A 248,430-nucleotide genomic window follows, 5' to 3' on the forward strand; every position below is an offset into this window, starting at 1 on the left:
AAAATATAAAAAAAAAATTACCTCATTTATTATATTTTCAGCTTACCTTAGACTAATACTATTCTTCAGACTTTTCACCATTTTGTACACAATAATTTATATAATCTACACAATTTTTTTTACCTTTTCAGAAACTCATTTCACCCATCATCAAGATTGGCACGAATACACTCCTGAGCTGACCCACGAACCCCACGCTTCATCACCATACTACGCCCAAGCTTACGAGGAATACCCAGAGACCAAAAAAGTTCAAGATAAGAAACATTTATAATGATCCAATTGGAATGAAATGTTCATCTTAGCCGAGAAGCGATAATAACATGACATGTCTTAAAGACAAAAGTCCTTAAATACATACATATTATCACCTCTATATCCCTTGCGGGGTAGACAGAGCCAACAGTTTTGAAAAGACTGATAGGCCACGGTCAGCTGTTTGGCTTAATGATAGAATTGAGATCCAAATAGCGACAGGTTGCTAGCCCATCGCCTAAAAGAAGAATCTCAATTAAACAAAGATTAATACCTAAAGAAAATTAAAATATAAGTACTTACAAAGAGAGTTCACTTTTAATAAAATTTTAAATTATAAATTCTATTATAAACAAATAAATCAGACTTTTATATGATTTCTATGATAAATACAGAATTGACTGTTGTCCGCGACTTCATACCCTTAAATTTCAATTAATTACGTTATTCCATGCCGTGTGGTTCCCGATACTTAGAATAGGACCACGCGTACGAAGTCGGGCATAAATACTAGTACTTATGCGAATAAGAATGTACCTAATTTTAAAATTTATTATTATTATTATATGTTATCAAATGAAAATGCATTTACTAGATATATAAAAAATATATTTATTTCAATAAAATGTAAAAGTATACAAAATATTTTATTTTCACAACTTATTTGTATAAAATATAATTACAGCCGGAGTAATTTACAAAAAAATTAAATCTATATACATATGCATGGAATGTATAAACACTATAACTATGTATAATATTGTATAAAAAATGTATAAAAAAATTTAAGAATCTTAATACATACATACATACACATGGTCACGTCTATATCCCTTGCGGGGTAGACAGAGCCAACAGTCTTCGACTGAATGGCCACGTTCAGCTGATTGGCTTAATGATAGAATTGAGATTAAAATAGTGACAGGTTGCTAGCCCATCGCCTAAAAAAAGAATCCCAAGTTTTTAAGCGTATCCTTTAAGAATTTTAATTACTGCACATTATTATTGGTGATTATGGTCATGATGAAATATTAACTTTTTCTGATTGACTTTGGTCTTGGATGTTTATTTATAAACTTGGGCATAATCTATTTACGTGTTAAAAATACATACATACATATAATCACGTCTATATCCCTTGCGGGGTTGACAGAGCCTTGAAAAGACTGACAGGCCGCGTTGAGCTAATTGGCTTAATAATAGAATTTTGATTCAAATAACGACAGGTCGCTAGCCCGTCGCCTAAAAGAAGAATCTCAAGTTTGTAAGCCTATCCCTTAGTCGCCTTTTACAACCCCACAAATTGAAAAAATATTAATTTATTTAAACTGTATTGTTCAAATTACATTAATTACGTGCCGTGTGGTTCCCGGCACCAATACAAAAAAGAATAGGACCACTCCATCTCTTTCCCATGGATGTCGTAAAAGGCGACTAAGGGATAGGCTTATAAAATTGCGATCCTTTTTTTAAGGCGATGTGCTAGCAACCTGTCACTATTTGGATCTCAATTCCATCATTAAGCCGAGCAGCTGAACCTGGCCATTAAGTCTTTTCGGGACTATTGGCTCTGTCTACCCCGTAAGGGATATAGACGTGACTATATGTATGTATGTATGTTCAAATTACAATTGGTACTTACCAGCTACAATAATAATGTGCCAACAATAAATGCTTAATTTACAAAAAATGCTTACACTAAATTGAGCTTAATAACAAAATTCTCACGAGATTCTTAAATTGAGAAAATAAAATGAAAATTAAAGCCATAATTTGCGATATTGGTAGGTAGTATATATATTTTATCACAAAAACTTGGTAGGTACTTATAAGTACACTAGCTGTGCCCGCGACTCCCTCCGCGTGGAATAGTTATTTTGGGCATCATTGAAACCCTCAAGGATGAATAATTTCCCCCGTTTTCTTTCACATATTCCATTATTTCTTTTCTCCTTATAGTTGCAGCGTGATGTTATATAGCCTATAGCCTTCTTCGATAAATGGTCTATTCAACGCAAAAATAATTTTTCAATTACAACCAGTATTTACTTTGATTAGCGCGTTCAAACAAACAAACTCTTCAGCTTTATAATATTAGTATAGATAAATTGTAAAAATTGTGTCAGTATCACAGCTAAAAATTATCATCCCCTGGCGATTTTCCCCTGTGCATCGTCACCCCCTCTAAAGGCGAGCCCAGGGTGCGCCTTCCAACCAAGACCCTGGATTGGGTGAGTCCGGTTTTTACACGAAGCAACATCCATCTGACCTCCGCAACCTTTGCAGGGGAACCTAACTCATATAACGACGTAATATAAATTTATTACATACATACTTAATTGATTAATTTTCTTACAAAATTTAATACGTTTTAAATATTAAGGTAAAAAATTGTGACACGATAAAATATAAAGGCGCATATATAAGACTGTATGTTCAAAGATTTCGTGATAAAAAAATTAAGTAAATATTTAATTTTAAGAAAATCTATAAATATACATATACATATATATATATATATATTTTATAATATATATATTTTATAATATACATATATATATATTTTAACATTAAATGGACGGTATTTTGAGTCAGTCATAATGATTAGGTACTTGTATATTCAGAGCAAATATATATTGTTACAACATACCAAAAAATAAAAAAATAACAGAGAAAAGAGATGCATGGATGCATTTTTAATTTAAGAGTTAGCTCTTAAATTTAAGTAAAAGAATATAAAAAGGGAATAGAGAACCTTCCTCATTCAGGTACCCACCTGAATGAGGAAGGTTATCTATTCCCTTTAAATTCGAGATTCATATTCAAGAGAAGACGTCACAAAAATCATATCTAGAATTTATACAATGTATTATTAATATCATCCAAATAGGTATTAAAATTATTTGCCAATATTTTTTCCTGTAACGTTTATAAAAAATATATATTTAATCATAAATAAAAATATTAAAGTACAAATTCCGAATACCTGATATATTACAATGTTTTGAAATTAATAATAAATTCATAGTTCTGCCTCATTATTAACAAAAAAAAAATGCTACAAATTGAGAACTTCCATTTTGCGAATCTGGTTAAAAAAAAATAAACCCGCACACTCAAAAATCAATATCGCTCAATTTCAAACAAACCCCAAGAAAAATACACAACGTTATTAATATCGAATCGCTCACTAATCCTAATACGCTGTTACTGAACCAACTGTACTTGACCTTTTTGGTCAACCTCCTTTTGTCGACGGTCAACTTTTTGGGCCAACTTTCGAAATTCGAATCCACCTTCCTACATTGCGAACTGTACCATTTCCTGGCGCCGTCCATAGAAGTCTTACCTTGAATACACAGTTCGCTATTTGAAATTTTATTTTTTAATTCGTCGTCTATGTTTATGGTCAGCGAACGAAGGTTGTATGAAACAGTGTTGCTATATAATAATGTATTTTTTGCGTCCCGTATGTAGATTATGAAATCGGCTAGATCTTGAACTGTGAGCACGTACCAATGTACGTATATACCATTTTGGGCGCTAAAAAAAAAAAATTTTATTTATTTACAGAAAAAAAATCGCGCAATTTCAGTAATAACTAAGAAAACAATTTTCCTGTTGATGTCGTAGTGGTAACTAAAGATAAATTTATTTATTTGCAAACAAAAAAAATTCGCTCAATTTCAGTAAAAATTAATGTCGTAGTGGTCTACTAAATGACAAAATCAATTACATTTACATCAAAAATATTCAAGTCGATTTAGTGTGACGATATACTATGTTTGAAACATACATACATATATATCAACACGTCTTTATCCCTTGCAGGGTAGACAGAGCCATCAGTCTTGAAAAGACTGAAAGGCCACGTTCAGCTGTTTGGACAGAAATTAGTCCAGTCGTTTTTTTAATTTATTCGTTACAAACATACAAATCTTTTCCCTTCATTAACAGTGCGGATTGTCTAATCAGAAAAATTAAAACCATCGTAGGCAATTATTCTTGGTATACGCCACAGCAAAGGTTGCCATGGTTTTGCTTGTTAGAAAAAAATGTCAGAGATATAATTTATATTTTATGTTCAACAATATAGTAATATTTAACTGATTATTTCCCTTCTCCTTTTATCTTCTATAGAAATAACAAACTTTGCAACTATACACTGTGCCGTGTGGTTCCCGGCACCAATAAAAAAAAGAATAGGACCACTCCCATCTCGTTCCCATGGATATCGTAAGCGACTAAGATATAGGAATCTCCATTCTATCATAAAGCCAAACAGCTGAACGTGGCCTATCAGTGTTTACAAAACTGTTGGCTCTGTCTACCCCGTAAGGGATAAAGACGTGATCATATGTATGTATGCAACTATACTTCCTACAACCATACTCACTATTGCACGTCCCTGAACGCCAAATCGGGTTTTGACACGAAATCCTCAGTGTTGCCATACAACTCCAATTGATTACCCAACTCAGTGTTGCTAGCGCACAATAATCTCTCTTCGTCTATACTCAATATTGACTCCCCTTCCAAAATGGTGGGTTCCGTGCATGTTATATTCTTGTATAATGATTTTTCGAGGGCCGTTAACGATAATTGATTTATATAATGCTTAAGTGGACGCGTCAGGCAGTCGCATTGGAGATAGTTGCCTGTAAAAAAAAAAAAGAAACATGTTTATGAATGAAATGCAAAAGATGTATGATATATAATTGACGGCCTCTGTGGCGCAGCGGTAATACGCTTGTCTGTGACACCGGAGGTCCCGGGTTCGAATCCCGGCCAGGGCATGATGAGAAAAGAACTTTTTCTGATTGTCCTGGGTCTTGGATGTTTATCTTTATAAGTATTCATTATAAAATATAGTATCGTTGAGTTAGTATCTCGTAACACAAGTCTCGAACTTACTTCGAGGCTAACTCAATCACCGTAATTTGTCCCGTATATATTTATTTATTTATAATCACGTCTATATCCCTTGCGGGGTAGTCAGAGTCAACAGTCTGATAGTCCAAGTTCAGTTGTTTGGCTTAATGATGGAATTACGATTCAAATAGTGACAGGTTGCTAGCCTCAATCGCTTACCAAAAGGATAGCAAGTTTATTACCCTATATAGAGATAGGATAGTCACCTTTTACGACATCCATGGGACAGATATGGAGTGATCCTTTTCCTAACGATGGAATAGTGACAGGTTGCTAGCCTCAATCGCTTTAAAGAAGAATACCAAGTTTATAAGCCTATCCCTTAATCACCTTTTACGACATCCATTATAAATCCATTTTTTAGTATTTCTGAGTTTAATCTCTTTTCAATTACATGTATTTTTTTATTTTCATATAAGTACTGTACACTAGCCTGGTAACTAAATAAATTCTCATTCATTCATACATTAATTCATTCATACATTTCTATTCTATATTATGTATATAATTTTTACTCACCTTCAAAATACACCACCATCCCATCACCAGAGATTCTCCTCACAAATCTAGGATCGAAACTCGTCAACTTGTTGTTTCTCACGTCCAGGATTCGTATCTTTGACTTGACCATCTCATCCACCGGCAATTTCTCGAGTTCATTGTTTCTTAAGTACAGCTCCGTTAAATTATCGGGCAGTTGGAAATTGCCTACGGCTGTGAGATTTAAAAAAAAAGTAACTAATTTGTGACTCCGAAAACATAAAAAACAAATATTCCGTTGTAGTTATGTCGCGACGTTTCTGGCAATTTTAGCCAATACAGACCAATTCACACCTCTCCATACTTCATCATCATCATCTTTTATATCACGAAATCACGAAATGCATCAATCAATCAATTTATTTGTCAAACATACATAGGTATAGGTCTACCACTTTTATAAGTTACATCGGCATTGTTCGACGGCGCAGAATAGTACAACCGACCGCCGAATCTGGCCGAATGAAAACACGTTAGTGAAATAACGAACTTATTGCTACTACATAGGATTTTAAATCCCAAAACAGGAGTCGGGTATCTCGCTCATTACCGACTCCAGACGCGGCGCGTACGCAATCAGCCAATAGCGAACGGATTCGGTCCCGCGTTCAAATGGCGCACTATGATTGGCGCAGATATTTTCGCGCCATGACAAAAAATGATTTCTGCGCAGTAAATCCCATCAAATCAAATCAAAATAATTTATTTGTAAATACAGGTAAATACAAAGATGTCAATACAATTAAGGTGCTCTGTATTTTGCCAAAGTGGCGTACAAATAGTAGTACATCTGTGTAACTTATTAAAGTGGTAGTACTGTACAAAGATACAGTTGTTGAATAATAATACGATTACAGTTCGCTATGTCTTGCTGTTTAAAGCATACAATATACTTCATCTTCATCATACTTTACACACACACACACTCATAATCACGTCTAAATCCCTTGCGGGGTAGACAGAGCCAACAGTCTTGAAAAGACTGAAAGGCCACATTCAGCTATTTGGCTTGATGATAGAATTGAGATTCATATAGAGACAGGTTGCTAGCACATCGTTTATAAGCCTATCCCTCAGTCGCCTTTTACGATATCCATGGGAACGAGATGGAGTAGTCCTATTCTTTTTTTTAACAGTGCCGGGAACCACACGGCACGTGATTAATATGATCTATTAAAGTTTATTATTATTAAATACTCACATGTTCTGGATACTAAATCTTTCAAATTGTTATCTGATAGATCCAACACTTCTAACGACGTCAAGTTGCCAAGGACATCTAAATCAAATAAATAAAGTAATTGAAAAAAAATATCATTAATTAATTCATATAATCACGTCTATGTCCCTTGCGGGGTAGACGGAGCCAGCAGTCTCGAAAGACTGATTGGCCACGAAAAAAAAAACAAACTTGAGAAATCAAATCTTTCATTAAAAATCCTCTTATATTGTGTGGGCTCAGTAAAATTATTAAATACTATATTTCACCCTCAGCTTCGCCCGAGCGAATTTAGCGCCATTAACAAAAAGCGTCGATTTTAGCGCCATATACAAAAAGCAATGAATTAAACGCCACTCTTACAAAAAGCGACCAATAACATGCCACCTTCAAAGCAATGCAGGTTTTTCCCATATCCCGAGGGATCCCATCCCAACCATATCCCAACTACAGCTGTGCCCTCGTGACCTTGACTTCGTCCGCGTGGAAAAGTTATTTTGGGCATCATTGAAGCCGTGAAGTATTAATAGTTTTCCCCGATTTTTATTTCACATTTTCCACTACATCTTAGCTCCAAAAAGTTGCAGTGTGATATTTATATAGCCTAAAAGCCTTCCTCGATAAACGGTCTATTCAACACAAAAAGAATTTCTCAATTCGAACCAGTAGTACCTGAGATTAGCGCGTTCAAACAATCAAAACTCTTCAGCATTACAATATTAGTATTTGCTTTAAAGCCCTGTTATTTAACAAAGAACAACATAATTCCAAATTCCAAAAGTTAGACTGGCAGAGAATGCCTTGTGGCATTAAGTCCACATGTTGTACATTTTCGTGCATAAAGTTTAAATAAATAAATTAATAAATAATTAAATTATCACTCACTGCTCCTTATGTCATTGATAATATTCCCTTTCAAATACAATTTCTTAACTGTTCTCGTTCCTTGAATAATGTCCGCAGTAAGTACTGGTATCTCGTTGTGACTCAGGTCGACTTCCATGAGTCGATATGGTATCCAAGGTGAAGAGGGGAACATTTTTTTTGTTAAAAAACTAAACCTGTTACGGCTTAAGTTCACCTGTAATCATTTATTTTTATTAAAGTTCTTTTTTATTAAAGTTCAGTTATGTTTTTGTCGTAAAAGGCGACTAAGGTATAGGCTTACAAAATTGGGATTCTTTTTTTTAGGCGATGGGCTAGCGACGTGTCACTATTTGAATCTCATTTCTATCATAAAGCCAAACAGCTGAACGTGGCCATTCAGTCTTTTCAAGACTGTTGGCTCTGTCTACCCCGTAAGGGATATAGACGTGACAATATGTATGTATGTATGTATGTTTTTGAACGAAAGTTTTAGTTCCTAAGTTGACCACCACCGGCGCCATTTTGTTTTTTGTTACCAGAAAACGCGATATTGAGTGATTGGTTTAGTTGTACTTATTAAATAAAAGTTTCTTGAAGAAATCTAACAGTTTATTAATATTAAAAGCCTTGTCGTAATAATTTTGTTACACCGACATTACTACAAAGTGTACAAAGATACATTATTAGGACTCTCGAACTTACATGCGACATAAAATTGTGACGTGTGGTTCCCCCGGCACCGAAAAATATTTTATTTTATTTCCCATGGATATCGTAAAAGGCGACTAAGGAATATGCTTATAAACTTGGAATTCCTCTTATAGGCCACGGGCTAGCAACCTGTCACTATTTGAATCTCAATTCCATCATAAAGCCAAACAGCTGAACGTGGCCTATCAGTCTTTACAAGACTGCTGGCTCTGTCTACCCCGCAAGGGATATAGACGTGACTATATAAGTACGTATGTATTGCTATTGTGCCGTGTGATTCCCGGCACCAGTACAAAAAAGAATAGGACCACTCCTTCTGTTTCCCATGAATGTCGTAAAAGACGATTAAGGGATAGGCTTATAAACTTGGGATTCTTCTTATAGGCTATGGGCTAGCAACCTGTCACTATTTGAATCTCAATTCTATCATTAAGCCAAACAGCTGAACGTGACCAATCAGTCTTTACAAGACTGCTGGCTCTGTCTACCCCGCAAGGGATATAGACGTGACTATATAAGTATGTACGTATTGCTATTTACCTTCTCCAAAGACAAACAGTCGTCGAGTAAGCCGTTAGTTTTATTGTCCATCTTTTGCAACATATTGAGCGATAGATCCAGTTTCCTGTGAATACAATACAATAAGATCGTGAGGATATAACAGAATAGAATATTTATTTGCTTTTGATCAGGGTTTACAAAAGGTGTAAAAACAAAACATATTTCATAGTTATATAGTACTAGAGGCCGCCCGCGACTTCGTCCGCATGGAAACCCTATCAATCCCGCGGGAACTCTGGGACAAAAAGTAGCCTATGTGTTATTCTGGGTCTTCAGCTACCTACATACCAAATTTTATGGTAATCGGTTCAGTAGTTTTTGCGTGAAAGAGTAACAAACATCCATACAAACTTTCGCCTTTATAATAGTAGTAGGAAGGATAGTCAGCCATGAATTATAGCATGCAAATCATTATAAAATTATACACAAGTCACTTAAGTCAATTAATTAATTCTTAATAAAATGATGAAAATATAGTAATGTCAATTTGTTACAATAAATAAAAAATTAAAAAAATTACTTCATATTTGTCAATATTTGATTTCGAGAAAATAAAATAATTATGAATAAATTTAATTTTTATCTAAAATTATATATCCTGCACATTCAGGCAACTGGATGTGTGTGACCATGATCGATCCAATAGAATAGAATAGATTTATTTTCAAAATTGTATACAAGGTATCACTTATTGACGTCACATCACTTAAATCTAATTATAACTACTACCGCTTCCGAAACGCATGTGTAGAAGAAGCGGCGGAACAAACTACACTGCAGCATTTTCATCGGACGTCAATATACAAATGTAATCTCTTAAATCTAAATCATGAACGAATGCACATTGTCTACATTAAAAAACATGAATGAATGTAGAACTAGAAGTAATACGAGTTAGGTTCCCCTGCAAAGGTCGCGGAGGTCAGACGGGAGTCGCTTCGTGTAAAAACCTGACTCACCCAATCCAGTAATAAAAATGTTCCTGATTGGATCCTAATAGGTTCCTTATATGGCCCCAAAGGCACCGCTATGAGTTATGGGGTTTCCAAAAATGATTCCTCACTTAGCTTCAATAGGGCTCTAACCTGATTTGGATAGGATTCCAATTTGGGTCCCAAACGGTTTTAATATGGATCCAGCAGGGTGCCAACTTGGGTCCCGAGGGTGTTACAATTTGGGTCCCAAATGGGGTTCCAATTTGGGTCCCAAAGGGTTCCAATTTGGGTCCCAAAGGGTACCAATTTTAATTTTTAATTTCATTCAAAAGACACCAATACAAAATCTTACCTCAAAGCGACAAGCCCTTTAAACGCCTCATTAGGAATGGTATCCAATCGGTTCCCTCTGAGCGACAGATCCAACAATTGTTGCATCCCGTTGAACGACTGTTGCGCGACAGCCGCTATATTGTTGTACGACAAGTCGAGGTGAAACATCGTGGGCAAATTGCCGAACGCTGATTTAGATAGAGATGTTATGTTGTTATTCTGTAAAATTAAACAATATATACATAATATACATAATATATACATACATGTAATCACGTCTTTATCCCTTGCGGGGTAGACAGAGCCAACAGTCTTGAAAAGACTAATTTAATAGGCCACGTTCAGCTGTTTGGCTTAATGATGGAATTGAGATTCAAATAGTGACAGGTTGCTAGCCCATCGCCTAAAATGAGAATCCAAAGTTTATTAGCCCATCCCTTAGTGGCCTTTTATGACATCCATGGGAACGAGATGGTGTGGTCCTATTCTTTTTTAATTGGTTCCGGGAACCGCACGGCACTTAAGAACATCTTCATCAGAAAAATGTATAAAATAAGTGACTGACAGACGACGGACAGGCCAAAATTACTGGCTGTAATAAATTAAAGTTTGAGAAAAACCATAACGTTTCCCAAAAAAACATACATACATACATTATATCCTGCCTCTTTCCCGTAGGGGTAGGCAGAGATTACCTCTTTCCACTTGCCACGATCTCTGCACACTTCCTTCGCTTCATCCACATTCATAACTCTCTTCGTGCAAGAAGAATAATTTTTCTATTTTTTTTTACAAAAAAATGACAGTCTGTCACAAGACAAGCGTACTACCACTGCGCCACAGTCATAAAAACTTACCTGTAGGTACAAATACTGCAAACTGCTTAGCGTATTCAAAGCCTGCCACGGCGGACTGGTAATACCGTTATAAGACAAATCTAGATGTTGCACAGTCAATAGCCCGCTGAAACTGTGACCTTCCAGTGTTTCCAACATGTTGTGAGAGAGGTTCAGTCGTAAAAGGGAATTCATTGTCGGCCACGTGTTGGCTTTTATTTCTGTAAGGTTGTTATGGGCGAAGTTAAGGTCGCTGTGAAAGAAATAAACTGTATTTATTATACAATACAATTCAATGCCGTGCCGAGTGGTTCCCGGCACCAATACAAAAAAGAATAGGACCAATCCATCTCGTTCCCATGGATGTTGTAAAAGGCGACTAAGGCTTACAAACTTGGGATTCTTTTATAGGCGATGGGCTAGCAATCTGTCACTATTCGAATCTCAATTCTATCTTAAAGCCAAATGAGCTGAACGTGGCCGTATCAGTCTTTACAAGACTGATGGCTCTGTCTACCCCGCAAGGGATATAGACGTGATTATATGTATGTATGTATAATATTAGTAGGATGACCACTCACCCCAAACTGATAGGTATTTGCGGTATCGCGTCCATGTAATTATTTGACAAATCCAATTCCCTACAACCCCCCAATTTGGCCAGTCCCCCCCTAGATCCAGACCTCAATTTGTTGTGGGACAAATCCAGCCTGAAAACGGTAGGCAGCGACCCGAATGTGGCCGGTTTTATTTGTTCCAAATCGTTGTGACTCAGGTTTAGGTATCTGTGGAAAATATTGTGGTTTTTATTTTTACTATAAATGTCAGCCAAATAGCTGAACGTGGCCATTCAGTCTTTTCAAGACTGTTGGCTCAGTCTACCCCGCAAGGGATATAGACGTGACCATATGTATGTATGTATGTATAAATGTCACCTTGACAACTACTTGCCACGTGTCAACTTGAGAAGAACAATTATATATGTATCTTATAAATACAATTCTCGTGTCACAATGTTCGTTCCCGTACTCCTCCGAAACGGCTTGAACGATTCTCATGATATTTTGTGAGCGTATTGAGTAGGTTTGAGAATCGGCCAACATCTATTTTTCATACCCCTTAGTGATAAAGGTTGTCCACCCTTAACATTTTTTTTTAACTAAAATTTACTTAAAAATGATTTATATGGCAAAACAACGTTTGCCGGGAGAGCTAGTATAATTATATATATATATTATTAATTATTTCTTTTATACAACTTATTTCTTTCTTACAACATTTTAATACATACATTTAATATATATATAAAAAAAACATATTACAAAATATAGTAGGACACCCGTCGACAGGAGGTAAGTAACCTTTCTGACCGTGGTCAGGGCTCCAGAGAGAGGAACCTCATTACAACGCGGGCCGTGTCCACAATTACTGACTTCTGTATCTGACCCTTGACCCAAGAGAGAGCCTGTCTTAGCGACGGTCGAGTTATTTATATTCTCTCATTGGTTATTATACTATTGCTTGTTTTTTTTATAAAACAAGCTTAAAAGGACCAGAGGAATCTAAAAATCAAAAAAAAATACAGATGGAACCCAATGGAGCCCTTTGGCACCCAGTGGAACCCTATGGGACCCAATAGAACCCAAAAAATCTTAATGTATTCGACACTAAATTGGGACCCTATGGAACCCATTGGGACCCAAACCTTTTTTTTTTCAAACTTACCGCAAAGAGAAGAGATTCTGGAAAACGCCGCTAAACACGTCGGACAACTTGTTGTGCGACACGTCCACCGTGTGCAGTTCGTAAAGTTTGGGAAACGCCATTTTTGGTATAGATTCGATTTGATTGTAAGAGGCGTTCAGAATTCTTATGCCGGTCATGTTTTGGATTGGTATCTGAAAAGAGAATTTTGAAGATAATTCACAAACAAACATACATCTATACTAATATTATAAAGTTGAAGAGTTTGTTTGTTTGTTTGTTTGAACGCGCTAATCTCAAGAACTACTGGTTCGAATTGAAAAATTCTTTTTGTGTTGAATAGACCATTTATCGAGGAAGGCTTTAGGCTATATAACATCACGCTGAAACTATTAGGAGCTAATAACTATTCCACGCGGACGAAGTCGCGGGCACAGCTAGTACACACATAAAATGACGCGACTCTCCCGGAAGGCGGTAGGCAGAGACTGCATTATAATATTTCCACTTGCCATAATCCCTGCATACTTATTTCGCTCCCGTGAGAAATTCCAGAAAAAATAGTAACCCATGTCACTCCCGAAGATGTTACGCTATATATGTGCCAAATTTCATTCAAACTGGTCCAGCAGTTCAGATGTGAAAGCGGAACGGACAGACTGAAATATTTCCGCATTAATAACGCACACATACACATAATCACGTCTATATCCCCTGCGGGGTAGAAAGAGCCAACAGTCTTGAAAATACTAATAGGCCACGTTCAGCTGTTTGGCTTTCTGATAGAATTGAGATTCATATAAACTGACAGGTTGCTGGCCCGCGCCTGAAAGAAGAATCGCAAGTTTATAAGCCTATCCCTTAGTCGCCTTTTACGACATCCACGGGAATGAGAGATTGAGTGGTCCTATTCTTTTTTCCATTGATGCCGTGAATAGAATAGAATAGATTTATTTTCAAAATTGGATACAAGGTATCACTTATTGACGTCACATCACTTAAATCTAATTATAACTACCACCGCTTCCAAAGCGCATGTGTAGAAGAAGCGGTGGAACAAACTACACTGCAGCATTTTCATCGGACGTCAATCCTACTACTATTATAAAGGCGAAAGTTTGTATGGATGTTTGTTACTCTTTCACGCAAAAACTACTGAACCGATTACCATGAAATTTGGTATGTAGGTAGCTGAAGACCCAGAATAACACATAGGCTACTTTTTATCCCAGAGTTCCCGCGGGATTGATAGGGTTTCCATGCGGACGAAGTCGCGGGCGGCCTCTAGTATACAAATATAGATCGCTTAAACCTAAATCATGGTCGAATGCACATTGTCTACATTAAAAAACATGAATGAATGTAGAACAAGACGGCATTAATAATATTTGTAAGAAATTATTTACCTGTGAAAAATCTCTGATATAATTATAAGCTATGTTCAGCTCAAAAGCGTAACTGTTCTCATCGAACGCGCCTCGTGGTATTTCTTCCAATTTGTTGTATCTGAAAATGCAAAACGCATACATAATATATCACGTCTCTATCCCGTACGGGGTGGACAGTGCCGACGATCTTTCGTAGGTGCAAAACTCAATTGAATGTGCCCTATATATTCAATTGTCAGTTGAATTTTATACCAGCATATAATAATAGCAGCTATGCTCGCGCGAATTTAGCGGCACCTACAAAAGAATACTAGTTTTTCGATAATCCCACGGGTATCCCCGTGCCGTGTGGTTCCCGGCACCATTACAAAAAGAATAGAACCACTCCATCTCTTTCCCATGGATGTCGTAAAAGGCGACTAAGGGATAGGCTTATAAACTTGGGATTCCTCTTTTAGGCGATGGGCTAGCAACCTGTCACTATTTGAATCTCAATTCTATCATTAAGCCAAACAGCTGAACGTGGCCATTCAGTCTTTTCAAGACTGTTGGCTCTGTCTACCCCGCAAGGGATATAGACGTGACCATATGTATGTAAGACGTGACCCACGGGTACTATAGTCTTAATCTTATTAGGGTGTGTAAATGTAAATATATACGGGACAAATTACACAGATTGAGTTAGCCTCGAAGTTAGTTAGAAACTTGTGTTCGACGGCCTCTGTGGCTCAGCGGTAGTACGCTTGTCTGTGACACCGGAGGTCCCGGGTTCGAATCCCGGCCAGGGCATGATGAGAAAAGAACTTTTTCTGATTGGCCTGGGTCTTGGATATTTATCTATATAAGTATTTATTATAAAATATAGTATCGTTGAGTTAGTATCTCGTAACACAAGTTTCGAACTTACTTCGAGGCTAACTCAATCAGTGTAATTTGTCCCGTATATATTTATTTATATTTATATTTATTTATATTAACTCAACGATACTATATTTTATAATAAATACTTAGAAAGATAAACATCCAAGACCCAGTCCAATCAGACAATCAGAGTAAGTCCGTTTCTCATCATGCCCTGGCCGGGATTCGAACCCGGGACCTCCGGTGTCACAGACAAGCGTACTACCGCTGCGCCACAAAGGCCGCCGTGTGTGGTGGGGGACAATTAGTGTGTAAGTGGATGTTAAGTGTATCAAGTACAAAAACCTCACCTCAGGTCCAGCACAGTCATGTTGTTGCAGTTCTGGAACGCGCCCCTCTCCACAGTAACCAGCTGATTATGAGATATGTTCACCACAGACAGATATAGATCTGTGAAAGCTTGGGTCGCTATTGTCGTTATGTTGTTTTCCGCTAAGTTTATGAGCTGTAAGTGAAACAGACAGACTGACTAGAAAACACGACGAAGAGGAAAAGGAAAATTTATATTATCATAAAATTATAAATAGGTGAATAACAATGTGACGTGGGTGAAGAAAGTGTGGCGGAGTTAAGTCTAGCAAGTCTTAAGTGAGTAGCGTTATATACATACATATCATCACGTCTATTTCCCTTGCGTGGTAGACAATGCCAACAATCATGAAAAGACTGAAAGGCCACGTTCAGCTGTATGGTATAATGATGGAATTGAGATTCAAATAGTGACAGGTTGCTAGCCTACAAGAAGAACCCCAACTTTATTAGCCATACAGTTGAACACGTGGCCACAATTTTGAAACTGTTGGCCCTGTCTACCCCGCAAGGGATATTGACGTGATTATATATATATATATATATATACATATACATATATAATATGTATGTATTACATGTAACTTACCTCAGCATATTTGACTTCTTTGAACATCTGATAGTCGATTTTGTTAATTTTATTCCTCGCCAGATCAATAGTGCCAATCCTGGTCACAGCCGAGAATGTGCCGCGACCAATGTCTGATATCTGATTGTCTTGCAGAAAAATACGCCTGAACACATCATTAAAACATAATTATAGTGATTAATATCCATGTACAAATATTGGAAAATTATGGTTATTTAGTTAGTGCCGTGTGGTTCCCGGCACTAATAGAAACACGGACCACTCCATCTCTTTCCCATAGATTCTTCCCGACGGCCTCTGTGGCGCAGCGGCAGTACGCTTGTCTGTGACACCGGAGGTCTCGGGTTCGAATCCCGGCCAGGGCATGATGAGAAACAAACTTTTTCTGATTGGCCTGGGTCTTGGATGTTTATCTATATAAGTATCCATACATATAATTTGCTATAAAATACAGTATCGTTGAGTTAGTATCTCGTAACACAAGTCTCAAACTTACTTCGAGGCTGACTCAATCTGTGTTATTTGTCCCGTATATATTTATTTATTTATTATTTATAGATGTAGTAAGAGGCGACTAAGGCTTGAGAATCTTCTTGTAGGCGATGGGCTAGCAACCTGTCACTATTTGAATATTGATTCTATCATCAATCCATACAGCTGATCGTGGCCTTTCAGTCTTTTCAAGACTTGGCTCTGTCTACCCCGCAAGGGATATAGACGTGATTATATGTATGTTGTATGTCGCCCAAAAAAAAGGATTCCAAGTTTATAACCCTATCCCTTAGTCCCCTTTTACGACATCCATGGGAAATAGATGCAGTGGTCCCGTTCCTTTTCCTTAAAATGGTTACAATTAATTGAATATTAATAGTAGCATTTACCTCATAAACCTCATTCCTTTGAAACTGTTCGTGTCCAATTTCTTCAACTTGTTATTGTCCAAATGTAACACTTTAAGTACAGTATTTCTTGCGAACATACCCCTGAAAATAATTAAATAATTTAAAAATTATAAAAAAATAATATCATCTACATAAGCGCTTTGGAAGCGGTAGTATTTATAATTAGATTTAAGTGATGTGACGTCAATTAGTGATACCTTGTGTCCAATTTTGAAAATAAATCTATTCTAATCTATAAAGGGACAGGTCAAGAGTACCCGAAACCGCCGAGCTTGCACGAAGAGAGTTATGAATGTGGATGAAGCGAAGGAAGTATGCAGAGATCGTGGCAAGTGGAAAGAGGTAGTCTCTTCCTACCCCTGTTATGTATGTAGGTATGTATTCTATCAATTTCTATGTATTATCAAGTGAAAGGTTCAAGAAATAGGGGAAGACCGAAAAAGAGATGGATGGACGGTGTAAAGGATAGTATGAGGAGAAAGGGAGTGACCAGTGAGATGGTAATTGACAAAAGTAATTGGAAAAAACTAACATACTGTGCCGACCCCGCGTAGAAAGTGGGAAAAGGTAACGACGAAGAAGAAGAAGATCATACAAATGAATTATTCGTTCTGATTAGAACTAACCTCGGCATGTCAGCTATTTCATTGTGACTGACATTACACCAGCCGAGTTTGGTCATGTCACCAATATGGCTGCCGTCCAATTTCGTTATATTGTTGTAACTGAAAAATAATATATAAAAACATTAAATACGTCATAAAAAGACTGAAAGGCCACCTTTAGCTATTTGACTTACTGATAGATTTGAGATTCAAATAGCAACAGGTTGCTAAACCATCGCCAAAAAGAGGAATCCCAAGTATTTTTCTAGTCCTTCGAGCCGGATTTGAACCTACGACGTAGGACTTATTTCCCTTACACCTCTATATCACTCAACATTTTTTAACTTCAAACTTCTCCTCACATGTACGGTCGCGTTCATAATTGCAGTCATAGTTCGCAAAACTTTATAGCTTGCACCGCTGCTACCACTCACACATTCACACAAATAACACAATAAACAACAAGCGGTGAAACGTTGGGTAACGCGCCATCAAGAAGAGGGTAGTGTAAAAAGTCGACCGCGCAGCGACCGTCGTCCGCTAATAATCAACACAGCGACAGCCACACAGCGGAGATCCATGGTGGAACAGTACGAAAATAATGGCTTCATACCGACCAGAATATTTGCGGAACAGTTCGACACATTAGTGGTTACTGTTCGTCGAGTTTGCATCGTGAGGGACTACACCACAGACAGCCAGCAAGAAAGCCGTATTTATCCGAAATAAATAAGCAAAGACGTTTAGAATTTGCTGGGCAGTATTTGGATTTTGCCTGGAAAGAAGCGATATTTACGGACGAAAAGTTCGTTTATGTCATCACTACACGGTAGGCTTCATTTATGGCGAAGAAATGCAACTCGGTATGAAGAAAAAAATATTGTGCCAAATATGGAGTCTGGACACATATCTGTAAATATGTGGGGCTGGATGAGTGCTGCTGGACCTGGGGAACAGGTGTGGATAGCAGGACGCGCTATAGCTGCTCATTATGTGCAAGTGCTGGAAGAAACCATGTTACCAACTGTGCGGTATATTTATCCGATTGATGATATGCCAACAATATCATTTGTGCCCTGTGCATCGAGTCCATATAGTGCGTGAAAGGTTCTGCCAGTTTATATTACAACTACTAATTACTTAGATAGTATTTAAGGACAGCTTCAATATCTTTTCTTTATGAAAACGAATAATTAAGCTGTAACCTTAATAACAGGAGATAAGTAGATGATACAATTAGTGTAATATGCTGTATGTATAGCTTTATATAATCATCAACATGTAAACAAAACTATAGGTAAACTGTTTCAATAAAATTTACTAATTTTAATTATTGAATGTTTTATTTTCTCCCTCTTGTTTAATATTTCTTGCTGATTTCCGTGTTTGAAGACAACTTTCCGTGTTTGTAATTCTTAGATATCAGTTAGTTATTAAAAATTGTCAGTAACACAATTTTTTTTTAATAGGAAAAAAAATTCCTTGAATAACTTCGAAATCCAAGTAACGCTAGTAACTAGAACAAGCGAGTGTGAGCAAGCGAGATTATCTAATATATCTTAGATCTCACTTGCTCACACAAGTAATAAAATTGCTACCCAATAACTTTCAAAGGAACCACTACCTACGTTAGGGTCGTGTGCAGATAAACTTTCAACCTTATTGAAATGTCATAAGTCTGGCAGTCGCAGGCTTCCATCTATAGGCAAATCTTATGCAAATAATGAGAGACGACGATATCTCGATCGACAATTATCGGGCCCAGTTCGGCCATCGTTGATTACCGTCTCTTTCTGTTTTGTTATGTTATATGTCATAGAGTAATAAACTGTTTTTCTTAGTAATCATTGGTTTTAAAGACCGTATTCATTTGATGAAATATTTATTCTTTTTAAATATGCATGTGTGTGTGTATCTATTGGAACCACAGTGCACGCTATTTTAACCCGTAAGAATTTTAAAACTATGACTGCAGATATGAACGCGATCGTACATGGTTCTGGTCCTTCGAGCCGGATTTGAAACTACAACGTAGGGCTTATTTAGCCTAAAACTTCTATGTCACTCACCCATTTTTAACTTCAAACTTCTCCACACATGTACATGTTTCTGGTCCTTCGAGCCGGATCTGAACGTGTGACTTATTAATCATATTTACCTTAAATCTAACACTTCCGCGTCCCTCAGCCCTTTGAACTGGTTCCTCTTGAACGTCGACAGTCTGTTACCGTGAAGGTCCAATGTCTTCAACTTTTTAAGATTCTGTAACAAAGATTTTTTTTTTACAAATAACAAAATTTAAACGTTTATGTTGAAATGGTTTGGACATGTCGAGAGCATGGATGAAGACAGATTAATGAAAGGAATTTATAAGGCAGAGCTGACTGTAAAAGTGGGACAGGGCAGGCCTCGTTGAACTTACAAAGATAAAATTTCGAATGTCTTGAAAAAGGGAAATGTTAGGAGTACTCGTAATCGTCGAATATGCATGAAAAGAGTAATGAGTGTGGAGGACGCGGGAGAGGTCTGTAAGGATCGTAGCAAGTGGAAATTCTTAGTCTCCGCTTTCCCCGATGGGAGACACACATTCAGCTATTTGGCTTAATGATATAATTGAGATTCAAATAGTGACAGGTTGCTAGCCCATCGCCTAAAAAAGAATCCCAAGTTTGTAAGCCTATCCCTTAGTCACCTATTACGACATCCATGGGAAAGAGATGCGAGTGGACCCCATTCTTTTTTTGTATAGGTGCCGGGAACCACACGGCACCCGTAAATAATACATAATCTTTGCTTGCGCGATTTTTAACTTTTCACTGTTTTTTTTTTTATACTTAAAGCATCACGTGATTCGTTGTTGTGCCGTGTGGTGTACAGATGTCTACTAATACATAAAAAATGTTTGCAACATCCGAAAGGGTAAATATGAAGATCTGTTATCCACACTAATAATAAAGAGGAAAGATTTGTATTTTTGTATGTTTGTGTGGAATAAACTCAAAAACTACTGGTCCCATTTTGATAAAATTTGGCACAGATATAGAATAGGCCTTCAAAAGTGACATAGGCATAAATTTGTTTTGAAATAAATTTATTTCAAAATATAAAACACAAAAATATGTCCACCCGTGCGAAGCCGGGGCGGGCCGCTAGTACATAATATTTAAGACCTTGTTGTACTCATATTATGCAAATAAAAGTTTGAATTTGAATTTGACTAAATACCTGGAACGTGGTTCCCGGCACTATTACAAAAAAGAATAGGACCACTCCATCTCTTTCCCATGGATGTCGTAAAAGGCGACTAAGGGATAGGCTTATAAACTTAGGATTCCTCTTTTAGGCGATGGGCTAGCAACCTGTCACTATTTGAATCTCGGTTCTATCATTAAGCCAAACAGCTGAACGTGGCCATTCAGTCTTTTCAAGACTGTTGGCTCTGTCTACCCCGCAAGGGATATAGACGTGATCATATGTATGTATGTATTAATTTAATCACCTGGAACGTCTCCGGCGCAAACTCGGCTATGAGTCCGTTTGACAGATGCAACCTCTCCAGGCGGCCGGCGAATTCGCTCCCGGCAAACATGTCCTTATCCAACTTCGACATACTGTGACCGTCTATGGATAAAATGGACAGGTTACCTAGGATCTGAAATTAAATAAATAAATAAATATATACAGGACAAATTACACAGATTGAGTTAGCCTCGAAGTTAGTTCGAGACTTGCGTTACATACTAACTCAACAATACTATATCCTACTACTATTTCCTACTACTATTATAAAGGCGAAAGTTTGTATGGATGTTTGTTACTCTTTCACGCAAAAACTACTGAACCGATTACCATGAAATTTGGTATGTAGGTAGCTGAAGACCCAGAATAACACATAGGCTACTTTTTATCCCAGAGTTCCCGCGGGATTGATAGGGTTTCCATGCGGACGAAGTCGCGGGCGGCCTCTAGTTTTATAATAAATACTTATATAGATAAACATTCAAGACCCAGGGCAATCAGAGAAAGTTCTTTTCTCATCATGCCCTGGCCGGGATTCGAACCCGGGACCTCTGGTGTCACAGAAAAGCGTACTACAGCTGCGCCACTGAGGCCGTTAAAAATAAAATCGTTTAATTTTTTGCTTACATTAAAATTAACCGTGTGGTTAAAAAAAAGAATAAGACGACTCCATCTCTTTCCCACGAATGTCGTAAATGGCGACTAAGGAATAGGCTTATCAACTTGAGATTCTTTTTTCAGCTGATGGGGTAGCAACCTGTCACTATTTGAATGTAAAATCAGGTCAAAAAGCTGAACGTACTTTAAAAACAATTAAATAAATAGACAAATGTTACCTTAAAAGCCTCCTTAGGGAACTCCTCGATCTTCGTATTGACCATTCTGACCTCCTGCAAGGTCCTGTTGACCCCGGCGAAAGCATATTTGTCAATTGCCTTGATTGGCGTGTCCTCTATATGAAGAACTCTGATTATTGACCGATGTAGTAGAGGCCCGAAGAGGTTTGCTGGAAATTGAGATAAAATAAATAATACAGTTAATAAAATAATAATGTGGCGTGTGGTTCCCGGCACCAATATAAAAAATAATAGGACTACTCTATCTTTTTCCAATGGATGCCGTAAAAGGCGGCTAAGGGATGGGCTTATAAACTTGGGATTCTTTTAGGCGATGGGCTAGCATCCTGTCACTATATTCTACTAAATCCTGTTCTAATTTTGTACGTACAAACTAAAATAATACTCACAAATTTTACACTCTTTTAATAGCAACCTCTCTATAGGCTGCCCCAAACCAGCCAAATTTCCTATACCCACACTCAACACTGCCAACCCTGAATTCTCACATCGGATGTACAACCCTGCGTCTGTCCCTTTCTCACAAACACACGGGTGCAATAGCTGCGTCTCTTTCGGGCACGGGTATCTGGGACCAGGAGGTATGTACTCTGAATGAGTGTAGGATAGCAGTGTTGCTATTATTATGATCAGTGTTGCCATGGCGGTAGTTTCGTGATCTGTAAAAAAATTGGTAGGAAGATAAATTTTTTAATGCTTGGAATATGCTTAACTGTTATTTTTGAGGTGACTCAAAATTCTATAATTAGGCTCAAAAAAAGAATATTGAGTTAGAATTCATTGATTTATAGTTTTAAAAAATTTAAATTATTATGGTCCAGCGCTTGGCATGTAAATTGAACAAAATTCTAATCTATGGACATAGTGTAGAAGATTTTTTATACAAACTTTAACTTTCCAAACATTAAAGTGGAATAAGTTTTTTGTTAGTTATTTATTTATTTTTCAATTCTATTTCACCATTTAGAAAGTTACATTAAAACTTTGCACAAGACATAGCTTCTTATAAAAAAAAAAATATGTTGAATTAAACCCAAGGCTGAGAAACTAGTAGTTAAAGTAGGAAATTACGGAAACATAATAAAAACCTGTTTTTAGCCTTCAGGGTGTTAAAGGGAGTGAATATGACTGATGTAGCAATGTAAGTACTTATCATTTTAAACTAAACACAAATAATTAATGGATTAATAATTACGGATTTAATTTGGCAAAACTTGACAAATTAATACTTCTACGTAAATAAACAACTTTCACCAAAGAAAAAACTAGTTTAGACACAGTACCTGCGAGTGTAAACTAACTAATGTTGAAAAACAGTAAATCTTGCACAAGTTTGCTGTCTTTTGCAGTTTGTAACATAATAATTATGCGAAAATCACTCAATATTTTTCTTGGAAAAATATGCACAACCTACCCCTCCATGGTCACTTGTAAACTGACCATAGATTATAGAAACAAAACGTAACCCATGACAATGACGTTTATAAATAAATGTTGCCAATTTAATATGACCTATTATGGATAACCTGTTTTTAAAACATTTATAAAATATAACTTCTTATAACCATAGAACTTGTGATAAAGTTTACTGTATTAATAGCATACGAATTTTCCCTATGCAGTTTAAATACAAATATACACCTGTACCACAGATTTAAAAACATTACTTGGAGAATTAAACCTGTTTTTGATAGGTATGTACCTACTTAGATAGACCTCAATCATACGGCTTACATACGACATGACAAAGATTTGACAATAATTTTTACACAATTATGATTCATCGCAAGTAACATAATTTATTTTATAATTTTAAGTAAATAAGGTAAAAGAGACCATATCAAAATCGCTTGCTTATAAAGGGACTTGAAACACAAAATGCCGCCGAAAAGAAGACCACAGCCAGCTTCAGAGAGATTTCGCTGTGATGAAGTCCAGGGAGAAAGATTTCACGCTCACACAGACGATGTATTCAGATATAACTGGTGGGAAGTGTTCTGCTTTCCATATATATTATGCGCAAGGTTCTGGGATTGCTGTGTATCGCTTTGTGCTGGAACTAATCAGTGTATGGTCTACTGGATGATGATCCAATGGCTCGTTTGTAAAATCACCAAGCTAACCACACCAAATGCCATCATCTTCCCTTATTATTTCTACATGTTCTGTCAAGTTATATTGCTAACTGCATTCTTTGGGTTATTGTGGCATTATTTTGGGAGAACTGTGCTGATACCCTATTTTGTAGCATTTTATAGAGCTTTGAGAGACGAACCCTTCGAAGAAGCAGATAAACCTAAATCCAGGACGACATTTCGGAAATACTGTTTCAAAAAAAGTGAAATATTTGACAGTAGTTTGGAGACGATTACTTCGGGAACAGTATCTCAAGACGCTTTTAATATCAATATCATAACAATGGTCATAGATATATTAATATTTTGCATTGATTCTTGATACTAAATTATACTTTTTTTTTTTAACAGATTTATTTTTCACTCAGCTAAGTACATCGACTACCGAAATAATTTTTTTCCAGACCATATTTATTCAAAAGGTAAAGGGTCAGGTCAGAAGTACCCGAAACCGCCGAGCTTGCATGAAGAGAGTTATGAATGTGGATGAAGCGAAGGAAATATGCAGAGATCGTGGCAAGTGGAAAGAGGTAGTCTCTGCCTACCCCTCCGGGAAAGAGGCGTGATTTTATGTATGTATGTATGTATATATGTATGTATATTTATTCAACGCTGCCCCCGTAGCATGGCACGCCTGATGCGCGAATACGTGAAACCGAACAGCGATAGATTTTCGCGCGATAAAAACGGCGTCGCGTGTGCCACGACGCATGGACTGAATGTATCCAGCAATGTACCTACGCCATTATCTTTATATTTTGTGCTTTTCTTAACTATCTCTTTCCAGCAATCTTGACCAGATTATTCGTCCATCTGGTAAGCTTAGCTGATAAGCGATTAACCTGTTGTAAAACAGTTATAACATAATTATTTATTATGGCTACAATCATAATCAAAGAACACGTAGTTTTTTCTTTCAAAATATGTAGTTGTTCCCTGCGAACTCGTCCTCGCTTTTAACAAAATTGTGAAAAGATATCACGTCACAAAAATATACACATATATTTATAAAAATAAAATATTTTCACCCGAAGTTAATTGGTGGACCTCAATCACTGATTTGCTTACAGTCACAGGTTTTATTTACATCTTGATAGTATTTTACTTTACTTAGAAAGTGGCAACATTATTTTGACGTAAAAATAGTAGGAAAACCTCAAATTTTTGTAGTGCACCACGAAAATGACGAGAAGTGTGTCACGTTTCGTGTTCTTTTCACAAATATTATTTAACTAAAATTAAACTATTATATCACAAACACGATTTTCGAAAGGAACCTTTCGAGAAACAGTGGAAGAAAAAGGTGAAATTGGCAGCAACATCTAAATTAGGCCGTGTGGTAAGCAAATTTCTATTTTTTGAGAAAGTGAAATCTGACCGCGAATTTGGTCTAATTTTTCGTGGTATAGTCCCGGATTACACTAAGCAAGTTATTTGTTATATCTTAGTGTTAAGTAAACACACTCAGTTACATTTTCAATGACTGTGAGTTGTGTAATGTGTGTACTTATTGTCTATGTAGTTAGCTAGGTCATGGATATGAAATTTGGAAATGGTTATTATAAATCAAATTATTCCATCTATGTATATACTAACGAACGCTCATTTTAAAAATTATTTGTAAAATCTATTATTTCCGTTTAGCCTGCAACTTCCCTGACATTAGTTTTGTCTTTACTTCTACAAAGAGTTTCAAGTGATCATTGAACTTCCTTATCCGCACATTCATATAGTCACGTCTATATCCCTTGCGGGGTAGACAGAGCCTAAAGTCTTGAAGAGACAGGAAGGCCCCGTTCAGCTGTTTGGCTTTATGACAGAATTGAGATTCAAATAGTGACAGGTTGCTAGCCCATCGCCTAAAAGGAGAATCCCAAGTTTATAAGCCCATCTCTTAGTCGCCTCTTACGACATCCATGGGAAATGAGATGGAGTGGTCCTATTCTTTTTTTATGTTGGTGCCGGGAACCACATGGCACATAATGACTAAATTTGTCATTAAAATCAATAATCATATTTATTACTAAAATAAATAGCTTAAAAGCCCATTAAAGCTTAATGACTTCTTAAGGCTATGTCCATATCATTTTGTAATGGTGTTTGTTTTGTTATATCCATGTTATAACAATAACAGCACTTTATAAGTACCAAGTGGTTTCCAGCACCTTTAGAGTACTCTCTAAAAGTGCTGTTACTTGGACACTAAAAAGGCACAGACCCTAAACATATATACATTATATACACATATATATGTATAAAAATAATGTATTAAAGTTCCTGTCCAGTTGAGCACCTAGATCAAACGTCAGGCAATTTATCTTAGTTTATGTATGTTTATTTATTTATAGATTTATACATATACATATATTTTGTGGATAGGTATAATTATGTCTATTATCTGTATTCTGTTAGTATATTATCATATTGTTGCTAAAAACACAGTGGCTTGCCGCCCTTTACTGAATTATCTAGTTCCTTTATTGTTTGCTAGTTGACTGGAAGAGATCCCTTCATGGGATAAATCCGCCATTGCAAGTGATTTGTTTCTATTATAATTACTGTGTTAATCTCTATGCAATAAAGATATTACAAACAAACTCTTTTTCCTATTGATGTTTCAAAAAGAGACTAAGTGAAAGGCTAAAAAACATGAGATTCTACTTCAGGTAAAGGGCAAGAAATCTGTCACTATTTGAATATCAAGATGTGAGTATGTATGTAAATAAATTATATATTTGACGAAATATTCGTATTGACATAATTAGCTCTACATTCATTCATGTTTTTGAATGTAGAGTGCATTCGTCCATGATTTAGAAGTAAGAGATCTATATTTGTAAATTGACGTCCGATGAAAATGCTGCAGTGTAGTTTGTTCCGCCGCTTCTTCTACACATGCGCTTTGGAAGCGGTAGTAGTTATAATTTGATTTAAGTTATGTGATGTCAATAAGTGATACCTTGTATCCAATTTTGAAAATAAATCTATTCTATTCTATTCTACTCACCAGGTGCATATCAGGAAATCTATACTAATATTATAAAGCTGAAGCATTTGTTTGTTTGAACATGCTAATCTCAAGAACAACTGGTTCTATTTGAAAACATATTTTTGCGTTGAATAGACCATTTATCGAGGAAAGCTTTAGGCTTTATAACATCACGCTGCAACTATTAATAGTGAAGAAATAATGGAAAATGTGAAAAAAATGGGGAAAATTATTCATCCTTGATGGCTTCAATGATGCCCAAAATAATTATTCCACGCGGACGAAGTCGCGGGCACAGCTTATTCTAAACCTAGCAAGGAGTTATGTTCCATCTTCTTAATAAATTACCAATCACAAATTATGTCATTTGAGACATTTAAATGTATTAACTGATGGAATGATAATTCAATTATACAATGTAAATATTTTTAATGACAATTTTAAAAATAATTAATCCTCGACAAAAAATGTGGGGTATGATAAGTTTGACATGTCAGTGTATCTGTAGCACCGGTCCCCCAAAGAGACGTATTTCCTCTAAATTATTACTAAATACAAATTACATACTAAGGTACTTTTACATTAAATTTATTTTATGATTTCCTACTTTTAAAATTTGTGTCAGTGATTTTTTTTAATTTAATTTTAATACACAATCATCAGCAATCTGAACTGGACTTCATCTTCAGAATGTCCCTAATGTGATCAGGGTACATCGTCTGGGCCATCCCTTTTCAACATTTTCATTTACACTTGTATATTCTTTCACCTGGGGTTTATCCCGGTTACATCCTCACCTCCTGGGAGGAGGCAAGGTCGCGCCTATGATCCAGGATTGGCTGAAGTAGGTTTTTACGCAAAGCAATTTTTTTTTTTCAATAATTTTTTTTTTTTCATTTTTATACGATACCTCATATCACTACATAGTATAAAACAAAGTCGCTATTTTAGTCTGTTTTACTGTATGCTTAAATCTTTAAAATTACGCAACGGATTTTGATGCGGTTTTTTGTAACAGGTAGAGTGATTCAAGAGGAAGGTTTTTATGTATAATTTTTCCGGATTTTGCACCCGTGCGAAGCCGGGGCGGGTCGCTAGTCGCTTAATATTGTCAAATCTTTTGGTTTCACAACATTGGTTGTTCCGTGCCGTGTGGTTCCCGGCACCAATACAAAAAAGAATAGGACCACTCCATCTCTTTCCCATGGATGTCGTAAAAGGCGACTAAGGGATAGGCTTGCAAACTTGAGATTATTTATTTTAGGCGATGGGCTAGCAACCTGTCTCTATTTGAATCTCAATTCTATCATTTAGCCAAATAGCTGAAGCTGTTGCCTATCAGTCTTTTTAAGACTGTTGGCTCTGTCTACCCCACAGGGGATATAGACGTGACCATATGTATATGTATGTATGTATGTAAATATATAATTTCTCGCAAATAAAAAGAACAAAATAAACCATCTGAGAAATACCTTTTTTGTTCCTGTTACATTTTGTATTTCAAATGACAACATTGAACAAATTTTACATCGAAATTTGTTTTAACTAAATGTAAGTACATAGTTTTTGCGATATCTGCTCTAAGGACAAGTGTAGGTTTGTAAAATGTCAATTTTTAACCAGGTAACAATACCTACTCGTATGTGTTATGTAGATTTTGCAAAGTAATGACTGTTCATCCCAAAGACGTCAATGACAGCGGATTTTTAGGGTTCTATCTATCGCAATAAAAATTATGTAATGCCTAATGCATTATTATCATTTTGCGTTGCGACTTGTCTGTACCTATACATACATATGGTCACGTCTATATCGTTTGCGGGATAGACAGAGCCTACGGTCTTGAAAAGACTGATAGGCCACGTTCTGCTGTTTGGATTAATGATAGAATCGAGATTCAAATAGTGACAGGTTGCTGGCACATCGTCTAAAAGAAGAATCCCAAGTTAATAAGCATCCCCCCCCGAAACACTTCTGTGGAGGATGCGACCGGAAACACGCAGAGCTTATCTGCGTGTTCCCGGTCGAGAGAGGTTGAAGTTGACGGAACCTTAATCGTGCGGGAAAAAATTGCGCTTAACTTTTTTTTTCAGTGTTTTTTTTTGCTTATGAAATAAGTCATGTTATGCGCCAAATCTTCCGAAATGTAATGTTTACATTGTCATCACGTATGAGTCAGCGGGTTCTTGTGTCAAAGCGGAAAGGTCTTATTTTTTTTAAGAAACGTTTTTTTTTTTGATTAATTTTAGGTTTCTTACGTAAGCTAAACCTTTGGTTTTAAAACTTAAGCATTTCTGGGTTAATTTAATTTGGATTCGATTCCGTGCTCTTTTTGTGTGCCGTGTGGTATCCGGTACATTAGAATTGGACTGCTCTATCTCTTTTTCACATGAAAATTGTAAAAGACTCATAAGGAAATAGACACATTCATGCCAGAGCAAGCAAACGTGGTAAAATGATCCAAAATCGTTGGTTTGTTTATGTTTTTTTTTTAAATACTTATTCGTATACTAGCGACCGGCCCCGGCTTTGCACACGGGAAGCATTTATAATATATAATAACTTTTTTTAAAACAGAACCTCCTCCAATCGATTTGTTTCTTTTTCGAAGTAAAATTTTAAAAATCACCGTTTTTGAAGGCGGTTTAAAAAAATACGGCCCGTTTGATAACCCTGTTCGTTTTTTGAAGTCGTTTGAAAAAAAGAACAATAGACAAGAAGGTTAACTTCGCTAAACGTTTTAAAAAAATAGTGAAGTCACGTGATGCAAGAATAAAAGTCCAAAAATCCAACATGGACTTTGCGCACCACACGGCTTTTCCTGTTAACACTGTGATCTCCTATCGCCATTGAAATGACAATGCCTTGGCGTCATGTAAATACATTAACATAAATTGTACTCATTCATGATGTTAAAAATACGTGTTGACATTTACATATTAAAAGAAATACACTTTTCGATACCGATCAGTCACTTCGAACACCGGGAGTTGTTAACGTCGCGGTAAAAAAAAAAAAATTGTTTCTTTTTTCAAAGTTTTAAATTTTACTAAAGTTGAAAAAGAAACAAAATATGGACTATAAATAATTGTTTTTCGATATTCGTAGTGGAATACGATAGGAATTTTTTTTTTTTTTATTATTATTTTTTTTTTTTTGCGAATATACAAAGATGTTCGGTGATACGATTTTGCTTAGTGTTTTGGTGTCAATAAAGCTGGCTGTCAAACAATTGGGATATTTTATCTGTTTCCTCAGCCGCAGGTAAATATTCTTCACACATTCTTATATACACGTCTCTATCCCTTGCGGGGTAGACGGAGCCAACAGTCTTGATAATACTGGAAGGCCACGTTCAGCTGTATGCCTTAATGATGGAATTGAGATTCAAATAGTGACAAGTTGCTAGACCATCGCCTACAAGAAGTTTACTAGCCTTTCACTTAGTCGCGTTTTACGATATCCATGGGAAAGATATGGGAGTGGTCCTATTTCAAACTGCCGGAACCACACGCCACATTTATTTTTAATTTTAATTTAATTCAACTGAATGTGGTCTTAAGTCTTTTTGATATTGTTGGCTCTCTCATCCCCCGTCAGCGATAAAATTAACGATTACTTAAAAGCATGTAAGTGAAATTATTCTAGGGTAAGGATCATTTCCTTCTTTATTTATTTGTCCGAATATATTTAGTAAATAAAGAGATTTTTATTAGTAAATAAATACATTTTGTGGATTTTTATTTAAATCAGTTGAGATTTAACTATTAAAAAATTATGTTGACTTAGTAATAAACATAATAAAAATTTAAAAAATTACGGTCGAATTTAGAACCTCCTTTTCAACTGGTGTGGAAAATAGAAAGCAGCGCTGCGCTTATCATGCGATAAAATTAAGATTTATTTGCTTTGGTGATTAGCATATTATGTAATTATCTTTAATTATATTTTCGTTTTCCTAATTAACAGTAGCCTTTATTATACTTGTCAAATTCAATCACATAATATGTATATTCGAATGAATACATTGAACAAGGTCTTATTTAAAATAATTACAACAAAAATAACTTTATCTACTTAAATAAAATGCATTATTTATTAAAACAAAGAATGAGGAGTTTTAATTAATAGGTTACTTAATTGAAAATTAAAAAATACTGTATTTTTTTTTCTTGGTAAAAACATATTCAATTTGAATGAATTAAGATGTTTAATGAAAATAAATAAATTATATTTTATAATAATATTAAAATTAAGAGTGCGGCATTTAATTTTCTTAAAATTTAAAATAATGTTAAGATCTTCATAGATTAACGGCTTTATCATCATTTCGCTAAAATAATATAATTAAAAAGATGATTGATAAATAAAAAAATTAAAATGAGATTAAGCCATAAAATAATATCGAACCCAATTTGATGTATAAGCAATTTACGTTACTATACATACATACATATCATCACATCTATATCCCTTGCGGGCTAGACAGAGCCAACAGCCTTGAAAAGCTGTTTGGCTTAACGATAAAATTGAGATTCAAATAGTGACAAGCCTATTGACGGCCAATACTATTTAAAACATTATTAAATTAATTTAAGATGCTAATAAAAATTATAATTTCTGAGAAACGCGGAATCAATTCTTTGACAAACCCTGAACCTGCTATATAAGGTCATGTTAAAAATCATATTAAAATCACGCGACACATTCGTGTTTTGTGAAGTACACGTTTTAGGGCTGACACTTGTTCGTTTTATAGCACTTTGTGTGCGAAATATGTGAAGGAACAAGCGACCAACAAATCCTACTAATATTATAAATGTTTGTGAGTATGTCAGGGTGTCAGTATGGATGATTGTTAATCTTTCACGCAAAAACTTCTGAACCGATTACGATGAAATTTGGTATTTAGGTAGCTGAACACCCAGAATAACATATAGGCTTTTTATCCCGGAGTTCCCGCGGGATTGATTGTTAAGTTATGATAGGGTTTCTCCAAAGTAAGTTCGAGACTTGTGTTTCGAGATACTAACTCAACGATACTAATAACCTGTGAACGTGATTATATGAAAACGAATGAATGAATGAATGTATGCGAAAAATTTTGCCTCAGTGACAGCCCTGTCGAGCCAGTTATAAGGATTTTCCCTTTTTGAATGCCAATGTTAAAAAACTGGTATATAAATGATGAATTATTTGATTTTAACTTGATATTTGTGAAGGAAACATGTTCTTGTGTTCGTCTCCGTTCGACCTCCACACTATATGTTTGTTTGCAAAAATATTTCATGGAATTCAGGGGTTTTGACGTGACATAAGGACGAACAAATACACTCTATATCCTACTAATATTATAAATGCGAAAGTTTGTTAGCATATCAGGATGTCAGTATGGATGTTTGTTGCTCTTTCACGCAAAAATTACTGAACCGATTACGATGAAATTTGGTAGGTATTTAAGTAGCTGAAGAACCAGAATAACATAAGGCTACTTTTTATCCCGGAGTTCCCGCGGGAATGATAGGGTTTCCATGCGGACGAAGTCGCGGGCGGTGTCTAGTGTGTAATTTTTGTATTTAACGCAATTCAATTTTTAATTTACACTAAACCCAATCTAGGATGACGGGCAAAAGGCGCTCTAAAGGTACGCATGCGCTACGCCGTTTTTATCGCGCGTTAAAACTATCGCTGTTTCGCTTTTTATTATGACGTGAAACGAGACAGCGATAGATTTAATTTTACACTATAATAATATATCACGTCTATATCCTTTGCGGGGTAAACAGAGCCAACAGTCTTGAAAATACTGAATGGCCACGTTCAGCTGTTTGGCTTATTGATAGAATTGAGATTCAAATAGTGACAAGTTGCTAGCCCATCGGCTAAAAGAAGAATTCCAAGTTTATAAGCCAATCCCTTAGTCGCCTTTTTTGGCATCCATGGGAACGAGATAGAATGGTCCAATTCTTTTTTTTTATTGGTGCCGGGAACCACACGGCACACATTTCTTGGCTACTGTTGGTCATATGTATGTATCCCTATATAGATTTGTGGCAATTCTTACATATTTGAAACTGAATATAAATATTTAAAACTTTATTGACCCTCAAAAGTAAAGGTGGACTAATAGCATTTTCTACTAGACCAGCTAAATGATAGTCAAAATATCTTCCAAGTACAGACAGACATAGGTCAGTTACTATTTTATTATACGTATATATATATACATATATATGGATGTAATTTGAAAATCCACAGGAAATGATATGATGTGGTCTTATTTTATTGTACCGAAAACCACGGCCAAAGAATTATGATTATAAGGACGCCTTTCCACCAATGACGTTAACGATATGTCAATCGAGGTAAGCTACAAAACTGAGGGGAAGCGATGATAAAATATATGATGAAAATTTGTCATCATATATTTTAAAAATCGTGAAATATATCTCGTTTTACGATTTATTACAATTGTACATTGAGGTTACTTAGACTTGAATCTGCTTGAAATCGTAAGATTTCGAATTGGAAAAGTTAGTTCGATATTGTAAATATAAGTTAGTTTGAGATTGTAACTATGAGACTATTCAAAAATCCAAGTACAATAAAACAAAGTGAATAAAGAAATTACTATTAATAATTTTTAACTTTTTGACGGCCTGTGTGGCGCAGCAGCGGTAGTACGCTTGTCTGTGACACTGTAGGTCCCGGGTTCGAATCCCTAACTCTAACCTGGCTAACTCAATCTGTGTAAATAAAAAAAAAACTAACTATTCATAAACATACTATGCGAACTCTGTAAAAGCGTCCGTGGTCGAATCGACAAGATGTCCGGTTAAATTGCGTGATGCATAAAAAAAATATTTATTTGGCTGTCAAAAGTCGACTCTTTGCAGTTTTACAATTTTATATTCCTACATACATACATACATATGGTCACGTCTATATACCTTGCGGGGTAGACAGAGCCAACAGTCTTGAAAAGACTGAATGGCCACGTTCAGCTATTTGGCTTAATGACAGAACTGAGATTCAAATAGTGACAGGTTGCTAGCCCATCGCCTAAAAGAGGAATCCTAAGTTTATAAGCCTATCCCTTAGTCGTATTTTACGACATCCATGGGAAAGAGATGGAGTGGTCCTATTCTTTTTTGTATTGTTTCCGGGAACCACACGGCTCATTTATTTATTTTATTTATTTTGACGATAAAACCGGGAACCACAATATTCCTTTCATTCTGATTTAGGCGAAATAAAAAAATCTGTGATTGGTTATATTTTCAATAGACATAAATTTTATATTACACATTCATAGCACCTTTCTAGTGTAGCATCGCCCTTAACTTTGACCCAGTGGTTGCCCAATGTGTTTCAAGATGGCGCGCGCGCAACCGGTCGCCGCCGGTGTGAAATCGGATCTAACTGGTTATTTCAAGGTTAATGTTATTTAGGAAAATGAGAAATCGTAACTAGTTTAGTACTTTGTGTTAGGACGAAGGGCGTTAATATTTTTAACTTATATAAATTTTGCGCCTAATGAATGGTATTCATTTACTTTCACATCAGGAAAATGTCAGATACAAAAATCAGACAGAAATCGTTTAAGAATCAACCATATAATCAAAGACTGATAGGCCACGTTCAGCTGTTTGGCTTAATGATAGAATTGAAATTCAAATAGTAACAGGTTGCTATTCCGTCGCCTAGAAAAATCTCAAGTATGTACGCCTATCTCTTAGTCGCCTTTTAGGACATCCATGAAAAAGTGATGTGTGGTCGTATTTTTGTCTATTGGTGCCGGGAACCCCACGGCATAAAACCTCTACTAGTACTACCTAGTAAACCTATTCGTATATGCCTCCTCTGAAAAAGGTTTTGATTTGATATATGTCTTTACTAGCGACCCGCCCCGGCTTCGCACGGGTGCAAAATTCGGAAAAAATTATACATAAAAATCTTCCTCTTGAATCACTCTACCTGTTACAAAAAACCGCATCAAAATCCGTTTCGTAATTTTAAAGATCTAAGCATACAGACAAACAGACTAAAATAGCGACTTTGTTTTATACTATGTAGTGACTAAATATATTTATGGGTGTAACTGATAGCACTGTTTCCTCTTTCCAGATATAAATTACGGTCAAAAGTCGTCATGAAGGTGTGGGGCGCGCACGGCGAGTTCTGCGCGCGGCACCAGTGGGAGGTCATCGTCGCGACTTTGGCGTTACTCGCCTGCGCGGCCAGCGTCGAGCGCCACGGCCCCGGCGTCAGACCTGAACGATGCGCAGGGTGGGCCAGGGCTTGTCCAGGTCTAGAAGCGGAGTACCAAGCAGCAGACGCCGTCCTCATGACCTTCGTTCGTTGCGCAGCACTTCTGTACGCGTACTATCAAGTCTCCAATCTCCAGAAAATCGCGTCGAAATACCTCCTAATCATCGCTGGCGTCTTTTCGACATTCGCCAGTTTTGTCTTCACTTCAGCGTTGGCTGGAATATTCTTTACCGAATTGGCGAGCATTAAGGATGCGCCGTTCTTGTTTCTGTTAGTTGCCGATGTTGCTAGAGGAGCGAGGATGGCCAAAGCTGGTTGGTCCGCCGGGCAGGATCAAGGGAAGCGGGTAGGAAGGGCGCTTGCGTTGTTAGGACCGTCGGCGACACTGGACACGCTCCTAGCTGTTCTATTAGTCGGCGTTGGAGCCTTATCTGGTGTTCCGAGGTTGGAGCACATGTGTAGCTTCGCGTGTTTGGCTTTGCTTGTCGATTATGTAGTGTTCGTGACGTTTTACCCGGCATGTTTGTCCCTCGTAGCGGATTTCGCAGCAGGAAGGAAAGATATAAGTCCTGACAGTAGATATTCCGAAGCCGATTTGAAGCCAAACCCTGTGGTTCAGAGAGTGAAGATGATAATGGCGGCGGGATTATTATGTGTCCATTTGACCAGCCGATGGCCGTGGAGCGCTGATAGTGGAAACGCTGAAGGACAAGTCGATATGGCACCATCTTCGAGTGAAAACGTCTTACTAAATTCTTACGTCAAATGGTTTTCAGTCAGCGCGGATTACTTCGTGATAGCTACTTTATTGTGCGCGTTGATTATCAAATTTGTGTTCTTTGAAGAACAAAGAAATTGGATTATAGACATGAATGATATGACTGTCAAAGAGGTAGTGCAAAGTGATGGCGAATTGACTCACACCAGCCGCAAACCTCTGTTCTCAGTCGGTGATGATACGAATTCTGAAGTCTCCACACAGACTGAAGACTCCTTTTTCCACGAGGAAGAGTGGCCAGTCCTTTCTCCGAGTTCCTCCGCTGCAAAGTTAAACGCAAAGAAACGTCCAATGGCTGAATGCCTCGAAATATACCGGTCAGAAGGAGCCGCTACTTCTTTAAGTGATGACGAAGTGGTAATGCTGGTAGAACAATCACATATACCTCTGCATAGACTCGAAACTGTCCTCGGGGACCCATTAAGAGGCGTCAGGCTGCGCAGGAAAGTAATCTCCACAAGGTTCCAAACTGAAGAAGCTATCAATCATCTTCCTTATTTAAACTACGAGTATAACAAAGTCTTGAATGCTTGCTGTGAGAATGTTATCGGTTATGTGGGCATTCCTGTGGGGTACGCCGGCCCCTTGGTAGTAGATGGTAAAGCATATATGATCCCAATGGCTACAACTGAAGGCGCGTTAGTTGCTTCCACTAACAGAGGCGCAAAGGCAATAGGAGCGAAGGGTGTTACAAGTGTAGTTGAAGATGTTGGTATGACAAGAGCCCCAGCAGTAAGGCTGCCTAACGTAGTACGAGCTCATGAGTGCCGCCAATGGATTGATAATAAACAAAATTACGCTCAAATCAAAAGCGCATTCGATTCCACGTCAAGATTCGCGCGCCTACAAGAGGTCCACATTGGAGTTGATGGCGCCATATTGTATCTTAGATTCAGAGCGACAACTGGAGACGCTATGGGCATGAACATGGTATCTAAAGGTGCAGAAAACGCTTTGAAACTCCTCAAAAACTACTTCCCCGACATGGAAGTGATCAGTCTCTCTGGAAACTACTGTTCTGACAAGAAAGCTGCCGCCATCAACTGGGTGAAGGGCAGAGGGAAGAGAGTAGTTTGCGAGACAGTTATAACTGCGGAAAATTTGAAAACTATATTCAAAACTGACGCCAAGACTTTGGCTAGGTGCAATAAGATTAAGAACCTGTCTGGTTCAGCTTTGGCCGGGTCCATTGGAGGGAACAACGCACACGCAGCCAACATGGTCACGGCTATTTTCATAGCGACCGGCCAGGATCCGGCTCAAAACGTGACGAGTAGCAATTGCTCGACAAATATGGAACTTTGTGGGGAAAACAGAGACGATCTTTACGTCACATGTACTATGCCGTGTTTGGAGGTTGGAACAATAGGTGGCGGTACTGTTTTGCCTGCGCAAGCGGCGTGTTTAGACATTTTAGGGGTCAAAGGTGCTGGGGAAATTCCAGCGGAGAATTCGGCGAGACTTGCGTCTTTGATATGCGCTACTGTGTTGGCCGGGGAGCTGAGTTTGATGGCCGCTTTGGTTAATTCTGACCTGGTCAAATCTCACATGCGTCATAATAGATCGGCTATAAATATGCAACAATCCGTTACGTATGAAACTAACACCCTTTCTCTAGAAGTGCCTACTTTATAACGAATGTTACGCTTCGTTTTTTTTTTAACTTCTAAGTTTTAGCCTCTGGATAGCCGTTTGAAGGTTATAGAACACGGATTTGACAATAAAGTTACACATAGCTAGCGGGATTGCTTCGGTAAAGCAATTATTAAGATTTTTGACAAGACTTAAGTGTGCGACCGTAGACAAAATGTGATCACACAATCGCGATAATAAAAATTTAGAATAAAATACAAAATTGTGATTATCAATGAACCCAGGAATCCTTATGACGTCTTAAAAAAGACGTTGGCTCGAGGACATAGTTCAAAATGTATTTCCATTTAACGCAATTATTTTTTTTCAAATTTCAATTAGCATTGACGCCATTTAGTAAACAACTGAATATTGTTTTACAACGTACTAATAGTACGTCATTGCTTTTTGTTTTGATTTTGAGGCTGTATAATTTTTATTTCAGACTGAATGCAAATTCAATTTTTTTTTCTTCATACGATTTGCATAGGTATGTTGCAAAAAAAGGCGTTGTCAATGATTATCTGAGAAAGTTTTTTTTTGCAAATATTGACGCCTGAATTTTTTAAATGTATAAATGACCTGCATTCCAGATAAGTATATACTGCCTTGCAATTTTCTAAATCCAAGCTAATGAGGAGAAAATATTAGTATTTCTGATTGTAACAAATAAACATTAAGACTTGACCGATCACGATGGAACATTTTGGCGCAAACATAATTAGACATTTGCAAATTTCCAAATTAGCGCAAAGAATTGAAACTGTTAAGTAAAAATGTATCACGAACGCTAACATTTTTCTTTAAATAAATACATTTTCATTGTATTTCACAATTTTATTTTTAAATAAAATTTTGATATGAACAAATATGATATATATTCGATTAGTTAAGTAAACGTATTATGATTTTGTTGTCAACAAATTATGTAGAGTTACATTCTTAAATTAATTCGTAATGTATAATTGTTATTTAATTTAGAAAATGTATTTTTTTTTCGGATAAAACAAAATATTAATCGTAGATAATAAATTTGAAAGTTGGACCAGACTAAAACTAAAATATTTAATGTCTATAAAATATGTTCCTTTTTTTTTAAATTTAACTTCGGCCTAACTCCTTGCTTTTCTGTTATAAAAGTAAGGAATAGTTTGAAAATTCAATCCAAATAATGTGATTATTCAATATGTTTTGGAAAAGAAATTGGTCCCTTTAAATAATGTTAACAATCAAATGTAATAAAAATAATTCTTTATTCATTTCTTCTATGGTCACGTTGTAATTTTGTATAATGTCATTAAAATTTAGTTTATCGTTAAGTAAGTATATTTATTTCACTTTTAATTTGTGTATAAGTTTATATTTAGTTTATTGTATTTATTTCATGGTTTTTATTATGTTAGATTATAAGCAATTTGAAATCCCAACTGTGTGCGTAAACTTCCATTACTCGAAATTAGGATATCTTTTTTGTACTTAATTTATCGTAGATTATAGCACGTATTTAACATATTTGCAATGACTATGACATTAGCATACACATCAATTGTTTAGTCACGCTTTCGGTAAGCTAAAGAACTATGCGCAATTTTTTTTATATGTTTTTTGGAAATCATACTATGAATAATACCAAACATTAATTAGTTGATGTTGCTTTAATTTTTTTTTCTGTTTGTGATATATGGTAAGGCGTTATCAATAACATAAATAGAATGATACACTTTCGATAAAATGTCTATTGTATCTGTGCACTAACAGCCACAGTTTAATTTGCGATATTAGTCAAATCTCATTGCGTTGAGGGAATTCACTGAAAGAAAGACCCCGACGGGACAAAAATCTGGTTATTCTAGCCTCCGTAGCATGACAGTTTTTTATCGCCCGAAGAACTGTCACTGTCCCTTTGCACGTCATAATAAAAAGTCAAACTGCGATAGGTTTTCGCGCGCTAAAAAAGGCGGCGTCGCGCGTGACGTGATACGGGGACGGCTTTATGTTATATTGTGGTTGGCAACACAGTCTATGAGTGTATTTTTTTTATTGATAAAGGTGTCAAATTAATTGTACCACGGCTACATTATTGAGTGTTTTTGTAATTTTGTCGCAACGTATAGTTTTGAAGTTAATAGATTCCATATAACATATTATTTTATTGCGGAACTCGTTATAAACAAAGATTTTTATGAATTTATTGGCAGAGTTTAATTAATTTCTCCTTTGGAAATGCAAACGTGATTTATTGAAAGTTAACATTACATGCGACTCTTAAGAAAACATCACCATGTTTTTACAATGTGTTTGTCGGCCTCATGTTTAATTTATATTTAATTTTAAGTGGTTGTGTGTCTGTAATGTATAATTGTACGCGGCAAATATTTTGTAATTATGACTGAAATATATTGGTGCTTCTGATGGTATTGTTTTAATTTTTGTATTACCTTTTTTGTATAATTAAACTAGCTTCCCTTTGCGTCTTTAATTGGGTAGCATTTTTGAAATACAAACCTTCCTCACAAAACCCTCTTTCAACATTGCAAACAGGAACAAAAACCGGTCCCAACTTTCCGAGATTAGGTACAGACAGATAAAATAGGGGGACTTTATAATATCTAGTGATAAATATACCGAAGGGTTCCGTTTCATAAAAATAATAATTTTAACTTTTTAAAACAATTTTCGAAATAGGATTTTGTCGGATTTTAATCTATACTTACCTACTATACTATACTGTCTGTCTTAAAACCAGTGATGATTACTACGAAATGATTACATGTAGATACAAAGTATGGAGTACCTACGGAGGACAAAGGTGATAGCTTATTTTTATATAATTAGTTATAGGAAACATAAAAAAGGGATGTTGACTTTTTACTATTGACTGAGGTGGTAATATTGATTTACGATCCCAACTAATAAATGCGAAAGTTTATTTGATTGTCCTTTATTTTGCGTATTACTTATATACATACATGTAAATACCCTAGTGGTAGAGATGGCCTTGTGTGCCCGGAAAGAGGCGTCAATTTTATGTAGGTACATGCGTATGCGCACTCAACATGATCGATTTTTGTTAAAGTGGGTTTTACATGTGAGAAATAAATGCCTACATGCTTGCCGTGAAAAAATGAAAAAATGTAACCAAAATATGTACTCATAAGTACTATGTCAAAGGTCTTACACAAGAAATACATTACTTTATGCCTATTACGTTCGAGTTATTATGGATTTGGTAGGATTATTTTTATGCTAACTTAAAACCTTTGAACTTAAGTCGAGCACAAATTTCCACATAAAACATAGATTTTATTTATGTGACGACATCACTACGCATCAGTCACAACAGCCAATCACGTGACGCTATCAGCATATGAGCGAAGAGTCTAAATCGCGCAAGCAAAGATTTCACGTATTGGAGGGTATGTCTTTGAGCATGGATCCTTAGCGTTGAAAATTCCGAAAGAAACAAATTGTTTTTTTCGGTGAAAGAAACGTTTTTTCGTTTTTTTACCGTTTTATTGGTTTGTTACATTGAAATATATCAGAATAAAACCTTGGGGAAAAAACGGTTTTATTGAGATTTTCGTCGTTTGTTTCGAAAAATAAGAAAAAAAAACGATTGGAAAACTATATACCTATATATTCTATGTATAATTACCAATTTTTAAAACAATGATGCATATTGTAAGGTAATCAATACTTTTCCTATCGTATTTTTCCGTTTCTTTCATATTTTTCCGTTTTATTAATAAAAAACATGAAATATTTCATTCTTATCTTTCTTAAAACTTTCGTAAAAAACTTGTATAAAAACGAGGGAATTTGAAAAAAACCGGAAAATTTCCCGCTTTTTTCAACCCTATGGATCCTGGATTGGGTGAGTCAGATTTTTACACGAAGCGACTCCCATCTGACCTCCGCAACCTTTGCAGGGGAACCTAACCCGTATTGGATCGATCATGGTTACACATCCAGTTGCCTGAATATGCAGGTATCCTTACGATGTTTTCCCTTACCGAGCATCGGTTAGTAATCAAACTAATGTACATAACTTACAAAATAGTAATTGATAAATGGCCGCGGTGGGATTCGAACTAGTAGACTAAAAAGGACTCAGGACTATTACTCCACCAAATATTGTGAAAATGCTATGTGCTGTGCTCAGAAGAACAATCCTATGGAAGTGCCCTATGCATGTACTTTTCCTGCATACCTAAATAAACAAACCCGGATACAAACATGGCGGACTAGAGATGTTCATTTAGTCGATAATATTTTATCGATGGACGAGTGAGTGAAGATGTTTATTTCCGAATTAAATTTATTAAAAAAAAAAATTTACATCGGGAATCCTTACAATCTTGGCTATAATCTAAGGTCCAACAATATTGTATCTATTACCTATGTCATTCTGATAAAGAGTTTGGAAATCAAATATAATTACATACATAAATAAAATCACGCCTCTTTTCCGGAGGGGTAGGCAGAGACTGCCTCTTTCCACTTGCCACGATCTCTGCGTACTTCTTTCGCTTCATACACATTCATAACTCTCTTCATGCAAGTTCGGCGGTTTCGGGTACTTTTGACCTGACCCTTTACCAGGACGTCCTTAATTTGATCAAGATACGTTCGTCTAGGTCTTCCCACTCCGACCTTTCCCTTCACACTCTCCTTGTATATCTGCTTAGTCATCCCGCTTTCATTCATCCTCTCCACATGACCGAACCATCTCAACATACCCTTTTCTATTCCTGTAACTACATCTTCTTTCACATCACAACATTTCCTTATCACGATGTTCCTTATCCGGTCACTCAATTTCACACCCATCATACTCCTTAACGCTCTCTTTTCCACTGCATTTGTTTCGTTTTCGTGCTTCTTTTGCCATACCCAACTTTCACTCCCATACATTAATGTCGGGACCAACACGCCCCTATACTGGCTGAGGCCAGTCGAGCCGTTTTGGATAGTTTCTGACTGCTCATAAAGGCATGCAAAGCTCCATTCACCATGTTCCCCGCGTTCACTCTCCTTTCAATATCACTATCACACTTGCCATTTGATGTAAACTTTGATCCTAGATATACAAACTCTTTCACTTGCTCAACTTTTTCTCCTCCAATCAAAATATTACATGCTGTCATTTCTTTCTCCATTTCAAAAACCAGTGTTTTAGTTTTACTTACGTTCACTTTCATTCCTTTCTCTTTTAAAGCTTCACGCATACAGTTTACCATCTCCTGTAATTCTTCCGCTGATGACGCCAATATAACCTGATCGTCGGCATAGAGCAGACATTTGACGAGTAACTCATTCATCCTTAATCCAATTTCAGACTCTTTCAAATCTGTCAAACTATCCATAAATAGGTTGGCGGACGAAGTCGCGGGCACAGCTAGTTTATCGATAAGATTCTATGTTCGATGATGTTCAACACTAGCGCACGTGTTTATGTTTTCGATGTGAATGAAATATTGAGAATATTACAATTTTTTAAAGCTCACAACAAAGAAGATTAAAAGTAATAAGGTTTTTAAACACATTTCATTAAATACACTGTATGATAGACCATAATTTAACCAAATATTAACCACTTACCGGTGAAAGGTTAAATTCGGCCTATTTTTGCTTTGGCATAAGCCACAATATGCTATTGAACACTTCATTTGTTGTTTATTAACGATTAATATAAACACAACTTGGTAAACAGTAGAAAAACACGGGATTTCCTCGGAAAAACGTAAAATCCTCACGGTGATAACTTCCACGAGTAAGCTAAGCGGGCTACTTAAGATGGCGGTGCTCCAGCACAAACACATCGAAGCCAATGAAGAGGGTGCTGGTGCTGATAAAAGAGTGTAAACGTTTTTTCTCCCGTTAAACCACTGTTGTGAGAAAGAGACAGATATATCAGTTTTTATTTCTGAGTCAAGTTGAACAATTAGGGCACCTCCATAGAATATTATTTCAGGATTGTTCTCACTAGTTCGATTCAGTAGTTCGATCGTCGAACTAGTGAGAATTTTTTTTCTCATTTGTTCGACCGTCGAACTAGTGAGAATGTTTGTTCTCACTAGTTCGATCCGTTAACTTATTATTATTATTAATCGAGAAGCAAGAACATTAAGTACCGATATAATAGATATTGGTCACAAATACATACATTGTATAGGTAATTATAAAATGAAAATCTTTTAGGTATATTTTGTAGGTATAATTATTATTTAAGTATTATTATAATATAGTAAACGTCAAAATCACAATGTTGCATAATTAGATTATTTATTGTAAACATAATATTTAGGAACAACTATAGGTATTGTCTTTGGCCAAATACGTAGATGAAAAATATTTTTCTGTCTTGCTTGTCTCAACAAGCTTAATCAGAAACTAAAAAGAAACTAAAAAAATGCCAAAAATGCTTCAAAATTACAAATGTACAAAATTAGGTATAGGTATAGACATAACATTCATAAACATAACTTTGATAAAATATACATGATTAAATATATTTTTCTCTGTCTTACTTATCTCAATAAGCAGAGAGCGAAAAAACTTTGAATTTGTGTATTCCACCAAAGGATATATGTATATTGAACATTATATTAGGTACATTGGTTACGAAATCAAAAAAATAATGTAATAATCAAATACTCAATTATTTTGTCACATTGAATCTCAATGTAACTATAATTATCGCATCTTTTCTAAAAAGTGCCCTACACCAATTTCTCCGCATATTAATTGCATTTGAGCATCAATAATGTAATCGTCATTGAATAAATCAGTTTTTCTCCTTTTACAACGTTTGTTTGATGTTGAAGGTCTCTGAAGAATGTCATTTTGATATGAAGACAATAAGGAATCGTCCCGTAAAATATGTAATATTTGCAATAGGTTTACATGCCCTTTCGTTACAAGGTTATTTATTTTATGGTGCCATCCTTCTATTGCATTATTTGTTCGGTGGCGTTCGCCATAAACCGACCAAATTCTATGATAATCACCCTTCATCCAGTATTTATCGAAATAATCTTTAAACTTAATTATAGATTCGCAATTCTTCTTCATTTCGTTTTGAATATACGCCCATCCTGAAACAATTTCATTTTCTGGAAGCAATGCCAAGTTGGCGCATAATGAAATTATTCTTCTGTTGCGTTTGTCTTTAGTTAAACCCAGGGTTTTTGCTTTGCGCCACAAGCTGTTCACGTAATGGTAGTAGCAACCTTTGACTGTAACATTCAATGTTTTCAACGCTTTCATTGTGCCTTCTTCGAAATCTATCGTGACTTTAGCAGGCTTCCACTCTGGAATTTGGGACCCAATTAAATCAAATAAAAGTGAGTAAGCTTTTTTGGTCCTGTGACTCATGAAAGCGTACACCAAAGGGATGACATTCGTGTTATTTGTATCACTGCCGATGTCTCCGTGAATTGTAAAAAGTTGCTGAAAAGGTGTCGGACATGATTTAAAGGTCCCATCCATAAAGATGTGTTTAATTTTTTTTATAATTTCTCGGGCATCATTTGAACAAAACACTAATATTCTCATTTTTTTATGACTGTAATCAGCGAGTAAGAAATCTGAAAAAGTACTAGGAACTTCGACTTCCTCAACAGTCTTTGCATTTATTTTTTTTACGTGTGCTAACTTATTTCTCCTTCTGTAAATGCGTGACTTCATTTCACAAAATTCAGGTACACTCTTAGAAGCTAAATGCAGGCCTTGATTTTTTAATGTAATTAAAGCTCTGTTGTAGACCCTAGGAGCTGGTTCTCTTCCCGTAGCTGCTTCTTCGCAAGCATTATTTAAAATAACATTGACTGTATTTCGTGTTTCATCTGGATTACATTGACCGCAGTGGGGTTTTGATTGTAAATTATTAGTGAAGTCCTTAAACAAAAGCAATGTTTAAAAAATATAGGAATTCATGAATTATTTTGCTTGTACATTAAAACTATTACAAATAAAAATACACATACAACACCTATAATATGTAAATATACGTACAACAATTATCATTATGTACATATAAAATAACCAAGACTTACCATATTCATTGTGACGGAACCGGTACATTTTAAACTTTTATAATTTTTACACCGCCAAATGCTGTGGCCATTTTTGTATTTACGCATAGAATAATATTGATGTCCTTCTAATTGCAGAATCCTTCCACGACCGCTTTTTAATAATTTCACTTCTTTAGACATTATTCCGAAAATATAAACAGTAAAATAAACAGGCACCACGAAATAAACATTGCTACTGCAGAGCTGAACAGCGTAATACTACCATTTTGCGAAACATCTACCCTCAAAATATAACAAAAATCATGTACCCTCAAAATAAGACAACAGAACTATGACCACACTCTTTCTGGGGTGGGGCATTTAGTTAAATATTTATAATACTAAACTTATTATGCACATACCTAAGTGCTATAGGCATAGATGCATTTAAGGAAATATACCAGTGGACGACTTCCGGGTGATATGACAATGATTTGTATTATGTATTTAAACTGTTTGTATTGTTTACTATTAATTTACTTGCAGTCGAATTTTGACGTTTACTATATTATAATAATACTTAAATAATAATTATACCTACAAAATATACCTAAAAGATTTTCATTTTATAATTACCTATACAATGTATGTATTTGTGACCAATATCTATTATATCGGTACTTAATGTTCTTGCTTCTCGATTAATAATAATAATAAGTTAACGGATCGAACTAGTGAGAACAAACATTCTCACTAGTTCGACGGTCGAACAAATGAGAAAAAAAATTCTCACTAGTTCGACGATCGAACTACTGAATCGAACTAGTGAGAACAAAGGTTATTTCATTGGTGCTGTGGCCAAAAAAGCATGACACGAAAATGTCACAAAACTGGACCGATTTTGACGAAATTTGTCACGAACACAAACTATATCAGACAGTAGATACATTACATAAGTACAATTTTGAGTAACATACTACATACTAATAACGATTTTCTTCTAAATGTTACGAAGAAAAGGTTAGGTTAGGTTTAAAAAACATATTTAAACACATGCCTGTAAAAATATTTTATTATTAATTAATATCACATCTTATACGCAGTGTCATTATGAAATTAATTAAAACTTAGTATTAAATTAATATAGGTAGTCTTAATACATAATAAATTCGCATTATCAAACACTAGCTGTGCCCGCGACTTCGTTCGCATGGAATAGTTATTTGGAGCGTTCATTGAAGCCCTCAAGGATAATAATTTTCCCCGTTTTTTTTTCACATTTTCCATTATTTCTTTGCTCCTCATAGTTGCAGCATGATGTTATATAGCCTAAAGCCTTTCTCGATAAATGGTGTACCTATTTAACACAAAAATAATTTTTCTATTCGAACCAGTAGTTCCTGAGATTAGCGCGTTCAAACAAACAAACAAACTCATCAGCTTTATAATATTAGTATAGATTTTACAAATAACAATTTATTGTTTCATTATATAAAGCTACCGCAAAAAAAATTCTAACCTAAAGTGAAAACCGCATCGAATTTGTCACATTAGTCCGTAAATTTTGTATACAAAAATTTTATTCTTAGGTTCCATATAGTTTACATATTTGCACCTGAATGTCGTAAGGGGCAACTAAAGGAAAAAATCGCTTACGGCTAGGGCAATAACTTGTATAATCATAACCGATTCATGAAATATTAGTTATTAATTTGTACGAAATTAAATAAATACAAAAGATATTTTTTTAAACATATTGTTGGAAGACATATTTTTAATGTAATAAGAATTTCGGCCTCTGTGGCGCAGCGGTAGTACGCTTGTCTGTGACACTGGAGGTCCCGGGTTCGAATCCCGCCCATGATGAGAAAAGAACTTTTTCTGATTGGCCTGGGTTTTCGATGTTTTCTACTTATATAAGTATTTATTATAAAATATAGTATCATTGAGTTAGCATCTCGTAACACAAGTCTCGCACTTACTTCGAGGCTAACTCAATCCGTGTAATTTGTCCCGTGTATAAGTATTTATTTAATAAATTTTAGAGCAATTTTACATTGCAATATCATATTCATCATTTTCTTTAAATAATATTGGCCCCAATTTAATTATAAACCTCGTAATCTAATGAAGTTAGCCAACTTTTGAAAAAAGACAGACTAGTACGCGCGAAGCCGTTTTCATCGCGCGAAAAACTATCGCCGTACCGTTTCACGTCATTACAAAAAAAGCGAAACATACATACATACATAGAATCACGTCTACATCCTTTGCGGGGTGGACAGTGCCAACAGTCTTGGGAAAGAGATGGGAGTGGTCCTGTTGCTTTTGTCTTTCGGTGCCGGGTACCATACGCCACAAGTTAAAGTGTAAAAGCGATAGTTATTCGCGCTATAAAAACAGCGTAGCGCGCGTCTCGCTACCGGGGAAGATTCAGTTAGTAAACTTTTATAAACATACAATATCAAAAATTCTAATAATAATAGCTCTACGTTGCTAAGGCAAATGTTCACTAAATTCGGTGCCATTCATTCATTTATATAGTCACGTCTATATCCCTTGCGGGGTAGACAGAGATAAAGTCTTGAAAAGACTGATAGTTCAGGTGTTTGGCTTAGTGATAGAATTGAGATTCAAATAATGACAGGTTGCTAGCCCATCGCCTAAAAAAGAATCCCAAGTTTGTAAGCATATCTCTTAGTCGCCTTTTACGACATTCATGGGCAAGAGTTGGAGTGGTCCTATTATTTTTTCATTGGTGGTTTCATTCATCTATATATATATATATAGCGAAGGCAGTATGCAGAGATCGTGGCAAGTGGAAAGAGGTAGTCTCTGCCTACCCCTCCGGGAAAGAGGCGTGACTTTATGTATGTATGTAGTATGTATATAGTACTAGCTGACCCGGCAAACGCTGTTTTGCCAATTATTTTTATATATTATTACGGAACCTTATTTTCTTATCCAAAATAAAATATAGTCTATGTTACTCGTGGATAATGTAGCTTTCGAATGGTGAAAGAATTTTTAAAATCGGTCCAGTAGTTTCTGAGCCTATTCATTACAACCAAACGAACAAAGTTTTCCTCTTTATAATATTAGTGTAGATATAGCTACATATATGTTTCATGTCAGCAACACATGTTCTTCTGTAATTCCCCGTGCGCAATGCTATCGACGCTCCACGCTGGAAGTTCCACTTTACCAGTGTGCGTCGCCGCTTCTTCCGACGGTGAGCCTGTTGAATATATTTCATTAGTCCATGATTTAGGTTTAAGAGATCTACATTTGTATATTGACGTCCGATGAAAATGCTGCAGTGTAGTTTGTTCCGCCGCTTCTTCTACACATGCGCTTTGGAAGCGGCAGTAGTTATAATTAGATTTAAGTGATGTGACGTCAATAAGTGATACCTTGTATCTAATTTTGAAAATAAATCTATTCTTTTCTATTCTATTCTATTTAAAGAGTTTCAAATTAACATAAGATATTTATATACATACATACATAAATACATATGGTCACGTCTATATCCCTTGCGGGGTAGACAGAGTCTTGAAAATACTGATAGGCCACGTTCAGCTGTCTGGCTTTAAGATAAAACTGACACACACACTTTCATGCATTTAAAAACAGAAACAATCTTTTAGGGAACAACGTGAGTGTGATCCGCAAAGTAAATATATTTAGTACATTCTTATGGCAGAAGAGTTCTTCTTGAGGCAGAAGCATGCTTCTTAGAACAGAAGCGTGCTTATCAAAGCCAAACCGTGCTTCCGTACAGCCAAAAAAGTGCATCTAAACGGCAGAAGGTGCTTCTTATAACGGAAGCGTGCTTCACAAAGCCAAACCGTGCTTCTCAACAGCCAAAAAAGTACATCTTTACGGCAGAAGCGTGCTTCTCAGAACAGAAGCGTGCTTCTTAAGGCAGAAGTGTGCTTCTCAGAACAGAAGAGTACTTTTTAGCACAGAAGCGTGCTTCTCAGAGATAAACCGTGCTTCTATGCGGCAGAAGCGTGCTTCTCAGAGCCCAGCCGTGCTTCTCAACAGTCAAAAAAGTGATTCTATACGGCAGAAGCGTGTTTCATAGAACAGAAGCGTGCTTCGCAACACAACAATCGTTACCGACGGGCAGCCGGGCGCTCTCACCGTCGGAGGAGTCGTACGATCTCATTGAGGACATGCTGTTGCTCTCGGACATCTCGAGAAGTTCCGTAGCTGTGCTCAGAAAAACCTGGTCTATTCCCTGGAAATGAGAAAAACAATAATATATTAGTTTATATCGTCAAAATAAATAAATGAGCCGTGTGGTTCCCGGCACTAATAGAAAAAAGAATAGGACCACTCCATCTCTTTCCCATGGATGTCGTAAATGGCGACTAAGGGATAGGCTTACAAACTTGGGATTCTTAGGCGATGGGCTAGCAACCTGTTACTATTTGAATCACAATTCCATCATAAAGCCGAACAGTTGAACGTGGCCTATCAGTCTTTTCAAGACTGTTGGCTCTGTCTACCCCGCAAGAGATATAGACGTGATTATATGTATGTATATTATATAAATAAATAAAAACGGAGTTATCCTATTGTTTGCGCAAATTACTTATCTGTGCGCAATTTCCATAGTAAAAAAAAAGAAGAAAAATCTTCCCGCCTAATTTTTGAACTTTTTTCCGAATACACACACACATCTTTTTATAGAGTCCAGAGTTTTTTTTTTTTCGTCAAAAATTATAAATCAGGACTTGAAGTTGTTCTCTCATTACTATTCTTTTTTTGTATTGGCGCCTGGAACCACACGGCACATTACATATAAATAGACAGAAATGTCACAATAGTACTTATAAATGTTAAATAAAACATTTTAATGTGTTCACATTATGAATAATTTATTTACAATATGTACGTACATCATAGCAAACTTTACCATAAAACCACAAATTAAGATATCTCAAAGAGTAAGTATGACTTTTATCATGGAGTGTGTTAACAATAAAAGGAAGTATGCAGAGATCGTGGCAAGTGGAAAGAGGTAGTCTCTGCCTACCCCTCCGAGAAAGAGGCGTGATTTTATGTATGTATGCATGTGTTAACAAAGAGTGTGTATATGACAATAAATAGATACATACATACATATAATCACGTCTATATCCCTTAAGGGGTAGACAGCGCCAGTCAGCAACAGTCTTGAAAAGACCGATATGCCACGTTCAGCTATTTGGCTTTACGATGGAATTGAGATTCAAATAGTGACAGGTTGCTAGCCCATCGCCTAAAAGAAGAATCCCAATTTTAAAAGCCTATCCCTCAGTCGCCTTTTACGACATCCATGGGAACGAGATGGAGTGGTCCTATGCCCTTTTTTTTATATGTGCCGGGAACCACACGGCACGTTGACAATAAATATGTACAAATATAACCTGATCATGCAGCGCAGAAGTTTCGCAGTAATGGGCTCCTATAGACGCGGCGTACTGAGTCGCTTCGCTTCTCGAGACGGCCCTGGATTCGTCCAGGTCGCATTTGTTGCCGACGACAGAGAGTACCATGTTCTCTGGCACGTTGCTGGAGAAAAAACATTACATACATACATACAATCACGTCTATATCCCTGTGCGGGGTGAATAGAGGCGACAGTATTGAAAAGACTGATAGGCCACGTTCGGCTGTTTGGCTTGATGATGGATTGAGATGCAAATAGTGACAGGTTGCTAGTCTGTCACCTAAAAGAAGAATCCCAAGTTTATGAGCCTATCCCTTAGTCGACTTTTACGACATCCATGGTAAAGAGATGGAGTGGTCCTATTCTTACTTTTCTAATGGTGCCGTAAGCCATTGAAACCCTTAATGTTGTGATGTGAAAGAAGATGAAGTTACAGGAATAGAAAAGGGTATGTTGAGATGGTTCGGTCATGTGGAGAGGATGAATGAAAGCAGGTTGACTAAGCAGATATACAAGGAGAGTGTGGAGGGAAAGGTCGGAGTGGGAAGACCTAGACGAGCGTATCTTGATCAAATTAAGCACGTCCTGGTAAAGGGTCAGGTCGAGAGAACCCGAAACCGCCGAGCTTGTATGAAGACAGTAATGAATGTGGATGAAGCGAAGGAAGTGCGCAGAGATCGTGGCAAGTGGAAAGAGGTAGTCTCTGCCTACCCCTCCGGGAAAGAGGCGTGATTTTATATATGTATGTTGAAGCCCTTATGGATGAATAATTCACCCCGTTTTTTTTTTCACATTTTCCATTATTTATTCTCTCTCTCTCGATAAATGGTCTATTCAACGCAAAAAGAATTTTTCAATTCGAACCAGTAGTTCCTGAGATTAGCGCGTTCAAACATACAAACACAAACAAACTCTTCAGCTTTATAATATTAGTATAGATTTAACGTGTTAATTTATTTACTTACCTCTGCAACTCCTTGACCCAACTCTTGATGGCCGCGAAGCTGGTGACGCTGGTAATGTCGAACACCAGGAGGGCGGCGTTGGCATTCCTGTAATACATGGGTGCCATCGACCTGAACCGCTCCTGGCCCGCCGTGTCCCAAACCTGGAGTAGGATTTTGCATTCCAGGTGAAAACTTTGAATCATCTATTAAATGCAGAGGAAGTAAACCATTTTTCTTTTCAATGTACATATAAGGTTTTTCAATAATACTCAATCATTTATTGCATCTCATCATGTGTTTACATATAAATCCTACTACTATTATAAAGGCGAAAGTTTGTATGGATGTTTGTTACTCTTTCACGCAAAAACTACTGAACCGATTACCATGAAATTTGGTATGTAGGTAGCTGAAGACCCAGAATAACACATAGGCTACTTTTTATCCCAGAGTTCCCGCGGGATTGATAGGGTTTCCATGCGGACGAAGTCGCGGGCGGCCTCTAGTTGTACATATGTATGATATAAAAAGTACAAGTACAGTATAACACCGGCAATGAAACATTTAGTTAGTTTACAATGTAAAATAAACAACTTCTTTAATTTCAGAGAAACTGAATTGTGTTTAATTGAACGGTGTTATTGAAAAACCTTATAAAACGACATTTAATGTTTATAATAACGGTGTCAGTTACTGTTTTTTCAAATTATTCAAAAGTGTAAAATATCGGTGCCGTGTGGTTCCCAGCACCAATACAAAAAAGAATAGGACAACTCCATCTCTTTCCCATGGATGTCATAAAAGGCGACTAAGGGATAGGCTTACAAACTTGGGATTCTTTTCTAGGCGATGGGCTAGCAACCTGTCACTATTTGAATCTCAATTCTATCATTAAGCCAAATAGCTGAACGTGGCCATTCAGTCTTTTCAAGACTGTAGGCTCTGTCTACCCCGCAAGGGATATAGACGTGACCAATTGCATGTATGTATGTATGTAAAATATCGAATCGGTTATGAATGTATTTTCTTCAAATAGACAAATCAAATGACGCGGCTCGGTGACGTGACATTGACGTATGTTAATTCGCGGGAAAATTTTTAATAGGAAAAGTGCCTATAGGTCATTTTCTTTACATACATACATACATACATATGATCACGTCTATATCCCTTGCGGGGTATACAGAGCCACCAGTCTTGAGAAGACTGATAGGCCACGCTCAGCTGTTTGGCTTAGTGATAGAATTGAGATTCAAATAGATACAGGTCGCAAGCCCATCGCCTAAAAGAAGAATCCCAAGTTTATAAGCCTATCCCTTAGTCACCTTTTACGACATCCATGGGAAATAGACGGAGTGGCCCTTATCTTTTTTGTATTGGTGCCGGGAACCACACGGCACGACCTGTCACTATTTGAATCTCAATTCTATCATTGAGCCAAACTACATATTAGCCAAACTAGGTTATAACCTGCTTTCATTCATCTTCTTGCCATTTTTATCACTACTTGGGATTAACCTGCAATTTAACCCTAGCGTCTCCGACGTTGATGTTGCAAGTGAAGAACGAAGCCCCTATTGTGGGCGATATGTGTTTCGAGAACATCTTCCCTATGTACCTCACCACGAGGCTGGTCTTGCCTACGCCTGAAATAAAAAAAAAAAAACAGAAATTAAAAAAAAAAACAGAAATTTAAAGAACTGTATCCCTAGCGGGGTAGACAGAGCCAACAGTCTTGAAAAGACTGAATGGCCACGTTCAGCTATTTAGCTTAATGATAAAATTGAGATTTAAATAGTGAAAAGTTTCTAGCCTATCGCCTAAAAAAAAGAATTCCAAGTTTGTATGCCTATACCTTAGTCGCCTCTTAAGACATTCATGGGAACGAGATGAAGTGGTCGTATTCTTTTTTTTTATTGGTGCCGGGAACCACACGGCATAAATAAAAAATAAAAATACAAATAAAATCACTTTATTATTAGTGTGAACCAAAAAAGAAACTATCTCACAAAACAGTTTCAACTATTCAAATCTTTAATCTATTACCTATCATTTGTTATCTCGCCTATGTTTACTTTTATAGACAGACAAATAGAAACCCGAATAGGTGATAAAACAGTGATAGATATAGACTATTGACGATAAAAAAAAACCGCCGTAATCCGCTCAGCCTCCCAATATAATCTTATCAATCTGTGTAATTTGTCTCGTATATATTTATTATTTTATTTATTTATTATTTATTTATATCTGTGACGAAGACCACAGCAGTCATACGGTAGCCGGGTTATTATATTACCACTAGCTGCGCCCGCGCCTTCGTCCGCGTGGAATAGTTATTTTGGGCATCATTGAAGCCCTCAAGAATGAATAATTTTCCCCGTTTTTTTTTTTTCACATTTTTCATTATTTCTTCGCTCTTTATAGTTGCAGCGTGATGTTATACAGCCTGAAGCCTTCCTCGATAAATGGACTATTCGACGCAAAAAGAATTTTTCAATTCGAACCAGTAGTTCTTGAGATTAGCGCGTTCAAACAAAGAAACTTTTCAGCTTTATAATATTAGTATAGATTGACGATCAAAAAAAAAAAATCTTTTAGGCGATGGGCTAGCAACCCGTCACTATTTGAATCTCAGTTCTATCATTAAGCCAAACAACTGAACGTGGCCTATCAGTCTTTTCAAGACTGTTGGCTCTGTCTACCCCGTAAGGGATAAAGACGTGATCATATGTTAGGGATAAAGACGTGATCATATGTATGTATGTAAAAAAAAAACCGCCGTAATCCGCTCAACCTCACAAGATAATCTTATCTGTGGTAAACACAGCAGTCATACGGTAGCCGGGTAATTATATTACTATTGTATATATGTATACTAGCAACCCGCCCCGGCTTCGCACGGGTGCAAAATTCGGAAAAAATGTATAATGTATTATACAATTAATAATACTTAGTACATTATTTTTATAAATCCTGTAAGGCCTGCGTACGCAATGTAAGCGGCAAGAAATGTAAGAATTTACGACACCACATTAGAAACCCTGAAAATAACAGTATTTCTCCATTATTTAATAGATGTTATTATACATAAAAACCTTCCTCTTGAATCACTCTACCTGTTACAAAAAACCGCATCAAAATCCGTTGCGTAATTTTAAAGATTTAAGCATACAGACAAACAGACTAAAATAGCGACTTTGTTTTATACTATGTAGTGATATGTACGAGATATCAGTGATAAGAAGCGATCTATGGTCGTATCAAAAAAGTCGAAAATTCAATTCAATCAATATTCAATAGGCGTCAGGCTAGCAACCTGTCACTATTTGAATATCAATTCTGTCATTAAGCCAAGCGGCTGAGCGTGGCCTATCGGTCTTTCCAAAACTGTTGGCTATGTCTACCCCGCAAAGGATATGGACGTGATTATATGTATGTATGTAGATATAAAATCGTAAGATTTTGAACGCAGATAACTATATATACATTAATAATTGAATCTTTATCAATATGGAAATATACTAAGTCTTATCAACGCAGATTTGAAAGTGCAGTCATAATAGCTGATATTTCAAGATAGAAAACCAATATCCGTGTTCTGTGTGATTTCCGGTAGGTATTGTCGAATAAAATCATCACGTCTTTTCTCCTTACGGGGTAGTCAGAGCCAACAGTTTTAGTAGACTGAAAAGCCACGTTCAGCTGTACGGCTTAATGATGGAATTGAGATTCAAATAGTGACAGGTTGCAAATGAGGTATTGCCTTAAAAATAAAAATCTTTAATATTCATGTTATATAGTCGATAATAAATAAATATTATAAGTACAAAATTAAGGACGTCCTGGTAAAGGGTCAGGTCAAAAGTACCCGAAACCGCCGAGCTTGTATGAAGAGAGTTATGAATGTGGACGAAGCGAAAGAAGTATGCAGAGATCGTGGCAAGTGGAAAGAGGTAGTCTCTGCCTACCCCTCCGGGAAAGAGGCGTGATTTTATGTATGTATGTATGTATGTACATATATTACTCTTACAAGTTACAACAAGTTGACGTTGTTGAAAAAAATGCTGCAGTGCAATTTGTTACCGCTTCTTCTGCACTGACGCTTTGGAAGCGGCAGTAAACTTAGTTTTAAGTAATTTATTCGACATCAACCAATGTTGTGAAACCAAAAGATTTGACTATTATTAAGCGATATAAAGTATCCTATGATAATGAATAAAAAATTTGAATTTGAATTTATATATATTTTGTTTTAATCACAAAATATAATAGTATTTAACTTGTTGTTCAATGACTTTTAAAAAAATAACAGTACCCAGTAAACTGCATGTCACAAAATAAGGAGCGTACAAAACTGAAACTATCTTTAAATTTTGCTTAACACAAGTAAAACTGACACTTCAATGTTACTAAATTTTATTTTTAATATTTTATTTTTTGTTTGTACTACAAACATACATAAAATCACGCCTCTTTCCCGGAGAGGTAGGCAGAGACTACCTCTTTCCACTTGCCACGACCTCTGCACACTTCCTTCGCTCCATCCACATTCATAACTCTCTTCATGCAAGCTCGGCGGTTTCGGGCACTCTTGACCTGACCCTTTACCAGGACGTCCTTAATTTGATCAAGACACGTTCGTACCTACATATGTAGTACTATAAGAGAAAATAACTTGTTGCCTGCATATTATTAACGTGATGTAAAAATATTCGACCATTCACTCACATGAAATGAAAAACCGGCTAAGTGCGAGCCGGACTCGCGCACGAAGGGGGTTCCGTACCATCATCCAGTTTGTTACTAAAATATATTTTTTTTTTATATTCACCTTCATTCTTTCTTCATTTATTAAAATCCACCAGAAAACTGCTTAAAATTACGTTTGTTGTACGAGAGCTCTCTCCCTTATCATAATAATTTTATTGTTAATAAATATTATTTAATGGAATAACACAAAAACGAATAGGACCACCCCATCTCTTTCCCATGGATGTCGTAAAAGGCCACTGAGACTTTAAGCATAGAGTCTTTATTAAAAGCGATTCTCACTATTTGAATCTCGATTCTATCATCAAACCCAACCCATATTTTCAAAACTGTTGACTCTGTCTACCCCGCAAAGGATAAAGACGTGACTATATGTAGTCTCCTTTGCGACATCCATGGGAAAGAGATGGAGTGGTCCTATTCTCTTTTCTATTAATGCAAAATTGGAGTGTACATATGTAAGTTTTGGATTTTTTTACCCAGCTAGGGTTACACTTCTGTTCTGTAAATATTTTACAGTGTAAAGTTACAGGTACCGGGCCGTTCTGCTTAACGCACCGACAAGCATTCCATTCCCTGCTTTATGTAAACCGTTGCGGCCCCAAACTGGGTTTTTTTTAACTGTACATTATATTTAAAAATAAACCTGTGAATGTTAGATTGTGACGTTATGATTGTTATAAATTAACTTGAATGATGTTTATGCGTTTACTAATTCAATGATATAAATCTATACTAATATTATAAAGCTGAAGAGTTTGTTTGTTTGAACGCGCTAATCTGAGGAACTACTGGTTTGAATTGAAAAATTATTTTTGTGTTGAATAGACCATTTATCGAGGAAGGCTTTAGGCTATATAACATCACGCTGCAACTATTAGGAGCGAAGAAATAATGGAGAGAAGGAAGACCAAGAATTACATACTATTTTGATGAATAGCCTACGCCTACCCCTCCGGGAAAGAGGCGTGATTTAATGTATGTATGTATGTATGTATTTTGATGAATCAAAAAGTAAACATACCAAGTCGGAAAAATAAAAATGAACTCTACGATGCATTTTAAAACCTTATTGGCAGTAATATCTTTATTTGACGAAATATTCGTATTGATATATTTAGTTATACATTCATTCATGTTTTGTTTGTTAATGTAGACAATGTGCATTCGTCCACGCTTTAGATTTAAACGATCTATATTTGTAAATTGACGTCCGATGAATGCTGCAGTGTAGTTTGTTCCGCCGCTCCTCCTACACATGCGGTTTGGAAGCGGTAGTAGTTATAATTAGATTTAAGTGATGTGACGTCAATAAGTGATACCTTGTATCCAATTTTGAAAATTATTCTATTCTATTCTAGTAAATCTGGATTGGTTGTTATGTCATTGACCGTACAGATATTGTGTAATGACTGCGATGTATCGGTTTGACATGCATACTTTAACAACAGGTTTGACTGCTTAAATAATATTAATCTAATAAATAAACAAATAGTGCCGTGTGGTTCCCGACATTTATAAAAAAAAGAAAAAAAGAATAGGACCCACTCCATCTCGTTCCCATGGATGTCGTAAAAGGCGAATAAGGGATAGGCTTATATAGGTACTTGGGATTCATCTTTTAGGCGATGGGCTAGCAACCTGTTACTATTTGAATCTCAATTCTATCATTAAGCCAAACAGCTGACGTAGCCTATAAGTATTTCCAAGACTGTTAGCTCTGTCCACCCCGCAAGGGATATAGACGTGATTATATGTATGTATGTAATCTTATAAACGCCCAGTGTAATACATTGAATGGCTGAACTGTTCTGTCAATGAACAAATGTCGTCTTGTTCCCTGCAATTAAGAATAGGTGCACTTCATCTCTTTGAAATGGATGTCGTAAAAGGCGACTAAACAATAGGCTAATAAACTTCACATTAAGGCAACTGGATGTGTAACCATGGGTCAATACGGTTTAGGTTCCCTGGCACAGTTTGTAGAGGTCAGAAGGGAGTCGCTTCGTGTAAAAACCTGACTCACCAAATCCAGGATCCATGGTCAAGTTAACCTCAGGGACACGCCTCCAGAGCACTGAGGATGCAACCGTGACTAAAGCGAGGAAGAAGAATATATTAGTTACTAGCTGTGCCCGCGACTTCGTCCGCGTGGAATAGTTAATTTGGACATCATTGAATTTAGGTTAAGGTTAATTAAGGTTAAAGGATGAATAATTTTCCCCATTTTTTTTCACGTATTCCATTATTTCTTTGCTCCTTATAGTTGCAGCATGATGTTATATAGCCCAAAGACTACCTCAATAAATGGTCTATTCAACACAAAAAGAATTTGTCAATTCGAACCAGTAGCTCCTGAGATTAGCGTGTTCAAACAAACAAAGTCTTGAGCTTGTCTGCCAGTCATCTTGTTGGTTGACACACGTATTTTCGTAAAATCGCGATATTTAGTGTTTTCCTTATCTGTTCTCTTCCCATTTCATCCTTTACTCGGTTGTGGTTACATCACACAATAAGGTAAGTAATTTAGTTGTAATTCGCACCTACTCCATCACTCTGTGATGGAGTTAGGTGACGAAGAAGGTCCCCCAGACTGGGGAGGTACGAGTTCTTCTTCTAGGAAGAAACCCTCTACGCCTCGCCCTTCTAAGCGACCTGCCGAATCTACAATAGAATCGGAACCAAAAAAATCTTCTCCCCCATCGGACTCCATCCAATCTGTTTATCATCGTCCGGGATTTGAACCGGACTCTATTATTAAATATACCGACGAAGACGATGCCCCGTTTATCGTATATGTTACGAGGATGGAACCCGATCCTTCTGCGGGCCTATCTATTAGGCTTCTTAAATTTGCACAATTTTTACATCATAATTCTGTCTCCGGTATTAAATCAGGTGGACTTAAGCTCATGGGTAGGAACAAAGTTTCAATCGAATTCACAGATAGGGATTCTGCCAATTCATTCCTAGAAAGCCCCCTAATCCCAACTAACAAATATATTGCATCTATACCAAGATTCAATATCTCTCGCATGGGAGTTGTTAGAGATATCCCTACAGACTGGACCTTGGAGGAATTAATTAATAATATTTCTGTTCCGCCCAACTGTGGTCAGGTAGTAATGGCCAGACGTCTCAACTCCAAATCAAAGAAACCTGACTCTGCCGTTTCCTGGTTCCCAACCACTACTGTTGTCCTTACTTTCCGTGGACACGTCCTCCCGGAAAGAGTTTTTTGTTTCCATACCTCTCTTCCCGTATCAGTCTACCTCCTCCCCACAATCCAATGTAGGAACTGCTGTAAATTTGGTCATATCAGCAACCAGTGCCGTTCCAAACCACGATGCTATAGATGTGGCCAATTCCAACACTCAGGCGATTCATGCTCCTCAGATGCTTCTATTTCATGTCTATTCTGCGGGAATTCCCATCTAGCTACTGACCCATCTTGCCCCGAACATATTAGGCAAAAACAAATAAAAGTTATTATGGCAAATGATAACATTAGTTACTCTGAGGCAGCAACCAAAATTCCTCAAAATCGTTCTTTTTCTCAAGTTGCTGCTGCAGTTCCCCCAGCTTCCTCCCAATACTACTCCTCCCAATCTCCAGTCTCCTCTCCACAACGCCCTCCAAACCCTCCCCGCTCTTCAACCCCCAATCTGTCTTCCTCTTACAAAAAAACTATTTCACTTTCCCCTAAAGCCAGACCAGAGCTTGGAAAGTCTTATGACATACAAGCTCTCAGAGAAATTACCTCAACTCCTAAATCTTCCCTTCCCAATGGTTGTGCGTGTTCATGCCAACACCAGGACCCTTCCCCTGCTTTATCTCCAAATGATAACCTATTTGAGATATTAGCAGACGCCCTTATCCAATTTTTATCACGAGATGTTGACATGCTACCGCCCAATACCATTTCTCGTCTTCAACAAATAATTGTACCTATCCTTTCCAAACATAATGGACCAAGTTCTTCTTCAGTGGAATACTAGGAGTGTATCAAAAAAAAAACCCGATTTAATGTACTTAATCAAAAGATACAATCCCATTATAGTTGCCATTGCTGAAACGTGCCTTAAACGCACGTCTCACTTCCATATCCCACTCTACTCTTGTTTCCGAGATGATAGAGATGATGGTTGGGCAGGCTGTGCTTTGTTAGTCTCTCAATCCATCACCTTCACTCAAGTTCCTATTCCCCCTCACAGCTCTTCCTTCCATGTTGTTGCTGTGAGAGCCTTAGAAATATCCTTTGTTTCTGTTTACCTCCCTCACCCTCACCACTCTATTGTCCTGGAACTACAGTCTATTCTATCTTCTATCCCTACTCCCCTTATCATCTTAGGTGACTTTAACATACGAAGCACCCTCTGGGGCTGCCCCTTTGACGATTCAATTTTACCTGTCTTTCTTGATCTTCTTGACAACATAAATCTTTGCATTCTAAATGATGGCTCTGTCACCCGTCGGTCTCCTCCGTCCCAAAATGTCAGTATCCCAGACCTTACCCTAACATCCCCCCAACTTGCTCCTATATTGCTTTGGCGGGTTTTACCTAATTCATACGGTAGTGATCATTTTCCAGTCCTTACCACACTAATTAAATCCATTTCCAAGGTTTCGCCCCTTCCTCCTCTTCTTAAATACAAAACCGAAAAGGCAGACTGGGACAAGTTCTCAACTTGCCTCAAAGTTCTTACATCCTCCCTTCCCTCTCCCTCAAGCCAAAACTTTTTACAGGCGTATGAAGAGTTCATATCTGCTGTTATTTCTGCTGCAGATGAAACAATCCCAATTAAAAATGCTTCACACAACAAAATTCCCTCCCCTCCATGGTGGGACTCTGAATGCTCCGAATCTATCAGGAAAAGAAACAAAGCTGAGAAAGATTTTAATAGTGACCCCACCTTGACAAATTATCTACTTGTTCGCAAAACAATGGCACAGACTAAGCGTCTATTATCTCAAAAAAAACACCTTGGCTGGAAGTCCTTTTGTGAATCCATTTCCCCCAAATCCTCTCTTTCAAGTGTTTGGAAGAAAATTAAATCTTTTAGAAGAGCTACAGCTCATCAAGACTCCTCTTCTAATGACACTTCACCTTGGCTCAATGATTTTATAAAAAGACTTTCCCCTCTAACCGCTCCTGCTTTGGATGAACTTCCATACTCTTCATATAACTGTCCTTCCCCAACCATCCTAGATGAACCCTTCTCCCTCCAAGAATTATTATCCGCTCTGGACGGTCTCAAGGATTCCTCCCCTGGTATTGACGGCATTCCCTTTTCTTTCATTACCAAAGCTCCTCTTCCTTCCAAATTATACCTCCTGTCCATTTTAAATCATATCTTCCTGTCTGGGTCTGTCCCAGAATCATGGAAGAACCAAATTATTATTCCCATTCTTAAACCTGGGAGGAACCCTCTAGACCCCCTCAGCTATAGACCCATTGCCCTCTCATCGGTAATACATAAAATTATGGAACATCTCATCAAAAATCGATTGGAATGGTTTATTGAATCAAAGGGCATACTTCCAAATTCTCAATTTGGCTTTAGAAGAGGTATGGGAACTCTGGACAGCTTGAGTATCCTGGTCTCTCATATAAGAGTGGCATTCTCTAAAAACGAACATGTGGTAGGCGCTTTTCTTGACATAACTTCAGCATATGATAACGTTCAACTTCCTATTCTCAGGCAAAAATTGCATAAGCTGAGTATTCCAGTGAGGCTGATTAATATCATCTGTAATATGCTCATGGATCGTCACATAATTGTCCGTTTGCAGGGTTCTCTTCTTCCCCCTCGCTCTGTTTGGAAGGGTCTTCCACAGGGCTCTGTACTTAGTCCCATATTGTATAATTTATATACTTCTGACCTAGATCAGTCTGTCAATTGCTTTTGCAATATTCTTCAATATGCTGATGATATAGTTCTTTTCGCTTCTTCGGACTCCTTTGATGACATTAGCCGTCGTTTAAATTCAGCTCTTTTTTACCTCAACACCTGGTTAGAAGACCATGGATTATCTATCTCCCCGCTTAAATCAAACTGTGTCGTCTTTACTCGGAAGAGATCTTTGCCCCTATTAACTGTTTCGATTAATAATGAAACTATCCCTCAAAAAGACAACTGTAAATTTTTAGGAATTACCTTAGACTCCAAACTAACAGGTGTTACTCACTTAAACCATGTTGTCCAAAAAGCTGAAAAGGGAGTTAATGTCATGAGGTCTCTCTCTGGAGTCCGCTGGGGCTCCCATCCCTATAGTCAAAAATTAATTTATAATGCCCTTGTACGTAGCCATTTTGACTACGGTGCCTTCTTACTAGAACCATGCAACAAATTAGCTTTGGCGAAATTAGACAAAATTCAACATAAATGTCTCAGAATTATAACCGGTGCTATGAAATCTTCTCCGACAAATGCCCTTCAGGTTGAATGTTTGGACCCTCCTCTTGTATTAAGGAGACAATTTTTAGCTGATAGATTTCTTTACAAAACAATCCAATTATTTTCTCACCCCTTATTAGAAATACTTAACTCTCTATCAGACTATTGTCATACTTCTTCTTATTGGGTTAACAAAGATCACCCGCCTTTGGTTAAAAGCTTCGATAAAATAGATAACCTTCCCCACCCAGTTGCCCAATTCTCCAAAAATCCTATCTTTGATATTGACTTCCTCCCTCTCATCTTCCAACCTAATGTTCTTCTAAACATAGGACTTTCCAAGAATCTTCCTGGTGCTGATAGGATATTCAACCGGATCATTTCTGAGAAATGGTCTGATTGGACACTCATTTTTACGGATGCTTCCAAATTAACTCAGGACTCTAATGTTGGTGCAGCAGTTTGGATACCTAAATTCAATCTTTTATTAAGTTTTAAATATTTTTCTAAATCCTCTATATTTACTGGAGAATCCATTGCTCTCTTTGAAGCTGTTCAATTTGTTTTATCTCACAATTTGGACAAATCACTTATCCTCTCAGACTCTTTGAGCTGCCTCCAAGATATTTTGAAACGACCCTTCCATGCAAAGGATAACTTTCCAATTACCCTGAAAATAAGAGAAGCCTTATATAATTGTCAATCTTCCAGTATTAATGTAGTTATTGCTTGGATTCCAAGCCATTCAGGAATCAAGGGTAATGAAACAGTAGATATGTGGGCTAAACAAGCTTCTACTTCAGGTTCTGACTGCCACAAATTTCATTACTCTCGAGACCTTAGACTTCTAGCTAAACCACAGTTAATGACTAATTGGAACAGACAATGGCAACATTCTCGTCAGCAAAAAGGTGTCTGGTATGGAAATATCCAACCTAACATACCCAAAGTCCCTTGGTTCTTCCGGCATCGAAACTTGGAGAAGTGGGTAACGTCGGTTATTATCCGAATGCGACTTGGCCATGTATGTATCCCTGTCTTCCTCCATAAACTCCGAATTAGAGATACTTCTATCTGTGAATGTGGCCTGGATGAAGGTAGTCTTAATCACATAATTTTCAACTGCCCCAAACTTGTGGTCCATCTTCGTAACATAATTCCGTCTAACATTCCCCATCTAAATTTAGACACTAATTCATTTCTTTCTCTTGTCCACACTCGGTTCTGTTATATTATTGCAAAGTTCATAACTAAAAATAACCTAAAACTATAGTTCCCATTACAGTATTTTTTTTTTCTCTCTCTCTCTCCTACTTCCGAAATCTCTTATTAGGTATATGCCTTGTTTTACATAACTTTTACACCTTACACACTCACTTCACATTATAATCATTAACTTGTCTTCTCTTTTACTAACAATACCTACTTGTTGTGTTTGTCTTTTTGTGTTTGTACATTTGTTAACCTTCCTTTCAGATTGTATACCGTCCAATTTCGTAACTTCGTGTCTCTTCAAACCATGACATTGGCAGAATCACCGAAAGTCCGGTGGAAGCCATAATATAGAAAAGAAAGAAAGAAAGAAAAGTCTTGAGCTTTATAATATTAGTTATTAGTTATTAATATACTAGTTTTGACATAAACTTTTGGAAGCCCTTATGAAACGGACCCAGTTGCTATTTATTTATAATAACTACTGCAACACTCCCTCTAGTTAAAACAGAAATCTAAAGTGATCATTAAAATCTTGACATCAACACAAAGCTATCATCAATAATACTGATATTGATAACACTAATCTAGTGATAATAGATAATACAAATTTATAGACTTGACGGCCTCTGTGGCGCAGCGGTAGTGCGCTTGTCTGTGACATCGGGGGTCCCGGGTTCAAATCCCGGCCAGGGCATGATGAGAAACGAACTTTCTCCGATTGGCCTGGGTCTTGGATGTTTATCTATATAAGTATTTATAATAAAATATAGTATCGTTGAGTTAGTATCTCGTAACACAAGTCTCGAACTTACTTCGAGGCTAACTCAATCAGTGTAATTTGTCCCGTATTAAAATAAAAAAAAAAAAAAAAAAAAAAAAGACTTACTGGGTAAAAAGCTTTTGAAAGGTAAAAGAAATAGTTAAAGAAATTATTTATTTTTTAAGTATCAGTACAAGATGCAATATTTTTTTTATGATTTTTATGAAGATTATGAAAATTTATAAACTTGGCAAAAAAAAAATTTAATAAAGAGCAAAGAAGTAAGTACAATTTTTCTTCTTTATTCTAGTTCTAGTTGTATTTTTCTTGATAGAAAAAGACACAAACCATGAATAAAATAAAACCCTATGCTCTATAGTTTCATATTATGTTTATCATCCCAATCTTTAAATTGGTAAATAAATAAGAAAGTTGTTAAAATTCTTAAATTGGACAAATTTAATCAAATTAAAAATACTTAGTCTTTGACTTTGCATACTCAAACTTAATATTCTCAAGGTAAATTTGTGCAGACAGGCAGCAAACTTTAAAAACCTTGCCAAACATTCCCACACCGCAAAATTAATTACAATAATAATTTAGATATGACAAGAACTTTAATGATTAATATTTAAATGAATCATAAAGTTTTACAACTATTGCCTACCTACTTAGAATAATGGAATAGAAACAAGTTTTTCAATTACTTACCTTGTGAGCCCAAAACGACGATTTTCGCCTCTATTACTTTCATTTTGTTCACTTAAACACTGTACAGAAGATCCCCATAAACATTACATTGTTTCCAAGGAATAATATAAAAATACTTGTTTGTTGTACAGAAAATGTAAATAAAATTTCACAACAAAACACGACAAAACTCAACAAAAGTTGCCCGAAATCTCTTGGATTTTGACAAGTCAGTTTCTGATGAAATTGAAATGACAGAAGCATGACAGTTGACGTTGACTTATTTACGCATATTCTACGGCCCCGGATAGTTTGTGCATATATATAATCACGCGGCGTGATTCACGCCTCATTCCCGTAGGGGTAGACAGAGACTACATCTTTGCTATTTTTATTTTTAATTAAGTGGATACTCTAAGACTTTCTTGTATTTAAATGGCCTGGTGCTACTCATAGTCAAGATAACCCGAAGGGCATTTTGGGCCGTGGATGCAACTATGGTGGTCATAGTTGCATATCACTCTATCACAATCACGTCTTATTGATGTCACATAACTTAAATTTAATTATATCTACTACCGCTTCTAAGGTGCATGTGTAGAAGCGGCGGAACAAACTACACTGCTACGGGTGTGTACTGCAGTAAGTGAAATTCTATTCCATTAGTTATAGTGGGACGATTACATTGTGCCTCTCAAATTTTGCCAAGGAGCATTTTCACTGATTTCGTCAGTCATAGTACGAGATCCGGCTGCAAAATCACTACGTTCATCGCGTAGTTAATCAAACTCACATTTTAACATACATTTATGAATAGGATAATACATAGATAATAGGGTGCCAGTCAATAAGTGGCCGCAAGTAATTTTAATTAAATTAATGTTAATTAATTTTCAAAAAAAAATTTCGTTCACTTGTTTTTTAAATAAAATATCATCCACATCATAGAAATGTATGTAAAGAATTCGAAAATCAATGGGTGCCGTTACACACTCGGCCGCAACTACTACGCAGCCAGGTGTAAACAGGTAATATTTTGGTCTATTTATACGTTCATGTCGTACACGCATGTTTTTTATATAAAATTAAAGCTAATTTTTTTTTTAATATGATGATATATCGCTGCCTGTGAATAAATGGCCGCAAATTAGGGTTGCTAGCTGTTAAAAACTCGAGGTATCCGAGATAAAGTGAAAGAGAGTTAGGCCTCGGTCTCGAATTTTGCGGGCAGCGGGGTGGCGGCGGCGGCGGCGCGGGAGAGGGGCGGGCAACGCATACCTGTTCTCGAAACCAGCGGGCAGATCGCGCGGTACTGTAGCGGTGTAGTGATGTGTTCGTGGTTGTGTTGTCGACATTCGCAAACGAAATGTCTGAAAATCGGCGACAACATCTTTTTGATTCAAATGTATTCCTAACGCTCGATTTATTGTGGGCAAAAGAAGAAGTGGATCCCTACTATAAGGCAAGGAAAATAAATGGCGAGTTTTATCGAAATTATGAAGAACAGAGACAAAATCCCGATAAATTCTACGACTACACCAGAATGAGTGTAGAAACTTTTGACTATATTCTAGAAACTATCAAGAGTGATTTACAGTCTGGAATTAATCCAAAAAGTTTTAGAGGTATATCTCCAGCAGAAAAATTATACATAACGCTTGGGTAAGTAAAACAACGAAATTGTAATTTGTAATTGTATTTATTGATAGTTTCAAAAAGGAAGTGTTGTACCTACTAATTTAGTAAATAGTTTGGCATCGGTATTAAGTTCCCAGATACAATAATTTTAATTAAATACCTACTACACACTAATCAGCCTTAATTATTTATCTTTGACGAAAAATATAATATAAAAACGTTTCGTATGAAATAAGTAACATAACAGTTTGTCATTTATTTTTAAAATCACAGTTTTCGTTTGTACTACGATTAATTATTTCTACAATCACAGTTTTCTCACTCATTTACAGTATTTTTATTACAAGGTCGATATACTTAGTGGTCAGTATAATAATTCCACGCTAATCTTAAAACTAAATCTTCTCTCTAAAATTAAAGTTCTCATCTGTACGACGATTAGTTAACTATTTAAATCACAGTTTTGTTATTTATTGACAGTATTTTCATTATAAGATTGATATACCTCTATTGTTGAGTACTATACCCATACATATATGATTCATTAGAAGGGTACGTGCTTTCATTTACACTTAACTCATCTAGAAGAGCTTGATTAATTTTTTGTCTTACTCTAAACTTTTGAAAGGGCGTGAATTTTTCCATTTGTGGAAGTAAACTCATAAAAAAGTAGTAGTCATCAGACTTATTCTCATTTCTAGAAGCCTCGTTTCTACTTTGATTTGATAAATCATTTTCCAGCAGTCTTATCCTTTTCCTTTCCAATTCTAAAAATTCAGTTCTTATGTCATTCGCTGTTCTCTTTTTTCTTGATCGTTGTGACGCAGAAGCTTCTCTTGGAGGCGTAGAAATTTCTTGCAATGATGTAGAAGCTTCTTGAGAAGAAACAGGAGCCTCTTGTGAGGATGTAGAAGGTTGTTGTGGATAAATAGAAGATTCTTCATTATGACCGGTTGTATCTTCTTGAGAGTTTTCTCCAGATATGTCTTCTGTCTCAAACGAATCATTACTTATCTGATTACTTACTTCAGGTCTGCTTAAATTACCCTCAGTAACATTTGGTACAACTTCATCTTGCAAAAACCTCAATTGAGAAAAATATTGCCAATTTGAGGGTTGATTAACATTTCCGGCATCTCCTGATCTAGGGGCAGGATTTTTTTTTAATTCCTTTCTATAGTGATCTTTTAAATTTTTCCATTTCTTCTTTAAATCGGTCACTGAAACAAAGAACGAACAGACTATTTATTACATACATAACTTTAACATATACATGCTTTAATTTTCAGGTTTTTGGCGAGTGGGCAGCCTTTCAAAAGACTGTCATTGTCATTCAGAATGGGAAAAACAACGGTAGCCAACATAGTTTATGGCACTTGTAAAGCTATATGGAAAAATTTGGTACATTTACATATGCCAAAACCGACAGAAGAATTATTGAAAAATATAGCGGAAAAATACTATGAAAAATGGCAATTTCCTAATTGCGTTGGTGCTATTGATGGCAAGCACTGTCGAATAAAAAATCCTAAGTTCGCTGGATCATCGCATTATAATTATAAACATTTCTTTTCGATGCACTTGCAAGCGGTCGCGGATGCTGACAAAAGATTCGTTTGTATAGAAGTTGGAGGAAGAGGGAAACAAAGTGATGCAGGGACATTCCATTACTCTAATTTGAACCGTTTACTTCAAAGTAATAACTACAATATACCAGGTCCACAATATCTACCCACATCAGATATCGTTCTACCAATGGTTTTTATTGGAGATGAAGGATATCCACTCAAAACATATTTGATGCGACCTTATCCACAAAGCGTACTTAATGCACAAAGTGAGTTATTTAATAAGCGATTATCGCGGGCTCGAAAGACTATTGAGTGTGCTTTCGGAATTTTAAGATCCAAGTGGCATATTTTCAGATCGCCCATAGAGACAAACAAATGTCATGCAAGATTACTCATCAAAACTTGCTGTTTGTTGCATAACATTATCCGAGATAAGGACGGTGATAATGACATTGCCTATATTACTGTCAATACGAATCAACAAACATTACAAACACGATTACAAACCAACGCCCGGACGTCTTATCAAGCACAATATATACGTGAAAAATTCAAAGAATATTTTGTAAATAATCCCATTAGCTACTAATTAATTTGTAAACCATAATAAACATTGTATATAACATAATAAATAATTTTTATATTCACCTACCTTCAATATTCAGTTCGTTTTTTATTTCTTCCCATAATTGATTAATTATTCTTCTATTTTTATGGTTCACATCTTTGCTGTTCCATATGGGTCTCCTCTCAAAGATTGCCGAAATAATTTGCTCTTGCACGTCCGAGGACATTTTGAAACGTCACAAAAAAAAGTACAACACTATACTACAATGCAGACGCGCAACACGGGACGGTCACCGCTCGACTGGAGTGCACCGCTCGTTGCCCGCCCCCGCGCCGCTCCCGCGCCTCTGTTTTCGAGACCCGGTCCATTTGACGATACGCAAGATCCTGCCGCTCCCGCGCCGCCGCCGCCGCCGCCCCGCTGCCCGCAAAATTCGAGACCGAGGCCTTAGCGCGTAACGCCACTTGTTAGACAAGGATGGCGAGTACCAGCTGTGCGAGTATTTGAAGCCATTGCGTGAGTTTTGTTCTACGTTTAAAAGTGAACTACCTCTTATTACCATACTTACATACATAAAATGACGCCTTTTTCCCGTAGGGGTCGGCAGAGAAAACATCTTTACACTTGCCACGATCCCGTCTTACTACTTTCGCTTCAACCCGAAACATAACTCTCTTCATCCACTCCACTTGCCACGTGGCACTTATTATGCTTAAAATTTTATTGTTTTTTATAAGAACTACTGCAACTAAGAGTTTCAAAAGTTCAGTGATTCTTCACCACTAACTTCTGCTTATAGATCAGGTGACATCACTTATTAGGTAGAAAAACTGCTGTGTGTTTAAAAAAAGGAACAAACATAATTGATAGTAATAAAACAATAGTTTATTATAAATATAGCAACGTTTATTGTTCAGGTAATGTACACGGCGCGCGGCACTAAAACGCGTCGCGACCTTTTGTCTTGTCTCCCTGGCGTTCCTCCCGGAGCGTCCCCTAGGGACCACCCTGGATTCTGCGAGTCAGGTATTCACACGAAGCGACTCCCGTCCGACCTCCGTTGCCTGTCCCACATTGAATCGTGTCTACACATGTTTTCCCTCACTGTAAAAGCATCGGTCAGCATTCCAGCTAATGTACATAATTGTTAGAGGTATTGGTACACGGTCGCGTTATTAACATTTCACTTTATCACGTCAAAGGATTCGGACTCGCGTATCTCACTTTTTGAATCACCACCGTATTGACCGCCGACACTCTCCGATTGATCCCCATTCCGTCTCGTTCGTTCCCTCAGCTTTCCGCTTCACCTCTCCGCCGGAGCCACTCCCGCCACCGCCTGACTCTCTCCCGGCCAACCGCTTCGGCTCTCTGTCGATTTTTGGTTTCTCTTCTGCGGAACAGGCGCAACGCCATCGATCGTTCCCGCTCGCCGCTCGCGCTGGGGACGCCCTTGCGAGCCTGCGCGTGCGCTCGGACGTTAGCAGAGACGTGCGACCGCGGCGGCGGGTCGGCGCCGACTGCGCAGCGCCGCAGGAACACCGGCGGGTGCGACGGGTGCTGGGGCGCGGAGCTGCCGGCGCCGCTCTCCAGCAGGGTGAAGGCGGCGCTGAGCTGCGCGGGCGAGTGGCGCACGCGCACCAGGAACGCCGCGTGCTCCGGCCGCAGCAGGTCGCGCGCGCGCCGCAGCAGGTGGTGCGCGCCGCGCATGCCGCCGCGCGCGCACAGCTCCGCGCAGCGCAGCGACCACGGCTCCGCGGCGCAGTGCTGCAGCTGGCGCACGCAGCCGCCCACCAGCTTGTCGAGCGTGTAGGCGGGGTACGCCTTGATGCCGAGCATCTCCCTGGCCGCGTCCTCGTAGGCGGCGGGCTCGGTGTTGCCGTCGAGCACGCCGCGCACCAGCTCCAGCAGCGCGGCGTAGGGGCGCGCGGGCTCGGCGGCGGGCGCGGGCGGCTTGAGGCGCAGTGCGCAGGCGCAGCTGGCGGCGTGGTGCGCGGCCGCGCTGCCCGCCGCGGCGCGCGCCACCTGCGCCAGGCGCTGCACCAGCAGCGCGTGCAGCCGCAGGAACAGGTACCACGAGGACGAGCACAGGAAGCGCATCTCCGACTCGCCGCCGTTGGGCGACCAGCTCTCGCGGTCGCCCGAGCTCGCCGGGGATAACTCGCTGGAACACGAACAAATAAATACGGTTAGTTACAAGTTTATTGAATTTTGAACAGTCACAAGTTTTAGATTCTTCTTTTAGGCAATGGGCTAGCAACCTGTCACTATTTGAATCTCAATTATTAAGCTAAACAGCTGAATGTAACCTATCAATCTTTACAAGACTATTGGCTCTGTCTTCCCCACAAGGGATACAGACGTCATTATATGTATGTATATAATTCCGACGCCTTAAGAGGTAGAATATGTGTTCTACAAAAACAGCACCCAAATAATTAAGACCTATATTGGACCGGAAAAAGTGGAAGGATCTGGAGGAGGCCTTTGTGTCTAAAGGATACGCTGATGGAGACAGATGTGTTTTTATTATAACTGTTGTATATGTGTAATTGTGAATCTGTAAGTCAACAATAAAGGCTTTTGAAAATTGAAATTGTAACCATATTCAAGGAATAAATGATAATGAAGTTATATACCACATGCTATAGTCCGACCGATCCTCCTCGTCGTCGGAAGGCGGTATCCTGGGCAGCGAGAACAGGTCGGGCAGGAACCGCCTCAACAACGTCTTGATCCGCCTCTTCTCCGTCTTCTGTATGGCGGTCTGCCGCCGCGCGTGGTGGAGGAGAAGTTCGGCGGCGTCGCGCATTATTTGTATACCTGGAGGTGATAAAAAATTATTATTTTATTTACGTTTATTTACTATATTTTTGAAGCAGTTATGAATGTGGATGAAGCGAAAGAAGTATGAATTTGGCAAGTGGATGATGTAGTCTCTGCCTACTCCTCCGGGAATGAGGCGTTTGCATGAAGAGAGTTATAAATGTAGATGAAGCAAAAGAAGTATGAACGTGGCAAGTGGAAAGATGTGGTCTCTGCCTACTTCTCCTGGAAAAAGACTTGATTTTATGTATGTGTGTACATCAAAAGATAAGTCTCTTTAACCGCGGACGTATGGACGCCTGCGCATAATGCAATAGCAATGTTTACAATAAACGTGTTTGACATTATATATCCCCCGCTCACTCACTCTCGTCTCCGTATAGTGCACTGTCATGTATAATCATTACAATTAAAATAAATCGTATTGATAAGTTAATTGCTCTTGTTATAATTCTATCAACATCCATGGGAAAGAGATGGGAGTGGTTTATCGTATTGGCGCCGGGAACCACGTGGCAAAATAAAATTATGCGTATACCAAAATTTGTTATCTCACCTTCCTGCTTGTTCTGTATGTTATAATTCACCACCAAATGTGGTCCGGGCTTCCTCGCCGCGTACGCCGCTTCCACCTCGTTGTACAAGGTCTTGGACCTCATGGCCTTGAGGTCGTTCTGCTTGAAGTTGATGCCCTGATGGTCCAGGGATTTCAGGTAATACTTCTCGTTCAGTTCACGCCATTGTTTGTTGAAGCCCTGCGGGGTAATTCATTGATTGAGTTATTTATAAAACACTTCATTTAAATTAAAACATAAAATAAATTTATACGTACATACATACATATTTTATTTATTTATTTATTATTAAGTAATTTATTTGACGTCAAACCAATGTTGTTAAACCATACGTTTTGACAATTATTAAGCGATATATAGTATCCTATAATAATGAATAAAAATTTTGAATTTGAATTTGAATTAAACTTAGATATTTTTACATTACATACATTTAACTACTACAGTGTAACCAAAACCATAATATGTAGGTTTGAACGTACACTGGCACTCATTGTTAAACTTCCATAAAATGTAGGTAGTTTTACAAATGCAATGCTACGCATCGCACTTAGCAAAATATTTACAAGTGAAGAATGTCTCGGTACCACACGGGGTGAATTATGCTTGCTAAATTTTATAAAGTATTTTTTTAAATTTTGTTTTATGATTTTATTTATATGGTCACGTATATATCCCTTGCGGGGTAGACAGAGCCAACAGTCTTGTAAAGACTATGTGGAAGGTCACGTTCAAGCTATGTGGCTTTTAATTTTATTCAAGCTATATTATATTTCTTGAAAATGTTTTATAATATGTTTCTTGAAAATAAAACATACCTAATAATATAAACGAGACGTCAGTAGGAAGGCAGCATGCGTGCGATCAACACAGACAATCTGTTGTAATACATCGCATGGGTTTCATCATTGTCTCATTATGTGAAAGTTACAGTTCATAAAAAATACAACATTGCGGGGTAGACAGAGCCAACAGCCTTGTAAAGACTGACAGGTTGCTAGCCTATCGCCTAAAATAAGAATCTTTAATTTATAAGCCTATCCCTTAGTTGCCTTTTACGATATCCGTGGCAAAGAGATCGGCAGTGATCCTATACTTTTTTTTATTGGTGCCGGGTCGGAAATCATACTGCACGCTGATTTTGATTAAGTATTATGATATAATTGAGATGATAGAAGAGATATATATATATATATATATACATACATACATACATACATAAAATCACGCCTCTTTCCCGGAGGGGTAGGCAGAGACTACCTCTTTCCACTTGCCACGATCTCTGCATACTTCTTTCGCTTCGTCCACATTCATAACTCTCTTCATACAAGCTCGGCGGTTTCGGGTACTTTTGACCTGACCCTTTACCAGGACGTCCTTAATTTGATCAAGATACGTTCGTCTAGGTCTTCCCACTCCGACCTTTCCCTCCACACTCTCCTTGTATATCTGCTTAGTCAACCTGCTTTCATTCATCCTCTCCACATGACCGAACCATCTTAACATACCCTTTTCTATTCCTGTAACTACATCTAAAATACATATATATATATATATATATATTACCTAAAAAGGTAAAGGGTCAGGTCAAAAGTACCCAAAACCGCCGAGCTTGCATGTAGAGAGTTATGAATGTGGATGAAGCGAAGGAAGTGTGCAGAGATCGTGGCAAGTGGAAAGAGGTAGTCTCTGCCTACCCCTCCGGGAAAGCGGCGTGATTTTATGTATGTATGTATGAGATGACAGAAGATATGTTATATTACCTTCTGCGCCTCCCGCCATTCCTCTTCCTTGGCCTTCAGCCTTCTCAGAACTACCGGGACGGCCACAGCGGGATTCTTCTTCAGACCAGCTATTATATCCACCGCCTGTGAGACAAACATTTATGTTAGTACACTTGTATAAATATACTATAAAATTATTTGCTAAACAATCTTAAATAACATCAGGTATTCAAGACTGTTGCCTTTGTCTACCCCGCAAGGGGTATAGGCGTGATTATTTGTATGTATGCTTAATAAGTCTCGTTAAAAGAGAACCGCCTCCAATCTTTGTGGCTTTGAAGTCAAGTCGGTTAAATTTCTAAAAGTGTAACAAACACTTTCCTTAAAAATCGCATCAAAATCGGTTCTTCGGTTAAAAAACTAAGCGAATGACTTATATTTACTGACTATCCCTGTGTACACACATATTTAAAAGGAATAAATTATATTTGATTGAATGACTGACATATCAATGCACATCCCAATATATTGATAAACATTTAAGTCCCAGACCAAGCAGAGAAAGTTCGTTTCTCATCATGCCCTGGCCGGGATTCGAACCCGGGACCTCCGGTGTCACAGACAAGCGTATTACCGCTGCGACACAGAGGAGATACATACGTTGCATCGACCATTATGATATGAAAGCACATTTTTACACAGTACATACTAGTACGTATTAGTATTTATTATTTATGTGGTATTAACATTGTGATTTACCTGTCAGCTACATGACATGTGCATGCTGCGTTCGCTCCGACAAAGTTGGCAACTTCATGCCATATTATGTATGTTACTCACCTTGTCTGTTGAACAGCCAGGTTGGCGGACCAGAGAATAATAATTAAAAAAATAAAAACAAAAAATACAGGCAGACATGCGTACGACGTAGATGAGACACATTATCGCTGTAGATGCGCCGCAGCGCCCTCTGGTGGATGGTGGGCGAGTGTCAGTTACAGACATACAGACAGACAGACAGACAGACATGCGTACAGCACAGCTCTCGTACCACCTTATCGCCGTAGATGCGCCGCAGCGCCCTCTGGTGGATGGTGGGCGAGTGTCAGTTACAGACATACAGACAGACAGACAGACAGACATGCGTACAGCACAGCTCTCGTACCACCTTATCGCCGTAGATGCGCCGCAGCGCCCTCTGGTGGATGGTGGGCGAGTGTCAGTTACAGACATACAGACATACAGACAGACAGACATGCGTACAGCACAGCTCTCGTACCACCTTATCGCCGTAGATGCGCCGCAGCGCCCTCTGGTGGATGGTGGGCGAGTGTCCCCCGAGACAGTCGTCCAACCGGAAGCGGGCAGCCTCCTCGGGACTCATCCGGGACAATTTCTTGTGAACCCCCTCCAGGACTCTGATGGTGGACGCGTTCGTTTCAATTACAACGTCGAGCTGTTGACGGAAAAATATTATATTATCATTTGTACACGTTTTAAAAGTTATTAATAACATAAATGACATATATACATGTTATTACGTCTATATCCCTAGCGGGGTAGACTGAGCCAACTTTCTGGAAAAGACTGATAGGCCACGTTCAGCTGTTTGGCTTAATGATAGAATTGAGATTCAAATAGTGACAGGTTGCTTGCCTGTCGCCTAAAATAAGAATCCCAAGTTAATACAAATTCAATAATTATTAAACATATATGTCTCTGTGCAGAGATCGTGGCAAGTGGAAAGAGGTAGTCTCTGCCTACCCCTCCGGGAAAGAGGCGTGATTTTATGTATGTATGTATGTCTCTGTGGCGTTGTAGGCACAGGTTCCGTTATAGTTTAAAGTTTTTCATGTGAACAATATGTTAATAAATACAAAAAAAATAATTATTAATAGGAGACGTCAGTAGGAAGGCAGCATGCGTGCCATCAACACAGACAATCTGTTGTAGTACATCGCATGGGTTTCATCATTGTCTCGCTAATATTCAATACCTTATAACCAAAAAATTATATATATAAATATATTTTTAGTGTATATACATATATCTATATAGGTATATATATATATATTCTTGTAATGAATTTCTCTTTAGATATAAAAACTAGCTGTCCCGGAATGAAAAATACCAAGATGGCCGATTCTCTCAGACCTACTATATATATATGCTCACAAAATTTCATTAGAATCGGCCAAAAAAGCACTCATTATGCTCACAAAATTTCATGATAATCGGTCAAAAAAGCCGTTTCGGAGGAATACGGGAACGAACATTGTGAAACGAATTGAGTTACCCTCGAAGTAAGTTCTAAGTAAGTTAAGTTTAATATGTAAGTAAATTTTGTATAGGTGCCGTGTGGTTCCGGGCACCAATACAAAAAAGAATAGGACCGCTCCATCTCTTTCCCATGGATGTCGTAAAAGGCGACTAAGGGATAGGCTGACAAAGTTGGGATTCTTTTTTAGGCGATGGGCTAGCAACCTGTCTCTAGTTGAATCTCAATTCTATCATTCAGCCAAATAGCTGAACGTGGCCATTCAGTCTTTTCAAGACTGTTGGCTCTGTCTACCCCGCAAGGGATATAGACGTGACCATATGTATGTATGTATGTAAGTAAATGCAGTCTCACCTCAAACCGCTCGTCCTCACAGCGGTATATGTACTCCTCGTACTGAGTCTTGCGTGACGTCACAAACGTAGAATCCTCGCTCCACGTCGGGAAAGACACCCATGTGTCGTTTAACACCTGGACAATAAAATAAAAGAAAAATTTATCACGTTCTTTCCGCTTAAGGTACTGAGCAGTCCACACCACTTGTCACATTTAATCTTAGTGTTTAATTCATTCATTCATATAATCGCATATAAAACACATACAGTACATCGCCTAAAAAAGAATCGCAGCAAAATTTGTAAGCCTATCCTTTAGTCGCCTTTTACGACATCCATGGGAAAGAGATGGAGTAGCGCTATTCTTTTCCTATTGGTGCCGAGAACCACACGGCACTAAATATAAACATATATATATATGTATATATAATTATGTATATAGTCACCTCTTTACACAAAGCGGTCCGCCCCGAGCATTTCCTGTTGGCCGCGTCGCGTGGCAGCGCGCAGTATGACGTGCCCAGCCGCTTGCACGTCGATAAATCTGAAGGCAGAACAATGAATAAATAAATATATTTTTAAATATACAGGGTGGACCAAAAGTTCGTTTATATTTAAAATGATGATTAAAAAAAAACTAATGATAGTATAATAAAATAGTTTATTGTTTTAGATAGTACACAAAAGGGGAATTTATTTCTTAAAGATCACATCATCCATATGCAGTCCTTCATTATTCTGGCATTGCTGCAATCTAGAGCGGAAATTTTCGACAACAGCTCTACATGTTTTTGTTGAAATGTTTTGGATTTCCTTGCGAATACAATCCTTTAATTCGTCAACAGTTACTGGGTTGGTATCGTAAACTTTAGCCTTAAGATATCCCCAAAGAAAAAAATCCATTGGGGATAGATCCGGGCTACGAGGCGGCCAGTTAATGTCCCCTCTTTTCGATATCAATTTTGGGCCAAAAATGTCACGAGCTGCCCTTAACGAGTCATTACATGTATGACAAGTGGCTCCATCTTGCTGAAACCATGAGCGTTGATTGAAACCAACAAAATCCAGCAGCGCTGGAGCAAAAAAGTTTTTTAACATGGTAATATACCGCTGGGAATTCACCGTAACTGCATGTCCTCTTGAGTCTTCAAAAAAGTAAGGACCAATAATGCCTCTTGCTGATAAAGCAGCCCATACCGTGACTTTGGGTGAATGAAGGGGTTTTTGATGTTTTAATCTAGGATTGGTGTCACTCCAATAACGACAATTATGTCTATTCACATGCCCATTTAGGTGGAAATGTGCCTCGTCTGAGAAAAAAATGTTTGTAAAGCTGGTGAACCGCTCTATCATTTCGTTTGCAAAATGCAACCTGGTGGCATGGTCTAGAGGTCTTAACTCCTGCACTATTTGGATTTTATAGGGATGAAGACGTAAATCTTTCTTGAGAATACGGTTTAATGATGTTCTTGGCACGTTAAGGACAGCAGACCGCTTTCGAGTTGAAAGTCCAGGTTGGTCACGAACAGACGATTTTACTCGCTCCACGTTTTCTGGGTCCCTCGAGGTTCTAGGCCGACCAGATCGAGGTAAATCCATTGTTGAACCCGTCTTCTCAAACTTGAGCACCCATTTTTTAATTAACACAACTGATGGAGCGTGATTTTTGTGTCGTATCTTGTAATAATTGCAAAACTTTCGTTGAGCTAAGACCGCAGAATCGTTGTTTCGATAGTACTCGCGTACACAATAAGCACGTTGACTACCGCTGAACGACGCCATGGTACTAAATTCCCATTGGCCGTTCTTGCAATTCGTAACCCCTCTACCTCCCTCCGCCGCTACTTCTAGACGCGGCACCCGATACAAATGTTAACAGACTTTTGGTCCACCCGTTACATATAATAGTGATAGACCACGTTCAGATTTTGTAATTTTTAAATATATCATGGATTCATCTATACATGAATTTATTATTAAAGAGTCTCGAACTTATTTCAAGGCTAACTCAATCTGTGTAATTTGTCCCATAAATTATATTTATATATCGCACATTCGGTGCAACAAAGTCACAAATAGCCAAAATTGCAAAAACGAACTAACTATGCCAATTGTTTTTGAATCATACCTTTACTTGGGAGCAACAAAACAGTGAAAGTAAACAATTAATATTGCAAAGATGTTAAGCCTATTATAAATAGTAATCTGTGTAATTTGTCCCGTATAAAATAAAAACTAGAGCGGTGGACTGCATATCCATAGGTCGCTGGTTCATATCCGGCTCGAAGGACCACATGGAAAGATGATGTTTCTTGCCTGATTGTTAGGAATATTGAGTCAAACAAATTGTGGAAAGCTGCAAAAACTGTATTGTGACTGATTCAATCTTTACTAAAACTACACTGACAACATCATTACGTTTGATGTTTCGTATTATAAAAAAAAGGTAAGTTTAATAGAAAAAACAAACTAATGTATAATAAATAATAAGATTTTATATAATAATAATAAGATTTTCAGTGCCTTTTGTTTGCACCATGTCTAAAGTATACAGTGACTGCATCCTAGTTTAACTATATTTGTTAATTCTGTTCTCCTGCAAGTGGATTTCATGTAATCTTTTATGAGAATAAATTGTTGAAACAAACAAACAAAGCAAACATACCAATGTCCATGGCGTGGTCGCCCTGGGCTCGCTCGTGGCGCAGCTGCGCGCCCAGGGCCCCCACGGGCGAGTAGCGCTTGTCCAGCGCGCCGCGCCCGTACTGCAGCAGCGGCGCCTTCTCCGCGAACACGCCGCTGTAGCCTGCCGACGTACACACATACGGTCACGTCTGTACCACACGCGGGGCAGACAGAGTCAACAGTGTTGAAAACATTATTATTGTAGACCAGCTGTGCCCGCGACTTCGTCCGCGTCGAATTGTTATTTTGGGCAACATTGAAGCCCTCAACGATGGTTTTTTTTTCCACATTTTCCATTATTTCTTCGCTGCTAATAGTTGCAGCGTGATGTTATATGTATAAAGAAAAGTCTTCCTCGATAAATGGTATATTCAACGCAAAAAGAATTTTGCAATTCGATTCAGTAGTTCCTGAGATTAGCGCGTTCAAACAAAGAAACAAACTAGTGGTACCACATACATACACAGAGCCAACAGCCTTAAAAAGACTGAATGGCCACGTTCAGCTGTTTGGCTTAATGATAGAATTGAGATTTAAATAGTGACAAGTTGCTAGCAAATCGCCTAAAAAAGGAACCCCAAGATTACGTTAGCCTATCCCTTAGTCGCCTTTACGACATCCATGGGAAAGAGATGGAGTGCTTTTATACTTTTTTTTTATTGGTGCCGGGAGCCACACGGCACACAAATTACACAGATTGTCGACATACATAAACACATACATATAATCACACTTCTTTCCCGGAGGGGTAGGCAGAGACTGCCTCTTTCCACTTGCCACGATCTCTGTACACTTCCTTCGCTTCATCCACATTCATAACTCTCTTCATGCAAGCTCGGCGGTTTCGGGTACTTTTGACCTGACCCTTTACCAGGACGTCCTTAATAACATTATAACTATTATTATTATAGGCCAGCTGTGCCCGCGACTTCGTCCGCGTCGAATTGTTATTTTGGGCATCATTGAAGCCCTCAAGAATGAATAGTTTTCTCCGTTATTATTTCTTTGCTCCTTATAGTTGCAGCGTGATGTTATATAGCTTAAAGCCTTCTTCGATAAATGGTCTATTCAACACAAAAATAATTTCAATTCGAACCAGTAGTTCCTGAGATTTATTTTCAATTATTTCTTCGCTCCTAAAGGTTGTTGATGTTATAAAGCCTAAAGCCTTCCTCGATAAATGGTCTATTCAACACAAAAATAATTTCAATTCGAACCAGCAGTTCCTGAGATAGAGTTAATAAACAACTCACCGACTCCAGCTGTTGTATTGGTGGGAGTGTGAGGCGGCGAAGACAGCCCCAACATCTCTTGCAGCCATTTCTGTAGTTCCGGATGTCTACACAGGTACTGAGAGGTCACGACGAGTAGCTCCGACGCTGAGATTATCTCGTTAGTGAACAGTAGAAGGCATCTGCGGGACAAGGGAATTGAGAATTGATATAAAAACATATTTGGAAAAACGCACAAATTGTAAAATCCTGTTACTTAGTATAGTTAAGTTTGTGATATCAAATAAAATATTTTTCTTTCTTTCTTTCAATATTTAAATTTAATAATACATAAAATATGGTCACGTCTATATCCCTTGCGAAGTAGACAGAGCCAACAGTCTGGAGACTGAATGGCCATGTTCAGCTATTCGGCTTAATGATAGAATTGAGATTCAAATAGTGACAGGTCACTTAAAAAAGAATCCCAAATTTGTAAGCCCATCCCTTAGTCCCCTTTTACGACATAAATTTCATAATCATGTAATGTATTTAATAACGTGTATTCTGTCACGATATAAACTAATTTATATTGTTTTTAGTTGTGATAGCTTAGGGTTAGAAAAGGGTTAGGCTAATTAAATTGACAAAACCGCTTGCGCGGGATTCGTGTTGTAACCATTTAAATGCCCAGTGACTATTGTACAAGTAGATGATGTACAATATGATGTGTGGTCTAAATTAAAACTGGCATACAAAAAAGAACCCCCCAAAAAGGCAATCTTTAAGGAGGCAATATAGGGGAGCAGCTTTTTCAGTGAATTTTACGGCGAAGTTGCAGGCAATAGCTGTAGCAATGTTTCATAAATGTGTAATGAATATCATCATTCAATCATATGTATCCATAGCAACCATATTATTACTGTCAGGGTATTCGTTAACACTACATAGTATAAAACAAAGTCGCTATTTTAGTCTGTTTGTCTGTATGCTTAAATCTTTAAAATTACGCAACGGATTTTGATGCGGTTTTTTGTAACAGGTAGAGTGATTCAAGAGGAAGGTTTTTATGTATAATAACATTTATAATATTGCACCCGTGCGAAGCCGGGGCGGGTCGCTAGTTGATATAAAATTAAAAATTAACGAAGTTTCAACAAAAACAAACAAACAAGACCGTACCTCAGAAAGTTCTCATAAATGTGCTGGCTCCTCAACGCCTTCCTGACTCTGTCGAAGAAGTTGAAGTCGTGCAACGTGGCCAGCTTCGAGGCCTCCGCGTACGACACGTCGCGCACCGTGCGGCCCGACAGAGCCGCCAGCGCCGCGCGCGGCTTCTTGGCGGGCGGCGCTCCTGCTGCTGTCGGCGATACAAATACTTTGTGATTAACATCTTATATTGCATTCATTCATTCCTTCAGCAGTCTTGAAAACACTGACAGGCCACATTCAGGCTGTTCGACATAATGATAGAATTGGGATTCAAACAGTGACAGGTTGCTAGCCCATAGACTAAAAAAGAGAATCCCAAGTTTATAAACCTATGCCTTAGTCTGCTTATACGTGAAAAAAATGGAGTAGTCCTTTTTTTTTTTATTCACATAATAAACTATTTTATTATTAAAAAAAAAACGTAACAACTGATCCATACGGTTTAAAGAATAACTATGGCAAGATTGTGGGCACTTTTTATTATTTTCATACATACATACATACACGTCTATATCCCTCGCAGGGTAGACAGAGCCAACAGTATTTAAAGTCTGATAGATGTTCATCTATATGACTCAATGACAGAATTGAGATTCAAACAGTGACAGGATGCTATCCCATCGCCTACTAGAGGAATCCCAAGTTTATAAACCTATTCTGCTATATTCTGCTATATATATGTGTGGAAGAAGTTTTGTTTTGTGCTTTTATTTAAATCCTTTTTGTTCCTGACCTCTTACTTATTTTTACGCTGGCAACATTAAGAGATAGGATAGGGAGTCTGTGGTACGATGTAAGACGATGTAAAACGTTATAAGAAGTCCAATAAAATAAGTATATATAACTCACGTAATTGACTCGAAGATGTGAAACTCGGTGATCGTTTAAGATGATGATGGACGGCCGGAGGCGTCGACGAATTGTTCGACACCGGCGTATGTTTAGGCAGCGGCTGAAAATTGAAATCAAATATTTATTTACAACTTCTCAACTGCCTGATGCACTGATGAGTGCACTGGCAGCAGCTGCATTAGCTGCTTTTTATCGAATTATAGATTACTAAAAAAATAACGACATTTCTATTGAAAAAAAAAAATATTAAAAAAGATAATTTAGCAACCAAAAATAGTTCTTTAATCGAATTTATTCATAACATTATTATAAAAAAAAATTAACAAAATCCCACTTAAGATGCGGTAAAAAAACTAATGGGCCAACATTGATGAAATTTTGTACAGAGACAGACTGATAATAACAATATATATAGTTACCTGCGCGGGCTGAGCGTGGGGGATGGCGGGATGGACAGCGTGCGGCGGTGACACCGAGAACCTCTCCACTTCCGGCTCTATGCGCTGCACAAACATACACACATTATCCTACTTATATTATAAATGCGAAAGTTTGTATGTCAGGATGTCAGTACGGATGTTTGTTACTCGTTCACGCAAAAACTACTGAACCGATTACGATGAAATTTTGTATGTAGGTAGGTAGCTGAAGACCCAGAATAACATATAGGCTACTTTTTATCCCGGAGTTCCCGCGAGATTGATAGGGTTTCGGCCTCTAGTTATTAATATTTCATCATCGCCGTACTAATAAACCAAGCGAGTCATGCTAAACTGTATTATTAAATGATTTGTTTATATGAATATTTTTATACTTGTTTTAACAAAAAAAAACGTACTCAGTAACAGAAACTAAGAAAGACTTAATCGAAATTCTCACAGAAATAAAAAGAGGGTTATTTCGCGAAGTCGCCGGCAGAAAGTTTACGATAGATTTTAAAACGAGACGTCAGTAGGAAGGCAGCATGCGTGCCATCAACACAGACAATCTGTTGTAGTACATCGCATGGGTTTCATCATTGTCTCATTATATATTATGTATGTATTTATATTTAGACGAACGTGTCTTGATCAAATTAAGGACGTCCTGGCAAAGGGTCAGGTCGAGAGTACCCGAAACCGTCAAGCTTGCATGAAGAGAGTTATGAATGTGGACAAAGAAGATATTTACCAACAGAGATCCCTTCATGGGATAAGTCCGCTATTAACTATGCAACTATGTTCTTACTATTTTCTTGTTGCTGCGTAAATTTATATGCAATAAAGATATTACAAACAAACATAATTTTTTTGTCTAATTTTCTCTTTTAATTGCTCAAGTATTTCGTTGTTGTCTTAATTTAATTAAGTTTCAGAAATTTTGTTTAAAAATTTATGCTCAACATGGAAAATAAGCAAGAACCAAGACTGAAGAGAGACCGTATTAGAAATTGATATTATGGCATCGGCTTATGTACATAATAATAATTTACTTAAATAAGTAAAATATTATTATGTACATAAAGCCTTCCAAATAAATATCTGGAAGCCCAACAACCGTTTACAAATAAAAAGGGCCGCGTATGTGGCACAAATACTCAATTACAGGTTTTCATCGCAAAACTTTTTATAAACTATAGTGCACAAACAAAAAGAGAGTGTCATCACCTGCGGCTGTATGAGCGGCGGCGAGCGGTCGCGCGGGAAGGCGGGCGGCGCGGGCGCAGGCTTCGTCACCGCTTTAGCGTCGGGCAGGAACTGGCCGAACTCCGCTAGTAGATCGTCTTGATTCTCAAACAGCTTGGCCACCTGTGGACAAAAATATATATATATATAATTAATTAATAAAAAAAAATTATTAATACATACAATCACGTGCCGTGTGGTTCCCGGCACCATTTCATTTTCTATTTGGCTTAATGATAGAATTGAGATTCAAATAGTGACAGGTTGCTAGCCCATCGCCTAAAAGAGGAATCCCAAGTTTATATGCCCATCCCTTAGTCGCCTTTTACGACATCGATGGGAAAGAGATGGAGTGGTCCTATTCTTTTTTGTATTGGTGCCGGGAAACACACGGCACTCTTTCGCTTCATCCACATTCATAACTCTCTTCATGCAAGGTACTACTATGTTGAAAAGTTAAATTACCTGCGAATAAACCTCCTGTTCCGTCTGTTGTTTCATCTGTGGCTCCTTCAAATCCCTGTGACCACGCTGGTAAGCGTGCAATATCTCCAGGAATCGCTTGTACTTGTCCGGTTGCCGGGAGAAACGGGACTGTGGGAGATAAAAATGAAAAATGGTTAAGATTCTTGTGTGTATATATATATATAAAGGGTGTTGGTGGCGGGGTAATCAGAACTCTTATAGAGCAGCCGCAAGTTTGTATCACTTTGAGTCAAACGGTAATTAATTTCATCATTTTGATAAGTGAATAGTAAATTTTAAGTTGCGACAAACACTGAGAAAACATTGGAATTTTCTATAACTAAAATCAATATAATAACATACTGGGTATTTAAAATCATCCACTATAAATACATAAAACCACGCCTTTTTCCGGAAGGGTAGGTTTTTTGCAAATCTTACGAAAACTATTGTTTTAATCACACTGCAACTATAAGGAGCAAAGAACTAATGGAATATGTGAAAAAAAATGGTGAAAATTACTCATCCTTGAGGGCTTCAATGATGCCCAAAATAACTATTCCACGCGGACGAAGTCGCGGGCACAGCTATATAAGATAAGACTCACCTTGATCTTGTTGACATATTCGATGGCGTGGTTGAACTCCACGGGCTGCCCGGGCGGCGCCGGGGGGTGAGACGAGGCTGCGCCCGCGCCGCCTGGGGGCAACATTATATATAAATATATATTATACAATAATAAATCATTTAATGCATCATATTGATACATTGCGATTAGGCTCGAACGCCACCAAAAGGAAAGCCGTGTGGTTCCCGGCACCGTTAAGTGCAGTGTGGTTATCAGAACCAATAAAAAAAAACAACTATCTCTTTCCCATGTCGTAATAAGAGACTAAGGGATAGGCTTTTAAAATTGGGATTCTTGTTTTGGGTGATGGGCTAGCAACCTGTCACTATTTGACGGCCTCTGTGGCGCAGCGGTAGCGCGCTTGTCTGTGACACCAGGGGTCCCGGGTTCGAATCCCGGCCAGGGCATGATGAGAAACGAACTTTCTCCGATTGGCCTGGGTCTTGGATGTTTATCTATATAAGTATTTATTATAAAATATAGTATCGTTGAGTTAGTATCTCGTAACACAAGTCTCGAACTTACTTCGAGGCTAACTCAATCAGTGTAATTTGTCCCGTATATATTTATTTATTTATATTTATTTGAATCTCAATTCTATCTTTATGCTTTAACGTCGCCTTCTAATCTTTTCAAGACTGACGATTCTGTCTACCCCGCAAGGGACAGACAGGACTGTAATATTGTTTTCTCTGCCAATAAAATTGAATATTCAAATTTAATCTACAAACAAACTATTGATAAAATTGACCATATAATGATCAAGTAGGTCATATGGTGGTCAAGGAGGTCAAATTTACCTGGCGCATGGTGTATAGCCGCCTCAATCTGTTGATGAGCTTGAGATATATGATGCAAAGTGTTGGCCGGCGCCGCGCTTACTGATAAATTGTGGACAATAGCGCTGTTAACCTGTCTGTAAAGGAGATTAATTGATTAATTATAAATATATTGATAAAAAGAAAATTTACAGAAAGTGTGTGTTCGTATTGGAGTAAATCAGAACTCACAAAGAGCAGCCGCAAGTTTTTATCACTTAGGGTCAATCGGTAATTAATTTCATCATTTAGTGTTTAGTCTTAAATAATTGTAATTTCTTAAAAACTATTGCGTTTGGTTGGCGAAAATTTTGAGTTGTTGTTGGTCAGTTGGCTCTGTCTATTCTGTAAGAGATTACGACGTGATTATATGTTATGTTTGTTTCAATATTATCAGTCTATTGCCGCGAATTTAAAGCTCGTGAACATTTTTGTTGCTTACCGAAATTGTGAATATCTCAAAAACTACTTAACCTATTTTGATGCAAATACAAACTTAAAAAATCTTTTGAAAGGTATCTTACATATAGTTTAAATTTCATCATTTTTAATCTAGACAATGTGCATTCGTCCACGATTTAAAATTAAATGATGTGACGTCAACAAGTGATAAAGTACCTTGTATCCAATTTTGAAAATGAATCTATTCTATTCTTTTCTTAATAAGCCAATAGTCGACCTTTTAAGGAATCCAAGTGCAAAAAAAGAACACTACCAAACGGTCCAATGTCGACTCGCGCACAACTAAAACTATAAACCTATAACCTATTTGTACGAAAATACGGCGAGGTCAACGACCTCAGTCAGCTGGCGCGGATACAACTTTTGTATATCTACACCGCCGGCTGAGACACGTATAGTGTATATAAATGTTGAATGTAGTAACATAGCTATGTTGGTTGAGTAAGGGACTTGGCATTTAACTTCTAAATTGCCTAAGCACATGAAAAAAAAAACGTGATATGTACATATATATCACCTTTTATTTTTTAAGTTATTCTTTATTGTGCCGTGTGGTTCCCGGCACCAATACAAAAAAGAATAGGACCACTCCATCTCTTTCCTGTGGATGTCGTAAAAGGGGACTAAGGGATAGGCTTACAAACTTGTGATTCTTTTTTAGGCGATGGACTAGCAACCTGTCACTATTTGAATCTCAATTTTATCAGTAAGCCAAATAGCCATTCAGTCTTTTTAAGACTGAAATTTCATGAGAATCGAACCGTTCAGAAGGAGTACGGGACGAAAAAACATTGTGACACGAGAATTTTATATATAAGATAATAAAAGTTATTTGGTATATATGTAAGTACAAATTCATAATTCAAAATTTTTATTCATCATCATGGGATACTTCATATCACTTAATAATAGTCGAAATCTTTTGGTTTCACAACATTGGTTGACATCAAAAAAAATACTTAAAACTAAATTCACTGCCGCTTCCAAGGCGTCAGTGCAGAAGAAGCAGTATCCAAGGTACTGGTATTGTACACTTACTGTGCTACGGGTAACAGATGCACAAGTTGAGGCTGAGCTGCGTGATGAACTCCGAGCAACACTCCACTCGCGCCCAGCCCGGTCGGAGACGGCATGGAGACTGACACCTGGACAAAACATGTTATATGTGTTTATCTCAATTGTATAAATATATAATATATACATACATTCATATAGTCACGTCTATATCCCTTACGGGGTAGACAGAGCCAATAGTCCCGTAAGTAAGACTGAATGGCCGCATTCAGCTACTCGGCTTAATGATGGAATTGAGATACAAATAATGACAGGTTGCTAGCCCATCGCCTAATAAAAGAATGAATATGTAAGCCTATCCCTTAGTCGCCTTTTACGACATCCATGGGAAAGAAATGGAGTATTGGTGCCGGGAACCACACGGATAGGTCACGTTCAGCTTTTTTTATGAACTGTGTATTCTATGTGAGAGAGGAAAATAAAGATTTATTATTATATCATAGCTTTTTGGCTTGATGATAGAATTAAGATTCAAATAGTGACAGGTTACTAGCCAGTCTCCTAAAAGAATCCAAAGTTTATAAACCTATCCCTTAGTCGCCTTTTACAACATCCAAGGTAAAGCGATGGCGTGGTCCCATTCTTCTTTTCTCTTGGTGCCGGTAACCACACGGCACTCACACAAAGTATTCTTTTATCTGTTACAAAATATATATATGTATATTAGCAAAAAATTAAAATAAATATCACACACCTGTCCATTGCTCTGCACTTCGATTTTATAACCCGGCGGTAGGAAAGTGTTGAAACCGACTATCAGCTCCGGGTGGCCCTTGAACAGGTTCGACACCCGGGTGATCACGCCGGGCGTGTCGATGCTGCCGACAAAGTCACTGTCAGTTGCGTAACATTGAAATTTTGTTAGTGCACCACACAAGATTTATATGTGTTTTCCATACAACATTATATATGTCAAGACAGTTTTTATGTGGCATAAATAGATAGATAGATAATTCATTTATTTGATTTGCTACACACGATTTACAATTGACGGCCTCTGTGGCTCAGCGGTAGTACGCTTGTCTCCTTTAGTCGCAGTATATGATATTCGCAAAACATCATAAGAGCAAGACATTATAATCTCAAAATAGCACATTCTCAAAATATGATATTCTCAAAATATCATAATAGCTAGACATAAGATTCTCGTAAAAACACATTCACGAAATATGATTTTCGCAATATACCACACTCGCAAAATATGATAAGCTCAAAACATTATATTCTAAGTACAGTAAGGCATATGTAATTGATATATTACGATATATGACAAAAATTTATGTAGCTAGACAAAAAAGAGCGGAGGAGGTGACCGCTGGAAGTGCTGGAAATGGTAGATATATTATTTCGAAACATAGTATTATTTGTTAGGTATTACAAAACAAATTATTTATTCTTATTACAAAAAACAAAATAAAAAATATTCTTATTATTATTAATTATATTCAAAATATATTTACTACTAATATTTCTGTAAAACACTTAACCGTTTTAGACATACCGGAAGACTTATTGTTTTAAGTACACAATCATTGACGATACTTTTAATTTTTTTATTTTTGTCTATCGTTTTTTTATTTCGTTTCTTGTCAGCAAAATGTAAATTGTTTCTTTCTAGTTTTACTTTTTGTATTTTTGCTTCTTTTTTCATTAATGCTATAAATTGATACAATGTTGGCTTTTTAGGAATTTTACTATTAATTCGGCGATGCCATCCTTCGACTCCATTTGTAGTTCTGTTTTTTTGATCATAACAGCTTAATATAGAACTGCTTATCTTTTTCATCCACTGATTATTAAAATAATCAAGAAATTTATTAATGTCTCGGTCTCGTGATGACATTTCCATAATCGTGTAGAATGTCTCCGGTATCAAATTTGATGGTAGCAGTGGTAACAATGAACAATATTGCACAATTTTTCGATTTTCTGCAGAGAGATCGAATTCTTTGCTTTTTTTGAAAACAGCGTTGCAAAAGTGATAATAGCAGCCTTTGACGGTTGCATTTGGGAATACCTGGTTTACAGCTTTAACAACAGGCAGTTCGTAATCGCACTTGTACATATTTAAGTTCAATCCGAATTGTAGTTTAAGTATAGAAAAAAAGCACTCGTACGTTTTTTGCTGTTTGTTGGGAAGTAAAGCAAAAATTATTGGAATAAAATTAATTGTTTCTTCAGTACGTGCCACGTCGACATGTAAGCTGTATAGTTGATAATACGGCTTAGGTACAATCTTAAACGTACCGTCTCCGTAAATACTTGATACCGTTTTTAAATATTCACGTATCTCTGCACGTGTCAACATTGAAAAAAATATAATACGGCCAAATGATTCATGTACGTCGTATAAATAGAAATCTCCTACTAAGTTATCTGGAAGTCTTATGTTAAATGAGTCTTTTTTCAAGTTATCCATATTTAAATATTTATTTCTAGCTCTGTACAGAGTATCTTTTTTTGACGCAAATATTGGTATTTCATGTTCTTGACCCTTGAAATCGTGTTTTAAAATATTGTTCTCAAAAATCTTTTGCGCAGAAGTAAAATTGGTGCACACCTCATTCTTACAGTCATCAACAATCAAATCTATTAGGTTGCTTGTAAAATTGGGAGAATCACAGACATGCTTAGCGGGTCTGATAATTTCATTGTTGGCGTTGAGAGTTATTGACGTTCTGCATTCTTGTTGCTTAGAACACCGCCAGTTTGTCGTCCCAGATTTGTTTTTTAAATAGAAATTGTACCTGTATCCCTGATAGAGTAACACCGGTTTATTTTTTTGACTTTTGATGAACTTTATTTCATTATTATTACATTTGAATTGTTCCATATTTATGCCTAAGCAGAGAAACACTAATTAAAGCAAAGTATTTTACCCTCTGAGGCAATAAATAATATGTTTAATCAAAGTTGACGTTTTTCCTGTCATTATTAGTCATAAATAATAAAGGAAAATAAATGGCCAGCCAGTACCACGTTTTAGGACAAGAATCAATTAAACGCAGTCTTGGTTTTATTGTAGCTGATGTTACTTTTGGATCAAAAATATCGTGAAATGCGAATATGATATTTGATTGAATATGATTTCCTGAGTATTAGCTTTTTTGCAAATATGATGTATTGGGAACATTATGATTCGCGAATATGATATCTAGCTATTATGATATTTTGAGAATATCATATTTTGAGAATGTGCTATTTTGAGATTATAATGTCTTGCTCTTATGATGTTTTGCGAATATCATATACTGCGACTAAAGGGCCTGGGTCTTGGATGTTTATCTATATTAAGTATTTATTATAAAATATAGTATCGTTGAGTTTGTATCTCGTAACACAAGTCTCAAAGAACTTACTTCGAGGCTAACTCAATCAGTGTAATTTGTCCCGTATATATTTATATTTATATATGTCAAGACAGTTTTTATGTGGCATAGATAGATAGATAGATAATTCATTTATTTGATTTGCTACACACGATTTACAATTTCATATGAAATACAAATTAATAGGGTGTGAGTTAGCTAAGTAACATATTTTTTTACAGGACATCTATACTAATATTATAAAGCTGAAGAGTACGATTTATCGAGAAATGCTTTAGGCTATATAACATCACACTGCAACTATAAGGAGCGATAAATAATGAAAAATGTGAAAAAAAAAAAACGGAAAAATTTATTCATCTTTGAGAGTCATTGATGATGCCCAATATAACTATTCCACGCGGACGAAGTCGCGGGCACAGCTAGTAAATAATAATATATATATATATAAAGTAGGTTGCCCACACACAATGTCTGTGGTAACAGCGATAGTAACAAAAAATACACCTATATTTTATTTTAAATAGTCTTGACAATATATTTGTATGGAAAACGCATATAAAAATAAATCAGAACTCTTATAGAGCAGCCGCAAGTTCTTATCACTTTGGCTCAATCGGTAATTAATTTCATCATATTGACAATAAATCTAGGTTATATAGTAAAAATATGACGTTGAAGGACATGCCTCTTTTGTCCCTTTATCTATCCTTACAGTTTAACCTCGATAGAGAGAGAAGGTAAGATGCTCTTATGATGAGGGAAAACATCGTAAGGATGCACATTCAGGCAACTGGATGTGTAACCATGATCGATCCAATATGGGTTAGGTTTACCTGCAATGGTTGCAGATGGGAGTCGCTTCATGTAAAACCTGACTCACTCAATCCAGGAGCCATGGTCAAAGGCATACCCCGGGCTCCTCTTTAGAGTGGTGAGGATGCAACCGGGACAGGAGGAAGAATAGAGAAAGGTAAAACTAATGACTTTCAAACGTTGGTGAAATAAAGGTTTGAAATTGCAAAAATATGTTGAATGGTGCCAATTTCAAAAGGTAAAATATCCCTCTTACATTCAACATTGCAATTCATACATACATAAAACCAAGCCTCTTTCCCGGAGGGGTAGGCAGAGGCTACATCCATCCACTTGCCACGATCTCTGCACACTTCCTCTGCTTCATCCACATTCATAACTCTCCTCATGCAAGCTCGGCCGTTTCGGGCACTCTCGACCTGACCCTTTACCAGGACGCCCTTAATTTGACCAAGATACCTTCGTTCAGGCCTTCCCACTTCGACCAATTGCAATTCAAATTTTTAGTAGACACGGGCGCACACTACACAGTCATCAAAGAACACAACTTACGTCTGACTCTTGAACTCCTTCATGATGTCGAGGAAGTCGTTGTACACCTGCGGCTGGTTGTTGAACTTGAACTTGACCTGGTCGAGGTAGGAGAGCGCGTCCTCGACCTTGAGCCGCTGGACTCTAGGCCTTCCCACTCCGACCAATTGCAATTCAATTTTTTTATAGACACGGGCGCACACCACACAGTCATCAAAGAACACAACTTACGTCTGACTCTTGAACTCCTTCATGATGTCGAGGAAGTCGTTGTACACCTGCGGCTGGTTGTTGAACTTGAACTTGACCTGGTCGAGGTAGGACAGCGCGTCCTCGACCTTGAGCCGCTGGACTCTAGGCCTTCCCACTCCGACCAATTGCAATACAAATTTTTAATAGACACGGGCGCACACTACACAGTCATCAAAGAACACAACTTACGTCTGACTCTTGAACTCCTTCATGATGTCGAGGAAGTCGTTGTACACCTGCGGCTGGTTGTTGAACTTGAACTTGACCTGGTCGAGGTAGGACAGCGCGTCCTCGACCTTGAGCCGCTGGACTCTAGGCCTTCCCACTCCAACCAATTCGAATCATTTTTTTAGTAGACACGGGCGCACACTACACAGTCATCAAAGAACACAACTTACGTCTGACTCTTGAACTCCTTCATGATGTCGAGGAAGTCGTTGTACACCTGCGGCTGGTTGTTGAACTTGAACTTGACCTGGTCGAGGTAGGACAGCGCGTCCTCGACCTTGAGCCGCTGGACTCTAGGCCTTCCCACTCCGACCAATTCGAATCATTTTTTTTAATAGACACGGGCGCACACCACACAGTCATCAAAGAACACAACTTACGTCTGACTCTTGAACTCCTTCATGATGTCGAGGAAGTCGTTGTACACCTGCGGCTGGTTGTTGAACTTGAACTTGACCTGGTCGAGGTAGGACAGCGCGTCCTCGACCTTGAGCCGCTGGAACTGCGCGGCCGGCGGCGCCAGGCTCGGCGACACGCGCCCGCCGCCCGCCTCGAACAGTTGCGGGGGAGACTGTTGTAAGGAAAAAAACAATCGTTAATACATACAGACATATACTCACGTCTATATCCCTTGCGGGGTAGACAGAGCCAGCAGTCTTGAAGACTAAATGGCCACGTTCAGCTATTTGGCTTAATGATAGAATTGAGATTCAAATAGTGACAGGTCGCTAGCACATCGCCTAAAAGAAGAATCCCAAGTATATAAGCCTATCCCTTAGTCGCCTTTTACGACATCCATGGGAAAGAGATGGAGTGGTCCTATTCTTTTTTGTATTGGTGCCGGGAACCACACGGCATAAGGAAAAATAGATGATATATCGGATCTTAATAAAACGACCGCTTTGCTTCAATGCTGGTTTATTACTGAATAGATACTCGCAAGACTTGACATAAGGAGTAATAAAAGCGGGGGAGACTGTTATAAGGAAAAAACAATCGTTAATATGCACGAAGAGAGTTATGAATGTGGATGAAGCGAAGGAAGTGTGCAGAGATCGTGGCAAGTGGAAAAAGGTAGTCTCTGCCTACCCGTACGGGAAAGAGGCGTGATTTTATGTATGTATGTATGTAATCTTAAATACATACATACATATACTCACGACTATGTGCCCTTGCGGGGTAGACAGGGGCCAATGAACAGTCTTTGGAAGACTGTTAGACCACCTTCAGCTGTTTGGCTTAATGGTAGAATTGAGATTCAAATAGTGACAGGTTGCTAGCCCATCGCCTAAAAAAAAAAAGCCCACATATCCCTCAGACGCTTCTACGACATCCACGAGAAAGAGATGGAGTGGTCCTATTCTTTTTTTGTATTAGTGACCTATTTAGGATAACAGACAAGGGCGACCACTCGGCAATGTCGTGGTTATGCGAGGCGTAACGTTTATCATCAAAATAGGAGTTGAATATACATATAAACATGTACCTACTTACATGGGTAGTCGCCTTTTACGATATCTTAATTCTATAGTGCAGGGAATCACACGGCACCTACCTCTAGTCTCTCTAGGGTCTAGGGTGTATCTAAAGGTGAGTATATATTTAAATTATTCAAATATAAAATGACGTGCAAAATAGCATGCGAAGGCCCACTTTCTGAATAAACTGTCGCAGACCTGCTGGAAGAAATTAGTGCCCTTGTACTGAATTTCTCTTTATTTTAAGTTTTATTCTTATTTTCTTTGATGTATCAATACATATAATAAAACGGTAAAAATATTTCGTCTGTACATTTAGTATTTTGACTGAGATGGATAGAGAATTATTTTTTACATTTTTTGTTTGTCTCTCTGTATCTATCTGTATGATCAAGATTCAACTCGAAATTTACGCGGACGGAGTCGCGGGCAACAGCTAGTTAAAATATAAAATGACGTGCAAAATAGCATGCGAAGGCCCATTTTCTGAATTCAATAATGATTTTTCAGTAATATCGCCTGCCAAAAACGAGGTACAACACACAAGGGTCCCACCTTCAACCTCGGCGGCGCCTGCTGCTTGGGCGCGGCGTACGGCGCCCCGGGCTTCATGTAGGCCATGGCGGGCGCGGGCCGCGGCGGGGCGCGCGCGAACCCGCCCACGCCCGCCGGCCCGCCGCCCACAGACAGCATCGTCGCTGCTCCTGTCACAAACATACATACATGTGGTCACTTTACATGCGCTTGGAAGCGGTAGTAGTTATAATTAAGATTTAAGTGATGTGACGTCAATAAGTGATACCTTGTGTCCAATTTTGAAAATAAATCTATTCTATTCTAAATCTATTCTATTCTATCGCTCCTGTCACAAAGATACATACATACATATGTGTGGTCACGTCTATATCCCTTGCGGGCTAGACAGAGCCAACAGTCTTGAAAAGACTGACAGGCCACGTTCAGCTTTTAGGCTCGATGATAGAATTGAGATTCAAATAGTGACAGGTTGCTAGCCCATCGTCTAAAAGAAGAATCTCAAGTTTATAAGCCTATCTCTTGGTCGCCTTTTACGACATCCATGGGACACAAAAATACACGACTTTTTTTTTTGTTTTAGTCTGTCTACCATTGTATGCTACATTGATACACGACATACTATTTAAAACATATGTTAATTTAACTGCTAAAATTTTAATTCCTGTCACTATATCTTCTAACGCATCACATAATTCCCTTATCACTATGTTTCTTATCATGTCACTCAACGTCTACATAGATACACATAATGTCTTTATCCATTGCGGGGTAGACAGCGCCAACAGTTTTGAAAAGACCGGCCATGTTCAGCTGTTCGGCTTGATGATAGAATTTAGATTCAAATAGTGACAGGTTACTTGACTATCGCCTTAAGACTCCCGAGTTTATAAGCATATGCTTATAAACTCGTCATGCATATAAACTGGATGTCGTAAAAGGCGACTAAGGGATATCACTTAGTCGCCTTTTATTCAAATCCATGGCAAAAAGATGGTATATGTCCTATTATTTTCATATTGATGCCGGGAACCAAACGGCGCCTATTTAAACGTTTGCAAAGATAACAAAATTGTCTTACCGAGAATAGGTTGGGCCGGTTGGGCTAAAGTATGCATGTTGCTTGCTCCAGGCTGCTGGATCTGTGACAATAGAAAAATACATCATTTATTAACGCTATAGGTACAAAATGGACGAGTTACTTCGAGAAATGAAATGGGGAGAGAATTCCAAAGCTTTGCAGCCTTTGCTATTTTTTTTTAAAGATTGCCCCACGTCTCCATGACGGCAACGTACCCGTAGCTATACAGCCATGCCGCCCGCGCACCAAATCTCAAAAAAATGTCACGCTTCCTTTAAAAACACCTTTTTCGCCGTAAACTCGGAAAAACCACGTTTCGTCCAATAACATTGCACGCAACAAACTTTGAACTATCAGCGTATACTATCTGTGATTACGGCACGATAGCGTTATCTATTGATTTATTGACATGTATTGTTTATTTTTACACCTGCCGCCGTGTCGCGTACGGGTGACATGAGTACAAATAATCACGTCTACATCCCTTGCGGGGCAGATAGAGGCCAAACTGTTTTGTAAAGTGAAATGCCACATGATGGAATTGAGACTCACATAATGACATGTAGCTAGCTAATCGCATAGCTGAAGATAATTTTGACATAAAAAAATATTGTAATGTAAATATTTTTATCAATAATCGAAAATACTAATAAAAATCATCAGCTGTATTAACGAAACATTCCATTACGAGGGGTGATCCAAAAGTAATGATAATCAGTTATTTCTAGTGCACAAAGAAATAAAAAAAATATGTCAGCCACTTGCTCAGTTATCCACTAGTTCAGGTAAAAAAAATCATATAAATAGGTCACGATTCCCGGGAGCTACATTCATTTGAATACGAACAGTCAAGGAGTGAACATCAAAATGGACAAAAACGAAATCAGAGCCGTGATTAAATACCTCTGCTTGAAAAAAATGTCTACCAAAGACATACACAGCGACCTGGTGGAAACATTAGGGGACTCTGCTCCTCCATATTCTACAGTTGCACGCTGGGTTAAGGAGTTTAAGCTGGGAAGAACATCGACGGAAGACGAACACCGCGAAGGACGCCCATCGACCTCTCTCACTGAAGAAAATGTGAAAAAAGTTGAAGAAGTTATATTGGCAGATCGAAGAGTGACTATTAGGCATGTAGCTGAGGTCACAGGGATCTCATATGGCAGCATTCAAAGAATCCTTACGAACGAATTGCATATGAGAAAGGTCTCCGCGCGTTGGGTACCGAAAATGTTAAACGACGAGCAAAAGAAGAAACGAATCGACATGTCAAGAGCAAATCTCGAAAAGTTCCAGGCAGACAAGGAAAATTTTTTGTCACGTTTTGTGACCATGGACGAGACCTGGATCCATCACTTTGATCCTGAAACAAAACAGCAATCGATGACACGGAAACGAGCCGATGAACCGACGCCGAAGAAATTCAAAATGTCAAGCTCAGCGTGGAAGGTTATGGCGTCTGTTTTTTGGGATGCTGAAGGAATAATCATGGTGGACTACTTGGAGAAGGGGGCCACTATTACAGGCTCTTACTATGCAGAACAAATAAGAAGATTGCGGGAGGCTATTAAGGAGAAAAGGCGAGGCAAACTGCGGGCTGGAGTGCTGTTCCATCAAGACAACGCACCGGCTCACAAAGCTGCAGTTGCCATGGCTGCCATTCAAGAAGCGGGCTTTGAGCTGGTGGAACACCCACCTTATTCACCAGATCTAGCCCCCAGTGACTTCTATCTCTTTCCTCGACTCAAGGAACACCTCCGGGGCAAGAAATTTGACGATGATAGCGATGTGATGGCCGCGGTTGACGAGTTTTTTGAGAGTCAGGATAAAGAATTTTTTTCTAAAGGTATTTTAGGTTTAGAAAAAAGATGGACTAAATGTATAGACTTGCTAGGAGACTATGTTGAGAAATAAATTTATTTATATAATATATTCATTGTATTTATTATTGATTATCATTACTTTTGGATCACCCCTCGTACATGACTTGAAGCCAAAGTCCAAAGAACACAAAGTTGAGAATCATTATCATTACAAATGATCGAATTTGTACCAAACAAGGTAAAGTCTTCGATGCCCTTACGGTAAAGAAATACATCGTGAGGAAACCTGCACATTCAGGCAACTGGACTTGTGAAACCAGGATCAAATAAAAATTGATTTATTAAAAAAACTTATGCTCGAGTGAAGAAGCGGCGGAACAATTTACACTGTAGCATTTTCACGGGACGGGAATTACTTGTAAAAACCAAAGTGAGAATGTGAGGTAGGACTTTTTATCTCCCTCAAACATCATGGCGTAGGATTCCGAGACTAAAATCGAATGTCGTAATTCACAATCTCTTGAACTGACATTTAGCCAGAACCCAGAACGTCTCTGATATGATCAACTCCAAAACCGACGAGCTTGCATGAAGAGAGTAATGACTGTGGATGAAGCGAAACAAATATTCCAGGGATCGTGACAAGTGGAAAGATAATAGGTAGTCTCTGTCTACCAATCCGGGAAAGAGGCGTGATTTATTTATGTATGTATGTATGTCGTAATTCAAACAAAACATGTTACCCGCCAACTCAGTGCCGCGCTGATGAATCAAAGTTTATTTTTAAATCCACGCGGATTCCAAGATGTTTCAATCTAGCCAACACGTAACCTTGGATCGGGTATAGAAAGCTTTTGTTTTCCCCATTTTAACTCAACTGTCAATATAACATACATACATACCAGTCACGTCTATATCCCCTGCGGGGTAGACAGGGCCAACAGCATCGAAAAGACTGAAAGACTACGTTTAGCTGTACGACTTCATGATGGTATTGAGATTCCAATAGTGACAGGTTGCTAGCATCGCCTATAAGACAAATCCGAAAGCCTATCCCTTAGTCGCTTTTTACGACATCCACGGGACAGATGTGGAGTGGTCCTTTTCTTTAGTGGACCGAGAACAACAAGTTTTGACAAGAGAAGTTTGAAGAGAGAGTTGACAACCCCCCGCGTCTTCACCCGGGAGAGCGTGGGACTCCTGGCACCTAATGTACCAGCCTACCCACTAAAACCCCTCCGTGCGCCCTTCTTGCCATTTTGAGGGCATCATGGGATCGCTGGCATTTCACCACGATTGCCCTCCGAGTGGCCGGCGCGTCTGTGCCGGGAATTTAGCTATTACGGGCGACCAATAAGTTGCTGGCCGTCCTTTCCATTCCAGGGTCGGGAAGTGACCCCCTAGTGAGGCGGTAGCCTCCCCACTTAAACCCCATTTTCAGGGCATCATGTGTCCCCAAGGCATTCCACCACGACGCCCGACCCTAACCAATTCCCTTGCATAGGAACTGCATAAGAAACTTGCTGATAAACTATCGCATCGTAAACATAAGGTTATCGACTTATCTCAGGCGTGGGCGCAAGTAAACAACGCAATTATGTTACACATAGGAACATAACTGTACTTTTGCAGCATCGGGTGCGAGTGAAACGAGAATTTTATTGTTGCAATTGACTTCTGCAGCAGCGGTCGGAAGTATAACAGGTGCTTTTGTAATAAAGCGAATTGTTTAATTTTTTTTTTTTATTAAAATACATCTAAACAGGGCTCTGTCAGTGATTGATATACATACATATGGTCACGTCTATATTCCTTACGGGGTAGACAGAGCCAACAGTCTTGAAAAGACTGAATGGCCACGTTCAGCTTTTTGGCTTAATGATAGAATTGAGATTCAAATAGTGACAGGTTGCTAGCCCATCGCCTAAAAAAAGAATCACAAGTTTGTAAGCCTTTCCCTTAGTCGCCTTTTACGACATCCATAGGGAAGAGATGGAGGGGTCCTATTCTTTTTTCTTATGGTGCCGGGAACCACACAGCACAGAACAATTGTTTTAGCTTTTTTTTTAATTTACATACATAAACAGGGCTCTGTCAGTGATAGATATACATATATATTAATTTATTTAAAACTTTATTGCACAAAAATAAATGTACAAAACGCGGACTTAATGCCGTTAGGCATTCTCTACCAGTCGACCAGCTGACCAAACAGAAAAACTAAGTTGGTGGTGCGATATATATATCTATCTTTTTTTATTTTTTATGAGATATATATACCATTTCAAGACTGAAAGGCTATGTCCAGCTGTATATCTTTATGATGGAATTGAGTGACAGGGTTCAAATAGTGACAGGTTGCTATCTCATAGAGTATAAGAGGAATTCCAAGTATATAAGCCTATCCCTCAGTCGACATCCATGGAAAAGATACGGAGTGAACAAGCTGCAGTGTAGTTTGTTCCACTGCTTCTTCTGCACATGCGCTTTGGAAGCGGTAGTAGTTATAATTAGATTTAAGTGAAGTGTCTTCAATAAGTGATACCTTGTTTCCAATTTTGAAAATAAATCTATTCTAATAAGTCTTTTTAAATACGTCGACATTTTTCGTGTGGTATCTATGACAGCTTCCAATAATAAAGGCGCATCGACGTCAATTCATATTCGCAGTCAATGCACTCATGCGCAGCCCAACCAGCTTATTGAGACGATATGGGTAGGTAGTTGGTACATTTCCAATTCTATATGTGACTAACAATGATAACATTTAAAGTTAACATTTAAAGAGAATATAATAGAAGCTGCAGTGTAGTTTGTTTCGCCGCTTCTTCTACACATGCGCTTTGGAAGCGGTAGTAGTTATTATTAGATTTAAGTGATGTGACGTCAATAAGTGATACCTTGTATCCAATTTTGAAAATCAATCTATTCTATTCTAATAGTAAGAAACATTAAACTTTAACAATTTGATGTAGGTACCTACCTAAATGCATATTTGTCGTGGTATTTACCACACAACGCACCATGATGAAAAAGTGTCTTAAAGTCTTTTAATTTTTCATTCATTCTTTGAATTATTAAATAATAATACCAACTAATATTAATTACATAATTGGCAAGTTTATTTGTTTTTACTCCGTCACGGGTTATCTACTGAATTATATATGTACATACATACATATAGTCACGCCTGATGTCTCTGTCTACCCCGCAAGGGATATAGACCTAATTATATGAATATGGAAAACTGTAGCTTTTCAACTACCCTACATATTGCTTTGTATGATAATAATATATACATATATATATATAGTATCTTTACTTTGTGGAGGGAAAGGTCAGAGTGGGAAGGCCTAGACGAACGTATCTTGATAAATTAAGGAGGTCCTGGCAAAGGGTCAGGTCAAGAGTACCCGAAACCGCCGAACTTGCATGAAGACAGCTATGAATGTAGGTGAAGCGAAGGAAGTGTGCAGAGATCGTGGCAAGTGGAAAGATGTAGTCTCTGCCTACCCCTCCGGGAAAGAGGCGTGATTTTATTTATGTATGTGTGTATGTACATACCTGGGCTGGAACCTGAGACGGCATGGGCGCTGGATCTTCAGGCCCGAGACGAGGGACCCCTGTGCGTTTCATCATCTTAATGCTTCACACCATCACCTCGTCACCTGGAAAGTGATGAACACATCATCAGTTGACTGCTAACATGGCCACATTTCATCTAACCAACTGATATTATAAATACAAGTTTTCAAGGATGCATGTTTGTTACTTTTTCACGCAAAAAAGCTATTGAACGGATAATCATAAAATTAGAGTACACAAGTAGAATATAACCTGGCATAACATAGGGTACAAATGTTTTGAAACGGTGCTTCAAATAAATTTTCAATTCACCACAACTTCTTTTTTCACACAAGTTTCGACAATGCTAATTATAATATGATCTTCCTGTGAAAAACGCGTTCAAATCCATTGAGAAGTTTCGAAGTTATAACGTACCAGACATAGAGTCAAAATTTATTTTATGATTTCTGTTACACTTAAATCGCCAGTTTTTGAAAAAATATTTAAACTTTCACACACTTTTCTATTACAATATCATGCTTATTCATATATAAATGATTCGGCTATATCTAAGTTCTACAGGAGATAACAATTCAATAAATTTTATGAAATAACCCTTTAGAATGTGTCTGTCCCTTTAGAAAGTGACGTCAATAAGTGATACCTTTAATCCAATTTTGAAAATCCAATATTGCAAAGATTTATCCACATTCCAGACAAAGTGAAAAAGGGTTTTTGAATGTCATGAGTTAAATACTACCATGTTAAGTGACATACAAGGAGTATGCGTGTACTATGATGATGTTATCATAGCTGGAGACAGCTGGTCAGATCATGATCAGATTTTAAGTAAGGTAATAGACAGATGCCTACCCCTCCGGGAAAGAGGCGTGATTTTATGTATGTATGTATGTATGTAATAGACAGAGCAAAAATATTTAACATATTTCTTTTTATAAACTTGTTTAATAAGAATAAAATTCAATATTGATCAGATTTTTTTTTAAATATGTTGTATTTGATATAAATGAAGGTCCTGAGTATTTATAGGCTATTGTAGATTAAATCAAACTAAAAATGTCAAGGAATTGAAAATGATCTCAAGAATGTGTAATTATTATAGTTAATAACAAATTATTTGTTTGTTTGTGACAGCTTTATTGCTAATTTATCATTAATTTACACAGTTACAAGAACTTAATGAATAAAGATGTAAATCAAATCTCAGGTTACAAATATGATTTATACATACATATAATCATGTCAATATCCCTTACAGGGTAGACAGATTTAAGATACAAATATTAAGTTTAGTGATTTGGGAACTTATGGTGAGCATGTGTCATATAATGGTCTTGGATTTCAAATGTCATCATCACACAACTGAATCATATTGTGGTTTCATTACATAAAATCCATAATGTAACACTTAAAATTTCATCTATTTAAGTGGTAAGTCTTAAAAGTCTCTGAAGTATCTAAAACCTAGTGATTTTTCTTTTAAAATAAATTGAATAAATATATTTAAGCAAAAAAATTGGTTTAAAAAAAATTAAAATATAGCAATTATAAATTGGAGTTTTGAGCCAACATCATGTCATAGTGGAGAGACAAATTTTATGATCTTGTTGGACTGAAATGAAATAATAAGACTTTAGGAATTGCACAAAGCTTTTTAAAGAGTAGTACAGTGAAAGTAGCAAGAATTAATGGTTAAACACATGGATTTTCAGTACATTCGGTACCAAAAAGAGGAATGAAAGGGCATGTGACATCTAATAAATAATCATATCAAATGCGGCTGTCATTACCTCCTATAAGAGAAACATTCCAGTATGACACATAGCCTATAAACACTTTTAGGATAACGGATAAGCTTGGGATTCCTCTTGTTAGCGATGGGCTTCCAACTTATCACTCTTTGAATCATAATTCCTTCATAAAGCCACATACCTGACAGTGGTCTTTCAGTCTTCTGAAGACTGTTGGTGGTGTTCACCTCGCAAGGGATATAGACATGAATGTATGTATGAATGTTCACTTTTAGAAGTCAATTTAGGTTATTTAAAGACTGGAAGAATCCTAATATGCAAGATAACCTATACATACTCTTCTTCCTTATGGCTATATATAGTCTCAGTTACCTCACCCCCTTAACAATGGTTCATGGATCAGGTTAGTCAGTTGACATGACAATGCACACTATTTGTCAATATAGGTTAGGTTAGTTGGGCAAATTATAGTTCCTACTCACAGGGGCAACTAACATAAATCTATATTGCTCTTAGAGGCTGTTCAAACATTGATAAGACATGTGACTTGTCTTGGCTCTCTATCATTGAAGTTTCAACTTATAATCCTACATAAAGTTAAAAGGCAAAGAATACAGCTTGTCTAAATTGTTTTGTATGCAAACTGGTCAATATTAAACATCATTATGTTGGTTATTCAGTACTTTGTTACTGGGTCAAGGCAATTCGCTTTCGAGTGACTTATTCAATTGGCACAAATAAAATTGGTTTTAAATTTAATGTTAACGTAAATAACAAATAATTGACAAAGAACATGTGCTCAGTAATGAGAGACATTCAAAACAATGAAAATAAAAAGTATTTTTCTTTCTGATTTAGAGGTTATGTAGGCAATGGAAGTTATTTTCTAATTTGATAGATCTAGATAGATTATTAAACCTACAATTCAATAAAACAGCAGAATAATATTAATGAAACCCATGTGCACTACTAGACATATGTATTTTATTAGTTACGTAATCGACTGCACTTACCAGAATATTTTTGGATTATCTACACAAAGTTTTATCAGGTTGACTGACTAAAAAAAATCAATTAAAACAATATTTACTCCTAGCGGTGATTAAAAAAATCTAACGAACGCGTCACACACTGGCTCTCTTGAAATGAAAAAAGCGGGAATACGGTAAAAAAAATATTCTTGACAAAATGACAGTGACATGTTATGTTTTTGACAGGCTTTTTTTAAATAGGGTTGGGCTATTTCTATCATGTATTCAGAATTGAGTCAATTTCGTCATATCGTATCAAACGAATGTTCTTTTGAAATATGATGCATATTACGCAATTACAAGATAAAGCCACTTTACAAACGCTCAATAAATAGGCATAAACTCGAGGCTCCAATTTGGAATTTAAAATGCTTCGGTCAGAGCACCCACACACAGGTTCGTTCATAAAACCGGTCCGGCAGCAACGCCGATGACACAAACTCGTACTTATTTATAGCGGAAAACGTACACAAATCGATAACACTCCGCCTAGGTGCACCTCTACATAGAACGGGCGGCGCAAAATGCGTTTTGTGAAACTTTCATCTTGGCACTTGGCAACAGAATTAACACATTGAACGTTGGTAGTCTTGTCCCGCCTTTTTTACTATAGCGCTATCTCCACGACTCGTGGTCCGGCATTGATTCAAAGCACGTCAGGTACAGTCTCTCACGAAATTTTAGGTATTATTATTTCCAATGTGAATCATAGCGAGCAGATCATAAAGAAAAAGTTTAGTTTGATTGAGGATAATCATCTTTCAGAATAGAGTGGTAAAGTCCGCTTTACAGCGGCCCGGGTGAAACGAGGACGGCGCGGCGGTATTCGTCACCGACGTAGAAAATGGCGACTAAATACCAACAATTACATCGCGCCGCAGATCGTCATGAGAATCAATGATAATAAAAACGAGACAGAGGCCTATGCTCTGAGACAAGATAACAATAAGCACTGAATAGCAATATGTCACAGGTATCTACGTGACATAGATAAGACAATCTGGTTAAAAAAAATTAAAACTTAACATACCCTTGAATCCTTAATGCCAAATCGTGAAAATCTTCACCATGAGGACGAAAACGAGTTTTGTAACTTATTAAACAGTTGTAAGATAAAAAATTATGATAATAAAGCGTCACAGTACGCTCGGGGCGAGCACATCCGTGCGCCTTCAAATAGCGCAACGGCGCAACTTTTTCGAGCGCGGCATCAACACGGTCAGGTGGGCGAGGTTGCGACACTGCCATAGCACGGTCTCTCTCACACACCTCCCGCTCGCTCTAATTGCGTGTTGTCTCGCTTCCACTCGCGAGCAAGCACCAACTCGGATTGGGGGGATGCAAGTGGAGCCCTCCGCGTACGAACGTCGCGCACTGAGCTGCGCGGCCGACTGACTGCTTCAGCACCTCCATCCACCGCAGGCCCGCGGCCGGCCAAGTAATCGAGCCCAGCTCAGTTGCAGTGCGGCAACGTCGCCATAGAATAATAGCGAGCGAATCGGACGTGCCGCGATATGAAATGCCACAAAACTCCTCAGAGGTGGTGGACCAAAACAAATCTCCTTTCTCTAAAATTATACAACAGTTGCGACTGAGAGCGCAAATTGGCTTCACATGTAATTTTCCCGCCGAAAACACTTTCTATATTTGCATGAAAGGTGCGCGTGGTTAGTGGCCTACTTCAGGAATGGGTTGTGGAAAAATGTGGAGGAATGTTAGTAATAGTTAAAATATTATATATCTCTCTGGTAGCTTCTACAAAGTTCTCCGCCATTTCTGTAGTTAAGAGTCAATTTACTACAGCAAAAGCGCATTTGTATAACGTGCTGATCCGCGAGACTGGTTGCCTTGGCAACAAAAACTTGTTATGGAGGGAAGATATGCATCTTAGAAGAACACTTTCGTAAGGATGTTAAGTAACAACCATTTTGTTTTGATACAAAAACGTTTTTAGACATCACTTAAACATCAAAATTAACTTTTAAAGGGTATTTAAACAATTAAACAAACATTGATTGGTTTTTTGATGTATTTTGATTATAAGCCTATGTAAGCAGTTTGGTTCTCCATGTAAGCCTATAAAAATAAAGAAATACGATCATGGTCACACAGATAATAAAAAAAAAACACAGCAACTGATTAAAAGCAACAATTGAAATAAGATCATTGTGAATATTTATTTAAAAAATCTACAGAACTAATCCGTACTAATCTAGACTAAAATGTTAAGCATAAGATAGAATTATAGTATTTTGTCATCAACCTTTTATTTTATTTTATTTTTTATCTTTATTTAAGCAACAAACAGTCGTTTACAAATAGAAATTTACATAAACTATGAGTACAATTTAAAGACCTATAGTGCCCTAAAGTGATGTACTTCTATAATAAAAAGGGTTAATTACATTCCTTTAAAAAACTTCTTAGAATAACGAAAAATTACCTACCTATCATACTTCACAAAAGTCATCTGGCTCAATTAAAACATTGCATGTTAATTATTTATTATTCCTTTCACATTTAAAATAGATAAAACTATATTTAAAAAAAAAAAACAGTAGTAGTTTTATATATAGAACTAGCTTTTGCCCGTGACTTCGTCCACGTGGTGGCGATGGTGGGTGGGTTTCCATACAAACATTTTTCTCCTCTTTTAACCCCTTGTCCCCCTTTTTTGGAATAAACAGTTGTCAGGATTAATTATCTGTACCGAATGAAGGCAATTTTTGGTAAATGGATAATCGAAATACGTAGCTTATGATCTTAGATATGGACACAGAAACCAGTTTACTATCAGAGCTGACAATTTTTTTACTCTGTAAGACAGTATTTCGGTGTGGCAGTATGATTAAGTAATGAGAAACATTAAAAACCGTACACAGTACTAAAAATCATTAAAGGATAAAACAATATGATTTAACAAAACAGAATAAAACAAGTGAGAATCGCACCAAATTTATTTTATGTCTGGGAAAAGTATTAAAGGGTTTATAGTTGAGTTAAGCGTATGTGATACTTCTAGCGCCATCTATGAACACTACTTGAAAACTCTAGTTAAAGTTATTGATAGATAAATAACTCTTAAGAGTCACTGAGGTACAGTATCTACTTACATCTTCTTTCTTTTAAAATTTAGGAATAGTAAAAAAAATGCTGCGAAAAAATACTGCCAAATATTGAAGGTTAATGAATACATTATGTACCAGCCAACAACCTTCACCTAATGAAAATAAATAATATCAATAATTATGTAGCATTTTCGCTCGAATAATATATCAAAATCCTTGAACTGATACAAATAAAATCACATGGTGCATTATAATCATGATAATGTCCATTTAATGTTTACTGTTGTTGGATATAACTGCTAATGACGCAACTCTCGGCATTTACACACAACATGCAAGTAGGTATGTGTCTACTAATCTATTATCCATCCCCAGGTAGATATGTGTGCGTTAATACTTGTGTGGTTCAAACCCACACAACGAAGCTGTATGACTGTAGACGTATTAACCTCAATTACAACGACGATGTGCGCAGCGTATGTAGAACATAATGTATCAGAATCGGCATTTGCTAATTGTTTAACATAATAGCATGCGATCTTCATTATAAACAAAATAAACGCGGTTAATTTTATCCATTGTTACGCCGAAGATATATTGGCCTTGAAACTTCTTATCGAAGTGACTGTTCACAAGAAAAGACGCGAATGCGGCGTTGCCGTATCGGCGAGCGCGAGCCTTGTTCGCTATTGCGTCGTAATTCTACCGCCGCCATTTTGTTTCCATTTATCAGATGCAATAAACTAATGATGAGATATATTCAGGACGATTTCTCGTCTCAATTTAAACTATATTGCTTCATAAGTTAGCAATTTTGGATGATTATAACTATTACCTATCTTTATAGTCAGCTGCTCTTACTTGTTACGTAACCTGAAAAATGTACCTACTTACGTAGACGCATACAAGTTTCTCATAGCACATGATCTACAGGACTAAGGATAACCCAATCCCAATATACAATATGGATATGCTAACCATATGATAGATAGCAGATATTGCAATGTTCAATGTAAGTATGATAGGCATATCCATATGCACTTATGTGGGGAGGGCGAAGTGTCGGCGCAATATGGTTGAGATACGTACATTGAGCGGTTCGGGAGCCGGGGCCGGGTGCGGAGCGTAAGCCCCAGGGTCCCAGGGCGAAGCTCCCACCAACCCATGATCAAATACATCACTAATTTGAACATTTTCAACCCAAATTCCACGGTATCGATCACGCACAGACGCCATTTTGAACCGACACTGACAAGACGGTGAGCCGTGCGACGTTGCCACGTCGCTCGTTCTAACCCGCAATTCTATTTCTGGCTACCTCCCCTCCCGCCCGCTATGACGATGGTCGCTCCACAAACAGAGCGACAAAACATAATTTGAATCATATCTGCCAATGCATAGACTTAAATCATCATTCGAAAACTAAAAAGGCATCAAGATGGCTTCGGCTTAACCGGTAAGAAGGGGGCTCGCACAGTTTTTAGGGTGATAAGATATGTAACTATACAGTTATATAGAGTTTGTAATGTAATGAGCATCGCGCGCCCGGCTTTCACCGAGCGGGGCGAGGCGCAGCCGCGCAGGAGCGCGCCGACATGTGCCATTGGCCACCGCGGAGATCGATAGTCAAACACTGGCGAGGCCGACGACCCACATACGACTCTCAGCCCTACCGCCATTAAAATACAGGCGATTTCGCGTCGGCCGCTACTATAAACAAACTACTACACCAGCACATCGACGTCCTCTACGTTAGCGCACGAACACATACATTCGGAAGCGACGCGGCCAGCCCGAGCTGTGAATGTATACGTATACCTATCATGTATTATGGCACTTTTCTAGAGGCGAAATTCCTGTACCACGATCACGGCGCACCCAGCGCCCTATCGAAGGACAAAGGGCCGATTTCACAGGGAAAACAAAGGGAAATGCCGGTTACATATAATAACATTCAGTTTTATTTTGTAATGAACTCGTTCAAGTGTAAGTGGACAACGCGTTGCCAAGTGGCTGACTGGTGGATAGAGCGCGCGGATTACACATTATGAAATTCAGATTTCGAATGCACATCACTGTATTTTGTATTTGATAATATTTATAAAACAACTCATAATGGAATAATGGAATGGAAAATAAGTTTTTTGTGGCTCATGGGGCGTAACGTATGTTTGAAATATAGGTATGTGCATTACTCATGTAATATGCACAACTTAAATGTCCAAATATTTCATACTCAATACTTTAAAATAAATATATAGCAACTGAAATTCACTAAAACGAGTAAAAAAGCTACAAATAAGAAAAGACGCAATCTGTCAACCATTCACTTACCTGTATATTTACTTGAAATATGGGTTTTTCTTCACAAAAATCACGGAGGCGTCACTTGAATACGTGATGAACAAGAATATTAAGGTATTTTAAGGACTTTATAAGATTTGATATGCACAAAAAAAATATTCATTCCGCAAAGCAAACGTCCAACGCGTCACTGGATCGGATGCGAACTGTTGGTTTGGATTTGGTCGGTTGGAGGGAAGGGAGCGGGGAGGCAGGCGGCAGGCGGAAAACCGGAGAACGGGTGAGCAGAAAGGGCAAATAATTGACAATTATTGGTAGCTCCGGATTGCATTTTAGACAATGGAATTAGTTTTGTTAATTTACCAAATATTTACTTTGTGTATTAAATCAAATATAAAAGCTTGAATATGTCATTCACATATACAAGTTTTTAAAGTGATATTTCGTTTTTCCTGTTGATCATAAACAAACCAGTTCAATGATAAAAAAGTAGGTAGGTATACATGTAGTAACTCATGCTCCTCGCTGTTATTTATTTTTGTAGTTTCTAGTTCGTGTTAGAATCTGATACCTATGTCAATTTAATACCAAATATTGCTAGTACACATGTCAATGTAAAACAGAAAATATTTAAAGATTGAATTTATCTATTTGATCGATCGATTCTAATTTTTGCATGATGCCTCATGCGTGATAGGCATCTCAGCACAGAAATTGAACACAGTTCCTTTCCATTCCTATGATTTAGATTTCGGTATATTGTATGCTCATATATTTTATATATCATTGAAAAGATTTCAAGTCTAGACTAAGCTTACAAAAACGATGTTATAATATTATACAAATCTTTTATTTCCGAAAGATGTAAATGACGTTCCGTTTCACTACAATACATTTGATGCACGTCTCGGTCGCGGACCAATCAAAATACGAAAAAACGAAAATGTCGAAATCAGCCAATCAGCTTGAAGTGCGTGTATTTTGACAGAAAGATAAACTTTTTTACCACGTAGAGGCAATTTTCGATTATTTTATCATTAATTTTCTTCCATTTTACACATTAATTTGAAAATAAGGAATAATGAGATACCACATTCAATATCTCCTAATAGTTGCCTTAATTTCTCTGGCATCGGCTAGAATAGATCCAAAAAATTTGAAGTGTCTAGGTTTGTGTTTATATTTATTTTAATCATCAACCAGTTTTCTTTAAATTTTGAGTAAATACTAATGTAATATTTTTCCAGTATGTCGGACGACCTTCGAGGAGTTAAATGCTGTGATAAAAAACGTGGAAAAATGGAAAAAAGTAGATGTAAGTAAATCTAAATAATTTGGTGGTTTGGTGACATAAAACATTATTTTATTAATGTATAGGTATGTACTCCATAACCACGTTTATAAAACGTGACGGTTTTTGTGCCGGGCATAAATTTCATATTATTAAAATAGATTTTGGTCACAAGAATAGAAGAATAATGATTCATTCATTTTCCTTAGATCATAAACTCCCTTCAGCAGGTTGGTAGCGTATATACTTATAATCACCACTTTATAAATCTTTAGACAGAGCAAACCATCTTGAAAAGACTAAGGTCATATTCAGTGTTCAGGTTTAGCTTGATGATGGTCATGTCATTTGCTGGTAAAGCTAAGATAATAAAAGTCATGTCATTTGCCGGTAAAGCTAGTATAATGATAGTCATGTCATTTGCCGGTAAAATGTTTCCAGGTGGGCAACTTCCGTATGGACGCCAGCGGGAACACGCAACAACAGAAGCTGCCGGCTCACCGCTCAGCCGTCTACATCTCAGAGGTCATTGACGGAATTTGTAAGTTGTCCGACAATATTACAAATTATAGCGGGAGTATTGTATTTCCAATTGAATAGGACCATTCCATCTCTTTCTCATGGATGTCGTAAAAGGCGACTAAGGGATAGGCTTATAAAATTGCGATCCTTTTTTTAGGTGATGGGCTAGCAACCTGTCACTATTTGGATCTCAATTCCATCATCCGAGCCGAGCAGCTGAACATGGCCATTCAGTCTTTTCGGGACTATTGGCTTTGTCTTCCCCGTAAGGGATATAGACGTGACTATAATTATGTATGTCTGTAGCGGGAGCAATGATTCTGCTCCACCGTTACCAAAGTGAAGATCTTCCGCCAGGCTGGTGTGCCGCCTGGGGCACCGCACTACACGATGTTGTGTCGGAGGTTGGAGCATATAGCTTCAATCCGTGAAATCTTTGCTTGCGTGATTTAGATTTTTCACTGTTTTTGACTGTTAGCGTCATGTGATTTTGTTTTTGTGATTTGTGACGTAGAGATGTCGCCACAAAATTAAAAGAATCTTCTATTAGGCGATGGACTAGCAACCTGTCACTATTTGAATCTCAATTCTATCATTATGCCAAACAGCTGAACGTGGCCTATCAGTCTTTTCAAGACTGTTGGCTCTAACTACCCCGCAAGGGATATAGACGTGTTTATATGTACGTAATATTACAAACTAGCGACCCGCCCCGGCTTAGCACGGGTAGCATTTATTACATAAAAATCTTTCCCATTGATGTCGTTAAAGGTGACTTAAGGTGAAATAGTGACAGGTTGCTAGCCCATCGCCTAAAAGGAGAATCCCTTGTTCCCCTATCCCTTAGTCGCCTTTTACGACATCCACAGGAACGAGATTGTGTGGTCCTTTTTATTTATTTTTATTTGTGCCGGGATATTTTGTAAATGAATTTTTTTTTTTTAATCAATGACTACTTAAAATTTTACAAATTCCAGGCAAGAAAATGGACGAATACGTTCGCGTTTACTACAAGGCGACCGGCAAACTTGCCATCATGCAGCTGGTGATGCCAGACGGGAAGATGAACGCCGATTTCTCCAAGACCAAGTTCGTGACTGACGATGATCTGAACAAGAGCTTGGAGTATTATGTGAGTGTTGTGCCGTGTGGTTCCCGGCGCAATTACCTTAATTTGGACCACTCCATCTGTTTCCCACGGATGCGACTAAGGGATAGGCTTATAAACTTGGGATTCCTCTTTTAGGCGATGGGCTAGCAACCTGTCACTATTTGAATCTCAATTCTATCACTAAGCCAAACAGCTGTGCGTGGCCTAGTAGTCTTTTCAAGACTGGTGGCTCTGTCTACCCTGCTAGGGATATAGACGTGATCATATGTATGTGAGTATAAAATCATGAGACGGGAAGATGAACGCCGATTTCTCCAAGACCAAGTTCGTGACTGACGATGATCTGAACAAGAGCTTGGAGTACTATGTGAGTGTTGTGCCGTGTGGTTCCCGGCGCAATAGGGTACCGGACAGTAATCGAAAAAAAATCTAAGATGTGTTTTAAAATAAAGTTTTTTATACAAGAACATCACTTAATAAAGATTTTTAAGAAATAACAATGATTTATAATTTTAAATCAATAAATAAAGTTGCATAAATCCAATATTTTTTATCTGTGCAGCGTAAGAACCCAAACACCAATCACAGGTAGGTGACGTCATACGTAATGAGTGATAAGTAAACAACACTGCTTTGTATGTTATTTCGAGTTATTCTACGATTTATTTGCATTTTTCTAAAAACATTTCATTGTAATTAGTTACGAATTGAAGTACTATAGTCATAACAGAAGTTGTCGCAAGTACTTGAAGCCGCCTATCAAGCTTTTATCATGGAACAAGGTTACAAGCCGACAATAGAAATCTCCCAAAAGTTGATATTTTCATTCGGCAGTTTCTTTGCCACTAATTCCGACTTTTGTTCTGCTGAATTTAGAAATGTGAAACATTTGTGTAAGTATTTCAATCTCTTTTTGTTTATCTTAACAACAGAAATGATTGAAGAAATAACAAAAGAAAACATAACCTAAAACTAGTTTCATTGTTTACCAAGTTATTTTCACATATGTTTTTTCTATGATTTTCAAGGTTAGATATTAATGGGTTTTGCATGTTTCTAGATCTGCGAGAAAATACTTAAATTATCCAAGCACTGATCACTTGTAATAGGGCTTGTAGTTTGTTTTCCAAACATATGACGTCACGCGATCCGAATTGACGTAAAGTGCTGTTTTCGCGGCAAATTTAAATTAATTACGTTTTTGACGTTTTTAAATACTCCAAAAGATTTATTTAATTAAAATATTATTTTTTATGGATATATAAATATATAAAGATTATTTTTAAACACAATCTGAAAAGTTGTCCGGTTCCCTATTACCTTAATTTGGACCACTCCATCTGTTTTCCATGGATGCGACTAAGGGATAGGCTTATTAACTTGGGATTCCTCTTTTAGGCGATGGGCTAGCAACCTGTCACTATTTGAATCTCAATTCTATCACTAAGCCGAACAGCTGAGCGTGGCCTATCAGTCTTTTCAAGCCTGGTGGCTCTGTCTACCCTGCTAGGGATATAGACGTGATCATATGTATGTATGTATGTGAGTATAAAATCATATATACATATGTACATATAATCACGTCTATATCCCTTGCGGGGCAGACAGAGCCAACATTCTTGACTATACTACTGATAGGCCTTGTTCAACTGTTTGGCTCAATGATAGAATTGAGATTCAAATAGTGACAGGTTGCTAGCACATTGTTTAAAAAAATGAATCCCAAATTTATGAGCCTATCCCTTAGTCGTCTTTTACGACATCCAAAGGATGGTGCGGTCGTTGTCTTTTTTCAATTATTTTTTATTGGCATTATTTGATTGAGAAAATATTTTTTTATTTAACTTTTATGTACGTAAAATGTACAACAGGTGGACTTAATGCCACTAGGCATTCTCTGTCACTCAAAGCTTTCTGAAATAGGCCTCCGCAGGCAGTTTTTCACGTTATTTTATATTTAAATAAATTAAAATTAATTTATATGTATTAGTATGTATGTTGAATAAATTCAAGGTCTGACAAGAACGTCACAAAATCTTCTATAGACGAACCATGCTCCAATATGGGTCAGGTTCCCCTGCAAAGGTAGCGGAGGTCAGAGGGGAGTCGCTTCGTGTAAAAACCTGACTCACCCAATCCAGGGTCCATGGTCAAAGGCACACCCCGGGCTCCTCTCCAGAGTGGTGAGGATGCAACCGGGACTAAAGCCAGGAGGAAGAAGATATTAGTATTTGTCAAAAAGCTACTAACTACATACATACATATGGTCACGTCTATATCCCTTGCGGGGTAGACAGAGCCAACAGTCTTGAAGAGACTGAATGGCTAACTACCTAAGCACTCAACTAGATTAATTGTTTGTATAAGATTTTGTAATAAATTACCAAAAAGTGTTCTTGAAATGTATGATTGAGCTTTGTAAGAAAGCCTATTACAGCACATAGAATTTATTAATGATAAACATGTGTGGCCCGAGCTGGACATAATGGCCTCTTAAATGCTTGTGCATTTTTGACATGATGTTGACATAATTTGTACAGTGTGTACATATATTTTTGTATCCATATTTATTTGACGAAATATTCCTATTGAAATCAATAGTTTTACAATTATTAATTTTTTTTTATGTAGACAATGAGCATTGTTCCATGATTTAGTTTTGAGAGATCTATGTTTGTAAATTGACGTCCCGTTGAAAATGCTGCTGTGTAGTTTGTTCCGCCGCTTTTTCTACACATGCGTTTCGGAAGCGGCAGTAGATATAATTAGATTTAAGTGATGTGACGTCAATAAGTGATACCTTGTGTCCAATTTTGATAATAAATCTACATAATATAATATATTATTCTATTCAACTATAATTATTTTTTGTTTACAGTGTGAGAGGATGTTTGAGGAGAATGAAGATGAGATCACAGATCTCTACAAGAACAGGCCAGAAGATGATGTCATGCCGGACGCAGAGAGGGAGGTGAGATTTGTCACCAACAGGTGAAAAACTTAGCGTGCTTGACTCAAAAACTTTACATACATACATATGTGCCGTGTGTTTCCAGGCATCGATATAAAAAAGAATAAGGCAGTCTCTTTTCTATGAATGTCGTGAAAGTCAATTAAACAATAGGGTCAAAACTTAGTATGCTTGTAAACAGCTGAACGTGGCCTATAAGTCTTTCAAGGTGTCTCTGTCTACCCCGCAAGCGATATAGACGTGATTATATGGATGTATAGCTATAGATTCTTACCTTTTACGACGACGTTTTACCTAAACGTCACTAAAACAGGTTTACAGACTTATATTGTAAAAAAGAAATTGCAAAATAAGAACGGAGAGGAGAACCGCCTCCTATCGTTATCCTCCTTTTTTGAGAAGTTTCTAAGTGTAACAAACACTTTTTGTAAAAACCCCATCAAAATCGGTTCAACTAAATGCGTAAATGTATTGAATGATATCTTTGCTAGTGCGCTTTAACATACGCTCTGTGATTGGCCGGTAGCGTGTGACGTTTCGGATGACGCCATTAGTTTCTTCACTTTTATATCAGTATCACTCCTCCTTCCCGGAGGGGTAGGCGGAGTCCACATCTTTCCACTTGCCACGATCCCTGCACACTTCTTTCGCTTCATTCACATTCATAACTCTCTTCACGCAAGCTCGCCGGTTTCGGGTACTCTTGACCTGACCTTTCGCTGGAACGTCTCCGATTTGATCAAGGTACGTTCGTCTAGGCCTTCCCACTCCAACAGTCCCGTTCACACTTCCTTTTATCCTTTTTATCATTTTTATATCATGGTTTTTGATGATCGAATTAAACTCGCACTGACCTTTCAGATATTTGGCTATAATATCTACATTTCATATACCTACCTGTGCCGTGTGGTTCCCGGCACCAATACAAAAAAGAATAGGACTTTCCCTCTCTCCTCTCCTCTTTCTCATCATGGATATCATAGAAGGCGACTAAGGGATAGGCTTAGAAACTTAGGATTCTTTTTTAGGCGATGGGCTAGCAACCTGTCACTATTTGAATCTCAATTCTATCATTAAGCCAAATAGTTTCGCGTGGCCTATCAGTCTTTTCAAGACTATTGGCTCTGTCTACCCCGCAAGGGATATAGACGTGACCACATGTATGTATGTATGTTCATATACCTATTAAAAATAATTAACTCTACTTCCAGATATGTTTCAAACACGCCCAATATTGTGAAGATTGGATGTTACCCACTGATGAGGACACCACTTGGACTCGGGAGATGGAAGAGGAGTATGTCAAAGTGAGTATGAATCAATCAATACTTATCAATCAACCACCTAAGTATATTAATGATCAATATAGAAGACTATCTAAAGATATACTTCGAACAAGTTGAAAAGGCGACTGAAAACTAAGAATAGCACTACTATGCGACTAAGGGATACTGTTGGCTCTGTCTACCCCAAAAGGGATATAGACGTGACGATATGTATGACTTTGACATTTTTTTGGTAACCACTAGCGACATCTGTGTGGATTTTCGAAAAACATAAAGATCACGTCCCTGCTCCTCACTTGATTAATGTACTGGGTCTCCACTCCACTAGATGGCGCTAATAATAATTATAACACTCCGCCTAATTCTTGACCGTCACCATGTATGACTGGCTAATATGTATATAAAAGTGGACACTTAACTGATTGACTGACATATAAAACGAATAGCTGTGCCTCTGACTACGTCCGCATGGAATAGTTATTTTGGGCATCATTGAAGCCCTCAAGGATGAATAATTTTCCCCGTATTTTTTTTCACATTTTCCATTATTTCTTCGCTTCTTAAAGATGCAGCGTGATGTTGTATAGCCCAAAGCCTTCCTCGATAAATGGTCTATTCAACACAAAAACAATTTTTCAATTCGAACCAGTAGTTATTGAAATTAGCGCGTTCAAACAAACAAACTCTTCAGCTTTATAATATTAGTATAGATTACAGCATTTGCTGATGGTATTGTAAATTTTCGTACGTAAGCCTTTGATAGTATACACACATATAATCTCGTCTATATCCCTTGCGGGGTAGACAGAGCCAACAGTCTTGTAAAGACTGATAGGCCACGTTCAGCTATTTGGCTTTAAGATAGATTGAGATTCAATAAATAAATATGCTAGCTAGTAAATAAATAAATATTTAATTTCTAAATAGACCTGTCACTATTTGATACTCAATTCTATCATTAAGCCAAACAGCTGAACGTGGCCTATCAGTTTTTTCAAGACTGTTAGCTCTGTCTACCCCACAATGTATATAGACGAGATTATATGCATGTATGTAATAAATGTGTATGTATAAAATCAATCTTCAAGACCGTTAGCTCTATTTTGTGTTGTTTTGTATGTTTTCTCTTATGGTGCAATAAAGAGTTTTATCTATCTATTTACCCTGCAAGGTAGGTATATGTATAGTCTAAATGTATGTATGTAATAAATGTGTAAGTATGTATGAAATCAGTCTCTTCAACCCTGTTAGCTCTGTCTACCCCTCAAGGTATGTAACAAATATGTATGTATGAAATTGAATTTCAGATCCACGGGCCGGACCCGTACGGCTTCGGAGGGTTCGCTCCCCCCACGCCCGACCTCGGAGACATTGCTGATGATGAGGAGGAATTGCCGGCCGAGGAAGAGAGGGAAGAGTTGTAATTGTATTTAATTTGTTATATTAATTTATTGATTTTTAATCTGTACTAGGGTGGAGCGGCAATTTGAATTATATATACATACATACATAAAATCACGCCTCTTTCCCGGAGTGGTAGGCAGAGACTACCTCTTCCACTTGCCACGATCTCTGCATATTTCCTTCGCTTCATCCACATTCATAACTCTCTTCATGCAAGCTCGGCGGTTTCGGGTACTTTTGACCTGACCCTTTACCTGTATATATATTATTTAATTATATTTATGAATTATATATTTATTTTATTCCAAAATTTTTTTATAAAAAGTGCTAAATTAAGTTTGTTTGTAATATAGATTCATATATGTATACTGTTACAATTATTTTTGACCAGAATATAATAGACTAGAATTGGTAGACTGTTAGATAGGTAATGCTATTAGCTTTAAGTCCGCCTCTTGTACTTTACAAATTGTAATTGTTGCAATAAAAAATAAATAAATATGTTATTAATAAATATATTTTAAAATTAAATAATTCAGGATATTCTTTGTGTATACAATTCTTCATACGTATGTTAATAACTTGAGTATTAAAGTTTTGAGGTAGATCCATTTTATATTCGAACATTTTTAAGATTAACATCCAAATATTTTGCTCATTTAAAAAAAATAATTATGAATTGTCGCTCCACCCTAATAATATAAATGACAATAAATACAATATACACGCGTTCACGTCTTAATTCCTAGCGCGGTATAGACAGAGACTTTTGACAAATTTAAATATTGTTTTATGAAAACTGTTTTCTTTTTAGTTTTCTTTTCAACAATTTTTCGTTATATTTATGTGTTTTTAAGAAATAAAAGCCATAATTGTATGTATAACCCTAGTGCCCAAAATGCGTGAACTTTTCCAGAAAAGAAATGTGATAATAAGCAGTGTTCGGTAATGTGTTATTATTTCACTTAAAAAGTGTAATTGTAGGGCTTCCTTTATTTATAATATAATGGTCAATAAATTAACGTCGGTGCGAAGGTTCTTTTAAAAAGTTTAAATTAAATTTTTTTACTTGTAAATTATTATTCACATACATACAGGTAGGCAGAGACCACATGTTTCCACTTACCACGGACCCTGCATACTTCTTTCGCTTCATCCACATTCATAACTCTTTTCATGCAAACTCGTCGGTTTCGGGCACTCTTGGCCTGACCTTTTGATGGTATTATTTATAAAAGTACGCTTTATTTGATTAAATTAAAAATACAATGGTTGTCACAATCTTTAGCTGCGATAAACTGCAAAAATATATAAAAATTTACAGTGTTAAATATTGTTAGTTTGAAAATGAGAGAATTTGCAATTGGTAAATAGTGTTGCTTTTATGTTGCGCAATAGCATCAATAGATGGCGCTATAACTAATACATTAAAGTTTTAGCGCCATCTGTTGGCGAAAAAGATTCATAGCAATGACGCACCTTTTTTTGAGTTATTTTTCTGATGATTTCCCAATGTTGAATGCAGTCTGTCACATTGGATGGCTGATTGTACTAGCGACCTGCCCCTGGCTTCGCACGGGTAGCATTTATATATATGTATAAACCTTCCTCAGAAAATCCTCTCTCCAACAGTTCAAGCGGGAACAAAATCCGTCCACAACTTACCGAGATTAGCGCATACATACAGACATTGAAAATGTGGACTTTGTAATATGCAGTGTATTGTAATAATGTATGAAGTTATGTTTAAATCGCATTGTATGTTGCATTATTAGACTTTGCAAAATGGCTGACTCTTTACCTTGCAAAATGGCTGACTCGACAATTTTCATTCTGCGTGGTTTGCAAATTTCTCCAAAGGCGAGATACTTTGTTTAAGTTATCCATTATATTGTTTTAGTACGCTAGTGCGTTGTGAGTGAAATGTCTTACAGGAATTATAATGGTTGTTGAATAAAATGTTTTGTTTATAACGGTGTTTTTTATTTGTTAATTGTGTTTTGGTCGTGCGTGATGTTAAAGTAGTGAAATATATGTGGGACTAGCTGTGCCCGCGACTTCGGATGGAGGATGAATAATTTTCCCTGTTTTTTTTTCACAATTTCCATAATTTCTTTTCTCCTTAAAGTTGCAGCGTGATGTTATACAACCTAAAGATATTTATTTTATTATTCAGAATATTCGAAGCATGATCGTAATTTTAATGATTTCGCACTTCATCTTGCAAGGCTAAATATAAATTTTGATCTGATTATCTTGACGGAGTGTTGGCTCCCATATTTGAGCAATATTCCTGGTATGAATGATTATGGTTGTCATTCAACAAAAAACCACATTAACCAGAGCAGTGGAGTAGTAGTATATGTCAATGAAAATTTGCATGTTAAAACTTATGAGCCTGAGTTTATGGATGCCGATTGTCTGGTTATTGAGATTAATAATCAACAGGCCATAATAGCTATCTATAGGTCCCCATCAGTATATGATATAGACTCGTTCAAAAACTCACTAGATAAAGTTTTGCGTCAACTTAAACATTTTAAAAATATTATAGTGACTGGGGACATAAATTTGGACATAAAAGAGGGAAATATTGACACGAGAACTCCAGATTATCTGAATCGGTTATCAATGCATGGTCTTTTGCCTAGCCATATATTTCCAACTCGGGAATCAAAATGCTATGATCATTCATTTATTAAGATAGGGAATACAGCTACTACACTGGTTTGCAACTCTACTATTACTGATCACTGCTCTGTTTTATTATCGATAAATAGTCCACCTTCGGTCAATACAGCAAATAAAACTATTTCTAAAATTGATTATAACAAGGTCATAAATCATCTAAAAAACTGGGATTGGTCAGGCTTTTATTCAAATACAGATCCTGAAGAAATTATAAATGTATTTTTGAAAATATTAACGGATACTTTAGAAAATTGCTCGGTAACACAGAAAATAAACAATAGACTAAATAATAGGAAACCGTGGATGACACCAGGTCTAATCAGATGTGTTAGGTGGAGAGACAAGTTGCACGCAAATCTTAGAAAGGACCCTAATAACATTTCTTTACAAATATCTTACAGAAGGTACAGGAATTATTGTAACCGATTACTACATAACATTAAAACAGATTACGAAAAATCAGAAATTCATAAACATAGGAACAATATAAAAAATACTTGGAATACTATTAGCCAAATATGTAATATCACCTCTAAATCTAAAACACCCCTTGAACTATTAAATATTGAAAATACTCCAATAGCCTCCGTAAATATAGTAAATGAACATTTTGCTGATACTGGAAAATCTCTTGCGAATAAAATATTGACTAGAATTGGCAAAACTGAGAATGAGTTAGTTGATAAACTTAGGAAGAGGTCTGGACCAATGAACTCCCTCACTCTCTTACCAACCGATGAGTATGAAATAAGAAAAATAATTAATTCTTTGAAAACCACCTCGTCAACTGGCTGGGATAGGGTGTCTTCTAAACTTATAAAAGACTGTGCGGACTATTTAGCGGAGCCAATAGCGTATCTATGCAATTTGTGTTTCTCAAAAGGTATCTTTCCTAAGGCGCTGAAGAAATCCATAGTCATACCTGTGTTCAAGTCAGGGAATAGAGATAGTGTCAATAATTATAGGCCGATTTCGCTTCTTCCAGTGATTGCCAAAATACTTGAAAAGGCTATTAACTCACGGCTAAAAAGTTTTCTTGACGCTAACAGTTTCTTTTCTTCAAATCAATATGGTTTCAGGGAGGGGTTGTCAACTTCTAATGCTATTGAAGATCTAGTTCATAATGTCACTTACAATTTAGATAAAAAGAACAAATGCTTAGGCGTATTCCTGGACTTTGCGAAGGCATTTGACACTGTCTCTATTCCTTTGCTATTACGAAAACTAGAATGCGCAGGTGTACGTGGGATTACGTTGGAATTATTTAAGTCTTACCTCTGTGACCGGACTCAATGCGTGAAAATAAATGGTGTGATCAGTGAATCTGTAAACATTAACTTTGGGGTACCGCAAGGTTCGGTGCTAGGGCCTACTCTATTTTTGGTATATTTAAACGATTTTAGTAAAATCGCCCTAAAGAATTCTGAAATAATATCCTTCGCTGATGACACTGTTCTCTTGTTTAATGCGCCTACTTGGAAGGAGGTCCACAAAGCGACTGAAGATGGTCTAAGGGTTGTCATGGAATGGCTTGATACCAACTTGCTTACACTTAACTGCGAAAAGACAAAATATATTACTTTTAGTATGAATGCTAGTGGACAACCGACTGGACTAAATATTAAATTACACACAGATACATGTATTAATAATGAGTTTTGTGATTGTTATAGTCTAATGTCAGTACCATATATTAAATACCTAGGTATAATGATTGATCGTAACTTAAACTGGAAACACCAAACTGAAGTACTCAGTAATAGGGTAAGAAAACTAATATGCATAGTAAAAAAAATAAGGCACATACGTGATTACGCCACAAACAAAATAGTTTATTATTCACTTTGTCAGTCCCTATTGGAGTACGGTATTACAGCCTGGGGAAGTGCCAATAAGACAAATCTTATTAAAATAGAACGGACGCAACGAGCAATAATTAAAATATTAAATTTTAAAAGATTTGACTATTCAACAACTGAACTTTATAAAGTGTTTCCAGTTTTAACCGTGCGTCAACTATTTGTAAAACAAGTCATTTTGAGACAACATAAGGTTCCACCTCCCAGTGTAATCTCACGCAGGCGGGTTGCTACTGTTTACATGGTCCCTCAATCCAGAACTAGATTTGCTCGTAACTGTTTCTCATATTTGGGTCCCTGGATATATAATAAAATAGGCAGCGTGGTTGCTCAAACTCTTAGGGATGAAACATTCAGGTCTTGCAAAAAACTGGTCACTAATTACTTATTAACGTTAGATTATCAAGCTACAGAAAATCTAACCAAACCGCGCATTTAGAATATATATGTGAATTGTGTATTAATATATGTTTATATATATATATATATATATATATATATACTAAATTATACTTATTAATAAATATATATAATCTACAGTTATATGGTATAATTTTAGTAAACAATTACTAAATATTTATATAAGTAAATACTTTTATTTTATCAATGTACATATACTTAGTAAATATATTTTAATAGTTTATTGGTACAAAATATATTAAGCAACTTGGTTACCTAGTAATAGAATTTGAACCATTAATTAAATTACATCACTATATCCTGTTGTTAAGTATATTCTTTATCTGACAATCTTGCGTATACTATTATTGTCACCACATAAACCAATTTTAAATAGATCTGTTTTGTAAAGCGCCTATTAGCCGTACATGGGTCAATGTAAAATGGTCACTGCGGACGATGATAACTACTCTGCCGCAACACAGTTTTTACTAGTGCGGGGAGTAGCCGTCGATATCTGCTGTTACCAAACTTATTGCTTCTACCCTCAACATTATTCTAGGTCACGTTAAAAACAATAATATTTTTATAAGCTTCTGTTAGCGTACATTGTTTGTATTATTGTAAAATTATAAGATTGTTTATATCAAAACTTGATAATTAGTTAAGTTATGTTTGTAACAGCGGTATGTAAATGTTTTTGGCAATAAATATATTTTTATTTTTATTTATTTTAAAGCCTTCCTCGATAAATGGTCTATTCAACGCAAAAATAATTTTTTTATTCGAACCAGTAGTTCCTGAGATTAGCGCGTTCAAACAAACTCTTCAGCTTTATAATATTAGTATAGATTATACATATACGTATGCAAGACTTGTTTAACTTTAATACTCCTTAAAGTGAAACTTAAAAAAACAGGTCCACTCTGTCCCATTCCCATGGATCTCGTAAAAGGCGACTAAGGGATAGGCTTATAAACTTTTAGGCGATGGGCTAGCAACCTGTCATTATTTGAACTAGAGGTTCAAATAGTTTCTATCATTAAGCCAAACAAATGAACGTGGCCTACCCCGCAAGGGATATAGACGTGATTATATGTATGTATGTACTCCTTAAGCGTGGTGATAAAAACATAATTATGAAAAGGACTACGACCTCATCTCTACATTTTATAGCGATATTAAAATTAATCATCTATTACTCCCCAATTTCACCCCTATAGATTCACCCCATTATAATCGTATCAATTTTATCGAGGCTATATTTTTTATGATTATTATACATTGCTTAATAACCTAGAGATAGACAACAAAACTGCATTGCGAATATAAAATTGTAAGTAGGTTGCATTTGGACTTACAAATATTTGGATAAACAGCTGAACGTGGCCGGTCAGTCTTTTCATGATAGAAAGTGAAATAGACTTGATCATATGAATGAATGAATGAGTAATATTGCCTACATATTTCATTGATATTAAGATGAGACATTTTATATTTAACATTAGGTAATAAGTACATGTCTTAAATTTTCTAGTCAAGTTTCAATTATATGTTAGGAAATAATTTAAACAATATTAGATTTTTCATCACTTGTTTGAAACAAATTCTAAAAGAAAAGGCGCCAAATAAAATTCAATATGGCCGATTTGGATCCGCTTTCATGGAGATTTGGCGCCATTACAATATTTGAGAAAATCTGTTTCGTACTCGCATTACATACGGTCAATAAATTCTTATGCTGATGAAAATAAAGCTCAATTTGGTTTGGCGATTTGGAAAATACAATTGGTAACTCTGAGAGCAACCCGCCACAAGTCAAGTTGCAAGTCGAAAACATTATACAGATTAAATTTCTTTTGATAAACATAGAGTTGTTTTTTCATATTATTATTCTAAAGAAACTTGAAAACTAAGGTTCCATGCTTCAAATCCTGTCGGCCATGCATTGACCTTTTGCGTACTATCGTATCGTATATCTGTGTACGAAAACAATGGGCCATATACATAAATGTAAAACACATCGATAGGAATTGGTATACAAAAAACAGCTGAACATGACCTATCAGTCTTTTTATGACTGTTGGCTCTGTCTACCCCGCAAAGCATATAGACGTGAATGTGTGAATGAATGAATGAAGAAGAATTGGTGTACTTTTATGTGGCCTCTAATAACCATACCATCTCAACAATTCGCTATACCATAAAGCCGTAAACTAACCCGTATTGGATCGCTCATGGTTTCACATCCAGTTTCCTGAATGTGCAAGTTTCTTCGCGATGATTTGACTCACCGTGGATCATGTATCTTTAGTTAAGTATGATAAATGTTATTTATGCACACGCCATACCGCTCAAAATTCATCTTTCCTCTCATGGATCTACAGGAAGAGATTTCTTTTGAAATAAGTAGCACCTTTGTACTAGAATTACTGTAATAAATGATCCTGTATATAATTTCGTGTACATAAATAAATACCTTTTTCGAAAGTGTATGATTATATTATAGCGCGGTAATAACATCTCTATAAAAATCCTCCACTCAACCCCGCCCTGTAGGAATCCATTGAAACCGTTTTCAACACACATATAACTGTTATTTACATAAAAAAGCTATCTTCGTAACGTATACAGCAGTTAAACTAAGCGTATTGTTGTATCTTGAGTTAAGGTCGAATTATTCCGATTGCCATTGTGTTAAGGACGTATGTTATGGCTGTGAAATCTTTTTCTTGAGGCTGGTTGAAAAAAAAAAAAATTGGCCGCCGAGTAAGACAAATAAATTAATGATATTAAATGCAGATTACACAGTAAAAAACTTAACCCCGAGTTATATCCAGAGTCCAGATGCGCGCGGGGACTTATTTTAAAACTATGGTTAAACCTATGTACCTACTTGAAAAAATATACTGACGAAGTAAAAAATAGTTTATTTCCATACATAAATATACCTAATCACGGCTATATCCCTTGCGGGGTAGACAGAGCCAACAGTCTTGAAAAAACTGATAGTTTATTTCCACCTCAAAATTAAACACAAGTAAGTACATAATTCTTATAATTAATAACGTATAATTAATGGATTGGTTGGACTGGAGCAGAAGAACTATACAATACAACTAAATAATATTGTTATAGCTATGTCCCGAGATGGCAAAGTCAAAAACGTTACAAAATCAAAAATTAGAAAAGAAAATTAAGACAAATATTCTTGCCTTTTTCAATACTCGTAAGTATTTTAATATTCTTTTTTCACAAAATAAATAACTACAAATGTTCCAATTATATAAGCCACTAGATAAGCCCACTCAGCAGCCGTAGCAAATTGCCAGAAAAATGTTTATGATACATTAGCCAAATTGCCGCGAAATACCAAACATGGCTGGAAAAGGAATTGGGTAATTTGCTAAAAGCAAAGTGGTCGTTAATAGGGTGACCGTATGTTTGAAGTTGCCAGGAAAAAATTAAGAATGTTAACGTTATAATTCCGTCTTCAAATTTCGGAGGAAAAGAGATGAATGGAGGAAGCTCCATTTGACTCCACCGACAAGTGTTAAGTAGTTCTTAAATTTAAGAAGAACAACATATAAATAACAAGTAAAAATACACTATGGATAAGTACCTTGCATTTTGTAAACAGTGATCATAAGAGTGTTTGTAATAAACCTAAATAAATATGTAAGTATTTAAATAAAAATGGAACTAAATTAAATATTTTATACTTCATTGACGTCAAAAAATCCGCCATTGTTAAGATTCGGAACTTGGAGATCAATCGCTTTATTTTTTGCCAATTTCTTCGGTCACATTTTCCTATTTCGCCCGGGTAGGTTAACTTATTGCTTTAATCAATTTTTAATAGAATAGAATTTAAAACACTTTTTTGTTTAAATTTTTATATTTTTTAATAAAACTTAATGGTAACCCTACTCGCAACTTGTTACAATAAAAAGCGGCAATATATTTACTTACACCGCCATCTATAATGTAAGTGGTCATGTTGTATTCATGAAACTGGCGGTTAGATGGCGCTAGTAGTGATTTAATTTGGAAATTACTGCAAATGAATTTGAGCGGTCTTTTATTCATGAATTTAGGTTGAACGAGATAAACTTGAAATAGTTTACATTACATTTAAAGGGAACTTATTTTAGATGATATGCTTGCAAAGTGTGACTATCAAAGATAACATGGCACTGTCTATCCTGTAACGAATAAAGACGTGATGTATTTATGTATGTCAGGAAACCAATAATTATCATAACTTAAGTACCTATGGATAAGTCTGCTCTGCACTTTTGTTTCAGAAATCTATAGTTAGTACCTACTCGTATATACCTACTTACTTATGATCACGTCTTTTTCCCTGATGGGTAGGCAGAGGCTACATCTTTCCATATAAATTGTGTATCATTGAATAGTCATCTATAGAAAGCAGAAAATGTGCGCACTCTAAATATATATATTTATTTTTAAATTATAGTTTTATAAGCGTTTCACACGCAAATACAGCAGTTATCAATATTTTTAAAGATTCTAAGTACTTTGCCGAAGTTAGTTAACTTGCCTTATTTCGCAAGCATGCAAGCACATAGAAAAAAATAATAATTAGAGAACGGCTTAACTCCATAAAACTTCTTCTTTTTAATAGCACAGGGCTTTTTAAAATGAAATTTTCGGCTTACATACTATTAACCTACCTGTTATTTTATCACAAGAATTTGCAATTCAAGAACCACATCTCCCCGCGAGACGGACTGATGATCTGGTGAACTCCGCGGTAAAAAGGTGGATGCAGGCCGTCTCCAACAAGCGAGATGGTATTGTCATTGCGGGAGACCTTTGTTCAGCTGTGGACGTCCTACAGCTGAAATGATGATCATACATACATACATACATATAATCATGTCTATATCCCTTGCGGGGTAGACAGAGCCTTACAGTCTTGTAAAGACTGATAGGCCACGTTCAGCCATTTGACTTTAAGATAGGATTGAGATTCAAATAGTGACAGGTCGCTAGCCCATCGCCTAAAAGAAGAATCCCATGTTTATAAGCCTACCCCTTAGTCGGCTTTTACGACATCCATGGGAAAGAGATGGAGTGGTCCAATTCTTTTTTGTATTGGTGCCGGGAACCACACGGCACTCCACACGACATGATGATCATGATAATATTATTTATCATCAGCTGCGCCCGCGACTTCATCCGCGTGGAATAGTTATTTTGGGCATCATTGAAGCCCTCAAGTGATGAATAATTTTCCCCGTTTTTTTCACATTTTCCATTAGTTCTTCGCTTCTAAAAATTGCAGCGTGATGTTATATAGCCTAAAGCCTTCCTCGATAAATAGTCTATTTAACATAAAATAATTTTTCAATTCGAATCAGTAGTTCTTGAGATTAGCGCGTTCAAACAAAAAACAAACTCTTTAGCTTTATATTAGTACTTATATAGAATAGAATAAATTGTAATATTGGACGGCCTCTACGGCGCAGCGGTAGTACGCTTGTCTGTGACACCGGAGGTCCCGGGTTATAATATAATATAAAAATAGATAAAATGTTATACGACAGAGCTACAGACACAAAACAAATATAACAATAACAAATCCTTAAAACTGACACAGGTGTGCTGTAAAAAGTCTAAATGGTCACAACACAGCGGTCTTTTTGCACTGAATGAGTACAAAAACGCTGATTTTCAGTTAAGACGGCACAGTTATCTTATTTCAAAAACTACAAACATACATACATATGGTCACGTCTATATCCTTTGCGGGGTAGACAGAGCAAACAGCCTTGAAAAGACTGAATGGCCACGTTCAGCTAATGATAGAATTGAGATTCAAATAGTGACAGGTTGCTAGCCCATCGCCTAAAAAAGAATCCCAAGTTGGTAAGCCTATCGGTCGTAAAAGGCGACTAATGGAGTCGCCTTTTACGACATCCATGGGTAAGAGATGGAGTGGTCCTATTCTTTTTCTGTATTGGTGCCGGGAAAACTACTTATGTCAAAATTAAAATGTCATGTCCACAAAATCCTACCGCCGCAAACGAGCAATCAGCGAGCGATCGCCGACGCGACAATACTCCCCCCGGGCCCCGCGTTCCAAATTCAATTTGCACCAATCAACGGCGTCTTCCCGCCTTCCGCGCCAATGCTCGCCGGACGTGAGACAATGGAGCGTTCCATGTTTGAAATTTGTTCGTTTTTTTTTGGAATTTTGTTTTAGCTACTGGCATTTTTGCGACAAAAAATAAAGACACTATGATTTGCTATGTCGGAAGGCGGACCCTGGGCTCTGGATACCTTGTGGAGGAATCGGGAACACGTAGCCTGTATTTATGAGTCTTATGCACTGTTTGCTCTGTCTACCTCTTAAAGGATGAAGACATGATTATATGCATGCATGCATTTGACAGAATCTATGCATACGTCGGTTTCGGGTACTCTTGACCTAACCTCTCGCCTGGACGTACTATCGTCTAGGCCTTCCCACTCCAACAGTCCCGTTCACACTCCCTTTGTATATAAAATGTTAGATGTTTGAGTACCTATTGTTAAGTACTTAAAATACAAACATACTTACAAGAAAATCACTTCTCTTTCTCCTAATCTAAAAAAACGTATAGGTAAGTCGACTAAGTAATAAGCTAATAAACTTAGGATTCCTCTTTTAGGCGATGGGCTAGCAACCTATCACTATTTGAATGCCAATTCTATCAATAAGTCATATCAGCTGAACGTCACCTTACCGTCTTTCAGTTTCGTCAAGACTCGACTCTGTCTACCCCACAAGGGATATGGACGTGATTATATGTGCCGTGTGGTTCCCGGCACCAATAAAAAAAGAATAGGACCACCCCTTCTCTTTTCCATTGATGTCGTAAAAGGTGACTAAGCGATAGGTAGGCTTATAAACTTGGGATTCATCTTTTATACAAAAAAAATACCTATATTTTTTTATGGATATATTTTACCAGGGTGAAACGATATATTTCAACGCGGGCGCCCGATGTAGATTCACGACAAACTTGCAAACAGTATTGCCTCAAACGGAATACAAAATGGCGGTAATATCAATATTTGACATTTGATTCTGTTACCGAAACCCGCCCGCGGCCATGACGGTTATGCGAAGAGACATTCGACACTATTCCGGGCTATTTTTTTTAATAAAACATTTTTTTTAATTTAAAAAAAATATAAATTCAAATCTTTTATTCATTATTATATTATGGGACACTTCAATATCACTTAATAATCGTCATATCTTTTGGTTTCTCAAAATTGGTTTACTACAAATAGAATAGGGATGATGACGAGGTCTTAAAACAATATAAATTTTTATAAATTATTTAATAACATGATAGAATACACGTAATTAAATACGTTACGTGAATTTTTAGTTTTAATTTTTACACCCTATAGGTACGTTTTATATTATTTCAAAGTACGATGGGAAAGTCCATTTAAAAATTCACAATTATTTTAAAATAACTATGCCAGGAGTGAATAAATAAAATTTTGAATAACTTTTATTAAGACATCATATTCATAAACGCAATAATTAAGGTAGCTGCCATACAAGTGAAGTTCATTTCGCGCACAAGTAACTCTAGTGTGACGTCACACTTGAGTAGCGTTTTGTAAGAGGCGTTTTGGACGAGTCCAAATAATGTGTTATATTGCTTCGTATATCTCAGGTAGATTATTGTCTATGGATGCCATTATTTGTCCAATGTTTAAGTGGTTGTGAAACTAAATATACACGAAAACAAAAAAAAAATTGTCATCATGCCTATTACAATAAGACTAGAAATGTGGACGAGATAATATCTAAATTGTCAATTAAATAATAATATTTTTAGTCTGTAATTTAGAATAGATTTTTTTAATTATTAATTAATTAATATTAGTTGTATTTTTAATAATCATATGTATGTAATAATCAATTAAATACTTACATAAGACCTATAACATTGTTGTGATTAATTGACTAGTATGAAATTTTATGAAAAAAAAAAAATGTTTTTTTATTGATTGGCAATTTTAAATATATTTATGTACAAAAAGGCCATTTTTTGAACTTGTGCTTTTTCTTAGATTATATACTTAAATACATACAAATAGTTAGATCTTTCTCACTTACGGGGTAGGCAGAGTCAAAAGTTTTGAAAATAATTGAATTTTCCATTTCAGTTGACAATAACAGTTGAACTTTCATAAGCCGCTGAAGCACAGAAAAAACAATTACTTGATACGTGCTTGAAGATATTATTATCCATATTTTTACGATACTACGCAAACAACGACAACAACAAAGTTATTAGTAAATAGCTACGGAGTGGCGTAGCGGCTACGTTGTTTGCGTAGCTTCGTAGCATGGTCCTTAGAAAACAGCTACGGAGTGGCGTAGCGGCTACGTTGTTTGCGTAGCTTCGTAGCTTGTTCCTTAGTAAATAGCTACGGAGTGGGGTAGCGGCTACGTTGTTTGCGTAGCTTCGTAGCATGGTCCTTAGAAAACAGCTACAGAGTGGCGTAGCGGCTACGTTGTTTGCGTAGCTTTGTAGCTTGGTCCTTAGAAAACAGCTACGGAGTGTCGTAGCGGCTACCTTGTATGCGTAGCTTCGTAGCTTGTTCCTTAGTAAATAGCTACGGAGTGGCGTAGCGGCTACGTTGTTTGCGTAGCTTCGTAGCTTGGTCCTTAGTAAATAGCTACGGAGTGACGTAACGCTAACGTAAGTATATTGTGAATAAATTAATAAATATTACTTAAATAACTTGGGATAATTCTGTTTTACCACCTAAATCTGTTGCTTAATGTTAAAAAAATCAGGTGTTTAATCCCGTCGTGCCGTGTGGTTCCCGGCACCATTACAAAAGAATAGGACCACTCCATCTCTTTCCCACGGATGTCGTAAGAGCCGACTAAGGGATAGACTTGGGATTCCTCTTTAATGTAAATCCCTGCCAATCTAAGGTCTGCCGCGCCGATGGATGCATGGCTAGGGGCGAGCCTAGTCTCGAGCGTGCCACTTCCGCCATGGGGTTGGGCGACCCCCAGGTAATGGCTAGCCTTACCCTGGCATGCGGGGCTCTGCTGGGGCGGACCAAATTTTTCCCTAGCGTCTCGTGGGAATCGCATTATGAACCTTAAAAAGCATATAAATGGCGGCGATGGTGTCCGCACCCCATCACGTCTCGTTCCCGGCGGGAGCGGTATGCGGTCTGCTGAAAGCCGCTTTGCGACGATGAATGTAAGAGGAGGAATGAAGGATAAGATTGAGGAAGTATGCCAGATGATGGATGAAAGACGTTTGGATGTGTTGTGCGTGAATGAAACGAAGCGGAAAGGATGCGACGCGACGCAGCACGGCCCTTACACGGCGTATTGGTCTGGAATTTCCAGTACCAGCCGAGGCTGTCAAGGGGTCGGTCTAATTCTTTCTGCACGAATGGCTGAGTGCGTGAATGAGTATGAGTGTGTCAGCCCTCGTCTTCTATGGATTAGGCTGAAAGTTGGAATCACTCGGATCTTCGTTCTAGGTGTTTATGCACCTTGGGATGTGGGTTCGAGGGGTACAACATCAGCAAAAAGCGAAAACGAGGAGTTCTGGAATAGTGTAAGAGAAGTATTGAAAGTTACCAAGCCAAATGAGAAGATTATTATGTTAGGTGATTTTAATGGATGGGTGGGTGTAAAGCGTGATGGATATGAAAAGGTGCTTGGTGCGTTTGGTGACGAAAAGGTGAATGATAATGGAAGAAGTGTATTAGAAATTTGTCTAGAGTGGGATCTTTTTGTGTCGAACTCAATGTTTCAACATAAAGAGATCCACACCTACACAAGAGTGGAAGGTATTTTAAAAAGTATGATAGACTTTGTGATTGTAGATGAAAGATTGAAGAACAAAGTGCTGGATACCCGTGCATATCGCGGTGCTGGCATTGACTCGGACCATTTACTGGTGATATCCCGGATAAGGGGTATCTTCAATCGCTGGCGGCACAGGGTAAGGGAGCAAACCAGCGCTTTGGAAAGAGTAAAAGTAGAAAATTTGCAAGATATGGATGTAGGTAAGAAGTATATTAATAGACTGAAGGATGAATTTGAAGATTTAGATGAAATGAGCGATATTGAAGATGGATGGAAGGAATTTAAAGAAAGAATTGTGAAAGTAGCTGTTGAAGTGTGTGGTGTAAGTAGAAGAAGGAAAGGAAAAAATCACAAAAATGCGTGGATGAGTAAAGATGTGCAAGAACTTGTGCGATTAAAGAAGAAAGCATGGCTGGATTTGTTAGCAGCAAAAGCTAACTTAAGAATGCAAGAGGTTATAGATGAAGATGTGAATGAAGCACGTAAGGAATATAAGAAAATGAAAGATTTGGTTAAGAAAGCTGTGATTAGAAAGAAAGAAGAGTATAAAGAGGATTTTGATAAAAGGCTATCAGAAGACTTTCAGTCAAATCTGAAAGTATTCTGGAAATCCGTAAGGTCAGCCCGAGGAAATACTATAACCAGAGAGCTGACTAGGATCAGATGCCAGGATGGTAGCGTTGTGAAAGGAGAAGAATGTGTACTAAAGATATGGAAGGACTATTTTGAAAGTTTATTTGAAAAAAAGGAAGGAAATAAGAAAGATTTCTGCTATAGCGAAGAAAAAGAGAATGAGATGGAAGGCGAAATTGAAATGTTCGAAATTGTGGAAGCACTTAAGAGTATGAAAGCGGGAAAGGCTGCTGGGTGTGATAGAGTGTCGGTCGAGATGCTTAAAGCAGGAAAAGGCGTAGTAGCTAGTCAGTTGTACTGCCTTTTCAATTTGTGTTGGAGAAGCGGCCGAGTACCAAAAGATTGGTGTAAGGCTGTTATCGTGCCACTTTACAAAGGAAAAGGGTCACAGCTGGACTGCAAAAATTATCGTGGTATAAGCCTGCTTAGCGTCGTCGGCAAATTGTATGCTAAGGTATTGATTAATAGAGTCAGGAATGAAACTGATGACAAAATATGGGATGCTCAAGCGGGATTTCGAAAGGGAATGGGATGTACTGATCAGGTCTTTTCCTTGCGGTGCATAGCCGAAAAGTTTTTGGCCAAGAGTCAAAAAGTCTATTGCACATTCGTAGATCTGGAAAAGGCCTATGACAGAGTTGAGAGGAATGAATTGTGGTCAGCACTTTCTATGCATGGGGTGAGCAGTCTCTTAATACGAGCACTGAAATCCTTATATGAGGATTCGAGTGCTTGTGTCAGGATAAACGGAGCGCACACTGAGTGGTTTAAGATTGAGAAAGGCGTTAGGCAAGGATGTGTTGCGTCACCGTGGCTGTTCAACCTATTTATGGATAGCTGTTTGACAGATTTGAAAGAGTCTAAAAGTGGATTAAGGATGAATGAGTTACTCGTCAAATGTCTGCTCTATGCCGACGATCAGGTTATACTGGCGTCATCAGCGGAGGAGTTACAGGAGATGGTAAACTGTATGCATGAAGCTTTAAAAGAGAAAGGAATGAAAGTGAACGTAAGTAAAACTAAAACACTGGTTTTTGAAATGGAGAAAGAAATGACAGCATGTAATATTTTGATTGGAGGAGAAAAAGTGGAGCAAGTGAAAGAGTTCGTATATCTAGGATCAAAGTTTACATCAGATGGCAAGTATGATAGTGATATTGAAAGGAGAGTGAACGCGGGGAACATGGTGAATGGAGCTTTGCATGCCTTTATGAGCAGTCAGAAACTATCCAAAAAGGCTCGACTGGCTGTGCACAGGGGCGTGTTGGTCCCGACATTAATGTATGGGAGTGAAAGTTGGGTATGGCAAAAGAAGCATGAAAGCAGAATAAATGCAGTGGAAATGAGAGCGTTAAGGAGTATGATGGGTGTGAAATTGAGTGACAGGATAAGGAACAGCGTGATAAGGGAATGTTGTGATGTGAAAGAAGATGTAGTTACAGGAATAGAAAAGGGTATGTTAAGATGGTTCGGTCATGTGGAGAGGATGAATGAAAGCAGGTTGACTAAGCAGATATACAAGGAGAGTGTGGAGGGAAAGGTCGGAGTGGGAAGACCTAGACGAACGTATCTTGATCAAATTAAGGACGTCCTGGTAAAGGGTCAGGTCAAAAGTACCCGAAACCGCCGAGCTTGTATGAAGAGAGTTATGAATGTGGACGAAGCGAAAGAAGTATGCAGAGATCGTGGCAAGTGGAAAGAGGTAGTCTCTGCCTACCCCTCCGGGAAAGAGGCGTGATGTTATGTATGTATGTATGTATGTATGTTTAATCCCGTATCTATACTTATATTATAAAGCTATAGAGTTTGTTTTTTTTTTGTTTGAACGCGCTAATCTCAGGAACTACTTTTTTTTTGGGTTCAATAGACCATTTATCAAGGAAGGCTTTAGGCTATATAACATCACGCTGCAACTATAAGGAGCAAAGAAATAATAATAACGTTATAATAATAATAAATAATGAAATATGTGAAAAAAACGGGGAAAATTATTTATTCTTGAGGGTTTCAATGATGCCCAAAATAACTATTCCACGCGGACAAAGTCGCGGGCACAACTAGTATTGAATATAATGAATACAGACTAACCCATACACACACACAAGTTCGATATAATCACACAAAGTTAACAACAAGAGTTGGTAATGGCGCCAAACTTGTCGGTAACGGATCGCTTACAACAGTAAATTAAGCAGGGGGGGAGGAGGGGGGGGGGATTACGGCTTCCACGCGGTGCTAAACTGTGGGACATTTTGTATTTATTTTGTAAGACCTGTCACTATTTTAATCTGAATTCTATCATTAAGCCAAACTGTCAATCATAGCGAAGAAAATGACGCGCTCAGCCAATAGCAGCGACGAGTCTAAATCGCGATTACAATTATTTTACGGATTGGAGCATAAATACAACCTCCGACTTCAATATCGTCTGTCGCGCGGTTCCCCAGGCATAACACTTAGCTTGGCGGAAGATCTTCCCTTTGGTGGTGGTCGAGCCGAATCATCGCGCCCGCTACAAAACTTATTCACGGTACAAATTTTTAATTACTGTTTTATCGTATGGTGGTTGCCTCTTGACGGCCTCTATGGCGCAGCGGTAGTACGCTTGTCTGTGACACCGGAGGTCCCGGGTTCGAATCCCGGCCAGGGCATGATGAGAACATAACTTTTTCTGATTGGCCTGGGTCTTGGATGTTTATCTTTATAAGTACATATTTATTATAAAATATAGTAACTTGAGTTAGTATCTAGTAACACGTCTCGAACTTACTTCCAGGTTAACTCAATCTGTGTAATTTGTGCCGTATATATTTATTTCATTCATTCAGTCACGTCTATATCCCTTGCGGGGTAGACAGAGCCAACAATCTTGAAAAGACTGAATGGCCACGTTCAGCTGTTTGACTTAATGATAGAATTGAGATATTTGTTTATTATATGTATATACATATATATAATCATGGCGTGTTCTCAGTTGCACCCTCCCCCACTAAGGTCCGGGCCCCGGGCTTGCTATCTATTTTCTATATGCTTTCTATTTTCTACCACATTGTCACCCTGGTCTCCTCAAGTGGCGGCGGGCGGTATAAATTGCACTGCAAAAACTCACTTATTCGAATTCTCGACGCGTACTAGACAGAGACGGGCAACTTGCATCTCTCTCTACCGTCTTGTTACTAATAGACGGTCGTATTCATAGTAAAGTCTATCCGAAGTATAGCTGAAGACTTTTTGAGATCATTTGCTCTATGTATGAAACACAGAGCATATGTAATTTTAATAAAGACATGTTATTTTTTATTTATGATAATAAAAATATTATCATAAATAAAAAATAACTAATATATTCATAGTAAAGAACAAATAAGAATTGTTTTCAGCTGGGTATGGTACGTTGCGACGAAGTTTTTGTCGCAAGATATCGCTGTATCTCTTTTTATTATGACGTGGAACGGGACAGCGATAGTTTATCGCGCGATAAAAATTCAATTGACGAGCCTCCATGAAAAGATTGCTAAATGTTGATAAGTAAAATTGTAAATCGATAAGGTACCGTGGCAAGTCTCTGCCTACCTCTCTTAGAATGAGCCGTGATCATATGTATGTATGTAAAAGCTAATGGTTATTGATTTTAAATTTCAAACAAGGATGTGGAGTCAGGCTTCTACCACGATTTTGGAGTAGGTATGTCAGGTAATAATGTAAGTACACCACTGTTACCACAAATTAGTTATTTGAAATTTCATCGTAATCGATTCATCAGTTTTTGCGTGAAAGAGTAACAAACATCCATACTGACTGACATCCTGACATACAAACTTTTTCATTTATAATATTTAGTAGAATATTATAAATGCGACACTTTAAAAACGATTCATTTATTATGCCTACAAGAATTGTGCTTACAATTAATTATATACATACATACATATGGTCACGTCTATATCCCTTGCGGGGTAGACAGAGCCAACAATCTTGAAAAGACTGAATGGCCACGTTCAGCTATTTGGCTTAATGATAGAATTGAGATTCAAATAGTGACAGGTTGCTAGCCCATCGTCTAAAAAAGAATCCCAAGTTTGTAAGCCTATCCTTTAGTCTCCTTTTACGACATCTATCGAAAAGAGATGGAGTGGTCCTATTCTTTTTTGTATTCGTGCCGGGAACCACACGGCATTATATAAATCGTTCGGCAATAAAAATTTTAGTTTTCAAGCAGGATTTAAAGAAATCATGCCTCTTAGTCTTTGCTCAGTCGCCTGTACTATGAATACGGGTGGTGGGCGTGCCCCTCAGAGATTGATGCTCTTTGTTTTAACTGTCGATATACAAACAGACAGACAGACAAGATGGCAGGTTTCAGTTATAACACGGTTCAGATGCTGATTAGTTTGCGTACATACATATTTATTAGTGATTTATTTCTTATGGGAAAGAGGCGTGATTTTATGTATGTATGTATGTTTTTATTTCTTGTGTGCGCCGTGTGGTTCCCGGCACCAATACAAAAAAGAATAGGACCACTCCATCTCTTTTCCATGGATGTCGTCAAAGGCGACTAAGGGATAGGCTTAAAACTTGGGATTCTTTGTTAGGTGATGTGCTAGCAACCTGTCACTATTTGAATCTCTAAGCCCAAATAGCTGAACGTGGCCTATCAGTCTTTTCAAGACTGTTGGCTCTGTCTACCCCACAAGGGATATAGAGGTGACCTTATGTATGTATTTATTTCTTGTATAACTTTGTTTATGTACGCCATAGCAACGGTTGCCATTGTTTTGTTAGTTAGGTAAAAAATGTCAGATATAATTTTTATTGTCAAATATTTTTCATTTTATTTCCATAATATAGTATGTTGAATTAGATTATTTATCTCCTCTTTTCTCCTTCCGTTTCTCAAACCCCTTGCTTCAATTTTGTATGCGATCCTCTTATTGTCAGGTTGGCTGGAAGAGATCCCATTTAGGGATAAGCCCGCCTTTGAACTGTACTACTGTTTTATATTTGTAATGTTCCTTTAGTGAACAATAAAGCATTTGTCGGCCTTTGTGGCGCAGCGGTAGTACGCTTGTATGTGACACCGGAGGTCCTGGGTTCGAATCCCGGCCAGGGCATGATGAGAAAAGAACTTTTTCTAATTGGCCTGGGGTCTTGGATGTTTATTTGTATTAGTATTTATTATTAAATATAGTATCGTTGAGTTAGTATCTCGTTGCACAAGTCTCGAACTTATTTCGAGGCTTACTCAATTAGTGTAATTTGTCCTGTATATATTTATTTACTTACTTATTTACCTCTCCGGCGCTGCCATCCTGTCATTTTGAAGACTTTGATAACAATGCTACCACGATGATGGGCTGGCGACCTGTCACCATCAGAATCTTCATTTCTCTACAAAATGCTTTTAGCTTTGCGTTGCGGGTAAAACAATTTTTTATAATTACATAAGAGTGCCGTGTGGTTCCCGGCACCAATAGAAAAAAGAATACGACTACTCCATCTCTTTTCCATGGATGTCGTAAAAAGTGACTAAGGGATAGGCTTATAAACTTGGGATTCTTCTTTAGGCGATGGGCTAGCAACCTGTCACTATTTGAATCTCAATTCTATCATTAAAACAAATAGCTGAACGTGGCCATTCACTATTTTCAAGACTGTTGGCTCTGTCTACCCCGCAAGGGATATAGACGTGACCATATGTATGTATAGATAAAGAAAGTAGTTGTTAGAGAAACTGCATAATGATTAACGTAATGACTATATTTTGTTTACCAAATAGTTTTTTTTATTATAAAATAACATAGCTTATTTTGATTTACATTGCAAAAAGTGTCGAAATTAAATATAAATAATTTGCATTGTTATGTTAATAACATAATTTGAGTTTTTCGATCAGAACTGCATGTCTATATTTTCCAAAATAACTCTTTTAACTAGAAGCCACACTTTCTTATGCAAGAATTTCGTTTCAAAGGAAAAGTATATCAGTATTCTTTTGTAGACACTGATGCTACAATGTGCCGTGTGGTTCCCGGCACCGGTGGAAAAATAAGGACCTCTCTATTTCTTTGCCAGGGATGTCGAAAAAGGCGTCTAAGGGATAGGCTTATAAACCTGGGATTCTTCTTTTAGGCGATAAGCTAGCAACCTGTCACTATTTGAATCTCAATTCTATCATTAAGCCAAACAGCTGAACGTGGCCATCAGTCTTTTCAAGACTGTTGGCTCTGTCTACACCGCAAGGGATATAGTCGTGATTATATGTATGTGTATGTATGTATGCATGTATGTTTGTTTTGTATTCATTGTTTTGTTTTTAGAGATGGAAATATTTTTGCAATATTTTCGTATCGTTTACATACATACCTACATAAAATCATGCCTCTTTCCTAGAGAGGTAGGTAGAGACTTTATCCTTCTTCTTAACACGATACCCGCATACTTATATAAATTAAATGCAGAAAAGTTAAGTGTTAATTTCTCCAATTCTTGATTACGAAAGTGTAGCTTTAAAGTTAAAGGAAAATTTTATCAAAAAAAAAAAGAGAAAAAGACATAATTATCACCTGTTTTACAATAGTAACTGTGAATGTACTAATATAGTAATTTACACACTTATTAAATCTAAACACTATGTTTGTATATTTTTTTACATTTACTCATAATCCTGGCGTTAAGTAGATATTTTTACAACTATTACATATAATAAATACTTATATTAATAACATTAAGTAAAATAAATTTTACTTATATTTTTAAATGTGCATTTTTTGTGCATTGGCAAACTTTTGACAGACTATTTTTCTTAGAACTTAAAATAAAATATAAATAAACCTAACTCGTAAGAAAATGTGGAGCGACAGTCGTGCAGTCCGTCTTGCCCGCCATAATAAAAAACGTGTGTAAACTACTGACATGGAAAATCTTTATAAAGTTCTACAATAACCGTTGCAGGTTACATGTAACAAATCCTTTCTTATTATTCTTTAAAATAATGATAACACTGTTTTTCGTAAAAGTAGAACATCCAAATTAAAAACCAATTTATTTGAAAGCATTTCTTGGGACAATAATTACATATTTTCAACATTGCACATACGCCCAGACTCTCACAGACTAGAAAATTAATAAATTATAGCAACTGATCCCATAAACTTACATTTCCAGTCTTCATCAATTGAATTTTGAATAAATAAAAGCTTTTAAATAAGGGTTGGTAAAGGGTCAGGTCAAAAGTACCCGAAACCGCCGAGCTTGCATGAAGAGAGTTAGGAATGTGGATGAAGCGAAGGAAGTGTGCAGAGATCGTGGCAAGTGGAAAGAGGTAGTCTCCGCCTACCCCTCCGGGAAAGAGGCGTGATTTTATGTATGTAAAAGATTTTAATAATTAGGGCCCGTGCATTGTGCCGCCGACTTTGTCCGACCGACTCGGACAGACTGGATTGAACGTGTGTAATACAACGGCCGTGTGGTTCCCGGCACCTATAGAGAAAAGAATAGGACCACTACATCTCTTTCCGCGTAACAGTCGTAAAAGCCGACTAAGGGATAGACTTATAAACTTGGGATTCTTCTTTTAGGCGACAGGCTAGCAACATGTCACTATTCGAATCTCAATTCTATCATTGAGACAAACAGCTGAACGTGGCCTATCAGTTTTTTTAAGACTGTTGGCTCTGTCTACCCCGCAAGGGATATAGACGTGATTATAAGTCTGTATGTAACTCAACAGCGCAGTGCGGCGAGCTTCCGACCGCTAGTCGCTAGTCGGCAGTCGTTGGCACGCTGCACGGGCCTTTAGTCGTCATTCTTAGCACTTATGTAACTCATTGTTCAAGACAATTCAAAATAATGAATGTGACGTAAGCAAAGTAACGTATCCAATCCAATCTCAATGCAGAGTTAAACTGTAGGGTAGCTTTAAAAATAATTACGTACATATGGTCACGTCTATATCCCTTGTGGGGAAGACATAGCTAATAGTCTTGAAAAGACTGAATGGCCACGTTCAGCTATTTGGCTTAGTGATAGGATTGAGATTCAAATAGTGACAGGTTGCTAGACCATCGCCTAAAAAAAGAATCTCAAGTTTGAAAGCCTATACCTTAGTCGCCTTTTACCACATCCATGGGAAAGAGATAGAGTGGTCCTATTATTTTTTGTATTGTCGCCAGGAACCACACGGCACTAGCTTTAAAAATGAATACGGATATCAATACCGAAAAAATACTTGGCAGTGAAAAAACTTAAAAAACTGTACTTAAGTACATCTAGATATATTTAATACTGAGAGGTTAGCTACACATTGTAACCGTAAGCGATGTTGTCACAACTTAAAATACATACATACATAAAATCACGCCTCTTTCCCGGAGGGGTAGGCAGAGACTACATCTTTCCACTTGCCACGATCTCTGCATACTTCCTTAGCTTCATCCACATTCATAACTCTCTTCATGCAAGCTCGGCGGTTTCGGGTACTAGACCTGACCCTTTTAACTTAAAATAATGAAAATAAATACTTAAAACAAAATAGCACATGTAATTTGTTAATCCAATTTGGAATAAACATCAATACGTATAATACTGTCAGGGTCAAGATTATTTTTTTTAAAAATTACAATTTATATTTTACAATGCACGATTTTTGACATACAGGTCTCGAAATATGGAACATTAGAATATCTAAAGTTACTTTTTACCAAATTATAAAGAAAAAAATATTGTTGAAAAATAAATTTAGATACTTAGCGAATAAGTAGTATGAATGCATATGAAAAAAGTGCAATAAATGAATGAAAGCGGTAATTTTACATATTAATAAAGATTTGAGGTTATCCAAGAGACGAATATGTCAATTATATTTATAAACATACCATTATTTATATATTATTTAAATTAAACCTTCAATACTAAATTATATTTGGCCTGTATCAATTCACATTAAAACACTAATTTATAACAGCAGGCAGATAAGTAGATATTTATTGAAATTAATTAAATATAAAGGACATCACCGAAATAAACTAAAATATTTGGTCAATCTTCTAATTTAAAGGAATTTCGCGCAATTTATATATATATATATATATATATATTTACATTTTGTTGGTGTCATGATTAGGTATCTATTCTTAATATTATTTTATTTTATAGTTAAACACCTATTTAATTATAAGCCTCATAAAACTTTACATTCTAGAAAATATTTATTCGTTAACTACTATTTTAAATACTTAAAACATAAATAAGGTCACAAATTCGACTGTTCGGAGATTTTTATCAAACGATTTTCTTCTTTATTCAATAAAAAATAAATAATTCACTTTTATACTACGTATGGCCTAAACATGTCATTGGGATTTGGACGTCCATCTTGCCCCATCACTACCATACCGCGTCTGTTTTCCAAATTTGAATTAAAATTCGCGGCGGCAATAGCCCGCTCTCGTTCTAGCGCTATTATCCTGTCCCTGTCTAGCATTGGTGGTTTGACAGCTGTCAAATCTGCCGCCATTTGTTGAGGTTTTTCAGGTTCGGGCAATGGAATATCTTTGGCTTTGGGTTTATCGTCGCTTTGATGTGATGAGTGAGAGTCTTTGCCTTTAGAGTCTTGCTGGGCTTTCTTCGACCTCTTCCACTTCATTCTTCGATTTTGGAACCATATTTTTACCTGGGAACAAATGAAATTAATTTGATGAAATAGCAAAACGACTTAGCGTGAAAAACAAGTCAATCATCCACAGACAGCCAGCTTTTACGTTTGGCTTCACGCGTGTGCCTTAGACATATTACGGAGTAAACATTTCGCCGTGTGGTTCCCGGCACCAATACAATAAAGAATAGGACCATTCCATCTCTATCCCATGGATGTCGTAAAAGGCGACTAAGGGATAGGCTTCCAAACTTGGCTAGCCAAACTTTTTTAGGCGATGGGTTAGCAACCTGTCACTATTTGAGTCTCAATTCTATTATTAAGCTAAATAGCTGAACGTGGCCATTCAGTCTTTTCAAGACTGTTGGCTCTGTCTACTCCGCAACGGATATAGACGTGACCATATGTATGTATACATTTCGCGAAGTGTGAAATAAATAGGAGACAGTTAAAAAAAATTAAATTTTGTCAAACACGAGCGTATCCGCGGTCAAAAGCTAGCCTACATAACACTTCTGCCTCAATATATTATGACGGGCAACAAAAACTGATTCACTGTTGAACTAGGTACAGGATAAACGTTCCCACTTGTGTCATAACGCCCCTCCCCTATAATCGTGTCACATTTGTAAGCGCAAATCCGCCACTTGCCAGACTCCTTGGTGTGTTCCACTTGATTCTTGTTAATCGTCCCGTATTTTCGTTTTTAAGATGAAGACAAACTGGGAATCTCGACTGAAAGCCTTTGCGTACATCCATACATACATACAGTCACGTCTATACCCCTTGCGGGGTAGACAGAGCCACCAGTCTTGAAAAGACTGAATGGCCACGTTCAGCTATTTGGTTTAAAGATAGAATTGAGATTCAAATAGTGACAGGTTGCTAGCCCATCGCCTAAAATAGAATTCCAAGTTTGTAAGGCTTAAGCCTTAGTTGCCTTTTACGACATCCATGGGAAGAGATGGAGTGGTCCTATTATTTTTTGTATTGGTGCCGGGAACCACACGGCCTTTGCAGGTCGAAATAAAATCTTTTGACGGATCCTACATACCCGTACATGTTTAAGTTTTAATAAAATTAGTTTTTTGAAAGTTATCGCATTACAATATACAAAAAATGTTTTTCACTCCATTAAATCGCCCTACATCGTTGGCAACTTTTTTTTACCACAAGATTATTATTAAGTAATCTAATAAATAATAATAAAAAAATAACAACCAAAGAGACTAAACTCTTTCCAGCCATTGTGTTACGTGACAAGTGTCTGCCATTTTGTAAATGTCACCGTTTCAGGTTATGCTGGATATTTTTGGCGGTAAAGGTGTTTTTGTGGGCGTCATTTGTCATTTTATATTTGTCTTGGTGCTTGTTTGTTTTTACAACATGTTTATCGATCAAGGAGATAATAACAATAAAATAATTGAATACCTTGTGATAAAAAAATACCATAAGGGCATGTTGGTTCCAACACTAATGTATGGGAGTGAAAGATGAGTGTGGCAGAAAAAGCACGAAAGTAGAATAAACGCGGTGGAAATGAGAGCGCTTAGGATTTTGATAGGACTAAAATTGTGATGTCAGCATAAGGAACAGATAAGGGAATGTTGTGATGTGAAAGAAGATATAGTGACAGGAATAGAAAAGGGAATGCTTAGATGGTTTGGTCATGTCGAGAGGATGAATGAGAGCAGGTTGACTAAGCAAATATAAAAAGGAAGTGTGAATGGGACTGTTGGAGTGGGAACGCCTAGACGAACGTACCTTGATCAAATCGGAGACGTTCTAGGTAAAGGTTAGGTTTAGAGCATCCGAAATCGACACCATGGGTTGGAGTGCGCATAGTCTAAATGCCGCACGAAAGAACCACAAGGCACTAGAATCCTTGAAACTAGATTTTTATAGAATCTGTACCACAAGGCACGCACTGGAAACCTTAAAACTAGATTTTTATTTTAAATAAATAAATATACGAGACCAATTATTACACACATTGAGTTAGCCTCGAAGTAAGTGCGAGACTTGTATTACGAGATACTAACTCAACGATACTATATTTTATAATAAATACTTATAAAGATAAACATCCAGATTTTTTTGTTATAGAATCTGTACCTGAGTCTCAGTGAGCATCAAACTGGTAGCCACCTCAAACCTCTTAGGTCTGGAGAGGTATTTATTCATCCTGAACTGCTTTTCCAGCTCCAGAAGTTGTTGAGAGGTGAACGCGGTGCGCGGGCGACGGGTCTTGCCTAGTAGGGCGTGGGGAGCACCTGGGAACAAGGAAGATATTTTAAGTTAAAAAATAAAACATGAAACATCCTACTACTATTATAAAGGCGAAAGTTTGTATGGATGTATGGATGTTTGTTACTCTTTCACGCAAAAACTACTGAACCGATTACCATGAAATTTGGTATGTAGGTAGCTGAAGACACAGAATAACACATAGGCTACTTTTTATCCCAGAGTTCCCGCGGGATTGATAGGGTTTCCATGCGGACGAAGTCGCGGGCGGCCTCTAGTAACATATAATAACGTGTATGCGGGAAGACAGAGCCAACAGTCATCAAAAGACTGATAGGTATGCCACGTTCAGCTGTTTGGCTTAATGATAGAATTGAGATTTAAATAGTGACAGGTTGCTGGCCCATCGCCTAAAAGAGGAATCACAAGTATATAAACTTATCCCTTAGTCGACTTTTACGATATATATGATTATTAGTCGCCCTTGACGACATCCATTGGAACAAGATGGAGTGGTCCTATTCTTTTTTGTATTGGTGCCGGGAACCACACGGCACATTCAACATTTCGACAATATTTAAAAATACATTAAAATGAATCCACGATCATCTCCAAACAAGTAAGCGTGCTTAAGTACCCAAATCAAAAATCAATAAATGAAGATTTTTCTGTTGATTGTACGTGACTTTTCGAAGATGTCCTAATGGCCGTTTTGATTTTGTTTTATTTTCAACTTTCAATACAAATAACGCATGTTCCCTGAGGGGATGGCAAAGCGCCCCAGTTTCATTATACCTAAACTAATATGCTTCAAAGACCAGATCTTGGTCTAATGGACTTCATAATTTACCGGATTCATTTCCGAGAGAGGATGTAGTGACCAAAATTGAAAAGAGTATGTTCAATTGGTTTGAACATGTCGAGAAAATGGATGAGGACAGATTACAGAAAAGAATTTTGAATGAGGCAGAGCTGACTGTAAAAGTGGGACTGGGCCGGCCTCGTCGAACTTTCAAGGAACAAATTTGAAATGTCTTGAAAAAGGGAGATGTGAGGAGTACCCGTAATCGTCGAATGTGCATGAAAAGAGTAATGAGTGTGGAGGAAGCGGGAGAGGTCTGTAAGGATCGCAGCAAGCGGAAATCCATAGTCTCTGCCTACCCCAGTGGGAGACAGGCGTGATGGTATGTATGTATGTATGAAGACCAAATAATAATTCATACGGGAAAATTGCGTAATCTGACAAGTAGGTACATTATTGAAGCAATTTTGCAAAGACAAAAATAACACAACAGATGTTATTTGTTGATCAAAATAAACCACATTACATTGAGTAAAACTGCCAATCAGGATAACACCTAACACGTCAGTCCCCTTTGCTTGTTTAGAGAAAAAAAAAACAATTGGCGGGAAGACCTGTCACCATGACGTATTGCTGGAATGAAAACCAGTGAACCTAAATATACAAAGTTACGTATATATCCCTTGCGGGGTAGACAGAGCCAACAGTCTTGGAAAGACTGATAGGTCACGTTCAGTTGTGTAATGATAGAATTGAGATTCAAATAGTGACAGGTTGCTAGCCAATCGCCTACAAACAGAATCCCAAGTTTATGAGCCAAGTAAAAAAAAAACATAATTCAATTAGTTTTTCTGTACAGATACACTAATTTTTTAACCGAGCGAGTTAAACGGGTGAGTTCTACCAATAAACTTAGATTAAAAATAAAATTTAAAGTGTTCGCGAGACCTTAGTTCACGACGAACAACTGGTTATACATACCTATAGAGATTTTATTTAGATACCTACACTGCACGTAATTATGCATAATGTTAATCCCAATCGCATTTATCAAAGCAATCATTAGAAATCTAATCTGAAACGCCGAAAAGCCGAGAGCTGGCCAATAAAAATGATAATTATCAATTACGGGGACATGTGGTGGTGTTTGTTTAGCGATAAACGCCGAGACCGCACATCTGTCGGTCCCGCGTTCGAGTTTGGGGCGCTAAGTGCTAATACTATTAATTTGTTGCGCTTAATTTGGTTTTTTTTTGTTAGTTTTCATTTTTTTTATTTAGTAGTTTCTTTTGCCGCGAACGTAGACGTTGCAATAAAAAAAAAACAGTCAAAAAATTTACTACTCTACAGTCTACAGATAAAAAATTTTGGCGCGAATTGAGAAATAATACAAAATAAACTTTATTAGCTACAATAATGAAAAAAAAAGAGAAATCTTTACAAATTATTTTGAATTTGGAATCATCGACAATAAATACTGGCTGGCAGGTTTCAGATTAGCTCGTGAGACCCCAGAGCCTTCGTAAATCTTTGGAAATGGTTGGAAAGTTGCTCTGCATAAAATAATAATAAAATATTTTTTTAATATACTTGAATAAGTATAAATGCAGTATTGGAATTATTAATCATAATAAAATTAAGTACTGAATTGATATAAATTAAATTTTAAACTTATTTTATATACTATTATTTATTACATATACAAAATGTACCTATTAGAATCACTTTCATTGTAAATAAGTAAGTATATTAAGAAGTACATATATCATTGATTGTTCTACAGTAATGCAGTTTCAGTAAGTATTTTTCATAACGAAACAGAAGATGACGAAATACAATTGTTTTTTTAAAAAAATAAAAAGGTAACTTGTCAACATCATTTTATTTTTCCAAAAATACATTTGATTTGATACGTTGACTAAACGATAACATTAATACCGATAACATCCCAATCATGTCACTTTTATTCGTCTCAAGTCATCCATCTATACTGATAATTTGATTGATAAGATCCTAGAATAATGCGACATACATATTATCACGTCTTTATCCCTTACGGGGTAGACAAAGCCAACAATTTCGCAAAGACTGATAGGTCCACGTTCAACTGTTATGCTCAATGATAGAATTGATATTCAAATAGTGACAGGTTGCCAACCCATTGTTTGTTTTGTTAGTGCACTGGGAGCTTTTAAAAAAAGGTAATTTTTTTTGGAGATGAGAGTCAATTGTTTTTTTTTTTCATATGACCTACACAAAAGTTAACACAAGTTAGAATTCACCTTTTATTTTATGTTTATTTCAATGTTTTTAAGTTTTGTCTTACAGTATTATTAAGTTTATAAATTTTTGTGAGTGTTTAATTAACCACCCATCTTCTTAAAAGAGAATTCCCAAGTTTATAAGCCTATCCCTTAGTCGCCTTTTACGACATCCATGATAAAGAGACAGAGTGGTACAAAACCCTCAAACAAAAATATATTAAATGTATGTATTAATAAAAAACGAAAATAGAGCAACCTATCAGACGATGTAATTGCAACGTAGTACCAACCGAAATAAATAAGGCAGACGTTGCGCCCCCTCCGACTTCCGGTATAATTAACGACATATTTATTTCTTGCAAACTTTGTAGGGATGGGAAAAGCGCGGGGAAATCTGAAAATCGATGTAGGTATTTCTTGCTTGATTTAGTAGTTTCTTTTGCCGCGAACGTAGAAATTGCAATAAAAAAAAAACAGTCAAAAAATTTAATTTATTACTCCACAGTCAGTACAGATAAAAAATCAGGCGCGAATTGAGAAAGAATACAAAAGAAACTTTACTACAATAATTAAAAAAAAGAGAAATCTTGAAAAATTATATTGAATTTATATAATCACGTTTATAATTTAATAATTTTCTAGTCTGTGAGAGTCTGGGCGTATGTGCAATGTTGAAAATATGAAATTATTGTCCCAAGAAATGCTTTTAAATAAATTAGTTTCTAATTTCAATATGGATGTTCTACTTTTACGAAAATCTGTGTAATTATTATTTTAACATACATATAATCACGTCTATATGCCTTGCGGGGTAGACAGAGCCAACAGTCTTGAAAACACTAAAAGGCCACGTTCAGCTGTTTGACTTAATGATATCATTGAGATTCATATAGTGACATGTTGCATTGTATGCCTGTCCCTTAGTCGCCTTTTACGACATCTATTTTAAGGAAATCGAGTGGCCCCATTCTCTTTTCTATTGGTGCCGGGGACCACACGGCATTAAATATACATACATATATATGTATAAAGGAACATAATCTGTCTGTCTGTCTATATATCTAATAGCATTGTGAGGAGCCGAAATCAAATTAGTTGATTGCCTTCTTACGCTCGGCGGAGCGCGTGACGTCATTGTTGTGACGTCATCGCTTCTGATACGTTTTTGGTCCTGAATCAATGTTTGTTTTGGAGACTCGGAGACTCGAAAATTTGTTTTCGCTATGCCGTAGGTACCCAAGTGCCGTGTGGTTCCCGGCACAATTATAATGAGTGTAAGCTGAGAGTGCAGCGAGTGTGTTAGTTTATTTCTTGTAGATAAAATCTAAGATAGTACATTTATTACTCGTAATTACTTATTACAGTATATTATATAAAATAAAATATAAATAAATATACTCATTAGCCTCGATGTAAGTTCGAGACTTGTGTTACGAGATACTAACTCAACGATACTATATTTTATAATAAATACTTATAAAGATAAGCATCCAAGTCCCAGGCCAGTCAGAAAAAGTTCGTTTCTCATCATGCCCTGACCGGCATTCGAACTCGGGACCTCCGGTGTCACAGACAAGCGTACTACCGCTGCGCCACAGAGGCCGTCAATATTATATACCGTACGAAGTAGGGGCGAGTCGCTTACTTGTTATTATTAATGCAAACCGAGACAATGCAAGTGCCGTGTGGTTCAATACAAAAAATCATAGGACCACTCCATCTCTTTTTTTCATTGTCGTAAAAGGCGACTAAGGGATAGGCTTACCAACTTGGGATTCTTTTTTTGGCGATGGGCTAGCAACCTGTCACTATTTGAATCTCAATTCTATCATTTAGCCAAATAGCTGAACGTGGCCATTCAGTCTTTGCAAGACTGTTGGCTCTGTCTACCCCGCAAGGGATATAGACGTGACTATATGTATGTATGTATAATATACTTACCGTACGAAGTCGGGGCGCGTCGCTTACTTGTTATAATTAATGCAAACCTACACAAAAGCCACCATTTTTGCCAAAAACCGAACATATTCCCGTCGTGTAAATTCCCTAGGGATGACAAGGATTACATGTCGTGTGACCGCAGTGGAAGGGAATGAGATGACAGCAGGACTCCAATTCATTGTTACATGTATGTATGTATGTATCACGTTTTTACGCTACACGGGGTAGACAATGTCAACTGTCTGTAGAGCCAACACTCTTTAAAGACTGACAGGCCACGTTCATCTGTAAAAACGCCTACAAAAACAATCCCAAGCTTATTAAACTTTCCCTTAGTCGCCTTCTACGATATCCTTGAAAAAAAATTATAAATTGACGTCCGATGAAAATGCTGCAGTGTAGTTTGTTCCGCCGCTTGTAGTAGTTACAATTAGGTTTAAGTGATGTGACGTCAATAAGTGATACCTTGTATCCAATTTTGAAAATAAATCTATTCTGTTCTATTCTAAAGAGATGAGGTGGTCCTATTATTTTTTATATTGATGCTGGGCCACCACCACACGGCACAAAGGTCATGTTAACTATCAGCTAACACACTCAGGATGATTGTATGAATTGCATTGCGTGCATATTATCCTGAAGGCTAGCTCGTCACTCGTTATAAGTATCTTAAATTTGTTTCCCGGCACCAATAAAAAAAAAATAGGACCACTCCGTCTCGTTCCCATGGATGTCGTAAAAGGTGACTAAAGGATAGACTTATGCACTTGGGATTCCCCTTTCAGGCGATGTGCTAGCAACCCGCCACACAATGTTGTTTGTTTTCACAACAAATAAATTTAATACCATTTTGACTAATAAATAATTGGTCATTACAGTAATGTCATTATACAAAATTCAAAATGCGCACATTTGTGCCATCAAAAGCGCCAAACTTAATGCTTATTTGGTCAACAATTATAACATTTGGATCACATGTTCTCACTTAAACTGTCACTATGTAGAAATTAACTCTATACTTATTGTAAATAAGACGGCAAATTGAATGCTTTTTCGTATAGGGGTAACATTTTTTTTTTTTATTTATTGGCGCGATCATTTAAACGAAGGGGTGGATTAAAGTGGGGTGCTATTGTGTGTTAATTTGTTTGTTTATATCGTTTAAACTGGAGTACAAATAAGGACAAGTGAACAAAGGTACAGGTTGGTGTTTTTTTATTAATAGTTTGTAATTACTCGTGCCGTGTGGTTCCCGGCACTGATAAAAAAAGAAGAGGACGACTCCATCTCGTTACCATGGATGTCGTACAAGGCGACTGAGGGATAGGCTTATAAACTTGGTATTTTTCATTCAGATATTGATAAGTTGTGAGGTCTCGTCTAAAATCTTATATCTTATATTTATTAGCATTTACCTTGATGAATGTGAATGAAGCGAAATGAGTATGCAGGGATAGTAGCAACGATGTAATCTCTGTCTACCCTTCCGGAAATAGGCGAGATTTAATGTACCTATGTATGTTCCCTTGGTTGACTTTTACAATTTGCTCGGGAAATGAAGCACTCACTCTCGATAAAAGTGTTATTTCCTTTTATCTCCTTTTGGACATCTTTGACTTGGGATTCCTTTTGATGGGCTAGCAACCTGTCACTATTTGAATCTCTATTTCTATCATGAAGCCATAAATCTGAACGTGGCCTTTCAGTCTTTTCGAGACTGTTGGCTCTGTCTACCCCGGCAAGGGATATAGACGTAACTATAAATATGTATGTACTTACATCTACGAGAAAGAGATAGAGTAGTTCTATACTAAAGTGAGAATCAAACGGCACCCCTCATTGTTGAGTTGGGGGTTAAAAATTGAATTTAAGATGTTCATGTACCATGCCAAGTGGGAGGTGAGTAGGCGGAGCTTTGTCGCGCATGCGCATTAACATACAACAAGTTACCTAACCCGGTTTTACATAAAGTCAATCGGAACATACATACATATACATATATATATAATCACGTCCACATTCTTGTGCCGTGTGGTTCCCGGCACCAATATAAAAATAATAGGACCACTCCATCTCGTTCCCATGGATGTCGTAAAAGGCGACTAAGGGATAGGCTTATAAACTTGGGATTCATCTTTTAGGCGATGGGCTAGCAACCAGTCACTATTTGAATCTCAATTCTATCATCGAGCCAAAAAGCTGAACGTGGCCTGTCAGTCTTTTTGGGACTGTTGGCTCTGTCTAGCCTGCATGGGATATAGACGTGACTATATGTATGTATGTATGTACGTCCATATTCCTTACGAGGTAGACAGAGCCAACAGTCTTAAAAAGACTGATAGGCCACGCACAGCTATTTGGCTTTCAGATAGAATTGAGATTCAAATAGTGACAGGTTGCTAGCCCATCGCCTCAAAAAAGACTCCCAAGTTTGTAAGCATATCCCTTAGTCGCCATTTACGACATCCATGGGAAAGAGATGGAGTGGTCCTATTCTTTTTTGTATTGATGCCGGGAACCACACGGCAACTGCTGAACCCTAAAAATAACCTGTTTTAATCAGTAACTGTTAATTTGTACCTTAATTAATTTCGTCCTAACCTAAATGGCATTCGTTGATTGTATTCCTCCACGGAAAAGCGTAAAACTGCCCCTTTTGAGTCACGGCCTAGGTAGGGAAGGGAAAGGGTTATCGATAAATCGATAATTTTCTGCATAGCACATGTATCGTTGAAATAAAATCGGTAGGAAAATTGAGTAAAAAAAAATAAATTATCTATACTAATATTATAAAGCTGAAGAGTTTGTTTGTTTGAACACGCTAATCTCGGGAACTACTGGTTCGAATTGAAAAAATATTTTTGCGTTGAATAGACCATTTATCGAGGAAGGCTATGTAGCATCACGCTGCAACTAATAGGAGCGAAGAAATAACAGAAAATGTGAAAATTCGGGGAAAATTATTAATCCTTGAGGGCTTCAATGATGCCCAAAATAACTATTCCACGCGGACGAAGTCGCCACAGCTAGCCATTCAACAAACGCAATTGTTACGTTAATAATGGTACGGAACCCTTCGTGCGCGAATCCGACTCGCACTTGGCTGGTATTTTTTTTTAATTTATCTCGTACGTTTCGCTCTTTTTCCGTACGGACAGGACAGGCTTTTAATGTCACGTGAAAATTGTGTGATAATTTTAACGCGAATCCTATTAAATGGTAAATACAAATACCGATATTAACTGGTGTTATGCGGATTTTACTAATAAAATTGTGGTTTACCTAATTATTATTGTAAATATAACCGACAAATTACACAGATTGAGTTAGCCCCATATATCTTATATATAAAATTCTCGTGTCACAATGGTCGTTCCCGTACTCGTCCGAAATGGCTTGACCGATTCTCATGAAATTTAATGAGCATATTGAGTAGGTCTGAGAATCTGCCAACATCTATTGTTCATACCCCTCAGTGATAAGGGTTATGTTTATTTATTTATTTATTACACAATAATCATAATGAAACTTAAAAACAATATTCCGCAAAACAAAACTGTTGTCCACCCTGTTGTCCCCACACCTGTTTTTAAGTAATTTCTAGTTAAAAATAAATTTAACATTTAAAAAAATTATATATACGGGACAAATTACACAGATTGAGTTAGCCTCGAAGTAAGTTCGAAACTTGTGTTACGAGATACTAACTCAACGATACTATATTTTATAATAAATAGATAGAAAAACATCCAAGACCCAGACCAATAAGAGAAAGTTCATTTCTCGTCATGCCCTGACCGGGATTCGAACCCGGGATCTCCGGTGTCACAGACAAGCGTATTACCGCTGCGCCACAGAGACCGTCAAAGCTCGTAGCTATAGAATAAACTTACCTATTATTCATGTTTCTTAATGTAGACAATGTGCATTCGTCCATGATTTAGATTTAAGAGATCTATATTTGTATATTGACGTCCGATGAAAACGCTGCAGTGTAGTTTGTTCCGTCGCTTCTTCAACACATGCGCTTCGGAAGCGGCAGTAGTTATAATTAGATTTAAGTGATGTGACGTCAATAAGTGATACGCTTGTATCCAATTTTGAAAATAAATCTATTCTATCTTTATTGCATAGAAATTTACACAGTAACAAGAAAATAATACAAAGTTATAAAATAAACAAATCACTAGCAATGGCGGACTTATCCCATAAAGGGATCTCTTCATCTCTATTCTATTTTATCGATAAACTAGCGTCACATCCCTGCCCTACGTGGATTTAATTTGCTAAGGGCTCCCTTGTTTGCCGACAAATGCTGACGATAATTGGCTTAGCTCCCGTCTTGGGGTCCCACTGTTAGCGTACGCTAATTATATAGCAGATGAATGATTAAACATTCATATGACGTCTTTATCCCCTACGAGGCAGACGGAGCCAACAGTCTTGAATAGATTGATTTAACGATTGAAAAGTTAAATGTTACCTTCACGGTACTGATGGCTGGTTTACTTGGCTTTGTTATATTACTAAAGCTCTGTGTTTTATTTAACTGTTTCAAATGACATCAGAAAAACCACAAAGAAGTATATTGATGTCGATGATGATTTGTATTGGTGCCGTGTGGTTCCCGGCACCAATACAAAAAAGAATAGGACCACTCCATCTCTTTCCCATGGATGTCGTAAAAGGCGACTAAGGGGTAGGCTTATAAACTTGGGATTTTTCTTTTAGGCGATGGGCTAGCAACCTGTCACTATTTTAATCTCAATTCTATTATTAAGCCAAATAGCTGAACGCGGCCATTCAGTCTTTTCAAGACTGTTGGCTCTGTCTACCCCGCACGGGATATAGACGTGACCATATGTATGTAAGTATATTGATTTGCTATTCTAAAAACGTGATTTATGTAGTTTGGAATCGAACCTGGAACCCTTAAAGCCAATACTTCCGTGCAGGGGGATGCCGGAATACTCGATGTGGGTACCTAACAATGTTTTCACACCGGTATTTTCGCAAAATTAAAAATTGAAGCCACATAGCATAATTCTAGTTAAAACTAAATTAATACATACATACATATTCCTTGCGGGGTAGAGCCAACAGTCTTGAAAAGACTGATAGGCCACATTGAGCTGTTTGGCTTAATGATAGAATTGTAATTCAAATAGTGACGGGTTGCTAGCCCGTCGCCTAAAAGAAGAATCTTAAGTTTATAAGCCCTTCCCTAAATTGATAGCCGTTTGTATTATTTTTTTTAAGGAAGTATGCAGAGATAGTGGCAATATTATCACGAATTTATCCGTTACGAGGTAGACAGAGCCACCAGTCTAAAGGACTAAAAGCCCACGTGTAGCTATAAGTAAAGCATGATGATGGAATTGAGATTCAAAAAGCGACATGACGAGAACAACGCTCAGTAACTGTAACTCTGTTCTACTGATAAACAGAGAAGTCCATATTGTCCTCATAATCCAGATTCCATGGTCAAGGATTTACCCCGGGCTCCTCTCCAGAGGGGTGAGGTTGCAACCGCAACTAAAGCCAGGAGGAAGAAGAACGAAATTTATATTTATTTACTAGCTGTGCCCGCGACTTTGTCCGCTTGGAAAAGTTTTGGGCATCATTGAAGCCCAAAAAAGGATGAATAATTTTCCCCGTTTTTTCACATTTTCCATTATTTCTTCGCTCCTAATAGTTGCAGCGTGATGTTATACTCATATAGCCTAAAGGCTTCCTCGATAAATGGTCTATTCAATACAAAAAGAATTTTTCAATTCGAACCGGTAGTTCCTGTGATTAGCGCGTTTAAACAAACTCTTCAGCTTTATAATATTAGTATAGATTTAAACTTCATTGCACACAATCCAAATGTATAGCACAATAGGCGGACTTAATACTAGAAGCATTATCTACCAGTGATCCACTGGGTCTGACAAATAAACATATATTGGTCAGATTTTGTACATTCAGACATTCGTCCACGATTTAGATTTAAGAGATCTATACATATTTGTAAATTGACGTCCGATGAAAATGCTGCAGTGTAGTTAGTTCCGCCGCTTCTTCTACACATGCGCTTTGGATGCGGTAATAGTTATAATTAGATTTAAGTGATGTGACGTCAATAAGTGATACCTCGTATCCAATTTTGAAAATAAATCTATTCTCTTGTATTCTAATTCTATACATTTTTTAACCGACTTAAAAAACGAGAGGAGGTTCTCAATTCGACCGTATTTTTTATTAATTCCAACTCGCTCTCATTGGGACCACAACCTTATCTAGCACTAAATCACATTAAACCAGACGGCTGATTTTAAAATTTAATTACTCAGAGAAAACATTCCAACACTCACTAATTATGACGGCAACGGTAGACGTTTTTATTAACCCCCAACCCAAATAGGCACATGCTATTTGTTCATTGAGATAAACCGTTAATGATGGTAAAAAAAACACATGAAATATATAAAATACGTGGACCGAATAACAAAAAAAAAACCAGTCATTAATAACCATATATCTTTGTGCTGTGTGGTTCCCGGCTTCTTATAATTGGACAACTCCATATCTTTCCCATGGTTTTCGTAAAAGGCGGCTAAAGAAAAAGGCTACTTCTTATAATTGGGCCACTCCATCTCTTTCCCATGGTTGTCGTAAAAGGCGACTAAAGAGAAAGGCGAATAAAGTTGGTATTCTTTAAACCTGGTATACTACTTTTAAGCGATGAACTAGCCTGTCGCTATTTGATTCTCAATTTCATCATAAAGCTGAACTAAATGGCTAAACGTAGTCTTTCAGTCCTTCCAACACTATTGGCTCTGTCTACCCGCAATATATATATGTACATATATACACATACACATGGTCACGTCTATATCCCTTGCGGGGTAGACAGAGCCAACAGTCTTGAAAAGACTGAATGGCCACGTTCAGCTATTTGGCTTAATGATAGAATTGAGATTCAATTAGTGACAGGTTGCTAGCCCATCGCCTTAAAAATGAATCCCAAGTTTGTAAGCCTATCCCTTAGTCGCCTTTTACGACATCCATGGGAAAGAGATGGAGTGGTCCTATTCTTTTTTGTATTGGTGCCGGAAACCACACGGCACATGTACATATATGTTTATTTATATTCTCCATATGTGAAATTATATAAATACCTACAGATTTATAACTCGTTAGATAAAAAAATTATAATTTTAACATATTCAAAACCTATAATAATGATAATTGTTATAATTTGCAATGTGATTGTGTGGAAACACCCTTACCCCGCCATAAAAGTAATGGCCGTAACAGGTGCCTTTAGTGCCATATGGGCACAATAAAATGGCCCATTGACACTTATGGGGTCGCGTTTAGGGTACGCGGATTAATTTTTTACCCGCTCACGAGAGTATAGTTATGATTTTATCGATTGTGAAAGAGTGTAGTAAGATGATGCCGTGTGGTTCCCGGCACCGATACAAAAAAGAATGGGACCACTCCATCTCTTTCCCATGGATGTCGTAAAAGGTGACTAAGGGATAGGATTACAAACTTGGGATTCTTTTTAGGCGATGGGTTAGCAACCTGTTAGGCACTATTTGAATCTCAATTATATCATTAAGCTAAATAGCTGTGATTGTTAATTCAATTTGATCATATAAGTTGGATTTGGTTATCGAAGTTCTAAAGATACTTCTTGAGAACTGTTTGAGAGAATACAGGTATAAACGCGCACGAGTGAATTTTTGTGCTTAAAATATACCTAAATAAATAAAAATTAATGCAGCGCAGACGACACAACACAACATTTTGTAACAATTAGCAAATAATTTTATTGCCGTAATATTTAAGCCTATTTGGACATTAAAACGCCAGCAATTAACTGGAACCCTCTTTTAACTCGCTATTCAAATATGAGAGTCGCATCGACATTTGTCACCCTTCCGAGCAACGCCGGGGCGCGAAGCTAATGGTATTAGTGATTAGTAACAAGATACATACATACATACATATCATCACGTCTATATCCCTTACGGGGTAGACAGAGCCGAAAGGTCACGTTCAGCTATTTGGCTTAATGATAGAATTGAGATTCAAATAGTGACAGGTTGCTAGCCTGTCGCCTAAAAAAGAATCCCATGTTTGTAAGCCTATCCCTTAGTCGCATTTTACGACATCCATGGGAAAGAGATGGAGTGGTCCTATTCTTTTTTTTTATTGGTGCCGGGAACAACACACACAAGATATATGTATATATTTATATTTTTTGCCTGGCGAGTAATTACCAAGTTTACGTTTTGTAAATTGATATATGATCACGTCTGTATCCCGTACGGGGTAGACAGAGCCAACAGTCCAGCAAAGGCTTAGAGGCCACCTTTTGGTTTGTAAGTTGACGTTCGGTGCGAAAACTGTTAGCTCTGTTTACTCCGTAAGGGATAAAGACGTGTATTTATACTATATTAAAAACTAGAGGCCGACCGCGACTTCGTCCGCGTGGAATTAATCCCGCGGGAACTCAGGGATAAAAAATAGCCTATATGTTATTCTGGGTTTTCAGCTACCTACATACCAAATTTCATCGTAATCGATTCAGCAGTTTTTGCGTGAAAGAGTAACAAACATCCATACTGACATACTCACAAACTTTCGCATTTATAATACTAGAGGCCGCCCGCGACTTCGTCCGCATGGAAACCCTATCAATCCCGCGGGAACTCTGGGATAAAAAGTAGCCTATGTGTTATTCTGGGTCTTCAGCTACCTACATACCAAATTTCATGGTAATCGGTTCAGTAGTTTTTGCGTGAAAGAGTAACAAACATCCATACAAACTTTCGCCTTTATAATAGTAGTAGGATTAGTAGGAAATATGTAAGAAGTATGTTCTATGACTAATAAAAAAATGATTTCCCAATAACAAGACGTTTTTCATACAAACATAATCCATCTTAGTGTAATCTTGTCCTAAATGTGTGATTGATTGTGTTGTTATCACTCCTAAACTGTCGGATGCACGTTTCAGGCATTTACAATTGTCATTACACGGCGGGTATGAAATAGACGTTATCGTGTTACAGAGATGACCTAAACAGTGATTAGTGGGAAATTTCCCACGGGAATGGTCTTGTAATTACGGGGAAAACTTTAAAACAAAACAAGTTAAACTTGAACATACATACATACATATGGTCACGTCTATATCCCTTGCGGGGTAGACAGAGCCAACAGTCTTGAAAAGACTGAATGGCCATGTTCAGCTATTTGGCTTTATGATAGAATTGAGATTCAAATAGTGACAGGTTGCTAATCGATCGCCTTAAAAACAATCCCAAGGTTGTAGGCCTATCCCTTAGTAGCCTTTTACGACATCCATGGGAAAGAGATGGAGTGGTCCTATTCTTTTTTGTATTGGTGCCGGGAGCCACACGGCATTTAGACGGGAGTATAATTTTTTTTTTAATAATAAAATTCTAAAATATGAATATAGTTTGAATTGCTTTAAGCCAAGCAGCTGCATGTGGCCTATCAGTCTTCAAGGCTGTTGGCTCTGTCTACCCCGCAAGGGATGTGGACGTGATTATATTTATGTATGTACCTATGAGTATAAATTTCTTTCAAAATCAAAATTCGCTAAGTTGACCTTAGTTAATCACCGCTTGATTACTTTAACTTGATGTGTGATTCATATTTTACATACATACATATAGTCATATCTTTATCCCTTGTTGGGTAGACAGAGCCAACAACAAGGGATCCTTTTTTAAGCGATGCTCTAGCAACCTGTCACTATTTGAATCTCAATTCTATCACTAAGCCAAATATCTGAACGTGGCCGATCAGTCATTTCAAGATTGTCGCTTCTGTCTACCCCGCAAGGGATATAGACGCGATTATATATATGTATGTATGTTAAATAAGTTAATACATAATTAGTTCTACATTCATTCATGTTTTTAAATGTAGACAATGTGCATTCGTCCACGATTTAGATTTAAGAGATCTATATTTGTGATTTGACGTCCGATGAAAATGCTGCAGTGTAGTTTGTTCCGCCGCTTCTTCACTCGCTTTGGAAGCGGTAGTAGTTACAATTAGATTTAAGTTATGTGACGTCAATAAGTGATACTTCGTATCCAATTTTGAAAATAAATCTATTCTATTCTAAGAAACAAATTTTATATACTAAGTTTTCATTCACTCACCTCCCAGCTCCGGTATCCTATGGTAGAACATTCCAGTCCTGGCGAGCCACTCCAACTGCATATGATGCAGTACTCTGTCTCCAGGGTGGTGGAAGGCCGACGTCATTGGAGCCCCTGGGGGCAGGGGCTGGGAGATTTGCGGGTAGTTGAACAGCGCTGCGGACTGGGCCGCCATGAGGGCCGGATTCTGGGGCAGGAGTCCTGGTTTTGGGATTATGCCTGGGTAGAAAAATTTATAGTTGTATTTAATAAGATTTAAATGACCTCGAGCTTTCTGGCGTAGCGTATTGTTATTGCAATACAGCGTGTGTGCGCAATAGAGAGTGTGGAGGGAAAGGTCGGAGTGGAAAGACCTAGACGAACGTGTCTTGATCAAATTAAGGACGTCCAGGCAAAGGGTCAGGTCAAGAGTACCCGAAACCGCCGAGCTTGCATGAAGAGAGTTATGAATGTGGATGAAGCGGAGGAAGTGTGCAGAGATCGTGGCAAGGGGAACGAGGTAGTCTGTGCCTACCCCTCCGGGAAAGAGGCGTTATTTTATGTATGTATGTAATGCTACGCAGGAATGCTGTCGGCGTAAAAGGAACTCTTTCTAGGAGTCAAACTTAAAATAAGCATCTTTTTTGTCTATAATTTAGTAAAGTTTTTTTTTTAATTAAATAATATTAGATTAAATTATACTTTAGTTATGTTTTATGTAGGCCTAAAGATTTCGTTTATTGTCAATAAAATGTCATGATGAGAAAAAACACATTAGAAAGCCCATTATGTGTAATAAACACATTTAAATTGTAAAATAAAGGTTAGGATGCAATTACTTTTCTTACTATTAAGTAAGAAACCATTTGGCTGGTGATGTATTGTGCCCGGCACGATAGTTGACAAAATTCTACTCTGAACACTTGCGCACATGATTTTTTTAAATGAAAATTGCTACTGCGCTTCCCGGAAATTTCAAATTTTACCTTTTTTATGGTAATCAAACTTATTTTTGCTAATGTTCTGTTCTAGTTATAGAATTGTACTTTGTATTGGTCGAGTAATAGATGTAGTGCTTCACTTCGCACTTTCTCGGGACTATTTGGGACAACATCAAAAATCATTAAATCCATTATTGTGACACTCTCCCACACTCATTTTTGTCCACGAACACTTAATTAAATAGTCCATAAAACGCACATTTTAGAAAAATATTACAGCAACATGAAGTTTGGGTTCCCGCCAAAAAGTTATTTGCCGGTGTTGTACAGTACTATCTATTTTTTTTAAGAACATAGATGATAAATAAAAGTTTTATATATAAGTTCAGCATACTGCATTCTTTGTTAAAGATGGCTCTCTTTTATCTGAATTAATAAGTGAATTGGAATTCTTTTTTTGCATTTATTGTAACTCTACACATATTTCTATGCCCCTTTTTCACGGAGGAGTAGGCAGAAACAAAATACTGTGACATCAAGCAAATAAAAAAAAAGTACGTACCAGGCCTATAGCTTTCATACTCTTCACTGCCGCCTTCGACTCCCGGCGAAATCGGCGGGCTGTAGCTTCCAGACCTGTTCCCGTCCTCAGAAACAGGAGTACCACTTCTTGGACTACTCTGTCCAGACCTAGGGCTATCAGTCTCTGCTCTATGGTCGAAACTCTCGTTATCCTGATATTTGTTTATGGTATTCTGCTCGATTTGCGTATCGTAATTCTCATTTTGAAATCGAGTTATGTAGTTCTTATTTTGAATCAATGAAAGATATTTAGTCTGTGACATTTTGTTGTCGTTTGGCTCTATATGCTTTGATAACAGTGCGTCGATGCAGAATGATTTTTTTTGTTGGTTTATGATCGTTTTTGAGTCGGGATAGTATTTTTTTGGGCTGTTTGACCGACTCTGGTCGATGGAATCTTGGTCTACTTCTAAAGGGCGGTCGGTTTCGCTTGAGTCTCTTCGGTACATCGCGTGTGTTAGGATCTGTGACGACATTTTTACATTTCACCCCTGAAAAGATGGCATCTTGTTACAATCATAAAAAATTGTAGGTGCTTTTGTTTTAAGCACCGAATATTTCAAATTATCAAGGGAAATGGAACATTTAGACTTTTCAATAAGTTTACCAATGAAATCCTTAAAGTATTGATAAAAACGTAATAAGTATAATACCTATTAATAGAACCAAATCTAAGTACAATTAATTAATCTTTTCACACGAACTGGTCATTTTAGGGTAGATAGGTAAACTTGACTTAACCCTTATAATTATTATTATTGTAAATAAAAACATATATCGCAATATTTACAATTAACAAATAAGCATTTAAAGTATTAAATATACCTACCTAAATATATGTAAAATTAATGTCCTTAATATAAACAGGTTGACTAAGCAGATATACAAGGAGAGTGTGGAGGGAAAGGTTGGAGTGGGAAGACCTAAACGTACGTATCTTGATCAAATTAAGGACGTCCTGGTAAAGGGTCAGGTCAAAAGTACCCGAAACCGCCGAGCCTGCATGAAGAGAGTTATGAATGTGGATGAAGCGAAGGAAATATGCAGAGATCGTGACAAGTGGAAAGAGGTAGTCTCTGCCTACCCCTCCGGGAAAGAGGCGTGATTTTATGTATGTATGTATGTAATGTCCTTAATCCGATATTCTTGTACTCGATCATTTATATACCAAAATGTTTTACTACCTACCTAAGGTATGGAAAAAACTTAACACTTCTGTGCGCAGTTGAGTAAAAACAATTATTTTTAATGAACTCCCATCACTACGATAATGTTATCATTACCATTGAATGTTATTAAGTTATTATCGGTTAATAAACGGTTATCTAACGGGTTCCTACCGTTTTTTTTTATGGCACGTGTCGAGATAGTAATATAATGGGTTTCGGTAGCTAGATGACTATTAAAAAAAATAAACCAACAAAAAAAACAGTTGTCTCTGAATAGCCAAAGATATATGGATAATAAATATATATATAAATATATATGGGACAAATTACACTGATTGAGTTAGCCTCGAAGTAAGTTCGAAACTTGTGTTACGAGATACTAACTCAACGATAGGTACTATATTTTATAATAATAATAAATACTTATATAGATAAACATCCAAGACCCAGGACAATCAGAAAAAGTTCTTTACTCATCATGCCTTGACCGGGATTCGAACCCGGGACCTCCGGTGTCACAGACAAGCGTACTACCGCTGAGCCACAGAGGCCGTCAATAAATACATACATATAATCATGTCTATATCCCTTTTGGGGTAGACAGAGCCAACAGTCTTGAAAGACGGACAGGCCACGTTCAGCCGTTGGGCTTAACGATAGAATTAATATTCAAATAGTGACAGGTTGGTAGCCCATCGCCTAAAAGAAAAATCCCAAGTTTATAAACATATCGCTTAGTCGCCTTTTACAACGGGAAAGAAATGGAGTGGTCCTATTTTTTTTTAATTTTGGTGCCGGGAACCACACGGCACGTTTAAATATTATATATTAAGATAAAATAGATGGTATAGATCAGTAATTAAGTACTCTAAGTATAAGAGTCAGGCCAATTGTCAGTCAGAACAATCCTACTACTATTATAAAGGCGAAAGTTTGTATGGATGTATGGATGTTTGTTACTCTTTCACGCAAAAACTACTGAACCGATTACCATGAAATTTGGTATGTAGGTAGCTGAAGACCCAGAATAACACATAGGCTACTTTTTATCCCAGAGTTCCCGCGGGATTGATAGGGTTTCCATGCGGACGAAGTCGCGGGCGGCCTCTAGTGAGAGATATAAGTACATTGTATCCTATTTTGAAAATGAATAAAATAAATTCTTTTTCTGTAAAATATCACAATTCGTTCCCACATCGCACAAGCTCGTCAAATATTTACATTGGATTGGAAAAATCAATATGGCGCGTTGTTCAATCGTATGATCGTGGAAAGATATCTATCAATATTGGATCGCGACGTTATTTCTATGGCTTTGAAGGTTCTGAATAATGAATATACTTTCGTCACGTCTTTATCCGTTACGGAGTAGACAGAGTCAACAGTCTCGCAGACTTGAAGGCTTATTGATGCTATTGACGCGTTCAGACGAGTATTAAAAATTAGTTCTCTTCGTGGAATCAATCCCGCGGGAATTCCGGGATGTAGCCTATGCCGGGATTTGTTATTCTGGGTCTTCAGCTACCTACATACCAAATTTCATCGTAATCGGTTCAATAGTTTTTGCGTGAAAGAGTAACAGACTAATCAAAAATTTTCGCATTTATAATATTAGTAGGATAAGTACATAATACTAATTTGTTTAAATTACTGTAATTGCTATTTTATGATTCCTATTTATTTATAAACACAAATATTATTAAAAAAAAAACTTATTTAGTTATCTACCGGCAGCGGAATATTTATATTCCTGAATGAAAATAAAATAAATTAAATATTTTTTTTTTTTTAATAAGGGAAAGTATCTCGTTTATGTCTTTTTTTAGCAATAATTATTATTTATTATCATACGATTGTTTTCTTGTTTTCTACTAAATTGGGACTTTTTGAAGGTAAAATGCGAACGTTAAAACGAATGTGACCCGAGCTTGACATAATGGCTTCTTAAATGCTTGTGCATTTTTGACATGGTGTTGACATAATTTGTACAGTGTGTACATACGTACATATCTTATTTTATCTTTATTTATTTGATGAAATATTCGTATTGAAATCATTAGTTTTACATTAATTTATGTTTTTTTTAATGTAGACTATGTGCATTCATCCGCGATTTAGATTTAAGAGATTTATATTTGTAAATTGACGTCTGGTGAAAATGCTGCAGTGTGGTTTGTTCCGCCGCTTCTTCTACACATGCGCTTTGGAAGAGGTAGTAGTTATAATTAGATTTAAGTGATGTGACGTCAATAAGTGATACCTTGTATACAATTTTGAAAATAAATATATTCTATTCTAACGACAGGCAACTTTTACGGCATGTAAAGTGTGAGTTACATGCTGTATTTAGCTTACCTATATTAAGTTTAAAGTTGAGAGCTGCAGTAACTTTAACTTTTAAGTAAATTTCGCAATCTAATATTGAATAAATACATACATACATGTAGTCACGTCTTTATCTTAGCCTATTCCTTAGTCGCTTTTAACGACATTCATGGGAAAGAGGTAGAGTGGTCGTACCTATTGGTGCCGGGATCCACACGGCATACTATTACATATATTGAGCATAGGTACTGATTATTATTCATCATCTCTTTTTAAGTGTACCTACTTAATTACTTGTCTATATAAAAAAAACTTTCAAAAGTTATATGCAACTACCTATACATTTTTAAGAGGATTTTTATAACTGTCATAAATTTCTTTATGTTTTTTTTATATTTATGTAAGTAATACATCAAGAAATCAAAAAATTACAACTAGATTAGTTACTAGGACTTAGCAAATGCAGAAACTTATTTCTAACGTTTTATTTCAAGTCTTTCTAAAGTTTTCATTTTTTATATTTTATTTTAATGTATCTTAATACATTACTAGAGGCCGCCCGCGACTTCGTCCGCATGGAAACCCTGTCTATCCCGCGGGAACTTCGGGATAAAAAGTAGCCTCTATGTTATTCTTCGCCCACGTTAACCTTTAATTAATATTTTCCCGTTTCGAAATATGTATATAAAAGAAGTAACCTAGATATATCTATAAGTTAGTATATCTGCAATGTCAATCATAGTCTGCAATGACATTTATTGCAGAAATTTGGTTTTTAACTAACTAGTAACTCGAATCATATTCACATAGGTATTTTTCAATTGACAAGCATTGTATGATCAGAGTACCATTTTATAATAGTTAATTTTAAAGTTTGATAACTTTTTACTAAAGAAAACATACCTATTTATCGTAATAGTAATATTTAAAAAGATACCTATGTAATGTATAGATCTTTTTTATCATACCTTGACTTGACCCAATAAAAACAATATCGAAAATTAAAAATAAAACACAAACACTACACTAAAATGTATTTAAATCCTTAATCGCACAACACTGGCCGCAAAAAGAAAATTAAACGTTCAAATTTGGAATCCGTTCAAAAACCGCGCGCGCGAAGTATTCAGTTCAAACTGAATTATATTACTGCTTCTATGGCCATTATCATCGCATATTGTCGAATATGTGGGCGGTGCGTCCAATTTATTTAGACCCTCCGTAACTATTACTTTCAGAGGATGCAAAGGACATTTTACACTGGTTTATGATTATAACTCCACCCTATTGTTACCGTCTCGCTCTTTTGTTTGTCTGTCCCTTTCGTGCGCAAAGCAATTACCCCGGCATTTTCTTGGTTTCGCCAAAATGGATTTGTGTAGTTTATTAAATGTGTTTTGCTGGAGATTTTTAGTGGTATTAAGTAAAACTTTCTTGTTATAAATTGCGAGATTTTTTTACCCGATAACAGAAAAGGAGAGTGTTATGCTAAAGAGTGTTTTATGTTAAAAGTAAGTAGTTACTTAGGAAGTGACTGATGGATGACTGACATATCGACGCATGGCCCAAACGGGTGGGTGTAGAGATTTGATATTTGGCATGTTGCCTACATACCTACATACACTTCCACCGACTGCAAAATTCCAAAACAACAAATTAATTATTATTACATACATACATATAATCACGTCTATATCCCTTGCGGTGTAGGCACAGCTTGAAAATATTGATAGGCCAAGTTCAGCTGTTAGGCTTACCAATAAAATTGAGATTCATCATTCATTCATTCATTCGTCGCCTAAAAGAATAATCCCAAATTTGTAAGCCTATCCTTAAGTCGCCTTTTACGACATCCAATTTCCAAACCAAATGGCAAGCATTTTGCTTCGAAAAAAAAGGACCAAGTTAATCGGACCAGCCATTTTTTTAAATCTATCACTGTTCCCTTTCACGTCATAATAAATTATTATCTTATTGTTAGGTTGGCTGGAAGAGATCCCACTTAGGGATAATCCCGCCTTTGTACTGTACTGTTTTTATTTGTAATGTACTCCTTTAGTGAACAAGAGATCACTTACTTAGGTAGGTACTTACTTAATAAATGAATAAATAAATAGCGTAACAGCGGTAGTTTTTCGCGCGATAAAAACGGCGTCGCGCGCTTTTTTTTTACGTATCTATTATAATAACAAGAAAACTTAATTTAAACCAACTATGTAAGTAGGTATATTAATTCTTACTTAAACCAGTAGGTAAACTAAGTAAATAAGTAAGTTTTCATTCGACATTTGTCACAAAATGTCTTCAAATTGTCTTACCCTCTGCCAGATAATTGACTTGGCGGACCGTGAGCTGTGTAGTTCTTACCTCCATGACCTTGTTATAGGAAAATTAACACTGGTTGGGACATGATTGTTGCACCTGATGTAAGTGCTAAGTCCTTAGTCGCCTCGTACAAAATTGATAGAAATGGAGTCGTAGGTATTCTAAAGTGAACCATGTTTTTAAAAATCTAAGACACACATTATTTTTTATGGTTTTATCATTAGATATATTTCGTTTTAATAATCCATCCGGATGTTATTTGAACTAAGCTAAGAGATTAGGTATGCGTAGGTCTTACTGACCAGCTAACAGGCAAAAAATAAGAACTCATTAATTTTTTATCAATTTTTATTTGGATTCTTAATATAGATATTTTTGTAAAAAAAAAGAAAAACGCCTCCATCGATATCCTCCTTTTTCGAAATAACCTACTTCTAAATATCACAAAGGCTTTTTAATCGTTGACTAACATACATACCTACAGTTCATACTAAGAACCATGTTTTTTTTAAAGGCCGTTAAAAACAAGTTCGTTAGACTTCTATTCCAAATTGACAAAAATCACGAAACTTTACACATTATTCAACGAAATTGCTACTACATCCTCCATTTTGTTAGATTTACACCTGAACAAAATTTAATTTCCGAACGCCCGTCTCGTAACCTAATTTGTTGAAGAATTTTCGTACTTAAAACTACGTTTGTCGCTATTTCTGAACGCGCGTCGAGAGAACGAGGCGGCATGATATTTTTTCTTTTGTTTCAAATTAAGGGGAGGGGCTGAAACTTTTTAAGCCAATGGCTGTATGTGTGCAAGGGAGATATCGACTAAATAGTATAGAAAGAGAAAGGGATAAAGGATGTGTCTTTTGACATATTTATTGGCGCGAAAGAGTGTGACGTGCGGGCAAATTGAAGGGATTATAGCAAATTTGTAGAACGCTTTATTTTAATTTTTGACCGGGTGCGTAAAAGGATGGTGTATCTGTTTGACAAATATGTGTAATATTATTATTTAAAAAGTAACCCTATCCCTTATTCATATTATTATGCGATAAGAAGTCTGTCTGTTTGTCTGTTTCGCTGTCACAGCTAAATCGCTAGACCGATTTGAACTAAACTTGGTACCTATGCATATAGAATACTCTAGAAAAGACTTAGAGAGAAAAGTCCTTTGGCACTATCATGGGCTAATTTTAGTTAAATATTTTTTTAACTAACAAAATATGAGAGATTTAGGTTAAACATAATCTTTAAAACGACTGGAAGGCTACGTTCAGCTGTATAGTAAAGGAATTAAATAAATGAATAAATAAATTATACGGGACAAATTACACTGATTGAGTTAGCCTCGAAGTGTCCATCCAAGACCCAGGTCAATCAGAGAAAGTTTTTTCTCATCATGCCCTGGCCGGGATTCGAACTCGGGATCTCCGGTGTCACAGACAAGCGTACTACCGCTGCGCCACAGGGGCCGTCAAATTAAATTTATTATTTAGGTTAAATTTGAACTAAAAACAAAGTAAAATGATAAATCTTTATGTAAGTACCTAAGTTGTATAAAAATATGCATTCCACACACATTTCCCTTGAAGAAACGCTTTCCCCTACCCATTAGCGAGTTTGCCAAGCGGCCGAACAACAATTTTAATGTTATTCATTAGTCCTGACCGTAGATTACAGATATAGGGAGATATGATACTTACTTACTTAACTACTGCTACGAGCAACGTGTTGGTATTCAAAGGAGATATAGATATTCTTGTAATCGTGGACGAAGCGATGCTTTTTTCGTCAAGGGAAACCTGCACATTCAGGCAATGATACAATATGGGGGAAAATTTCAGAGTTTGCAAATCAGACGGCAGTCTGGGCGTGCAAAAAAAAAATTATTAATGTAAATATAAAAATTAAACAAATTACGTAAATTGATAAAGAAAAAAACTCAACTACTTATATTGGAGTTCATTCAAGGATAGTTTCTATTTTTCAAGTCACTGTATTTTTTATGATTCATACAACAGTAGAGAAATCAAAGTGTAGATGAACTTAAATTTCACATTATCTTTAATACATAAGTACATACATATGGTCACGCCTATATCCCTTGTGGGGTAGACAGGGCCAACAGTCTTGAAAAGACTGATAGGCCACGCTCAGTTATTTGGCTTTAATATTATACTTATAATTTGTGAATCATCAGATTTATCACCACAAAATATTATAGCTAAGTTTAAAAAATTTTTTACATTTAATCATCTTCACAACACGACCAAACTATCACATCTCTCATTTCTTTTATAATTTCCATGATCTAAGGTGCGTATTACCAAATTAATGCCACTGCCGTCCCCTGCAATTTTCCAAATTATAATCGTGTTTATACATAGGGTGTAACTTCGCGAAACTTTGACAATAAATACCGACGCTCACCGGCGCCATTTTTGTTTCCATGACAGCTGGGGTGGTGGTTGAGTGGTTTATCGTCAAAGGTTAGAATCTTACTGCGGACAATGCATTAATTATTATTGTTTTTGTAATGGAATTTATTATTATTATTCAATGTATGTATTAAAATGTAATTTTTGTGTCAACGATATGGGTCTAGAAACCTGGAATAAATGATTTTTATATTTATTTATTTTTTAATGCATGACTTGTCGTTTTTTTTACTAGTTAATACTTTTCGAGTTAGTTATCTATCTAGCTCAAATTCAAATTTCCAAATTTTTATTCCGTGTGCCGTGTGGTTCCCGGCACCAATACAAAAAAGAATAGGACCACTCCATCTCTTTCCCATGGATGTCGTAAAAGGCGACTAAGGGATAGGTTTACAAACTTGGGATTCTTTTTTAGGCAATGGGCTAGCAACCTGTCACTATTTGAATCTCAATTCTGTCATTAAGCCAAATAGCTGAACGTGGCCACTCAGTCTTTTCAAGACTGTTGGCTCTGTCTACCGCGCAAGGGCAATTTTGTGTTGTAAAACCAAAATATATGACAATTATTGAAATGTCCCAAATAATGAATAAAACATACATACATACATATATATAGTCACGTCTATATACCTTGCGGGGTAGACAGAGCCAACAGTCCTGAAGAGACTGACAGGCCACGTTCAGCTGTTTGGCTTTATGATAGAATTGAGTTTCAATTAGTGACAGGTTGCTAGCCAATCGCCTTAAAGAAGAATCCCAAGTCTATAAGCCTATCCCTTAGTCGCCTATTACGACATCCACGGAAGAGAGATGGATGTGATCCTATTCTTTTTTTTTATTGATGGCGGCAACAAATATTTTGTATTTTTGCAACCACAAAACATCATGAAATCCCCGTTTTAAAATAAGCTCGCTAATGGCTAGATAATATTCCCACGGACTTATCTGTCTGTCTGTATGTTTGCGAAACGGCGATAACCGTTCACACGCAATATAAACAACAACAGGTTGTTGGTTTTGAGGTTATCTGGCGTACTAGCTATTGCTCGCGACTTCGTTCGCCTTAAAACTAATGACACTGTCGGCTCTGTCCACCCCGTAAGGGATAAAGACGTGATTATATGTATCCTACTAATATTATAAATGCGAAAGTTTGTGAGTACATCAGGATGTCAGTGTGGATGTTTGTTACTCTTTCAACGCAAAAACTACTGAACCGATTACGATGAAATTTGGTACGTAGGTAGCTGAAGACCCAGAATAACATATAGGCTACTTTTTATCCCGGAGTTCCCGCGGGATTGATTGTTACGTTATGATAAGGTTTTAAAGCGGACGAAGTCGCGGGCCGCCTCTAAGGTATTTATAAATTTTAACTTATCATGTTATTCCAATGTCTTAGCTAGCTATATCACTGCCAAGTGACATGAGAAACCGTTCAGTAGTTTTGGCGTGAACAAGATAGGTAGATAAAACTCTTTATTGCACCATAAGAGTAAAACATACAAAACAACATAAAACAGGTGCCGTGTGGTTCCCGGCACCAATAAAAAAAAAAAAAGAATAGGACCACTCCATCTCGTTCCCATGGATGTCGTAAAAGGCGACTAAGGGATAGACTTATAAACTTGGGATTCTTCTTTTAGGCGATGGGCTAGCAACCACAGTCACTATTTGAATCTCAATTCTATCATTAAGCCAAATAGCTGGCCTATCAGTCTTTTCAAGACTGTTGGCTCTGTCTACCCCGTAAGGGATACAGACGTGATCATATGTATGTATGTATAAAACAGGTACTGAACAGGTAACGAACACACGTCCTTGCAAACTTTTGCACATAAACTGTATATATTATATTCCGCATATATACATACATACATATCATCACGTCTGTATCCCTTGTGGGGTAGACAGAGCCAACAATCTTCAAAAAAAGACTGATAGGTCTGTTTGGTTTAACGATAGAATTTAGATTCAAAAATGTGACAGGTTGCTAGCCCATCGCCTGAAAGAAAAATCCCAAGTCTATAAACCTATTCCTTAGTCGCCTTTTACGCCATCCACGGGAACGAGATGGAGCGGTCTGGAGGAAGATAATAATATGTGTTAATTCTAGTTTAGAAACGCGTGTTTCCCACGTAATTCCCAATATCCAACAAGCATGACTAATATTTGAATTTGAGATTAAACTATCATTACAACTTGATAAATATGTAATGTACGGGCGTGTTTACATTGGAGCAGTTTAAGCGGTTTATACACATACTTAGCGTATATAGTTCTACTAGAGACGGCTTCTGTGGCGCAGCGGTAGTACGCTTGTCTGTGACACCGGAGGTCCCGGGTTCGAATCCCGGTCAGGGCATGATGAGAAAATAACTTTTTCTGATTGGCTTATGTCTTGGATGTTTATCTATATACGTATTTAGTATAAAATATAGTATCGTTGAGTTAGTATCTCGTAACACAAGTTTCGAACTTACTTCGAGGCTAACTCAATCAGTGTAATTTGTACCGTATATATTTATTTATACATTTATTTATTTATAAGAGAGTCCACGGGTAATGGAAAAGGCCCTTGTCTGCCATTCCCGCGGGGCTTCGCAAAAAGAAATCTTAACTGAAGTTTCCTAGTTACTATCTACCTAGCCAAATTTCATCTTTATTGTTCTTTGTAAAGTCCCGACTCATAGCGATCTAGGTTTCATCTGCAGAGACTGGTCTTGGGAATTTTCGTTACTCTTAACTGTATTACGGCACCATTAGAAAAACAATAGGACCACTCCATCTTTTTCCCACGGATGTCGTAAAAGGCGACTAAGGGATAGGCTTAACAACTTGAAATTCTTCTTTTAGGCGACAGGCTAGCAATCTGTCACTATTTGAATCTCAATTTTATCATTAAGCCAAACTGCTGTACTTGGCCTATCAGTCTTTTAAGACTGTTGGCTCTGTCTAGCCCACAAATAATATAGACGTGATCGGCCAATCGCACTGAAATGTCATACGTCATCAGCCAATAGCATCGAAGAATAGAATAGAACAGAATAAAATAGATTTATTTTCAAAATTGGATACAATGTATGACTTATTGACGTCACACGGATAACGTTACCCGCTTCCTCTTGTCACACAAAACACACCCTAACCCAATATGATCGCTATTAAATTTCTAAAAAGCAAATAATTCATACTTAAACTGACATTATCTGACAAGTTTGTCAGGATTTGACAGCTGTCGTTGATAAAGTGACAGATTGTTGATTGAGACATCATTTTGGTAGAGATTAAGTTTAAGACATATTCGTAGGTAACTTAGTTATGATTTCATCATGTTCTTGTTAGATTTTTGCCTTTACCTTAAAGATTAAATTCTTGATGAGAAGAAATCCTACTCATACTAATATTATAAATGCGTAACTTTATAAGTATGTCAGGATGTCAGTACGGATGTTTGTAACTCTTTCACGCAAAAACTACTGAACCATTGTATGTAGCTTAGCTTGACGGCCTTTGTTCATTAATAAAAAACAGCTGTTCATTAATATAGGATACTTAATATCGCTTAATAATTGCTAAAACTTTTAGTTTCACAACATTGGTTGACGTCAAATAAATAACTTAAAAACTAAGTTTACTGCCGCTTCCAAGGCGTCATTGCAGAAGGAGCGGTAACAAACTGCACTGCAGCATTTTCTTTAACAACGTCAACTTCACAAATATCCAAATCTATAGGTACTAATATTATAAAGCTGAAGAGTTTGTTTGTTTGTTTAAACGCGCTTATCTCAGGAACTACTGGTTCGAATTGAAAAATTCTTATTGCGTTGAATAGACCATTTATCGAGGAAGGCTTTAGGCTATATAATATCACGCTGCAACTATTAGGAGTGAAGAACTAATGGAAAATGTGAAAAAATCGGGGGGAATTATTCATCCTTGAGGGCTTCAATGATGCCCAAAATAACTATTCCACGCGCACGACGTCGCGGGCACATCTAGTTTAGAATAGAATGTGGACGAGAGAATACATTGGCCTACTTAACTATTGCAGGTTTTTCGATAACTCCTTACGCGAACTCGACACGCGCTTGACCGGCATTTTATAAGACTAATAGAAAAAAGAATAGGACCACTCCATCTCACTCCCATGGATGTCGTAAAAGGCGTCTAAAGGGGTAGGCTTATATACTTGGGATTCTACTTTTAGGCGATGGGCTAGCAACCTGTCACTATTTGAATCTCAATTCTATCTTAAAGCAAAACAGCTGAACGTGGCCTATCAGTCTTTTCAAGACTGTTGGCTCTGTCTACCCCGCAAGGGATATAGACGTGATTATATATATGTATGTATGTAACATAAAAAGAAAAACGTTTGTACATAACTATTGCAGGTTTTTCGATAACTCCTTACTCGACTCGAGCTTGACCGATATTTTATCATTGTTTTCGGAAGCTAAAACCTGACAAATAAACCTGGGAGCTTTTTATTTTATCATAGACTTATCAAACGGTTATCGCGCAAGTTAATTGACGCTAAGTGACAGTAAGTGTATGCGAGTGGCCACTAAGTGAATGTAAACATACCATTGATACGCAATTAATGTAGGTATATGGATGATTTTGTCATCGTTCGCTCGGGTTTTGAAAGATTTGCAGAAGTCATTTCATTTTTTTTTATAAATCTGAAGCTAATTTGTTTTGTTTGTAAACTCTTTATTGGACACGAAAAGAAATATATGTAATATGTTACAAAACATTTATTTTGTGCCGTGTGGTTCCCGGCACTAATACAAAAAAGAATAGAACCACTGCATTTCTTTCCCATGGATGTCGTAAAAGGCGACTAAGGGATAGGCTCACAAACTAGGGATTCTTTTTTAGGCGATAGGCTTACAACCTGTCACTATTCGAATCTCAATTCTATCTTAAAGCAAAATAGCTGAACGTGGCCATTCAGTCTTTTCCAGACTCTGTCGGCTCTGTCTACCCCGCACGGGATATAGACGTGATTATATGTATGTATGTAACATAAAAAAAATCGTTTCTCAATAAAAAGTTTTTTTATTTCAAAGCAATATTTACTATATTTATTTCTCCACATGTCGGCTATTCGTAATCCACATCAGATATTGCTACACATTTCCCATCCACTTTTTCATACCCTGAAGGGCACTTAGTCGGTATACGCTGAACTGCACCCCCTTCACCATAAATATTAACGTCATCTTTAATCGTGAAAGGAGCTAAAATCACATCAATTAGAAAGATAAATGTGTCAGCCATGTTTTCGTATTGATAATACGTCGAATTTGAGGTTATGCGTGCGTTGGGTTGGCATTCTTCAACAGTTGATGTTGTAATAATTACGTATGTAGAGAGGCAAACGGCTACTGCCAACATCGTCCTGTGAAGAATAATAAACAAACATAAGGTTCCCATGTATGTCGTAAAAAGCCACCAAGGGCATAGGCTTATAGGGATTCTTCTTTTAGGCGACGGGCTAGCAACCTGTCACTATTTGAATCTCAATTCTATCATTAAGCCAAATAGCTGAACGTGGCCATTCAGTCTTTTCAAGACTGTTGGCTCTGTCTGCCCCGCAAGGGTTCGAGACGTGGCCATATGTATGTATGTATCTTTAATCGTGAAAGGAGCTAAAATCACATCAGTTAGAAAGATAAATGTGTCCGCTTCTAGTGATGTTACACTTATCAATAGTACCTATTTCTCACATCACAAAATAGACGTGATAATTTGTAATAATGTAATTTCGTTATGGGCAAAAATTTGTATTGTAGGTACTGTACACTTACTTTATATCTTGCTAAATCCATATAATTTTTGCGTCGTAATACACAATCGTATAATTAAATTGAATCTAAATTTAACATAAATGTTTTTTCAAAAAGTATGTGTTAACCTGAAGTTTACTCCACGACTTATATTTATGAAATGATTTTCCTGTTAAATAAATTCCTGTAGATACCACGCATATGAATCACACAGTGTGTGTACCAGTGAATCAATATACTTACTAAAGTAACAATGTTCTAATTAGTAATTAATGTAAAAGGAATCAATAACATATTTACTCTTTGGCGTAGCGGTAGTACGCTTGTCTGTGACACGGGAGGTCCCGGGTTCGAATCCCGACTAAGGCATGATGAGGAAAGAACTTCTTCTGATTGGCCCGAGTCTTGGATGTTTATCTATATATAAGTATTTATCATGAAGTATACTTAGTATCGTTGAGTTAGTATCTTGTAACACAAGTCTCGAACTTACTTCGAGGCTAACTCGATCTGTGTAATTTGTCCCGTATATATTTATTTAGGTATGTAATCTAAATTTTTGTACACATTTTTTTTTATCCTAAGTCCGTCCCGCCAAAAACTCGCTGGAAACAGTTGATTACGCAGTCTGTCGCCATCTCAATCACACCTAGTGATTGTTTATCGTGTTTTCTCCCTCGCACAGGGTACTATGTAAAATTCTACATCTGTACCTAGAAGTTTCGAAGTTAATATACATATACGGTCTGAAACTGAATAAATTTGGCAATTTTCATTGTTTGCAAACAAAAAAGTCTAATCGACGGTAATAATAGGACATATAATGACGTCTATGTCTCCTGCGGGGTGGACAGAGCCGACAGTTAACAAAAGACTGAAAGGCCACGCTCAGCTGCTCGGCCTAATGATAGAATTGAGATATAAATAATAGGAATGTTTGAATCTCATTCATTCAAATAATCACGTTTATATCCCATGTGGGATAGACAGAGCCAGCAGTCTCGAAAGACTTATAAGGTTAAGCTAAGGCTTAATGATAGAATTGAGATGCAAAATAGTGTCTGGTTGCTGGCCCATCGCCTAAAAGAGGAATCCCAAGTATATAAGCCTATTCCTTAATCGCTTTTTACGACATCCATGGGGAAGAGATGGAGTGGTCCTATTCTTTTTTTAAATTGATGCCGAGAACCACACGGCACGAACGAACGGCCGAGAATCTCAATTCTATTATTAAACCCTACATCATAAAAAAGAATTGACGGAATGGTTGAATGAAAAAAGATTTTATAGCATTAAAGAGTATATGGACGATAAACATTGAATTTAACTATTTACTTATGATTTACATGCAAATGTATTTAAAAAAAAAAACAAATGTAATCCTAATTTTGAGTTTATACCTATCTATACTAATATTATAAAGCTGAAGAGTTTGTTTTGTTTGTTTGTTTGTTTGTTTAAACGCGCTAATCTCAGAAACTACTGAACCGATTTGAATAATTCTTTCACTGTTAGATAGTCTATTTATCGAGGAAGGCTATAGGCTACATTTTATCCCGGATTTCCTACGGGAAACGTCAACAATGCAGGTGAAAGTTGAATGAGTCTGCCATCTGCGAGCTTTCCACGCGAACGCTGCGCAAACCAACAAAGATAAAGTAAAACAATGTACTAAAGATGTGAAGTACTCATTTTTTGCCACAAAAAAGTCCGCGAGAGCATATATCTATCTCTTAAGGTTTACTTACAATAACCACTTTTATGTTCATTTTTTAAGATTATTTTTCATTATAAACATAAGTTATTTTGAAACCAATTTTCTTTTATTCAGTATTAATCCTTATCCAAATAAATATGTTTATTACTTTCGGCTTTTCATGTAGACTAAATTTGCCATTTACAGTATATAAATCAGACGAATAGGTTTTGAGATATAGTCGTTATAAGCAATTTGCAGCGAAACATTTAATACGGCGAACCAGCGTTCTTTCTAATTTCAATATGATGCCCAAAATAACTATTCCACGCGGACGAAGTCGCGGGCACAGCTAGTCATTAATATTTGCGCGCCTGCATGCAGGTTGATTTATATGTAAAAAATATGTGAATCATGCAAATAAATTATTCTATTCTATTCTATTCTATTCATCTGAAAATGGCGTTTCGTGGCCTTGAGTTGTATAAAAAAATATCATTAGGCCGATGTCCTGGGAACCTGTCACTACATACATACATATAATCATGTCTATATCTGGCATCAATACAAAAAATAATAGGATTTTCTCCTCCATTTCTTTCCCATGGATGTCGTAAAAGGCGACTAAGGGATAGGCTCACAAACATGGGATTCTTTTTTTAGACGATGGGCTAGCAACCTGTCACTGTTTGAATCTCAATTCTATCATTAAGCCAAATAGCTGAACGTGGCCATTCAGTCTTTTCAAGACTGTTGGCTCTGTCTTCCACGGAAGGGATAGAGACGTGACCATATGTATGTACGTATAAATAAAAAAAAAATCCCAATCCCCAAGCCCGGCCCTGCCCGTTATCCAATTAGCGATCAGATTAAAGATATGCCGGGGGAGCCATTACCCGCCGAATTAGCTGATCCGGCCCAACCTCACTCACGCGCCGCAAGTTATAAGCGGCAGCGGAGAGTTATAACCATTGACGTACTATAAACAACGTTATAACAATAAAAAATCGATTAGTAAAGAATGCTAAATCAAATCAAATCAAATCAATTTATTGTGGAGCACAGTTGCTATGACGTTATGTTTTTATCATATATCTAGCTGTAAGACTAAACAAACAAACTCTTCAGCTTTATAATACTCGTATTAGTATAGATAACAATTGTTTACCTTTAGTCGCTTTCACATTTTATAGCATTGAATTTTAGATTGAGTTCATTGTGTTAATTCCAATCCATACATATGGTCACGTCTATATCCCTTTAGGGGTAGACAGAGCCAACAGTCTTGAAAAGACTGAATAGACACGTTCAGCTATTTGGCTTAATGATAAAATTGAGATTCAAATAGTGACAGGTTGCTAGCCCATCGCCTAAAAAATAATCCCAAGTTTGTAAGCCTATCCCTTAGTCGCCTTTTACGACATCCATGCGAAAGAGATGGAGTGGTTCTATTCTTTTTGTATTGGTGCCGGGAACCACACGGCAATTGAATATTACAATCCAAATTATAAAAAAAATATATATATTTCATTCACTGTCTCCCAACAAGTTTTAACTCCATTTAAATGGTAATCTCTATATTAGTATAGATAGAACATATATAATCTGAGCACGCTACACTCTTATACCTTGCGCCATGTCAGCAATACCCGCTCCATCTCATCTCTGCTAATTGTTTTAATCGTGCCTACTTATTGTGTCGCGATTCAGGCACTTACTGTTTATATTCCTTATATATATATTCTATCTATACTAATATTATAAAGCTGAAGAGTTTGTTTGTTTGTTTGAACGCGCTAATCTCAGGAACTACTTACTGGTTCGAATTGAAAAAAATATTTTTGCGTCGAATAGACCATTTATCGAGGAAGGCTTTAGGCTATATAACATCACGCTGCAACAATTAGGAGCGAAGAAATAAAAGAAAATGTGAAAAAAACGGGGGAAAATATTCATCCTTGAGGGCTTCCGTTGCGTGCGCTGCGAAAACGGTTCAAGATACCAAAAAAAATATGTACTTACGAAAGAATTATTCCTCTTGAAATAATCTAAATAAATTTGTCCACGTCAGTATATGTCTATCTTTTAAGATTAACTCACTAGAACCGTTTTTATGGTACCTAATCAAAATTTATAAAGCTGAGGAGGCTGTTCGTAAAATAAATGATGCCGCAAATAACTTATTCCACGCGGACGAAGTCGCGGGTACAGCTAGTAATTCATAAGTCGTTATTACAACACGAGGCCTCGCGGTAAGCTTTCATTTTATCTGGAACAATGTCTTGTTGCTAATTAAGTCACTCACGAAAGTAATGTCGCTAAATCTTGTTTGATAAATTTTGTTAAAAAAATATGAGGTGTGATGATGATGTGCAGAAATAGGTTTTATTTCAAAATTGTAACTAGAGTCAACATAACTTTAAGTATAATTACATCTTATACTATCTACAAATACAAATCTCTTTATTACGGAAATACAAGTAGAAAAGATGATACCTACAGTCAATTCGTGTCACTGTAATCTGTCTTCACAAGATTACAATAATTCAGTCAGATCATTTTTTTTCATTTAAAATTAAATCGTTCAATAATAAATTAAAAATCAAAAATTCGCCTTAATTTATACTTAATTAAAAATAATATATATATAGCAATAATGTATGTTTACATTATTGCTATATATATATTCTTCTTCCTATGGTCCTCAGTTCGATTCCCGGCCAGGTCAGTCAAAATGGAAATTGTGGTTTACATTGGCCGGGATCATAACTAACCTAACCTTTGCCGTGTGGTTCCCGGCACCAATACAAAAAAGAATGGACCACTCCATCTCTTTCCCATGGATGTTGTAAAAGGCGACTAAGGGATAGGCTTACAAACTTGGGATTCTTTTTTAAGCGATGAGCTAGCAACCTGTCGCTATTTGAATCTCAATTCTATCATTAAGGCAAATACCTGAACGTGGCCATTCAGTCTTTTCAAGACTGTTGGCTCTGTCTTCCTCTCAAGGGATATAGACGTAATTATATGTATGTATGACAAAAAATCGTTACGAGGGATCTACATAAGACCAACAGAAGCCAATAATACTTATGGTTTTTAGAATTCCGCCTGTCTGTGTGTTTTTACTCGCAAATCGTAACTAAGTGACCTTTTTGGTCGCATCATGTATTTTTTTTCTATGATTATGAACAATGTTATGTTTCCTTTTGCGCCAAATAAAGTCTTTCTCTAACTATTATTCCGATTTGAATGCGATTTTTAGATGTGTTAGGCTTGATCGCTTGGTCCAACTCAAAATTAATTATTCAGTAGGTAATATATAGTAAATATTGGTAGGTACAGTAGATGCGTGATGAGGCAACAAACAAACTTACTTTCGAATCAATGATAAATAAAAATATTTTCTCTTTATTTATAGTGTGGTTTATAATTGGAGTTATAATACATAAGTGTTTATTTTTAAATAGCGCCATAAAACGTAAGGTATTTTTATTTATATGTTTTACTGTCAAACATACATACATACATACATATGGTTACGTCTATATCCCTTGCGGGTAAGACAGGGCCAACAGTCCTGAAGAGACTGACACGCCACGTTCAGCTGTTTGGCTTTATGATAGAATTGAGATTCAAATAGTGACAGGTTGCTAGCCCATCGCCTAAAATAACAATCCCAAGTTTGTAAGCCAATCCTTTAGTCGCCTTTTACGACATCCATGGGAAAGAGATGGAGAAGTCTTATTCTTTTTTGTATTGGTGCCGGGAACCACACGGTAATTTACTGCCATCTATATATAAAAGTATAAACTAAGTTTAATCTTCGACGCTATTCGTCTCTAGATGGCGCTAATAAGGTTTTGGAATGGGGTTTGAGAGTTAGTAAATGTTTGTTTTTAAAGACAATAGATGTCGGTGGAGGATTTTAGCAATGTGATGTGCGCATGTCAAAAGTAAATGTCATTCACACATCATTTTATTTTGTGATATTGTGGAAACGAGTTGAATTCAGTTGGATTTTCTGCATAATACTCGGTCGTGGTGGCTCCGGGCATGTGTATTTATCCAAGGATGACTTTCGTGACAAAGAGAACACCTAGGATAATGAAATAAACTGATTCAAATTTTGGTGGTTGGTGGTGGTTGAGACTGGTTGTAAATTTAGTTCATTTTTTTGTGGATTTTCGCTTGATTTTCTCTTCCCTTTGTGTGATTAGACGAAGTGTCGCCAAGATGATACATTCCTGAGGTGACGTGATTCGGTTCCTGTGGTCCCGAAGGGTTCAGTGCGGTGTTATCTATTTTTGACTTCAATTTGTTCTAATTATATCGCGATACTGTTTTGATGAATTGCCTGCGACGGAACGCTTAAATTGCGTAAGTATTATTTATTTTATTTTCCTCATAATAATACAATCATATATTGATAGTCTGAAAACACTTAAGTAGGCACGTATTAAAAAATATCCCATAACTACCCATAAAATAAATTTTTTTTAGTTATAAAAAAAATTATTAAAAAATTTTCTTATAAGATTCTTGTTTGTTTTGAAAATACTCAATAAGCCTTTATAAGTTTTAATATTCCTAAGGGAACACAGTAACAAACACAAAAAACAATACATACATTTTAAACTTGAATGCCTTAAGCAACATAAATGGATTAAAAAAAAGTATGTATGCACCAAAAACTTTTGAATGGTACCCACCATATGATGTTAAAGTATTTTAAGTTATTCATGACTGGATTGTCTTAGGTCAGGTACCTTCCCCAAGTAGAGGAGTAACCGGAATGAACATCTAAAATAATGATGATTCAGAGTTAGAAATTGTGACACTTATTTTACTTACAGAATGTTGTTGAAACATTTTAGAAATACAAACTTTCTCTGCCGTGTGGTATATGACACACTCCATATCTTACTCTTACTTACTTACTTCTTTGTCTTGGGATTCTTAGTGTAGATAATGGGCTAGCAACCTGTCAATATTTAGAATAGAATAGAATAGATTTATTTTCAAAATTGGATACAAGGTATCACTTATTGACGTCACATAACTTAAATCTAATTATAACTACAACCGCTTCCAAAGCGCATGTGTTGAAGAAGCAGCGGAACAAACTACACTGCAGCATTTTCATCGGACGTCAATTTATTGTTATAACAATATTTGAATCTCAATTCCGGGATTAAACCATACAGCCAGACATGGCCTTTCAGTCTTTTTAAGACTTTTGGCTCTGTCTTCCCCGTAAGGGATATAGACATGATCATATGTATTTATATCCCTGTAAGGGGGTGATCTTTTGTATTTCTGACTTATAATATGGTTCTAGCCTCTTCTAGATACAGGGGTATGCATTTTTTTAAGACTTGACTTTTGTGTAACATTACGTAGGTACTAGCTAATTCTCATGACTTCATTCACGTAACATACACATGGTCACATCTATATACCTTACGGGACAGACAGAGCCAACAGTCTTGACAAGACGGAATGGCCATGTTCAGCTATTTGGCTTAATGATAGAATTGAGATTCAAATACTGACAGGTTGCTAATAAGCCTTCCCATTGCCTTTACAAAAATCCCAAGTTTGTAAGCCCATCTCTTAGTCGCCTTTTACAAAATCCATGGCAAAGAGATGGAGTGGTCCTATTCTATTCTGTATTGGTGCCAGGAACCACACGGCACGTAAATTTAACAACATTATCTGTAACAAAGTGGATGCTTTTAGGATACTATATGAATATTGATTAATCCGTCTGAAATCTTACTTATTTCAAAACAAATATATGCAACCTTCGGATAATGTAGTTATCTGACAGTGAAAGAATTTATGAAATCATCGTGGATGTTGTAAAAGGCGACTAAGGGACTGGCTTATAAACTCTATCATTCAGCCAAACATCTGAACGTGCCCTATCAGTCTTTTTAAGACTGTTGGCTCTGTCTTCCCTGTAAGGGATATAGTATTATATGTTTGTATGTTTTGAAACATAAAAAATACAAATATTTTCTCTTTATAAATTAGTGCGGAAAAAGGGTATTCTCTCTTTTTTAGTAAACGAATTTTCTTATCATAGCACATATAATTTAGTGTTATTCTTCTTCCTCCTGGCTTTAGTCCCGGTTGCATCCTCACCACTCTGGACAGGAGCCCGGGGTGTGCCTTTGACCATGGACCCTGGATTGGGTGAGTCAGGTTTTTACACGCAGCGACTCCCGTCTGACCTCCACAACCTTTGCAGGGGAACCTAACCCGTATTGGATCGGTCATGGTCACACATCCAGTTGGCGGAATGTGCAGGTTTCCTCACGATTTTTTCTCTCACCGTAAGAGCATCAGTTAGTATTCAAACTAATGTACGTTGGTTATGTGTGTTATTATAGTGATGTAACGCTTTTCCCGTGTAGGCGTGTTAAGGGCTCCTCCCCCCCTCCCCCACCTCTTACCTGAAGGGCACGGGCCTGACTCATGGGGCCGTGAACTTTGGCGTGAATCACTGTTTGATAAACTGATAATGTTTACACAAGGTCTATTCAATCTACTTAAACCTTAATAATAATAAACGAGAACATATTAGAATGCCGTGTGGTTCCCGTAAATTTCATAGAATAGTACCGCACCATTTATGAATCTTGGATGTCGTTAATGGCGACTAAGGGACAGGCTTATAAACTTGGGATTCCTCTTGTAGCCGATTGGCCGGCAACCAGTAACTATTTGAATCTCAATTCTATCATTAAGCCAAACAGCTGAACGTGGCCTACCAGTCATTTTAAGACTGTTGGCTCTGTCTACCCCGCAAGGGATATAGACGTGATTATTTGTATGTATATATGTATACATTGAAACGTCATACATACGTACACGTGCAAATGGGATATAGACGTGATTATATGTATACATACATTGAAGCGTCATATGGTCATAAAACTGGTGAAAATGAGAACCATCTTTTTTTAAAGCGTTTAAAAAATCTACATAGGTGCGTTTTTGGTGTACCTTTAATCTACATACATGTGTATGCTGGTAACACCGCGCGTCATCTGAAACGCGAATAGAGTTTGTTTATATTATTTCAACTATTAGTTTACGCGAAATTACTAACAGAACTATAAAACTTTCCGCTCTGTTACAGCTCCGATTCGTTTGTTAATTTTGCAAGTCGGTCATCCTACGGGATTATTTACAAGCTGTAATTTATATTTTACTAGCTGTGCCCGCGACTTCTTCCGCCGGGATTATTTACTAGCTGTAATTTATTTTTTACTAGCTGTGCCCGCTACTTCTTCCGCGTGGAATAGTTATTTTGGGCATCATTGAAGCTCTGAAGGAGGAATAATTTTCCCCGTTTTTTTTTTCACATTTTCCATTATTTCTTCGCTCCTAATAGTTGCAGCGTGATCTTAAATAGCCTAAAGCCTTCCTTGATTCCTTCTAAAAATAATTTTTCAATTAGAACCAGTAGTTCCTGCGATTGGCGCGTTCAAACAAACAAACAACAAACAAACTCATCAGCTTTATAATATTAGAATAGTATAGATTTTCCACTCTATCTTTGAGGTTAGCGGGAAAAAACTTAAGAGCAGAAAAATAAACATACATACATACATATAATCACGTCTATGTCCCTTGCCGGGTTGACAGAGCCAACAGTCTTCAAAACTACTGATAAGCCACGTTTAGCTGTTTGGCTTAATGATAGAATTGAGATTTAAATAGTGACAGGTTGCTAGCTCATCGCCTAAAAAAAGAATCCCGATTTTGTAAGCACATCCCTTAATCGCCTTGAACGACATCCATGGGAAAGAGATGTGACTGGTCCTGTTCTTTTCAAGACTGTTGGCTCTGTCCACCCCGCAGGGGATATAGACGTGACCGTATGTATTTAGGAAGATGCCAGCCCCTACTCCTCGGCTCGTCCTGACTCCTGACCAGTAGTCGACACGTCAAGGTCGTACAATTTTAAAACAAAATCGTGTAAAACGGAACGTACCTACGTTCCGTTTTACGGCCGCGTTAACTTCAAAGTAGAATGGGCGGCGAGAATAGACGAGTGACGTCATTGGTTTAGGTGATAATACAGACTTGTATACATACATACATATGGTCACGTCTATATCCCCTGCGGGGTAGACAGAGCAAGCAGTGTTGAAAAGGCGGAAAGGCAACGTTCAGCTGTCAGGCTTAATGATAGAATTGAGATTTAAATAGCGACAGGTTGACAGATTCAAATGATGATAGGTTGCTAACCCATCGCCTAAAAGAAGAATCCTAAGTTTATAAGCCTATCCCTTAGTCGCCTTTAACGACATCCATGGGAAAGTGATGGAGTGGTCCCGTTCTTTTTTGTTTTATTGGTGCCGGGAACCACACGGCATATGTATGTATATTAAAAAAATGTGTTTGCGCCCCAAGATTGGTAGATCAATAAGAGGCCACTGATTTCTCGATTTTTTTAGTTTACAGTACTCGTGTATTATTGCCGTGTGGTTCCCGGCACTATTACAAAAAAGAATAGGACCACTCCATCTCTTTCCCATGGATGTCGTAAAAGGCGACTAAGGGATAGGCTTATAAACTTAGGATTCCTCTTTTAGGCGATGGGCTAGCAACCTGTCACTATTTGAATCTCGGTTCTATCATTAAGCCAAATAGCTGAACGTGGCCATTCAGTCTTTTCAAGACTGTTGGCTCTGTCTACCCCGCAAGGGATATAGACGTGATCATATGTATGTATGTATGTATGTGTATTATTTATCGCAAGTCTCGAATTTCTAACATAACTATGACTGATGATTAGATAAGTATTTTGTAAATATATGTATACTCTAATAATAAGAAAGATGATAAATGCATTTCTAAAATAACTTGAGTGTGACAAGCGTTTGAACTAAACATTATTATCATTGAATAAATACCTACCAGGAAATTACGCGTTAAGCAAAGTTCCGTCTATCGTCTTCATCATATATATAAAATTCTCGTGTCACAATGCTCGTTCCCGTACTCCTCCGAAACGGCTTGACCGATTCTCATGAAAATTATTGAGTAAAAGATCACTAGATGATAGGCTTATAAACTTGAGATTCTCTGTCTAACCCGCAGGGAATATAAGTAGACGTGGTAATATGTATATTTATGTTCACCTGAACGTGGCCTTTCAGTCTGTTCAAGACTGTTGGCTCTGTCTACTCCGCAAGGGATAATAGACGTGATAGCATGTTTGTATGTGTATGGATCAGGGTTACCCATCCAGTTGCCTGAAGTGCAGGTTTCCTCACGATGTTTACACGAAGTTGTGGTCATATTCTTCCCGCCCGGAACCACACGGCACCGGCTGCGTTAACAGCTTATTGACGTCAGCATCTGAAGAACTTCATAAAACAAAAATAACGTGAAACAGATTCAAGTGCTTATAGGCATAGTGATTTATATGACTCTCATATACAGGAATGGAAAAGGGTATGTTAAGATGGTTCGGTCATGTGGAGAGGATGAATGAAAGCAGGTTGAATACAAGGAGAGTGTGGAGGGAAAGGTCGGAGTGGGAAGACCTAGACGAACGTGTCTTGATCAAATTAAGGACGTCCTGGTAAAGGGTCATGTCAACAGTACCCGAAACCGCCGAGCTTGCATGAAGAGAGTTATGAATGTGGATGAAGCGAAGGAAGTGTGCAGAGATCGTGGCTAGTGGAAAGAGGTAGTCTCTGCCTACCCCTCCGGGAAAGAGGCGTGGTTTTATGTATGTACTAGAGGCCGCCCGCGACTTCGTCCGCATGGAAACCCTATCAATCCCGCGGGATCTCTGGGATAAAAAGTAGCCTATGTGTTATTCTGGGTCTTCAGCTACCTACATACCAAATTTCATGGTAATCGGTTCAGTAGTTTTTGCGTGAAAGAGTAACAAACATCCATACAAACTTTCGCCTTTATAATAGTAGTAGGATGTATGTATGCTTGAAACAGAACCACGTGTATCACGATGGTAGTCTGTAAATCTGTAATCGATTTCGGATGCTACAGATTTTTTTGATATTGTGTTTGTGCATTTTTAACTAGCTGTCGCCCGCAACTTCGTCCGCGTGGAATAGTTATTTTGGGCATTATTGAAGCCCTCAAGGATGAATAATTTTCCCCGTTTTTTCCCATTTTCCGTTATTTCTTTGCTCCTTTTAGTTGCAGCGTGATGTTATATAGCCTAAAGCCTTCCTCGATAAATGGTCTATTCAAAGCAATTTTTTAATTCAAACCAGAAGTTCCTGAATCTTTATAATATTAGTATAGATATAAAATTCTCGTGATACAGTGTTCGTTCTCGTACTCCTACGAAACGGCTTGACCGATTCTCATGAAATTTTGTGAGCATATCGAGTAGGTCCGAGAATCGGTCAACATCTATTTTTTATACCCCTCAGTGATAAGGGTTTTCCATCGTTAATATTTTTTTTTAAACTAGAAATTACTTAAAAAATATGTGCTGTGTGGTTTCCGGCACCAATACAAAAAAGAATAGGACCACTCCATCTCTTTCCCATGGATGTCGTAGAAGGCGACTAAGGGATAGGCTTCCAAACTTGGGATTTTTTTTTAGGCGATGGGCTAGCAACCTGTCACTATTTGAATCTCAATTCTATCATTAAGCCAAATAGCTGTGGAATGTGGCCATTCAGTCTTTTCAAGACTGTTGGCTCTGTCTACCCCGCAAGGGATATAGACGTAACCATATGTATGTATGTAATATTTATATGGCAAAACAACGTTTGCCGGGACAGCTAGTTATTCAATGAGATTCACGCTTCAAAACAAAAGCGAAACGCATTCTGATATTGCACGCGAAACAATTTGCACGGCGCACTATCCCAGCATCCCCCACCACCTCCCCCCTTCACCCCCCACTCCTGCATCCCGGTCACCAGGTCAGGGCATCGCACACGCGCCATCCGGATCCGCCGGAGCCGGTAACGATTGGACCCTGATGATTTATAAATAGAACACACTTTTGATTGGATGTTGAATTTGTATTGAAAATTGTTCTTTGTTTCTGTCGCAAGGTGTTAGAGGTGGGTGCAGGTAATCTGTGGTGTAGAAGCTGTTGTGACGAAATAATAGTTGTTGGAGAAAATGCTGCAGTGCAGTTTGTTAACGCTTTCTTCTGCACTGCACGCTTCGGAAGCGGCAGTGGATTTGGTTTTAAGTAATGTATTTGACGTCAACCAATGTTGTGAAAGCATGAGATATGACAATTATTAAGTGATATGAAATGTCACATAATTCTATCCTACTAATATAAATGCGAAAGTTGATGATATGTATGTCAGGATGTCAGCATGGATTTTTCTTACTCTTTCACGCAAAAACTACTCAACCGATTACGATGAAATTTGGTATGTAGGTACCTGAAGACCCAGAATAACATATAGGCCGTAACATATTTTTTATTCCGGAGTTCCCGCGGGAATGATTCCACGCGGACGAAGTAACGGGCGGCCTCTAGTAATGAATAAAATTTTTTGAATTTGTCGTTATATATGTGAAACTAGATATAGTGACAGGAATAGAAAAGGGAATGCTTAAGTGGTTTGGTCATGCGGACAGAATGAATGAACGCGGGTTGACTTAGCAAATAAACAAGAAGTGTGAATGGTAACCGTGGAGTGAGAACCCCCTTTTTTATCAAAGGGGAAATCCTTTTTACGGACAACCCCCCGGGTCTCCACCCGGGAGAGTGTGGGACTCCTGGCTCCTAATGTACCAGCCTACCCACTAAAACCCCTACGTGCGCCCTTCTTGCCATTTTGAGGGCATCATGGGATCGCAGGCATTTCACCACGACGCTCTCCGGCTGCCGGGAATAAATAAATATATACGGGACAAATTACACAGATTGAGTTTCCCTCGAAGTAAGTTCGAGACTTGTGTTACGAGAAACTAACTCAACGATACTATATTTTATAACAAATACTTATATAGATAAACATCCAAGACCCAGGACAATCAGAAAATTATAAGTTGTGTGAGTGGAGTACACGCCTGTCACCCTTTCCATCACGTCTCCTATCTCGGGTCTGCTGGAAGAGATTTCTTTTGAAATAAGCAGAACCTTTGTAATTTTGTTTCTTGTTTTTATCAGTCTCGATGTTTTCTGTGTACATAAATTAGTAAATAAATAAATAAAAAGTTCTTTCCTCATCATGCCCTGGCCGGGATTCGAACCCGGGACCTCCGGTGGCACAGACAAGCGTACTACCGCTGCGCCACAGGGGCCGTCAAATCTTGCTGTAATTGGCGACCAGTAAGTTGCTGGCCGCCTTAAGGAGTGGGAAGGCCTAGACGAACGTCCTTGATCAATTCGGAGAAGTCCTGGTGAAGGATCGGGTCGAGATTATCCGACGTGCTTGCTTGAAGAGAGTTATGAGTGTGGATGAAGCGAAAGAAGTGTGCAGGGATCGTGGCAAGTGGAAAGATGTGGTCTGAGCCTACCCCTCCGGGAGAGAGGTGTGATTTTATTTATGTACGTTCTTCAATTATAAGTTTACCAGTTTCTATATTATCTTATATATATTAAATTGTGAGCATATTGAGTAGGTCTGACAATCGGCCAACATCTGTTTTTAACAATAGATAAGGGTGGTCCACACTTGACATTTTTTTTTAACTAGAATTTAGAAACCCTTTATTCTTCTTTTACGACATCCATGGGATAGAGATGGAGTGCTCCTATTCTTTGTATTTAAAATATTCTTTTATTATACCATTAATGCGTTACGAGTAAAAATTATAACTGCCCAGGATTCTTTTTTAAGGCTGTTTGGCTGGCAACCTGTCACTATTTGAATCTCAATTATATCATTGCATCAATTATATCATCTCAATTATATCAGCCAAATGGCTGAACGTGGCCATTCAGTCTTTTCAAGACTGTTGGCTCTGTCTACCCCGCAAGGGATATAGACGTGACCATATGTATGTATGTATGTATGCCCAGGAGCCGCCCTTCCCTAGAAACTAGGTCACACAGGGCATATTCAGGGCAGGACTGGGATGCACGTTGCAACAAAGCTGTTTCAGTACGCAGTATTGATTTTATCTACGTAATATATCTACATACATACATACATGTACATACAATCACATTAGCCGTGTGGTTCCCGGCACCAATAGAAAAAAGAATAGGACCACTCCATTTCTTTCCCATGGACGTCGTAAAAGGCGACTAAGGGATGGGCTTACAAACTTGGGATGCTTTTTAAGGCGATGGGCTAGCAACCTGTCACTATTTGAATCTCAATTTTATCTTAAAGCCAAATAGCTGAACGTGGCCTATCAGTCTTTGCAAAATTGTTGGCTCTGTCTACCCCGCAAGGGATATAGACGTGATTATATGTATGTATGTACATACAATCACGTCTATATCCGTTGCAGGGTAGACGGAGCTAAGAGTCTTGTAAATACTGATAAGCAACGATCAGCTGTTTGGCTTTAAGATAAAATTGAGATTCGTATAAAGTGACAGATTGCAAGCGCGTCGCCTAAAAGAAGAATCCCAACTTTATAAGTCTATCCCTTTTAGTGCCGTGTGGTTCCCGGCACTATTACAAAAAAGAATAGGACCACTCCATCTCTTTCCCATGGATGTCGTAAAAGGCGACTAAGGGATAGGCTTATAAACTTAGGATTCCTCTTTTAGGCGATGGGCTAGCAACCTGTCACTATTTGAATCTCGGTTCTATCATTAAGCCAAATAGCTGAACGTGGCCATTCAGTCTTTTCAAGACTGTTGGCTCTGTCTACCCCGCAAGGGATATAGACGTGATCATATGTATGTATGTATGTATCCCTTTTACGACATCCATGGGAAAGAGTGATTATTCATCCTTGAGGGCTTCAATGATGCCTGAAATAACTATTCCACGCGGACGAAGTCGTGGGCACAGCTAGTTAAAACTAAAGTAGAAATAAATAAAGATTAATAAAGTTTTTAATTTCAATTAGATTTACTATTGTATTAAACCGAAATAGTTAACTAAGTGGAAGTCTAATAAACATTGGATTCTGCTCATAGGCTATCTGACCTGTCACTATTTGAATCTCAATTCTATCATTGAACCAGCTGAACGTGAAAGACTGTTGGCTGAGACGTGATTATTGATTTGAATTTGATGTCAAAATATAGCCTACTTTTTGGACTATTTCCACGGGAACGATGATGATGATGTTCCAAATGTGGCAGTGTTTAATTTTGTTGGTGACATAACACTTTTTTGTCCAGTCGGGTGAAAGTCTGACCACGCAACGTTTATGACGCCAGGGTAGGCATTATTTTTAGTTCCAAGGGTAAGGTCGGGTCATCGGGTGTTCTTTGGCTTGTCTATTCGATTCTTGGGGGGTTAATTTTGAGACTAGCTATAGCACGCTGCTTTGGTCTAGTGGGAACTTTTAAATTTTTGTTTTTCGTAATTTTAATCCTTTTATTCTAATCTATTTTAATTATTTATTTAATTAAGTCTTGTGCCGTTTAGAATAGGTCCATTCTGTCTTTTTCCTGTGGATGTAGTAAGAGGCGACTGAGGGATAAGCAAATAAACTTGGGATTCGTTTTTAGGCGATTCGCTAGCAACCTGTCACTATTTGAATCACAATTAAGCCGATCTGTTGAACGTGGTCTTTCAATTTTTTTCGAGACTACCCCTTACATAAACCGTTATATATACATACTAGAGGCCGCCCGCGACTTCGTCCGCATGGAAACCCTATCAATCCCGCGGGAACTCTGGGATAAAAAGTAGCCTATGTGTTATTCTGGGTCTTCAGCTACCTACATACCAAATTTCATGGTAATCGGTTCAGTAGTTTTTGCGTGAAAGAGTAACAAACATCCATACATCCATACATACTTTCGCCTTTATAATAGTAGTAGGAAGTAGGATGTAAAAAAAAAGGTTATCCCCAAATATTATAGATGTTAACAAGCTCTCCCGGCAAACGTTGTTTTTGCCATATAAATAATTTTTAAGTAACTAGAAATAGTTAAATAAAAATTTAAGGGTAACAACCCTTATCACTAAGGGGTATGAAAAATAGATGTAGGCCGATTCTCAGACCTACTCAATATGGTCACAAAATTTCATGAGAATCGGTCAAGCCGTTTCGGACGAGTACGGGAACGAACATTGTGACACGAGAATTTTATTTTATACATACATATAAGATTTTATCAGACCGGGCGTAAAGATTAGACCGGTCTTATCCCTTAGTCTAACGGTCGCTTCTCACGGCAAGGTTGTAAGGGTGCGCAACGCCCTTGAATGATTATATCAATGTTGCTTCATCCCCTTCGGGGTAGACAGTTGGATTCCGACGGTTGAGGAACAAAGCGAAAAGAGGCGTTGAAAGAAATTCTGACCAATTTTTTAACTATATTTTTTTTTGTTTCATCGCACACTCGTGTAAGTAGAATCCCAAAATTTTATAAACTTTAAACAAAATTAAAAAATGTGTTGTTCCCGGTACAAATAGAAAAAAAGGATAGGACCACTCCATTTCTTAACCATGGATGTCGTAAAAGGCGACTAAGGGATAGGCTTTTAAACTTGGGATTCTTCTAAGGCGATGGGCCAGCAACCTGTCACTGTTTGAATCTCAATTCTATCATTAACTCTTCACAACGCAGTCTACCGCCCCAGGGAGAAATTAATTCAATACATTGACGTCCGATGAAATTGCTGCAGTGTAGTTTGTTTCGCCGCTTCTTCTACACATGCGCTTTGGAAGCGGTAGTAGTTATAATTAGACTAGAGGCCGCCCGCGACTTCGTCCGCATGGAAACCCTATCAATCCCGCGGGAACTCTGGGATAAAAAGTAGCCTATGTGTTATTCTGGGTCTTCAGCTACCTACATACCAAATTTCATGGTAATCGGTTCAGTAGTTTTTGCGTGAAAGAGTAACAAACATCCATACATCCATACAAACTTTCGCCTTTATAATAGTAGTAGGATTTAAGTGATGTGACGTCAATTAGTGATACCATGTATCCAATTTTGAAAATAAATCTACATATTCTATTCTATTCAATATTGTCTTCATCCGATCTCGATGAGCACAAAAGTTGACCCGGTTGAGAAATCACCCCGAGGTCACCCCGGGCGGCCGCGTGTCCTGGGCCGGGTCATCGACCCCGGATATAGGTCAGCGATGCAACTGTAGCAGGGATGGGGTGTGTTGAGATAAAATGTTGGTTAGAATCTTACATACATATGTAAAATCACGTTTATATCCGTTGCGGGATAGACAGAGCCAATAGATTTGAAAATACTGATAGGTTTAGCTGCTTTTGGAATTGAGATTCAAGTAGTAACGCAGATTGCTAGCCCATCGACTAAAAGAAGAATCCCATGTTTATAAACGAGTCTGAGTTGCCTTTTACGAAATTCATGAGAAAGTCATGGAATGGTCCTATTCTTTCTTTTATTATACATTTAAGTATTAAGTATGTATTTTATATATAAAAGGAGCGTTTTCAAAATTGCGGATGTTTCTTGGTTTTAATTTACAAATTTATTAGACTTTTTTTATTTCTGGGTCCTGTAATTTTTGCACAGGTTTAATTTGAACGTTCGGGAGCTACGATGATACAAATAGACACACACACAAACAAAAAGACACGTCAAACTTTTAACACCCCGTTTTTCTTTCGCTTAGGGTTAACATAGTATTTTTAAGTTGGTCATTTGTTTGTTTGTTTGGTTGTAGCTACTAAAATATAAATTTCCTTTTTATTTGCTTAAAAAAAATGACATTATTCACACTGCAGTATACATCAGTAACAAATGTATGTAAAGTATACGTACATAAAATGTTGCAACTACAAATCTTTAGCATATCAAGGAAAACATCACATTTAGCCACGCTGTCCTTGCGTTCGTCGCCTCAATCGACAATAGTCTTTATTCTATTAACATTAAGGTGCACAATAAGGTGCCGTGAACTTGACAGGCCTACAAGGCTAGCATGTCAAGGCTATGGTTTGCATTTGACGCGTTTCCATTTACGAGAGAATGTTTGATGTTTGAAACGATATCCTCTGTGTCGCAGCGGTAGTACGCTTGTCTGTGACACCGGAGGTCCCGGGTTCGAATCCCGGCCAGGGCATGATGAGGAAAGAAGAAAAAAAATTTTTTATATTCTCGTGTTGCACGTACGTACGTCACTTGAAATTATTATAACGTTTTGTTTTGATAGCAGACACGACGATATATATATATGTACTTAGATATGTGACGTCTTCGTCCCTCTCGGGATAAACAGCCTTTAAGATTAATGAATAATATAACAGTGCCTGAAGAAAATAAAAGAATATTTTCTAGCGTCACTTCTATAGGATGCATTTCTGGTCAATAAAGTTAGTTGTTGTCACGTATGCGTTGGTTTTACTATTGGTCCATAAGTATGTAATACCACTAATTGACTGACTGACAGACAACGCACAGCCCGAAACGGCTGGGTCTAGATACTTGAAATTTGGCATGTAATATTCTAATGCGGTCTAGGTGTGATGGTGAGGATTTTACGAAATCCCCACTGGAATTGAAGTTAACGGGTTTTTTCGTTTTACGCGAGCAGAGTCACGGGAGTAATCTAGTTGTCACGTATTATTCCGATTAACAGTGGTATTCTCTATATGAAATAAGGCTCCTATAAAACAAGAGTTCAGACATCTTTATAACATGAGAAAATGTTCTTTGATTCTCGTGTGACAATGGACACGGTGCCGTCAGCCGTGACGGTCTGAGTAATCAGTTTCCTGCATAGCAGATTATTATACCATTACAACCCACCCTGCAGTGTATTATGTAATGATGCGTACCTATTTCACACGTGTACCATGCCGTGTGGTTCCCAGCACTTAATAATAAGACCACTCCATCTCTACCTCATGGATAAGGCTACTTATTAATTTAAATTCTTTATCGACCAACTTAATATAAAAATTAAGACTTTCCACAACATGTTACCAATGAGCTGTGAGTTGTTTCGGACAATAATTCGTAGACATCCCTACCATCTTTTCATCAGACAAATTGGTAGTTGTTGACTACGGGGCAGATATCCTGCTCGCTGGTCGGACCAAGTCAAACAAGCAACGGGGCTGACTAAAGCTACTGCCCTGAGAAAAGCCGAAGACAGAACAGCCTGGAAACAGCTCACTAGCTAATCTGTCAAGGCGTTTCAGGATAAAAACGACCTTCAGTAATGAAGAAGAAGATCAAGAAGAAGAAGCTTCTTAGAGAATTGGCAGTGTCAACTAGTGCGGATTATTTCTATGGTCCTTCGGGCCCCACGTTGGGCGCCACGGAGATATAAGAGATAATTAAAACAATTACAGAATAAAGATAAACTTTATTTGGACTAGTTTTACAAGTGAACACTGGCCGTGGATTTAGCTATCGACACGAGATCCAGCAAGTAGCCGCTAGAGTATAGATAGCTGCTTGGTGAACGCAGATAGTCCAAGGGGGTCCATCCGGGGCGCGTGCGCACGCTTTTGTAGGTCTCCCGGGCTGTGAAAAGGGGCGTAGTAGAGTTCCGTAATAACGGTAAAAACAGGACCCTATTTCTAAGACTCCGCTGTCTGTCTGTCACATACATACATACATACATACATAAACTCACGCCTCTTTCCCGGAGGGGTAGGCAGAGACTACCTCTTTCCACTTGCCACGATCCCTGCATACTTCCTTTGCTTCATCCACATTCATAACTCTCTTCATGCAAGCTCGGCGGTTTCGGGCACTTTTGACCTGACCCTTCACCAGGACGTCCTTAATTTGATCAAGATATGTTCGTCTAGGTCTTCCCACCCCGACCTTTCCCTCCACACTCTCCTTGTATATCTGCTTAGTCAACCTGTTTTCATTCATCCTCTCCACATGACCGAACCATCTCAACATACCCTTTTCTATTCCTGTAACTACATCTTCTTTCACATCACAACATTCCCTTATCACGCTGTTCCTTATCCGGTCACTCAATTTCACACCCAACATACTCCTTAACGCTCTCATTTCCACCGCATTTATTCTGCTTTCGTGCTTCATTTGCCATACCCAACTTTCACTCCCATACATTAATGTCGGGACCAACACGCCCCTGTGCACAGCCAGTCGAGCCTTTTTGGATAGTTTCTGACTGCTCATAAAGGCATGCAAAGCTCCATTCACCATGTTCCCCGCGTTCACTCTCCTTTCAATATCACTATCACACTTGCCATCTGATGTAAACTTTGATCCTAGATATACAAACTCTTTCACTTGCTCAACTTTTTCTCCTCCAATCAAAATATTACATGCTGTCATTTCTTTCTCCATTTCAAAAACCAGTGTTTTAGTTTTACTTACGTTCACTTTCATTCCTTTCTCTTTTAAAGCTTCATGCATACAGTTTACCATCTCCTGTAACTCCTCCGCTGATGACGCCAGTATAACCTGATCGTCGGCATAGAGCAGACATTTGACGAGTAATTCATTCATCCTTAATCCACTTTCAGACTCTTTCAAATCTGTCAAACAACTATCCATAAATAGGTTGAACAGCCACGGTGACGCAACACATCCCTGCCTAACACCTTTCTCAATCTTAAACCACTCAGTGTGCGCTCCGTTTATCCTGACACAAGCACTCGAATCCTCATATAAGGATTTCAGTGCTCGTATCAAGAGACTGCTCACCCCATGCATAGAAAGTGCTGACCACAATTCATTCCTCTCAACTCTGTCATAGGCCTTTTCCAAATCCACGAAAGTGCAATAGACTTTTTGACTCTTGGCCAAAAACTTTTCGGCTATGCACCGCAAAGAAAAGACCTGATCAGTACATCCCATTCCCTTTCGAAATCCCGCTTGAGCATCCCATATTTTGTCATCAGTTTCATTCCTGACTCTATTAATCAATACCTTAGCATACAATTTGCCGACGACGCTAAGCAGGCTTATACCACGATAATTTTTGCAGTCCAGTTGTGACCCTTTTCCTTTGTAAAGTGGCACAATAACAGCCTTACACCAATCTTTTGGTACTCGGCCGCTTCTCCAACACAAATTGAAAAGGCAGTACAACTGTCTAGCTACGACGCCTTTTCCTGCTTTAAGCATCTCGACCGACACTCATCATACCCGGCAGCCTTACCCGCTTTCATACTCTTAAGTGCTTCCACAATTTCAAACATTTCAATTTCGCCTTCCATCTCATTCTCTTTTTCTTCGCTATAGCAGAACTCTTTCTTATTTTCTTCCTTTTTTTCAAATAAACTCTCAAAATAGTCCTTCCATATCTTTAGCACACATTCTTCTCCTTTCACAACGCTACCATCCTGGCATCTGATCCTAGTCAGCTCTCTGGTTATAGTTTTTCCTCGGGCTGACCTTACGGATTTCCATAATACTTTTAGATTTGACTGAAAGTCTTCTGATAGCCTTTTATCAAAATCCTCTTTATACTCTTCTTTCTTTCTAATCACAGCTTTCTTAACCAAATCTTTAATTTTTTTATATTCCTTACGTGCTTCATTCACATCCTCATCTATAACCTCTTGCATTCTTAAGTTAGCTTTTGCTGCTAACAAATCCAGCCATGCTTTCTTCTTTAATCGCACAAGTTCTTGCACATCTTTACTCATCCACGCATTTTTGTGATTTTTCCCTTTCCTTCTTCTACTTACACCACACACTTCAACAGCTACTTTCACAATTCTTTCTTTAAATTCCTTCCATCCATCTTCAATATTGCTCCTCTCATCTAAATCTTCAATTTCATCCTTCAGTCTATTAATATACTTCTTACCTACATCCATATCTTGCAAATTTTCTACTTTCACTCTTTCCAAAGCGCTGGTTTGCTCCCTTACCCTGTGCCGCCAGCGATTGAAGATACCCCTTATCCGGGATATCACCAGTAAATGGTCCGAGTCAATGCCAGCACCGCGATATGCACGGGTATCCAGCACTTTGTTCTTCAATCTTTCATCTACAATCACAAAGTCTATCATACTTTTTAAAATACCTTCCACTCTTGTATAGGTGTGGATCTCTTTATGTTGAAACATTGAGTTCGACACAAAAAGATCCCACTCTAGACAAATTTCTAATACACTTCTTCCATTATCATTCACCTTTTCGTCACCAAACGCACCAAGCACCTTTTCATATCCATCACGCTTAACACCCACCCATCCATTAAAATCACCTAACATAATAATCTTCTCATTTGGCTTGGTAACTTTCAATACTTCTCTTACACTATTCCAGAACTCCTCGTTTTCGCTTTTTGCTGATGTTGTACCCCTCGAACCCACATCCCACGGTGCATAAACACCTAAAACGAAGATCCGAGTGATTCCAACTTTCAGCCTAATCCATAGAAGACGAGGGCTGACACACTCATACTCATTCACACACTCAGCCATTCGTGCAGAAAGGATTAGACCGACCCCTTGACAGCCTCGGCTGGTACTGGAAATTCCAGACCAATACGCCGTGTAAGGGCCGTGCTGCGTCGCGTCGCATCCTTTCCGCTTCGTTTCATTCACGCACAACACATCCAACCGTCTTTCACCCATCATCTGACATACTTCCTCAATTTTATCCTTCATTCCTCCTCTTACATTCATCGTCGCAAAGCGGCTTTCAGCAGACCGCATACCGCTCCCGCCGGGAACGAGACGTGATGGGGTGCGGACACCATCGCCGCCATTTAGGTGCTCTTTCAAAAAATTTGCATCCATGCGATTCCCACGAGACTGACTGTCTGTCACAAAATTATTTATTTCCGTTGCCGCTAAAACAACATATAAAAATATAAAATTAAATTTTGCCGGGAACCACACGGCACACGGTAACACACAAATCGTAACCTGTTACTGTGCAAATTTCTATGCAATAAAAATATTACAAACAAACAAACAAACCTTTGCAGGGGAATCTAACCCGCATTTGATCACATGGTTACACATTCAGTTGCCTGAATGTGCAGGTTTCCCCGGGATGTTTTCCCTCACCGTAAGACTCACTTCACCGCTCGACCATTGAAGCTCTTAATGATTATAAACACGCCTTTACAAATATCTTTCGATAATGCTAGTCATAATTTACCCCCTGAAACGTAAAGGTCGACTGACTCACGCATCTGACCTAAGAGCCTTTATACCCCTGCTTTATTTTGACGTCACCTTCTATTTTATTATTTTACTTAGTCGACGCCCGTGGTTTTACCTGCGTGAAACAAAAATATTCCGTTAATTACCGTTCCCGCGGTAATTTTTTGAAAATTCTCCCTTAATTCACCCCTAGACCACATAATGAACCTACAAGCTACAAGCCAAATTTTTTATCTCTAAGACTGCTGTGCCCGCAACTTCATTTGCGTGCGATTGAAATAATATTTTTTTTACATAAAACGTATGTACTCTGATCCAAAAAAAAATTTAAGCACCATCAGTTAAATAAAGATTTTTTTATTACTTTTCAATTTTTGATGAAAAGATAAAGTTAGACATTATTACATACATTAATAAATAAATATATACGGGACAGATTACGCAGATTGAGTTAGCCTCGAAGTAAGTGCGTGACTTTGTTACAAGATACTCAGGCCAATCAGAAAAAGTTAGTTTCTCATCATGCCACTTACGTCTTTATCCGTTACGGAGTAGATAGAGCCAACGGTCTCCCGAAAACTGAAAGGTCACGTTCAGCTGTAAGGCTTAATGATGGTAATGAGATATTATTGATGAAAACCTCAAATTTGAAGAGAGTTATGAATGTGGATGAAGCGAAGGAAGTATGCAGAGATCGTGGCAAGTGAAAAGAGGTAGTCTCTGCCTACCCCTCCGGGAAACAGGCGTGATTGTATGTATGTTTGTATGTACTTCACTAACCCATATTGGATGGTTACGTATCGACTAAGGGATAGGCTTATAAGCTTGGGATTCCTCTCGGCTGCAACTGGAAATTCGTCTGATTTATAGTAAGACAAATGTACTCGTAATATTAACGCGCCACTTTTCGTGAATTTTGTTGAATTTCATATTTGATTTTTTTTTTATTTATTTAACACAATCTATCATTTCAAGAAACAATTGACGATAGAAATTACATGATAGATAGAAAAGACAGCGCCGAAAACGTCCGAATGTCCGTATTGAATCGGTACCAGTTAGAATAGAATAGATTTATTATCGAAATTGGACACAAGGTATCACTTATTGACGTCACCTCACTTAAATCTAATTATAACTACTGCCGCTTCCAAAGCGCATGCGTAGAAGAAGCGGCGGAACAAATTACACTGCACCATTTTCACCGGACGTCAATTTACAAACCTCCTCTCCTCTTAAATCTTAATCGTGGACGAATGCACAACATTGAAAAACATAAATGAATGTTAAACTAATTATTTCAATACGAGTATTTCGTTAAATAAATCCCACAAACACATTTCATGTTAAATGTTGCCAATACGAGACCATATAGCTCGCACTGTCAAAAAGTAATCAGATCTCGTGTAGAGCCAAATTTCTATCCCCACATGCCCAGCCCTAAATCGATAAGCCCTAATTTTACACTCAAGTTACGGGGAAATACTACAGCCATAGCTCGTACTGCGTAGTTCGTAGCGCGTAGCAGAGTTTTGCCACTATAATCTCGCAGGCGTGCATACCGTGGACGTAACTGGCGAGTCGGCCGCACGGAAAGAGTTCAAAAGATTGAATAGATTTTTAAGCTCAAGCCCATATGACGAATAGCAAAAAGTCCGTGCGGCCGACTCGCCAGTTACGTCCACGGTTTGCACGCCTACGAGATTATAGTGGCAAAACTCTAGTACTAGCTTACATACCAAATTTCAGTTTTCTAGGACTTCAGGAACCTTAAGAATTTTGATGATCATCAGTGAGTGAGTGACGAAATCGGGGTATTTTATATATCAATAAAATCTAAAGTATAAGAGCTATGCAATTGAAACTTTAGAGGTTTATTAAGTCTATCACTGACATCATATCTCGAAAATTTTGTTTATCTGGTATAACCCAAACTTAAGTTATGAAGGTTCAAAAATACGACGAACCACTTCGAGAAAAGGTAGGTAGTGCCCTTGCGCTTCGCTTGGCTCGTATTGGCGGGGGCACTACCGTGCCCCCAGATAAAAGATAAAACTGCGTTAGATAAATTAACTGAATTAAATAAAGTTTTCTTCAACTTATAGCTTATAGCTGAACGTGGCCATTCAGACTTTTCAAAACTGTTGGCTCTGTCTACCCCGCAAGGGATATAGACTTGACCATATGTATGTATGTATGTATTTAATTCATTCCCACTTGAGCAAAGTCACAGGTGAAAGCTAGTGACTCAATAAAGGTACCGCTTGGACCTTGGTGGGGGTTGTTAAGCCCAAGGTCATCGCTAAATCGGGGTCAACAGTTAATGCGATACGGTTCTGATAAAACTGAAGTTAGGGGCCCGTTTCTGCGTTTCACCCCCCACGCCCTTGACGGATTGGCCTGATTTATTGCGTTTTTCACCCTTACATCATTACATAGTATAAAACAAAGTCGCTATTTTAGTCTGTTTGTCTGTATGCTTAAATCTTTAAAATTACGCAACGGATTTTGATGCGGTTTTTTGTAACACGTAGAGTGATTCAAGAGGAAGGTTTTTATGTATAATAACATTTATAATTTTGCACCCGTGCGAAGCCGGGGCGGGTCGCTAGTATGTACATGTAATGAAGTCTATAGGGATCCGATATTACCACCATTTGTGGGGTAGATAGAGAACAGGCCACGTTTACTTAATTTTAATTGAGTCTCAAATAGTGACAGGTGGTTAGCAAATCGCAGGTGGAAGGTTGCACTAGAATCATACATACATACATACCTACATAAAATCACGCCTCTTTCCCGGAGGGGTAGGCAGAGTCTACCTCTTTCCATTTGCCACGATCTCTGCACACTTCCTTCGCTTCGTCCACATTCATAACTCTCTTCATGCAAGCTCGGCGGTTTCGGGTACTCTTGACCTTTACCAGGACTTTTTTTGCACTAGAATCATGTGCGCTTATTCTGTTAGTCGCCTTTTACGAATATCATGGGAAAGTGCTGAGAACCACATGGTAAGTTGGGACTCGATTCTAAGTTACACCTACCTCGCACTTGACGAATTGGCCTGATTTATTGCGTTTTTCACAGAAATAAGTACCTATATGATCTACTAGAGGCCGCCCGCGACTTCGTCCGCATGGAAACCCTATCAATCCCGCGGGAACTCTGGGATAAAAAGTAGCCTATGTGTTATTCTGGGTCTTCAGCTACCTACATACCAAATTTCATGGTAATCGGTTCAGTAGTTTTTGCGTGTAAGAGTAACAAACATCCATACAAACTTTCGCCTTTATAATAGTAGTAGGATATAACATTATTGTACTTATGATATGTACTGTCGTGTTGAAACGCGCGGAATTTGTTCTAAGAAAACACTTAAGTGAAATGTCTAGTACGAGTAGTTCGATCAAGAAGATCAATTATAAACTTAGTATTTAAAATATTGCGGTCTATAAAAAAAAATATTTCTTTGTTACAGATATATGGCGCCAAAAATAGTGAAGAAGCATCGTATTAAACCAGCCACGTATTCCTGAACCGCGTTGAATTAAAAAAAAAAATGCAATCCGTCAGCCACCGTCCAACCAGAGCGCCGAAAACAGTGAAAAAATTAAAAAAAAAAAACCAACGAGCTTAAATTTAAAACTAATAAAAATAATGTGTTCCAAACCTGGAAATTTTTGAATTAAGAACTCCCTTTTCGAAGTAGTCTTTTGAAGTAATAATAAAAAAAAAATATAGTTGCCTTCCTCTATTAGTGTTAGTGGTCATTGGTCCAATACTAACTTTTCTTGTGATTGGTGTTAATGTTATAATTCATTAGGAGTTGTTTAGTCCGATTGTGTGAAGGTATGTATATATGTATACTACTCTGTCAAGAAAGTAGCAGGAAAAGATCAATAATACACAAACTGTTTGTTATTCATCCAAATTTATTTTATCACCTTCAAAATATGCTCCTTTAGAAACGATACACTTACGCCAACGAATAATCCAATCATCAAAACATTTTTTAAACGCTGTTTCCGGAATTGAGGTCAGTTCTCGCCGCGAATTCTCTTTTATGTCTTCTACCGATTGAAAACGGGTGCCACGAAGTGATAATTTGAGTTTAGGAAAAAGAAAAAAGTCGGCTGGAGCCATATCTGGTGAATATGGTGGTTGCTCGATGGTATTTGTTGAGTGTTTGGTTAAAAATTCGTTCACAATGATGGCCTTGTGCGAAGGTGCATTATCATGGTGCAAAATCCAAGAATTTTCTTTCCACAAATCTGGCCTTTTTCGTCGGATTTGCTCTCTTAAACGCCGCATAACACTCAAATAATATTCCTTATTTACCGTTTGAACTTCCGGCAAGAATTCCGAGTGCACAACACCGCGATAGTCAAAGAAAACAGTCAACATGACTTTGACTTTTGAACGACTTTAGCGTGGTTTTTTCGGTTTCGGTTCAGTTGGAAGGCGCCACTCCGAAGCTTGTTGACTAGTTTGCATGTCAAACTCGTAAACCCACGTCTCGTCACCAGTAACAATGCGTTTCATGAATGTTGGGTCGGAATTGACTCGTTCTAGCATGTCCTCAGCGACTCTCATGCGATTGAGTTTTTGAAAAAAATTCAGGTCTTTTGGGACTAGCCGAGCGGCAACATGTTTCATACCCAAATTATTAGTTAAAATGGTACGGATCGACTCGTAAGATACAGAAAATTCGGTGGCTATCTCTCTCAAAGTTGAATGAGGATTTTCAGTCACTATTTCCTTCACTTTTGCGATGTTAACTTCAGTTGCAGACGTTGATGGCCTACCAGAGCGAGGCAAATCTTCCATCACATCTCGACCGCTTTTGAACGCTTTGTACCACTCATAAGCACGAGTTTTTATATAGTCGATTCACCGTAAGCCTTCTGTAACATTTTCAGTGACTCCGAACACGATATTCCATTGGCAATGCAAAATTTAAGACAAACTCTTTGTTCGATGTTTTTATCCATTATGAAATTAGCAATACACACTAGATATGATATAACTAAAAATAGCACTGTATTTAATGTAAACAACAGATGCAACTCAAACTCCGCGCCAAAATGGAAAACAGTTGTGCCAATCTAACAACAACAAAAAAAACAAAAATTTGAATTTGGAACCATAAATAAATAATCCATTCCCGATACTTTTCTGACTGAATGTATATATATGTTTTATTTTATGTAATAACTAATTTCTGCTCGGGGTTATGCTTGAGTGTGTATAAAAATAAAAATAGCCAATATGCCATATATCTTTCCCATGGGTGTCGTAAAAGGCGATTAAGGGATAGGCTTATAAACTTGGAATTCCCCTTGTGGGCGATAGGCTAACAACCTGTCACTATTTGAATCTCAATCCCATGATAAAGCCAAGCAAGCAAGCTGTACGTGGTCTTTCAGTCTTTAGAGATTGCCGGCTCTGTATACCCGCAAGGGATATAGACGTGACTATATGTATGTAAGTTACTCCTATAGATCTAGTCTTGTCGTATTTTGTGCACTGGAGACACATACACTCTTTTCTGAGTTGCGTAGTTTAGTTTGACAACTATGCTATGCTCCAACGGTGAGGGAAATCGTCGTGGGGAACCCTGCACATTCAGGCAACTGGATGTGTTATCATCCATCCGATAAGGGTCAGGGTCCACAGCAAAGGTTGCAGGTGGGAGTCGCTTCGTGTCGTGAGGAAAAGCCGAATACACCACGAACGACTTCTGGACTTGTACTTACAAGTGCACCCCTAGGCTTGAGGTCATGGAGGAGACACAACCAGGTCCTCAACTAGAGTATGGATTACTCTCTGATTGCCTTGAATCAAATGATGATATAAACATACATACATACATACGGTCACGTCTATATCCCTTGCGGGGTAGGCAGAGCCAACAGTCTTGAAAAGACTGAATGGCCACGTTCAGCTATTTGGCTTAATGATAGAATTGAGATTCAAATAGTGACAGGTTGTGCTAGCCCATCGCTTAAAAAAAGATCCCAAGTTTGTAAGCCTATCCCTTACAACAAAACATAACAACATTAGCGGTCTTAATTCGGACTAAGCTGAATTTGGGCGAGTTAATAATAACTAGCTGTGCCCGCGACTTTGTCCGCTGGGAATAGTTATTTTGGGCATCAAGGTATCAAGGATGAATAATTTTTCCCGATTTTTTCACATTTTCCATTATTTCTTCACTATTAATAGTTGCAGCGTGATGTTATATAGCCCAAAGCCTTCCTCGATAAATGGTCTATTCAACACAAAAGGAATTTTTCAATTCGAACCAGTTGTTTTTGAGATTAGCGCGTTCAAACAAACAAACACTTCAGCTTTATAATATTAGTATAGATAAATAAAATAAATATATACCTACGGGACAAATTACACAGATTTAGTCAGCCCCGAAGTAAGTGCGAGACTTGTGTTACGAGATACTAACTCAACGATACTATATTTTATAATAAATACTTATATACAAATAAACATCCAAGACACAGGCCAGTCAGACAAAGTTCATTTCCCATCACGCCCTGGCCGGGATTCGAATCCGGGACTTCTGGTAAGCTAAGCAATTATTTTATAAATACAATTTTTATAATATTCCAGATATATCTGTAAGCGATGGAGAATGCGGAGAAAGTGAGCGGTGCCGAGGAAGCTGGCCATCTCAACAGGAATAGAGTGAGAAGCGTTTATCTTCTTTCTGGCTTTATTTATTTATGTTCATATTTAAAAGTTTATTGAGCCCTAAAGCTACAATAGGTGGACTTAATGCTAATAGCATTCACTACAAGTAAACCTTTAGAAAAAGCAAACAGAAAAATAACGTAACATATAATCTAGTTATATCCCCCGCGGGGTAGACAGAGCCAACAGTGGTCTTACTCTTTCTTCTATGATAGGCTTATAAACTTGGGATTCTTCTTTTAGGCGATAGACTAGCAACCTGTCACTATTTGAATCTCAATTTTATATTAAAGCCAAAGAGCTAAACCTGGCCTATCAGTATTTTCAAGACTGTTGACTCTGTCTACCCCGCAAGGGATATAGACGTGACTATAAGTATGTATTTATTATTTTATCCATGAAGTAACAATTTTTGTATATTAATGTTTAACATCAAATTATTGATACTTCTGAAATCCGATATACATATATAAATTTAATAAACTGAAGCTTTTCCTTATTTTATTTTAATTATATACTATTTCATTCAATCATTCATTCATTACAGAGCTTCAAAACCAAGCAACTGGTCAGGAGTCAAGCGATCCGCGAGTCCCAATCGCCACCTCGTACCGTCTCGCCCGCCACCGAAATAACGGTTAACGAGCGTGCGATGATCAACGATATACCGACGGCAACGGTTACCGAGAACAACGTTGGCAACGTTGTCGGCGACGTTGCGACAGACGCGTCTAGTCAAAGCGGTGATATAACGTGCGGCGGCGTTGGAAACTTTAGTGATGATAAGAATAATTTTAGTGATGAGTTTAAGAAGCTGCCGGTTGAGATTCAGGTTGGTGGGTTTTTTTGTTTTCATATAACATATGATCACGTCGATATTCATTGCGGGTTAGACAGAGTCTGAGAGACTGAGAGGCCACATTCAGCTGTTTGGCTTTATGATAGAATTGAGATTCAAATAGTGACAGGTTGCTAGCCCATCGCCTAAAAGATCATCCCTGTGTAGTCGTGTGGTTCCCGGCGCCAATAGAAAAAAAGAATAGGGCCACTCCATCTCTTTCCCATGGATGTCGTAAAAGGCGACTAAGGAATAGGCATTTTTTTTTAGGCGATGGTCTAGCAACCTGTCACTATTTGGGTCTCAATTCCGTCATTAAGCCGAGCAGCTGAACGTGGCCATTCAGTCTATTCGGGACTATTGGCTCTGTCGCAAGGGATATAGACGTGACTATATGTATGTATGTATATTTCAATAAATCTCCTTACCAGATCACGTCCGGAGCGTGGGACGATCAGACCGAGCAACGTCAGAGGACGAAGCGGTGGCTGGGTCACCGCCACCACTCGGACCCCAGCCGCGACCTGCTGTCCAACAGCCCGCGCGTGGCGTGCGTGTGCGGCGCGTGCGCAGCGTGTGCGCATTGCAGGTTAGTATATACTTGTTTATATAGACACTGTTGATGCATATTATGTTAACGGAAATGTATGTAATCCGTGTGGTTCCCGGCACCAATGAAAAAAGAATAGGACCACTCCATCTCTTTCCCATGGATGTCGTAAAAGGCGACTAAGGGATAGGCTTACAAAATTGGGATTCTTCTTTTAGGCGATGGGCTAGTACCCTGCCATTATTTCAATCTCAATTCGATCATCAAGCCAAAAAGCTGAACGTGGCCTGTCAGTCTTTTCAAGAGTGTTGGCACTGTCTACCCCGCAAGGGATATAGACGTGACAATATGTATGCGACCTGCTGTCCAACAGCCCGCGCGTGGCGTGCGTGTGCGGCGCTTGCGCTGCGTGTGCGCATTGCAGGTTAGTATACACTCGTCTACATAGACACTGTTGATGCATACATTTCTCACCTGCTGCCTTGCGGGGCTTGGTCGGCGTGTGCGCATTGCAGGTTAGTATACACTCGTCTACATACATCTACAGACACTGTTGATGCATATGTTAACGGAAATGTACGTAATCCGTCATTGTACGAATCATACGAGAGTGCGCATTGCAGGTTAGGAAATACTTGTTTACATAGACACTGTTGATGCTACATTTCTCACCTGCTGTCTTGTGGGGCTTGCTCGGCGTGTGCGCATTGCAGGTTAGTATACACTCGTCTACATAGACACTGTTGATGCATACATTTCTCACCTGCTGTCTTGCGGGGCTTGCTCGGCGTGTGCGCATTGCAGGTTAGTATACACTCGTCTACATAGACACTGTTGATGCATATGTTTCTCACCTGCTACCTTGCGGGGCTAGCTCGGCGTGTGCGCATTGCAGGTTAGTATACACTCGTCTACATAGACACTGTTGATGCATATTGTTAACGGAAATGTATGTAATCCGTCATTGTACGAATCATACGAGAGTGCGCATTGCAGGTTAGTATACACTCGTCTACATAGACACTGTTGATGCATATGTTAACGGAAATGTATGTAATCCGTCATTGTACGAATCATACGAGAGTGCGCATTGCAGGTTAGTATACACTCGTCTACATAGACACTGTTGATTAGGGTGTCCCTTATATGACAAAAAAATTTTTTTTTTGGAATTTTGAAATGCATACCCTCTATATTTTTTACTAATGCTATAAGATACTTAAATATAAAATTTTATCAATCTAGCATAACTGCAACCAGTGCCGACCGAGCTTCAAAGTTTAGTAAAAAACGTGTTTCGTACTAAAATTTCGGTATGCTGTAAAATCACTATAAATGCAATGGATTAAGTAAATGAAAATAAAAAAATAAATTAAATGAACATTAATCTTTAATTAAAACCATAAAACAATAACAATCACTCAGGGTAACTTCTTTTTAGAGTAGATTTTTTATAGTCCGGATACATTTTTCTATGTTCCTGGACACAGTGCAGTAAGAACTATTTTTGTTCTTCTTCAACCGTGATTAGTCCGTTAAAATCTTGCATTAATTTAACAGCCCTTTCAGCAACAACTCTCTTTTACAACTCTCAAAAAACTTATTTTTTTTAAGCTTTCAGAAAAGCAGAATTGTTATTCCAAGAAGATACATCTTCCTTTAGACTGATGTCGATCTGCAGTCGAGATAAAAATTGTATGCTCTTTTCCTATATGAAATCATCCAGTGTTTTGTCTGAAAAAAAAAGAAAAAATAAGTTACATAACAAATAAAAATCAATAACAATTTTAAACAAAATAAAAAAATGTTTATTTGACTTACAAAACAACTTTTGAGTCAGTTCTTCCTTCGACGGGTCATAGCGTTTGCTGAAATCTGAGTTTTTGTCCTTGTTGAAGTTGGCAATCATTTTCTTCTTAGTTTGATTATCAACTTCATCATCAAATAGTAAAGAATGACTGTCTCTTCACATAATACCACAAGTGATGGCTGAATTTGCTTATAGATGCTATAAAATTGTTCCGTCAACTTTTTAGTACTCTTAACATATGATTTGGGCGCCACTGTATATTTGAACGTCCGGCAAGCTGACTATAGAATTCAAGATCTGTTCATCATCTGAATCTTCAGACTTTCTCAGGAATTTATGGTGGAAGTAGATGCAACAACTAGTGATTCTCTTTGTCTTACAATTCTTTCTTCTTCCAATCGTCGTTGTCTAGATCTTTCTTCTTTTTCCGCCAATTTATCAACTTATCTACACCACCTAATCGACCGACTCTCTCTGTTTCATTAATAATAATTTATGTCCCTCTATTTTCATTCTCTCAAAAGCATCAGCATATCAAACAAATCATCAAGATTAATTTTGATTGTTCTCACGGCTCTTAAACGTTACCTGAGTTTTCTTACAATTTTTTTGCAACTTTCTCCAAACATGATATAAATCAATTAGTTTCTTCACGCAGTTCGGAAAGGCCCTTGTAGGAATTCTTGCTTTTTCCCAATATATGATGCACTCCTTAATCACAAGATTTGCACTTTCACTAACAGTCAGTCAGTTAACCTAACGAATATTGTAAAATAGGACTGAGAGAACTCTTGTCGATTAGATGGTAATTTTGCACCATTTACTTGGTAGCTAAGCAATCCGATAAGAAAAATATTTTGTTTATCACTCCGTTATTCCACCGACATGTTTACGTCCTTAACAATGGAGCACTAATATTCTCAAAAATTACTTAGGAAATGGCAAATAAAACTGGTAGTTACAAGTCACAGCGCAGTACGTTGCGCAACTTGTATAGAGAAGTTAAAATAGCAAGTCGGCACGGGTTATCGTTTATAAATTGAACTAATATTTTTTTCTAGACAATATAGGGTTATTACGAAACTTTTAAGAAGGTATGCGTAAAACAATATCGAACTTGAAATTTAAGGGACACCCTACTGTTGATGCATACATTTCTCACCTGCTGCCTTGCGGGGCTAGCTCGGCGTGTGCGCATTGCAGGTTAGTATACACTCGTCTACATAGACACTGTTGATGCATATTGTTAACGGAAATGTATGTAATCCGTCATTGTACGAATCATACGAGAGTGCGCATTGCAGGTTAGTATACACTCGTCTACATAGACACTGTTGATGCATATGTTAACGGAAATGTATGTAATCCGTCATTGTACGAATCATACGAGAGTGCGCATTGCAGGTTAGTATACACTCGTCTACATAGACACTGTTGATGCATATGTTTCTCACCTGCTACCTTGCGGGGCTAGCTCGGCGTGTGCGCATTGCAGGTTAGTATACACTCGTCTACATAGACACTGTTGATGCATATTGTTAACGGAAATGTATGTAATCCGTCATTGTACGAATCATACGAGAGTGCGCATTGCAGGTTAGTATACACTCGTCTACATAGACACTGTTGATGCATATGTTAACGGAAATGTATGTAATCCGTCATTGTACGAATCATACGAGAGTGCGCATTGCAGGTTAGTATACACTCGTCTACATAGACACTGTTGATGCATATGTTAACGGAAATGTATGTAATCCGTCATTGTACGAATCATACGAGAGTGCGCATTGCAGGTTAGTATACACTCGTCTACATAGACACTGTTGATGCATATGTTAACGGAAATGTATGTAATCCGTCATTGTACGAATCATACGAGAGTGCGCATTGCAGGTTAGTATACACTCGTCTACATAGACACTGTTGATGCATACATTTCTCACCTGCTGTCTTGTGGGGCTTGCTCGGCGTGTGCGCATTGCAGGTTAGGAAATACTTGTTTACATAGACACTGTTGATGCATATGTTTCTCACCTGATGTCAAATAACCCACGAGTAGCGTGCGTTTGTCAACCCCACAAAGTTTTTCTGAGTGAGAAAACAAAGCAATTGGTGAAAGTTTTAAGTAAATCGGTTCAGTACTTTCGGAGATAAGCGTGATCATACATACAGACAGACAGACAAAAAATTCAAAAACAAAATTGTTGCTTTCTATTATTCAATCTAAGTGTCCCTCAATCAATTTCAGTCAAAAATACTAAATTTGCAGACAAAATATTTTTACTGTTTTATTATATGTACTTATACTTAGATATGTTTTTGCCAACAGGGGTCGACGAAGGAAAAACTTGTGCCCTACGAAACAGGACTCCGGCATCGTGTGCTCCGACGACTGCGCGGAGTGCTCCGACTCGGAACAGTCAGGTATGTTATTTATACATACATACATACATACATCAATACACACATACATCAATACATACATACATCAATACATACATACATACATCAATACATACATACATACATCAATACACACATACATCAATACATACATACATACATCAATACACACATACATCAATACATACATAGCTGAACGTGGCCATTCAGTCTTTTCAAGACTATTGGCTCTGTCTACTTCGCAAGGGATATAGACGTGACCATATGTATGTATGTATGTATGTACATACATACATAAAATCACGCCTCTTTCCCGGAGGGGTAGGCAGAGACTACCTCTCATTATTTTATTTATTTAAAACTATATAGCACAATATATGTGCCGTGTGGTTCCCGGCAACAATAAAAAGAAATAGAATAGGACCACTCCATTTCGTTCCCATGGATGTCGTAAAAGGCGACTAAGGGAAAGGCTTATAAACTTGGGATTCTTCTTTAAGGTGATGGGCTAGCGACCTGTCACTATTTGAATCTCAATTCCATCATATAGCCAAACAGCTGAACGTGGCTTATTAGTCTTTTCAAGACTGTTGGCTCTGTCTACCCCGCAAGGGATATAGACGTGATTATATGAAAGAATGGTTACTAACTGACCGATTGATTAACATATCTGACGGTCTCTGTGGCGAAGCGGTAGTGCGATTTTCTGTGACACAGCAGGTCCCGGGTTCGAATCCTGACTAGGGCATGATGAGAAATGAACTTTTTCATATGTGCCTGGGTTTTATCGTCTTTCACCCCTAGACCACATAAGGAAATTACATACCAAATATCAGATCCAAATATAAATTTTGTGAGCGTATTGAGTAGGTCTGAGAATCGGTCAACATCTATTTTTCATACCCCTCAGTGATAAGGGTTGTCCACCCTTAACATTTTTTTTTAACTAGAAATTACTTAAAAACTATTTATATGGCAAAACAACGATTGCCGGGACATCTAGTATTTAATGTAAAAAAATATTTTTTTCGCTTTTTTTTCATCTTATTGAAACTATAAAATACTTGTTTTTATTGAAGAGCGGGATCTCCTAACACAGGTGATTCCTTACTTAAAAAGAGATCTCGGTCAAAATTATGTTTGATCTAAGTTGGTACAAAAATAAAGAAATTATTTATTTATTTATTTATTATTATAAAAAATTATATTCTGATTTCAGGATCTCAAAACGAAGATGGTAGAAAATCGGACACCGCGGATGACGACCAAACGTTTTATTGCAGGTAAATACATATGTCAAAAAGTCTATTGCACATTCGTAGATCTGGAAAAGGCCTATGACAGAGTTGAGAGGAATGAATTGTGGTCAGCACTTTCTATGCATGGGGTGAGCAGTCTCTTAATACGAGCACTGAAATCCTTATATGAGGATTCGAGTGCTTGTGTCAGGATAAACGGAGCGCACACTGAGTGGTTTAAGATTGAGAAAGGCGTTAGGCAAGGATGTGTTGCGTCACCGTGGCTGTTCAACCTATTTATGGATAGCTGTTTGACAGATTTGCAAGAGTCTAAAAGTGGATTAAGGATGAATGAGTTACTCGTCAAATGTCTGCTCTATGCCGACGATCAGGTTATACTGGCGTCATCAGCGGAGGAGTTACAGGAGATGGTAAACTGTATGCATGAAGCTTTAAAAGAGAAAGGAATGAAAGTGAACGTAAGTAAAACTAAAACACTGGTTTTTGAAATGGAGAAAGAAATGACAGCATGTAATATTTTGATTGGAGGAGAAAAAGTGGAGCAAGTGAAAGAGTTTGTATATCTAGGATCAAAGTTTACATCAGATGGCAAGTATGATAGTGATATTGAAAGGAGAGTGAACGCGGGGAACATGGTGAATGGAGCTTTGCATGCCTTTATGAGCAGTCAGAAACTATCCAAAAAGGCTCGACTGGCTGTGCACAGGGGCGTGTTGGTCCCGACATTAATGTATGGGAGTGAAAGTTGGGTATGGCAAAAGAAGCATGAAAGCAGAATAAATGCAGTGGAAATGAGAGCGTTAAGGAGTATGATGGGTGTGAAATTGAGTGACAGGATAAGGAACAGCGTGATAAGGGAATGTTGTGATGTGAAAGAAGATGTAGTTACAGGAATAGAAAAGGGTATGTTAAGATGGTTCGGTCATGTGGAGAGGATGAATGAAAGCAGGTTGACTAAGCAGATATACAAGGAGAGTGTGGAGGGAAAGGTCGGAGTGGGAAGACCTAGACGAACGTATCTTGATCAAATTAAGGACGTCCTGGTAAAGGGTCAGGTCAAAAGTACCCGAAACCGCCGAGCTTGTATGAAGAGAGTTATGAATGTGGACGAAGCGAAAGAAGTATGCAGAGATCGTGGCAAGTGGAAAGAGGTAGTCTCTGCCTACCCCTCCGGGAAAGAGGCGTGATTTTATGTATGTATGTATGTAAATACATATTTTATAAATACACACATGTATATCTACATAAAATCACGCCTCTTTCCCGGAGGGGTAGGCAGAGACTACCTCTTTCCACTTGCCACGATCTCTGCACACTTCCTTCGCTTAATCCACATTCATAACTCTCTTCATGCAAGCTCGGCGGTTACGGTACTTTTGACCTGACCCTTTACCAGGACGTCCTTCGTGTAAAAACCTGACTCACCCAATCCAGGATCCATGGTCAAAGGCACACCCCGGGCTCCTCTCCAGACTGAGAATGCGACCGGGACTTCAGCCAGGAGAAAGTTAAAAATGTCCTATAATTATTAATAGAAAAATTGTATTTTGAATTTGAAGGGTAATATTGACCTGACCTTTTAACTATACATACATATAATCACGTCTATATCCCTTGCGGGATAGACAGAGCCGGCAGTCTCGAAAATACTGATCTGAGGCCTTAATTTAGATTCAAATAATGACAGGTTACAGGCCCATCGCTTAAAAGAAGAATCCCAAGTATTTTATATACTTGGGATTCTTCTTGTAGGCGATGGATCCCATCATGTTAGTTCTACATTGATTTATGTTTTTTAATGTAGACAATGTGCATTCTTCCACGATTTAGATTCAAGTCATCTATATTTGTAAATTGACGTCCGATGAAAATGCTGCAGTGTAGTTTGTTCCGCCGCTTGTATAAGACATATGCGCTTTGGAAGCGGTAGTAGTTATAATTAGATTTAAGTGATGTGACGTCAATAAGTGATACATTGTATCTAATTTTGTAAATAAATCTATTCTATTATGTTCATCTCTTAGTCGCCTTTTACGACTTCCATGGGAAAGAGATGGAGTGGACCTATTCTTTTCATCATTTTCATTTCAATAATATAACACGGTGATTGTTTTAGATGTCCGGAACGCAAGGATTTGAAGCCAAAGAATAATAACACATTAAGTAGGAATGACTCTGGTAAGTTTAACTTTCTCTGGTGAAATTAAAAAATAATTGTTTTATTAAAGTCGCTATTACAATACATACATAGCGTCACGTCTATATCCCTTGCGGGGTAGACAGTGCCGACGGTCTTGAAAAGACTGAAAGGCCACGTTCAGCTGTTTGGCTTAATGATAGAATTGAGATTCAAATAGTGACAGGTTGCTAGCCCATCGCCTAAAAAAAAAACAAGTTTGTAAGCCTATCCCTTTGTCGCCTTTTATGACATCCATGGGAAACCCAAAACCCAACACGGTAACCCAAAATTACTATTCCACGCGGATGGAGTCGCGGGCACAGCTAGGATGTATGTATGTAGCAATTTCATACTCTACTCATTTGTTTTAGTGCTTACTGACTATTTACGTTAATTTCAAGCTCAGATTCAGCTAATTTATTATTTTTATCCCCTCCGGGAAAGAGGCGTGAATAGTTATTTTGTGCATCATTGAAGCCCTTAAGGAGGAATAATTTTCCCCGTTTTTTTCACATTTTTCATTATTTCTTCGCTCCTAATAGTTGCAGCGTGATGATAAATAGCCTAAAGCCTTCCTCGATAAATGGTCTATTAGACACAAAAAGAGTTTTTAAATTCGAACCAGTAATTCCTGAGATTAGCGCGTTCAAACAAACAAACAAATTCTTCAGCTTTATAATATTAGTATAGATGTATGTATTCAGCTAATAAAAAAATTGGTTTTTTTTTCTTCTCCAACAGACGACAGGAGCGAGCCAAGCGGCGCAGAGTTAGTCAGCTTCATAAAGCAGACGCTGAACAAGAACGCAAGAGATAGAGTGTCGCTGTTGAGGATTGAGAAGGAGTTACGCGCCCTAGTCAATGACACTGGGTGGGTTCATTCGTTTCATTCATTTCATTAATTTCATTCATTTCCTTCATTTCATTCGTTCATTCATAAATGCTCGATTTGTTCATGTCAATCTTCCTTCCGTTCATTCAGCGCTCGGTAAATAATTTTCACTCTGAAACGTTCACTGACATTGAAATTTTTAATACATGTGGCAAAAAGGTGATTGGAACTAAAGTATAGATAATCTTTTTCCCCCCACAAAAAATAAATTTTTCATTACAAAATTAGAATAATTTTACACCTTGAAGTGATTCGAATAGTTTGAATCCTCAAATGGAGCGTTGTAAAACAAACGCTGAACAAGAACGCAAGAGATAGAGTGTCACTGTTGAGGATTGAGAAGGAGTTACGCGCCCTTGTCAATGACACTGGGTGGGTTCATTCGTTTCATTCATTTCATTCGTTTCATTCGTTCGTGCATTTATAAATGCTCGATTTGTTCATGTCAATCTTTTTCCGTTCATTCAGCTCTCGGTAAGTGCTACATTTATTCATCTCAATCTCTCCTCCATTCATTCATAGAGATTATTAAGGCACGTGGTAAAGAGGTGATTGGAACAAAAGTATACATCATTTCGCTGAACCGATTTTGATGCGATTTTCAGGAAAGTGTTTGTTACATTTAGGAGAAGATTTCAGAAATTTAACCGACTTCAAAAAAGGATGATATCTATTGGAGCCGCTTCTCTTTTTACAAAAGTTGTCTTTATTTTGTTACAGACGGTGCATAGTACGCTTCCCAGTGATGACGTCATACGGGCGCATGCTCGTCCACCGCTGCGCCGCTCTGTTCCAGCTGGCGCACCACATCGACCAGAATAACAAGACCGTTGTGTTGGTGTCCAAGAGTGGTGAGTGTGGGCTCTTGTTAGAATGGTTCTCGATAACCAATATATCTGTAACTCTGTTTAGGAATAGAAGCGTACAAAATTAGAGGTCTTTATAAATTGGTTAATTTAATCTCGACCAGAATAACAAGACCGTTGTGTTGGTGTTTAAGAGTGGTGAGTGTGGGGTCTTGTTAGACTGGTTCTGGATTACCAATATATCTGTAACTCAATTTAGGAATAGAAGCGTACAAAATAAAGATATGGAGTGGTCCTATTCTTTTTTATATTGGTGCCGGGAACCACACGGCACTATCGATTACACAAGGGCAACAAACTTGACTTAATTTACATACAGGAATCGGAAAATAATATGGGACTATATGTTGTGAACTATTTTTATAACAACCTTTTTTGTATAATGTTTGTTTTTATTTTTTATGTCTGTCACTAATGTCAAATAAAAAAGTGCCAATTCGACTGTTCACAAGTTTTATCATTTTTCATTATAATGTCCAATTTTTTTTTTAATCTAATCATACAGTCCACCTTTTCACAACAGCCTGGATCTTGGATGTTTATCTATATAAGTATTTATTATAAAATATAGTATCGTTGAGTCACAGTATCTCGTAACACAAGTCTCTAACTTACTTCGCGGCTCACTCAATCAGTGTAATTTGTCCCGTATATATTTGTATATAAGAAAGACACAGAAAATAACCCGGTATATGTATGTTTGTATATGTATGTATGTATAATGTCTCAGCTGAACGTGGCCTATCAGTTTTTTCAAGACTGTTGGCTCAGTCTACCCCGTAAGGGATAAAGACGTGATCATATATACTATATATATGTATATATATAATGTCTCAGGTACAAGTGGCGGTCGTATCCCGTGCACGGAGTTCCGTGAATGGTGCTCGGCCAACTTCCCGCCGAGTCCGCAGCGCCACGCCCACCAGGATACCAATGCTAAGTATGATACTCTTTGTACATATATAGCTATCTCTTTCTCACACACACACACACCAAAACACACTTTCTCTGTCACTGATATCCCTCTTTTGTGTATTCTTTTAAAACTTAAGGCTAATTAAATACACTACCGCTGCCGTGGTCACTACCGCTGCCGTGCGGCTGCCTTTGTCACTAACGCTGCCGTTGTCACTACCGCTGCCGTGCCGCTGCCTTTGCCACTAACGCTGTCGTTGTCACGACTGCTGCCGTGCCGCTGCCTTTGCCACTAACGCTGCCGTTGTCACTACCGCTGCCGCGCCGCTGTCTTTGTCACTAACGCTGCCGTTGTCACTACCGCTGCCGTGCCGCTGCCTTTGTCACTAACGCTGCCGTTGTCACTACCGCTGCCGCGCCGCTGTCTTTGTCACTAACGCTGTCGTTGTCACTACCGCTGCCGTGCCGCTGTCTTTGCCACTAACGCTGCCGTTGTCACTACCGCTGCCGTGCCGCTGTCTTTGCCACTAACGCTGCCGTTGTCACTACCGCTGCCGCGCCGCTGTCTTTGTCACTAACGCTGCCGTTGTCACTACCGCTGCCGCGCCGCTGTCTTTGTCACTAACGCTGTCGTTGTCACTACCGCTGCCGTGCCGCTGTCTTTGCCACTAACGCTGCCGTTGTCACTACCGCTGCCGTGCCGCTGTCTTTGCCACTAACGCTGCCGTTGTCACTACCGCTGCCGCGCCGCTGTCTTTGCCACTAACGCTGCCGTTGTCACTACCGCTGCCGTGCCGCTGTCTTTGTCACTACCGCTGCCGTGCCGCTGTCTTTGCCACTAACGCTGCCGTTGTCACTACCGCTGCCGTGCGCTGCCTTTGTCACTAACGCTGCCGTACCGCTTCTCGAAATGGCCTTGCCTTATAAAGGGTTTTTCATCATAAATTCATTGTATTTTGTTTCAGATCGATACTTAAACGCGACACCCATTCCCTGGACGAACCAGGTACATGTTCCCTGGCCAACGCCCGGAGCAAGTCTCTGGAGCAGAGGGAGAGGGAGTACGAGCGAGTGAGACGGAGGATATTCAGCACGGTGAGTCTTGAATATATTCTGATTGATACAGCGTTACTTATACCTATTAAAGTTACACTGATGATGTACTTGCGCAGGTGTCTTGATTTTTGTATGAGTGGTTGTAATTGTATTTTAATTTTTAATACTAGCGACCCGTCCCGGCTTCGTACGGGTAGCGTTTATGATAACGTTTCATACTAAGTTGAACCCCCCATTTTAGTATTTTAAGGAAGATTAATAAAAAATTAATCCTTCTAGGTCGCGGGTTATTAATTATTTTAATTCGAATCGGTCCAGTATGTATGTCTGCAAAAGCGGAACAGTCAAACGGACAGACTTTCGCATTTATAATAAAATTTGTAATAGAATTGAAATCTTTGAAGAAGATACAAATACATAAATAGAAAATATTACTGAGTGAGTGTGTATGTAACATATTTTTTGTTGTTGTTGTTGTTCCAGGACAATTGCAATCAGGACGAATCACAATGTATGTGGGCGAACAACGGGCCGGTCAAACTGCTGACGGCCGAACCGGGGCGGAACAAACTACTCAAGGTATGTTTGTTTACATACATGTAATCACGTCTATATCCCTTGCAGGGTAGACAGAGCTGACGGGTCTTGAAGTTTGGCTTTATGTTTGGTAAACACTTTATTCTACCTACATAACAAATTTTTTTAAGTATATAAAAGAAATATTTGAACATATTATAATCAAAACTGGACGCAAGGTATCACTTATTGACGTCACATCACTTAAATCTAATTGTAACTACTGCCGCTTTCAAAGCGCATGTGCAGAAGAAGCGGTGGAATAAACTACACTGCAGCATTTTCATCGGATGTCAATTTACTAATATAGATCTGTCATACATATACAGGGTGACGTTTAATTCAATTGCATAAATTAAACTGTTAAGTTTACTCATCTGAAGGATATTTAAAAACGTTAAAAAAAATATCGGTTCATATTTCAGAAAGTACGAAAAAAATAAAAGTATCAAAATCTACGATCCTTAATACGTCATATCACCCCGGCCGGCGGAAAAGCGACGCGTAAGATTCAGAGGTCAACGACACAATTCATTCAGCTGAGCGATCTCGACAACTCTGTACTTTACTTGATCAAGATACTAGAAAAATAATTTATTTTTCAGAAATTTATTTACATGTTTAGTTTTATTTTTATTTTAATTTTTTTTTGAAGTATTGGTCTTTATTAAACCGCGTGACGTAGTTCTTGAGGTTTTTTTAAATGTGAAAATGATGACGTTTAATTTAAATAAAAATAGGCTCAAACGGCTCAGAAGCATGGGTATAGTCTATGTTGAAAAGGATGCAGTTGTTTTAAATGTCACCCTGTATACATACATACAAATAATCACGTCCACATCCCTTGCGGGGTAGACAGAGCCAACAGTGTTGTAAAGACTGATAGGCCCCGTTCACCTATTTGGCTTTAAGATAGAACTGAGATGTATGTACCTACGTATGTATGTATGTATATAACAACGCGATCCCCAGGTTCAGTCGCTGGAGGCGGGCCCCGCGCCCCCGGCGGGGCGCCCCCGCGGCCCGCACGTGGCCAAGAGCCACAGCTTCGCGGGCTACAGCGCGGGCCCGCGCGCCGCCCGCGCGCTCAGCAAGCAGGGTGAGTCTGTGTGTGTTATGTTATGTCTCTTACATTTTGTGTTGTTGGCAGGGTGAGTCTGTGTTATGACATTTTGTTTCGATTACCTGTCTCGGCTCTGCTGGCAGGGTGAGTGGCTGTCCATGACATATGTACATACATCCGTACTAATATTATAAATGCGAAGGTCTGTCTGTCTGTCTGTCTGTCTGTTCCTGTTTCACGGCCGAACCACTAAAAAAGAATGTAAAAAATAAATTGCAATGTAAAGTGGACTGTATGTATTGGACTGGTAAAATAAAAATCCTTGAGTTAACGGACAAGACTCGTGTCGCTTTATTGCGGTGACCAACAGGAAGACATTGCATGTACAATGTTGCCATATCGAACAAACAAATTAAAAAAATAAAATATTTTAATGTTGGTCTTCCAACAACCACTGAACCGATTTTGATGAAATTTGGTATGTATATAGTTTAAAACCCGCGTTCAAACATAGGCCACGTTTTTTTTTTCAAAAATCGACCCCCAAAATACTCAAATGGGGGGTGAATATGATCTCTATAGCTAGTAACTAGCTGCGCCCCGGGGCTTCGCTCCCGTTAGAATTTCGGGATAAAAACGACTCTATGTGTTATTCTAGGCTATATTCTACCCATGTACTAAATTTCATCAAAATCTGTCCAGTAGTTTTTGCGTGAAAGAGTAACAAACTCCGCAAGTACGCTGACGAAGTCGCGGGTACACAGTCGTTGACCTCTGAATCTTACGCGTCGCTTCTCCGCCGGCCGGGGTGATATGACGTATTTAGGATCGTGGATTTTGATACTTTTATTTTTTTTCGTACTTTCTGAAATATGAACCGATATTTTTCTTTTGACGTTTTTAAATATCCTTTAGATGAGTACACTTAACAGTTAAATTTATGCAGTTGAATTAAAACGAAAAATATTTGACAATAAAAATTATATCTGACACTAGCTGTGCCCGCGAATCCGTCCGCGTGGAATAGTTATTTTGGGCATCATTGAAGCCCTTAAGGGTGATTAAATTTTCCCGTTTTGTTGCAGCGTGATGTTATATAGCCTAAAGCCTTCCTCGATACATGGTCTATTCACCACAAAAATAATTTTTCAATTCGTACCAGTAGTTCCTGAGATTAGCACGTTCAAACAAACAAACAAACTCTTCAGCCTTATAATATTGGTATAGGTTTTTACCTAACTAACAAAACCATGGTAACCGTAGCTATGGCGTACAAGAAGGTTGCCTGCATAGTTACACATATTTTACTACATGCATAAAAAACATAACATAAAATCACGCCTCTTTCCCGGAGGGGTAGGCAGAGACTACATCTTTCCACTTGCTTCGATCTCTGCACACTTCCTTCGCTTCACCTACATTCATAACTCTCTTCATGCAAGCTCAGCGGTTTCGGGCACTCTCGACCTGACCCTTTACCAGGACGTCCTCAATTAGATCAAGACACGTTCGTCTAGGTCTTCCCACTCCGACCTTTCCCTCCACACTCTCCTTGTATATCGGCCATTGTATATACTTATCTCCTTGTTATCTTATAGACGTGATTATGTATGTATGTATGTGTGTATATATATATATGTATTATGATTGTTGCAGGTGATCTGGCGTCAAGTAGTTGGAGGCTCTCTCCCTCCAGCTCGGGTTACAAGACTCTCAGCTTGCGGAGCACAGACTCTGTCACGCCGTCACCTACTGGTGAGTGAAATATGTAGATTGTTACATGCATACATACTTATAATCACGTGTATAGGTATCTCTTGCGGGGTAGATAGAGGTAACTGTCTTGATAATACTGATAGGCCACGTTCAGCTGTTTGGCTTTGTTTGGAAATAGATTAATCTCGAAGGAAAATGTTTCTTTTGTTGAAATTGAGAGCAATGAAATAATGTTTATTTTTTTTATGCTGTTTGTGTTATGTTATTATTGCCGTGTGGTTCCCGGCACCAATACAAAAAAGAATAGGACCACTCCATCTCTTTTCCATGGATGTCGTAAAAGGCGATTAAGGGATAGACTTATAAACTCGGGATTTTTTTTTTAGGTCATGGGCTGGCAACCTGTCACTATTTGAATCTCAATTCTATCGTTAAGCCAAACAGCTGAACGTGGCCATTCAGCCTTTTCGGGACTATTGGCTCTGTCTATCCTGTAGGTGATATAGACGTGACTATGCATGTATGTAGGTATATATATATATGTATATATATATATATGTATAATAGGACTACTCCATCCATCCATATATATTTATACACATATACATACAATAAGTGATACCTTGTATCCAATATTGAAGATAAATATATTCTATTCCGCACCCCACAGGCGGAGCGAGCCCCGAGCCCGCCCCGTGCCCGGCCGGGGGCCCGGGCCCGGGGCCCGGCGCGGGCGTGGTGTGGTGCGTCACCGCGCTGTCGTGCGTGCCGCCCGGCGCCGTGCTAATACACCCACAGGTATTATAAATATATATATTAACGTGTCTTGATCAAATTAAGGACGTCCTGGTAAAGGGTCAGGTCAAAAGTACCCGAAACCGCCGAGCTTGTATGAAGAGAGTTATGAATGTGGATGAAGCGAAGGAAGTGTGCAGAGATCGTGGCAAGTGGAAAGAGGTAGTCTCTGCCTACCCCGCCGGGAAAGTGGCGTGATTTTATGTATGTATGTATACAGGGTGACTTCTAATTCAACTGCACAAATTTTACTGTTAAGTGTACTCATCTTAAGGATATTTAAAAACGTTAAAAGAAAAATATCGGTTCATATTTCAGAAAGTACGAAATAAATAAAAGTATCAAAATCAACGATCCTAAATACGTCATATCACCCCGGGCGGCGGAAAAGCGACGCGTAAGATTCAGAGGTCAACGACACAATTCATTCGGCTGAGCGATCTCGACAACTCTGTACTTTACTTGATCTTGATACTAGAAAAATAATTTATTTATTTGCATGTACATGTGACGTTGTTGAAGAAAATGCTGCAGTGCAGTTTGTTACCGCTCCTCTTGCACTGACACTTTGTAAGCGGCTCTAAACTTAGTTTTAAGTTATTTATTTGATGTCAACCAATGCTGTGAAATCAAAAGATATGACAATTATTAAGTTATACGAAGTGTCCCATAATAATGAATATTTTTTTTTTATTTGAATTAGAATTATTACATATCTCATTCTCAATGAAATACATCTTAAAATTTATATTTATTTTCAGTTTTTCGAGACTCCCGTCTAGCCCGCAAGGGATATAGACGTGACTATCTTTCTTCTTATATATAAAATTCTCGTGTCACAATGTTTGTCTCCGTACTCCTCCGAAACGGCTTTACCGATTTTAACCAAATTTTGCATGCATATTCAGTAGGTCTGAAAATCGGCTAACATCTATTTTTCATACCCCTTAGTGTTAAGGGTTGTCCACCCATAACATTTTTTTTAAACTAAGAATTACTTATATGGCAAAACATATATATATATATATATAATTTCTATCTATTCTGAGTCTTTTCGAGACACCGTCTAGCCGGCAAGGGATATAGACTACTACCTATTTTATTTTTATTTTATTTTTTTTTACCTTTTCTTTTTGTCATTGTACCTAGCTGCAGCTACTATCCCTTTACATAATATATTTCTTTGAAATACCTGGTTGACTGGAAGAAATCCCTCACAGGGATAAGTCCGCCCTTGTACGTCGTTATTTTTTATGTTTTTTATGTATTACTTATAATTTGGTATGTACAATAAAGAATTTACAAACAAACAAACAAACCTACATATATATCTAAGTATGCATTAATAGAACCCTGTCCTTTCAGACCGGTCAACCGCTGACCAACCCAGACGGCAGCATATACCATTACGATCCGTCAAACCCGCCCGTGTTGTACGACGCGACTGCGCAAAATGATCAGGAGAAGGTAATAAATAAATAAATACGGGACAAATTACACAGATTGAGTTAGTCTCGAAGTAAGTTTGAGACTTGTGTTACGAGATACCAACTCAACGATACTATATTTTATAATAAATACTTATATAGATAAACATCCAAGACCCAGGCCAATCAGAAAAAGTTCTGTTTCTCATCATGCCCTGGCCGGGATTCGAACCCGGGACCTCCGGTGTCACAGACAAGCGTACTACCGCTGCGCCACAGAGGCCGTCAAGGTATGATGATGATGATGTTGTGTCGTGTATGAGCCGTGTGGATCCCGGCACTGATAGGAAAAAGTAAAGGACTACTCCATCTCGTTTCCATGATTGACAATTGTTAAGCGATATGATGTATCCTGTAATAATGAATAAAAATTTTGAATTTGAATTTGACATGGATGTCGTAAAAGGCGACTAAGGGATAGGCTTATAAATTTAAGGATTCTTGTTTTTGGCGACGGGCTAGCAACCTGTCACTATTTGAATCTCAATACTATCATTGAGCCTATTCTCATCATTGATTAGATATATAGATTATTACTAGAGAAATTTCTTCCAGCAGATGCGTTACAGGAAAATTTACCTTATACCCGACTTTTTAGTGAATTCATGTTTTTTTTCCCAGATCGACTCTAACGACACGCGAAGGGGGAGACTGGAGAAGCAACATTCTTTCATAGACAATAACGGTAGTGTATCATTCTTTCATAGATAATGTGCCGTGTGGTTCCCGGCACCAATACAAAAAAAAAACACTAAAAAGAATAGGACCACTCCATCTCCCATCCATCCATCTCCCATCTCCCATGGATGTCGTAAAAGGCGACTAAGGGCTTATATAAAATTGCGATCCTTTTTTTAGGCGATGGGCTAGCAACCTGTCACTATTTGGATCTCAATTCCATCATAAAGCCGAGCAGCTGAACGTGGCCATTCAGTCTTTTCGAGACTGTTGGCTCTGTCTACTCCGTAAGGGATAAAGACGTGATCATATGTATGTATGTAGTATCTAGTAACATAAGTCTCGAACTTGTAGCGGGAGTGTTAGTTCAGGCTCGACCGCCACAAAGGGAAGATCTTCGTGTAAGCTGGTGTGATGTATGGGGAACCGCGCGACAGACGATGTTGTGTCGGAGGTTGTATATATATATGCTCCAATCCGTGCTCCAATGCTGACGGCCTCTGTGGCGCAGCGGTATTACGCTTGTCTGGAGGAGGTCCCGGGTTCGAATCCCGGTCAGGGCGTGATGAGAAAAGAACTTTTTCTGATTGGCCTGCGTCTTGGATGTTTATCTTTATAAGTATTTATTATAAAATATAATATCGTTGAGTTAGTCGAGATACTAACACAAGTTTCGAACTTACTTCGTGGCTAACTCAATCAGTGTAATTTGTCCCGTATATACATATTTATTTATTTATTTTAATCCGTGAAATCTTTGCTTGCGCGATTTAGACTTCGCTGTTTTTTTTTTGACTGATGTCGTTACTTTGAGGATAACTCAATAACTGTGTAATTTGTCCCGTATATATTTATTTTTAACTTATCGATAAATAAATTTATATCTCTATACTTAATTTTTATAGAGTCTGAGTGTCAGCCGTCTGAAGAGAGCGCGGCTAAATGTTACTGCGATTGTAGGAGACAAGATGGAGGTCAGAAGAATAACGCTGAGAAGGTAATAAATACATACATAATATCTTAAATAGGACGTCCTGGTAAAGGGTCAGGTCGAAGGTGCCCGAAACCGCCGAGCTTGCATGAAGAGAGTTATGAATGGGGAAAGAGGCGTGATTTTATATATATACGTATACATAAAATCACGCCTCTTTCCCGGAGGGGTAGGCAGAGTCAACAGTCTTGAAAAGACTGAATGGCCACGTTCCAACTATTTGGCTTAATGATAGAATTGAGATTCAAATAGTGGCAGGTTGGTAGCCCATCGCCTAAAAAGAATAACCAAGTTTGTAAGCCTATCCCTTAGTCGCCTTTTACGACATCCATGGGAAAGAGATGGAGTGGTCCTATTCTTTTTTGTATTGGTGCCGGATTTATTTTTTAACTTAAAAATTGTTTGCTTCCGACAGTGTAGGTACAGTTTATACTTCTCATTCACAGACGAACACACAGCCCGAACAGAATGCAAAGCCGACAACTCCCGTCAAAAACCGTTACGAAACACAAACGAATCACAATCCCGATATGACCAATCACAGGAGTTACGAAACGACCAATCAGAAGCCGCCAGAGATACCGAGGCAATACGCAACGAAACGTTTCGAGAATTCAAATTTCGAACCTCCTTTCGCCGCTGAAAGAAATTTCGAGAATCAGAGATTCGAAGCGACCAATCAGAGGCCGGCTGAACATCAGCACGCCAATCAGAGGCCGCCGAGCGAAATGGCCAATCAGAGGGCGTGTGTTTCGACCAATCAAGATGCACAGGAGGTGCAATATGGTACTCAATATTATCAAGGAGTCAGGAATGATGAGGTTAGTGAGTTCTTGCTTTTGTTAAAGGTTTTAAGCGCCGTGTGGTTTCGGGCCGTTAGAATAGAACCAGTCAATATCTTTCCCATGGATGCCGTAAAAGGCGACTAAGGGATAAGCTTATAAACTTGGGATTCCTCTTGTAGGTCATTATTTGAATCACAATTCTATCATGAAGTCATACGGCTAAATGTGGCCTTTTGGTCTTGTTCAAGATTGTTGGCTCAGTCTACCCCGCAAGTTATAAAGACGTGACTATACGTATGTATGTTATATATGTACATAAAATAATGGATAGCATACATACATAAAATCACGCCTCTTTCCCGGAGGGGTAGGCAGAGACTACCTCTTTCCACTTGCCATGATCTCTGCACACTTCCTTCGCTTCATCCACATTCATAACTCTCTTCATGCAAGCTCGGCGGTTTCGGGTACTCCCGACCTGACCCTTTACCAGGACGACCTTAATTTGATCAAGACACGTTCGTCTAGGTCTTCCCACTCCGATCTTTCCCTCCAATAATGGATAGTGTTAGATTAATTGTATTTTTTTTTTGTTGCAGGTGACTTCCCCCCAAGCGAGTTACCAGCAAGACTCGGCGAGTATTCAAACTAAGGTTCCCGTCATGATACCGGACCCTAATATACGTGAGTACCTATATATGTATAGCAAACTTGCATTTATCCGCAGCTACGTCCGCGCTAATTTAGCGCCATCTACGAAAAGTGACGAATTTAACGTCGCTTAGAAAAAAGTGGATTTATTGCAACGTAAAAAAATGTGATGAATTTAACGCCGTCTACAAAATTGTGACGAATTTAACGCTATCTACAAAAAGCGAGGTATTTAGCGCCACTTACAAAAAGTTGAATTTAACTCCACCTACAAAAATGTGATGAATACAACGTCACCTACAAAAGTGACGAATTTAACGCCACCAACGAAAAAGTGACGAATTTAACGCCACCTACAAACATGTCGTATTTAACGCCACCTACAAAATAGTGACGAAATTAACGCCACCTACAAAATAGTGACGAATTTAACGCCACCTACAAACATGTCGTATTTAACGCCACCTACAAAATAGTGACGAAATTAACGCCACCTACAAAATACTGACGAATTTAACGCCATATACGAAAAAGCAACGAATTTATCGCTACCTACAAAGGAATACAGGTTTTTCTCAAATCCCACGAGAACTTTAGTTTGTACCGGGATATAATTTTATTTTTTTTTTTTTTTTTTTTTTTTTTTTTTTTTTTTTTTTTTTTTTTTCGGACAAATTTTACACAGATTGAGTTTGACTCGAAGTAAGTTCGAGACTTGTGTAACGAGATACTAACTCAACGATACTATATTTTTATAATAAATACGAGTACTGATATAGATAAACATCCAAGACCCAGGCCAATCAGAGAAAGTTCGTTTCTCATCGTGCCCTGACCGAGATTCGAACCCGGGACCTCCGGTGTCACAGACAAGCGCACTACCGCTGCGCCACAGAGGCCGTCAATAATATAACCCTATGTCCGTCTCCAGACTCTTTAAATTAATTATGTACCTATACTCAAAATTTCAAAAAGACGGGTTCAGTACATAACGCGTGAAAAGACAACAAACATAAAAAATTCTGGTACCACCGGGCGGGCAGCATACTTAACAGATGTATAAATCAATCGGACATATATATCGATATTATATATAACATACATATATACATAAAATCACGCCTCTTTCCCGGAGGGGTAGGCAGAGACTACCTCTTTCCACTATCACTACATAGTATAAAACAAAGTCGCTATTTTAGTCGCTGTTTGTCTGTATGCTTAAATCTTTATAATTACGCAACGGATTTTGATGCGGTTTTTTGTCACAGGTAGAGTGATTCAAGAGGAAGGTTTTTATGTATAATAACATTTATAATTTTGCACCAAAAACTACTGAACCGATTACCATGAAATTTGGTATGTAGGTAGCTGAAGACCCAGAATAACACATAGGCTACTTTTTATCCCAGAGTTCCCGCGGGATTGATAGGGTTTCCATGCGGACGAAGTCGCGGGCGGCCTCTAGTTATGTATAATTCTTGACGGATCGATTGTTTTGTTCCAGGTCCAATGTCTCTGGGCAACATGATGTATCCGTCGATTGGACAGGGATACCCTTACGTCAATCCTTGCAGAATGGTATGTACATACATACATACATGTGGTCACGTCTATATCCCTTGCGGGGTAGACAGAACCAACAGCCTTGAAAAGACTGATAGGCTACGGTCAGCTGTTTGGTATTAAGATAAAAATGAGATTCAAATAGTGACAGGTTGCTAGTCGATCGCCTAAAAGGAGAATCCCAAGTTTATAAGCCTACCCCTTAGTCGCCTTTTACGATATCCATGGGAAAGTGATGGAGTGGTGCTATTCTTTTTTTTTTGTATTGGTGCCGGGAACCACACGGCACTTGTAAAATAAATAAATATATATAAAATATAGTAAGTCGAAGTAAGTTCGAGACTTGTGTTACGAGATACTAACTCAACGATACTATATTTTATAATAAATTCTTATATAGATAACCATCCAAGACCCAGGCCAATTACAAAAAGTTCTATTCTCATCACGCCTTGGCCGGGATTCGAACCGGAGACCTCCGGTGTCGCAGACAAGCGTACTACCGCTATTACAAAAAATACATTTGACGGCCTCTGTGACGCAGCGGTAGTACGCTTGTCTGTGACACCGGAGGTCCCGGGTTCGAATGTATATATTATATATATATATATATATAAATATAATAATCTGTTTAGGAGCAACCCGTCCACTCGATGTACCAGCAGATGATGCAAGAAGAACAGAAGCCGGTCTCATCTTCTCCACACACCGACAGCACATTCAGAATCGGTATGTATGCCGTGTGGTTCCCGGCGATGATAGGACAAAGAATGGGACCGCTCCGTGTCTTTTGGATGGTAGTGAAAGGTGATTTAGTTATAGGCTAGGCTAGCCTAAAAGAAAAATCCCAAGGATTTATATTGTACTTGGGATTCTTCTTTGAGGCGATGGGCTAGCAACCTGTCGCTATTTGAATCTCAATTCTATCATTGAGCCAAACAGCGAACGCGGCCTGTCAGTCTTATTAAGAGTGTTGGCTCTGTCTACCCCGCATGGGATATAGACGTGATTATATGTATGTATGTATGCAACGGGAGCCGTGTGGTTCCCGGCGATGATAGGACAAAGAATAGGACCGCTCCGTGTCTTTTGGATGGTAGTGAAAGGTGATTTAGGTATAGGCTAGGCTAGCCTAAAAGAAAAATCCCAAGGATTTGTATACTTGAGATTCTTCTTTTAGGCGATGGGCTAGCAACCTGTCACTATTTGAATCTCAATTCTATCATCGAGCCAAATAGCTGAACGTGGCCTGTAAGTCTTATTAAGAGTGTTAGCTCTGTCTACTCTGCAAGGGATATAGACGTGATTATATGTGGATATTTTGGTTCAGGAAGATAGAAAATAAAAGGAGCGTAGGTTTTTCGTCTCCATGTTTACATACATTCATATAGTCACGTCTATATCCCTTACGGGGTAGACTGAGCCAACAGTCTGAAAGGCCACATTCAGCTGTGTGGCTTTATAATGGAATTGAGATTCGAATAGTGACAGGTCGCTAGCCCAACGCCCGCCCAAATTAGGAATCCCAAGTTCGTAAGCCTATCCCTTAGTCGCCTTTGACGACATCCATGGTAAAGAGATGGAGTGGTCGTCAAATTGAGTGAGTCTGAGTTTTTTTTTTACACGTACCGATTCTTTGCAACCGTAAATATCCTACTATACTATTATAAAGGCGAAAGTTTGTATGGATGTATGGATGTTTGTTACTCTTTCACGCAAAAACTACTGAACCGATTACCATGAAATTTGGTATGTAGGTAGCTGAAGACCCAGAATAACACATAGGCTACTTTTTATCCCAGAGTTCCCGCGGGATTGATAGGGTTTCCATGCGGACGAAGTCGCGGGCGGCCTCTAGTATGTATATAATTTTCAGATCCGAGCTACCCGTATGCGGGAGTGGATTACACCCAGTGTGGGGGGTGTGTCGATCCCACGGCGATGCAGCAACGAAGGTACGTGTTATTGTTTGTTTGTAAACTCTTTACATACATACACATGGTCACGTCTATATCCCTTGCGGGGTAGACAGAGCCAACAGTCTTGAAAAGACTGAATGGCCGCGTTCAGCTTTTTGGCTTAATGATAGAATTGAATTATTAATTTTTAATTGAACTCTTTATTACACATAAAAATAAAAGTATGTGAGTACGTCAGTATGGGTGTTTGTTACTCTTTCACGCGAAAACTACTGAACCGATTACGATGTTTGGTATGTTTGGTAGCTCTTAAGCTACCTACATACCTATGGGTATTCACCCAGAATAACATATAGGCCACTCTTTATTCCCGCGGGATTGATAGGGTTTCCATGCGGACGAAGTCGCGGGTGGCCTCTAGTGTTAAATATAACACTGTTACACGAGAATTTTATATAAAAGATACATACATACATACATGCATATGGTCATGTCTATATCCCTTGCGAGGTAGACAGAGCCAACAGTCTTGAAAAGACTGAATGACCACGTTCAGCTATTTGGCTTAATGATAGAATTGAGATTCAAATCGTGACAGGTTGCTAGCCCATCGCCTAAAAAATAATCCCAAGTTTGTAAGCCTATCACTTAGTCGCCTTTTACAACATCCATGGGAAAGACATGGAGTGATCTTATTCTTTTTTTGTATTGGTGCCGGGAACCACACGACACATACTATCTACATACATACATATGTATGTATTTATGTAGAATTTTGTATTATATAAAATGGTCGTGATAACTCCTTAATGTTCTTGTTTTAGTATTACTGTCGTCTACATTTTACATACATGTGAATATTGTATTATTTTTTTAATATTTCCAGTTACAACATGTCGTCGTACGGCCAAATGGAAATGTCGGCGGCTGTGTTGCCCCCGTATCCGGTCGGGAACGTGATGATGCAGCAGCCGGCGCTGCAGCACTATCCGGTGAGATGAACAACAATCATCATCATTGTAGGCGACATTATCTTAGGCGAGAATTATGAATGTGGATGAAGCGAAGGAAGTATGCATAGATCGTGGCAAGTGGAAAGAGGTAGTCTCTGCCTACCCCTCCGGGAAAGAGGCGTGATTTTATGTATGTATGTATGTATATATATATTATATTGTATTGTGAGAATATTACAAAAAATACATTTGACGGCCTCTGTGGCGCAGCGGTAGTACGCTTGTCTGTGACACCGGAGGTCCCGGGTTCGAATCCCGATCAGGGCATGATGAGAATAGAACTTTTTCTGATTGGCCTGGGTCTTGGATGTTTATCTATATAAGTATTTATTATAAAAATATAGTATCGTTGAGTTAGTATCTCGTAACACAAGTCTAGAACTTACTTCGACGCTAACTCAATCTGTGTAATTTGTCCCGTATATATTTATTTATTTATCTTGATAGATCATCGTGTGCCTCGACCGCGCGACCACTCTGATTAGAGTATTCAAATTCAAAATTTTTATTCATTACTAGCTGTGCCCGCGACTTCGTCCGCGTGGAATAGTTATTTTGGGCGTCATTGAGATTTTTTTTTTCACATATTCCATTATTCCTTTGCTCCTTATAGTTTCAGCGTGATGTTATATATAGCCTAAAGCCTTCCTCGATAAATGGTCTGTTCAACGCAAAAATAATTTTTCAATTCGAACCAGTAGTACTTGAGATTAGCGCATTCAAACAAACAAACAAACTCTTCAGCTTTATAATATACTAGCGGCCCGCCCCGGCTTCGCACGGGTGGACATATTTTTGTGTTTTATATTTTGAAATAAATTTATTTCAAAACAAATTTATGCCTATGTCACTTTTGAAGATCTATTCTATATCTGTGCCAAATTTTATCAAAATCGGACCAGTAGTTTTGAGTTTATTCCACACAAACATACAAAAATACAAATCTTTCCTCTTTATTATTAGTGTGGATGTATGTATAGATTTACATGTTTTTCTTTCACAGTATGCGGATCATTTGCAATGGACCAACGGCATGATGCCGATGACTCCGAAAGTGTTGATGCCCGAATTGTACCCGGCCGTGTATCAGTGTCCCCAGTACGGAGTGTACCCTCAGGTGGGTACAGTTCATATCATCATCATCATCATCATCATTCATCACCGTCCGCATATGTTGCCGTGGAAAGTACCATGTTTCGTTCGAATTTTGATTGCATATACATACATATATAGTGGTACAATTCGTGTGTTGTGTGGTTCCCGGCACCAATAAAAATAAAAAGAATAGGACCACTCCATCTCTCTCCCATGGATGTCGTAAAAGGCGACTAAGGGATAGGCTTACAAACTTGGGATTCTTTTTTAGGCGACAGGCTAGCAACCTGTCACTATTTGAATCTCAATTCTATCATTAAGCCAAATAGCAGAACGTGGCCTTTCAGTCTTTCCAAGACTGTTGGCTCTGTCTACCCCGTAAGGGATATAGACGTGATGATATGTATGTATGTATGGTACAATTCATATCATCATCACCGTCCGCTAGTGATGCCCAGCGTGGCAAGTACCATACATACATACATAAAATCACGCCTCTTTCCCGGAGGGGTAGGCAGAGTACTATATTTTGTTCGAATTTTGATTGCATATATATATATACATATATAGTGGTACAATTCATATCATCATCACCGTCCGCGGTGTTGCCCAGCGTGGCGAGTACCATGTTTCATACCTACATATAGTCACGTCTATGTCCCTTGCGGGTTAGACAGAGCCTACAGTCTTGATATGACTGGTAGGCCACGTTCAGCTTGATAGGCTTGATGATATAATTTATGTGGTCAAATAGTGACAGGTTGCTAGCCCGTCGCTTAAAAGAAGAATCGCAGGTTTGTAAGCCTATTCCTTAGTCGCCGTTTACGACATCCATGGGAACGAGATGGAGTGGGACTGTCATTTTTTTTATTGGTGCCGGGAACCACACGGCCATTTAATACATATGGTGTGAAGTATCGACTGTCACACTAAAATGTATGTAAGATTTTATGGAATCAACTTAGTGATTTTTTTCCTTAATAGTACTCCACACTTCTTCTTCCTCCTGGCTTCAGTTCCGGTCGCATCCTCACCGCTCTGGAGAGGAGCCCGGGGTGTGCCTTCGACCATGGACCCTGGATTGTGTGAGTCAGGTTTTCACACGAAGCGACTCCCGTCCGACCTCCGCGACCTTTGCAGGGGAACCTAACCCGTGTTGGATCGATCATAGTTACACATCCAGTTGCCTGAATGTGCTGGGTTTCCTCACGATGTTTTCCCTCGCCGGTTAGTTTTCAAACTAATGTACATAACTTCCAAAATAGTCATTGCTACATTTCCGAGGCGCTATTTGAACCTGTGCCTTTTTACACATCACTCTTTTTAACCTCACCGACGCCCTAAGACCCGGAATAACACAAAAGCTACATTTCGTCCGCGAGTTCCCGCGTGATTTATTACACGCTCGAGACTTACAATAACAAGCTACTTTCATTCGGGTGTTTCAGCGTGATTGATTCCACGCGGACGAAGTCGCGGGCGGCCACTAGTGTATGTATGTATATATATATATATATATATGTATGTATTTGTTCCCCCGCAGATGGTCCCTCAGTACCCGCTGTGCCAGCCGGTGTGGCAGACGACCTTACGACACTCCAATACAGCCACGCCCAACACGCACAAACAGACAGGTAAACGCGTACATAAGTACATATATGTGCCGTGTGGTTCCCGGCACCAATACAAAAAAGAATAGGACCACTCCATCTCTTTCCCATGAATGATGTAAGAGGCGACTAAGGGGATGGGCTTATAAAATTGCGATCCTTTTTTTTTAGGCGATGGGCTTGCAACCTGTCGCTATTTGGATCTCAATTCCATCATTAAACCGAGCAGCTGAATGTGGCCATTCAGTCTTTTCGGGACTATTGGCTCTGTCTACCCTGTAAGGGATATAGACGTGACTATATGTATGTATGTATGTATGTATATATCCATATGATCTCGTCTATATCCTGTGGACAGAGCCAGCAGTCTTGAAATACTGATATTCCACGTTCAGCTGTATTCAAATAGTGACAGGTTGCTAGCCCGTCGCCTTAACGAAGAATCCCAAGTTTATAGGCCTATCCCTTAGTCCCCTTTTACGACATCCGTACGATTGAGATGGAAGTGGTCCTATTCATTAGTGCCGGGAACCACACGGCACGATTGTAATGTCGTTAACAATAACAACACGCATGCAACGTGCATTTGTCCACGATTTAGATTTAAGAGATCCATATTTGTTAAATGACGTCCAGTGAAATTGCTGCAGTGTAGTTTGTTCCGCCGCTTCTTCTACTACATGCGCTTTGGAAGGGGTAGCAGTTATAATTGAATTTAATTGATGTGACGTCAGTAAGGATTTATTTTCAATGAAATGAATTAAATTTATTTTCAAAATCGGATACCTTGTATCCAATTTTGAAAAGAATAGAATAGATTTATTTTCACAATTGTGTACAAGTTATCACTTATTGACGACACACATCGCTTAAATCTAATTACAACTACAACCGCTTCCAAAGCGTTTATACAGAAGAAGCGGCGGAACAAACTGAACTGCTCCAAAATTTTTCAATACTATTCAACCATATTGAACCATGACGGTCTCTGTGGCGCAGCGGTAGTACGCTTGTCTGTGACACCGGAGGTCCCGGGTTCGAATCCCGGTCAGGGCATGATGAGAAAAGATCTTTGATTGGCCTGGGTCTTGGTTGTTTATCTATATAAGTATTTCTTATAAAATATAGTATCGTTGAGTTAGTATCTCGTAACACAAGTCCCGAACTTACTTCGAGGCTAACTCAATCTGTGTAATTTGTCCCGTATATACCTACATACATATACAATATTGCAGTGGACGACAAAACACTGAGCCGTCAGAACTCGAACGAGATAGCCGCCAAGATCCAGCACATCAAGGAGCAGATGTCCCAGCTGAATGCCCGCGACAAGCGGGAGGAGTGGCGCTCCGGGAACGGGATCCTGGGCAGCTGTCCCGCCAACGCGCATGGCGAAAGGTGAGCTATATGAAACGGGGGGTAGATGGAGGATTTGTTAGGGAGATAATTAAGTATAGCGCCATCTAGTGAGTGTACGACGTACTTGTATCGACATCTTTACTACGCACATGTTGACCGGTAAGTTATATAAAACGGGGGGTAGATGAAGTATTTGCTAGGGAGATAATTATGTATAGCGCCATCTAGTATTTTTACGATGTACTTACGCGACACCTCTACTACGCACGTGAGTAATATAAAACAAACGGGGGGTAGATGAAGGATTTGTTAGTGAGATAATTATGTATACAGATGTCGATACAAGTACATCGTACACTCACTAGGAGTGTACGATGTACTTGTATCGACATCTGTACTACGCACATGTCGAAAGGTAAGCTATATAAAACAAATGGAGGGTAGATGAAGGTATTATCTATTGTGGCGACATCTCTATGGCATACGTAACAACAGCCAATCCCACAACAACTGTCAAAAAATTGACGCGCTCCACCAATAGCAGCGAAGAATCTAAATCCAACGCGCATGTCGAAAGGTAAGCTATATAAAAAAAACGGGGGGTAGATGAAGTATTTGCTAGGGAGATAATTAAGTATAGCGCCATCTAGTAGATGTACGATGTACTTGTATCGACATCTTTACTACGCACGTGAGTGATATAAAACAAATCCAGCACATCAAGGAGCAGATGTCCCAGCTGGGCGCCCGCGACAAGCGGGAGGAGTGGCGCTCCGGGAACGGGATCCTGGGCAGCTGTCCCGCCAACGTGCATGGCGAAAGGTGAGCTGTATGAAACGGGGGGTAGATGAAGGATTTGCTAGGGAGATAATTATGTATAGCGCCATCTAGTGAGTGCACGATGTACTTGTATCGACATCTCTACTACGCACATGTCGAAAGGTAAGCTATATCTATATGAAACAAACAAGGGTAGATGAAGTATTTGTTAGGGAGATAATTAAGTATAGCGCCATCTAGTGAGTGCACGATGTACTAACGCGACATCTCTACTACGCACGTGAGTGATATGTACAAACGGGGGGTAGATGAAGGATTTGCTAGATAGATAATTAAGTATAGCGCCATCTAGTGAGTGCACGGTGTACTAACTCGACATCTCTACTACGCACGTAAGTGATATAAAACAAATCCAGCACATCAAGGAACAGATGTCCCAGCTGAATGCCCGCGACAAGCGGGAGGAGTGGCGCTCCGGGAACGGGATCCTGGGCAGCTGTCCCGCCAACGCGCATGTCGAAAGGTGAGCTATATGATACAAATGGTAGGGAGATAATTAAGTACAACGCCATCTAGTGAGTGCACGGTGTACTTAAGCGACATCTCTATTACGCACGTAAGTGATATAAAACAAACGGGGGGTAGATGAAGGATTTGTTAGGGAGATAATTAGGTATAGCGCCATCTAGTGAGTGTACGATGTACTAACGCGACATTTCTACCACGCACGTGAGTGATATAAAACAAACGGGGGGTAGATGAAGTATTTGCTAGATAGATAATCAAGTATAGCGCCATCTAGTAGGTGCACGGTGTACTAACGCGACATCTCTACTACGCACGTGAGTGATATAAAACAAACGGGGGGTAGATGAAGGATATGGTAGGGAGATAATTAGGTATAGCGCCATCTAGTGAGTGTATGATGTACTTGTGGCGGAATTTATCTACGTCTATATCCCTTGCGGGGTAGACAGTGCCTACAATCTTGAAAAGACTGATTGGCCACGTTCAGCTGTTAAGCCTAATGATAGAATTGAGATTCGAATAGTGACAGGTTGCTCGCCCATGAATGAATGTGGATGTAGCGAAGGAAGTGCGCAGAGATCGTGGCAAGTGGAAAGAAGTAGTCTCTGCCTACCCCTCCGGGAAAGAGGCGTGATTTTATGTATGTATGTATGCTAACCCATCGCCTAAAAAAATAATCTCAAGTTCATAAGCCTATCCCTTAGTCGCCTTTAACGACATCCATAGGAAAGAGACGGAGTGGTCCTATTCTTTCATTTTCTGTCTGTGCCGGGAACCACACGGTTTTAAAACACATAAATTTAAAAATATCTTAATAATTATGTTGTTCTCAGACGCATTCCTAACGACATCTTCAAACATACAAATTTAAAAATATCTTAATAATTATGTGCAGACGCACTCCTAACGACGAGACTCAGCTGACTTCTGCCGCTCGGGCCATCGTCAACAGTATACGGAATATGCAAGCCAAGTCGTGTGAGTACATGAGTGTTGATGATGAAACTAACGTACGTGAAGCTCTATCACAATTTGACGGCCTCTGTGGCGCAGCGGTAGTGCGCTCGGCTGTGACACCGGAGGTCCTAGTTCGAATCTGGGTCAGGGCGTGATGAGAAACATTATAAAATATAGTATTGTTGAGTTAATATCTCGTATAAAACACGGATTGTGTTAGCCTCGAAGTAAGTTCGAGACTTGTGTTGCGAGATACTAACTCAACGATACTATATTTTATAATAATTACTTATATATTTATTATAAATCCTAAAGCCTATCATATCGTCAGAGTTTAACTCTAAGCAATTATTATTTCCTTAAAAAAAAACTAACTTAACCTAACCTAAAAATATTATTCTCATTTAAACAAGGTGTTTCATTACAGAAAGCCTTCTTTTTATACATTTCCTAATACAATATAGGAATTATATACAATTCCTAGGAAATGTATACATCTCCCAGGATGTATTAAATAATTTTTAAAACAATATTTTATACATTTCCTAAATTAGTTTTTTTTTTTTTTTTTTTAATCAATTTATTTGTCAAACATAGGTACAAAGTTTCGGAATTGTATACTTTTCCTAGGAGTTGTATGCAATTCCTAGATTTTATATACATGCCTGTTAAATTATATATTATAAACTTTGCAGTTCAGCAAGCCCGGCGGCCGGAGCCGTGCCGGCCGGAGCGCCGGCGGCCGGACGACGGCGGCGGCAAGCCGGACGAGCGCGCCTACCTGCTCCGGCAGGTCGGTGGCCGCTGTAGACTTACATGTTGGGGGGATTTCATACATACATACATACATACACCACACCACATACATACACCACACTCATTACTCTTTTCATGCATAAAAAAATAAATATATATACATATATTTATTTTTTTATATAATATATATATATGTATATATATATATATGTATATATATATATATATATTATTAGACGGCCTCTGTGGCGCAGCGGTAGTACGCTTGTCTGTGACACCGGAGGTCCCGGGTTCGAATCCCGGTCAGGGCGTGATGAGAAACGAACTTTCTCGGTCTGTGTCTTGGATGTTTATATATCTAAGTATTTATTATAAAAAAAAACATAGTATCGTTGAGTTAGTATCTCGTAACACAAGTCTCGAACTTACATCGAGGCTAACTCAATCTGTGTCAAAAAAAATTTCATTCATACATACATACATACATACATACCATCACGCCTGTCTCCCGTTGGGGTAGGCAGAGACTATGGAATTCCACTTGCTGCGATCCTCACAGGGTTCTCGCGCTTCCTCCACTCTCATTACTCTTTTCATGCATAAAAAAATAAATAAATACATATATATATATATTTATTTATTTAAGTCACTACATGCCTACCTGCTCAGACAGGTCGGTGTCCGGTCCGGTGTCACGTCTATATCCCTAGCGGGGTAGACAGAGACAACAGTCTTGAAAAGACTGATAGGCCACGTTCAGCTGTTTGGTTTAATGATAGAATTAAGATTCAAATAGTGATAGGTTGCTGGCCCATCGCCTAAAAAAGAAAGTTTGTAAGCCTATGAGCAGATCCCTTAGTCGCCTTTTACGACATCCGTGGGAAAGAGATGGAGTGGTCCTATTCTTTTTTGTATAATAATATATATATAATATAAGAAACGTTTATTTGCGTGTAGATATTGGGGTGATCGACATTAATTAATGATCTGTCAAAATTAAAATAAACGGTTGGACAAGAAAACTTAACACACCTACAATCACGTCTATATCACTTGCGGAGTAGACAGAGCCAACAGTCTTTAAAAAAAACTGATAGGCCACGTTCAGCTATTTGGCTTTAAGATAGAATTGAGATTCAAATTGAGAAAACTTAACCATGTCAAAATGGCAACAATTTTAAAACACGATATTTAAATATATTTTTGATATATATATATATATATATATTTGATATATATATATATATATATATATATATTTTTTTTTTAAAATTTAAATTTCAGATGTCTCCCGGCACTTGGTGCAGGCGATCCCCCGCGCCCGTTCATCCAGGTAATAATAATAAATATAATTCATAACATGTAACATACATACATACATATGATCACGTCTTTATCCCTTACGGGTTAGACGAGAGTCAACAGTCTTGAAAAGACTGAAAGGCCACGTTCAGCTGTTTGGCTTAATGATAGAATTGAGATTCAAATAGTGACGAGTTGCTAGCCCATCGCCTAAAAGAAGAATCACAAGTTTATAAGCATAGGCTTAAGGGATAGCCCTTAGTCGCCTTTTACGACATCCATAGGAAAGAGATGGAGCGGTCCTATTCTTTTTCTTTTGTATATCAGTGCCGGGAACCACACGGCACATGTCAAATTCCGATTGCATTAAGTTTTCTTTGGTGTTTTTTTTTCAGTATTCAACCAACCGCGCAGGCCCCATCCGGACAATAGGAATCAGAGGCGATAGGAAATTATAAAATTATCATCGCATATTACAATATGAGAGGTAGAGATTGGAATAAAAAGAAGTGAACATTACAACAAAATAATTGGAGATTTATGATTTTTTTTCATTAATTCGAGATTTAAAATATATTTCGTTCATTCGTGTAATCACGGATATAGAATCCCTTGCGGGGTAGACAGAGATAGTAGTCTCGGAAATGTGATAGGTTACGTTCAATTGTGTTTGGTTTAACGTTAGAATTGAGATACAAATAGTGACAGGCTGATAGTCCATCGCCTAAAAGAAAAATCACAAGGTTACATGCTCTGTCCCTTAGTCGCCTTTTGCGATATCCATGTATAAGAGACGGATTGGTCCTATTCTTTTTTTATATTAGTGCCGGGAACCACACGGCACTTATTAGCTTCATACGAGTAACGTACAAAAATCAATTCTTATCTCTACATACATACATACATAAGTCTTTTCAAGACTGTTGGCTCTGTCTACCCCGCAAGGGATATAGACGTGACCATATGTATGTATGTATGTAGAGATAAGAATTGATTTTTGTACGTTACTCGTATGAAGCTAATAAGTGCCGTGTGGTTCCCGGCACTAATATAAAAAAAAAGAATAGGACCACTCCATCTCTTTCCTATGGATGTCGTAAAAGGCGACTAAGGGTTAGGCTTACAAACTTGTGATTCTTTTTTTAGGCGATGGGCTAGCAACCTGTCACTAGTTGAATCTCAATTCTATCGTTAAGCCTTAAATAGCTGAACGTCGCCATTCAGTCTTTTCAAGACTGTTGGCGCAGTCTACCCCGCAAGGGAGATAGACGTGACCATATGTATGTATGTATGGGATTTTTTTTTTGGTTTTTTTTTCATTGGCTCGGTGTGTACGCAGTCGCACAAACTTTTGGAAATATTTAAAAAAAAATGTTGATTTGTTTATTTTTGTTTTAATTTTTTTCATTGGCCCATTGCGTGCGCAGTCGCACATGACATGAAATTGAGTGTGATAATACATAGTGTTCTCAGACAATCGTTTGGGTCTACGATCGGTTTATTTGTTGTTAGATGTTGTCCCCGACTTCGTTCGCCGTATAATTGAATCTGTGTGTGTGTGTGATGGCTCACTGACAATATCAATAAAAAAAATCCCCTGAATTCCCATGAGAAATTTTTGTATACCACTTTTGAAGTTGGACCAAAGCCTAACTAGGTATCTGAGCGATACCGCATCCAAATCGGATCAATAGTTTTCGAGTGATGTTGAGATTGAGATTTAAATAGTGACAGGTAGCCTAGCCTATTGCCTAAAAGAAGAATCCCAAGTTTACAAGCCTATCCTTTAGTCGTATTTTACGACATCCGTGGGAAAGGGAACCACACATAAAATCGAATCGATTAAAAAATTTCAAAAGTTCTGTCATCGAATCGTTCGTCGTTCCAAACGATTGTCGGTACATCGTTTCATGACTCGTACAAAGTCGATTTGAACCACAGCGTAAAGATCTCACTGGAACTGAAAGCTAGTCATTATTTTTTTTTAATAAATAAACTCAGTCCTAAGGCATTAGAGTTAATGTACCTACTTGCTCCAACGCTGTAAAGGTTTTCATTGACATGACCTGTTGCATAGACATTGTTAACTTTCTTGTGTTATCAATATTGTTTTTATCTACACTAATATTATAAAGCTGAAGAGTTTGTTTGAATGCGTTAATCTCAGGAACTACTGGTTCGAATTAAAAAATATTTTTGCATTGATTAGATTATTTATCGAGGAAGGCTTTAGGCTATATAACATCACGCTGCAACTATTAGGGGCAAAGAAATAATGGTGAATGTGAAAAAAAACGGGGAAAATTATTCATCCTTGAGGGCTTCAATGATGCCTAAAATAGCTATTCCACGCGGACCAAATCGCGGACACAGCAAGTTCATTATATTGTTATGTGATATTTCGATCATATTTATCATATTACAATCAATAATTATTGATCATCAATCGATTATTATTGATTGAATTTGAAAGTCAAATGAATCACTTGTAACTAAGTCTACTGCCGCTTCTGAAGCTGCGCTACTTACGGTAACAGGATGTGACTTGTGTTATATATATATATATATGTTGTATATTTTACTTATGTTCATGGAGGCAAAGTAAGGTGTATGTATGTTTGTTATTATATTACCTACACACATCAAGTTTAAATCATCCGAGTGGGGGATTTGGTGTGTGATGTAGGTCAGACTGACTCGCTTTTTGTAATTACCCGATTTTAACCCATCTTAAATAAAAAAAAATTATATATATAAATATAATTTTGGAACGAAGTTTAACTATAATGTCGCTTATCAACATGGCGTCTTCAGTCACACAGTTTTCTTTTTTAAATATAAATTACACCTTGTTTTACCTCCATATCTCAAGACTCTTTAAGTAAGTTTTTTTATACGAAAGTGCTTATGCGTTTATTTTTAAAATATACATTAAATTTGGATGAAATTTTGTCACAATTATCATATTTGGTTGCTAAGTAAGACTTAGTATGGATTTACAAAACCCAAGTGAATATCTGATGAAGAAAATACTTTAAAACAAATAACGAAGCGATTCGATTAATCGAGTTTCCTCGTTATACGGCGAAACCTGTCAATGTGAATTGTTTTGTGACAAAATTTCTTCGAAATGAGGATGTAACTGGAACTAACGCCAGAAAGAAGAAAATTTAATTGAAATCCAATTTAACATTTGGGTATGAAAGCTAAAGAACTACTCTGTATAAAAACTTACGCAAAAAAAAACAGCAGTCTTAACATAATCTAAGTTGAAGTTACTGTTAGCTCGTGAACTATATATTATCGTGTTTTTTTTATTTGTAATAATTTTTTGATACGATTCCTTGTTTCATTCTAATAAATATTGACCAGTCATACACGGCCATTTTATATAGCCGTCCCGTTATGAAATTGTCAAAAAGACAAAGACTTCCATTACACAAATACGACGTTGACTTTCCCGATTAGTTGGAATATGAATTATGTCGTGCAAATTAAGGTTGAATAACTATTATTTATCAATAGCGCCATCTAGCCAAAAGTGACTGAATTAATAAATAACTTCGAAGTTCTCTTGGTTTATAATAGATGTCGCTATCGATCAATGTGTCGATTGTGCCACGGGTGATACATGTATTCGAACGCTTTATTCGGTAACTTTGTAAATTTTACCTTAATTTACACGACAAAAATATCCAACTTTTTTGCGTATTATGGTTCTCTCATATCAATTTTAACGCATTTGCAGGAAAATTCAAGAGAGCGTATATTATCGGTACACTACAATTATGAATATAAAGTGATTCACTTCTAAACTCAAGGTTTCTTAGTGTAGAAGCGTAAGTTAAGTTGGTACATATATTATAATAAAGAAAAGTCTACCTACACCCTTTAAACCAGCTATTCATTAAGTCCACTAGATTCATTATGGTCCTGCCAGTTCGAGCATTTTCAATTTTTTACATGGTATTCCTGCCAATTTGAGTCATCTTATTACATGGCGTACCCTGTTAGTATCCACAAAAAGAGTGGAGCGACTCACAGTACATACATACATACATATGGTCACGTTTATTTCCCTTGCGGGGTAGACAGAGCCAATAGTCTTGAAAAGACTGAATGGCCACGTTCAGCTATTTGGCTTAATGATAGAATTGAGATGCAAATAGTGACAGGTTGCTAGCCCATCGCCTAAAAAAAGTATCCCAAGTTTGTAAGCCTATCCCTTAGTCGCCTATCCCTTAGTCGCCTTTTACGACATCCATGGGAAAGAGATGGAGTGGTCCTATTCTTTTTTCATTGGTGCCGGGAACCACGCGACTTACAGTCTGACACAAAATACAAGTAAATCCTTGTGACAGTGGGTTGTAAAGATAACTCTGACTTATGTGTGAAAAACATTGACCTTATAATGAATGCATTTACCTTCAGTCACCGATATGAAGTTACTTTATACATACACTTAATTTTTTCAAGACTTACATGTTTGTTCAAAACAAAACTCTTCGTTATAATTATAATTTATAGTTACCTATATTTAAATAAATAATACTAACTTAACTTACGCACTACAGTTTCGTGAAATGCACACCAGATGTCAGCACCAAACGTCACGTTCAAATGCAGCGTTGCCATTGGTCACATATTTGTCCAATTAGAATTTGTGCGTTTAATGGATGATTCCAATTTCAAATAACCTAATAATGGTGATTAAAAATATCTGAAATACCCTCTCATTTTAATGTAACCTTCAGTCCCTTAGATATAAGCTGTCGTTTGTTGTGTTTTTTTTAAGTATTTTTTTTTGAATAAAGAAGGACTTTAAACGGACATACGGTATTGTAATTAACTTTACAGAACATTGTTCTCGCGGGAAGAACTTTACCGGGCGTAGTCATAGTATAGTCATAGTCAATCCTGGCTCAGTGCATAATGATGTAGAATAAATAATACCAGAGATTTCAAATCTGGCTCGGGCCTTTTTGTGGAAGCCACTTATTCCGTTATTAGGTATGACTAGGGTTACCAACACTCCCGGAATTCTGGGATTCTTCTTGAAAAGAGGGAATTTTTTTGGATTTACCCTATTTTAAAATTCCTTCGGATCACAGGTGTAATCTTCCTTTTTTTTGTTGGCATTAAGACTTCGGATGTTGTCCGGAACACAACTATAGAAGTACAATTTCTAAAGCAGCATACACACCAAACCAACGAACGCACTCGTTGGCACGGTGTGTACGCGGCTTAAGGCGAATACTAAATAGTTTCACATGCAAAAACACTTATATAAGTTGGTCATTTATCTGACATATATTTTTAAAATAAAGGTTATATTACACAATATAGTATGTCTGTTTATAAGCTCGTCTGTCGAAAAGAGACGATACCAAATAACGCATAATGACAAGGCGGTATAACTGCCCCGTTGCCCCGGCAACGTTATCATATTTATATGAAGTTTATTGTAACATGTAGAGTATATATATATTGTTAATATTAAAGATTTTAGCCTATATCAATATGGAGTTTTTATTACTTTTATCCAGTAACCTTTCATATATACATACATATAGTCACGTCTATATCCCTTACGGGGTAGACAGAACCAATAGTCCCGAATAGACTGAATGGCCACGTTCAGCTGCTCGGCTTAATGACCTTTCATCTGAGTTTTAATTCAGTTATTTCAGCTGAATCCGTATCATCTTCTTCGTGTATAAACCTGCAGAAACCTGCACATTCAGGCAACTGGATGTGTAACCATGATCGATCCAATACGGGTTAGGTTCAAAGGTTGCGGAGGTCAGACGGGAGTCGCTTCGTGTAAACACCTGACTCACCCAATCCATGGTCAAAGGCATACCCCGGGCTCCTCTCCAGAGTGGTGAGGATGCAACCGGGACTAAAGGCAGGAGGAAGGAAGGTGATTCCTTGTCATTTGGTTTCCGTTGTTTGCTAAAGAATTAGCTAAGGGATAGGCTTCAAAATTTGGGATTCTTCTTTTGGGCGATGGGCTAGCAACCTGTCACTATTTGAATCTCAATTCTATCACTAAGCCAAAGCGTTGAATGCGGCCTTTCAGTCTCTTTCAACACTGTTGGTTCTGTCTATCCCGCAAGGGATTAAGACGTGGTAAAGTATTTTTGTAAATGCTCTTTAGCGGACACTGAGATTTCACAGCTATTCTCAGCTGTGAAGTGAGATCAGGCAGCAGGTTTGTATTGTTAAGGCAAAATGTCTATTAAATATATAAAAATAAAAAATATTTATTACTACACCGACCTTGTGAATATCCGAAGATGACGTCATGGTATACCTGG

At 37.8% G+C, this 248,430-nt stretch overlaps 9 protein-coding genes across 12 annotated transcripts; 4 read left to right on the forward strand and 5 right to left on the reverse strand.

Moving 5' to 3' along the window:
* Positions 1-3,066: 3,066 nt before the first annotated feature.
* Positions 3,067-23,405, reverse strand: LOC106139857 (toll-like receptor 7). Its single transcript, XM_060952792.1, has 20 exons — positions 23,267-23,405; positions 22,373-22,642; positions 21,963-22,132; positions 21,107-21,259; positions 19,766-19,869; positions 17,629-17,727; positions 16,982-17,083; positions 16,101-16,245; positions 15,493-15,647; positions 14,300-14,399; positions 12,915-13,087; positions 11,771-11,974; positions 11,211-11,442; positions 10,373-10,572; positions 9,065-9,149; positions 7,832-8,027; positions 6,929-7,006; positions 5,707-5,901; positions 4,652-4,913; positions 3,067-3,798 (listed from the first exon to the last, which is right to left on the reverse strand). The coding sequence occupies exons 2-20, from the start codon at positions 22,623-22,625 to the stop codon at positions 3,372-3,374; spliced, it is 3,333 nt and encodes a 1,110-aa protein (XP_060808775.1). The 5' UTR covers positions 22,626-22,642; positions 23,267-23,405; the 3' UTR covers positions 3,067-3,371.
* A 1,894-nt stretch (positions 23,406-25,299) lies between these two features.
* On the forward strand, positions 25,300-40,200 carry LOC106141026 (3-hydroxy-3-methylglutaryl-coenzyme A reductase). Of its 2 annotated transcripts, none has more exons than XM_060952657.1 (2): positions 25,300-25,457; positions 35,235-40,200. In XM_060952657.1, exon 2 carries the CDS (start codon positions 35,260-35,262, stop codon positions 37,789-37,791), a length of 2,532 nt encoding a protein of 843 aa, XP_060808640.1. In that variant the 5' UTR covers positions 25,300-25,457; positions 35,235-35,259; the 3' UTR covers positions 37,792-40,200. The 2 variants fall into 2 exon arrangements, with proteins under 2 accessions (XP_060808640.1, XP_060808639.1); XM_060952656.1 differs by lacking the exon at positions 25,300-25,457 and adding an exon at positions 30,068-30,371.
* Positions 40,201-46,860: 6,660 nt separating this feature from the next.
* On the reverse strand, positions 46,861-66,238 carry LOC106131140 (ras-related protein Rab-31). Of its 2 annotated transcripts, none has more exons than XM_060952743.1 (6): positions 66,054-66,238; positions 53,715-53,842; positions 52,215-52,357; positions 51,227-51,371; positions 49,956-50,052; positions 46,861-49,044 (listed from the first exon to the last, which is right to left on the reverse strand). In XM_060952743.1, exons 1-6 carry the CDS (start codon positions 66,094-66,096, stop codon positions 48,938-48,940), a joined length of 663 nt encoding a protein of 220 aa, XP_060808726.1. In that variant the 5' UTR covers positions 66,097-66,238; the 3' UTR covers positions 46,861-48,937. The 2 variants fall into 2 exon arrangements, with proteins under 2 accessions (XP_060808726.1, XP_060808725.1); XM_060952742.1 differs by having other exon boundaries at positions 49,932-50,052.
* Positions 66,239-67,398: 1,160 nt separating this feature from the next.
* LOC132903757 (uncharacterized) lies at positions 67,399-69,905 on the forward strand. Its single transcript, XM_060952766.1, has 2 exons — positions 67,399-67,694; positions 68,960-69,905. The coding sequence occupies exons 1-2, from the start codon at positions 67,399-67,401 to the stop codon at positions 69,828-69,830; spliced, it is 1,167 nt and encodes a 388-aa protein (XP_060808749.1). The 3' UTR covers positions 69,831-69,905.
* LOC132903758 (transcription factor Adf-1-like) lies at positions 67,439-70,254 on the reverse strand. Its single transcript, XM_060952767.1, has 2 exons — positions 69,894-70,254; positions 67,439-68,890 (listed from the first exon to the last, which is right to left on the reverse strand). Exons 1-2 carry the CDS (start codon positions 70,033-70,035, stop codon positions 68,178-68,180), a joined length of 855 nt encoding a protein of 284 aa, XP_060808750.1. The 5' UTR covers positions 70,036-70,254; the 3' UTR covers positions 67,439-68,177.
* Positions 70,255-70,693: 439 nt separating this feature from the next.
* On the reverse strand, positions 70,694-106,462 carry LOC106131223 (paired amphipathic helix protein Sin3a). Its single transcript, XM_060952807.1, has 23 exons — positions 106,094-106,462; positions 102,258-102,361; positions 96,868-96,928; positions 95,808-95,956; positions 94,155-94,345; positions 89,313-89,436; positions 88,583-88,689; positions 87,065-87,180; positions 86,244-86,335; positions 85,637-85,765; positions 85,154-85,294; positions 83,927-84,010; positions 83,505-83,607; positions 82,626-82,803; positions 81,486-81,646; positions 80,213-80,353; positions 77,994-78,091; positions 77,567-77,683; positions 76,214-76,390; positions 74,974-75,078; positions 73,192-73,390; positions 72,449-72,632; positions 70,694-71,973 (listed from the first exon to the last, which is right to left on the reverse strand). Exons 2-23 carry the CDS (start codon positions 102,330-102,332, stop codon positions 71,103-71,105), a joined length of 3,603 nt encoding a protein of 1,200 aa, XP_060808790.1. The 5' UTR covers positions 102,333-102,361; positions 106,094-106,462; the 3' UTR covers positions 70,694-71,102.
* A 4,948-nt stretch (positions 106,463-111,410) lies between these two features.
* On the forward strand, positions 111,411-120,993 carry LOC106131120 (protein seele). The gene is made up of 7 exons (XM_013330114.2): positions 111,411-111,604; positions 111,683-111,750; positions 112,168-112,267; positions 113,226-113,380; positions 116,238-116,330; positions 117,542-117,637; positions 118,924-120,993. Exons 1-7 carry the CDS (start codon positions 111,517-111,519, stop codon positions 119,038-119,040), a joined length of 717 nt encoding a protein of 238 aa, XP_013185568.2. The 5' UTR covers positions 111,411-111,516; the 3' UTR covers positions 119,041-120,993.
* A 21,968-nt stretch (positions 120,994-142,961) lies between these two features.
* Positions 142,962-167,721, reverse strand: LOC106131054 (homeobox protein Hox-A1). 2 transcript variants are annotated; one of them, XM_060952741.1, is made up of 5 exons: positions 167,555-167,721; positions 163,073-163,556; positions 161,591-161,809; positions 146,256-146,413; positions 142,962-144,158 (listed from the first exon to the last, which is right to left on the reverse strand). In XM_060952741.1, exons 2-5 carry the CDS (start codon positions 163,539-163,541, stop codon positions 143,814-143,816), a joined length of 1,191 nt encoding a protein of 396 aa, XP_060808724.1. In that variant the 5' UTR covers positions 163,542-163,556; positions 167,555-167,721; the 3' UTR covers positions 142,962-143,813. The 2 variants fall into 2 exon arrangements, with proteins under 2 accessions (XP_060808724.1, XP_013185500.2); XM_013330046.2 differs by having other exon boundaries at positions 142,963-144,158; positions 163,073-163,583.
* A 15,060-nt stretch (positions 167,722-182,781) lies between these two features.
* LOC106130745 (R3H domain-containing protein 2) lies at positions 182,782-244,094 on the forward strand. Its single transcript, XM_060952647.1, has 32 exons — positions 182,782-183,223; positions 204,486-204,856; positions 207,635-207,709; positions 208,263-208,547; positions 208,985-209,142; positions 213,246-213,340; positions 214,539-214,602; positions 216,695-216,756; positions 217,499-217,628; positions 218,370-218,500; positions 219,353-219,455; positions 220,396-220,525; positions 220,970-221,065; positions 222,035-222,161; positions 223,782-223,880; positions 224,512-224,639; positions 226,002-226,103; positions 226,745-226,808; positions 227,707-227,798; positions 228,239-228,613; positions 229,177-229,261; positions 230,733-230,806; positions 231,427-231,520; positions 232,668-232,746; positions 233,597-233,702; positions 234,727-234,840; positions 236,362-236,452; positions 237,664-237,826; positions 239,991-240,073; positions 240,748-240,845; positions 242,093-242,141; positions 242,506-244,094. Exons 3-32 carry the CDS (start codon positions 207,650-207,652, stop codon positions 242,556-242,558), a joined length of 3,390 nt encoding a protein of 1,129 aa, XP_060808630.1. The 5' UTR covers positions 182,782-183,223; positions 204,486-204,856; positions 207,635-207,649; the 3' UTR covers positions 242,559-244,094.
* The last annotated feature ends 4,336 nt before the right edge of the window (positions 244,095-248,430 follow it).

Source organism: Amyelois transitella, chromosome 29 (assembly GCF_032362555.1).
Source record: "Amyelois transitella isolate CPQ chromosome 29, ilAmyTran1.1, whole genome shotgun sequence".
In the NCBI taxonomy this organism is placed as follows: domain Eukaryota; kingdom Metazoa; phylum Arthropoda; class Insecta; order Lepidoptera; family Pyralidae; genus Amyelois; species Amyelois transitella.

What these genes read in the sequence shown, in the direction of transcription:
- LOC132903757 (XM_060952766.1), top strand. Translation starts at nt 67,399, where the DNA reads ATGTCTGAAAATCGGCGACAACATCTTTTTGATTCAAATGTATTCCTA. An exon ending in AAATTATACATAACGCTTGG is followed by an intron (nt 67,695 to 68,959) that starts GTAAGTAAAACA and finishes TTTAATTTTCAG; the next exon opens with GTTTTTGGCGAGTGGGCAGC.
- LOC132903758 (XM_060952767.1), bottom strand. Translation starts at nt 70,035, where the DNA reads ATGTCCTCGGACGTGCAAGAGCAAATTATTTCGGCAATCTTTGAGAGG. An exon ending in AAACGAACTGAATATTGAAG is followed by an intron (nt 68,891 to 69,893) that starts GTAGGTGAATAT and finishes TCTTTGTTTCAG; the next exon opens with TGACCGATTTAAAGAAGAAA.
- LOC106131120 (XM_013330114.2), top strand. Translation starts at nt 111,517, where the DNA reads ATGAGATACCACATTCAATATCTCCTAATAGTTGCCTTAATTTCTCTG. An exon ending in AAAAATGGAAAAAAGTAGAT is followed by an intron (nt 111,751 to 112,167) that starts GTAAGTAAATCT and finishes AAATGTTTCCAG; the next exon opens with GTGGGCAACTTCCGTATGGA. An exon ending in AGAGGTCATTGACGGAATTT is followed by an intron (nt 112,268 to 113,225) that starts GTAAGTTGTCCG and finishes TACAAATTCCAG; the next exon opens with GCAAGAAAATGGACGAATAC.
- LOC106131223 (XM_060952807.1), bottom strand. Translation starts at nt 102,332, where the DNA reads ATGATGAAACGCACAGGGGTCCCTCGTCTCGGGCCTGAAGATCCAGCG. An exon ending in CGTCTCAGGTTCCAGCCCAG is followed by an intron (nt 96,929 to 102,257) that starts GTATGTACATAC and finishes CTATTGTCACAG; the next exon opens with ATCCAGCAGCCTGGAGCAAG. An exon ending in AATGGCGGGAGGCGCAGAAG is followed by an intron (nt 73,391 to 74,973) that starts GTAATATAACAT and finishes ATTACCCCGCAG; the next exon opens with GGCTTCAACAAACAATGGCG.
- LOC106131140 (XM_060952742.1), bottom strand. Translation starts at nt 66,096, where the DNA reads ATGAAAGTAATAGAGGCGAAAATCGTCGTTTTGGGCTCACAAG. An exon ending in TGGGTCAAGGAGTTGCAGAG is followed by an intron (nt 51,372 to 52,214) that starts GTAAGTAAATAA and finishes TTTTTTCTCCAG; the next exon opens with CAACGTGCCAGAGAACATGG. An exon ending in GAGCGCCCGGCTGCCCGTCG is followed by an intron (nt 49,045 to 49,931) that starts GTAACGATTGTT and finishes TATATTCAACAG; the next exon opens with GCTCACCGTCGGAAGAAGCG.
- LOC106131054 (XM_013330046.2), bottom strand. Translation starts at nt 163,568, where the DNA reads ATGTCGTCACAGATCCTAACACACGCGATGTACCGAAGAGACTCAAGC. An exon ending in TAGGATACCGGAGCTGGGAG is followed by an intron (nt 146,414 to 161,590) that starts GTGAGTGAATGA and finishes CCTTGTTCCCAG; the next exon opens with GTGCTCCCCACGCCCTACTA. An exon ending in TGATGCTCACTGAGACTCAG is followed by an intron (nt 144,159 to 146,255) that starts GTACAGATTCTA and finishes ATTTGTTCCCAG; the next exon opens with GTAAAAATATGGTTCCAAAA.
- LOC106139857 (XM_060952792.1), bottom strand. Translation starts at nt 22,625, where the DNA reads ATGGCAACACTGATCATAATAATAGCAACACTGCTATCCTACACTCAT. An exon ending in CAAATACCTATCAGTTTGGG is followed by an intron (nt 11,443 to 11,770) that starts GTGAGTGGTCAT and finishes TTTCTTTCACAG; the next exon opens with CGACCTTAACTTCGCCCATA. An exon ending in AAAGGGCTTGTCGCTTTGAG is followed by an intron (nt 9,150 to 10,372) that starts GTAAGATTTTGT and finishes TTGTATTCACAG; the next exon opens with GAAACTGGATCTATCGCTCA.
- LOC106130745 (XM_060952647.1), top strand. Translation starts at nt 207,650, where the DNA reads ATGGAGAATGCGGAGAAAGTGAGCGGTGCCGAGGAAGCTGGCCATCTC. An exon ending in CCGTGCTAATACACCCACAG is followed by an intron (nt 224,640 to 226,001) that starts GTATTATAAATA and finishes CTGTCCTTTCAG; the next exon opens with ACCGGTCAACCGCTGACCAA. An exon ending in GCGCCTACCTGCTCCGGCAG is followed by an intron (nt 240,846 to 242,092) that starts GTCGGTGGCCGC and finishes TTTAAATTTCAG; the next exon opens with ATGTCTCCCGGCACTTGGTG.
- LOC106141026 (XM_060952656.1), top strand. Translation starts at nt 30,280, where the DNA reads ATGTTCGGTGATACGATTTTGCTTAGTGTTTTGGTGTCAATAAAGCTG. An exon ending in ATCTGTTTCCTCAGCCGCAG is followed by an intron (nt 30,372 to 35,234) that starts GTAAATATTCTT and finishes TCCTCTTTCCAG; the next exon opens with ATATAAATTACGGTCAAAAG.